Here is a 288358-nt window from a genome sequence, read left to right as displayed (position 1 = left end):
GGTGAATCTGGCCAAACACTTAAAGGAGAAGTAATGGCAACTGCTCACAAACTCTTCCATAAAATAAAGAAAGAGGAGCCCTTCATAATTCATTTTAGGAGGCCAATGTTACTCTCAGTGTAAAACCAGACAAAGTACAAAGACAGAAAACCACAAACAAATATGGCCGTGAATATAGATCCAAAAATTCTCAGTAGAATGCTAGCAAGTTGAACCTAGGAATGTTAAAAAGAATAATGTATTATGATCAAGTGCAGTTTATCCTGAGATAAAGGTGGCTCGACACTGAAAAGTACTTAATGTAATTCGCCACAATCACAGAGCTAAATAGTCAGGATTTTTCAGAAGAACAGAACCAATGGGACACACACACACACACACACACTCACTCATAACAAAATAATGATGAAATATTCACGACGATTACACTCATTTCTGTAACTGGTTGTGTGGTTATAGTTGGTATTCATAGCTCCCTTCCCCCACAATCCATTCCACATTCTCTTTGCCTTCAGCCAGTCATGACCCCAGCTGGTCGTCATTTTTTATCTGCTGGTGTTACCCAACCCTTAATTCTGGCAGGGTTTGGGCCATTCGTAGTCCTGCCTGGATCGGGTTGTTGTAATTTTCCATTGACCTTAATCACAGGGCATCGTAACCCTAAGAGAAACTTAGGGAATCTCCTACGTTCCAGACATGCTCTTCCTTACCTCCGTTGTACAGTAGCCTTTCAGTCTCCCCTTGGTGATCAGGATCAATCACCCCCGCCAGCCCTGTAACTCCCTTCTTTGCATATTGATTCAGAGACTCGAGGAGTCCAGCATGGCCACGTGGCAGTCTTAACTTCCAGTTCAGTGGAATCATTATTGTATCTCTTGGTGAAAGCATCCCTCCCTCTGGAGCTAAGACCATAAGGTTGTGAGGACAGGAAGCAAAATTTTGGCTACTGCATCACTAGGGGCAATAATAAGTGGTTCTGCTTCTATTTCTACCCCTTGGTTCCTGGACTTACGAGTCCTAGCTGCGGGGAAACGGCGCCATGCACTGAATGCTGAGTCAGAGTATAAGCAGCCGTCTGAAGATACTTGCCCCAGCCCTGAAGAGTATTACCACCTAGCTGGCACTGCAACAGATTCTTCAAAAGGTCATTCCACCATTGTATAAAGCCAACTGATTCAGTGTGAGGGCGGGGAGGGGACATGTCCGGACTAGTGAATTCCACCAGCATGAGCCCATTGTCACACTTCATTTGATGTGAAGTGAGTTCTTTGATCAGAAGCAGTGCTGTGTGGAATAACATGACAATGAATAAGACATCCTGCAAGTCCAGGGATGGCAGTGTTGACAGAAACATTGTGTGCAGGACAGGCAAATTGGTATCTAAAGCATTTTTTCCAGTAAGAACAAAACCCTACCCCTCCCATGATGGACGTGGTCCAGTGCAATCAACCTGCCACCAGGTTAGCTGACTGATCCCCCTGGGCAATGGCACCATACCAGGGACTCAGTGTTGGTCTCTGCTGCTAGCAAACTGGGCACTAGGCCTTGGCGAATGGAAGTCCATGTTGCTGAGCCCTCGCGTGCCCTCCATCCCCAACACCATCGCTGCTTTGTTCATGCGCCCATTGGGTGACTAGAGAAAGAGGCTGACGGGTATCCACAGAAGAGATCATCTGATCCACCTGATTATTAAACATTCTTCTGCTGAGGTTACCCTTTTGGTGGGCATTGATATGGGACACAAATATCTTCACCTTTTTCATCTATTCAGAGATGTCTATCCATATTCTGCTTACCCAGACTTCCTTATCACCATTTTTCCAATTGTGTTCCTTCCAAGTCCTGACCATCAAGCCAAACCACTGGCCACAGCCCATGAATTGGTACATAATCACGGGTGTAGCCATGTCTAGTTCCAAGCAAAATGAGCAACCACGCGCACTGTTGGAAGTTCTTCCCACCGGGAGGATTTCCTTCCACTTGCTGACTTTTAGGATATTCCAGAAGGAAGCTGGAGAGCTGTGGCTGTCCACTTCTGAGTGATGCAGAACCGTCTGTAAACCAGGCCCAAGTTTTCTCTTCCTCTGTTAATTGATTGTAGGGAACTCCCCATGAGGCCATAGGTGCAGAGTGGGAGGGAGAAGGTAATATATCCATAGCAAGAGTGGGGAACACAGACATTCGGGCCACTTCTTTATGTGATTAACTCGTGCCTTCAGGGCCTACTCTAGCCCAACCATACACAGACCACTTCCATTTGATGATGGGGTGCGGCTGTTCCTGCTCAGCACTGTGGCTTGTGTGCCACATAACACCCGATTCACGGTGGGCAGCTCAGGTAACATGGAACTTTACATCCCATGGTTAAGCATTCAGCCTCCACTGAGGCTCCGTAACAGACCAAAAGCTATTTCTGACCAGTTATCTGCAGACAATGGAAGGGCTTTGCTCCAAACTTGAGTCTCATTGTAGGTCGAGCAAAGAGGGTGTGTGTGTGTTGGCAGGAGTGGAGGATGGGTGGGTAGGAGGGTCCTGAGGGGAATCAGAATGGTCTTGCATGGCAACTGCCTCGGTGGGGGGTGGGGGTGGTGTTTACAGTTTCCTCTGCCCGTGTAGGGTTAATCCCCTCAGATGGGGTGACCATGCCGCTTCTCCTGGGATTAGAGAGGCTGTTTCCTACTGGAAATCTAGAATCACCCTCATTAGCAAAATCTGTATTAGAGTTCTCTGGAGAAACAGAACCCATAGGAGATGTAATATATACATTACACTTGACTCTAGAACAACACAAGTTTGAACTGCATGGGTCCGCTTATATGCAAATTTTTTAGTAAGTACGTACTACAGTACTACACGATCCACAGTGATTGAACCCGCGGATGAGGAACCGTGAGTATGAAGGGCTGACTGTAAAATTACATGCAGAGTTTTGACTGAGAGGGGGTCAGCATCCCTAACGCCTCATTGTTCAAGGGTCAACTGTATATTATACATAATATATACTATAATTATATAGTTATTAATAGAATTAATACATATTATATTCCTTGGAATAAATAACCAATTCCTTAGAATAATTCTCTTTATATATCTATCTATAGTTATATATAGATATGTAAAGAGATTTATTCAGAAAGACTGGCCTCACTGGCCAATATATTTTTGTATATATATGTACACATACAAATATGTGATTATAAACATAACTATAGAAATTTTATATAGTAGAAATGAACTTCTATATATAAACATAAAATATAAATATGTATATAGAGAGATTTATTCCAAGGAATTGATTCACGTGGTTGTGGGATCTGGGAAGTCCAAATCTGCAATGTGGGTCTGCAAGCTTGTGGTCCAGGAGAGCGGGTGGTGCAGATGGAGCCCAAAGGCAGTCTGATGGAGAGTTTTCTCTTGCTCATGAAAGCCAGTCTTTTTGTTCTAGTCATTCCTTTAACTGATTGGGGAGGGTGACTCATATTATAGAGGGCAATCTGCTTTACCCAAAGTTCACTGATTTAAATGTTAATCTCATCCCAACACTCTCAAGTTGACAACATAGAATTAGCCATCATAAAGAACTAACAAGAAAAATTACATGATTATATGTAACTAAATCAATACATATGGAAAAATGGATCAAAGCATAATTTTAGAAATCATTTATGCAAACTAAGAATAGAAATATACTTCTTTAATTTGATAAAGGGCATATAAAAAAAGTAACATAATTCTTAATAGTGAACAACTGAATTTTTTCTTTCTAAGATGGGAACTAGACAAGGATATCTACTTTCACTAATCTGATTCAATATCATACTGGAACTCTTGCAAATGTAATAAGGCAAGAAAAAATAAAAGACATTCAGATTTGAAAGGAAAAAAACTATCTTTATTCAGAGATAACATTATTATTTTAGGTAGAAAATTCCAAATGATTTTAAAAAAAAGCTCTTAGAACTAATAATTGAATTTATCAAGGTTACAGCACACAAGAGAAATATACAAAATCAATTGCATTTCTATATAATAATAATGGACAATTGGAAACTAATTTTTTAAAAATAGTAACATTTACAATAGTATCAATGAAATTCTTACATATAAATATAACAAATTGTGTGTAGGATCTGTATGCTGAAAAATACAAAATGCCAATGAAAAAGATCAAAGAAGACCTAAACAAATAGAATGTGTTCACAGATTGGAAGACTTACTTAAAATGTCAATCTCCCTAAATTGATTTATAGATTTAGTCTTAACAAGATTAGTTGTATATATAGACAAGTTGAATCTAAAGTGTATATGCTAAAGTTGAGGAACTAGAATAGCCAAAACAATTTTGAAAAACAAGAACAGAGTTTGAGGACTCATGTCATCTGATTTTAAAATATACGATAAAACTCCAGTAATCAATACAGTGTAATATTGGCATAAGAATAGAGATACCTATCAATGAAACACAAAGAAAATCCAGAAACAGGCTAAACAAATATGGTCAACTGAATTTTGACAAAGTTGCAAAGGCAGCTCAGTCAGGAAAGATCACAGACCTAAGCATAAAACATCAAACTATAAGACCCCTAGGAGAAAAATCTTCATGAACTTAGATCAGTTGAAGAGTTCTTAGATACGACACCAAAAATAAATTTTTTCCATTAAAAAAATTGATAAATTGAACCTAATCAATATTAAAACCCCTTGCTCTGCAAAGGATATTGTTAAAAGAATAAAAGAACAAGCCATAGACTGGGAGGAAATATTTGCAAATCACATATCAAAGGACTTGTATCCAGAATCTATAAAGAACTCTCCGCAATGAGAAAAATAATAATAATAAAATGAACAAAGCACTTCACTAAAGGAGATAGATGGATAGCAAATAAACACAGGAACAGATGCTCAATGTCATTAACTACTAGGGAAATACCACTATGCACCTATTAAAATGGCAAAAAAATAAACAAATGAAAGACCAAAAGCATGAACAATACCAAGTGTTGACAAGGGTGGAAAGCAACTTTCAAACATATATTGTTGGTGGGAATGCAGAACGTTACGGCCACTCTGGAAAATAGTTCGGCAGTTTGTTATAACAAACTGTGGACACACATAACAAGTTGGATGAATCCCAGGGGCATCATAGTTAGTGAAAGAAGTCACTCTCAAAAGCACCTACAATGTGATTCTGTTTATATGACATTTTGGAAAAAGCAAAACTGCAGTGATGGAGAACAGACCAGTGGTTGCCACGAGCTAAGGGCAGAATAAGGATTTGACTACAAAGGGGCAACACAAGGGATTTCTCTGGGGTGTAGAAATTGTTCTGTATTCTGTCTGTGATGGTGGTTATAAGAATCTCTGCATATGTAAAAACTCACAGAACTGTGTACAAAGAAAAATTAATTTTATTGTATATAAATTAAAGCTTTAAATATATATTATATATATGTTTCAAGTTATGTGTATATATATATAAAACATATATATCTGGTTTATATATTTGTATTTATATATAGTATGTATATCTGAAAGTCATTATGTAACATGAAGCTGTTACTGATAAGCTAGAAATTTTTAAAATGAGGAAAAAAAGAAAAAAATCATTTTAGAATGCTTAATTATACATAATTTATCGATGAATAGAGTCTGTACGTTTTACAAAATTGTTACGGGAATTGGATTCCTAAAATTACAGTTGTCACATTTCTTGGGTATAATTAGATATGGAATAGCATTCTACATTGTTTAAAAAGAGGGAGTGGGGAAGAAATGTCAAAGCTTTTCTGTCTGGCTGAAATGATAGGTCAAACAGCACATAAATTTCTTTGGTTTTGGAAACTGGCATTTGGGCCCAGATTGTCCAATTGTCTGGGCCATCAGCCTCAAGTCTGAGCTGTCCACAGTGATGCTTTCTAGGCCCCAGGCCAAGGCCTGTAGGCCAGGAAAACCTTCACTGACATCAGGAGGCCGAAACTGGAGAGAAAGAGAAGGAGGGATCATCCCAGGATCCACGGCTGACTTGAAGGAGATATTTGACTCTTACTGTTCAAGATAAGAAGTTTTACCTTTTCAGATTAATTCACAATGATACAGCATGTGGGAATTCAGCAAGAAATCCCAGTGCGTAGGATTGTGGAGCTGGAAGGCTTCTGTCTTGTCCTCTTTCCAACAGTGTGTCTCCTCCCCAACAGAAGGAGAGCCCACAATGAACTCCCTCCCAAACTGTGGAAACCTGAGGTGAAAGGCCCTCTCAACACCAGCACCTCAGAGGCAAATCCAGTTGTGATTAGAGACGGTGCTCAACTTGGGACTTCAATTTTTTAAAGAGGCTCCCAGCTTCTTTATGAGTGGATACAAATCTTATCTTCATAAAGCCTTCACCAACAGTGTTTGGCTTTGTCACAACTTATTGGGTGATTTACAACTTGAACTCTGTGCCAGCTTCTTGCAGCAGCCCACATGGACTGATATAAAGGGTTCTGGAAACTGCCTACTCTCCCAAATATCTCCTCCATTGGCTTCCAAAGGTGCCCAATGCCTACAATATTTCCCCTTCGAACCAAGTTTTTAAATGCAAATGATCACCAGGATGGAGTAATCCATTAAGTCATCACCGCTCAAGTTGTTGGCTATTCCATCAAGGAGGAGAGCCCTGGGGAGATGGCACTCCTTTCAGGAAAGAAAACATTTAGAATCTAGGACTTTGGGGTGGCCTTACATTTGAGGAGGCCTGAGAGAAGGGGCGCAGCAAGGGACATATCTGTATCTCACCGTGTTTATCCTCCTCTCCCAAAGCATCTGTCGGGTGCCTGACTATGCCTTTCCTTGAGTTGCTCACACAGAGTGAGTTAAGGAAACTGGTGTGGTTTCCACCTCCTGGCTGCTGACACATCAGCACAGAGTACACTGTGCCAGATCGAAATATTAGAAACAGACATCAATTAATAAATGATGGGGTTTATTTTTTTACATTAATGAAAAGCAAATGGGTCAGTGTGTTTGGTGGAAGAATGTGTAAGGAAGGAATTGTGGTGGGAAATCAACACCCCTTATCTAAATACTGGGGGAATTTCTTAGGGATGTGTATCTCAGAAATGTTGTAAGAACTGGGAAGCAGAGTGCTTTAGTGAGCGGGCAGGGAGCGGGCATTCCAGCACAGACATGGCTTTGGGAAAAGGGTGGAATAGAAACAGAATGTGAAAAGATAAAGGGCTTGAATATTCAAGTGCCAGGTGGATACAGCAAGATGAGGAGATGGGTGACAAAACCCAAAAAGGATGCAGGCTGTGTGGAACAGGGTTCTCTCTTGTCCACTTGATGTCCCCTTGATTTGGGGTGCCCATCTCAGATCTCCATCTCCTCAAAAGGGGTGACCTCCTGGAAGGACCCCCTGTCAGATACAGCTGTCCTTAGGCATGGGATTCTAGCCATCCTGGACTAAGAAATGGACAAGCTTAGCAACAGAGTGTGAGGAAATGGCTGGTTCATGCCCAGAAACACTCAAAACTCATGTACACCTAGTCAGCTCATCAGCAGCACCTCTCCCCCCACCCCCGAACCAACCCTGTGGGAACATGGCCTGGCCCTCCTTGCTCCCTCAGGAACCTAACTTCTCCTTCTGTTCCAGCTTATCTTTGGGGACATTTTATTTTAAAAAATCATTTTATTATGGAAATTTTCAAATACACTCAAAAGTAGAGAGACTAGACAAATGCACACACATGTACCCATCAACAGCTTCAATAAGTATAAGTCACAGATAAGCTTGTTACATCTACACACTGACTCTCCTCCCTGCTTCCCCGACACACTAGATTATTTCAAAGCAAATCCCAGACATCATTCCATTTTATTTGTAAATAACTAAGTATGCATATCCAAAAAGTTAAAGACTCATTTTGAAAAAATACTAATAAGCTCAATATCATGACCACATCTATTTTTTTAACAAAAAGCTCAAGTGCCATCAAATATATGGGATATCTCCTCAATATGAGCACTGGAGTGGGGGATGCAAGAGCGATGGGTTAGGGCTCAGGTTCTGAGTTCCAGGAAGGGGCCTTCCTAGAAATCTGACAACCTTGCTGGAATCCATTGTTCTAACTTCCAAGTCTCCTTGCTTTGTTCCCCTCTCTTTGCCTTTCAGCTCTGCTTTACTTGGTCCTACTCTCATTGCCCGCCAGCTCTGTTTTAAGTGTAAAGTAGAAAAAAAAATCTGCCTGTGCTTGATGAATGCCCCGGTCTCTATTTATTAGCTGTCTGGTCTTAGGTAAAGACCTAAAGTTTCCTCATCAGTGAAATGAGATAATAGCATGACACTGTTAAGCAGTGGTGATCACTGAGGACAATATTAGTCTAACACCTGCTTTACGGAGGGAGCTCAGAATTGTCCCTCTGACTTTGATTCTGAACTTAATCACATCCTGATTTGTTGACTTAGCATCAGACATCAGCTTGTCCCATGCCCACCCAGGTAATGTCCATCTCCCTGCCTATTATTTACTTTCAACCTACCTATATTATTATAACTGAAGAAAGTTTCTTATAGACAGCATATAGGTTGGGTCATGATCATTAATCCATTCAGCCAATCTCTGGTGTATTTAGATCCTTTACATTTAACGTAATTATTGATGTGTTTGGGCCTAAGGCTGCCATTTTACTGTTTTCTGTTTCTCTCTGTTTCTCATTCCACTGTTTCCTTTTACTTTCTTTCTTGTGAGTTACTTAAACATTTTCTAGAATTCTATTTTTATTTATCTGAAGTATTTTAAGTATTTCTCTTTGTGTAGTTTCCTTAGTGGTAGCTTTAGGTATTAAAATATGCATACATAACTTACCACAGTCTACTGGTATCACTATTTCACTACTTTGAGTGAAATGTGGAAATCTTACCATTTGGGTTCCTTTAGCATCCTCCCCACACTTTATAATTGCCTTAAATATGTCCTCTACATACATTGAGCACCACATTGAATGATATTATAATTTTTGTTTCAACCACCAATCTTAAATTTTGAAACTCAAGAGGAGATGGAGAGTCTATTTTATTTAACTCTGTTTTACCCATTTCATTATTTCTTCCTTTCTGGTGTTCCAAGTTTCCTTCTATTATCATCTTTCTTTCTGTCTGAAGACATTTCTTTAGTTATTCTTCTAGGATAGGTCTGTTAGTGACAAATTCTCCTGATTTTCCTTTATCTTAGAATGCCTTTATTATCTCTTCACTCCTGAAGGATATTTTTGCCAGATATTGAACTCTGGGTTGACAATTCTTTTCTTTCAGCACTTGAAAAATATGCCACTTCTTTCTAGACTTCATGATTTTTGATGAGAAACCAACTGTCATTCAAATATTTGTTCCCCTGCAGGTAATGTGTCATTCCTCTCTATGCTTCTCCTATGTCCTTAGTTTTCAAAAGTTTGATTATGATGTGTCTGAGCATGGATTTCTTGGGTTTATCCTGTTTGGTATTTATTCAGCCTCTTAAACATAGATTTATGCCTCTTTCCAAATTTGGAGAAATTTCAGGCCTTATTTCTTCAAATATTTTTCCAGCTCCATTCTTTTTCTTTTTTTCTTGGGATTCTGATGACATGAATATTAAATATTTTGTTATTGTCCCACAGGTCCTTGAGGCTCTGTTCATTTTTTTCAGTCTATTTTCTGTATTTTGTTCAAATTGGGTACCTTCTATTCATCTGTCTTCAAGTTTACAGATACTCCCCTCTATTATCTCTTCTTTGCTATCAAGAACATTTAGAATTTTTAAATTTTGATTATTATATTTTTCAGTTCTACAATTTCCACTTAGTTCTTTTTATATTTTCTATTTTCCTGCTGGGATTTTCCATTTTTTAATTTTGTTTCAAAAGTGCTCCTAATTGCTTATTAGAGCATTTTTATGATGGCTGCTTTAAAACTCTTGTCAGAAAATTCTAACATCTGAATCATCTCAGATGATTATTTTCTAGCTGTGATTTTCCTCGTTCTTGGTATAATGAAAGATTTTAAAAAAATTATAGCCTGGACATTTAGGAATTCTGCATTAGACTCTGAGTCCTATTAAAATCTTCCTATGCGTTACCACTAGGCTAATCTGAAACCCTGGGTGGTATTCCCTACTGCAGTTCTCAAACTTTTTTTCATGTTAATTCTGGTCAGTTTTGTGTGGGGGTCACTTGGAGTCACTTTGTACACAGCTTTATAAAGAGTCCTTCTCTCTAGCTCCCTTCACTCTGTAATCCTCCCAGCTCTTTAGCTGAGAAAGGAGGCGTCCAATCCGCCACCTCTGGGTGGTGAATGGAAGTCCAGCCTCCCCACTCAGCCTCCCAGACACCGCCCAGCATGGGAATCAGAGTGCTCCCTGCTGCTGCTGGCCAGGAAGTGGAAGTCCAGGCCCACTTTTTAGCCTACACTGTCACTTGGGGGAGCTGCTTTTGGGAGGTATTGTCAAAATGATTTCTGTTCTTCTAGGCAGCCCTTTTCCTGGTTCTTTGGCTAGAGAGAGCAGACTTTTCTTGAGTATTTAAAAAATCTGGGCTTATTGGTGTCTCTGGACTGTGAGCTTCTCCAGTCCAAGACATAAGAGAGACAGAAAGGGCTTCCCTGGTGGCGCAGTAGTTAAGAATCTGCCTGACAATGCAGGGGACATGGGTTCGAGCCCTGATCCAGGAAGATCCCACATGCCGCAGAGCAACTAAGCCTGTGTGCCACAACTACTGAAGCCCTCGCGCCTGGAGTCCATGCTCCGCAACAAGAGGAGCCACCGCAATAAGAAGTTTGTGCACTACAATGAAGAGTAGCCCCTGCTCTCCACAGCTACAGAAAAAGCCATGTGCAGCAATGAAGACCCAACACAGCCAATAAAATGAAAGAGAAGAAAGAAAGAAAGAGAGAGAGAGAGAGGAAGGAAGGAAGAGAAAGAGAAAAAGAAAAAAAAAAACCCTCTGCTTGCTAGAGGGGAAATTTATATAAAAGGAGAGAGAGAGACAGAAAATCTGAGAACTCACTACTGTGTTATTCCTCAAGTGCTGAGATCCCTAGCCAGTCTGTCCTCTTTTTTTCTCACTATTCAGAGGCTTCTTATGTTTGTTTCTTGTTTTATAGCAAAGATTTTTAGTTGTTCTTAAGGGAGGAATAGAGAGAAATAAGCCTCCTCCATCTTGCCTGGCTGGCTCACCACCTTCAGAGGACTCTCTGGGACCAGGCGAGGCTGGCACCACTGGAGTGAGAGGGACCCCACTCTGCCTTGGGCTTTCCCAGGGTCAGGGAGCTGCCTTCCGACTTGGGATGGCTCCTCTTAAAAGTTCAAGGTCCTTAGGAGTCTTGGAGCCATCGTGGAACAATTTCTGGATTCCACAGTCATGGGTGAAAATGACCCTGCCACCAGCGGCGACCTGGCTTGTCTGTGCAGGGTGCCTGCCCTCCCTGTGCTGGGGAGTTAACTGCAGTGTCCTCCCCACAGGACTTCTGTCCCCCGAAGGCCACAGCTATGCCACAGAACAGTCCCAATATCCTGCCTTCAATACCCAGAGACTGCAAAAGCCAACAATTAGGAAAAGAAATCAGTCCCGGAGTAGCCACGTCAACTCTGTGAGCACCTGCTGACCCAAACTCCCCGGATTGTTATAAACTGAGGTACCTGCAGTATCTCTTTACCTCTACCTTTGTCCCAGAGCAGAAAAATCACACCTAGGTAGCGAAGTATTTGTTTTAAAAAGAAAAGATCATATGAGACTGCAATAATTATATTTTCTCACAGAGGAAACGACTGCTATACAGCAATACTATCATTATAAGTAATCTTTTATCAACTCATCTTTTTTTTTTTTTAGTTGCTGGATTTAGAAGTTATTTCCCCAAATGGCCCCTGTCATATCAAACAAGCTGCAGAATTTAAATCCTATAATTCATAGATTTTGATGTTCTTACCTCCAGGCTGACCTGTTGGGAAACTGCAAATTTCCACTGAGGAAACATCTGCAGTGTCCCGACGACACCCTCCCTTGATGGTGTTGCTCCAAGAGTGGGCTTTCTGAGCTCATTTTCTCAGCAGCACACCTCTTTGGTCTCTGGCCCTTATGGAAATTCCTTTTCTTTTACTCTGTCCATTTCCTAGGAATTCCCCAAAGTAACTATTCCCTGAGTATCAGTGGTTCTTCAGGGCGCCTATGCTGTGGCTAGGATTCTGTGGGACTGCATAGCATCTCACATCCCCTACACCCTCTTTTTAGGGGTTAGGTCATTACAGGTAGACAGCAGTAGAAAATGCGCCCTTCTTTAGTGCCGAATAAAATCAAGATCGGACAATCTCTAACCACCTCCTCAGGCTCTACTTCATCCCTGGAACCTTCCTCTTGCATTTGAAAGTAAAGAGGAGGGGGCTTTCCGAGGAAAACTCCCCATTTTGGTGGAAATATTCCTATTGCTCCTTAATTCTATTTGTTAACTTGTCCACGTACTTGCTTCTCTTTAGATAAAGATGAAATCCAAAAAAGGTGGAGAAAATAGATTCATAGCAAATCAAGTCAAGTCACTGATGGTTAAGAATCCACCACCCTCATCCCTCATTTTGGGGCCATCTGTAGTTCCCCAAATTTTATTTGTGGACAAAACCTCTCATAAGCAACCTTGATTTCTCTTTATAATTAATGTAGAGCTGCAGAGTTTCCATCGACAGAAAAGTGAATTCCAGCTCCAGATTGGTAATAGGGCTAATTTGCCTTTGTAATGACATAGAGCATGTAATCAGATGGCCATGGGTGAACCTGGGCAGCCAGACCCTGGGAATGGTCCTGATTTCTGACGGTGGCCTTTGGGGGATTGTCTCCTGGGGCCATCAAGACAAGGAGCCTCCTGACGGCTCATGACCCGGGTCAGGGAGGGGCCCCCTCTTGTGTCCTATCCAGGACCACGGCAGAGGAAGTGAGTGCAGGAGGTGGCTGACTGGGCAGCACCCCCACCAGGCAGGCGGCACAGGTTGGAGGAACCCTGGACACTGGTGTGTGGACACCAGAGCAGTAGGATGTTGGGAAGAGCTGGGGACGAGTCCTGGATGATGCTGAGGGTGGGGAGCTGAGGGCACCAAGACAGTCGGGTCAGCTGGCCTGGGGCGCGCATGTGCCCACTTGATAAGAGGCCCCTCTCAGAGCTGTTCGAGCTCGTGATTTGTCAGGAGTGAGTGAGGAGCTTTGACAGCCGTGTGTCAACAGTGTAACAGAAATCAGAGGTCGAAGCCATTCTAGACTGCTCAGAACAATGAAATTTGCAGATCATGTCCTGCCCCTGGAGCCCAGGAGAGGTAAAGCGGGCTTGTCCTTCAGGGGAGGGGGCATGGGCACACGTGGGCAGCACGGAGGAAGCTGGTCCCAGTGGTTCCCAGGACCCCCTCTGGGAATGCACACAGAGCCTGCCCCCTGCGGAGCCCTTGTTGGGAAAGGTCAGCTCAGCCTTTGGGACCAAAGGCAAGCAATGTCTGCCCTGCCCCTGACTGGGGGGAGGAGCTGGACCCCCCATACCTCCCCCGGCGCCCTGACCACAGGCACTCCTGAGCAGGTGCCCCGCTGTCCACCTCAACGCTGGACCAGGTTACTTCCCAGGCACTTGAAAGAGGCTATGGCCACAGCAGCTGTCTCAGCATAAGCATGGCACCTGTGCCACTGTCCCCCTCACCTGTCCTGTTCCTGTACTAGCCTGGCTTCTGCTCATCTGTTCTCACCTTCCAGCTCCATCCACTGTCGACCACCCTGGGGGTCCCCATCTCCCTCTGGCATGGGGCCACCCGGGCAGCCCACATTTCTGGGCACCCTGATTGGCTTCAGGAGTGGCAGGAAGAACAGGGCCTGGCCCTAAGTGTTTCTAATGCCACCAGAGGAGCACAGGAAGGGGAGTGGGAAACGTGGGACTGTCTCCTTGGAGAAGCAACCACCCTCCACAAGGGCCCAGAGGCCTCAAGTCCCAGACTGATTCAGACACAGCTCCATCCACAGGGATGTGGTCTGAAGCCTAGGATGCTTTAGAAAAGGACATGGAGCAGGGATGATGGAAGCACTCATGAGAGCCCCAAGGGACTGAAAATGTACCATCCAGGTGCTGCCAACGTGGGGCAGATGAAGAAACCCGGAAGACCCTTGGGAATGGGGGTCAGGAGGGAGTTAGGCCATCGGTTGGGCTGCCACAGTGCACTCATGCGGGGTGCCAGATTGTTGGTTCGATGGGAGGAGGATAGTGGAGAGAAAGGGATAAAGGGACAGGGAACTGCCAGTTTTCAGGATTCTGTAGGCAGCTCCACCATCCTCACCAGACACAGAGGCAAATGCCCTCAAGAAATTAGTCCTTCCCTACCTGGCTTCTTTCCCAGGGAGCACAGGAAACTGGTACAAATTTCCTGGGCAGTTTTAACACTTCTGGGATATTCCCTAAGAATTGACATTTTGTGCCATTGATCCATGATCATCAGGATGTAACTCAGTCAATGAACAGATTATACACCCAGACTGGATTTTTTGAAATGTGGAGGATTTGTTTCTACGATTTTCGGAAATCCATAAGAATTCCTTTATCTTGTTTCAAAACATGCTGCTTTGAGTGGATCTTTTCATCACATATATCAAATCAAGCAGTTGGCTTCTGATGGTCTTTCTCTACTGCCAGCTTGCTCCTTCTTTCTCCTCTCCTACTTCTCCCTACCTTCATTGTCGCAGATTTCTCTGGGTAAAGGCATCCAAAGATTACTCATAAAGCATCATTCTAGAACTTTACAGTAAGACGTCTCCAAACGGTCATTAAGTCACATGCCTTCGTTTTAAAGGAAAAAATTCAGCCACAAATCATGAATACAGGGCAAAGAAATAATGCCTTGTCTCAGCTAAACCACATTTTAGAAACCAGCACACAAGTCATGTGCAATGTCAGACATTAGCATTGTCTTAAAAGATGTTATCACACCAATGACAAGTTATGGGGAGTGAAGCGTGGTGTAGCATCTGAGACGAGGACAGGAAAGCACATGAACAAGCCGTGGCTGACTGCTGTTTGAGGATGGAATTTACAGAGTAAAAATATCAAAGCTCAAGACTTGAAAAGCATAATATTCCAGATGAAAGACTTTAAGTAGCAGATGAATGTTCATGACTACAAAAAAAGAGGGTAGAAATAGTACAACACGGTAGATTGCCAATGTTTGTGAAAAACTGACCAGAAATACAAGAAAGGGTGAAGGATGGTTTCTAACTAGTTATGAAAATGAAGCATATTTCAACCCAATGGTTAATACCTGAGACAAGTGACATTTCATTCGATGTGTGCCCAGATGATCTAACAGAAAAATTCCATTTCCCTTCTTTTCAGGAAGCTATGGGAGGATGTGTTTCACAAAAATGAGAGAGTAAAGTGAAAAAGAGGATGATGTGCGTTCCAGGAAATGAGATCGAATGAACAGGAAGGTAAAGGGAATTTGTGGACAATGATGGTGGGAACTCTGAGGCCAGGCACTGTGCAGCAGGCCTGGAGAACTGCCTGCGAAAACTGGAGCGGGATGGGGACCCTGGTTGGGGGATCCCATTGCGTAGGGGTCCTAGGGAGCTGGCTGGGAGGCCACTGTTAAATATTCAGGAAGTTTGCAAGCCATTATTTAAAATTAAGTTCTATAAACTAATATTTAACTAAATTATATTTTAAAACAAAGGTCATTAAATATTCAAAATTCATCTCTTTCCAATTATTTTACTTCTTTCCCCTAATATTTATGTTCCTGAGGTTTCTTATGGTTTTGGTATCTGGATGGCGGAAGTACATCACATCTGCCGTTGCACATCTCTCCCCAGCCCTTTGTTCAGTGATGTCACGTTGGCAGGTTGCAATTGGCCAGGGTGGGAGTATTTACACTACGGAAATTGGTAAAAGCTACAAGTCAGGCCTTGATTTATTATTTTGATCATCTGTACTTAAGAAAGTAATGAAGACATGGTTAAGAATGTAGATTAAACTTTAAAGTGTGTCCTGTCTGAAGCCATTATCTTGTGAATAGCAGGAAAAAAAGCAAGGAAATATTTATTCTTCCAGCATTTGAAAATGAATATTTGATACAGCAAAGAGGTTGCTCGAATCATTTAGGAACAATACAGCTGAAATTCCAAAAAAATTCTTTATTGTTTCACTTTTGTCTTATTGATACTTAGTAATAAATGGAAACATCAACTAGCAATCATCTAAGAACTACATGCATTCATTTTGGATACAAGAGTTTGGCAAAAAGCAGGGAAAGGGTTCTGTGAAAATAGAATGGGTATGTGAAAGTTACAATAAAGAGGATTGCATATTTTATTGTTAATTGTAAATTGTGCACTACATGTTTTTTATGTTGGCTCAGATGCACTTTGTTCCAGGACAAGCAAGCTGCATTACAGAGCCACCGTGAGACGGAACCTGGGGCAGGAACAGGTCAGTCTGCTGGCCCACCTGCTTTGCATTAGCGTCATGTGTTCGAGCGCACACGGGCTGCTAGCGTGTACGTAGACCCTTAGCATGCACATAGCCTGTGCCTATGTTCATAGAATTTTCACAGCAGGGCAGACATCATTCTTATTATCCTCCCCTTCCATTTACAGATATGGGAACCGAGACTCCCAGCGGTTCACTGCTGCACACAGTCACACGGTGCAAGCTTGCCTCAGCTTTCAGCCCTGTTTTTGTGCCTTGCAGAGTTGTGTGCCTCCCTGGGATGAGGGGCTGGAAGGTCCACAGGTGGCCAGGAGTCTGGGTGAGCCTACCCTGTCCACCCAAAAGGATCTCTGTTCACCTATTGACATCATCTGCTCTGTGTGATTTTGGTAATCCCATCCACCTCATGCTTTCCATGAGAAAATCCATTAAGCAGGGCCCTATCGGTCCCCAACCTACTTAATTGTCCTGCCTTCACAGTCTTAGTTTGAGAAACAGTCCCCACGTCTTAAGACCCTTCAAGCATATATCTATCTTTCGGTGGTTATTTCTGGAATTTGGGCCTTTGAAATCCCACTCCATGTATGAAATGAGTTTTTTATGTGTCGTGTATCTCAGTCATTCATTCTACACACAGTGCTCTGTCCACCCAGAGAAGAAGCTTCCAGCCAGTCTGCAACAGAAGCGCCACAACCTTCATGGCAGATCCAGGAGACTTGCAGGACACCCAGGAGAGCACAGGGTTACAACCAGCAAGGTCAGGGGACACACAGCAGGGGGCAAGTGCAGATGAGCAGGCACACAGACATCTGCCCACCCTCAGGATGAGTGGTCCAGGCATCCCCCAGCAAGCCTCATCTGGTCCTACTCCCCAGAGTCAGGGCAGAGCCACAGATCAGCCCCAACCTTCCCTGGGTCACAGGAAGGCTCTCAAACTGACATCTGACTCTGGCCAAATAAAACCCTCTTCCTGCACTGTGTGCAGGAAGAATTACAGATTTTGTGCGGAATGCGTTTAATTTTTATCTATGTCAAGGCAATTCTGGTCTTACCAGGCCCTCAGTTGTGTGATGACTAGCGCCAGGGCACCCTCAGAGGTCCTGGGCAGGAACACCATCCAATGAACCAGGATGGTCTTTTCCCATACCACATGTCAAGAGTCAGATTTTAATATTTTCTGTGCATCTAGAGGGTTGACTACCAGGGATGGCCATGGTCTGCTCAGCCTCTAGCACACACCTGAGTCCACCTCAGTGCTATTTGCAGACCCCAGCCGGCCCATGGCTCCCATCCAAACAGGGAAAGCCATGTCTTGTCGTAGGAGACCAAATCCCATGCAGCAATTTGTGAAATTGAAGGAGATACTGAAAGAGCAAGTGGAAACGTCATTTTAAGAGCAATCACCAGTGATAACATTAAGCTGTTCTGGGGATTAGGATTTATTGAAGTTTACCTGAAAAGGCAGGTGGCTGCGGTGTGGTGGAAAGCTGGAATCAGAGAGACCAAGTTTGAGACGAGTGAGTTACATGACCTTGGACCCGCCATACTTAGAATAGGGCTTGGTGCATAATTAGTGCCCAATGACTATTAGCCAACTGTTTATTTTCTTTTATTATTAGTATTTAAATTTACATACAGTAAAGTTGATTTTTATTTGGTGTAGAGTTCTATGAGTTTTCCCATGTGTAGATTTGCATATCCACCACCATGGTTAGGGTCCAGAGAGCCTCTCACCCCGAACAACTCCCTCATGCCTCCCCTTTACAGTCAGACTCTTCCCCCAAACCAACCCCTGGAAACCACTGATGTGTCTTCCGTCTCAATAGGCTTGCCTTTTCCAGGATGTCATAGAAAAGACTGATCCAGTAGCTAACCTTTTGAGACTGATTTCTTTCTCTTAGCATCACGTGGTTGAAACTCACCCATGTTGTCGTGTGTGTCAATAGTACACTCCTTCTTACAGCTGAGTAGTATTCCATGGTGTCCATTTCCGTAGTTTGCTTATTGATTCATCCCTCCAGAGACACTGGGGTTATTTAACATGGGGGCAAACATGAATATTTTGTCTATACGTGTTCACGAACAGGTTTCTGAACACTTTTTTGAACATATTTCCATTTCCCTAGAACAAATATCTAGGACTGAGATTATTGGATCATATGGTAAGCATGTGATTGCATTTATAAGATCCTGACACATTGTTTTCCAGAGTAGCTGCAGCCGCACCATTTTACGTTCTCATCAGCAATGTTTGCAGCTCGGCATCCTCACCAGCAGCTGGTATTGTCAGGTTTTAAAAATTTTAGCCATTCTCATAGATGTGGAGTGGTGTCTTATGATGGTTCTAATTTGCATTTCTCTAATGATGTTGAGCATCTTTTATGTGCCGATTTGTTATCCTTACATCTTCTTTGGTGAAGTGCCTGTTCAGATATTTTGCCTCTTTTAAAAATCAGGTTGTTTATTTTCCTATACTTGGTTTGGAGATTTTTTCATATTCTGGACCTTTTATGTCCTCTGGAGCTAAGTCCTTTATCTAATAAATGATTTGCAAATATTTTCTCCCAGTCTGTGGCTTGCCCTTTCATTTAATAGAGCATTTTGCAGAGCAAAAGATTTCAATTTTGATGAACTCCAGTTTACAGAGTTTTTCTTTTATTGATTGATCAGGCTGTTGATGTCACATGTGAGAACTTTTTGCCTCACCCAAGGTCATGAAGATGTTCTCCTGTTTCCCCCTATGAGTTTTATAGTTTTACAAGGTCTATTTTGAGTTAATTTTTTATAAGATAATAGGCTTAGTTCAAGAATTGTTTTCAGTTTTTTAGGGTTTTGTTTTGTTTTTTGCTTATGGATGTCCAATTGTTCTGTTGGCCAATATTAACATGAATTTTGTACCCCCTCTTTATATCAGTTTTTCTCTTGGTAAATCAAGATCACTTTGCTTACCTAAAATAAGAACATATATATGAAAGAGCCTGGCCCACTTCCTGGAATGTTGTTCATGGAAAAATAAATAAATATTAGTTTAAAACACAGAGAGAGAGAGAGAGAGAGAGAAATATTGCAAAACGAATCCAAAGATTAACATCTGTCATCTGAAATTAAATTCTGGAATCACAGGGTATAGTTTGCAGCAATAACTCAAAACCACCAGAGTAGTGACCACTGGCTCCAAGGTGGCCCCTCTGGAGACACTCTTGGAAAAGAATGCCCCTGCCTTTCAACAGGAGTGAAGTTGGTCCCTTGTCCACTCCAGTTAGTGGTCAGATGGACCCACTGTTAAAATGCATTGACCTCGGCTGAGTTTGAAAACTGTCCTCATAAGATGTGGAGTGCAATGTGGAGTGCAGCTTGTGTGAGTGTGGATGTGTATAAAACCCACTCTTTCTGTGCAGACCCCTCGTGGGAGCCGTATTCATGTGAACAATCTAACCCAGTGACTTTAAGACCATAGAACCCATTCCACAAAGGAACTCATTTATTTTCTGACATGGTTAACGTCCTGATTTAATGGCCCTCTTATATCACACTCAGCACCCTAAATTATAGGGCAACTCAGGCAGTTACACCTCAGGATTTCAGACTGCACCTCACCTGAGAGCAGCAGCAGGGCTGATACACAGCTACCACCAGGGCTCATGTGAGAGCGGCTGGAGGAAGCTTTCATCCCCATGTGAGCAGTGAGCCTTGCCTCTCATTAAAGTAATTGTTTGCACCTCCTTGTGGCTCTGGGCCACTGTCTCCTGAGATTTTTCAACCACAGGAAATATTATTCTGAACATATAACTGCTTGTGTGAAAGTCTACAAATGTCTTTCTTGTTGTGATGACTAAAGAAGTAGAGCCCATGTTTCTTAATTGTGTATTAAAGAAAAAAAAATCCCATCTCCTTGGCACACTCTGAAATGTTTCTGTTATAGAAGATCATCTTCCATAATGATGCTTTGAGATGAAAGTAGTTATGGCAAGGATTTAACAGAAGGGAGTCCCTAAATGTGCTCCTAAACACTGCCAGGCTCAGAAGGAGTCCAATTAGGCAGGTTTAGCGCCTAACAAAAACTTGGTCGGATGAGTTTAAAAGATGTTTACCTCCCTGGCATTCATTGTAAGGTTAATGTAAGGTAAAAAAGTTTACCATATGTACCATGTTTCAAGGGCCTACATCTTAGATAACTGGTGGTGACTTCCAGGTTGAAACTTTCTAAGAAGCATTTTTTAGCTTTGATCTATTTATTCAGTAAGTAAAGGATGACCTTCAAGTAAGCTAAATAGTTGAAAACATAAATTGTCTGTGAAATGAAATTTTACTTTTAAAAATAATGTCACACTCTAAACTTAGATTCCACTTCATAAATATAGGAAACAAAATAATGTGGTTTCAATGAGACAAAATAAAGAATAACAGGTTATAAAAATTAGCCTTCATAACAAGAAAAAATAGCCTAAAATCCTCTAATTATATCAATTTGATTTGCTAAAAGTGGATCAGGTTGGAAGGAGGGCCTTCATGAGAAAGAAGAATTGCAGGTAGGTAATAAGAGGACTGTGTTTTCTGCTCCAGACATTGTTTCATTCCATTCTGAATCCTCGAACTCTCTGCCTGACTCTGAGAAGGGATATGTTGCCAATTTTGGGGAGAAGAGACTCTTTAAAAGCTATAGAAAGCCTTTAGTAATCATGGCTGTGTCTTCCTTATGGCATTCCCACCATCCCTGGTTATGCAATCTGGGCTTTTATCTCATTTCCAATTTAGGTGAATTAGTTGCTGAGAGCCCTCAGTTTCCTCATGTGTAAAATAGGAATAAAAATTCCTATCTTATAGCATTGTTGTGAGGGCTAACTGATGTAACACACGTAAAGCCTTTAGCAAAGGATGCCTTGACACAGACTGAAGATTCAACAAAATTTAGCTGCTGTCATTATTGCTGTGGTTATCATTTGATGGACGATACCTTGAGGTTGTTCAAATTGGGAAATGCTATATAGTTTCCTGAGCTGATGGCTGGGCTAATCACCGATGATACCAGTATGTTCTCATTCTCTTGATACCAGTATGTTCTCATTCTCTTTTCCTCTCTCTCTCTCTCTCTCTCTCACACACACACACACACACCCACATACAACTGACTTTAATTCTAAGGTATTAAGCATTAGAATGCCTGGTTTCTTTCTGGCTCTTAATTATAAAACAATAGTAAGTACGATAAAATAATTATTATTACTACATGGCACTGAAGTCAAGTACCGGTGGAATTTATAAGGGACTTGAGCAAGCCACCCTGAAATCCATATACAGCTGTGTTTGCTCTAAATAAAAGAAGCTGTGGAAAGAGAAACAAGAAAACATAAAAGGGAGAAATAACAGGTAATGTACTCCATCCCCTACTTCGAGCTGACCAACGCAGGGGACCCAGGCCACTCCGGCCAGCTGGCAGCAGAAGGAAGGCCTGGCTCACAGGGGCAACTTAGAGCCTTTATGGAAAACACCACTCAGCCCCGTTGGAACTGCAGCCTGCTGTAGCTGATAGCATGTAATACAAAACACATTTGTCATTTTTCTTTATACCTAAATAAATAAATACCCAGGAGGAAGGGGAAACTCACTGCATATTCGGGTTTGGTGATGTGTCTTGAGCAAGAACGTACACCCAAGGGTTGGCACAGAGCATGGAGACAGCAATCAGCCAAATGAAACAACTAGAAAAGACCCACCACGCTGGGACAGGATGGAAAATGGCAAATGGTGTGGGCACTGGAACCAAATGAATCCCTCAAGAATTATATCATTTTCATCAGATTAAGTCACTGTGGGAAGATTTGGGGGAGCAAGTCAAAATCCATTACTTAAGGAAGCACTTTGGGCTAAAGTCACAGTTTTATAGGTTGTGTGCAAATATTAAGAAAACCCACGTTGGGTTTTACATGCCATGATTCTGAATGATTTGAAGTAACGCCTACTCTTGGAGACATGCAACAAAGGAAGCAGGCACCTCAGACTGTGGAACTGTTGGAGAGGCTCTTGACCTCTGTGGTGGCATCTGGGAAAGATAAGGATGGAGTGTGACTGCTCTGAAGGCCAAGGGGTGGAGTGGGGAGCATTGCCCATCTGGTAGAGGTGATGTTTTCTGTTCTGAGGTTGTTGGCTAGATTCTCAATTTTCCTTGCTGAGAAACAGAGCTGAAACTGATGGCCACCCACTTAATGATATAAGAAATGTCATGTTGCATTGTAGGAAAGGTATTATGTCTGCCCAGGACTCCAAGAGCATCCTAGCTTAGCGGTGGGGACTGGAGTCACTTGGTTTCCTAAAATATGAAATTCACAGACTTTGGAGCATACTTATGTCTTTACATCCTATAGCTCTCTATCATTGAAATTTTTTTCTAACTCCTCATTGAACCTAAACTTCTAAAACTACACAACCTCTCAAAATGACATGATCTAATTGTATATTTTCTTTCATTTAATTGAAATCTCAATCCTGGTAAATTGTGAAAGTAAAGTTAAATTAGTTAGAAAAAAAATAATCTGAATTTCTCAAAGTGTGGGGAGGCACAGCAGAAATGAAGCATTTTGCTCTATCTGCTTTTGATTTATCATGAACACTTAAGGCCAAATAATATTCACAGAGAAAAAGTTAACAGTGGTTACTCATCTATAAGGACAAATAAATATTTTTCACAAATAAATGTAATCAGTCTTACAAGTGCTTTGTTGCTAAAAGCAACAAATCTCAGGTCCAAAATGAAATATAAAACAGGACTGCAGAATGTTAGAAAATAAAAATAATGAATATATGCATCAGAAACTATATGATATAGCTACAGCAATACTCTGAGGAAATTTCATAGCCTTAAGTTCTTAAATTAATAGTATTTGCACTCAAAAGAAATTAGGGAGTGTAGTAAAATGTATTTGAGGATATTGCAGGGAGAGAAATAGTAAAAATAAAAGAAGAAAAAAATAAAACATGGTAGAACCTCCAGAAAAGTCCAAGAGCTCCTCTCTCCCCTGCCCCAGTAAAATAAACAATTAACCAAATCAAGGAAAAACCACAAAAAGAAAGAAAAATATGGAAATGAAAAAATTCTTAGCTACAAAGGAAAAATTTTAAATAATAAGTGATTACCCTGCTTGGCTGTACAAAAATAAATGTGAAAACTTATATGATTTTCTTAAAAAATATAAATTGGTAAAAATAAAAATCAGAATAGATAGAAAAAGAAACAAAATGATTTGCATAGTAGAAAATTTTAAAGTTATCAAAAGTTACTTTCCAGAAAACACCCAGTCCAGTTGGGGTTGTAGATAAATTCTACCAAATAGCCAAAGTACAAATACCCTCAGTGCTCTTTAAACTGCACTAGATTGTAAATAAAGAAGGAAAGTTTCCAAATTACTTATTATTTCAGAATTTTTATTTTGATTTTAGGTTAATTTTTAGATTTACAGAAGGGTTGCAAAGATACTGCAGAGTTTCCACACATCCTTCTGCTGGCTTCCCCTAATATTAATGTCTTATATAACCAGAATACACTTGTCAAAACTAAGAAATTAACACTGGTATAAAACTACTAACTAAACTACAGACTTTATTTGGCTTTCACCAGTTTTTTCACTAATGGCCTTTTTCTATTCCAGGATCCAAACCAAGATACTGTGTTGTAACTTTTATGAGGCAAAAAAATTATATAGTGATAACAAAATTTGACAAGGCCTCCTAAAGGAAAGATATTAGATTTTGTTATTGAGCTCAATCTCACTAACAAAAGCTTCAAAAGGTCTGAAAAATCCAACTGTGCTTTAGAAGAAAAACTACCACAGCCAACTGAAGTTCATTCCAAGATGTGAGACTGTTCCAACTTAGATAATCTATTAATATAGCACAGAGTAAGTCAAAGGAGAAAATCAAAATTAATTTATCCATAGCTTCAGAAAAAGCATTTATCAATTTCAACATAATTAATAATTTAATATCTTTATAAGATAGAAACTGGCACGCACTTACCATGATTTCACACATACATACACACAGACACACACACATACACAGAGCAACATTTTGCTTAATGTGAAAGCATTAGAAGCATTTCTACTGACGCCAGGAAAGAGACAGTGATGCTAACGGTTACTATAATTATGTAAAATTGTACTAGAATTACTAGCCAATGTAATTAGATAAGAGAAACAAAATGCAAAAAAATTGGAAAGGGAGTAAATTTTTTATTATTTGCAGATGACAGAATACTATGCCTCAAGCACACACAGACACACACACACAGACAAGAATCAACTGCAAAACTATTAAGAGAATTTTATAAGATGGCTGGTGACAAAATTATACAAAAATCAGTAGCTTTTTTATCTTCAAGCAACAACTCATTAGAAAATATAGCATCAGTAAAGAGTTATAAAAAACAGAGAGAGAGAATATCTGGGACTATATAAGAATGTACAGGTCCTATATTAAGAATCTTTCAATGATACCAATGGACATAATAAAGACTAAAATGGGAAACTCTACCATATTATTGGGTAAAAAAAATTCAATGTTGTAAAGATGGTAATTTCCCTAAATTAATGTGATCTCAATAAAAATACTAGCAGGATCTCCTTTTTTTTTTTTTTTAAATAACAAAGCTAGTGCTAAATTCACAGAGGAAAAAAAATAGACATTTGCTCATGTCCAGAAAAACTTAAAATTCAAGAGCAGTGAGAGAGGATCGGCCCACCACATGTTAAAATATTATGAAGCTATACTTTGGTTTTTGTCTACAAATAGACCAAAAGATCAAGGGAACTGTGTAATGAGTACAGGAAACAGGCCAAATGCATACAGGAATTTGGTATATGATCAAAACTACATTTCAAATCAATAGGTAAAAAAGGTCGATGATTCAAAAATGGAGTTTGGGCACCAGGGTAGCAATCTGCAAAGGATGATATGAAGATTTTTACTCATTTTATTTAACCAAAATCTTCATGATGTATGAAAAATACAATACATACAAAATGCAAAACTACCAAAATATTAGAATAAAACTCAGGAACATTTTAAAGAAACACCCTTAGATGAATGGGTAAAGAAAATGTGGTATATACATATAATGGAATGCTATCCAGCCTTAAAAAAGAAAGAAATCCTTTAAATATGGGACAACATGGATAGACCTGGAAGACATTACGTTCGGTGAAATAAGCCAGTCACAGGAGAACAAATATGGTATGATTCCAGTTATAAGAGGAATCTAAAATGGTCGAGCTCATAGATGCAGAGTAGAATGGTGGTTGCCAGGGCCTGAGGGAAGGGGGACAAGGAGTTGCTAATAAACATGTTTAAAACTTCAATTATGCAAGATGGATAAGTTGTAGAGACCCTCTCTACAACATTGTGCCTGTAGATGACAATACGATACTGTGCACCTGAAAATCTCTTAAGAGGGTAGAGCTCATGTTAAATGTTTTTTACCACAACATTAAAATAAAAAACAAAAAAATAGAGTGTAGCATAAAAAATAAAGCAATTGTTATACACAATAAATAAACAAATAAACAAATATATGTGAGTGTTTTTGAAAGGCCTTTCTACACAAGACATAATATCCTGACATAAAGAGTTATGAATCTGACCACATGACTTTGTTTAGGAAAAATTATCATAAACAGAGTCCAAAAAAATGACAACCTAGAGGGAAATATTTGTCACAGATAAGATAGAAAAAGGGCTGATTTCCATCATATGCCATGATCTGTTCAGATTCAATAAGATGCAAGCAACAACTCATTAAAAAATATAGCATCAGTAAAGAGTTATAAAAAAACAGAGAGAGAAGATGCAAGCAAATGATAAAAAGGAATGCCCAACAAATGACTGCCCAAGCTTAATCATAATTAAATAAACTTTATTTGATCTAAAGGTATAAAACTTTGACCTTTCAAATTGGTGATTATAAAAGAGTTTAACTGTGCACATTACCGTGGTGACATAGGACTGTCATTCACCAGCTGTGACAGGTGCAACTTCTTGTGAGGTAAACGTCATACTACCTGCCCTTTCACTCAGTTGATGTGGGATTTTACCCTTCATTACACTCACAAAGGTGTGCAAAGACACACACAGAAGAAGATTCTTGGCTACAGTGTTTGATCCAAACCACCTAAGTGGTCATCAGCCGGGAAACTGGTTGTCAGTTATGGTGTATCCCGACAATGGAGTATTGCAGTTGTGTAAATGAATGAGGAAATACAACTCCATTTTTATAAAGGAAAGAAAAAGTAAACCTAAATGAGATATTGTTTAGAGATGGTTACATATGGAGTAAAATGATTTTTAGAAGTAAGGGAGTAGGCAAGATTTAGATAGGATCTTGTTCTAAGCTGGGTTTGTGGGTTCAAGGGTCTATGTTTTGTTACTGTGCTTAATACCACATCCTCCTTAGGTATTCTACTGTATCTGTCAAGTATTTGTAATAATAGCTGTTTTTAAGGAAAGAGGTGGCCCTAGGCAGCAACCTAGGCAGTAGTCACATACAGGTTCCAGGGTCAGAATCCTCGGTTGGCCCCTTCAGACTGGTGGCCTTGGGCAAGTCATGCCTTTGTTTCCACATATGTAAAATGGGCTTAAATAATTGTACCCACATCATAAGAGTGTTGAGAGGGTTAAAAGTACATGTACAGGGCTTCCTAAGTTGTGTAGTGGTTGAGAATCTGCCTGCCAATGCAGGGGACACGGGTTCGATCCCTGCTCAAGGAAGATCCCACATGCCGTAGAGCAACTAAGCCTGTGAGCCACAACTATTAAGAAAAAAAAAAAAAAAAAAGTACATGTACAAGCACCGAGTTGGTATCCTGCCATTGGTACAATGAAGGAATAACCTGCAAAACACATGGAGAAGTGAAAAGAGCAGAAGGCAGAAGCGAGTGAGTGTCCACTCCCTTTGGTGTAGAAGGTGGGGGAGGACCATGCTTTATGAATTCCTAGAATATTTACACTCACATCTGGAGGGGAGAACTCAACTGGGAATTTTGGATGTAGGTAGACTTGCCTTTCACTGTACAGTTTGACTTTTTTCCCCAATGTGTATGAATTCCCTTTTTAATTAAGCAAATAAATCTAGTATTAAGCCAGTAATAAGTTGAAAGCTTTCCTGCCCTGGCGAGGAGGAATTTGCATGCCCGCAGCCTTTCTCTCTGCCCACTGATGCTTAAGCTATCAATAATCGGAGAGCTTGATGTCATGCCAGTTCCTGGTGGTGTTGACAGGCTCCAGCTCAAAAGTCCCTTTATTAGACCTTGTCCCTCAGTAAAGCTTGCAAGTTACTCTGATCTTAGTAGACAAAGCCATTGCTCATTCTCTGAATCTCTGAGCATCCTACACAATAACGCAAGAATTGGCGAAAATTACCCAAGATAAAGCGTCCTTTAGAACATCAAAGTCCCTGATTTCCAGGCTGTAGGCTGCAGGTATGCGACAGGCCTGACAGGCCAGATGGACTGCAGAGATAAAGCAAAAAGTGAAATTCTCCGGTCAGAGAGCCCGCGCTGGATTTGGTGCTAGGTTTTCTGTGGAGGGGATTAATGTTATCCTCGGGGGTGTAAGCACACATTGCTTTTACCTTCAAAACCAGGTAATCAGCAGCAGATAACAATCAGAGGAGGAAGCCTTTAAACCCTCTGTGAGCTGCAAAGCTTTTCTCCTGCCGGGTTTGTTTAATTCTGGACCAGGTCATTTCAAATTGTGTGCACATATTTTCCACGTTTTGGCTAAAGTCCTTGTTTCTAACTTTATTTACGATGTGGGCGTCTTTCCCTCACTACCATCCTCAATGTGCTTTCAGAAGCAACAGCAGCCTTGCCTGTGGCAAGGGCTCTGGCAAACTTACCACTTTACTCCGTCGACATGAATACTATACATAAATGCAGCCAAGATGGAAGCTTGCACGCATTCCCCAAACTACGTACACATCCGATCTGAAACCAGCAACACGAGTTAGAAGCTTAAATATCCTCTCTGAGGAGAACGGTGGTGTCTTACAACTCGCAGAGAAATTGCTTAGCTTGACCACTGAGCTCTAGCTGTCTTCCTGGAAAGGAAATATTTTACCATATAACAAAAAGAAACATGAAACTTTTTATATTTAACAGCTGGACTTTTGGCTGTACTCTGACTATTCGAGCATCAAGAGTTCTGTTCATAAAAATAAGCTTGAGTCACTGAATTGGAACGTGATCTCGTTTCTTTAAAGTAGATTATGAGAAACTAACAAGAAAGAGGTTGGTAATATGGAAATAGTAGCAGAAGGTTCTAGTATAAAGTCAGAAGTAAAAAGAAAAAATTTAGTTGAATTCAAAGTAATCTTGATGTAAGTATAATTTGTAAATATCATTGACCCACACTAGCCCTGGGACAATATTTTCAAGAAAAGCAGAAAATAACTCAATTTCAGTGCTATGATCTCTGGCTGAGGAAATTTAGTAATTTATAGAATTTATATTGTTTAGATAAATGCTTCTTGAACCTGGAAGCACCACGCATGTGGCTTGATCTGTGGGGAAATGCTGTGAAATGGAGTGGACATCAAGCTGAAGGGTGTCTCTTGCAGAACACAGCTGTGTTGGAAAAGCATAAGGCATGGTGAATACAATAGACTTATCCCCAAAGAATGTCCAAACTCGCATGCTCAGTTGGGCGCTGCCTCTTTGAGAGGCTGGACACCCACTTCCAAAATGGAGTTTTACTCCTAGAGGAAAACGTAGGAGGAACACTCTTTGACATAAATAACAGCAAGATCCTTTTTGATCCACCCCCTAGAGTAATGGAAATAAAAACAAAAATAAATAAGTGGGACCTAATGAAACTTCAAAGCTTCTGCACAGCAAAGGAAACTATAAGCAAGACGAAAAGACAACCCTCAGAATGGGAGAAAATATTTGCAAATGAATCAACAGACAAAGGATTCATCTCCAAAATACATAAACAGTTCATCCAGCTCAATATCAAAAAAACAAACAACCCAATCAAAAAATGGGCAGAAGACCTAAATAGGCATTTCTCCAAAGAAGACATACAGATGGCCAAGAGGCACGTGAAAAGCTGCTCGACATCACTAATCATTAGAGAAATGCAAATCAAAATGACAATGAGGTATCACCTCACACCAGTTAGAATGGGCATCATCAGAAAATCTACAAACAGTAAATGCTGGAGAGGGTGTGGAGAAAAAGGAACGCTCTTGCATTGCTGGTGGGAATGTAAATTGACACAGCCACTATGGAAAAGAGTATGGAGGTTCCTTGCAAAACTATATAGAGTTACCATATGACCCAGCAATCCCACTGCTGGGCATATACCCAAAGAACACCATAATTCAAAAAGACACATGCACTCCAATGTTCATTGCAGCACTATTTACAATAGCCAGGACATGGAAGCAACCTAAATGTCCATCAACAGAGGAATGGATAAAGAAGATGTGGTACATATATACAATGGAATATTACTCAGATGTAAAAAGCATTGAAACTGGGACACTTGTAGAGACATGGATGGACCTAGAGACGGTCACAGAGTGAAGTGAGTCAGAAAGAGAAAAACAAATATCATATATTAACACATATATGCGGAAGATAGAAAAATGGTACAAATCAACCTGTTTGCAAGGCAGAAATAGAGACACAGGTGTAGAGAACAAACATACGGACACCAAGTGGGGAAAGTGGGAAGGGTTGGAGGGGAATGAATTGGGAGATTGGGATACCAAATTGTACATTCTAAATATATGCAGTTTATTGTATGTTAACTGTATCTCAATAAAAGTTCTAAAAAAAAATGGAGTTTTAGAACATTCTTGGAAATGCTAGTTAATAAGCCTCCCCCATCCCCCCCAAAAAAGTGGTCTCATTACTTTTCTTAAGATAGCAGAATTCTTTTAAAATAAAAAATGGTATTACCAACAGAGATTATTTTTTCACCAGATCTGAATGACTTTAGAAATGTTTTCACCCTTAAAGAAGAAAGATTTGTCATCACAGAGGAAAATCAAAATCCTGCACCACTTGCCCTGAGCTGTCCTGTTACGTTGTCGACAGGGGTGCGTCTCTGGAGTGGAGCATCTGTCCCCCGAAGAGCCCGGTCCTCCCAGGACAATGCTGGCTACTTGTGGGAGGACAGTGTTTTTAAAGTGTGGCCTTGTGGCCTCAGTTGATAACTGTGTAGTATGTTGTCCACACCCTGAATGGTGTGCTCCTCTGGTGTCAGGTCTCTGGAATCTGACCTACTGAAGAGCCAAACAGCCTTTGAATCTGGACAAGACCCAAGCTACACTTAGCCCTTGGCCCCAGATCATTTAGGACTACTTTCCCAAGGTCGTATGGAGTCACTTGAAAGGGTTCCATCTACTCACCAAGACTTGCCCTTGAAGGAGCTCAGGTCACAGGTGCCTGATTCCAGCAGCTCAGAGGCCCTCTTCCATCATCAAAAATAGGAGGGAGAGAGAGGTATGAGGCACCAGAAGAGAGCTGATCACGACCGTGTCCTTCACAACCCCCTCAAGGAGCAGAAGCCCAGACACACCAAAACCCTCGATGGCGTATTTCAGAAAGACAGTAGAACATCAGGAATTATAAGACTGCTCTGGTTTTTTGGTTCCTGGTTAGGTCCAGTTCAAGACCCTAGTCAGAATAACTTCTCATTTACCTAAGATATCTTAATCCAAAGCATAAACAACAAAATGACATATTTTCATCTTAGTCGCTCACTTTCCTGAAGTAGCCTCAGCCAGAAATGACTTTTTTCTTCCTGTCACTTCCAGGAAATTTTGGAATGCTTTGCAATGTCTTCCGATGTGACTAGGCATGTACATATTTGGTATTTTAAACGTATTTTGAAAATGAGAAGAGAATGGGTCTCCTTGGGCGGGTGGCAGGGGCAGCAGTAGGGCACTGGGCAGGGAAGGAAGCCAGGTGATCGGTCCTGTTTCGTGAGTGGTTATCATTATGAAGCTTCATAACTAAACAATGTTCCAAACCATCTGTCCTGCACATTAATACATTTTTCAAATGATGATAAAGGGGAAAATAAACATCTTCATTGCTCTAGAAGAAAAACTGTGGTGTGTGTAAATATATAGCATATACACTGGGAAATTATTCAGCCATAAGAAAGAAAGAAATCCTGCTATTTGAGACAACATGGATGTACCTTGAGACCATTATGTTAAATGAAGTAAATCAGACAAAGACAAAGACTTATGGTCTCACTGATGTGTGGAATCTAAAAACAAACAAACAAACAAAAAACTTGCACTCATAGATACAGAGGACAGATTGGTGGTTGCCAGAGACAGAGGGTAGAGTGGGCGAAATGGATAAAGGTGGTCAAAAGTTACAAACTTCCAGTAATAAAATAAATAAATCCTGGGGATGTCATGTATAGCACAGTGACTAGCGTTAAAAATACTGTATTGCATGTTTGAAAGTGGTTGAGTCGACCTTAAAAGTTCTTATCATAAGAAAAACAATTTGTAACTAAGTGTGATAAGTGTTACAAAAAATACAATTTTTTAAAATTTTAAATAAAAGAAAAGCTGTTATTTATTGAGTCCACACTCACAGAGTACATGATCACCAACCCCACCCCTGCCCTGCACAGGCAGGCGGTATTCTCCCATTGCACAGATGTGGAAACTGAGGCTTGGGTCAGACAGGCTACTCAGCTGAGAAAGGTCCAAGCCGGGACTGAGACTCAGCTCTGTCTGATCCAAAGCTGGCATGTTGTCACCCCTTTGTGCTCACTTCCAGTGCACCAAGTATTGAAAAAAGAGGCTCACTCATGCACAGTGAGTGACATGGCCCTGACTTTCTTTGTTTTTGTTTTTCTGCTCCTTGTTGCTGGGTATTTTAAAAAGTAAATAACTCTCCTCATGCCTTAAACTAAACCAAATTGTGAACCAAACCTGGGACAGACCTAGTAATTTTTCTAAACCAATAAAGGGTAAGAATGCATATATAAAAACAACTGCACTCCTAATTTCACTACCTTACCCTAACTACTTCTATTTTTGCCTACTCCCTTACACATACTTACCTAACTGTAATCATACATGTATATGTCTTTATTGTCTTCTTTTTCAAAAAATGTTGTGTCATGAATATTTCCCCTATTTCTAGCATTTACATAACTTTTAATCCCTGGATATCATACCATAAATTTGACCTATTGATATATATGTTACTTCCACTATTATACAATACACTGTAATGAACACCCTCACATACACACTATTTCTTTGGTTATCTGAGGATAAATCCCCAAGGTGGATATTAATCAGACAGCATGTGATATTTTATAATTCCTGATACATATCACTGTTACTTTTTCAAAATTACAGGACCAAGTCCCAGTGCCACCAGCAGCAACCCCCACAAACAATACCAGTTTTGTTACAACCTTGGGGACCCGAGTAGGCCAACCTTCGAGATAATACTCACCGATCTGCATCATCATTAGCTATTTAAAATGCTATATATTTTCTGAAATGATTACAGTGGAAAACAAGAAAACATCAAAAGAAATATAAAACAGAATTCAGATAGTATTCTGATTATAGAATGTTAGAGCTCAGAAAGACCTTAGGAAGAAGGGAAAGCAGGAGACACTTCACCCTCATCCTTTATTTAGTACATGAAAAATATGAGACTCATTTGCCTGAAGTTACAAATCAGGTCAGTAACAAAACAGATGGACAAACCAACTGAGGCCTGCTGGGCTTTTGATGAGAAGTCCAGAGCAAACAAGAGACTCCACCTCCTTCTCCTCAGGCAAAAGCCCCAGAACGAGCCTGCCACTGCCTTTGAAAGGGAAGTCGGAACATTTCCCAGTGACTTCTGATGACTTGGATCAGTGTTAAATGACGTTTCAAAAGTCTCTGAGTCCCAAGGAGCAATGTATTCCGGACCACTGCCCACTTGGATCTCACCATTTCTCCTTCCTCCTCCACCCTCCTACTTTCTGTTTTCAGTAGGACCTTGAAACTCACTAGGTCAGATGCAAGTCATTTAAAGAACGACTTTCAAGTCATATCTTTTTTTTTTTTATAAATTTATTAATTTTATTTATTGGCTGCATTGGGTCTTCATTGCTGCACACGGGCTTTCTCTAGTTGCTGTGAGCAGGGGCTACTCTTCATTGTGGTGCACGGGCTCCTCATTGTAGTGGCTTCTCCTGTTGTGGAGTATGGGCCCTAGGCGCGTGGGCTTCAATAGTTGCAGCACATGGGCTCAATAGTTGTGGCTCACGGGCTCTAGAGCACAGGCTCAACAGTTGTGGCGCACGGGCTTAGTTGCTCTGCGGCATGTGGAATCTTCCCAGAGCAGGGCTCGAACTCGTGTCCCCTGCATTGGCAGGCGGATTCTTAACCACTGCGCCACCTAGGAAGTCCTCAAGTTGTTTCTTTTAAGGAAAATGACTCTTGGTCTCCAGCTTCTATCTGTCATTACAGTCTCATGCATCTCAGGGAAATTAGCAACTTGATTCTTCCCCCGGCTGTCATTTAAAATAAAAAGCTTTCTTATTTGCCATTCAAGAAAAAGTACAGTAAACCTAGCAGCAGGCGGATAGGGGTAATGAAACACAATTAATTGTATTCAGCAGGCTCTGAGTATTGTATTTACCTGCATGTTTCTCCGTGGTGTAACTTGGGGATGATGAGTATTGGCAAATGGCAACAGTGCTGCCCATGCAACATGCATGTGGGTGTGCAGTCCCACAAAATGACCTTAGCAACCCCAGAGCTACGGGCACTGTCCCTTTGCTGAATATAGAGAACCAGCGTGGGGTATCCATTCAACACAGAGCCTTCAAAGAACCTGGCTGTGTATGTCTTAAGGTCTCTTCCCAGAGGCACCTACGTCTTCCGATAATGATCTTTGGCCAAATACACATTTTTCCAAACTCTGCATTCACCCATGCTTGCTGCGTGCCAGGCACTGTCCTAAGCACGTTGCTGATATTAAAATGTAGTGAGTCCTCTCAACAAAGCTACAGGAAGATTCTGCCACTTCCCCCAGATGAGGAAACCAAGGCACAAAGAGGGAGGATGGCTGTTACAGATAAAAAGAGACTAGGAAGACACAGTGTGTCTGCTTGGATGATATTACAGTATCACAGGTGCTAGACTTATGATACTTCAGTATTGTTTGTTCTCTCAGTGGGTCCTGCTGTGTTATGTCACGCAGGAGAATGTCCTTAGTGTCTAGGAAACACATGCTGAAATCTTCAAAAGTAAAGGATCATGATGTCTGCAACTTAATTTCAAATGGTTTACAAGGACACACAGGATGCCCAGATGCAGCAGATGTGGCAAATGCCCGCAGTCGCAGGATTTAGGTGCGGGGGGCACAGTTACTCACTGTATGGCTCTCTCACCTTTTCTCTATGTTTACAATTTTTCATAATTTAAGTTGAAAAAAAACAGATTTGGTATAAAAAGTAGATGTGTATTTTGGAATGTGCTAACTAAAAAAAGACCCACAACCAAAATCTTAGAACATAACATTTTTAGGGGCGGAAGGAACCTGAGACAGCCTATCATTTTGAAGATGAAGAAAGTGAATGTATTTCATAATTATTAAAATATAGTATTATAAATATTTCCATTAAGTGTTTATTGATCCTTTTAATGGTTTTCCTAATTCTGATAAAGTTGGAAAAAATTAAAAGTATCTAAATATTTTACTAATCATTTTTTAAATGTTTGTTGATTTTAATAAGTTAATAATATTGATAGATAATCACACGGTATAAATATAAATGATGAGCGTATTCAGCCAATGTTACAAATCAAAGTAGAGAACAGAAAGTTCTGGGACTTTACCAAAAGTTTAAGTGGGACAGGCTGACTTGAGTTTAGTTTGAAACAGCTATGGAGGAGGAAAGGCAAAAGATATGAAAACCTAGGCAAAAGGAGTGGAGTAGGGGTGGCATGTGATGATTTTATTGAATACTTCCACTTTATTTATACCAACCGGGCAACACCTGCTACAGTATATAACTCTGAGAAGCCAGGTCCAACACAAATGGGCCAAAGCACATCTCAGCTGTCATCAGCCAGCTATCCAGATGACAGCTTTGTGACCTGACAAGAGTGCTGTGGCTGGACCAGTGCTGTATGTATTGGTGTCCGGCATGGAGAGCGTCCGTCTGGGGCACCAAGGTGGAGGTGGAAGACTGGGAAGCGTGGAACTGAAAGTTATCAATAACTCAAAGTCCCTTCCTCTGTGGTTTCCATCCTCCTCCCAAACTCTTATGTATGCCAGCCCTAACCCTAACATCCTCTCCCATCCCCCAGAATGGTGACTGCGAGTCGCCAGGAAGGCCCACCGCTCGTGAGTCCTGGTTTCCAAAAAAGTGGACTCAAGAGAATGAGAAACAAAGACACAATCATTAGGACTGTGAGAGTACCACAATACCTGTCACCCAACCAGGTATTTTAAAGGTCTCCAGATGTTGCCCCAGTTCTGCATCTGAGAAACTAGCCATGGGCATCTCTTGGAAGTGGGAGCAAGAGTGAATCTGAGGGCTGGTAGAGCTACTCCAGAGAGGTTCTCAGTCCTTCAGCATCTCACTGCCTGGCCCTGGACAGCAGGAATGAACTCTTTAAGAGGCTTAAGTAAATACATCAGCAGATTTGGGTACCGATAAACACCTTTAATCACTCTCACATTACATGTACGTGTTTCTTAATGCTCTTGATTTTAGATAAAATATGTTCCAATAAATTATATTCTAAGCCATTCATATACTTACGTCATAGGTTGACTTAATGTAGTAGAACTTAAAGATTCCTAGGAAGGTATGAATTAGTATAATATGTTTAGGAAAACCTGAGATATTATTTCAACTCACCTCGGGTACTTTATAAAATTATGTTCTACAAGTACCAAATACTATAGCACCCTCAACAAATTTGTAGCAATTGACGCTCTTAAATTTAGTTCTGTTACATAATGCTGTGTTTGGGCTTTAGAGCTACACAGTAGCAGTTACTAGAAAGACTAAATCAGAAGGAATAATATAAGGCAGGCCACGGGAACTGTTTGGGGTGTTATATTTAGAGTAACGCCAGCAAAACTTCCATGGCGACCCCAGCCTCAGAGGTGGCTGGGGACCTGTCAGCCTGTTGTTTGGGGTTCTGCTCTGAGGACTGAACACTGACCCCACTGAACGCTGCATTAATGAGCTGGGGTCTTCCACTCCCCCCACCTCCCTGCTTTGAGTTTTCCCAGTTACTACGTGAATCAAATTACGGGCACCTCTGCTGGGTTTCCTGTGAAATAACAGATCTTACTGTAACCAAATATTACCATCTCGGAAAAACTTTATGCAACTAGCAAGGACTCTTCATTCTCAGGCAACAGAGAAAAGCTTCTTTGTTTTGAGATTGAACACCTGGAACACGTTATCCAGGGGGGCCTCTCTGGGCCCACAGTGGAGAGGGGGCTCCCAGAACCCAGTCACACCCCTGCCTGCGGAGGGCCGGCCCGCCCAAAGCTCCGTGTGGCCCGTTTTCATCAGGCTTTGCAGTTGGCTGTAGCCACACAGCACGGGAAACCCTGCATCTACGTGGAAGGGCCACGCTGGTGAGGACCGCAGAGCCGCGAGGCAGAGATCCACCGGACAGAGGAGAAAGGGCTAAGGGCTCAGGGATGGGAGGCTGGGAACTTGATCTCCTGCCCCCAGACCGCTCTGGCCCTCCTGAGGCATTTACAGATAAGAATGCTGGCTGTGTGCTCGAGCGAGCAGGCAGGCACGTGGCATGGCATCCATCAGGGCCTGCGGCTGTGGAGGGCTTCCCTCGGAAACCAGTGAAACCCAGTGTTTCCACACTTGCTTCGAAACATTGACTTTCTGTAAGAAAACCTTGTGTTGCTTCTTTTATTTTCACGCCGTGGCAGATCCAGCAGTCCCAGAAAGGAAGCTAACGGGGGACAGTCTGGGGGTGCAAGTTAAGCCTGGTGTGTAGGGGTCAGGATGCAGCACCACGGCTGCTCACTCCTCCTTGTTGAGAAAACAGGACAGCTCCTTCGTGTGGAAAGCCGGGGGCCAACCTAGGGCGAATGCCCATCCAAATACCAGCGTAATTTTTTGCAGATAATATCCCATCTTTGTTCACATCTTTTATGTTATCCTAGTGAACTATAAGGTCTTTGCTGGAGGGGACCCACTCTTACCTTTGGGCCGCTCACTTCTGATGCCAGATGGGGGATGTAGTAGTCACCCCATGGTACTGGAACTAGTCTTCTCAAACTCTTGTGTGGATGGTAGTGCCCTGAGATGCAGATTCTGAGTCAGTAATGGAGTCAAGGCCTGACACAGCACTTTCCTAACAAGCTCCCGGAAGATGCTGGGGCCGCTGGTTCAGGCGGTTAAAAAGGGATGTCCTAATGACAGTTACCTGCCTACAGAACAGGCGATTTCCCACACCCCGCGAAATCCCTATCTTTGGGTATCTAAGCTAGTTGTATGAACATAGCTTTTTATTTTACCCCAGCAAAAAACAATAATAATGTCTGTGTGCTAATTCTTATGTCATTAGCTCAGTTATTTGCATGTGAATATGAAAAGTAAATCTAAGCATCAGCACTTTAGATGAGGAACTGGGGAAATACAGTTGAGGAGAGCACGCTTTTTTACAGAAAGGTGGGAACTGCACGACCACTGAGTACTGCAAATAGCAATACTCATTTTAAGTAAATTTTGATAAAAACCATTAACTTCTGCTAAAGACACAGATGTGTTTTGAGAGGGACAGAAAACCAGGCAACGCCACTCTGAAGACTTTATCCTTTGCACGAAAGTGATTGGGAGTCTACACCTGGTTAGCCCTTTAAAAATTCATTCCTTTATTTATTAACTGTTGATAAAGGGTTCTATTGGTTTGCAGGTTATTTCCTTAAAGTGGTGGGAGTACTATTAATTATTTCTTGCTCAGTGTTCTATTTCCAGAGACCTGGTGGGCTTCTACCCATCTAAGCTGATCTCTGTCGCAAGATGCAATTCAGCTGCTTCATCTCGTTTTAAAGCAAGTTTCATTTACTTGATTAAAAGTATACCTATGTTCAATGTGTCTCCAAAGGGCCAGGGAGAGACATTCATAAAGACTTTCCCTTTGAAATAAAATATACAGATTTTGTTTCCCAGCGTTTTCACGTTGATCTTCCTTGCTTTCTTAGTTTTCATGTAGTATCCAGTATCACAGAGGTTGGCAGCAGAATGACAGGGAAATGCTTCTGATGGGGGCCCATTCTCTGGGCTCGTAGGCGTAACATATATTTTACAAGAACAGTGAGAAATCAGTGGGATTCACTTTTCACCGTTCCCCGCAGAAGAAGTCCCCTCTGCAGCAGAAGTGGGGGTGGTGGGTCAATGGCCGTGATATAAAGCCTTCAGCAGAAAGACAAGAACCCCTGTTTCTGGGAATTTTCTGTCACTACGCTCTCTTGCACAACCTTCCTTTGCTTACATTGTTCACACAAACCATAAAAACGCATGAAGAAAAAGAAGCCCTACTGACCAGAATTCATTACACAATTTTTTAAAACGGAGTGTTTTCTATTTACTTGTGTGTTCATATCTTTCAGAGGAAAATATATGACGTATATGATTTTTACCAGGATGTGCAGAAATTCCTTAAGCAAATATGTGATTAGGCATTTAAAAATATAAGATGTATTTATTTATAGCTTACACCCACGCATTTATTTTTATCTATCCAAAAGATTGAATCTACTTTCTTGGGCCTTTCTTTGGTTTCCTGTTGAAATATATAATTAGGCAGATTTTTAATGTACCTAATAGCCCTGAGAAGACTCAGCAGTGATCTTTTTTGAAACTAAAAATATTGGTAGGAAGTGGTTCTCTTCTTTCTTTTCCCCCAAGTTCAATAGCTCAGCTATTTGTTTCCTGTTTCCAACAGCCAAGGTAATTAGACCATAATGAGATCTCTTTGCTTGGAGGATGACATCTGAAAGTTGAAACTATTTGCTGTACAAATCTTGACACAGAGGGAGGGGGCAGGGCTCACCTCCTCAGAGAGAGAAAGTTCTGCTACTAGAATGTCACTCCTCTCAGATTATTTCTTTCTGAAAAGATGCTAAAGTCCAGGAGGTAAAGCGACATCTGTAATTTTTTTTTATGAAATGATCAATTCTTCATGGTAGAGGAAACATCTCTAAAGCTCCAGAAAGAGCCAGAACATGCACCTGGGTGTATATCTGTGTAACCACCACTGAGATAAAAAATTACATTTCCCACCCTTGAAGGCTCTTAACCCCTTCTTGTCATCAATGCACCCAAGAGAGCCCCCATCCTGATTCCCAGCCCGCGGAATGGCTTTGCTTGTTCCTGGATTTCACGTACACGAAGCTATGCAGTGTACAGCTTTCTGTCTGGCCTCTTTCTCTCAAGGTTATGTGTCCGATCCATCCAAGTTGCCCTGGCTAGTAGGGCTCCGGTATCTTTGCTGCAGTGTAGTTTCCCTTTGTGCGGATATACCACCCTTGATCCTTTCTAACTTTTATGGGCATTTGTGTATGTCCCACTTCTTAGGAAGAAAGCTGCTGTGACCACTCTTGTCCACGTCTATGGTTGATGTGAACACTGGTTCACGTCTTTCTTTGGGTGAATGTAAACACTTGTTTTCCTTGGGTAGGAGTGGAATTCCTGGGGCATCCACGATGTGCAGCTTTGGTAGAGTCTGCCAATCGGTTTCCAGTGAGGTTGTATCAACAAGCCCTGCCACCAGAAGCCCGTTGAACACTTTTTGAACGTCAGTGAGGGGTGCAACATCACCACTGAACACAAAGTCTCCACTGCTCCCAAAAGGAGTCACTGTGTTCGGGCAACAGAAGAGGGACGAAAAAATAATTCAAAACCTGAAAACTACTCCCAGGGAAGGCTGGCCCCAGCTTCACAGGCTCTGTCCAGGGTCTGACGGTGCCCTGTTTCCTACCCACTCTGGTCTGGGAGGGTGGGCCACTGGCGCTGCCTAGGCAGCTCGCAGCCTTAGGGCTTTCGGCCATGTGCGTGGTCAGGGCTCTCCCAGGACGCACAAGACTTTCTGGGGTCAGGCTGCTTCTAGGCTGGGGTCAGGCTGCCTCTAGCACCATCCAGCCCAGTTCACTGCCCTGAAGACTGACACTCATGTGACTTGCCTACTTGATCTAGTAAGTCACCTGAGCCTTTCTCATTTGGGCCAAATTGCATATATTCTCTTTTTCCAAAAATCTTTCTAATTATTGACCAAAAAGTAAATAGTGGGACTACTTAAGGAAGTTTGCCACCATCAGCCACCCAACTCACAGTGGACCTGCTGCCCTCTCTGGGTCCTGCCTGCCCAGGGGATAACACCGTATCCTCTCCACTTACACTCAGACCCTGGGCAGGGGGTGGGGAGGCCTTTGGGCTCGGAGCTTTAACTAGGCCAGAATCCCAAGGGAGGTAGGAACCCAAAATGCCACTCCCAAGCAATTTTAGAAATCAAGGAGACAGAAGTTGATACAAGACCATTGTCCTTACCGACAACTTTTCTGAACAACCAGCATGATGTCATTTTTAAAATTTAATATCCCTGCTGCTCCCTCTCCAAAGTGAGAATCCTCCACTAACAGGATCTGTGTGGGTTGCCAAAGAGTGAATCTGGAGGCGCTCTAACTGGTAGAGGCCAGAGCTTCTGGGTCAAGTCTCCTTGCCCACGTCACGCTCTGCTTCCATGACTCCGTTTGCTAACTTCCTCCTGGGTTTCCCCCCAGAGCTTCTGCTCCTTCCTCTAGATGCTAGTTTGGTTGGTTGAAATATCTGCTGGGAGTTTCACATGGGCCAGGAAGTTTTGTTTGTAACTCAAAGCGTTGGGTGCATAGTGGTTCATAGTTTCGTGGTAGCATAAAGTTGAGTCCCAGGCCCTGGAAGCTTATGTGCTTAGTATATGCTTAGCTAGTGAGGGATCCCAGCTGTCTGTTCATCTCTGCACTAAGGGGCATCTTTGGCTGCCTAGGTCAAGATCCCTGACTCCAACAGTCTACCCACCTGTGGCAGAGTTGAGCTGGGTTAAGCACGAGGAGAAGATAGGGAGACTTCATGGGCTTAAGTATTTTCCTTCTTTCCTTCTCTCTTTTCCTTTTCATCAGGAGACTGTTTTGAAAGGTATGCCCTCCTCTCCTCTCACCCTCCTCCCACTGGTGACCAACAGGGACAGGTGGAGAGGCCCAGCTACAAGTGAAGAGGGCTGTGCCGGGGCCAAATCGACTTGCAGCCCTTCAGATTGGTCCCGGGGTCTGACAGTTAGCTGGGGTGCCCATGCAGGTGAAGGGGTATTCAGACATGACCCCAGGTTCTTGGATACTTCTCCCTTTGAGAGGCAGAGTGTAATTCCCCTCCACTGAAGTGTGGGCTGGACTTAATGCCTCCATTTTCACAAATAGAAGAAAACAGAAGTGATGGTGTATGACTCCAAGACCAGGTTCTAAAAGGCACAGTAGTTTCTTGCTTGTTTCTTTTATTTCTCTCTCTCCCCCTCCCCCCCCCCTCTGTCTCTGTCTCTGTCTCTGTCTCTCTCTCTCTCTCCCTCTCTCTCTTTCTCTCTTAGATCACTAGCTTTGGGGAAAAGCAGCTGCCGTGTCATGAATACTCTTGGGCAGCCCAGTGGAAAGACCCGTGTGCTAGGGAACCAAGGCCATCTGCCCACAGCCATGTGAGGTGCCATCTTGGCAGCAAACTGTCCTGCCCAGCGACGCTTTCAGATGCTGCAGCCCCAGCCCACATCTTGACTGCATCCTCAAGAGAGACCTTGATCCAGCATCATCTTGTTAAGCTGTTCCCAGCCTCCTGAATAAGAAGATAAATATATATTGTTTTAAGGCACTACATTTTGGGGTGATTTGTTACACAGCAATAGGTAACTGCAACAGGAGGGTTTTAGAACTAAGAACCAAACATTTCCAGTTCTACCTTCTAGAAACATGACAGGAGGACATATCTTTCTTCTGTGGAAGTTTTAGATATGGATATATAGCTTTCTTCGGCTTACGAAATGTGAGCAAGACTGATGTGGGTAACCTCACTGAGGGCACTTCAAGAACCAGCACACCGTCACCATCGTTCTCCCTCTATCAAATCAATCATCAGCGTTGCCAATAACGGGATAATGCTTCAGCAGCTTGGGGCCCAGAGTGGGGGCGTGTCATAGAGCTCCTGGCCAACTGACCATGAACATGTAGCAGAAGAAGAAATAGGTCTTTGTGGGTTTTAAGTTACATTTCAGGTGTTTGTTACCGCAGCACGACTAGAACTATACTGACTAAAATAGGTAAGGCTACATTGGGATTCTCCATCCCCCACCTCCATCTCTTACCGCTCTTTTGAGCAGAAGAAAGCCAGCATCTCTATCCAGTCTAGCAGAATTGCACCCTTAACATGGATTCCCACCATCCACACAGGGAACAACACTTCCTTACATCTGAGTCTGGTTCAGGAGCGGGTTGGGAGGTTGGGGTTGTCACTGTGGCTCTTGTTGTTCAGAACCCAGTGGATGGGAAGAGCTTGCGTGTGAATCAGAGGAGTTAAAGGTGTTAAGGCCCATGTGATCCAGTTCTGAAAGTCACAAAGTCAACACTGATTGATCCTTTGCTTTCCTTTCCGGAACCATAAAGAATTTGGGGGAAATTACTGTCTGGCCACCCAGAAAACAAAGGCCAGTTAGGGTTTGTTTTATTTTCTCTTCTTCCCAGATCAATCCTCAGTTCCCCAAGGAGCCGGTGTGGTTTGGAGCTTCCTCTGCTCCTGCCTGTTCAGCCCTTCTCCACACACCCCCTGCCCGGCCGCTCCCGGCCCCCTCAACCGTCCGCCTCTCCTTCCCCACAGCCCCTGCTCCTTCCCCCAGGCCTCAGGCTCCAGCCTCCTCGTTAGGAAGTGTTAGAAAGTTGCTGGAGTGAGAAATGAGCCTGTGAAACTCGTTGTCCTAATTAAACTTCGACAAGGAGAGTGACAAGAGGCGACGGGGAGGAAACGGGTGCCACCGGGGTCTCAGCCTGGGCCCAAGCTGGAGACGCCTTTGTCCCGCAGAACAAAAGCCACTGTTTCCGTGTGTTAAACCCCATCAAACCTCATCAGACCCAGGTGCAAAAACCCACAACCCAAATGCCATCCCGGCTTATGCCACCTTCCCGAGCACTGCCGGGACCCCAGCCATCATTCCTAATCAGGACAGGGCCCCACATCAAAGCTGCACCCCCTCCACAGACAGCTTCTGCTCCAAGATGCATTGTTGTTACAACTTCCTACACTCAGCCCTTGCCTGACGAATTAGGGCACAGAGCCCCCCGTGGCATGGCTGGTCCCTGCTGGCGTTGCTGTTAATGAGGTAGGAAGGGCGGGTTTGTCCTAGCCTGAGACTAACATAATCACATAAAGCTGTTGCTTTGGAACAGAACGAGCTGCCCCAGAGTCAATTTCCCTGAAAGCAACGCAGAGCAGAGCTTCCTGGGAGAAGACACAATGCTGCCTATTGTCTCTATCCCTTCCTCTCCACCCTCCCAGCACTGAAGCATCTCCTCTACTCGGGGCCACAGCCCTGTGCACAAGCTGTTTGTGGATGTCCCGCCGCGGTTTCCAAAACCCCGTGAGAAGCAGTTTCTCGCCACAGTCATTGTTTCCAGACTGGCCAAGCCGGCTGGGGAGGAGAAGCCCAGGCCCAGGGGGACTTTCTTCTGGGCTCTGGGAAGAGGCCAGGCATGCAACTCAGGACCCTGGCATCTCAGGGGGAGCTAGATGCACCCCCGTATCTGGGCAGCACCAGGGTGGGGCAAGGTCCAGGAAGAGGCTCCCAAGAGGCCGGGTCCCTGGAGGAGGACAGGGTGTGGATCATCTAGCCAGTCCTCAGAACCATGCTGGGCCCCTGACAACGAGCTTCCTGCCAGGGCTCCGGGCAGCCATCTGGCTTCTGCCGAGCTGAGCACCTCTTCCCAATCACCGCCCAGTCCCAAGGGCGAGGGCCATTCCCCAGAAGTGGTTGAGGTTGGGAGGGAGGTCACTTCAACCTCACCAGCTGTCCTCAAATTCATCTCTGCCACCAGCCACGTGGTCAGAAGAACCTGGTTGGAAGGAAGAGGGGGTGGGCTGGGGAGCCCACTGGGAGGGACCGGACCAGTGAGACATGGGGGAAACCTGGGCAGGAGGCCGGAGGGCACGATGGTGCTACGGCACCATGTCTTCCCAGCAGCGTATCTGGGAGGGGGGTCCTGCTGCCTTCACTGGGTCACCAAGGGACTCTGGAAGGCCACCAATATTCTAGGGTGGTCAAGACACGGCCCCTCTCTTACTAGCCAGGGAGATCAACACGTGAACAATAAAATACAGCCCAAGGCAGAGTTTACTGAGGGTTGTTTCAAAGGTTCAAAAGGTGTCCTGAATGAGGAGGAAACAGGAAGCTTTGGTGCAGGAGGGAGGAAGCCTTCCCAAGGGGGCTGCCCTCACACAGCCTCAGTGGGTGAGTGGAATCTTGCAGAGGGAATGGAGCAGAGGTGAGGTGACAGCTTTGCAAACTCATTGCTTACAAACGGGGCAAAAGCATTTGCTCTCTTCCCGGCCCTGGGTTAGCCTGTCTCTCCAACCAGTTCCTTGGCATCCAGGGAAAACTGAGGCTTTTCTCATCTGCAGCTGGCCCACCATGGCTTCCCACCTCCGCCTTTGCAGTGTGGAGTGTGTGGCGGGCACTCGAGAATACTCGTGTATCCTGGCGATGAAGCCACAGTGCGGGGCCCCTGGAAACCCAAAGGGCCCCTCACGCAGATCATTCTTGGACGCTGGCAAGAGTGAAATCACTCGATAGGTATTTTGTCGTGTGGTTCTTTTTAACTATATAAAAAAAAGGGTGGCTGTGCAAAACCCAACCCAAGAATATCTTGGCCTGGGCTCAACTAGATGAAACTTTAAAAAATGATTTAATGTTATGGTAGACTGTTGCATATTAAAGCAATGTAATGCCTTTTAAGAGATGAGAATCAGAGCCTGGTAGTGATGACTGTGGCGAGTTTAAACAGTTATAGCTTACTTCTCAAAGGAGCGACAATAAACATTTCATCCAGTGTGTACAGCGGCCTGGACAGCTCCTGAAAGTACGTAAATACACGTTTACTCCCAGATTATGATGCTACCACCTTTTATTTCCCTTTCTGAGCCACACATTTCCAAACAGCCACTATACAAGGGACAGGAGGCTCCTGGGAGAAGAGAGTACTCAGGGCTGTGTCGGCCTGATTTGATCACAGAATCAAATCACTTCCCGGGAAAGGCCAGTTTCCAATGGCTCTCTGGCCAGGGTTGCCAGGGTCTGTGTTGGGTACGGTGCATCTCGAGCCATGCAGTTGTGGAGTCCTCTCTGTACAGAGGCATCCATGGGAAATGACTGGGCACTCAGCCCACAGCAGATGTGATGGGAAATCAAGCCGGAGGAGCCAGGCTGCAGCCTGGGAAGGGACAAGGAGGAACTGGGAAGCCTCGCAAGGTAACCACAGGCGGAAACCCAAAAAATGAAGACATTCCCACCAGTTCCAGAAAATGGGGTTAACTTAAAATGCAGCTCCTTTCCTTGAAGTGGGCTTGGCAGGTCCAGTTGTTGAAAGGCACACACACACACACACACAAAATCAATATGTTTTACATTTGTCTGGCCTGCATATCTAGCTGAGTTCCCTCCAGACCCCCTCACATGTTGAATTGATGTGTAGGGTCAGAACAAAAGGAATTTAAGCAAGCCTTCCTATAGGGTCCAGCGCTCAGGAAGTTGTAATTGTAAAATATTGCTTCATGAATTTGTGATACAAAAGCAGCAAACAGGTAGCAGGGTGCCACGTCTTCTCGGAAGTTACCGAAAGTCTTATACAGCTGTAGCTTCTCAGGCCACTGCTTTAGAGAGTCACATGTGCCCCTTGCCCCGCAGAGGCTACCTCAGCCCAGAAGAGGGAGGCGAAGGTCCATCTCCCCTAACTTTGTGAGTTCCTCTCTCCCCATCACATTCCAAGACCTCAGTTCCTTGCCTTCTCTCAGCCTGCAAGTCTATTCTGCAGAGTGGAAACTCGCTCACACCCAAGTGCGAAAGGGGACTCCAACTTTTTTGGTTGGAGGGGAAGACATGTTTTCACAGGTCTTAAGCTAAAGTAAGCACCTGCTAGGCAGATGAGAGAACTATATTTAGGGGCCAAAGGTCCATATTGGATTCCTGTGAGTTCCTGAAGGCTCCTTGAGATTTCTTACCTCTGGGCTTTATGCAAAAGTTGGTTCTCTGCTTCTGCAAAGCTTTTTACCTAATGGACTCATCCTTTCTTTCTACTTAAAAATGTTACTTCCCCAGGATGGAACTTCTGTGATTAGGAAGTGGTCCCTGAGGCAGAGGCTGCTAGTTGCCAACCAATACCTATCCCTTTTTCTTCTTGACTAACAGACCTCTATGTTGTCGGGGACAGCAATGGGCCCAGCAAAGAAAAATTGCATTGCCCAGGTTTCAGACATCTGTGGCCAAGGAGACATGAACATCTTTTGGAGAGCGGTGGTGCGTCAGAGAAAGTTCTTCAAAAGGAGGATAATTTAACCTGGAGGTAGGTTTTCTTCTTTGCCTTTCCCCTTGGAATGTAGTCATGATGGTTGGAGCTCCAGCAGCCCCCTTGGGACCAACTTGGGGATGGAATGTACAAGCTAAGATGGCTGAGCAGAAGGAAAGACAGAAGACGTCAGGTTCTCTGGTGATTGGATGTGGAGCTCCCTCACCAGCTCTTGACTTCCCCTCTCTCCATTTCTTTTATGTGAAAGTAAACCTCTATTTTCTTTAAGTCACCATGGTTTCCAGTCTCTGTCGCCAGCAGCTAAACTAAACTTAACTAAGTCCTCCTCTTTCTTCACTTCTCCATCCTGCTATTCACACTTGCAGTTTCTCATTCTGAGTCTGTCTTCTCCCTGGTCTGTAAGAGCTGTGAGATCAGCAGTGTATCTGCTCCTTTCTCCTCTGGAGCCTCCTCTCCTGGCTTGGAGTCTGGCATGTGGAGGCAGCTCTATAAATATTTGTTAAATGAGAGGCCCCTGAAATATGGTTCTGCCTGTAGGTGGGCACACTTGGAGCTCCTTTCCTTGGAGTTAATCAAGCTTCCAGGATATCAGAAGCCAAGGCCCATGAGAGGTCAGTGTTTAGACTAATTAGGGCTCAGAAGAGGGAAAACCACCTATTTATATTTATTTATAACAATAAAATGGCTATTTTTGAGCACCTGCTATATGCTAGGCACTATAGTGGGGCTTAACAGAAAATCTTTCCAACCTTCACCGTGGATTCTGAACAGAGAGCTAGCATCTCTTACTTTAGTAGATGCCCCAGGTCTTGTGATCTACTGCTACACAGCAAATGTCCCCAAAACTCAGCGACTTCAAACAGCAGGCATTTTACCATTTCTCTTGATTCTCAGTGCTGTCTGGGCCTCAGCTAAATGGTCCTTCTGCTGGTCTTATTTGGTGGCTCCCATGTAGCTACAGCCAAAAGATGGCTGGGGCTGGTCGTTCAAGGCAGCACCAGGACTGGACATCAGGATGGCTTCACTCATATGCCTGGAGCTTTAGCAGGGATAGATGGAGGCAGTCGGGACACTAGGGCGACTGGCCTTGTCTCTTTCTGAGGTCTCAGGGCCTCGCCATCTCTCTGTGGTGTCTCTACATGGTCTCTCTGAAGGTCTGGATTTCTTACACGGCAGCTCAGGCCCCCCAAAGTGCAGAAGCAGAAGCTGCCAGACCTTACTTAAGACTTTAGTTGAAGCAGAGGCAGGGCCAGCCCAGAGCAAGGGCGGGACCACCCATGGACGTGAACCCCAGGAGGATGGCTCGTGGGAGCCACATTTGGGTGCTAGCTGCCCCGCCACACCCCCACGGACAGGGGTGACCGTCTGCACGCTACAGGGGAGGAGGCCTAGGGTGGGAGGGGCGAGGGGGCACACCCTGGCCCGTACCACTGAGGGCGGGAATGGGACCCAGGGAAACCCACTTGCACAGCCCGCCCTCTCTCCTCGTCTTCACTCAGCCTCTTGTCCAAAGGGGTGTCCCTGCAGGCACACGTGCGGCTGAAGCACACTGTCAGGGGTTGCATGCATGCGGTCGAGGACAGCTCTCTCCTCTGTGTTTTAGATCTATCATTTGCAGCAGCGAGGGCATTCTGCGAAAAATGTTGCCAAGATGAAAGGTGACTTGATGGGGGACTGACACACAGAGGGACAGGGTCACCCACACCGCCCACACCCACAGCCATTGGCTCCCTCTGTCCACTCCACCCATTCTCTCAAGATTTCTGCCTGTGCGTCATGATCGCAGATTAAAACATATTCCCACAGGCACCTTACCTGCCGCACCCTCTCCCTCCTCAGCCAGGAACTTCCCAGTGGGATCTCTGCAGGTGCAACAGGAACCAGCAGCCTCGGGGTGTGAGGCGCTCAGAAGCGGGGAGATGGAAGCACAACTCCAAGGCCGGAAGGAGCCCCTGAAGTCAGGTCCCCACAGAGCTGGAGGGTTTCCTGCATCAATTTCACACATGTGTGTTTTTGGACACACAGTTCCCAGGGGAGAGTAGGCCAGGCCCCCTGGCCTCAGAGCTCAGCCTTCAGGGAAGGGTAGGAGAAAGAATGTAATCAGAGTTACGGCTTAATGAAGTGAACTGTGATGACCGTAAACACACAGTCTGGGGTTTGGTTTGTTATTTTGTACAAGGCAGTACCTTTCGACGGTGACCCGTGTTAGGGTCAACCTTCAACATTTTCACGTCACCGACGAAAAGACAGTGATGGCATTGTTAACACTGTACTTTTCCACCTTAAAATGGGATTGGCTTTGTGGGTTGGGAAAGTTACCAAAAATATGTTCTTTCAATCACAGAGGTTAACACAAAGGAAGTTGCTAGACCATTTGAAAGATGAGAGCGTGTAGGTAAGTGCTGTTACAGACAAAGGTGTGCCAGGCCACCTACACTCAAGCTTTTGTTATGTTTCATGCCTATAAGGGACCATAAACCCAGTACAACTAGAGGAGAAAAAGTACGTCTGTCTATTGGTCCCTGCCTACGGGGTAGAGCTGCAATAGCAGTATGTGATTGCTCATAGCTATGTGCTGTTTTGAGAAAAGCAGTAACTAAAGGATGTTTTCCTTCTTGAGAACCAACACTCCAAACAGTATGCCCAGCATGGATGTGCCAAGCAGCCGGACCACGCAGCTTCCTGAGCGCCAGTTCAGGATGCAGATTGGGGGTGAGGGTGGCTCTCTCTCTCGTCTGGAAGGGGGTTCTGCTCTAAGCTGGTGGCCTTTATTTTGTGTCCCAACACATAGGCAAGACACCACCAATAATGCCCAAATCAGGACTCTGCGGCCATTCGAGGTCTCCCTGAGGAGTTACCCATCTTTAAAGCACACACTGGAATGCCTTCCAAGGGAGATGCTGGGGGCCAGGCCAAAGTGGCAGGTCCGAAGGAGAACAGTGCTGGCAACACATTGGGCCACAGCTCAGCAGCCCTTTGGCCGCCGTGTAGTGCACACAAGCCTCACGCAGACTTGAAAGTGCAGTCACTCTGGTATCTTCGGTAGAACTGAGCCAATGCTGCCTGCTGTTATTTTACCCAAGTGGGCTGACCACACAAAGGTCCAAGTGTGTGATCTTTGATTTCCCTCTATACGAAAATCTTCCCTATACTCAGGAGAAACATCTCTTGCCTCTCCAGACTGGCATAATGTCTTCAATTGATAAATAATTATGCTGCTTGGACATATTTTCCAAACTAAATTGCAAACGCCTTGAGAGCAAAAGCCATATCCTATCTTTCTGCAGTCAGAAAGCCCAGCTCACAAAATGCTTTAACAAAGTGTCCAACCTTTTGGCTTATCAGAAGTCCACTTTGCTCAGAATTGACTTACTACTTTTTACAAAATACAAATCAAGAGGGTGCTTGGGCATTTATACCTGGGGATGTGGGTTCCCACACAGTGCAGAAGAAAACATCCTGGGCTGGGAATCAGCTAACTCTATGACTGCGGACAAACACTGCCCATCCGGGTCCAGAGTTGATTTTGCCTGTGAAATAAAGAAATAGGTTTTGGAGATCTGTATAGCCTCTACCAGGTCTACGACATAGGCTAAACATTGATGATGTCATTTCATCAACTAACATCGCAGAAATGGATGGGAAGACGAGCAGAACTTGTTTGTATTACTCCAACCCAAAGCTCATTTTAATTTGTTCTAGAAAGAGAACTAGTCCTGATGTATTCACTGCAGACCTGCTAATAAACTACCCAACTCACAGTTGATGAATGTGCCCAATACATAAATGGCCGTTTGCATTTTGAATATTCTGGGGTCCCTTGCGATATCTGGTACCAAGCTGTCCTGGGTCCATGACACCACCTGGTGGCTGGTGCGGGGATCTCTACAGTGGTACACCTAGGTTCTGGAAGCCGGGTTCCATATAATAAACCGGCAACTTGAAAAGTATGAGACGTGCTATGAAGACTGTAGAGTTGGGTGCTGTGAGAGAAGGTTGGGGAAACTGTTTTAGACGGGTTATTTGGGGAGGTCTTTCTGGTGAAGCAGCATTTGAAATAAGGCGCTCACGACAGAAGAGGTCACAGAGAGCTCTACAGGCAGAAGCAAGTGCAGTCACAAAGGCCCTGAGGTGGAGACACGATGCCCACATGTTCAGAACAGAGAGATAGGCTGCACGGCCAGCACCTGGGGAGGACGCAGTGTGCCGTGGGTGTGGCCAAGAGCAGGAGGGTGGTTGCAAGCAGCCTTACAGGGCAAGAGGAGTTGCTTCATTGCGGGAGGGGTTAGAGTCAGAGAGACGAGCTCATGGTCCTGCTAGGCTGTGTTCCTTCTGTGCCTTGTGCAGTCAGGTCCACTGTAGACAGTGTTTCTTCCTAGTCCAGGCTTTGCTCGGGTATCTCCAAAAAACTTCTCTTCCCTTAATCAACCTTCCATTCCATCCCATTGGGAGCAAAATGACCCTGGCCAGTGAATGCCCTGTGGCATTGGAGAACCCCTCCTTGAGGAGATGAAGGGTGACCACACACCTAGCCTGACCAGGCATCCTCACCTGGAGAGGCCCATTTCCACAACAGCCCAGTAGCACCAGGCCATCCATGCAGCTGTGTGCTACCAAATTGTCCCATTTCACAGGAAGCCGAAGGTTAGAGACCTGCCCCAGGTCACACAGCCAGCAACTGCTGGAGCCAGGATGCCCGAGAGTAGTTATTGCACCTCTCTAAGTCGGTAACAAAATATGGAAGCAATTCATCGACTCAACATTCAGTGATTTTTTTTTTTGGCACTGCCACTATGTTGGCCACGTGGCTTGGCAATAGCAAAGAGACTAGGCAGTGTCCCTTCCTTCACAGAGCTCAGTTTCATAAAGAAGACCAATATTGACTCAAGACGACACAAACAGATGCTTAATTATAATTTTTGTATACACAAAATCATATGTTTATTATAATGTAGCTACCCCCTGACTTGGAATACGTACAATGCCTAGAGCTAATGTTCTTACAAAGAAGCTGGAGGCCCAGCGCCACCTCCACGTTCTGGCCTCCCACCACCTGCTTCAACCATCCATTGCTACACTTGCCCCCGGATGTCACCACTTCAGCCATTCTGGGCAAACACTTTGTTGTGACCTTCTGCCCCCTGGGGAGGGGATCCTCATGTCCCAGTGTGGGCCCCTGGGCCTAGAAATATCCATCTAAGCCCCTCCAATGGGACAAGGCCTAACTACCAACGTGCCCTAAAAGTCCCCCTACCTTCCCCAAGTCTGTAATTCTTCCTGTTAAACCTGCCATCCTCAAGCCCATGAATTCAAGATGGATATAAAGAGCAATTTGCATTTCACGTAATGAGAATATAACCTTTTCATAATATTGCCTGGTGTTTCAGGGCTTTGATCTTATAAAACTGTATTGGTTAAAATTCTGCAAAGCCATGCACTTGGGGGCAGCTCTAGAAGGCTCTGAAGAGTGTGGGCAGTTAGCTCTTGGCTGGGACAGGTCTTGGGCTTTCCTTGGGTTCGTGGTGAAACATAAAGTCATCTTCAGTCTGGAAAGTAACAGAACTAGAAAGGGAAGAAGGACTTACCTCAGCCATCCTGACAAGGTGGGCAGGGGGCAGGTTTCGCAAGAGCCCCGATATTGGCCAACCAGAGACCAGAGCCTGGTGGCCCTCTCCTGTCATGATGTGCATGTGAAATCCTGGGGCTCCAGTTAACATGAAGATTCTGTATCTGTAGGTCTAGGGCAGGGCCTGAGAGTCTGCATCTCTAAAAAGCTCCCAGGAGATGGTGATGCTGTGAACCTACAAGGGCACTTTCTGAGATACTTGTCAGTAGCTGGTTAGTGGCGCGGAATCCGGAGCCCCACCTCAGACCTATGAATGGCATCTGCACTTCAACAACATCCCAGGGGAATCCTGCGCACCATACAATGTGACAAGGCTGGTTTCTAGGACTCCCCTGCGTGCTGTGCCCACAGCAGACATAGCTCATCTATCACCGTTCTGGTGATGAGTAGCGATCCTTCTTTGCACTGTGCCGCAAGTGCCCTACTCATGCCTGACAGTCAGCCTGGGCAAGAAGCCTTGCGGCTGGCCTGGACTAGAAAGGTGAAGAAGAATCAGCCCTCACGTATGGCTAATGAAATGGCAGAAACAAGTCAGAACAAAGTCTGGCTTACAGAAGCCCTCAAACCAAAAAGATTTCTAAGAGGAGCCCAGGAAGTGTCTGCAAAGATGAGATGAAACACAAAAATATGCTAAAGGGCTGTGTTTCAGGGGCAGGAGGCCTAGAGTCAGCCAGAGAAGGGTCTCTGAGGTCTGGAGCTGCTGAAAGCTCCCTGTGGCCTTGATCAGGGAGAAAACCAGGAAGAAGGTTCTAGAAGGGTTGAAGAGCTGCCCGCCCAAGTGGGAGTTGCTTGGCCGGGGTTGAAGGAAGGGGCTTGGGTCTGTCTCCCCAGCAGGAGAGTTTCAGGGCACACAAATGGGGCACCCACCACATGGCAGGCAGAGACCATCCCTGTCACATCTGTGGTCTCATTTAGGTCTCTCAACCTGTGAGGGAGGTCCCCCCATCCCCTTCTGACGGATGAGGAAACAGTCCCAGAAGGCTTAAGTAAGGAGGTTAGAAAATGCGTTAGCAGGAATCCAACCCAGTCTGTCTGCTTACAAAGTCCACCTCCTAGGCTTATACATATTTATCCTTTAGCATTAAAAAACCTATTTCCTACGGTCTCTTGGCAAATTTCCATTAGAGAGTCCTTGGCTATCTTTTCTGTGTGAGGGACAAGAAGGGATGAGGATTGAGGGGGGATACCCAGGTGGGAGTGATGGCTGGGAGCTGAGGGCAGTCAGGACAGGGCTCTGCCAAATCAATGCTGAGTTGGGCAGCAGTGATGTCTTGCTGTCTGTTTCACTGCAAATGCGCTTGGCGTGCCACATCTGCTCTCTCATTTACACCCACGCACCCCCCATCTGGGCAGGAACTGTGACTCCCATTTTCAGAAGAGGAAGTGGAGGCCTGAAAAGCTCAGGTGCCAGGTCTGAGTGTTCCCTGGGCAAAGAGTCACACTCACATGTGTCTGGTCTCAAAGGCAGGACCCCTTCTAGGCTCATAAAGAAGTGAGTGGGCTTTTGTGGGCTAGCCTGTGCACTAATCTCTAGTTCTAGCATTGTGTCTATGATACAGTTGAAGTTTGGGGCACTCTAGTGTCAACACTATTTCTTTGTAAGTTGGGGAAGTCCTGTTTCTCACAGTGGAAAAAAACTTCAGTGGCAGTTTCCTACTTCACTTGGTCCCATCTAGTGGCCAATTGGAAGAGTGCAATGGCATCACTGGACATTGCTAGCAGGTGCAAAGGCTGGCACTTCCTGCAACAAAAGGTGGGCTGAAATTCATAATAACTAAAGTGTCCATGGAATTTATAAGATGCACATGTAAAACATGTGAAATCTATAATTCCAGCTTTGTTCCTAATATTTATGCTTATTAACTGTCACTGGTGGAAGATACACCTTATCCAATCCATCATCTTTTAACTGATAAACTGTATTTGATGATAATATGATATGACTTATACTTAATATAAACAATAGAATTAATAGAATATAAATAATATATAATATAATACAAGCCCAATGCTTGCAGACATGCTCAATGATGAAAAACATTATAAATTTGAAAATGCTGCAGGTCCCTAGTTAATTTAATCCCTGGGGGTGGGGTGGATGTTTTCAGATCACCATACTGCCATATCAAAAATGGAAAAACTAGATAAAAATATACATAAATAGGTGTCCTATCTGTCACACCTAAACATATGCTAAGACATGATGTGCTTTCTAGAGATTTCTGATCACAAGGGAACCTCGAGAGCGCCGCTTGAGTGACTCTCACACCACAAACACAAGTACAGGAGGATCCCCAGGCTGTCTCATGAGAACACAGATTTTAACAACCTCTCCCATCCTGTCTCCGCTCCAGGATTCAAGTGATGGCAAAAATCCAAAGGAAGAGTCTTTGGTAATCGATGCTCCTTTACCGGGAGTCCTGGCTGAAAAGCAGGAGGAAAGTCTTGTCACTGTGAGATTAGGATGGATGAGCCCAGGAGTGACCCGCCAAACTAACACACTCAAATTAGTTTTCAAATATTTTGGGTTTGGCAAACCGTATCTTGCTAAGCCCCCTTTCCCGACATTTTTATACCCCTGTGGATTTCAAGGAAAATTTAATATGTATGTTTCTGATTCAATTCGGCTTAACTCAGCACAATTGTTAAGTGAGAGCCACTTTGTCTCCAAGAATCTTCCAGAACCCTCTTATAAGCCCCTTAAACAACTTTCCTTCTAACCAGGAAGTGTGTTTTGTCAAGAGTGAATTGAACTCAAACCCCCAAATAATTCCAATTTGGTTTAAAACTCAGAACCCCCGAATTTTTAAGAGGGTTGGAAAGTTTACAAACAAAGCTTCACATCGCTGAGAAAGGCTGGTGGCAGCACTAAGAAGTGTAGGGTATTATGAATGAGATGCAATGATTACATGTAGTGACATTTTATGTGCTTTAAAGCCATAAAAAAAAAGTCTGACTTCTTGCTGCCTCGATGCAGTGCTGGCCTGGCAAAGCAGCTTCCAGGTGTGGATGGCCCGGGAGCTGTGTGGTCCCATCAGCTTTCTGAGTGCTGGTACCTTCCTCAACAGGCTGGAGGGTGCAGCCCCAACATTAAAACCCATGGGCACCATAGAAAGCGGGGCTACCTGCCCAGCCCCATGAGGGCCTTTGTAACAAAAGGTTTCTCTTCTCTAGATGGGACCTCACCATCCAATTTAGGCAGTTAAACCTGTAGATGAACCAATGGGCTAGCTTCATTTATTCTATCCCAGGGTTAGTTTTGCCTTTTTAAAAAATGTTACTATAAACCTGAGCACAGAATGTTCAGAGCATTTGATTAAAGCCAAAAAAGTACAGATGGTGATAAGAAGATTTTTTTAAATGTGCTGCTCTTTCTATACAAACATGACATAATTATTCCAGTTGAGTTTAGAAGTTTGTTTTTCTAGTCATGGTGATGAGGCACAGTTTAAATAGCCAGCTGTATCACTTAGTAATGAAATTCAGCCGCGTGTAACTGAAAGCCCAAATAGCAGGCTTAAAGAAGACAGGGATTTACCCTTTGCTCACATGCAAGAAATCCAAGAGAGGAAATCCAGGGCATAAAGCCTAGTTCCAGGGTTATCAAGAACTTGGCTCTTCTGTGTGCCTGCTCCAACCTCCTCATCATACAACTTCCATTCTCAGCATCGCTTTATGGTCACAAGATGGCTGCTGGAGCCCCAGCTCTCACGTCTATGTTCTAGGCGGCAGGAATAAAGAAGAGCCTCTCAGCTGACTCAGTCCCATGTAATGAGGTTCTTTAGAAGCCCAAACCAAAGACTTTGGCTTATATCTAATTAACAACTCCTGTCTGCCAGAGAGGCTGCAAATTATGTTTTATCAAAGCACACTGCTGCCCTCAATAATATAAAGTTCCACCAGCAAGAAAGAAGGGAAGAATTAGGTGGTCAACCAGTTGCCCCTGCCTTACCTGCCATGCTCTCTCCTGCCCTTGCCACAAGTCTTAATCACAACAGTTACTGGTGGAAGATGGACCAGGGAGAAAATTCTGGCAGGCTGAGTGTCTGAGCCCTAATCAAGGCCTGACCCACAAAGATTCTGGTGTGTCTTCTTTGCTTACATGTACTTAGTTCTCTGCTCCTGCCTGGTCTAAAATTGATTTACCCCAGACCAATATTGTGTGTGGAAGATCTTCCCTGAAGGCCAGAAAGGACTACTGGGGGCTGAAGGGGTTGAGTGTCAGCTGGCTCATCTTCCCCAGGCCTGGCGTTCCTGCCTCTGGTGTCATCACTGATGAAATCTTGCAGGGAGGAGAGAAAGATGTAGTAGCTTGGGGGTCTTAAGTTACAGGTGACCTGAAAGGCAAGGAGTCCTCTACTCAAGTCAAGTTTGGGCAACAATGAACAATCCACGTGAAACATGGTATCTGCTTCATTGACGCCAGTGGGGAGGTGCTTGCAGCAAAGTCTTCCCTCACCTCAGGGGGACCCATCAGCCCATTTTTTAGCCAAGATAACTGAGGTGAGGTCACCTGCACTGAAGGGCCACACTGCTTCCCGTTTTTAGAGGACTGCCTTCACCCAAGGAGCCTGACTTTCCATGAAAGTCTTCCACACACCCAGGTGCTGGAGCCTGACGCTGACTCCCGGGTGCTGGGGGAGGTGAGTGTCCTGTGGGAGGCAGCTCTGCAGCTGGCTGCCAGCTCTGGGGGTGCTGAGGGCCCTCAGAAGGCCTCTGGGAACCCCCAGTGAAGCTTAGGTACTCGACTTGAAATGAGGTAAAACAAAATGGGGTTCCGTTATTACCATTATGAACTGCATTTGCTACAGACTTCACTATCTCCCTCATGCTTTATGTGTTTAAAAATGAATTAAGTTGAGAATTTGAGGGGGTGGGATAGCTAACTTAAATTTTATCTCAGTCTTTTATCTTTATCTTTATTCATGCTTATTTTTATTAAATGTTCCTCAAACAAGCAAGCCCTCAGCATGATATGTCCCGGACTTAGATAATCTGAGATGCCAAGAAGCCAAGCAACAGACAGCACCACCACCACCACAGAGAGGAATACAAAATACAAACACTATTTTCACCATGAAATTAGCAGAGTGACTATTGACCAGGGAAGTTGGAAGAAGCCAGAAAGAGGCCAGGGAGGCTTTCTAACTTCCCAGAAGAAAGCCTACTAAGAGGACTCAATCTCTAGGAAGAATAAGAAAATGAGGAGCTGGGATGTATACAGCACTTTACAGCTTATAAAGCACCATTTTTTTGCTTGAGTGTCCCTAAACACTGTAAAGTGAGAAGATTATTTTACAGAAAAAGAAATGGAGGCTCAGAGTGAAGTGGACAACCCAAGAGCGCACAGCTAGAATCCAGGCCAGGGATGTTGTCAGAGGGGTTGGGTCTCTGAACATCTCTTAGATGTTCAGGCAATCCCCCTGCCACCCAGACATCCAGTGGCTGATTGCGGGAGAAAACGGCCCTTCCTCCTTTCCTAGCACCTATGGTCACCACCTCTGAGGCCGGGACCTAAGGGCTTGCTTTCTATGCAAGGCACACCTGGAGGGATGCTGCTGTCATTTTGCATCTGTACCTTTGCTGTGCTCTCTGCTGCCCCAGTGATATGGGGCCACAGGAGACAGATGCTGCCCTTGGTGAAAGAAGAGTGCAGAAGAAGGTAAGAGAAATCCCTCCTCCTCCTCACCTTGCACCATCCACCCACACACAGTCTGGCCTTGGTTCCCCCACTGCAGGTGACGTCTGGTACAAGTATCTGCATGCCTCTGTTTACTCATCCGTAAAATGGGGAGAAGAACATCTTGCTTTCATCCCTCCCACTGAGTGGCAAGACAAGTGAGCAGAGGTAGCCTGCTGGTCTGAACAAGCTTGAGCCGGGCCCATCCTCCTGACCTGCTCTCTGGGAGCTTCCCGCTATGGCTGAGTACCCCACTCTGATGCCAGGCTCCCAAGATCACGTGGGTGGATGTCAACAGGAAGAGCCACAGGTGAGGTGGCTGGCCTCCAAGGCCAGACGCTGCCTGTCAGGAGGGTCTGCCTCCAGACCCTGCAGGCCCTCCTGGGCCCAGGCACCCAGACGCTGGAGCTCAACATCCAAGTAGAGGCCCTGGCATGAGACATCTGCCCGCACGCTTCCAAGAGGCCTGAGTCGGGGCCATAGGGCCAGCTAGGCAGGACAGGGAGCCCAGGGACAAGCAGGAGCAGCTAAGGAAAGAGACAGCATTGTTCTGGGACTCATCAGTGTCGGTAAACCTGGCATCAAAGATAGACTCACTGATGTTGGTCAGCCCGGGGGACCCATTATCCCCTTCCCCTGCCTCACCTGTGCATTCTACACCACAACAGCATAGGACCCTTTCATCCCCAGAAGGCAGGTGGTCTGAAGACAGGTTTGCAGAAGTTTAAAAGCTTACTCCACTATCCAGGACACTGGCAGCATTGCAGTGAGGAAAGAGACAGGGGACAGAGATGGACACTGAGAGCCCCAAAGCAAACAGAAGGAGCCTCAGGACAGTAAGGAGTGTCCTCATTACTTGTCACTTGAGATTACTCACAGAAGGAAATGGACTGAGGGGCTGAGCCTTCTGGGGATTAAACCACTGCTTTTGTCCTCCAGTTCGTGCCCCACATCATCGTCCCAGAAACCTGAGGGATCACATGCGTGAGAAGCTGCTTCCATGTCTCAGATAGGACCTGGAGCAAGTCCCTGGCGTTGGTGGAACATTTGAGAGGAACTGGATGTGCTTCCTGGGCAAGTTGAGCAACCTAAGCGACAAGCGCGTCAACTCTTAAAACAAAGCGGCAAAGATCTCACGTGCTTTCTCTTTTGCTCATTTTTTTTCAATTGAGGTATAATGTATGCATTAAAAAAAAATCAGAACAATTGCACCCCAGGGCCTCGGCTGGAGGCCCGCTGTGCGCACGTGAAGGTCAGAGGCCCGTGGGCGCTGGGACGCCACACTGAGAGGCAGGAAGGGCCAAAGGCTTTTCCTTAGCCTTCTGCCCCTCGGCGGGTGGCACCCGGGGCCGGGGGAGATTCCGCGCCCGCCTGCCCGCTGTCCCGGCATGGGCCGAGTGGGGCGCGGCGGGCGTCGATCCTGCAAGGCTGGCCGCTGCGGCCGGACTCTAAGCCGAGGCACGTGGGCAGCGACGCGGGGCCGCGGCGCGGGGTCCCCGACCCGGGACGCGGCGCAAGGCTCCCCGCCGGCGGGCGGGAGGGCGCGCCCTCCCGGAGCGCGGCGCGCGGACCGAAGTTGGGCGAGGGCACGGAGCGGCGGCGGGCCGGGGGCGGCAGGTGCCGCGGGAGGACTCGCCAGCCGGCGCTGCGGCCCCGCGCTACCGCTCGCTCCCCGACCCGGCCCGCTGCCCGAGCCCTGGGACTTCCGGGGCCCGGCGGCGCTTCGGGGAGCTCCTCCAAGGGCCGCCTCCGGGGCGAGGAGCGCGCGGCGCGGTGGCCGGGCGGAGGGTGGCCGGGCTCCCGCAGGGGCGGCGGGCGGGGTGGGGTGAGGCGGGCCGGCCCCCTCCCCTCCCCTCCCCTCCCTCCCTCCCTCCCTTCCTCCCGTCCTGCAGCCAATTAGACAGCCCCCTCGGGCGGGAGGCGTGGGGCGCTCCATAAAGCGGCTCAGAGCTGTCACCCCAAGAGCAGGCTGCGCACAGCTCCGGCTGGAGCAGGCACCGACGCTTCGGGCGCTTCGGGCCGGGGAGCGCGGAGGAGCCATGGCCACCACCAACGGGGCCGTGGAGAACGGGCAGCCGGACAGGAAGTCACCCGCCCTGCCGCGCCCCGTCCGCAACCTGGAGGTCAAGTTCACCAAGGTGAGGCGGGCGCGCGTCCCACTCGACGGCCGCCTGGCACCGCGCTGAGCTGTCCGGCCCGGGTGGCGGGGACAAGGGGCCAGGAGGCCGGGAGCCCCGCTGCTCCGCTCCGGGCGTGCGGGGAGCTGGGGCGGTGCGACCTCAGCCGTGTTCGCCCGGCGCTCTTGTGACCCGAGCCTCTCCGCCCGGCCCGGCCCTCCCGAAGCAAGAGTTCAGCACGGGGCATCCCGGGAGGCCGCGCCCCCGACCCCCGCGTCCACCGCACATCCCGAAAGGGACTCCAAGATCCGCACCCCCAGAGGGGCTCTCGGGCGCCAAAGCCGGGCGAGGGAGGCTCTGCAGCCGCAGCGCGGTGCCAGGCTGAAAATCCGGTGCGGCCCCGACGTGCCCCTACAGGGCCCGCTTTGAAGGCGAGCGGTGGTGCGCGGTGGCTTGGACGCGGTGGGCTCCCCGCAGACCCTGCGGCGTAGTTTCCGGGGCTGAAGAGGTCGGGCTTCGGCAAGGTCAGAGGGTGCCTGAAAACGCCAAGAGCCGGTCTGAGAGGTCAGGCTGCCTCGGGAAGTGTCCGGAAACGTCAGCGCTAGCAAGCGGAGAGAAGTCGGGCACCTCCTGTGCTTAGCTGGTACCAGATTACCAGTAGAGCGAGGGCTAGTGGGAAGGTGTTCACGGATGAGACGGTCCCGGAGCCCAGAGACCCTGGTCTTGGCAGATCGTGGTCTCAGATCTGGGCCTGGGAAACCGCGGGTGGCAGGGTCCCATCACGCCGCGGAGTCCCGAGGCTTGCTGTCTTTGCGCTTCGCCTTGGGAGGCTGGAGCAGCGGCAAAGCGGTGAGATCACCTGCCTAGGGCGAAAAGGAAGATGGCGAGGCCCGGAGCTCGGGCTGAGCAGGAACGCGAGCTCCGCGGCCAGCGGGGAGCGCGTCCCCTCCGGTGGGAGGACACCCCGACGCTGTTTGGAAGCCGTTGGGCTAGGGCTGGGGGCACTTCGAGGGTGCAGGCCAAGAGCCACGGTTAGCTTCGCGTTCTGCAAGTTTGTCTCCTTTTATTTTTGCATTTTTATCCATTGCCCCCAACTCCAGCTGACACAGCACTTAGAAAATTCCTCCATCAATTTTACTTTCAAACGTAGCAATTATGTCTTTCACATAGTTTTAATCAAGCAGAGAAAGTTGCAGGCCACTATGTGTGGCCTTCCGATTTTGATCCCTTGGCACTTATTGTCGGCTGGACCTCTGATCACATGACATTAAAATTAGCTGTTTCCAGAGGGCTCTGTAATCAACAGACACACCTCGATGGAGATTATTTTTAATGTCGTTTCCTAAGTAGTATCAGCTTCAGAGTGCAAATTCCAACTCATATTCTGGGAGCAGTGGAAACAGTGCTGAAATTTTTTTAGCCCCTACTACTGTTGGTGGTCACCTGTTGGTGACAGTGGCGCTGTTTTATTTCTGTTTTATTGGATTTTTAAAAACGATATAGAAACCAGAAATTACATATATTATTTTCCTATTCCTTTTTGCCTTTTTTAGTGCTATCAGGGCAATGCAGCCACATATGGAAAGGTACCTCTTTGTCTGCAGTTCTTTGTGGCCCTTTACAAGTGTAAATGCAGCCCTTCCTTAGCGAGGTAGATCCTAGCACACTCACAAAGTGACCCGTGTTTGCTGTCCTCTGAGTGCCCCCTCTTCTTTGTGGAACAGAACCGGGTTGTGACGAAGGCTGAGGGAAGGGCGTGAGATGGAGGGGACTCCCAGGCAGTAATAACTTCGACAGCCTGACAGCAGGCCATTGGACCCTCCTTTCCTCTGGAGGGCAAGGCCTCTGCCTCCGTCTTTGCTGCGGGCCCACCTCCATGGAGGCCTCCTCCTAGCAGCCTGTGTGGCTGTGACTGCGGGTGCGGAGCCCAGGCAAGCAATGCTGAGGGAGCCTCTGGCTGGAGAGGCAGCCCCCCGGGGCCGAGGGAAGAAGCCGCAGAAACAGAACTACAGTATGGAGGCCCCCGGCCGTAGCAGCGGCAACAGTCTGTTCATTTTCAAACCCGACTCTCGGTGCTTCTAGCTAACGGAGGACACGCTGGAAACTGTGGGTCTGAGCCCCAGCCTTTTGAGGGGTCATTTCCCAGGGTAAATCCAGTCTCTGGAAGGCTGGAGCTCCTTTGTTTGTTCTCACGTTTTAACACTGGGCTCTGCTCTGTGATTTTGGTGAGGGGAGGGTCCCCCCAAAATCACCACATAGGTTTCGGAGGGTAGCAGTCCTTTTCACTTCAGAGGGCCTGTTCCTTTCCTTAACAGTTCTTCCAGTAGCAGAAATTCTTTTTTAAGATTTCCTGGCCCATTAAAACACTGGTTTTTATGATCTCTTTTATGAAAAATAAAATTCCCTCAAGTCTCCTTCTCTGAAAACATACTCCCCTTAAGCATAGCTGAGGTCCAGTGGAAGCGTCTGTAAGTGGTGTTAGCAGAACTCACTTGTGTAACCACCACCTTCACCTCTTCGGGGTCACCCGTGTCCTGATAACAGCTGTGGTTTTCCAGCTCAGTTTGGATAATGTATCATTCCATTCCTTCGGCGAAATGTGAACCCCATCCACTCGATGTAACATACTTTTATTCCTCTATAAGTTTTGTTTCATACCAGTTCACAAGTCAAGGGGAACAGTTTTTTTCTAGACCCACTTTCCTGATTTGGGGTTCAAAACAAGACAGCCAGCATAATTGGTAAGCCAAACTCACTGACCCCTTCCTCATCTGTGTTTTTGTTTTCTTTTCTTGGAGAAAAAAAATCAGCAGTAGAAACCACTTACAAAATTACTTACTAATGCAGTATAAAGAAAACATGTTTTGCTAGATTAGAAACATTGTGATGGGAAAGTAAGAGTAGAGTTGAGCAGTCTGAATTGTTTTTAAGTTGCTGATTATAAAGGGCTAAGGATCAATGTCATAAACGATCAAATAATTTTTTTTTTGGAGGAACGTGCTCGGAGATGAAGTATAACAGACATCTGATCGTTGCAATCTGTTTTTATCCCCTTATTTATATTCTCTTCTACCACCTTCTCATTTTCCCTCCCCCTTGGAATTGATACCAGGAAGGTCCTGGAATCAGCAGTTTTCACTGACAGTCTCTATTATCTAACCCACGAAATTTCATCTTCCGACAAATGGGCCTCTCTTCCTGGCTGCACTTTCCTCCCCACGCAAACTTAGCTTCTCTTCTCTACTTATTAATTTCTCACTGTTACCGAGTGATTGCTTGCTGGATGGCAAAAGTGAACTCTTGGATTGGGTTTCAGCTGGAAGAATAAACCTGTAATTGTAGCCTGGCCTTTTCCGCGCGCTTCCCTGGGGGCCTGGCCTCATGTTGAAGGCGCTGAGCTTCCAGAAGTCTGATGGGCACATCCCGCGGTCCAGGGTCGCTCTCAGCTCTGGACCTCACACAGGGAGGCTGGGGCTCTCTACCCACCTGCCCAGCCAGAGCTGGCCTTCTGTGCTTTGTCCCCGCCACACTCAAATTTCCCTGCTTTCCAGGGAGAGTTATCAAAACAGTGCACCAGCGGCTTCCCAGAGTGGGCTTCCTTCCCCGTGAGCTTTGGAGGTTTTACAGGACAGCCCAGGACAGAGAACACAGTCAGGTGTGCTCACTGGATGAGTCGGCTCCCCCCTCATTTGTCCTCACTGGGGAGTCAAGTATTCCAAATGAATAAAACTCACAGTCATTGAAATTAGTCCTTGCAGTGACGCAATTCTCCCTTTAAATGACTCAAAGATATGTACATAGATATAGAGACAGAATGAATGCACAGAGATATGCATATAGAGATATGCATATAAACATATGCGTATGGATATAGAGATGGAATCTGATGAGCTAGTTCTGTACTTAGAAATTATTGATGGCTTTTTACTTGATGGAAATGCTTCTAAAGCATTTTAGCCATGTTCGCTACTGGGGTCCCTCTGATGCCATGATGGGCTCTGACGATGAGCTTGTCCCAAGCAGGAAATTCTCTGTCCTCTAGCTGGGTAGCCAGGACCTCCATTCTGTCAGAACATATTTTGTATATTATCTGTCACCTCTGTTCCTAGTTCTTTCCCCAGAGCCCTCTCTTTTAATGCTTTTTAAGGCAGTTAGAACTTCGGGTAAACTAGAGTAAATAATACGCACATTTCAGTGAATGGACTTGTGAATTCTTTTTAGTTTGCTCCTGATGTCTTTTTCTTTTTAAGGTCTCTATTCTCGGCTGTGTTCTAGATAACTGAGTCTCAGAACTAAGTGATTTTCATGAGTTGATTCTTTGGTTCTGGATATAAGCAGTTATTTGCTACATATGTTAATACAACCAGAACATTTCCTAACCCAGATACTTATCTTTGTATTCCAACACTGGCTTTTATTAAGCCCAACATGAAAATAAGACATTTTAAAGAGAATGGGGGAGGGGTGCTGATGTACAGTAGTGAGGGCTAAAGGGCTATAGTAAGAGCCTTGTATAAAGCCAGCTCTTTGGCGATCTAGCTGGGGCTGCAGGAAGGAGAAGGGAGTGCTCACTGCTGACATACTCTTCAGGGAAAGGCGAATTGCTTGGCACTCTGTGTGTTGTGTGTGTGTGTTTACATATTTAATCTTCCACCAAACTTGCTGAGTGTGTAAAATCTAACTTATACCCTTTATGTAACCATCTAACTGTGCTATTTCTCTGTGAATCCATCTTATTGTTTAAAAAAGGAAAGAGAACATTTTACAAAAAATTCTAAATTACTTTAGTTTTTTTTTTCCTTTTTCTCATTTTATTTATTTATTATTTTTTGGGGGGGTACACCAAGTTCAACCATCTGTTTTTATACACATATTCCCGTATTCCCTCCCTCCCTTGACTCCCCCCCCACCCTCCCCGTCCCAGTTCTCTAAGGCATCATCCATCCTCGAGTTGAACTCCCTTTGTTATACAGCAACTTCCCACTGGCTATCTATTTTACAGTTGGTAGTATATATATGTCTGTGCTACTCTCTCACTTCATCTCAGCTTCCTCTTCACCCCCCCCCCCCCAAACCTCGAGTTCTCCAGTCCATTCTCTGCATCTGCATCCTTGTTCTTGTCTTGTCACTGAGTTCATCAGTACCATTTTTAGATTCCGTATATATGAGTTAGCATACAATATTTGTCTTTCTCTTTCTGACTTACTTCACTCTGTATGACAGATTCTAGGTCTATCCACCTCATTACATATAGCTCCATCTCATTCCTTTTTATAGCTGAGTAATATTCCATTGTATATATATGCCACATCTTCTTTATCCATTCATTTGTTGATGGGCATATAGGTTGCTTCCATGTCCTGCCTATTGTAAATAGTGCTGCAATAAACATTATGGTACATGTTTCTTTTGGGATTATGGTTTTCTTTGGGTATATGCCCAGGAGTGGGATTACTGGATCATATGGTAGTTCTATTTGTAGTTTTTTAAGGAACCTCCAAACTGTTTTCCATAGTGGCTGTACCTTAGTTTTATTGTGACGAAATGTAGTTCTCTGAAAATGTATTAAAAGTCAGGAGACTTGGATTCTAATTCTGAGTATGCTCCCGGCTGGGCATGTGACTCCGTCCCCGCTCCGGGTCCTACCTGTAAGATGGCAGGCGGTAGGTTGGCGGGAGGGAAGGAAAAGATGTTACCTAAGGTCCTCAGCATGTTGGAATTATATGATTTTGATTTAAGCCTAATGCATTACAACTTCCTTTCCTGGTTAGATATTCATCAACAACGAATGGAACGAATCCAAGAGTGGAAAAAAGTTTGCCACATATAACCCTTCAACTCTAGAGAAAATATGTGAAGTGGAAGAAGGAGATAAGGTGGGTGCCCCCCCCCCCAGTAATTCAATTACAGATCACTAGAGGATAAGGAAACGCTTCAGCTGAGCTAAAAGACAGAACGGGCCCACAATGAGGTCGGACCTAAGCGAGCTGCTTCTCAGACACATGGCTCAGAATGGGATCAATTAGGGACGATACACTGCAGAGTCACTCTGTTTTGATAGATGTTTCTCCATCTATGAGGATGACCTCAGCTATCCTTATCACGTGGCTAAAAGAAAGGTTTTTATCAATTATTTGAACCTGGCGGCATTAAAGAATCTTTCCAGAAAGCGTTTCCGGCTGGTATGTTTCACCAAATGCAGCATTCTGGCAGGAGACACTTTTAAAAAAAGGCTAGAAGGAAAAAAGTCTTGCTAAGTCACACAGGGGTAATCGTGTCATGCAATTGCCAGATTTCTTTTCTACCAGAAACTTCAATGATTGTATAAGCTATACTTTATAACCCTAGTTGATAATTCAGGGTCTATTTTATGTTACAGTGTATGTGTGTGTATATATATATATATATATATACACACACTATATACATATATATATAATAATACATATATATAATTATCTATAAAGCTAAGGGACTCCTGGATGTGTCCTTGATACATTTCAAACCATGAAATATCTTTTGAATATGTGTCATTGGGGGAAAGTTGAAGGTACAGCTTTTGTAAGGAGGGAAGGGGAACGTAACCCTCTCCTCGACCTCGAGTACTCATCTGATGTTCTTGAGTGTGTAGGCAATGTGGAATGTGAACAGGGTGAGTGACACGTTTAAAATAGGCTTGACTTTGATCCTACTAGCCATAGTTTTATGATAGGTGTACAATGCACAGTGTTTCCACCTGTACACATCCTCCCGTGTGCAACGCCCCATGCGAAGCTCTGTTTACAAAGATATTAGCGCCAAGGAGCTCATGTGAAGATGTGAGGGCATAGGGGTGGGGCATGATGCCCAGTGGGACTCTCGGGTGTGGTATCCAGGTATCAGGGAGGAGAGTGAGACCCCTGCCCTGAGCTCTGGCTCATCCCTTGGTCTGAGTAACTGTTCCAAGCGCCAGAAGACAAAGGCTTCCCTGTCCTTGCAGCTGGAGAGGTCCTGGCCTCCACCCTAAAGCCTGGGACAAGGAATTCAAAGTCCTCTCCCTTGCCAAAGCTTCTGTGTCTTTATGAAGACATAGAGTCTTGGTGAAGTTTCCCTCCTGACTGGGGTCAGATATCCACTGCTGGCTGCACCTCCCTAAGGAAGAGAGGCTCAGAGGGGCCTGGGGGGGGGGGGGCGGTGAGCCCCTGCCCATCAGCAACGAGAGCCTCAAACCCCATTTTCCTGAACGTAAGAATGGGTGTCAGGGAATTCCCTGGCAGTCCAGTGGTTCGGACTCTGCGCTTCTACTGCAGGGGGCACAAGTTCAATCCCTGGTCAGGGAGCTAAGATCCCATATGCTGCGGGGTGCAGCCAAAAATATATATCTAAAAATAAATAAAAATTAAAAAAGAATGTGTCATTACTCTAAACAGCTCTCATTCTTCCTAGTAAGAAAGAAGTTTTGATTGTAATTCTTCTGTCAGTGCGTAGATGATCCAGTGCTTTGTCTATAAAATGATCACAGTTCTGCCCCCAGTGGGGAGGTGAGATGAGGCTAAAGGGAGAAAAAGTTCCTAATCCTCCCCGTCAATGGACTTTTTCCATGTGGTCAGTTCTGAGGTCCAGAGGAGGACTTGTACCCCCGTTCTTGCTATTGGACTGCAGTCCTCAGCTGAAGTAAGATGCCAAGGCAGACATTTCCCACCTAACTGGTGAGCTGTGGAAATGTGTTTGTATCCAAACTGAGATAGCAAGTAGATGATCTTTTCCTGCTTTGGTCACCAAGAAAAATAATTAAGGTCAGTGGTTTTATGACTGTTTTAAGCACTTTGTATAATCAGAAGGAAAGTTAATCCTTGGCCATTGTAGAAAACTTGAAAGACTTGAGATGAAAAAATTCACTTGGAAGCCCCCAGCCACTGACGTGACTGGAAGCCTTGCAGTTGCTCCGAGCTGCCTGCCGCCCCTCCTTCCTCTGTGGTGGGGTGGAGGCAGGACGCTGCTGTCCTCTGCCAGCTGAGCCCTCAGCGAAATGTGACACACTCTCTCTGTGGTTTCGGCCCTGCAGCCTGATGTCGACAAGGCCGTGGAGGCCGCACAAGCCGCCTTCCAGAGGGGCTCGCCGTGGCGCCGGCTGGATGCCCTGAGCCGCGGCCGGCTGCTGCACCAGCTGGCGGACCTCGTGGAGAGGGACCGCGCCGTCCTGGCCGTGAGTAGATGCACGTGGGGGAGGCGTGGGACCAGCCTGCCTCCCCAAGGGCCCGTCCCTCTCAGAGTGTGGGAGAAAGGACCCAGGGTGCGGTTGTGGGTGGTGGTGGGACTGCTTCATCCTTTGAGGTATGGCTCTCTGGCCGTAGGACACATACTTTTCGTTCTGAAGTCAGACGTTTGCCCCCTGCACCTCATCTTCCTGGCCTGGGAGAAGTTCAGCTCCATTAGTGGTTCCCAGACTTGAGATGCTCACAGACAGCTGGGCCGGGCCATATCCTGGTCCCACCTGCACAGTTACGAGCTTAACTTGTTTTCTTATGTGAACTCCCTTTTAAAGTGAAACTTAACCTCATCCTAAGTGACAATATCCATGAAATTACAGGTTTAATGTGCTGGTGCATTTTTTTCTAATACTTATGAAAATAAATGCCACCACTTAACATAGAAAAAGTGTCCCCATATAAAAATCACCTGTTTCACCCCTGAAGTGAGTGATGGTGGGGGTGGGATAGCCTAGTTACAGGAAACCTCAGAGTATGAAAGACCTAGGTTCAAACCCCTAGCCACTTACTAGCTGTGTGACTTTGGACAAGTTGCTTAACCTCCCTGAGCATATGTTTCTTCATGGAGAGTGTCACTAATAATGACATCTGAGTGTCGTGAGAATGATCGTTTAAAATCCTTAGCAGCCCCCGTCGTGCAGTAAGCACTAAATAGATGGTAGCTGTTATTAATAATGCTATCTGAAGACCCAGGTTCTAACCTCAGCTACACATTCTCCTGCCCAGCGATTTCTAGCACCTTAGTTCCTCTGCTGCAAAATAGGGATCTTATTCATCCCACTGCACGAGGTTGGGCGGCTCTCATGAGATGGGTTATGAAGACAATTAGGAGTTGTAAGTGCAGAATTTAACGGGATCCTCAGACTTCCCTTTGGTCTTGCGGTGGGTGATGAATCAGAGGAAATCTCAGGGTCCCCTTGTGCGTTGAGGTCCTTTGCGGTGTGCACATGCAGCCCTCATCTGGCTCAGACTCCTGTGTAAAACTTGCCCCAGACCTGGAAGCCCCATTGGTAGGAAAGGAAATCTCCTTTTTGGCCTCTGATTTGGAAAAATGTTTCTTTCCTTTCTTGATCTGATGTCAGGAATGAGTAGTCAAGTGGACACCCACAAGGAGGTCAGTGCCAGCTAGGACTCTGAAACTGCTCTGAGTGTGTGTCTTGGGGTGGAAGGTGGAGACACGCTACATTTCAGGTGCTCCTCTGGGGTGCGTTGCCCTGAGGGTGCATCCGCACAGAGAGACCTGCACCTTCCTTCCTCCCTCCTCATCTGGCCAGCCCGAAGCCGGGTGAGGAGAGCTCCCTCACAGGGTCAGTGTCTCTCTCCGCAGAGCCTCTGGTTTCTTCCTGCAACAAAAGCCAGTCTCAACTCTCAAGCTGCCAAACTGGCTTCTTCAAAAACATTTCTGTTTTCACCCAGCATGAGCTCATCGGTCTGCAATGTCCGTGAGGACTAAGAGCAGGCGGGAGAGGATGTGCCTGGGCACCCTCCCCACCCTGTCCTCAAGCGGCAGTAGCATCTTGGGGAGCAGTGGCTGCAAGACCACCTTTACCTTCAGCCCCCTGGGCTGTCCTGGTAAGACTGGTGTGAAAGTACTTAGAGCAAGTCCCTCTGCCATCGGACCTCGCTGCCCACAAGAAACAAGATCCAGCTCTTCACCACATCATGAAAGGGACAAGAGAATGACTGGCAAACACAGTTTTTAAAACCCAGACCACATGGTGGGAAACCCTTGATGGGGTTTTCCTTCATTCTCTCTCACAAAGTGCCTTTTTTCGTCCTGTTCTCTTGCCAGCGTGGTGGCTTTGCCAGAGCTGGGCGTTTACTTCGTGTTCAGTGTTTGAAGCCTGTGTGGCAGATCCAGTGGCCCCAGCTCTCTCTCTCCCTCCCTGAGGCACCCGGACCCAGACTCTGGCGCTTTGGGCACTCATCTTTGGTCTCTTCTCAAGCGGAGCCCTCCTTCGTAGCTGCTCATTGAAGCCTCGGCACTGCGGTATCTGGGGCCTGTCCCCACAGCACTTTCCCTTCATTCTCTAGTATCTGAGGGTTACCGTGCGGTAATTTTTCAAAAGGCATATTTTTCTCCTAAAACGCTGAAGGAAATAAATTTAGGAGCAGCTGTGGGGCCCTCATGGTCCAGACACAATAACTGTTTAAAGGTGCCAATGGCTGGTCAACACTTGATCTCTCAGATCCAGGCCTGTGTACTCACTGGAGAATCTTTTTTTATTTTTATTTGTTTTTAAGAACTTCCTTCCTAAACCTACCCTGACCCAGTTTTGCTTGGACAGATTCCATAACAGCAACCTGCAAATTCCTGTTGTCCTCCCAGTAAGCAAACGTGACTACATTAGTGATAAAAAATACTCGGTGCTTGCTGACTGTGCACCACGTACCAGGCTTAGGGTAGGCACTTAACCTGCAGGATTTATTATCCTGTTTCAAAGATGAGAATGCTGAGTCCCAGAGAGGTTAGCTAATCTGTCCTAGTTTATACAGCCAGAGAAGGTAAACCATGGTTGGAGGGGGGCTCCAGGCCCCACACGTCCCCTAAAAGCTCTGCCCCAGTCCTCTGCCTTTCTCTCCCATCCCAGGGAAGGGCCAAGAATAAATTCCTGATTCCACTGACAGATGTGCAGATGCTGTGTGGAGCAACTGGGCCCTGAGGAATTTTGGCGTTATTTGCAATTGTTGGGTTTCCCCTGGGAAAATAAAAATTCCAGCTTGGAATGTAAATCAGTAGGAGCCAAAGGTACTGTGTACTGGCTGTCACACTGGTCCTGACTTGGTCCCTAAGCAGCATCCCCCAGGGCTGAGACACACCCCAGACCCAGACCAGCCCTGTCATCTCTAGCAACACACAGACCTGTCTCCTCACTGTCCCCAGATGAGGATTGCCAAGCACCAGTCTGGCCCCAAAAGGGAAAATGATGACAGTTGTCAGAGCTGTCGTTATCACTATTTGCACAGTGGATGCGGCCGTCACTATGGGGAGACTGCTGTTGGTGCTTTATGTGTAGGACTCCTCTAACCTGCACAGTAGTCCTGTGAGGTGGGTACCATTACTATTATTATTATTATCGTGGTGGTGGTTTTACAGACGAGGAAACTGAGGCAGGGAGCGATTCAGGGACTTGCCACAGCCACTCAGCTAGGAAAGTGGTTGCCTCCTCTTCAGAGAATGCTTGGTTCCTTCCTGGAGCAAAGATAGAGTAGCCCTAGCCATGCATGAGGCCATCCTACATCCTTTCCAGAGGCAAATGTCCAGGGGCAGTGGCCTAAAGAGCAGTCATTGCCTTGACTGAAGGTCAGATGCCCCCCGTTCAGCGCCAGCCATGCTGCCTACCGCCGCATAACACAGATGAGTCCTTGGGCTCCGTCCGCCTCCGCTTCTGCAGCTTGAAGTGGGAGCAGAGCCGTCCCTCTCGGAACTGAGGCGTGTGCGGGCGCACACGGAGGGGCCTCTGTTCCTCTGTAAATCATCATCTCACCCCAGTGACTCCAAAACGAGAATCCTGCCCTGGGCTATGTGTCAGGGTGGCCACTTCCTGCAGCCACGGATGACGGGAGGTTTCCGCGCTGGGCTCAACTGGGGCCGCTTGTCTGAGGGACAAAGGGGTTCTCTTAAGCCTCGCTGGAAACGGAGAAGAATCCCTGCCATTGAGCGGTGGTGCGCTTGCCCTCACTACCAGGGGCGCGTCTGCTCCCTTCCCACCGCGCATCCGGCTGGCAGCCCAGTGCCGGAGGAGCATGGAGCGCGTCTTTGTGCGGGTGGCATGACGCTTCTGGGCCCCGTCTCTCTCTCCACAGCTGTGCTGGTCAGCGGGGCTGAGAAGAAAGAACCCGCATCCCCCTTTCTCTTTTGTTAGAGGAGCCGGCCCCCTCCCAGCCACCCTCAAAGCCCACAGACCTTCTGAGAGCTTCCCAGAATGCACAAACCCACGTGGCCAGGTCCCACTGCTGGAGCAATGGTGCTCCAGACGGATGACAGAAGACCAGTGCTAAGGCGTATTTCTTCCCCGTCTCCAAACCAGCCCCTTGAGGAGGACCCATGCCCATGCTCTCGCTGACCCCCCAGGGTGAGGTGTTTTGAAAGAAAGGCAGTCCTTGACAGCCTAAGACAGGTCTTATTTTAAATGTGCTGTCTTACTTTCTGATGAGTCCTATGGCTGTGAGGTCCTGAGAGTAATGTTCGAGGATTCTGCTCTCTCTCCCTGCCCTGTCTTCAATGGCCTGATGGTTAAAAGGAAAACTGTGCCTTAAAAATATGTTGTCTTATGATTGCAGACTCTGGAAACGATGGACACAGGGAAGCCGTTCCTTCATGCCTATTTCGTAGACCTGGAAGGCTGCATCAAAACCCTTCGATACTTTGCAGGGTGGGCAGACAAAATACAGGGCAGGACCATCCCCACAGGTGAGCCAGCTGAAGATTCCCAGCCTCGTCTGGGGTCTCTTAGGGGCTCTGTCTTCCCGCTCTTCCGGGTCGCCTCTTTGGAGCACCCCCTGGTCTTTTCCCCAGAGCATCCTTCCCAGTTCCCAAAAAGAAATGGCACTGTGCCAGTTCTTCCTCTATCCAGTTAAAAACCACTTCTTTGTGGAAAAGATGGGACTTAGCGCTGATGCTTTGGAGGGCTTCTGGATTTCTTTCTTGTCTTTGTACTATTAAGACTCTTAACCTAGATTCATGTGAGCGTGTTCTTCTCGGTTGAACCTCTCTTCCAGATGACAACGTTGTGTGTTTCACCAGGCATGAGCCCATAGGTGTGTGTGGGGCCATCACTCCTGTAAGTATGGCAGCTTTTTCACATAGATCTGTATAGATACCACCCCATGACACTGTGGCCTTTGGAACCAATTTTTAGTGGATTTCGACTGCACTGGCATTAATTGAGCATTTGCTCTGTGGCATGGAGCTTGGTGCTTGAGGGTCAAGGTGGATCGGACCCCATTGCTGCTGTCGAGGGGCTGATTCCAGGAGTGCAACAGAAGACACACAGATTCCAGCCAGAGGGGTCACGCATGGCCAGCTTCCCTTGGGCTGTGATCTCTCAGCTGGGGGCCCTTGAAGGATAAGATAGAGTGGTTCAACAGGAAAAAGGGGTTTCTGAGCAGGAGGAGTGGCCCGAGTGAGGGTATGGAAGTGTCTGGGCTACTTGGAGGGCAGTAGCAGGATAGCTGGTGAGGTCAGAGCGTAGGTGGGGACAAAGTGAGGAAGGGGAGGAGCACCCAGCAGGTGGCCCAGCGTCCAGAGTGCTGTGTTGCCCAGGCCCAGGACTTCATTCTCTGGGCAGTGGAGAGCCTGGCAGGTGCCGGGGATGCCATGATGCTGCCATCTTGTCGAGGAAACCCCAGGCCACCGCACCAGCTGGGGGGGCAGGTGGCAGCACTTGGAGAAGTGCTCTGCGGGGGGCAAGGAAGATGTGTCCCTTCAGCAACCAGAAGGCCTTGAGAGCCAGGAAATGGTCAGGCCAGAGGTTCTCTTGCCGATCATGTTGGGAGGGGGTAACCTAAAGATAGGTATAGAGTGAGTAAAGAAGACTAGAAATTCAAAAAGACAGAAACACAGCTATTAGATGCGCTCCCCAAGAGAGGCATCAGGGGAGTCGGGGCTGATGGAAAGGGAGCTGGGCCCATGGCACAGCCCTTCCAGAAGCCGCGGTGAGAGAGAAGGGAGCTGCTAGAAGAGGCAGAGGCCAGGAGAAGGTGCAGATTTGCTGGTAGGAGAGGAGAGCTGATGGTATTTATGTGCTAAGGAGTGGGGATCCGGAAGAAAAGGGGACCCTGATCACTAATGACAACACCTGCTGTCATTAGCCAATCACACAGGCCCCTGGGTACTGAGATGTTATATTTGTTGTCTAGTGGTAGGAATTCCAGGTAGAGCTTGGGAGAGAAACCCAGCTAGCGGCTGGTCAGCCATGCAGGGTGGGGGGAAGGGCACCCTTGGAGCATAAGAAGCCAAACGGACTCTTTGGGGGGTTAAGGATGACACATGGCTGGAATCAAGCTAACTGCGCTCTTGGAGATGCTCAGTTTCATCTCGTCTCATCAAAGTTGATACTTAAGCAACAGTGTAGTGGAGGAAATGAGTCTGGCCATGACTGCCCCACACAGGCATGTGGGATTGCATGAGTGCAGTTTTTGGAACTGTACCTGGCCCACGGCGGGTGAGAGTGCTTTTCAGGCTGAATGTCACGGTGATTTCAGTATCCCCGCCTCTGCAATGAAAGGATGACAAGGCAGCATTTCCCAAGATGAATTTCACCAAACACCCATTCAGTGGGGATTAGTATGTGTTCTGTACAAAGAGAAAGAGATCCTGTGGCATTTGTGTCTAGGAGAGGAAGGCCTCGTTCCTGTGGGACTTTTCAAAGATGTTAACCTGCTGATGGCATTGTAAACCTCCGAGAGGAGAAGGTAGCATACCTATAGCAGAATCCTCTTTGCAATGACCACCTATTCGCATCTCCCAGAATGCAGTTTAGGAGGCACATTCTGGTCATTGCATACTCCTACGTTACCTCCTAAACCCCAAAGCTAAGTTCTGGTCATTGCATACTCCTATGTTACCTCCTAAACCCCAAAGCTAAGTTCTGGTCATTGCATACCCCTATGTTACCTCCTAAACCCCACATCTAAGCCATGCAAAGCAAGTGCTCCATGGAGGCATTGCTGGGCCCCCAGGACAGTGTCATAGGTGGGTCTGGGCCCCCCACCCACTCTGTGTCCTGCTGCAGTGGAACTTCCCTCTGCTGATGCTGGTGTGGAAGCTGGCACCCGCCCTGTGCTGTGGGAACACCGTGGTTGTGAAGCCGGCGGAGCAGACTCCCCTCACGGCCCTCTATCTTGGCTCTCTGATCAAAGAGGTAAGACATCCAAAGAGAAAGTATTCTGTGTTCTCAGTACCATTCCCAGTCCCAGGAACCAGGCCACCGTCACAAGATAAGTCTGCCCGGTGGAGCTGTGCTGTGCATGCCAGTGCCAGCCGGCTCCCGGCTGAGTGGGAAGGGAATGCCTCCTGGGTTTCACTTGGCAGCTGCTTGTTCCCTCTCCTGCTTGTGGTCACTGAGCTGGAAGAGACTGCATTCCTCCCACGGATCCTAAGATAATACTTCGCTCTTAAGATGAGCTCAGACCTATGGTTTAGGACCACGTGTTTTATCCAGAGAATTTACGGGAGGGTCACTTGAGAGGCAGGTTCTTCGGGCCTTGTGTGTGTGGTATGCAGAACGGTCCACTCTTCTCATGGAGGGGTGACCTCGCCCGCTCCCCTGGAGGGGCACCTGCTGAGCCCCGAGCCTCCTCACCGATGCTCTGCTCTCGTGCGACTGTCCTCTCCCTGGCAGCCACCGCTTAGGGAAATGAACAGCCCAAAGGGACACCTCCTTCCAGACACACCTGGCAACGTGTTTCAGTCATTTTTGTCCCCAATTTGTATGTTGCAAAGAGTTTTAAAAAGGAACAGGGGGGCTTCCTAGGTGGCGCAGTGGTTAAGAATCCACCTGCCAATGCAGGGGACACGGGTTCAAGCCCTGCTCCAGGAAGATCCCACATGCCGCGGAGCAACTAAGCCCGTGCGCCAAGAAAAAAAAAAAAAAAAAAAAAAAGGAACAGAAAGAAAAGAGGGATGGAAGGAAAGATCCATTCATTCCACGTCTCAGCTGGGCTAATACGACCGGAAAGCAGGACCTTTATTGTTTGGACGTAAAGCCGCACAACCAATAATTGTCCAGTTTCTTGCTTTCTTTTGACTATTGCTGTAGGACCTGATGACATCACAGTAATGAGACTTACAGATTCTAAAGTCACAACCGGTTAAAAAGGTGTTTAGGAGAACTAAAGACTCAAGCACCATGTCCTAAAATCTTGCCTTTCTAAAATAATGTGTTTGAACGAAGACACTGGCATCTCCTAGTGGTTTGGCATCCCCTGCTGGAACAGCACCCTCCACCGGCTCACTTGTGGCATTCTTATTTAATAAAAGGGCCCCAGAAGGTGCAGAGTACCAGGCGTGACTGTGAAAGAAGTGTCGTTCCCTGCCTTCAGGATGGGCTGGCTCTTGGCGTGACCCGGGTGCAACAGCAGGGACTTTGAGGGCGTGAGACCATATTGCCATTTGGAACATTAATGGGGCAGGTTTTAAAAGTGAAAGCTGAAGCCCAGGAAGGGTATTTTGCAGGTGCCTCTAAGTTGGGGGCTGTGAGCAAGGTGTCTCTTCTCCCCCAACACACAGACAGACACACAGACACACAGAGACAGACCCATGCAGACACACACACACACACACACACACACACACACACACAGAATGGTGCTCTGCTACGAAGGGCCGCTGCCCACTCACTCAGAAGCCTTTTGGGGTGGACAGGGTCAGCGGAAGTGGGGTGTATGCCTCGCCCCGGCCCTGCCCACACTCTGGCTGACTGGGTCTGGTCCTGGGGTGGGTGTAGGACCCGGGCCCAAGCTTGCAGGTGAGGGTGCTCTGCTCAGGGACCTCACCCAGCCTCTGAATGCCATCTCAACTTCCCCGCAGGTAGGATTCCCTCCAGGTGTGGTGAACATCGTGCCGGGATTCGGGCCCACGGTGGGAGCAGCAATTTCTTCTCACCCTCAGATCAACAAGATAGCCTTCACTGGGTCCACAGAGGTAAGCCCCTCGCCAGCTGCGGGGGACAGTGGCCATCACGGAATATGTTCCCTGTAGAGGCTAAACTATGATATATTACCCTTCTAAATTTGACTCCATTTTAGTACATAACAATGTTTCAAAAAAAGTTACTGGTGCAGGTTGTAAACTAAATAGCTATCTAATTTATTTACTGAGAAGCCTCAGAAGAAAATATTGATAGATAAGATAAAATAAAAATGTGAAATCTCCAACCAGCATAATCAAGGTTAAAAATAAGCCTAAGGTGGTTGGCAGTATTGTAGTACTGATCACACACTTGACAGCGTAAACTTTTGATTCAGAGATTCCATTCGGAAGCAACTACTTAGCAACTATCCTTCTCATTAGCACTCAAGGACATACTTTCCAGTATATTATATCCATCCTATACGATGCTTTACAGCCATTGTGATAAGGAAAGCTGTCCAAGAGCTATTGGTGAAGCACACACCAAAAAAGTAAACTATAGGAAAGTATATATTATGTCTATATGCTATACTATATATACCATTAATAAAAGACTGTGTGTAGAGAAATAGAAACTGCCTGGAAGGGCTCCCAAGAAATTCTTACCGTGGTCTCCTCTGGGGCAGATCCTGGGGCATTAACAGAGTAAGGGGGAAATAAAAACTTTCCCCTTTAATTTACACTGATCTATATGTGGAATTGTCTCTAATAAGAAAGTACTTCTTCTGTACTTAAAAAATAAATGGATAAAATTTCCCAGGCAATAAGTGTTCCCCTCTCCCTCCTAGGTTAGTCCAACCAGGGACCCAAGTCCTACTCCTATGGCTGCTGGACAATAGCCGGAAGCCAGGGGACTGAGGGGGATGGAGGGGCAGAGAGGTCCTGGCCCCCCAGTGGCTCCCACGTCTTCCCAGTCTTCTCACCCCACGGCAGAAGCATCCCTGCCCCTGCACGTGCCCTTGTCCCTGCGCCTTCCTGGCTTCCCTCTCCAGGCGACTGTGGGCTGCCCCTGGGTCCAGCCGGGTGGGGCTCTCACCAGGGAGCCAGCCTCCTGCACAAGAAAGTGGCAGCTGTGACCCCAGGGATTGCTTCACTGGCAGGCGTCGCCCTAAGATGGGTGCTTCCCACCGAGGCCCCCGCCACGCTGGCTGTGAGAGATGCCTCAGCCCCACGAGAGATCGCTGGCCTGCAGCAGGCTGGTTTGTTTCAGCTACTCTCCCTGGGGACAGTCCTTGTCACCTGGATCTATTCCACACCTTCAGATCATTGGCCAGGAGCTGGCCAAGTTTTAAAAAGCACTCACCTGAGTTTTGAGGAAACAGCCTCAACCCTGGAAGAGCCCAGCCCTGCCTCCTGCTGGCTACCCAGCCCTAAGGCCCCCACTGGTCTCTGAGAGTCCTCCAGCTCTGAGTTGCTGGCACCCGGCCCAAGACAAGTCACGGCTGAGTGCTGGGCCAAGCCCACCTCTAGCAGTGCAGGGGATGGTCGGTACACACAGGAGAGGCTGGACATCGCAGTTTGGTGGCTGGTCCTTCAGTTACTTCATAGCAAAGCAATTCTCCGTCTTAGGGTGCTGTTTCCCATCCTGGAGGTTAGCTCCCCTATTTCCCTAACTCTCAGAGATCCCCTCAGATTATACCAAAGGACCACACAGAACCATTGCCCCTTGGTGCCTCAAGCTGGACCAGCCTGCCGCCAGGAGGGACAGGCACCAGCACAGGTGACAGCCAGCTGCACCACTAGCCAGCTGTGTGGCAATGGGCGAGTCACTGGGCCTTCGAAGGCTCCCAGTCCACCCCTATACTTGGAGCATCTCAGATCCGGGATTCCAGCCATGTCAAGGTCCGATCCTAGAGGCGATGCTGGGAGAGGCCAGGGGAGTGAGGGGACAGCATCAGGACCCAGGGTGCCTGGACAGGGAGGCCGTGGCCCAGGCCATGCAACACTCACGCCTCCAGGCTTGTCCAGAACATGTGAGCCACATGCAGCTGTGTCCAAGGCTTAATCTGGTCTGGTTGTTATCCCTAAGGTTGGAAAGCTGGTGAAAGAAGCCGCCTCCCACAGCAACCTGAAGAGGGTGACGCTGGAGCTTGGTGGGAAAAACCCCTGTATCGTGTGTGCTGATGCCAACCGTGAGTCTCTCCCCTTCTGGGCGTCCCTGGGGCTTTATGGGATTCGTAAGTCTCTCCCCACTTCCTTGCCCGAATCAGAACCAATTGAGAAACGCAGGCACACACACGGTGGGGATGTTTCTCCACCTTGGGTCATCCCTCTATAAATAACAGGCAGATGGAGATCCAAACGCCAGCTTTACTGCGGGTAGAAGGCTGCGTTAGAGGAGGATGTGTTTTATGTGGCAGCCAGAGAGGTGGCCTGTTTCTGCCCTGCATGAGTTTGCCTTGCCCGTCCTTGCAGAGCTGGGGCCATGACAAGCAGGTCAGGGTTCTTCTCCAGAGCCCCCTGCGTGGGGGGGAGGAGGGAAGGCCAAGAGGAGGAGGAACAGGCCAGGTGCTCCCCCCATAAGCATTCAACACTCTACCCTCCGAGTCAGTACTTCCTATGGTGCTCTCAGGCGCTTGAAGACTCGAGATGTTTCTTCCTTCTTTGTCTCAGACCTGACAAGTCAGAGGCCAGCGGCAGCCGACCCTTAAAAATATCCTGCTGATCCGGGGACTTTCTCTCCCTTCACAACCTCTTCCCTGGGAAAGCCACCCTGCCCGGTAGCTTGGGGGCAGTTTGTGTCTCATGACATAATATGAAAATAGACACTACTCTTGGTTGCCGTGTCCAGAAGAGGGATGAAAGGGCCACATCAGCCACTCATCGGCCTGCTGAGTGGGTCAGTGGGAGTCAGCTGCCAGAAGTTGTGACTTCTGAAGTACACTAAAGCACCTTTGCCTTAAAGAACAGCCTCGCACACCTGCCTGCCCATGGGGCCAGAAATTCCTTTCATGGAGTATTAAACCTTCCATTCCACACTCAGATAAGGTTGCAGCTGCAAATATCCCTGAGAAAAATGACCCTAGCACAATTTCCCACCAAGGTGTGAATAACTGGTATCAGTTCTTCTGCCCGAAGCTGGCTTCCAATGGGAGAGAGGACTAGGTGAGGACACGCGCACCAAGGAAGGACAGGCGGACTGTGTGCTCAGAGGGGCTGCTCAGTTTTTCCCATGGTTTCGTGCTCCCCAGGGGAAGCATCAGTCGTGTTGCTCATGGTCTCCGGAGCCACATGGAGCCGTTCTGGGTGTTGCCCCACTGTCACCCACATTTGGAGTTCCAAACGCCAGTCCCAAGGAGCCAGGACTCCTGTTTTGCATTCTTGTGCTTCCACATCTGGGTGCCCCTTCTGCGCCTCAGCTCACCCTTTTTCCCTCCCAACTGCAGCTAAAACCTAGGACTCCTTTCTGAGGGTTGGTTTGACAAGGGTCATAAACACCCTATGTGGCTCTCTCCTATGCCTCAGCTGGGCAGTGCCAGTCCATAAAATTAAATCCTGACATAACCAGCATCCCAGGCATGATATCAACAGTAACAGGCCACCGTCCCCCGACACTGCAGCTGCCACCCTGGCTCCCATCAGTGTGCAGGAAATAAATGAGTTATTCTGGAGGAGGGGCAGTTTGAAGTTGGCACAGAGAGAGTGAGGGTGCAGGGAGACGCAAGAACTTTATGATGCTGTCCTGCTGTCACAGCAACTTAAGCAGAAGACCTTGCCGTATAACAACAGCCTGGTTCTCAAAGTCAAGGGCGGCATTCCTCAGAGCTGCCCGCAGAGCAATGCTGACTGTTGGTGGACGCCCACCAACAGAGGGGACTGACTCTTGCTCTACGCAAAGCAAAGCTGCAGTGGTGTTGGGGCTGGGCAGGTGGGGCTTAGAAACCCCTCAGTGAATGTCAATGACATTCATTAAGCATGTCCCCAAAGATCTCACTTCCTAAGCACCCTTCTCATTCAGTTTTAGTAAGTAGTTCTAATCCAGTATCAGCACTACAATGCAGATTCAGCCTTGATCAGGCAGAATGAGTGCATTTTTTTTAACCCTTAAAAGTCATACTTGGTGTTACGTTACTTAATAAGATCCTTCTTTTCACTCAAGCTGGAAAATTTTGGCCCTTTTAAAAGCTCTCACCAACTGGCTGACATCAATACCTACCAAAGGTGATTCTATAGAACATTAGTCTCCAGGAAAGGAAGGGGAGGGATCCGTGGGCAAGTGAGGGGATGTGACAAGTCTCTGTGCTCGTTAGCGCAGTAAAGACACTGAGAAGTCCTGTAGTCAGGGGACCTATGTGACCCCAGACTCCTTGGACCTGAAAATCCCCTTTCCCATCCTCTCCATTTGGGAAATGCTGAGCAAAATTAATTTCTGAAACGCAGCCATCCCGGGGCTTGTTTTCTCATGTGGGCAATTAGAGTTACAGCTGTCGCCAGTCCGGCCCTAATGACTTAATCGCTTCCTCTGCCCTCGCCACCCCTCCCTCCAGTGGACTTGGCAGTGGAGTGCGCCCATCAGGGAGTGTTCTTCAACCAAGGCCAGTGCTGCACGGCCGCCTCCAGGGTGTTCGTGGAGGAACAGGTCTATGACGAGTTTGTCCGGCGGAGCGTGGAGTATGCTAAGAAACGGCCTGTGGGAGACCCCTTCGACGTCAGGACTGAACAGGGGCCGCAGGTAACCTACGGAGGTGTCAGATCTCGAGGTGCACGTCTGGGGGCTGAACCAGGCAGGTCTCTGACCGTGGCCCTGTACAGCTGTGGTGCTCTGTGACTCCAGGGTCCCTCTCGAAGCAAGGACCTAGCCACGTGAGGCTTTCGTCCGGACGCTGATTAACAGTTCGATCCCATCAGGTCTTGTTTACAGTTGTGAAATGGGGGTGGACACGCAGAGGGTCTGCTCTTTGTAGCAGATAATGCCAAGCTCCAGGCCTTGGCAGAGGGGAGGCACTCCTGGGTCGTAAGTCCACAGGCCTGCACCCTCCAGCCAGAGGACCATCCCTTCTCTGTGCCACCAGGGTCCCCAGGAGAGAGCCTCAGGCAGAGACTGGGCTGCCTGGCTGCCTCTCTGCACAAGCGGGTTGTAACCCTGGCTGAAAGGCAGCAGAGGGCAGGTGGAGGCAGTACCTGGAGCCAGAGGGCTCAGCCTGGAGGCCCTCAGCCCATGTGCGTTATAGGACAAGGCGACCGTCAGAAACCAAAGAACCCCAGTGGAAAGGGCTCGGAGGATGGGGATACATCTCCAGGCAGTAGGAACACGTCCCTGGAGGCCTGGTTTTGGAAGGTAATGACAGGATGAAAATGAGCACGGCCACGAGGTTTAATAACCTCTTTAAGAGGGCACATCCTGTATCACTTTCTTACTAATTATGCAGTACGCCCGATGGATAAATATTTAAAAGAGGGCAGCCTGACCATCCCATGCATTATTGAAATGGAGTTCAACAGCAACCCACTTTGCCTGTAGCCAGAGTCCTGCTCCAGCCAGGACGTTTCAAATCACACGTCAGGACTCACCCATTTGTGTCGGCCCCGGGAGCTGGCTGCTCACCCGCTGCATTGGCCCCACGTGTTTCCACAGGAAGCCGTGGATCTGAGGGCAAGTTTGGCTCTGTGATTTTGTGAAAGCAACAAGCTCCTTGCAAACCTCAGTTTCCTCATCTAGAAAATAGAGGAATTGATGAATGTTGTGAAAATTTCAACGCACCTAATGTTTTAATTTTTTAAGGAGGGGGAGGGGGCATTAAAGGGCAGGCTCTGTGGTCTAGGTGGCAGTGAATGTCAGTGCACGACTTCAGGCCACATGGATTAGGTCTTGCTCGACCGTCCTCGGGGGATGCCTTGGCTGGGAATGCGGGGGGACCTCGTGGAAAAGGTGTGTTTCTGGCCACAGCGCCCACCCTGGCCTTGCCGCAGCCCACAGGCTCTGTGGCTCTGGTGCCACGTGACCCTGGTGGAGAGAATCATCTCCACTTGTGGGCAACCCTCCACATCCTGTCAGGCTCAACCCCAGACCCAGCAGCCAGTGACACAAAGTTGTCCAGCGGCCTTGGGCGGACTGCGGGTATGAGTACAAACACGGCCACAAGTTATTATTGAATGTGCTGTGATGGTAAAGCTAACCCAGAATCCGTGGGAAATATGTGAGTTGATCCCGTCCTGAGGAATGCCTTTTACCCCATCATTATTCATAAGTCTCTTTCCAGGGCTTCAGGCTTGACTTTTGAAGCCAGATAAAGAAATCTCTTCCAAGATTGCAGGGTGGTGTTGATGTCGTCAGTGCTTTTGATGCTGCTGCTGAAAGTCCTTTCGAAAACTCACTTAAGCCATCTAACCTCAGCATATTATTTTAGGATGTTGTTGGGTTTTTTTTTTTCTCCCGAAGTGCTTTTTCATCTACGTTAGTAAGACTTTACTCCGAGAGGATATACAGCTGTCTAAATAGTTCTGTCTGTCTCATGCCTGTAAAACAGCTAGCTGACCAGATCGGTGTCCACTGCAGGCAGCCAGAGCACTCCAAAATCACTCAGGTTGATTTGGCAACGGAGCAAAGGGATGCAGAGACTCATGCAGACCACCTGGTGGGGGGGCGGGGTCCCACGTCCTCTCCGTCCTCTCCTCTCCAGCAGAGCCGCTCGTGGCCTGGGCTGTCCTCAGGGCCCTGTGTCTCTGTCTCTGGTGCCGTGCCCTGGCGCAGCCTTCATTTCGCAGCAGGGTCTCCTCCCGCACTGTGAGGCTCCAGCTGACATTCGTGGAGGATTATTAGAGCTAAACAACATGTTCACGCAGACTTGCCAGGGACAGTTGAGTCTGGACGGGTATGGTTTCCATGGGGACCCACGGCTGACTGCAGGACAGAAGGTCTCGGAGGCAGCCCATGGGCAGTGGCCACTGAGGGTCTGTAGTTTGATAAAGCCCCTCAAGCCTTTTGGTCTCCAAGGAGGAGGAGAGAGCAATCCTGGCCCTTTTAACCCAAGACTTGGTTCACCCAGAGAGAAATGGAGGGGACGTTGAGCTATTAGCAGGTCCTTGGTGGCTGGAGTTACTTTTTTGGGTAGCAGTACATACACATGATCAAAACCCAAAATACATGCAAAGGTCAATAGTGAGAAAGCTCCCTTCCATTCATGCATAAGCATGGTTCTTACCCTTCCCTCTGTGGGTGTCCTGTGCTCTTAGTTCTTAGAAGAAAATTCTCTAGAATTTCTGTATATACAAGCAAAATTGAGTACATATACAAGGTTGTCATATGAATTCTGGTTTCCCCTGTTTTTACCCCAAATATCTATGCACAGTACTGTTTTGCAGCTTGATTTTTGTACTCTAGGAAGAAACATGAAGAGCTTTCTATACCACACCACGCCATGGGAACCTGCCTTGTTCTTTGTTCTATGTGCATAGAATTCCACTGTATGAATCCCACAGAATTCAAGTAACACATACTGTGATGAGTGTGTGGGTGTGTGCGGTCATGGACAGTGCCGCAGAGTATATCTTTCCACACATGTGCAAGGAAATCCACAGGACCGTTTGGCCAAGTGGGATTGCTGAGTGAGAGTGCATTTGTAATTCTACAAGCATTGTCAAATTACCTTCCAAAAGAATGAACCAACTTACATTCCTACCAGCCTTACTGACAGAATATGTATGGAGTTTTGCCCATGTGATAGTTAAAAATGATATCTCATTTGTTTTTAATCTGCATATATCTCTGATGAGCTGGGGAGGTAGCTCATCAGAAGGGCTCCACCTTCTGCCACATTGTTTAGGGGTCTCCTGGATTGGAGGGTACCCGGAACCACCAGCCTAATGCCCAGCTTGCGGATGCTGTATTCAACCAGCTGGCAAAGGGCACCTCTGCCCTTTGCAAGGTGGAACATCTTATGTTTAAAGGCTGTTTATATTTCCTTTTCTATCAACTGTGCATGTGCTTTGCATATTTTTCTCTTGTACTGCTGATCATTTCTTGTCACTTCTAAGGACTCTTTATGTATTAGATAGATTAGCTCTATTTCTGTGATATGACTTGTCAATTTTCTCCAGTTTGTTGCTTGTGGTGTTTCTGCCTTTTTTTTTTTTAATGTACTCAAATTTCTTAATTTTTTCTTTTGGCTTCTGGATTTCAAGCCATAGAAAGGCCATCAGCACTCCAAGTTTACGGAGACATTCTTCCACACGCGAGAATTTGAAAACTTTTTATGACTTCATCTCTCATGATTAAGTCTTTGATCTATTTGGAATGTATCCTGGTACAGAGTGCAAGGTATGGATCCAACGTAGTATTTTAACCCTGGATCCACATTTCATGAGATGACTGGTCCAGGGGCTTGTGTGGTTTGTGCCCACCCCTTCTAAGAAAGCCAGCCTGTTCCTCAGGGTCAGATACTAATCCAAATGCACCATTGGGTTTGCTTAATTTTGTTTATTTGAATTTGCTTAAATTAAACCACCTTTTATCTGAAAGTCACAGCTACAGCAAACCTATCTAACAAAGCTCTGTCTCTCCCAGCCAGAGAAGAGGGAATTTATGGTCAAGAACAGGGTTGCCACGGGTTCGGGAAGAAGGACCATGTAGGGTGGGGAGAGCACTCCCCTGTCTTGAGTCTCCCAAAGAGGTGCCCTTTGCCAGCTGGTTGAATACAGCATCTGCAAGCTGGGTGTTAGGCCGGTGGTTCCGGGTACCCTCCAGTCTAGGAGACCCCTAAACAAGGTGGCAGAAGGTGGAGCCTTTCTGATGAGCTGCCTCCCCACCAGCCAGGTGCAGCCCCTCCACCCCGCCTTCAGCCTCTACTCTGTGTCCAGGGGTGGTGAGTAAAGGGGTCAGCTTTGCTTCTCACCTCTCTGCACTGTGGATGGACATTTCCAGTAATTGTTATCCCGATCTGTGGTGCCCTAGGAGCAGGGTGGCAGGGTTGCCAGATAAAACACATGGCACCCAGTTCAAATAAACACTGAATACATTTTTAGCACAAGTATCTCCTAAATGTTGTTTGGGATATGCTTATATGTTAAACAGCATTGTTTTTTAGGAAGTCAGATTTAATTGGGCATCCTGCGGTTTTGTTTGCTAAATCTGGCAACCTTAGAAGGATGCAAGAGTTAAAACAAAAAATATGACCACTTCAGATCTTGTTTCACCCACAGATTTGCTTAACAGCATGGGGGCGGGGGGGGGGGACGGGGGGCAGGTCAGACATATAAGTAAACCCACACCTGGAGAGGATGAGAAAAGCCCATCTCTCCCTGCTCCAAAGAGCCCAGATTTGTGCATCAGAGGAATATTTGCATACAAGGCACCTCTGGTCCATGAATTATGTCTTGGCAGACATAACGTGATGGGTGGGACAGTGATCACATAGGAGGTCACTGGACACATAAGCTCGTAGCCACAGCCTGGAAGGAAGCCGGGCTTACCTCTCGCTGTTTTGCAGATTGACCAGAAGCAGTTTAACAAAATCCTCGATTTGATTGAGAGTGGAAAGAAGGAGGGAGCCAAGCTGGAATGTGGGGGCTCAGCCATGGAAGACAGGGGGCTCTTCATCAAACCCACTGTCTTCTCAGAAGTTACTGACACCATGCGGATTGCCAAAGAGGAGGTACTGGGGCTACAGGAAACACCATGTCCCATGGGGCCCCGTGCCAAGCTGGGGCCCTGGGAGTGGTGCAGGGGGCTGGGCCTTTCAAACAGGAGTCCTCCAGGGCCCAGGGATCCCAGAAGTCTTTGTGAAGGGAGTGTTTTCCTTTTTCCTGTGGCCTTTTCCCTCTCCTTAGAGGTCCTTCAGGAAGCCATCCTGCCCCTGGGACCCCAGAGCCCTGGGCAGAGTTTGTTCTAACCCCCATTTCCATGCATTGCTTGTTGTCTCTGGGGAACAACAGTCTCTCTTCTGTCTTCTAACATGTCTTCAGGTTAGCCAAGGGTGGAGGGCCATTGCAACCTGTGCGTTTTGCCAGGAATCGAGCCATGGATTCAGGGCCTAAAGCTGCCTTCAGCTCCCCCAGAGCGAACTTAAGTGACAAGCATTCATTCCAAAAATATGTCCTGGCTAGAAGTTTCTTTGAAGTTTTCCATCATGAATGGGCATCCTTGGAAATGGTGGAAATTAAGGTGATCGCCATAAGAGTGTAATCCTAACTGAGTCTTTCTGTGCCACTTTAAGCTAGATGGAACTGGTTCCCACCTGGATCCCAGGTCCTTGGACCCCAGGATGTGGCCTTTTGGGGCACATGAAAGAGTGAATCACTGCCAAAGTCTTCCTGGTTCAGGGCCTTTTATACACTTTCTCCTTGAGATGTTTAGGGGTTACTAACTATACTCTGATGGCATGAGACTCAGCTCTTTAAATCTCCCTGCGACAAGCTCTTGGGAACCAGGGCAGGTGTTTCGGCAGGCTGACCCTGTCTTGCTGGGCTGTGGTGCCAAACACTGAATCAGTTACAAGCTCCTTTCAAAGTTACCTTTAAATGTTCAGCCTGTAGCTCTTTCTGTTTTTTGCTGTGTTGTAGATGGCGAGGAACACTGCCTCATTCCCTCCTCTGGGAGTTACTAGGGAAACATGTTAGGGCATCTTCATGGATAGAAAACGCAGCACCAAGAGGCCAGGGCCCGCAGTCTGTGCCTGCAGACACCCTTCACAGTAACTTTGCAAGAATGACTTCCAAGGTTTCATCTTCTGTGCGTCCCAGCACACAGGGGCTCTTCCAAAGCTCGAGGCTGGGGCTTCTGGAAGCCCTGACCACAGTGAGAGAGCCAGTATATTATTTTGGTTGTCATTTTTTATTTTTGTTTAATTCAGTCTCTCTCTTCAGATTTCAGCCATCACACAGCTAAAAGGATGTTTGGTCTCCTTCAGTCATCCTTTTCCATGCGTGTGAGCACTTTGGGTGGGTGAAAAAAGCATAAACGAAGGCAGTGTCTGCTCAGGGCATACATGCTTCATTCCAACAGCCTCTCACCACCATTCTTCCAATTAATCATAGATTTTCGGACCGGTGCAGCCAATACTGAAGTTCAGAAATATCGAAGAAGTGATAAAAAGAGCAAATAGCCTCGAATACGGACTCACGGCAGCTGTGTTCACGAGAAACCTCGACAAAGCCCTGAAGCTGGCTTCGGCGTTAGAGTCTGGCACGGTCTGGTGAGTAGAGCGTGAGAGCTCAGCTCCCCTGAGCCGCTGGCCAGCTGGCTTCCTTACCCTTCTGTTAACAGAGAGCTTTTAGTCACACAGTGTATGCCAAGCACTGCCTAAGCCCTTCACTCCATCTTCATGACCACCTTCTGAGAGGGGTACTGTTATTGCCTCTGTTTCACAGATGAGGACATCAAGACACAGAGAGGCTGCTTGACCTGCCAAGGTCACACAGCCGGTACATCGCGGAGCAGAGCTCAGAGCCAACCGTGCGGCTCTGCTGCTAGTGTGCCTGCCAACCATGTGGGGCCACCCCTTATTTTTCATTCTGATTCTAAGAGCAGCACATGCTCTTTTTCAAAGGATGGATGAAAGTCCGTGTTTCACCAACAATTCTGCTGATTCCGCTATCCTCATTTTAAAGATAATATTAGAAGATTAACTAGGAACTGGAGGCCGAGAAGTAGGAGAACATTGAGGTCAGGGCTGTCTCATGTCAGAGCTAATTCTTCTTCCCTTTACCATAATTTTCCTCTCCCATTTTCTCCCCTTGTCATTCCCTTCCTACCCCAGGGAGAAGCTTTATACTTCAGAATATTCAGATCTTAGTTTCTGATGGTAAGAGCCAGAAGGCAGAGATGGAAAACACTGTTTTCATGATGAAAACCTTGACAGAAAGCCATCCTTTAGGTGGCGCTCTGCACCGAGCGCCCAGTAGCTGTGACACGCAAGGTTCAGTGAGGTCCTCTCCTGGTGACCCTGAGCTTCTCTTCGTTCTCTCTCCAGGATCAACTGCTACAATGCCATCTACGCACAGGCTCCGTTTGGTGGCTTTAAAATGTCGGGGAATGGGAGAGAACTGTAAGTGTTTCTGTCACTCCATGCTTGCCAGCAAGGCCCAAAAAAGATACACCAGGTCCTCAGGGTGGTGGCCTGCACTGCAGACCACCGAGCCCTCCCCTGTGCTCACGTGTGGGTCTGCCGTGCCAGGGAGGCTAGCGGTCCTTGCCTTCTGGACTGGTCTGGGTCCCCCGTTTCCTCTCCCCACTCCTGCCCGTCCCCGCCCTCATCCTCATGCCACCCCAGACCCGACCCCCAGCCTCAGTGTGTGTGCCCTCCACCCATCGCATGCGGAGATGTTCAATAGGTGCTTGACCTAGGCTCACTGAAGAAGAACAGGGCAGAGCTGGGAAGTCCACTTTCCACAAGATGCAGGATGTAACCGCTCACTCAAATCCTGGCCCTCAACGGGGAGGATGGGCTCTCTCCCAGGTCAGGCTGTGGCCCTTCTGTCCATGAGTGAGTTCCCAGGGGACAGACCGTGGGTGACTCTGGCTCCTCCTCGGGGCCTCTTCAGAGGGCTGCTGTGACATTCTGGGCCTCCGAGCCTCTGTCAAACCCGCGGCGCCCTCCTTCACGGTGCCCTTCTGTCTTGCTCTTTGGGAGGCTGCGTTCCACAGGCCTAGATGAATGGATGGGTCTCCTGCGTCTGGCCCAAGATGAAAGGCCCAGGCCTAGAGCTGGACGGAGCGTTCCTGGGGTGGGCACGCTGTGCTTTCCAGCCAGATGCTGCCTTGTCTCCCACGTCTCTCTTGCTGGTGGTTGGGGTTTTATTAGCCTTTGTGGACAAATAGCTTGTAGGATCAGTCTTCCCAGGGGCACCATTTGTGACAACACAGAGGGTCACTCCTGGAACATCTCAAAGGACTCCGAGCTCTTCCTCTTATTTAAACAGTTTGTATTATTTATATACAAATGTATCACCTCGTGCTTGTTTGTACATCTTCCAGTGGGACCACTCAAATGCTTCCTCTTGGCTTGGGCCTTCGTGGGGCCTTTGGGCAGCTACCCTTCCAGATTCTTAATAAAGATGTTATGAAGGAACAAACAGGGCTGGCTTCCCTCCCTGAGCAAATGCTCTTGACCAGTCTCCAGGGAATTGGGGGCCCTTCCCCCATCTCGGTCCTTCTTTCTAGTTCATCCCTGACTCGTGGCAATACACCAGAGCCAGCCGAATGTCTGAGTAGAGTGTGTCCATTGGTGTCCCCCCAGTTCCTAAAACTGGTTTCCCCTCCAGGGAATCTCAGTAAATTTTTGGCCATGAAGACCCTTGACAGAAACCTCATTCCCTCTGCTGAGAGGCTTGTTTGTGCTGTGTTCTGTGAGCCTCTGTTCATTACACCCACCTGCCCACAAGGGACATGAGACCTGAGCTGGGGTCAGCCGGGTTGCCTCTAGGGCCCACCAGCAACACTGGCCACAACTGGCCTTTGCTGAGCATGGGCCCTGCCAGCCTCTGTCTGAGCGCTCTGCTTGTGTTAAGGCAGACCGTCCTTACAACAGTCCCTGAGTCCACTCAGGCTGCTGGGAAAGAATACAGTAGACTGGGTGGCTTAAACAACAAACATTTATTTCTCCACTTCTGGAGTCTGGAGGTTCGAATTCCAGGGGTCTGGTGAGGACCCTCCTCCTGGTTCCCGGCAGCCATGTTCTCTCCGTGTCCTCATGAAGTGGAAGGGAGGAGGGTGCTCTCTGGGGTCTTCTTTATAAGGACACTAATCTCATTCATGAGGGCTCCACCATCCTGACCTAATCACCTCCCAGAGGCCGCCACCTCCTAATTTCTTCACATTGAGGATTAGGGCTTCAACATGTGAATTTCAGGGGGACACACACATTCAGTGCATTGCAGGTAGGTACTACTGCTACCCCTGTTTTCAGATGAGGAAACTCAGGGATGCCCAGGAAGGTTCTGTGCCTTCCCCAGGTCTGCCCGTAAATGATGGAGTTGGGATTGAACTCTTAAGCCCACCACGCCATAGGGCCTTGCTCAGCAGGGCTCGCCTCTGTGAGCCACCTGAGATGCAGCCAGCCAGGGCAAGCATGGTGTTTTGTCTCCTCTGCTGTGCTGCTTCAGCCAGTCAGGTTGTGACAGCTGGGGGACCCAGAACTCCACACGGTCCCCCTCCCAGAGGCCAGGCACAGTCTCCTCCCACAGCAAGAACTTCAGTCCCTGAAGTAGATGTCCTTGGATGTTAAAGCTGCAGGAAGGGTGTGTGGGGCCCACCTGACTTCTAGGCAGCTGGCTTATACCCACTGCTCCCTCACTGCTTTCCTCGCCTGTGTCTCCCTACCCACCCCCATGGCTCCACCTGCCCACTGGAGAACAGGGCTGGGGAGTGTCAGCTGCACTCAGCCTGGGTGTCATCCTGCTGGTTAGCCAGAATCAGGACTTTTGTGGATGTCTGCTTTTTTGACCCTCAGCATATATTTTCCCAAAGCTTTTGATAAAGTACTTTAACATAATTCACAAGGAGCCTGGAAACTGGCTTGAAAAGCAATTTCCGTTTTCAGTTGTCTCTAATAATGTCTTCATTTTGCAGTAAGTTCCCCTTTTTTATGCTGGAGCACTACGCGGTGGATTCCATGGTTTTCCCCAGCCCCGGCCGCCTGGGCTGGGCTGGCTCTCTGCCGCCCACCCACGGGCCCCTCTGGGATCTCTCCCTGTGCAGGACTTGGGATGAAGCCTGCAATTTCTCTTCCTCCTAAATGCTTTTGTTAGTTCTTTGTTTTGCTTTGCAATACAGTCACAACAGCAGCAACAAAAATCCACACTGTAGAGACAGGTGGAAAGTCAAGCTCTCCCTCCCCTGACCCTCTATCCCATTTGTTAGAGGTAACCACTGTTCCCTCATCCATGTTGTTCATGTTGTTCACTTGTTCATTTGTTTACTGACATATATTTCCTGAGCACCTTTGGTGCCCCAGGCACGTGCTAGGCTCTGAGCACACGGCAGTGAGCACATAATCAGCAGTGCCAACACTGGGTCAGATAAGAGTGACAAGAACTTGAACTAGGGCAGGGACTGCAGGAATAAAAAGAATGAGGTGATTCATGTACTTAATCTTACAGGAGTGATTTCATATTGGACTTACTAGTTATGTGCTAATTCAACATGATTTCATCATTTGGTTTGCTTTTCTTTTCTTTATGCAGTTGATAAATCATTCATGACTTTGAATTTTTACAGTGCAACACTATGTGCTCATTTTTATTTATCGTTATTTTTGGCTGGGTCGGGTCTTCATTGCAGCACCCAGGATCTTCGTTGCGGCATGCGGGATCTTTCATTATGGCATGCCGGCTTCTCTCTAGTTGTGGAGTGCGGGTTTTCTCTTCTCTAGTTGTGGCCCGTGGGCTCCAGGGCATGTTGGCTCTGTAGTTGTGGTGCCCGGGTTCCAGAGCACAAGGGCTCTGTAGTTTGCAGCATGCACACTCTCTAGTTGAGGCACAAGGGCTCAGTCATTGTGGCGTGCGGGCTTAAGCATGTAGGATCTTAGTTCCCTGGCCAGGAATCAAACCCACGTCCTCTGCATTGAAAGGCGGATTCTTTACCCCTGGACCACCAGGCAAGTCCCTGTGCTCATTTTTAAAGGTTGTTGTACGTTTTCTATGCGTACAATGGATGTAAACATGTATTTTTTTTTTTTTTTTCTGTTTTCAGATGACTTGGGAGGAAAATAGTTTCTGCTCTTAAGAATGGTCTTTGGATATCCTATCCTTTTTTTTTTTTTTTTTTTAGTTTTTATTTATTTGTTTTATTGGCTGTGTTGGGTCTTTTTTGTTTTAGCTGTGCAAGGGCTTTCTTTTTTTTTTTTTAGTTGCGGTAGGTGGAGGCTAGTCTTCGTTGTGGTGCGAGGGCTCCTCATTGCCATGGCTTCTCTTGTTGCGGAGCATGGGCTCTAGGCACGTGGGCTTCAGTAGTTGCAGCACATGGGCTCAATAGTTGTGGCTCACGGGCTCTGAAGCGAGCAGGGATTTAACCCGTGTCCCCTGCATTGGCAGGTGTATTCTCAACCACTGCGCCACCTAGGAAGCCCTCCTATCCTTTTTATTGGTGGTCTCCTATGATAGACTTTTGAGTTATTTCCAAGGGGTTTTGCTACTACAAACCATGCTGATGTTCTTCCTTGTGCAAAAATCTTTATGCACTTGTGGGAAATTGCTTTCAGAATAAAGTTCCCAAACTGTGTAATCCAGCACATGAAAACTGGGCTCCCCTCTCTTTTGGTTTGCATTTCTTTAATTGTAAGGGGTTGAGCACCTTATTAGCACTTACTGGTAATCTTTATTTTTTTCTCTGCAAACTGACTATTCATGTCCTTTGTTGATTTTTCCATTTGGTTTTTTTAAAAATTCGTTTGTAAGAGTTCTTTGTGCATTAAGGAAACCAGCACTCTATTTCTCACACAGTGTTGTAAATGTAATTTTTTTCCAGTTTATAGTTTGTCTTTGGGTTTTTTAATGGAGTTTTCTGCCCTGCAAAAGTTGAATTTAGCATTCTGTATATGGCTTTTATATTTTGTTATATTTAGAAAAAAATGACAAAATAATTCACCCGTTATTGTGGGTTCTTGAACTTCATTTTAGGACACTACCAAAGAATCTCAGTGACATATTCACAAAATAATAATATTACTTTCTACCATTGACTTTTTACCTAGCACATAGTAGGTAAATTTACTGTAGCTGAATCAACTCTAATCATTATAACTATGAGGAGGTGATGGTATTCCCATTTTACAGATGATGATATTGAGGCTCAGGGAAGGCAAAAGACTTGCCTAAATTGCATAGATCCAAGCCAGTAGTTATCCAACTTGAGCTGCATCAGAATCCCATGGCCTGTTAGTTAATCCCTGGCTGTTAAAACATATATTTCTAGGCTCCACCCCTAGGTTCAGTAGGCATATTAGTTTTCTATTGCTACTGCAATAAATAACCACAAAATTAGTGGTTATTATTATCTTACAGTTCTGCAGGATACAAATCTGATAAGGTGTCACTTAGCTAAAATCAAGGTGTCTGCCCGGTTACATTCCTTTCTGGAGACTCTAGGGAAAGAATCTGTTTCCTTGCCTTTTCCAGCTTCTAGAGCTTCCCACATTCCTTGGCTGGTGGCCCCTTCCTCCATCTTCAAAGCCAGTGGTGTTGCATCTCTCTGAACCTGCTTCTGCAGTTTCATCTCCCTCTGACTCTCTCCTTCTGCCTCCCTCTTCCACCTTTAAGATCCTTGTGATTATGCTGGGCCCACCCAGGTAATTCAGGATAATCTCCTTATTTTAAAGTCAGCTAATTAGCAATTTTAATTCCATCTGCACCCCTAATTCCCCTTTGTCATATAACCTAATATTTTCAAAGGTTCGGATGTGAATGCCTTAAGGGGGCATTATTCTGCCTACCACAGAGGGTCTGGGGGGCCTGAGTCTCTTGCATTTCGAGTAAGTTTTCAGGTGATGTTGCTGCTGCTTGTCTGGGGGCCACACTTTGAGAAGCATGGTCTAAGGAGTGAAATGGGAATCGATCTTGAGTGTTTCTAGCTACAGAGCCCCCATGGCCACCTCTACGTCTACCTCTTTTCCTAAACATGTACACATTCTTATTTACATAATGGCAGAGTAAGTGTTTTCAAGGCTTTTAAATTGATCCAAAGTCACCTCTTGGTTCTGGGAAGGGGATCTGCCCTAAGAATGACTCATGATGCCTGAGACGGGTCACTGGGCTCTGCAAGACTTAAGGAAAGGACACATACCAGAAACACAGACGCAAAGGCTGTGGACTTCCTCGTGTCCACTCTGTGCTAACGTCCGTGCCCCTCGCTGCTCTACACTGGCCTCACTCTTTTTTTGTTTTGTTTTTGTTTTTGTCTTTTTTTGACCTCCCTCTTCTTACAGCTGGTCCCCAGCTGTGCTCCTCAAGGCCAGCTCCAGGCCCACCATGCCCCTGCCCCTCATGGATGCTCTGGCCACGTACCTGGTCACTAGCTTGAGGCTTCTGCCTCTCCTGTCTCTTCAAGCAGCTCCAAATTGCCCACAGAAGTTATAAATCCAGTGTTCTGTCTGCTCCTCAGCTCGCCCCTCCTTCACCACACAGACCCTCTCTGCTCGCCCCCACCCAGGAAATTCACCACTTTGCTTTAAATCCCCTTCCTCCTTTGAAGGCAAACCCTTAGTCCTTCTGAGTATTTCAAAAGCATCACACACACAAAAATTGATATTTAACGGTCAGTTACATATCCAGGTACTTAAACTTACTAATGGTCTTACAGTCCTCAGACTCTATGAAGTCCTCACATTTTGGCCTTTTGCACAGACTCCAGACTGCCCGACAGAGCACTAGCCTATGAAGCGTTAGAATTCAGTTCACACAGGATGGCTAAGTGCTTGCCCGTTTTATGTCTCCCGCTTTTCTGTGACCACAGAGGTGAATATGCACTGGCTGAATACACAGAGGTGAAAACTGTCACCATCAAACTCGATGACAAGGACCCCTGAAGCAAAGGCAGCCTCCTTCCTCAAACAGCTGACAGCTGAATGTGGCAGATCGAACGTGCCGAAGGAAAACCTACATTCTGACCTTCCTGGAGTAGTTTCTTCTGGAGACTTCACATGTACTGGATTTGAATGATTTTTGTTTTCCTCTCACACTCCTGTTTTACTGACCAAAATATTGTGTGTGAAATTGCAGTCCTGCCTGGGGATGGTACTAGTGGCCATTTCTGTTTTCCCGCCTCCCACCAGATCCCGGGAAGAGAGGGCAGGCTCAGGGCGTAGTCAACAGGAAGTGGTGATTGAAGTAATTGAGCAGTCACTTAAAAATGCTTCGTTGACTCTGACTCCAGTAAAAATTTGGAAAAAAAAAAAATCCCTGTATGTTCTGCTAACAGGGCTCTGTACCTGCAGGTTCCTCAGGGTTACCTGCCCACAGAACAAGCCCCTCCTACCACTCAGTGGGAAGGAACAGCACTAAGTTTTAAAAAAAATTAAAAAACAGGGTTGGGAGGATCCGATGTGGGGAACTTCGGGGAAGCAAGTACCATGGAAGGGTCCTGAAGGCCTTGGGTGTGAACGGTCTTCAAGGACTACATCTTGACATTGACCATAGGACTCAGTTTAAAACCAATACTGCCTTTGGAATATGACCAAATCAATAGCCCAAACAGCTTACCTAATATTATGTTATGATCTACCTTCAGCAAGGCACTTTCTTGGGCAGGAAATGTCGCTAGTGTCACCATCGCTGCTAAAGACCCAGTACTCTGACACTACAGCAGCATAGTAAACCCTAGCATCATTAAGTCCCACATTTTACAAATTAGAGCCATAATTTGCTTTTCCCAACTGTGCATTTCTACCACTTGCATTAATGGTTTATGATAAGCCTATGTAGTTTTCCTTTTCTCCAGTTGGGTTATCAACATTTTAGATTAGTAAGACATACACAACTGAAAAGACTGCTGTTATAATACAGCCCAGGTTTTTCAAAGTCCTGTTTTGATATTAATCAGTGATTAATTAACAAGTAACATCCGGACTCCAGGGAGGAACTGGGTCTGCTACTACAAGGGCCCAAGCACTGCACTAACATGTTGTGAATTTTTCTTTTCCTCTTTATGTGTCCAAAGGATGTGCAATTCCAAGTTTTAACTTGGAAAACTGAAAGTGTTCCCACATAGCTTTAAAAAAAAAAACAAAACCAAACTGAAATTATGTTATTCTTATACTTTTACTAACTAGTACTTTTCTACTGGTGCTTATGTTTGAGAACTAAGTTATGTTTGAGAATTAAATTGGGGGGAGGGCAATAAAATGGAGGTCTATGTCAAAAAGTGTGTGTATAGAGAAAGTCTTATGTGAAGTGAGGTTATCATTCTTGTTGGAAATATGCAACATACAATTCACCTTCTCTCAATCAGTTAACACATCACTTAGACTATCAGTAACTTGTTAAAATCAGGATTTGACTTCATACACTGAATTTTCAGGATTTTATCTCAAGTAACTATAAACACTAACTTTGATAGTATTACATTAGAGGATTCTTATTCTTTCATTGTACAATAATGCTTTTAATATGAAATGCTACATTATTTATAATTGGTATAGTTAATGTATCTTTTTATAGTTGTAAGTAAACAGAGGTGATGTATTTAACCTTCTGTAATATACTGTATTTAGAAATGGAAATCTTTATAGTATTAGATTTCACTTCTTTTAAGGTTTACTCCTGTGGTATGGTTCAAAAAATCTACTGGCCTGGGAATTCTGACCCAAACTGCAGACTGTGTTCAACAATGCAACGACTATGAAATAAAATCAGATATTTGAGAAAATCATGTTTTTTCACTTAAAGACCAGACCCCTTTTAATTCAGTGGCTGACCTTTCTTTTTCTTAGAACTTTGGTACACAATGGCTTACGAGAAAGTGGTATCGATGACTTAAGGATAAAATTCCATGTGCTCAGTCCATCAAGTCCCACGCTTAGCTGGAGTGTGAAACTCACGTCTGTGGTTTTGGGGCTAGACCAGGCAGCAAGCTTGGCCTCAGAGGCTCTGCCTCTTCGTTGGTGACGTTAAAGCTGTCGTCGGAGCTGACTGAGTCCCTTTTTATCATAAAGTGGTGAGGATGTGAGTGTGGAAAATGGTGGGGAGGACTGCACGGGGATTTAGGGAGAACCCTGTATGCTGCAGCTGTGTTCACAAGCATCCGTTCTTTGTCACTTTTCTGCACGAGGAGTTCGGTGTTTGGGTTTCGCTTACCTAAAGTTTCTAAGGCTGCAAAGCAGTAAGCCTCGATCTCCAAGTCATACACTGACCCTAAGGTTGGATGAAGAACCTTCCTGTACTTGGTTAGGCCCACCACGTTCAACCACGCCTCTCGTGTTGAAAGTCCATATCATTTTGGCCATGTAGAGGCAAAGCTCCACCCTTTCAGAGAAAACGTAAGGGGACCTTGGATCAGATCCCTCTTAATAGATGCACTTGTGTATGTTTTAATGCATTTAGAAACCTCCCGTTTCCCAATCAAAATGTGAGCAGAAAATTCAAGGAAAACAGCATTGCCTTCATTTGGTTTACCATGAAGCTTTACCAAGAAGGAAACCATTCTGAGGACATACACTGACCATGGTCTGTGTGCGTGTACATACGTGCCCTTGTGTGCCTGTGGGGTGGGACACAGTAGGTTGGCACATCCTCTAGCCGTGGACACTTGAGAATGCCCTAGCGTCTCCTGATGGTGGCCTGGGGCCTTTGAATGTTCTTGCTCCCAGCGTGTGGCTGACCTGAGCTTGAAGGTGGATCATGAAGGATGAGTTTTTTAAGTGTCTGAGGAGAAATGTCTGAGGAAACTGAACACCCAGCTGAAGGCAGGTGACCAGAAGAACGGAGGGGTCAGTCAATCACTACACCTTCCCAAGGCAGAAAGGTTAGGTCAGGGAGGTGGCTTCCAACCGACCCCGCCTTAGGAGGGGTAATTCCAACATGAGATGTTGATCAGCGGGGGTCAAGAAGCAGCAGAAAGGAATCTTAACTGACCGGTAGCAATCGCCTCCTGCACACCTGTAACTAACGCATGCCAACAGAGAGAGCTAAATCCTGGGATACATCGAGCTTGAAACAGGCCGTCCACGTGACGATGTCCTGGCCGTTTTCTATGGAGACGTTTCCAAGCTGATTCCCAAGCTCATCTAAAAGGGAAATGGAAATTGCACCGGCTCCCTGGTCTGCCCGAGCCCTGGGCGTGCGCTTCCTCGCGGTGCCACTAGATGGCAGAGCGGGGGTGGGGGCGCCACACCGCGATCGCCGGGCTCACTCAGTACCGTGGACGCCACGCCCTGCAAATTATTAGGGACTTTTCGCTAGCAATCACACTGCCGCCTTTTGCATACTGGAATTAGAACCGCAGGGGTGAGGGCAGGATTGCAAAACTGCACCCACTCTTTTGGAAGGGTGTCTGGTCCAGGAGAGCTGGAGGGGCAGCCTCCTGGGAGCAAAGCTAAGCTGCCCCGTGGTCCCCTCGCCAAACAGGGGCCAAAGGAGCTTGTCCAAGTGGTCACTGCCCAGAGTATCTGCAAGGTCATGCGAGGGTGGGGGGTGGGGGGTGAGGGGGCTGCCGCTTCCGGCTTTTGTTTTTCACAATGGCAGTGAGGGTGATGGCGACTTGTCTATGTATCTTGAGATAAATTCTGGGAATGTTCCAGTCATAACATTACACGGGAGAAGCCTAGGGTGCGGGTCCTGCCAGGGTTCAGAATCCTCCGCTTTTTTCCGAGGGGGCTTCTCTTTCCACCGCGGGCACGTGGAGCCGCATCCGATGCCTACCTGTAAGCATGGACGTGCATCTTTATGATCGCCTCAATGGCGGGAACCTACTTATATTAGGTTGAAACCTGATAAATTGCCTACACTCCATCATATTCATCTACCACCACCCCCACCCCCGAAAGAAAACCCGAGACAACTTGAAATGATTCACCAGTGACATCTTTGTATATATCCATAATTAAATTAGTAAACCCGTGTGGTGGAAGGGGTTCAGCTTGCAAATTACTAAAGCTTTAAAACTACATATTCCTAGTCTTCTCTACAAAGCGTTGTGCACAAATGAATATCCATTCCCGCCTTTTAATATTTACTGCCAGGATACACGACTTGCATATGCGAGTCAGAAGTTCATGGGCAGATCTTGCTGCCGAGCGGAACAGAGGGGCAGGGAAAGCTGGGTTGAGCCGAGAACCGACCAATCTCACCGCTGCGCCTGCCCCGCGTGGAGAGCAGGGTACCCAAGCCTGGAGGAGACCTCGAGCTAGAAGGGCCCGCGGCCCTGTGGTCTCCCGGGCGGGGGCAGGGGGTGGGACCCCCGGGGTGTACGGTGAGGGAAACGGAGGCGGGCGGCCCGGGGACTCCGCGCGCGCGGTGGGGAGGCCTCGCAGCCGCCGACCCTCGCCCTGCGCGCTCTTCGCGCCGCCCGCCGCCCGCCCTCCTCAGGATTGAGGAAGTGCGTCTGGCCCGGCCCGGCCCCGGCGCGCGGCCCGAGGCGCAAGGGCGGAGGGCAGAGGGGCGGCCCGGCCCGGATCCGCTGCTGTCCGCCCGGCCCGCACGCCACCCCGCGTCTCAGGCGCCCGCGGCTCTGCCCGCCGCCGCCGCCGCCGTCGCCGCAGGTACGTGCTGCCCCGACCCGCGCCCGGCCGGGGACCCGCCGTCTCTGTCGCCGCCCCGCGCGGAGCCCTGCGCCCCGCAGCCCAGGCCCGGGGCGCCGGCCATCCCCCGGCTCCCCGCGCCGCCGCCTCCCGGCGCGCTCGCGGGCTGCGGGGCGTGGGCCCCGGGCCGGGAAGCCGAGGCCCCGCGGGACGGCGCCCGGGCGGGGGCGCAGACGCGAGCCCCAAAAGGAGACTGCCCGGGACGGCCGCCCGTTCCCTCTGCCTGTGGAGAAAACGCCTGCCTCCAAGCGGGAGCGGGCCGTGCGGGAGTGAGCGCCAGTGCGCGGGGGTCGGGCCGGCGCGGCCGGGAGGCCCTCTGCCCGGGCGGCCCTCTGCCCGGGCGGCCGCGCGCCTTCGCCCTCCTGCACGGCTGGAGCGCGCGTCTCGCCCGGGGGTCCGGATAAAACCCGCCATCTCCTTGGCGGTCCCTGCGGGCGACCTTCCGCGGCGGGGGCGCGAGAGATGCGTGCGGTCGGGGGTGGGGGAAGGCCGGGGTCGGAGGGAGAGGGTGGCAGCGGAGGGTTCAGGGATCTCCGCGGTCGGCCCACCCTGCGCCTTCACGTTGGGAGGCCGTGAAGTTTTTCTCCCACAAGCACACCCCCCTGCAGGGATGGAAGGAGTAGAGAAACGGGAGCGCACAGTTATGGGTTCAGCGAGCCTCTCACCAAAGGCACTGCTTTTAGAGTTTGCCGCTCACTCGCCTTGGATCCAGATTCCCCGGGGCATTAAAGGGACAATTAGAATACGCACGATTTTGAAAAATGTTGACCTTCAACGTATTTTGCGGTCTAACCTAATTACCTTTGTTTATGTCCTGGAAGAAGAAAAAATTAAGTTAAAAACATACAAACCTCTCACCTAATTTGTCCCTACAGAAAGTTTGGTGGGGTCTGCCAAACCTCTCCCTGCCCCAGGCTTCCACACCTCAGGGAGTGGCCCCCTAGTAAATGCATTTGCTCAGATCAAAAACCTGGGAGGTGTCTCGCATCCTGTTCCCTCATCCCTTGAATGCAGTCGTTAGCAAGACCTGTTGGGTCTACTTCTCAAATGTGTCCAGGTCCATTCCCTTCTTTCTCACCACCCCAACCTAGTGCAAGGTACTAGCATCTCTTTCCTGTACAACTGCAGTACTCGCCCCAACCCCATTCTCTGTTTGGCAGCCAGAGTAATTTATTTTTTTTTTAAAGGTAAATTAGAGAGTGTCATTCCTCTGCTTGGGATACTTCAATAGCTTCTTCTTGTGCTTGGCATGAAATCCAGAAGACCTCCTTCCCCTCACATCCCCCAGTTGATCTGGCCTCTGCCATCTCAGACCACCTGGCCATTCCCTCCCCACCCAGCCACCCTCTCCAGACCCAGCCCCATTCTCACATCCCTCTCTTTATATCCTTCTTTTAGTTGCCACTGTCTGTGTTCCTACTTTATTTAATTACTCCTTTAATTTACCTGGAAGTCTCTGTGGGTGCTCGAGGAAGGTGTCAGAGACCCTTCCTATGTGCCTGTCTTGCTAACTGCTTCATCTTCACTCCCAGAGCTGTTCAGGAAGCCCGAAATGCATACAGGTATAGAGACTGAGTGGTGAATAGACAGCCTTAACTTGTTTGTGGCTTTAGACTCATAAGGGCTTCTGTTCTCACCTGGGATTGAGAACTACACATTTTTCCAGTTTGTAGCCCTATAATATTTTGATGTCCGCAAATGCATTAAACACATTTTTTTTAGGCAAGCCAGTATTGGTCAAGAGATGCCAGTAGTGCCAAAGGGAGTTCTTAGACCATGGGCCAACCATCTCGACCAGGCTTTTGATTCAAAAAAGAGCTGGATGATAAAAGCGTTTCTAACACACTTCACTTGCAAGTGTCTTCCAGCTCTTTGGCACTGGCAGCCCTTTCCAAGCCTCCTGAGAGACAAGTGAACAGATTCAGGATGTTTCTTGCACATCAGAAAGTACTTACTTAACTGTGCCCTCCCCATCAACTGTAAGTTTCATGAACTCATAATGCTCACTCTCCATGGAAAGGGCCCAGTAAAAACATTTGTCGAAGTAATATCAGGTTCCTTTTTTTCTTTTACATCAATGGTGAGGTTTTAAAAATTATTAACATAATTATTATTTCAGGACACTTCTTAAAACCCTTTTTAGTATGTGTATACTATAATGAAAAGAAAACGTAACTTGCAACCATTATTTGTTGCATTGATCTAAATCCAAAAGAAGCAGGAAGAAGCAAAGATCCGTTAGAGGGCAAAGATTGAGCAAAAGTTGAGTTACTTCATCTTAAAACTTCTACCTTAGAATATAAGCCAAAATATGAACTGTAATTGAAAAACTGCTCCAGTGGCAAAATCCTCCATTGGTAAAATGATTTTCAAAAGGAAACTGAAAATGAAAAGGGGAACAAAATGGCTGGGTGAGGGTTGGCCTAAAATATTCTTAAGATTTTTTTTTTTAACTTAAAAACATTATATGGTAAGACACTTCTGTTTTCAGAAGGAACGTCTGCTAGCATTTGGATTTTTGAAATATTGTTGGGTATATTTGAAATATTGTTGGTAGCTGATTTGGAGAGGCGTTTGAAAGTGGATAAGAGCTGTGTGCCTTGGTTTCTGAGTGTAGCTATGTGATTTGCAGCCTTTATTTTAAAACGGAGGTTCTGTTGTGTTACTTCTCCCTGATCCCTCTCAAGTTGATTTTCCTAGTCAGTTTTGCAATTTGTAAAGCCTTTGTCTCCTAAATGGTGTCCAGATTGATCATTCTTTCTTTCCTTCTTGGACTTTTCAGGCTCCCAAACCTCAAACACAGATTTTCCCAAGCATGGTTTCTCTGAACCTTTGGCTCTTTAGTTCGGAAAGGTGTGGGCTCACAAAGAGCAAGGCCTCTGGTTCAGGGCTTTCCCAGCCCCACCTCCTCCTGCCTGTAAGAGTACAGACCACCTGGGCCAGGGTCCTGATTTCTAGGCTCCACGATGAGAAAGCTCCGATGCCCTCACAACCTTGTTCTGGAGCTTGCTCAGTGCTCACCTTGTTCAGGGTACCTTCTAGAACCTGCTCACTGGGTCACTGGGGAGACAGTGGGTCTGCCCTCCAGCATGGATTTTTCTGAGCTTTTTTTTTTTTCTGTTTTCGGCTGTGTGGCATGTGGGGTCTTAGTTCCCCAAACTGGGAATCGAACCCATGCCCCCTGCTTTGGAAGCATGGAATCTTAACCACTGGACATCCAGGGAAGTCCCCTTCTGAGCTTATTAATCAGAGGGCAGGTGGGAGACCCTGCCGGCTTCCCCGTCCTCCCACTATTATTATTGCAAGTAAGAACCACCTCCAGTCCTATTGTAGAAAGTGACTGCAGAAATTTGACCTTGCTGGAAATCTCACAGCAACCCAGCAAGGTTGCCTGGAGAGGAGGATGCATGTCTGTTTTTAATAGATGATGTTGTCTTAGGCATCATTTACATGACCTTGATTTTTTTCTTTTTTTGGACTACACTGTTACCTTCTATCTCAGAGTTGTCTGTCTCAGAGAACAGCTGCCAATCACACCATACTTTTTAATATCTGTGCTATAGACTCCACATGAATGCTGGGAAAGACACTTGCATTTCAAACGGTTATCCCCTCCCATTGTGCAGTTCACCCCAGGCCCTGCCGAGCTGGGCGTGGGTCTGGCCCTCAAGGTGCTTCTCTGGTCATTTAATCGGCGTAGCGGGCTGGGCCGTCCTGTCAGGGACCCCAAGCTCGGTGGGAGCCCAGCATGTGAGAGCAGTGCTTTGCCTCATCACAGTCTCCTTAGTCTTAGGAGATGTGTGTGTATCTAACTCAGAGCATCTCTGGATTAATTCTTGGCTGTGGGCGGTTGCCCTGTGTAGGATGTTCAGCAGTGTTCCTGGCTGCTACCTGCTACGTGCCTCTGAGCACCCCCACCCCCAGTTGTGACAACCAAACATGCCTCCAGACATTGCCAAATACACCCTGGAGCGGTGGGGGCAGACAGGATGCAGGGAGCGCCTTTCTGTTATCCCCCGGGGCTCAAACTGACTTGGCTTCATAACCGGTACCAGTGCCTTCCAGACCTTTCTCTCTGGGATTGTTGCCTGGTTACCTCTTTGTCACAGCGTGCCCACCTCTGGGCTTCCAGAGGAGCCTGTCCTGGGCAAAGGGAAGCCTTGTTTTGTGTACCTGTGTCTGCCCCACCCCAACCGGAGCGTGAACTCCTGAAGGCAGGAGCCTGATGTCGTTGTCTTGGTGTCGCCGTGCTGGTGACAGTGAGTAAGTGCCGATGGAACAGTGATTGGGCCCTTTACCAGTAGGTGTTCTGCAGTTGTTTGGGATTTCTGAACCCTTCTCAGTTGCGAGCTGGGGTGGGGGAGCTCTGTCGTTTCAGTGCCCCCATCTGACCGGTGTGGCTCCATAGATGGAATGTGAAGAGGAATACGGCAGAGAAGGGGGAGGGGGGAAACCAGTGCCCATTTACCTCACCCTGTAAATACGTAAGTATGTGCAAAGGTGCAGGAACGGATCTGACAGTTAAGAAAAGCCTTCTGACTTGATGATGCTTTTTCACCACCAGGACGAGACAGCTTTCCGCTCAGCCGTGATGGTGTGTCTGTGACGTAGTCCACCCCTCAGGCAGGGGTGGCAGCTGTGACCACGGCGGGAACGGACTTGCTAGAGCGGCCCCCTCGAGGGTGGATGGTTGGAATGTCTCAGCGACCACCCAGCATGTACTGGTGTGTGGGACCAGAAGGCTCAGCTGTGTGTCCAGGACGCGCCATGGAGACCCACGACAACGGTAGGGCGGGGCGGGCCACGCCCACTTTGCATGCTCTGTGTACCAATAAGGGGTTTTCAACAAAGGATATGAAGTGCCAATTATTTGATGAATTGTGTGATTTTTCATCATAAACCATATCATGGGATTCTCACTTAAATTCTAAATATTGAAGGAGCCATGGTACAAAATGTATGTGGACCAAAGATTTATGTGGATTTTAAGAATCAGGGCATCAATTCATGTTGGTTAAAAAGATTTGTTTTTTTAAATGGGGATTTGGTTTTGTGTTCTCACTATAAAAATAATACACATTTATGAAAGAAAAATTGAAGAAAGAAAAAAGAAGTAGAAAAAGTAATTACCCAGAGTCCCCCTGCCCTAAACACAGCGAGTATCTTGGTATGTTGTCTTCTAGTCAGCTTCTCTGGGCTTTAGGGATTTTGTCTTAACCTTATTTACTTGTAATATGGTATGTACTTCAGTATCCTACCTTTTCCCCCTTGTGTCAGTCGCCTAGTTTGTGTGATCCCGTGAGATGTCACCTTACTTGGGAGCACTGTGCAAAGTGATCGACCTGATGCCTACCCTCCCGCTGGACGTTTTGGGACATTTGGGCTGCTTCTAGTTGCTGACTCTGGCTCTGACCGTCTTTCTGTCCATGGTTTTGAGATTATTTCCTTAAGACAGATTCACAGAAAGCGAGACCATGAGGTTTGAACATGTTAAGCCTCTTTACACATATTGCCAGATTGTTCACCGGAGTTGCATCACTTTTATCCTCAAAAAGATATCATTGATATCGTTAACAATACATATTTGTGAAGCTCTTAGTACATACTGGGCACTGGGTTCAGGGTCTTAGGAAATGAACTCATTTAATCCTCACAACGACCTATAAGTGGTACTTTTATCGCCGTTTTATAGCTGAGGAACATGAGAGTAAGAGAGATGTAGAAACTTGGTCAAGGTCCACAGCCTGTAATGGGCAGAACTGCCATTTGAACCCGGTCTTAACCCTGGACTGTCATCCTCCAGGTGTAGCCACCCTGCGCGGTTTTAGAGGACCTGGTATTTGCACCGCTGTGGAGTTAGCGATTCCGTGTTGTACGTGGCTCAGCGGACTTTTTTTTTCAGTTACCTGAATGTTTTTTCTCCATTGAAAATGCCCAAAGTCTAACTAAGGTGATGTTTCTGGAAGATTTCTTTACAGACAAATAAGATTATGAAATGAGAAAAGAATGTGCTTCTTGACATTGCCCGGCACTAAATGTTCCCAGACTGTCTGACTTGCATCTTTTGAAAAGTTCTGGGTTTTTTTCAGGTGTGTGCCTTTTCTCCGTCCTGTCACTGTCTTGTTTAGCACGCCACAGGTGGGTTGTGACTGTTTCACTGAGTGAGAAGGGGTGGGGAGACACTTCTGGGACTCACACAGTGTGATAAGGGCTCAAGAGCCTGCCTGGGGCTCTCAAGGCCCACATTCCGTTCTTAGTTCTGGGTGCCTTCAGCTGAGTGCCTCAACCTCTCTGAACCCTGATCCAGACAGACACAGAATCTCAGCGGGATGTGCCCATCAGCGTTTATTTCTGGCCCTCTGGCCAGCAGGGGCCTGGGGGGCTCCGCTGCAGTCTGCAGCTCTGCTCCACATGACTTCTGTCTTCCTGAGACCAGCAGGTTGGCAGGGCGCCTTCTTGCCTGCCGGTTGCAGAGGTGCAAGCGGGGAAAGCAAAAACATGCCATGTCTCTCAAGGCCTGGGCTCAGCGGGCACCCCGTTGTCTCCGTGCCTCTGCCTTTGGCCACAGCAAGTCACGTGGAGGAGCCCAAGCCAAGAGCTCCCTCCGTGAGGAGGCCATGGCCAGGCTGTGGGTGCAGACAGAGGGGAGGGATTGGTGTCCATCATCCCATCCACCATGATGGGAGTTGGTGGGTTTCAACAGTTTACAGAAATGTATCTTATTTATGTATTTCTATTTATTTATTTAAACAGCCAGCAGAGCCTTTTCTCCCATGAAACTACCTGGAGCCCTAGCTACTAACAGTGGAGTTGCTTTGATGGGCAGTCATGGAGGGGTGGGGGTGGTGAACGCCACCGCTGATCTTTGCCTTGACCCCAGAGCCCTGTGGGCTCGGTTTTAAAACATCGCGTGTTGGATTTCCTTCTAGCCACCGCTCTTTGCTTATCTGCAGGGCTTATGCTTTCTACAGTGAGCATGCCTTCTTTTGTTGTTGTTTTGCATTACTTTTGCCACCAGAAGAATAATATTGCAATTTATTTTAAATATTGTTTTCTATTTAAGTACAGAAGTTTTGTGATTAGGATCCAACCTGCATACCTCCTCCCTCCTTGGGGGCTCATTTCCAAGGTCAGATTTGCTTTAACTGGCCTCTTTCCCATTAATTTCTTTCTGGATTAAACGGGTTGATATTTGACTCTAGGACCCTGCAGCTGCGCCTCCCACGGGACCCACCCTCCGAGCTCTGTCCCCATTGGATGAGTTGGATTTTTTTTCTGCCCCACCTTCTCCCCAGAGGAGTCCTGCCTCCACACCCTCTCCCACCCCCCAATCCACCAGCCTCACCCCAGGGAAGACCCTTGCAGACCTAATTCCCAGCACTGCCTGAGGAAAACCGACTGTCAGAAAGAGGACACACACGTTATTCTCAACGTAGTAGCAGCTCACTTTCACCTTTTAAAAATCCTTGGACGATAACATGCTTTGGAAATAATGTTATTATACTTCCAAGCAGAGTTAGGAAAGGATCCAGACGTTAGTAAAAATTAGCAAGAAACTAACTTTTTATTTTGGGTTTTTGGTAGTGGTCTTGTGTGTGTGTGCGTGTGTGTACTGGGTGCGTGTGTTGGTGCCCCTGCCTGTTTTGACTTGCACAGCTCGCCCTGTGCTTGCTTAGAATGGTGAACCCTTTGGGCACCCGTGCATGTGTGTGCTTCTCCAGCTGCCTCTGGAGCCTGTCCTGTGTGTGTGCCTGTCCCGTGTGTGTGCACGTGTGAGCTGAGAGACCGAGGGTCAGTGAGATACTGGGGCAGGACTGCGGGCCACGCCAGTACGACAAACATGTCATTAGATGTTCTTCCACTTCCTTCTCCCTCTAGTCAGAGTGGAAAGACCTGTCCTGTCAGCTGAGATAAGGCTCCTGGGAAGCAGAAAAGTGAGGAAACTTGTAGATAATTGAGGCAGAGAACGCTTGGTGAGACTCTTCAGGATCATGAGCGTGAGGGGCGCTTGGACAGACATCACCCGAGGTGGTCCACATCCCCCCGCTTTCTGTGAGCGGTCCTGACTTCCACTGCCTGCCGCTCTCAGGGCTGTCCTCCACTGGACCCAGCACGGACCAAAGAAGGAGAAGGAACGTTCCGGAGGGCCTTCAAATCCCAGGTTTTTACATAGCTACTTCCAATGTCCTTTTCTTCTTCCTTGGGCTTTTTCCCATCTGTACTGAAAATAACTTTTTAATATAAAAGCCAAGTAGATTTGCCCAAGTGGGGGTTCTGCCTGCCTTCCAGAAATAGAAATAGGAAATGGTGTGAATAGGAAGTGTCCCTTGGGTGACAGCATGCTTTCTTAGTGAGCCATCGTAGGAAGTCCTGCAGGGGTCAGATCCGTGGTTTTGTGTGCCTTATCAGAGAGTAAGAGCCAGCCCACATCTTTAAGCTATTCCTGGAGTTGGTGTCCTGCTCATGCCTGCTGGGAGGACGGGGCTTTGTGGGGAAGAAGACTGTGGTCAACAGGGAACCCTCTGCAGCCTGGCTGCAGGAGCCGCACTGGGCCCTCCAGGCACCATAGCCAGTGCCCAGTAAGGAATCGCTTACTGAGAGAGGTGGAGGGGAGGGAGGCTGAGTGGTGGCCCAGATCGTGGGAGAAACGGCTGTGGGCATCCGTCCATGTGGGAGCAGTTAACACAGCTGTGCTTCAGGCCTGCGAAGTCCTGTCCAACAGCAGACGCTCTGGGCTTGATAGGGCTTTTCACATTAATCTGAATCTGAGGCTTAGATCATCTGATTGTTTAGAATATACTTGCTTCCTTCTAGGAATGGGGGAGCTGACTTCCTCGCACATATTCTAGCCTTTCTGTGGGCTGCTCTGATGGGAAGTGTGTGCTGTGGAGGCCTGCGGTCCTGTCTCCACCCGCCCAGGCTGACTGGCGTGCTTTAACCCCTTCCTTGAAATAACTAAAGCCTGTGCCTTGCGCTCCCTGGGGATTCCTTTTTAGGCTGAGCAGACCATCCCATCACTTTCAAGAGCATGCAGCCCACGGCATCACACAATTCACCTGTTTATCACCAAGCTTCTGCTTCTTAGTCTGTGGACTAACCATTAGGCCGTGGCCGCCTGGGCCCATGGGGAGAGTGGCCTCCCTCCCCTTCCCTCGCCTTCCCTCCACCTTGCCGTGGGTGGGCTCTCTGGAGCACTCCATCCCCCCAGCCCATTCTAGGTGGCCAGAGCCTGAAACTCACAGGATCTCAGCCCATCAACCCCTTCCCCACATTTGCCCCTGACTCCCTTTACTATGAAGAGGTCAGTGGCTTGTGAGCAGGGAGATGCCTACATGGACGTCCCCAGGTCCTGGTGCAGAGGGATAAAGGTTTTCTCCCACCTTCCTGGTTTCGTGGTCCATATGAGCCAGACTCTGGAGAAGCCATACCTGGGGATTTTTATGAAATTCTTTACCTCTGGTAATTGAGAGAACTCAATAACAAATAAATTATCGCACCCAGTAACATGTAAGTCCAAACTCTAGCGTATGAAATTCACACACATTTTTAGGAACCCTTATGAATGAAATTAGGGGCTTCCGATATTCCTTAGAAGTCCCAGTCCTGAGTCTCTTCACCATCCTAGCTGCCCCAGTGTTCAGTTTCTCCAGATTCTACCTAACCATCTTGCTATTTATTGAGTGACATTTGTTATAAACAATAAAAGAGAAAAAAAACGAAAAACAGAAACATACATCTCAAGCAGTACAATCCTTCCTAAGCCCCAAACCCTGATGTTATAGAAGGAGTCACACATTAGATAGAAATTATATTTTGCATTGTAAATAACTTTTTAGGGTTGTACTTCATTTTGCTAATTCTTCCTAGGGTTGTGCCTCACAGCTTTTATCTCATCTACCAGCAACCAGCATCCAGCATCCAGCATCCAGTGGCCAGGCATGTCACCAGGTGTTGGTTTAAAATCAATTGCTTACGTATTCATTTCAGGAGAACCAAAACCAAAAATAACTTAGTTTTGGCACTCTGAATTTTTCAGCAACTTAGAGATATTTAAAGGCGTCGAAAACTTTAGTTCATTATTTTGAACATAGAATCAAGTGATGATGCAAATTTGAGGTTAGAATTTGAATACAAAAGGACAAGAATGGCGCTCTTCAAGTTGCTTTCAGTAGCTCATTTTGGGCGTCGCATGGCCACGTGATTTCCTGGATGCGTGGCCCACACGTGTGGCGATAGAGGTGGAAGAGGCCAGGGCAGGCCCTTCAGGTTGTTTGCATCCCTCTCTTCTGCTGCCAGGGTCAGAAGTCTCCAACGAGTGGTCGCCCATGTGCCCATGCACACATCACCAGTACCTCTGGGTTCAAAAGCAAAAAGCAAGCAAAGAACGCCTGCTTGATAGCGGGCAGGGGCCTCTCCGAAGTTATGAAAACATTACTTGTGTGTAATCACACATGTTCTCATAGAAAATCAAATGCCATCCTGCTCAGGTGACCACTGTTAGCTGAGTGTGTTTCTTTTCCATCCTCTTCCTGCACTCATGTACACACACACACACACACACACACTTCTTTTTGTATATATTTCTGGTTTTACATGTATGACATTCAATTGTACATATGGTGTGCAACTTTGTTTTACTTGAGCGATGTGCATCTTGGAGTGTTTTTCATGTGCATCAAGTTCCATAGTGTAAATACAATATTTAATCAATCCCCCTTTAGATTCTTTCCATATTTTGCTTCTTGCCGTAAGGGTTGAGTATACCCCCAGCAGAATGGCAGGATCAAAGAATAAGCACATTAAAAATTATCAAAGTAATACACAGCCTGGTTAAGGAAGAAAGTGATACAGACACACTATAAGGCCAAGCCCCAGTGTCAGCTCCCAAAAGTGTCTGTTTCCTGTTTCTGGTTCTAGTGCTTCAGGTCACCACCATTTCTCTACATAAAGAATATGCCTGTGCGTTTCTCTTGCTTCATCCACTGAGACAGAGTCTGCTGCCTGTCTGCCACGACAGAGGAAGATTTCTTTCCCCTTGGCCCACACCTCCCAGCTGCTCTCTCACACTTAATTCTCTCAGTGTGGACTGGTCTCTGGGTTGTTTTTGTAACATGAAATAATATGTTCCCATTGCTATGACCTGGCCTGGGGACTCAGTATCTTCCATGTTCTGTGGGGTCCAGGAGATGCGCACCTCTTCCCTACTTTTTGTCTCCACCTGGCTCCCACTCTTACTCACAGCTCTTCTTTTGAGCCCTTAATTACCTGGAGCACGTGAGTGAGAAAACTGCTCAGAAAGGACACGTGAAACTTGGTGTTGCTGGAAGCATTGGCTCTTCCCCGTGTCCCAAGTGGAAATCATTTGCCTTTAGACCTTAGAAGAGCCTGCTCTATCATCCTCTGATGTGGTCTGGTTCTCACTGCTTTCTGGGTGACCTGTTTTTTTCTCTCTTTAAAGAGAGAATCTCTTGGAATCTTCCTTGTATGTCTGGTCTTCTGAAATTTCATAACAAAAGACCTGGGTGAGGGTCCTTTTCCTTCATGCTGCGTGGCATAGCGTAGGTCAACCATGTATCCCTTTCAGGCCTGGAAAAGTCCTTGTATTTTCCTTGATAATATTCTCCTCCTCAGCCTTTTCTCTTTTTTGTTTTGTTCTGTTTTGTTTTCTGGAACTCCTGTTGCTTATCTTTTCTCTCACGTTTTCCAACCTTTCTTCTTTCTCTTAAAGTTTGAGAGATGTCCTCAACTTTATCTTCCAGCCCTCCTGATTGAACATTTCATTTTGGCATTCATTTTTAACTTCCAAAAGCTCGTTCCTATTCTTGATTGTTCTTTTCATAGCATTCTGTCCCTATGACATATATGCAGTGTCTTTTATTTTTTTTTTTATAAATTTATTTATTTATTGGCTGCGTTGGGTCTTAGTTGCTGCACATGGGCTTTCTCTAGCTGTGGCAGGCGGGGGCGGGGGGTGCTACTCTTGTTGCGGAGCACAAGCTCTAGGCGCGTGGGCTTCAGTAGTTACAGCACACGGGCTCAATAGTTGTGGCTCATGGGCTCTAGAGCGCAGGCTCAGTAGTTGTGGTGCACGGGCTGAGTTGCTCTGCGGCATGTGAGATCTTCCTGTAGCAGGGATTGAACCCGTGTCCCCTGTACTGGCCGGCAGATTCTTAACCACTGTGCCACCTAGGAAGTTCCTGCAGTGTCTTCTTGAATTCTCTTGAGGATCCTAATTGGCATTTATTTTATTTTATTTTGATATCAATCTTACTATCTTCTTAGTTAATTTCTAAATTTATTTTGTAATCTCACATTCATTGATTAAAATAAACATTTTTACAATGAATTCCAGATAAACAAATAATTATAGGATTCAAAGCATTATTAGGGAAATTTGCAATCAGCTAGAAGGCTGTTACCAGAGCTCTGGAGAGAAGGCCCAGGATAGCCTAGGAAGGCAGGGCAGGAAGGAAGAAGAGGGTGGACTGGGGATCTTTTCTGAGGACGTTTTATGTAACAAACCACTGCGTAACTCACTGACTTAAAAGTACAGCAGTTTATAGTTTCCTGGGATTCTGTGGGTGGGAAATCCTCAGGGCTCAGCGGGTGGTTCTTCTTGCCTCACTCACGCATCTGACAGCTCCGTGCTCCTCTTGGGTGACTGCTCCCTCCACATGCTTTCTCCTCATCCAGATGTCCACTCCCAGCCTCCTTATAGCTTAGCAGCTGAGTTTCCAGAGCTCAGAAGCAGAAATTCTGAGGCCTCACTAAGGCCTGAACTGTCTCTTCATTGCTTCTCCCGCCCCCCATTGGCTCAAAACAGTCAGGAGGTAGGTCCAGGTTCCATGCCGGACAGGAAATATAACAGATTCCAGCTTCCAGAGGAAGGAATGGAAAAGTCTGTGGCCATCTTTAATACAGCACACCAGAGAAATCAATAATGGATTACATGTGAGGCGTAAAAGAAAAAGGAATCAAGGATGTACCCAGACTCAGATTTAACTGGTATTAATATTTTGCCATTTTTACTTCAACAATTATTTTAAAAGGTAAAACATGACAAGAATAGTGAGAGTTCCCTTTGGACCTCTCCTTGGCCGACTGCTCTTCATTGGCGCCCAAAGGTAGCCATGATTCAGAGTGAGCATGGACCTGTTTCCATGCTTTATACCATCGGTAATTATGTCAGTGCCCACAGATATGTAGTATTGTTTCTGTCCCACCAGGCAGTCCTACTCTGGTCAGCAAAAATTCTGTAATGTCTCCTGCCTGGGTTAAGGAAGAGGCGTCACTGAGGGGGAGGAAATCACACAGCCCGTGTCTGCAGGATGAGTTGCCTGTGGTCCCCGGTCTCTCATTCTTTCACCGGGAGGCTGGCCAGGGCATCTGGTGCGTGGGCATGGGTTCCAGTCCCGCAGAGGGTCCAGCGTGGATCTCTCTTCCCAGAGGCTAGCCTGCTCGTGGTGTGCCAGGGTGGGTGCTGGCTGCCTATGGGGGACCACCTGGGGCCACTAGACCCATGGAGACTGAGCTTGGATGCCATCCCTTCAGCTGGGAGAAGGGGGCACCCCTCAGCTGGCTCATTGTCCACATTTGAGGAGTGGCAATTACAGTCACATTTGGGTAATCCTGCTCTTTTCAGAACAATTTCCATATTTAAGATTTTAAAATAAATATTTTCGTACTGTGCCAATCTTTTTGTAATTTAAGTTTTCAGTCAACATTGTTTGTAATCAATCAGTGTGATACACCATATTAACAAATTGAAGAATAAAAACTACATGATCATCTCAATAGATGCAGAAAAAGCTTTTGACAAAATTCAACACCCATTTATGGTAAAAACTCTCCAGAAGGTGGGCATAGAGGGAACCTACCTCAACATAATAAAGGCCATATGTGACAAACCCACAGCAAACATCATTCTCAATGGTGAAAAACTGAAAGCATTCCCTCTAAGATCAAGAACAAGACAAGGATGTCCACTCTCTCCACTCCTATTCAACATAGTCTTGGAAGTCCTTCCCACAGCAATCAGAGAAGAAAAAGAAATAAAAGGAATCCAAATTGGAAAAGAAGAAGTCAAACTGTCACTGTTTGCAGATGACATGATACCATACATAGAAAATCCTAAAGATGCCACCAGAAAACTACTTGAGCTAATCAATGAATTTGGTAAAGTTGCAGCATACAAAATTAACACACAGAACTCTCTTGCATTTCTATACACCAACAATGAAAGATCAGAAAAAGAAATTAAGGAAACAATCCCATTCACCATTGCAACAAAAAGAATAAAATACCTAGGAATAAACCTACCTAAGCAGGTGAAAGACCTGTGCTCAGAAAACTATAAGACACTGATGAAAGAAATCAAAGACGACACAAACAGATGGAGAAATATACCATGTTCTTAGATTGGAAGAATCAACATTGTGAAAATGACTATACTACCAAAAGCAATTTACAGATTCAGTGCAATCCCGATCAAATTATCAATTGCATTTTTCACAGAACTAGAACAAGAAATTTTACAATTTGTATGGAAATGCAAAAGACCCTGAATAGCTAAAGCAATCTTGAGAAGGAAAGACAGAGATGGTGGAATCAGGCTTCCTGACTTCAGGCTGCACTACAAGGCTACAGTGATCAAGACAGTATGGTACTGGCACAAACACAGAAATACAGATCAATGGAACAGGATAGAAAGCCCAGAGATAAACTATGGTCAACTAATCTATGACAAAAGAGGCAAGGATATACAATGGAGAAAAGACAGCCTCTTCAATAAGTGGTGCTGGGAAAACTGGACAGCTACATGTAAAAGAATGAAATTAGAACACTCCTTAACACCACACAAAAAAATAAACTCAAAATGGATAAAAGACCTAAGTGTAAGGCCAGACACTATCAAACTCCTAGAGGAAAACATAGGAAGAACAGTCTTCGACGTAAATCACGGCAAGATCTTTTTTAATCCACCCCCTAGAATAATGGAAATAAAAACAAAAATAAATAAGTGGGACCTAATGAAACTTCAGAGCTTCTGCACAGCAAAGGAAACTATAAGCAAGATGAAAAGACAACCCTCAGAATGGGAGAAAATATTTGTAAATGAATCAACAGACAAGGGATTAATCTCCAAAATACATAAACAGCTCATGCAGCTCAATATCAAAAAAACAAACAACCCAATCAAAAAATGGGCAGAAGACCTAAATAGGCATTTCTCCAAAGAAGACATACGGATGGCCAAGAGGCACATGAAAAGCTGCTCAACATCACTAATTATTAGAGAAATGCAAGTCAAAACTACAATGAGGTATCACCTCACACCGGTTAGAATGGGCATCATCAGAAAATCTATAAACAGTAAATGCTGGAGAGGATGTGGAGAAAAGGGAACGCTCTTGCACTGTTGGTGGGAAAGTAAATTGATACAGCCACTATAGAGAACAGTATGGAGGTTCCTTGCAAAATAAAAATAGAGTTACCATATGACCCAGCAATCCCACTGCTGGGCATATACCCAAAGAACAGCGTAATTCAAAAAGACACATGCACTCCAATGTTCATTGCAGCACTATTTACAATAGCCAGGACATGGAAGCAACCTAAATGCCCATCAACAGATGAATGGATAAAGAAGATGTGGTACATATATACAATGGAATATTACTCAGCTGTAAAAAGCAGTGAAACTGGGACATTTGTAGAGACCTGGATGGACCTAGAGACTGTCGTGCAGAGTGAAGTGAGTCAGAAAGAGGAAAACAAATATCATATATTAACATATATGCAGAATGTAGAAAAATGGTACAAATCAACTGGTTTGCAAGGCAGAAATAGAGACCCAGATGTAGAGAACAAACATATGGACACCAAATGGAGAAAGCAGGGAGGGTTGAGGGGGAATGAATTGGAAGATTGGGATGCCAAATTGTACGTTCTAAATATATGAAGTTTATTGTATGTTAACTATATCTCAATTAAAGTTTTTTTTTAAAAAAAGACATTAAGTTTGTAGTGTGTAAGAGCTTTATTTTTCCAGGAAACTGGATAAAACCTTTTACCTATAAACCATCTAGGCCTGGTGCTTTTTTATGGGTAGACTTTTAAATTATTGATTCCATCTCATCAAAGACTTTAGGTTTATTTAAATTTTCAATTTCTTCTTGAGTTAATTTTGTCAGTGCATTTTTCTAGATAGTCGCCCATTTAACCTAGATTTTCATGTTTCCCATAATCTAGCATAAAATTTTGTAGTGGCTTCAGGATTTAAAATATGTTTTATGATGATGTCATTTAGTTTTCATAGATACATCATATACTCGATATAAAATTCCAAAGTACAAAAGGGAATACAGTGAAAAGTACTCTCTCCTACTCTGGTCCCTAGTCTTCCAGTTCCCCTTTCATTCAAAGAATCAGAGAAAATAATTCCCTCTCTCATTTTTCTTCCTCAGAACTCAGTTTCTTAGGCCTAGATTCAAAATGGCTTTTATTCTTTTCATAAATCTTTAGCCTAGGCAGAATTTTGAAATGTTATGTTTTTATCTGTTTTTTTCCATCTTTTACATTATGGAAAATTTTGAACACATCATAAAAGTAGAGAGAATGCAGTAATGGACCTCTCTGTACCCACTGCCCCAGCTCCAGGAATTATCTTACATAGCCAATCTCAGTCTATTTGTATTCTCTCCCCTTTCTCTCCAGATCATTTAGAACCCGATTCTTGACGTCATAGGTCCAATTTCAATACATTTTACAGACATTTTTTAAAATAAAAATGTATTGCCTTAATAACATCAGATATCTAGTCAGCATTCTAATGCCTTTGATTGTCTCATAATTTGTTTTTATCAGTGGTTAGCTTGAATCAGGTTTGTTGAATCAGGGTCCCTGTTTTCTATTGAGGCTGTTGATTTTTGCCTTTCTCCCTCACTTCCTTTTTCCTTCCAATTTAATTGTTGATAAAACCACATAGCTTATCTTTGGTAGTTCCCCATAGTCTGGATTTTGGTGATTGCATCTCATATGGTGCTCCGCTATGCTTCCATAGATCCAGAGGCTTGATAACATTCAGTAAGACGGCACGAACACCAAATAGCTAGTGTTGTGTATTTCCTGTTGCTTCACCATGGGAGTCAAATGATGTCAACTGTCTCTCTGACGTTTAAATTTATCAGTAATTTTTGGTGTTGTCAGCATGATACTTCATCATAAAGGTCCTAAAGGTTTTTCGGCTTTTCACCTAATGATTTTATTAGTCATCAGTAGTTGCTTTAGATCAGTTATTTCTTTGGGGTTGTGAAGTGGTGATATTTTAAGTCTATCATTCTTCATCTAGCTGAGATCTATCTCTAAAGAAGGACTTTCTCCCATCAACTCTGTGGTAGCTTGAGATACAATTTGTATGTGAAAGTCAGGATAAATGAATCTTTCCCTTATTTTAATTATTCCTTTTTCTGAAAATAGATCAATTCCCTAGTATCTTTCAAAGGTGACCAATAAAGGGTTTCATCTTAGTATTATTATTCACTCATGGATTTTAACTTTTTTATTTCTGATGCTAAAATTATTCATCTTTTGCCAGCAGAAGCCCCTTGGGGTTGGTTTCTCTATCTTTTGACATGACCCCAGGAGTCTTTGATAACATCCTTGCTTTCTGATGTGCCAAGATATTCCAGGCTCCTGTGGTCCAGTTTCTGTCCCAGACCTGCCATCTGCCATTTCTCATGATTTAATTCTCCACTGTATATTTTTGTCTCCTTTCTCATTCCAGATATTATCCGTACTTTCGCTACTCCCCATCCCCTGTTTATTTCTTTCCTTTTTTTTTTTTTTTGATCAATCTTTCAGTCAGATTGTTTCATGTGTCCTTTGAAAGAAGCAGCTTTGGTTTTTGTTGTTGCTCTTTTTAATTTCTTTGCTTTCTATTTGTTTTTTCCCAAACAGAAGATCTCACATATTTATTACTGAGCCAATCCACTAGTGCAGAAACATTGAAACAAAGAGGAAAATTATGTTCCCAATAAAACACATCCAGCTGTGCAAATAGTAGTGCTTTTCAGAGTGATATGGTTAAGATGCACATGACCTTGATACAGCACAAACATGTGTGCCATTTCATGAGTGATTCCTTGTAGACCCAGGTGGAGTCTTCTCCAGTGTCTTCTCTTGGAGTTGTACCTGATTTTATTACATTTTATCTGAATCCGTTGGGGAATAGGATGATTCTGCTTCTGTTTCTTGCCAGGAATTGCTTGAACCTGAAGGTCTTGTGAGAAGACAGGGCAGGGAACTGAGTCAACCACACACACCAAGATGGCGGACAAAACCTCTGGTTTCTATTCGATTGATTTTTTTTTTTTGGCCTGCACCAGGTCTTAGTTGTGGTATGCGGGATCTTCCCTGCTGCGTGCAGGATCTTTGTTGTGGCATGCGGGATCTTTAGTTGCAGCATGCAGGATCTAGTTCCCTGACCAGGGATCGAATCCAGGCCCCCTGCATTGGGAGCATGGAGTCTTAACCACTGGACCACCAGGGAAGTCCCTCTATTTAATTTTTGTTTTTATCTTTATTTTCTTCTTTTTTCTAAGTTCACTTCTCCCTCTTCAACTTCTTGAGTAGTATCCTTTTACTTCTGAGAACCCATCTTTTTTCAACTTGAGAATGTTTCTTATTTATTTGAGTACATGGTTCTGGAATTCTTACTAGACACATTTTGAAAAGCTTCAAAGATCATTTTCCATGTCCATTTTTTGTCTGTACTTGAACTTCTTTGTGTCTTGGTGCTGCACCCTCTGCTTGGTCTTCAGCATTGCTGATTTGTCTTCCTGCTCTGTCCACTATGTTCTGCCATCCACTTACTGTGTGTTCCAGATCAACTCTTTTGTTCTAAGTTCCCAGCTTTTCAGTCGGATGGATGCTGCATCCTCCTGTATCTCTCCAAGATGTCAGTCATATTTATTCTGAGGTCTTCTTCTTGCTTTAGTAACACTGATTCTAGGTGGAGATGGGCCCCTGAGATTCTGGAAAGCTAGAGTCCAAGATCCTGCTGAGGGGAGCTCAGGCAGTGACTTGGCCTTTAGCTGCCAGGTGAGGGTAGTGGTTGTTGATAGCAGGTTAATCGTCAGAGAGTCCAAAGTTTGCCCACACTCCCTTATCTCAGTGACTGGGTTATTTGTGTAGGTTTTCCCACCAAGCAGTAATGTGAGGTGCAGCAAGAGATGCAGGCTCTCAGATCTGGCAAGACCCTGCCTTGCCCAAGCACGGTCACTGTCAACTGCTCACGTCCCCTTGGGAGCTCTGAGGCCCAAGAGGGAACTGTGGTGGGATATGCCTCATCCTTTCCTTCTCTGGGGGGTCAACATGCTCCCAGTAGCACTGGGGCCTTGGCTAAATAAGCAGGGAACTTAACGGAGCTTTACTTTCTGTGTGTAGGGATGGGGGTGGGAGGGGTCTCTTGCTGCCCGTCTGCAGCCTGCCCTGCTTGCAGGCTCGGTCATCGGAGCTGAGTGCTTCTCCTTTACGGCGTTCATCTTCCTCAAATGTTTGTGGTACGTGGTTGGATGTTGCTCTTTGTGTTTGGGATTCCCCATAGCTGTCTGTGAACGCAGTTTTGGTCAACACAGCCTGCAGAGAGCAGGGCAGGGAGGCTGCAGGGGGCTGCCCTGGAGATGCACCCAGAGTGTGTCTTCTGGATGGGGGGGCTCCCACCACCCGAGGTTCCACACTTCCTCTCTAGTGCACAAGGGGCAGAAACCTCGGGCCCCCACTGCTTGGCACAGGCTGGAGCCAGGCTTACTATGGGTCTTCCCTGCGTGCAGTTCCCCTGCTGATGGCTTGGAAAGCCTTGCTTCCCATATGCCCTCCAGATAACCTTGGAGCTTTTCTGAACCTTGCGTACCTCTTTCGTAACGGTTTCTGGCCCTATTAGGTCTCCTTCTTGTTTTCTGTGCTCAAATGTCTTGTTAAGTTTGGTGTGTATATATATATATAACTTTTAAGGATTTGGTGCAGGAGGTTGTGGCTACAGCCAGGGCTCAGCCTGCTGTCTGGGTCCTGTCTCCCAGCATCTCCTTGGCATCTCTGAGGTGTGCAATTTGCAGGAGAAACTGAGTGATGGTGTCAAGACTGTGGACTTTGCAGTTGGAAGGAGCTGGGTTCAGATCCCGGTCCCTCTGAAGCCCAGCCCTCATCTGTAACACAGAAATGGTTAGAATCTGTTTGCAGAATGCTTAGCACCATGCCACGTGTGCATGCGTGGTAGTTCCTCCATGAATTACGTAGCCTCGCCTGGACTCTATTTCTGTTAGTGAAAATGATAATATTACACTGATAAAAATGGGGAGGTCCTTAAAAATGGGGGGTCTTTGATTTTATTGGGCTTGAAGCCATAGAAAGCATGGAATTTAAAATGTGGCCAGTCCTCATTTTCGAATGTGTCCAACACTGAAATGTGATGACCCCTAATTTAATCATCAAAATTGTTCTAATTAAAACTGTCTAATTGAAAATGTTTTCGTTGCAGTTAAAATGTTTCCTCGCCTTATCTTTAGAATGCTTTTTTTTTTTGGCCAGATTAACAAAATCTGTATGTCTCCTACTAAAGCTTGAAGTCCTAATATTCATGAGTACCTTTTAAATGTTCAGCCGAAAGCTGCCCCTGTTTCTCTAAGGAGAGCTCATAGAGAAGTAGTCTTGGCTGAGTCAGGTTTCCGTGGACAAAGGGCCACCGTAGCAGAACCCAGGCATTCTTGGGATGTTTGCGGTTTCTGAGGAATCATGGAGCTGCGTGCTTTAATAATCAGAATATCTCTCATAGGAACAAAGGGTCATGTTGTTATCTGGCCAGGGTTTTTATTAACTGAAGAAGTTTGTACTATGTGAGTGGGCATTTCCATAGAGGAGAATAGCTGGGACCGTGGCAATCACAGAGCGGTCTGGACCAACTCAGCCGTAGGCTACAACCCAGCCGCAGAGGCGTGCAGAGCGCAGGAATGTAAACACTTGCTCAGACTGCAAATCTTCTCTACGTTTTTGTCGCAGGGCAAAGGAGTGAAGCTGCAGGCGTTTGCTTCTGTTAAGCATTATCTTTCATGCAGATACATTTGTGGTGTTTGCTTTTAACTTTCCAAAGGCCACGTTGTCATCACCCATGGGGTTCGCTTCCAATCCACGAGTTAAATGCATCCACTCATAACTCTGTGAGCTGCAGAGAACCCCTGATCCTGGCTTTTTGCTTTTTCAGTGTGCCTCCTTTGGGTTTAGAAGGTAGATGGCGGTCCCAGTTTTGAGGCAAATCAGCTGGAGTCAATTTTTGTTGTTTGAACTCGAGGGCATGTATCTCTGCCTGAAGACATGCAGAGGAAAAGGCAGAGCAAATGACTTCATGTATTTTTCCTTGCCAAGATCTTAAAACTTTAGTTGTTTCAATACAGTCACACAGCTCAAAAACCATAGTAACAATTTACAATTCTTTGATTTGTACATCCTTCCAGAATGTCTTTATATGTAATACAAGCAAAACAAATATAGATTCGTTTTTTTCCCTCTTTTAGGTAATGTGTAGCTGATCACACACACTGTTCTGTATCTTGCCTGTTTCTTTCACACGTTCATACTGCCATCGTCATCAGTCTTTGGACAAATGCGTAGCATTCTGTGGTATCGTACCTCAGTTTATGTCTGCAGTCTCCTCTCAGGGACATTTGGGCTATTCTTAATATTTTGTTATCACAAATAATGCTGAGATGTCTTTTCACAGGTATACAAGCGTATCTACACAATAAATTCTCAAAGTGATGGGTCAAAAGATATGCTTCTAAAACTCTGCCAGATGGTTGGAAATCACCTGCCATGGGAGTTTTTCCTGTTTACCCGCATCCTCCACAATGTAGGTGCTTGCCTGTTTCCCTGTAGGCCTGACAGCAGTGTTTGTTATCAAATTTGGGGTTTTTCCTGATGTGATGTATGAAAAATGGTGTCTCAGTATAGTTTTAATATGCATTTCTCTTATGATAAGTGAGACTTAGCATGTTTTAGTGTGTGTAAGAACTGGTTACACTGACTTTTTTTGAACTCTCTCTTCATATCTTTTGCTTATCAACCTCTAGGACCTCTTTGATCTTTCCACACATCTCCTAGGAGCTCTTCGCATTGACATTGTATCTAGTGGGTAACTAGGTGCCCTATCCAGAGCCACTTACAAGCCCAGAAGAACTGAAATGAGAACTTTGAATGTCCAAGGGACTATAAGTAGAAATGTTTTGCTTTTTTCTTAATTATTGAATTAATATAAATTAAATGTGCACCGTCTAGGGGAAATAATGATAAATATACAGGGCCATGTGAAGGAAACTTTAAGAATATTTAAGTAAATCTGATAGGGTGTAAATATAAAGAACTCATACAACTCAATATAAAAAAAAAACCTGATTAAAAAATGGGCAGAGAACCTGAATAGGCATTTTTCCAAAGAAGACATACAGATGGCCAACAGGCACATAAAAAGATGCTCAATATCACTAATCATCAGAGAAATGCAATTCAAGACCACAGTGAGATATTACCTCATACCTGTCAGAGTGGCCATCATCAAAATGTCTACAAATTATAAATATTGGCAAGGCTGTGGAGAAAAGGGAACCCTTGTGCACTGTTGGTGAGAATGTAAATTTGTACAAACACTATTGAAAACAGTATGGAGGTTCCTCAAGAAATTAAAAATAGAACTATTGTATGATCCAGCCTTTCCACTCCTGGGTTTATAGCCCCAAAAAAAGAAAACATTAATTCAAAAAGGTATATGCCCCACAATGTTCATAGCAGTATTATTTATAATAGCCAAGATATGAAAGCAGCTCAATTGTCCATCAACAGATGGGTGGATAAAGAAGATGTGGTACATATATACAATGGAATATTACTCAACCATAAAAAAGAATGAAATTTTGCCATTTACAACAACATGGATGGACGTGGAGGGTATTATGCTAAGTGAAATAACAGACAGAGAATGACAAATACTGTGTGTTTTCACTCATATGAAGAATCTAAAAAAAACAAAACAAATGAGTGCATATAGGAAGACACAAACAGACTCACAGCTACAGAGAACAAGCTAGTGGTTACCAGAGGGGAGTGGGGTGGGGGAGGGGCAAGATCAAGGAAGGGGAGGAAGACATATGAACTACTAGGTGTAAAATAAATAAGATACAAGGATGTAATGTACAGCACAGGGAATATAGCCAATATTTTATAATAACTGTAAATGGAGTATAATCTATGAAAATATCAAATCACTATATTGTACACCTGAACCTAATATAATATTGTAATTCAGCTATATTTCAATTTAAAAAAATGACGTCATCCTCTTGTATAGGAAGACAACATTGTAAATATGTCAGTTCTCTACATGTTGATTTTATAATTCAGCACAATTGCGATTAAAATACAAACAGGATTTCTTTTTATTTTTTTAAATTTATTTGTTTGTTTGTTTGTTTGTTTGTTTATTGGCTGTGTTAGGTCTTCGTTGCTGCGCACAGGCTTTCTCTAGTTGCAACAAGCGGGGGCTACTCTTCGTTGTGGTGCACAGGCTTCTTATTGCAGTGGCTTCTCTTGTTGTGGAGCATGGGTTCTAGGCGTGCAGGCTTCAGTAGTTGTGGCGCACGGGCTTCGTTGCTCCACGGCATGTGGGATCCTCCTGGACCAGGGCTCGAACCCGTGTTCCCTTCATTGGCAGGTGGATTCTTAACCACTGCGCCAGCTAGGAAGTCCCAGGATTTCTTTTTAGAACACGAAGAAAGAATAACAGATTCTACCTAGAGAAATAAACACATGAGAATAGCCAAGAAAATTCAAATGAGGAGGAGGTCAGTTGAGAGAATGAGGGGAGAGTAGTTCCATCATATGTTAGAATTATTACACCATAGTAATGAAATGTGTTGGAGACTACAGAGGGGTAGGACAGGGACAGCAATGGGACAGAGGAACAACTCAAAAATTGGCCAAAAGCACATTGATTTTGCATTACTATTTAGGATTTCAAATTAGTCCAGAAAAGAAAATTTAGCTGGTCATAGGACAAAAATAACATATTGCTTTCTCACTTCCATACCAAAATCAATTTCAGATGAATCAAATAGTTAAACATAAAAATGAACGCCACTAAAAGTCTAGGAAAATGATAAATTAAAATACTTTTGGAGGGAGAGGGACTTTTTCGTAAGCACAACACAAAACCCAGATATCATAAAGGAGAAGATTAATAAAATGATTACGTAACAATTAGAACTATTCTGCAGAAAAGCCTCTCAAGTGACAACCAACGAAGAGGTAAAAACTAAATCAATGATTGAATGAATATTCCAATTTTCAAATGAACCGAAAAATAGAGTTAGAGAGTTTAAATCTTTGAAAAAGACAGAAATGATGAGTAAACAGGAAAATATGCTGAATGTCATTTATATGGAAAGAAGTGGAAACCAAAACCAATTATGAGATGTTATTTTGCTCTGCAGATTAGAAACAGTCAGGAAGTTTGATATTAGTGAAGATGGCAAAGATACAATTTTTGCTCTGTTTCTCATATTTTATTTTAAACTAATGTTGAGTTGATAATTAAGTAAGGATATAATTGATGCAACTTTTGGAAAAGCAAATTGGCAATTTTTATAAAAATCAAGGCTGACTATATCCTCTGCTTCTTCCACTGCTAGGAATTTAACCTGGAGATAGACTTCACAGGTGAGAAATGCACACATAGAGATGCTCAGCACAGCAGTGAAGGGGGTTACGCAGAACTAAACGTGCCCTAAGTGTCCATCAATGAGGACAAAGGGCTACCGTGAAAACGGGTATGCTGGAGCTCCATGTGCCGACACAGAACTTTCAAGTGAGGGAGGCAAGTTGTAGAACATAATCATAACATAATCCATTTGTTAAAAAGGAAGATGAGGAGAAATGAATATATATGTGACATGCTGGGAAATCACTCATGGCCTCTGTATTCCAAGGACACTCCAGCCTGGAATCTTAAAACAAAATAAAAAAGCAGCTTAAGTCTTTACTGACGTTTCTCCACAGGACATCCACAGGGAATTCCATTTTAAGCACACAGCCAATCCTCTGAACTCCTTTGCCCAGATCTTTCCCAGAAGTTCACAAAATGCAGTCTCTGTCCTCAATCTCTAATCTTGTACTCTCAAGAGACCCCCAGGTCTATCCCCCAAAGCCAGCCTGTCTTGTCTTGGTGAGTGTCTGTGTGTGTCTGTCTGCCCTGCTGATGCTCTTTCCAGTGCAGACACTTCAGCGCTCTGTCCTGCCCGCCCTGCACCAGGAAAGTGCATTCAGATTCTGCCTAGGAGAATGAGGAAATGGAGACAGGACACCTCCTTGCAGGTTCTCTCCTCGCCATCAGTACTTAAGGATGCATGGAGATTATGGTCGGCCATGGGGAGAAACCTTGGCAGTGACCCACAGGCGTGTGGCAGGGAGGAGGGGCGTGGGCCTCTCCCTCTTCCGGGAGCTAGTGTCACTTTCTGGTCAGAGTCAAGCCAAGCATAGGTGCTGCACTTCTTCTGCCGCACTGTGCCAGAGCTGCCCCTTGGGGGTGTAATTCAGGCTCCTCGTTTGTCTTCAGCTAAGCCTCTGCCTTCCCAGCCCTAGGATGGGGTGAGCAGACTCAGCACACAGGGTCATTAGGGCTGGGATGCTGTGTGCCTGGGGGCGGTGATGGGAGCTGTCCTGAGAATCACAGACCAGTAGGAGATGACTCCCCAGCATAAGAACTCTTTCCCTCTTCCCGCCGCATAGGACTCTGTTGTATGGAAGTCCCATGGCTTCTGTAGCCAGTTCTCTATAGACAGACATTTAGATTGTTTCCCCTGCAATAATGATGCAATAAATAGTCTTATGTAGACATCATTTTGCATTTTTGCTGTTATATCTTTGGCGTAAATTTCTAAAATACAGAGTGATGGGCCAAGAGGGAAAATGCAGATATAATTTTGCTAGGTATTGGTAATTCCCCTCCATGGAAGTTAGGCCATTTTGAATTCCCTCCAGCCATGTAAGAGCAGGCCTGTTTTATCCTATTAACCCTTTGTCTGTGATATAAATTGCAATTTTCTTTTCTAATTTGTCATTCGGTGTTTTATCTAGTTTGGGACACATAGAGTTTTGTGGAGGTTTTTCCTTATGTGTTTAAATTGTGTTTGTCCATAAAACAAGCCTCAACAAATTTAAAAGGATTGAAATAAAATATGTTCTCTGACCACAGTGGTATAAAATTAGAAATCAACAACAGAAGGAAATTTGGGATATACACAAATATGTGGAAATGAAACAACATGGTCCTAACTAACCAGTGAGTTAAAGACGAAATCACAAGAGAAGTTAGAGCAAACATCGATATGAACGAGAACAAAACACAACATAGTAAAACTCAGGGGACAGAGGTAAAGCGGAGCTTGGAAGGGAATTTATAGCTGTACCCACCTATGTTAAAAAAGAAGAAAGACTTCAAATCAGTATCCTAACCTTCCATCTCAAGAAACTAGAAAAGAAAGAACAGATTAAACCCAAAGCAAGTGGAGGGAAGGAAAAGATTAGAGCAGAAATAAATGAAATAGAGACTAGAAAAACAGTAGAGAAAATCGGTGAAACCAAAAGCTGGTTCTTTGAAAAAAATCAACATTATTTACAAACTTTCACTTAGAATGATCAAGAAAAATAAGAGACAAGGCTCAGATTACTAAAATCAGGAATGAAAAGGGGACACCACTATCAACTGTACATAAATAAGGAAGAATTATAAAAGAAGACTACGGACACTTGTACACCAACAAATTCAGTACCTTAGATGAAGTGGATAAATCCTTAGATAGACACAAACTACCTAAACTGACTCAAGAAAGAACAGAAAATCTGGACAGACTTACAATAAGTAGAGAGATTGAATTAATAATAAAAAATGCCCCACAAAGAAAAGCCAGGCCCAGGTGGCTTTATTGGTGAATTTTATCAAACATTTAACGAAGAATTGGTGGAAAGGAAAATCCAGAAGTGCCTAAAGATGCCCTTGTCTTTTACCAGGAGGATTCTGTGCCTGGCGGGCATCCTGAATGATATTACAGATGGGTGAGATTAGAGGCAACCCCTCACTGACACACACACAACTCTGGAGGCCCAATGAATTGAATTCAGTGAGCTGTTAGTGAGCACCTACTGTGTGCATCGCACAGGGCTCGGGACACACGATGCTGCGTGAGGAAGCGGCCCAGCTTGTGGGCACCACCAGGCAGAAAGGAGTCAGACAGATCCTCGCGAGGGGCACGGTGCCAGTCAGGCCAGCTACAGACAGAGGGAGGAGAGGGAAGCCCGCGGGAAGTCTCCCAGGGCTCCCTGGGGAGCAGCATCCGTACTGGGCCTGGAAGCAGGGAAAGGGTGCGGCTCCCTCCAGGTGGGAGAGGCACGGGAGTGAAGGCTGAGGGAGCCTGGTCCACGGAGAAAGTGAGGACCTCACAGCTGCCTGGGGGCGGCGGAGGGGACAGGCACCGTGGAAATTACCTTCATTTGTGTGCCGGTCCTTTTCTTTTGGGGAGCGTGCATTTTGCAGGATTTTTATATGTGTCATTTTTTGTTTGGGGATCTTGTTTTTGTTTTTGTTTTTCACAAGACGATGACAAGATTCATGCATTTCAAATACTTGCCAAGACCATGCAGCTGTTGAGCAGTAGACTGGGACTTGAACCCAAGTCTTCTCATTTGAGTCAGTTCTGTTTCTGTCACCATGTGTGTTAGCACAGTTCACAGTTCTCCGTAAAAGACACTGCTGGAAAAATCTTGGTGCTTCATCCTAAATTTCCCTCTGGTTTGAGATATTTTCTTCTTTCCTTGTGTCCGTCTTTGCCCAGAGGAATTTGGATTTAGTTAGAAATTTCACTTTGTTAATCTGAAAAATGTATTTTAAAAAACTATTTTTCTACTGTAGCAGTAACAGAGAAATAACTGGAAAACAGGAAAAGGGGAAAAGACAACCTCAAATTTCATCACATAAGAAAAACCAAATTTGTCATCTGGGGTCTTTCCTTCCAGTCAGCGTTCCTGTGTGGCAGGGTCCCTCCATGTGCTCAGTGTGATAGGCATTTTAATGCATTTGATAATTGTCAAAACCACCATTCTTTGCTATAATAAACCACACATAAATCAGCATTTTTATGCGTATTTCCTTCCCTTTTTGTTTTGAGTAGTGCTTTTTCTTTTTTCTTTTTCTTTTTAATTAATTAATTAATTGATTTTAAGAACTTTTATTGAGATACAATTGACATGCAATAAACTGCACATATTTAGTGTACAATTTGATTTTTTTTCTTATTACTAATGTATATATGGCAATCCCGATCTCCCAGTTCATCCCACCCCCAACCCCCACCTCCCCCACCACTTTGCCCCCTTGGTGTCCATATGTTTGTTCTCTACATCTGTGTGTCTGTTTCTGCCTTGCAAACTGGTTGATTTGTACTGTTTTTCTGAATTCCACATATATGTGTTAATATACGATATTTCTCTTTCTGACTCACTTCACTCTGCATGATAGTCTCTAGGTCCATCCGTGACTCTACAAATGTCCCAGTTTCGTTCCTTTCTACAGCTGAGTACTATTCCATTGTATATATGTACCACATCTTCTTTACCCATTCCTCTGTTGATGGACATTTAGGTAGCTTCCATGTCCTGGCTATTGTAAATAGTGCTGCAATGAACATTGGAGTGCGTGTGTCTTTTTGAATTATGGTGTTCTCTGGGTATATGCCCAGCAATGGGATTGCTGGGTCATATGGTAATTCTATTTTTAGGTTTTTTTTTCTTAATTTATTTTATTTTATTTTTATTTTTGGCTGTGTTGGGTCTTTGTTGCTGCATGCAGGCTTTCTCTAGTTGTGGAGGGTGGGGGCTACTCTTCGTTGTGGTGGGTGCATGGGCTCCTCAGTGCAGTGGCTTCTCTTATTGCGGAGCACAGGCTCTAGGTGCACAGGCTTCAGTAGTTGTGGCACACATGCTCAGTAGTTGTGGCTCACAGGCTCTAGAGTGCAGGCTCAGTAGTTGTGGCACACAGGCTTAGTTGCTTCGTGGTGTGTGGGATCTTCCTGGCCCAGTGCTCGAACCCATATCCCCTGCATTGGCAGGCAGATTCCTAACCACCTGGGAAGTCCTATTTTCAGTTTTTTAAGGAACCTCCAAATTGTTTTCCGTAGTGGCTGTATCAATTTACATTCCCACTAGCGGTGCAAGAGCATTCCCTTTTCTCCACACCCTCTCCAGCATTTACTGTTTGCAGATTTTCTGATGATGCCCATTCTAACCGGTGTGAGGCGATACCTCATCATAGTTTTGATTTACATTTCTCTAATAATTAGTGATGTTGAGCAGCTTTTCATGTGCCTCTTGGCCATTTGTATGTCTTCTTTGGAGAAATGCCTATTTAGGTCTTCTGCCCATTTTTTGATTGGATTGTTTGTTTTTGTGATATTGAGCTGCATGAACTCAATATTGAACTTATGTATTGCGTAGTGCTTTTTAAATGTATAGAATTATTCCCTTGGAGTCACTTCCCTGGAAGCAGGATTGCTGTGAGAGAAGTTGGCCCAGCCCTCAGTGGACCCAGCCCACGATCACCTCCCCAGAGATCAGAGTATGACTATTTTTTTTTATATCTTCAGATTGCATCATTTTATATCATGTGAGTATCAAATAAAGGGACTGTCTTACTTCTGTGATTTTTGTCTCCTCAGAAGGATGGTTCTTCTTTCTTGACCAGGTCAATGTCTGTGGACCATCCCAAGTCCCAACTGGCTTTTGTTCTAAATGTTCAAAAAGTAAAATCTGGAGTTCCCTGGTGGTCCAGTGGTTAAGAGCCTGCACTTCCACTGCAGGGAGCACGGGTTCGATCCCTGGTCGGGGAACTAAGATCCCACACACCACGTGGCATGACCAAAAGAAATAAATATATAAATAATAAAAATTAAGAAGCCAGTCTTCTTTAAAAAAAAAAAAAAAGTAAAATCTAGTATAAACAAGGTCCTCCTGTATAGCACAGGGAACTATATTCAATATCCTGTGATAAACCGTAATGGAAAAGAATTTTAAAAAAGAACCTGTGTGTGTGTGTGTCTATGTATATATATATATCTGAATCACTTTGCTGTACAGCAGAAATTAGCACAACATTGTAAATCAACCATACTTCAATTACAAAAAAAAAGAAAGTAAAATCTGGGAAAAATACAGCTTCACACTCTAGCTCTTTCTGCCTGTCTCATCAAGGTGTGTCCCCAGGCTCTAGCTCAGCACATAGTAGGTATTAAATATTTATAAAATGAATGAGCAAATAAAGAAATGAATTTTTGGAAGAGGAACTAAATGTTGGAAAGAATTCATCTTTGTAGCTCTGTGTTTCTGTCTCTTCCACTGCAGCTGAATTCATGGAGGAATTGGTTTCCATTTCCTCTCTGGTTTTTCCATCTAATGAGATAGAATCATCTCAACTTTTAGTTCCCCCAAGTTTGCCAAGCACATTGCGTTCTGAATAATTGCCCCAAGTTTGGTTGGGTGCACCCAGCCTGGGAAGGGGACAGGGTCAGACTTTGATGACAGGTGCCAAGGGTTCAAGTCCCAGCTGTGCACCTTCTCTGATCACCCAGTGGTTACCTGGTGGAAAGTGGTAATGAGAACCCCTGCCTTGCGAGTGTTGGGAGGAAGGTGGATGTGTGCAGGGTGTTTCTTCTAGCATCTGGCAGTACTCAATAAATGGTACCAATTACTGATATACTAAATGTTATCATACACCATTTTATTTTCTCTTTTAAAGTCCTTTGCCGGTTATTGTCCTGGGAAATTTTCTTGTTCTCTTTATTCCCAGAGTAATTGAGTCAAGACTTGGTATACCCAAGAGTTGCTTTAGTTTAAATAACACCATCAAAGAACTAGTTCATTAAGTCAGGCTGAAAGTAGTCACCTTTGTGCTGGATACACTTCAGTGTTTTCTTTTTCTTAATTTCAAAATCAATACAAACTTGGTGAGAAAAAGGAAAAGATGTTGGAAAACACAGAAAAACACAAATAGAGAAAAAAATCTCTGATCATTTCACCTGCTGCTATCAGGTACATGTGTTCCTCAGGTCTTCTTTCTAAACAGAGAGAGAGAAACAGACAGACTAGATTTTTATAAACAAAAATAATGACTATACTCATTAGAAATCTTTTTCTTCCCAAAGCATTTTAATAACACACCATCTACCAGCCTGGGATGAATTCTTTCACCTTGCGTATTTTCACGTGACGTTAACCAGTGTTCTATGTTATATATTTTTCCCATTTTTCACTGTCTGTGCTCCATATTCTAGTCTTTTAGCTTAATATCGTACAAGTGTCTTTTATACTTTTCCTTAGTCTCTGTTAGTATCGCTTTGAATGGCTGCGTGGTAGTTCCGCATCTTGAAGTATCTTGAGGTACTATTTTATTCGGCTCAGGCTGCTGTAAAATTGGCACAGACTAGATGCCTTAAACAGCAGACATTTATTTCTCACGCCGGAGACTGGGAAGTCCAGGATGAGGCGCTGGGAGATTCAGCTCTTGGTGAGGACCCACATCCTGGATGCAGACATCCATCTTCTCATTGTGTCCGCCTGTGGGAGGGAGGAGTAAGGTCGCTGTCTCTTCTGGGAAGGCACTGATCCCCTCATGGCAGCTCCGCCTTCATGAGCCAGTCACTTCCCAGAGACCCAGCTCCTAATACCATCATACCGGGGATTAGGGTTAAAACGTGCATTTTTAGGAGGACAAAACATGCAGTCTATCTCACGTATTAAACTGCAAAGAAGAGAGACGCAGATGTAGAGGACGGACGCATGGATACTGGGGCGGGGAAGGAGAAGTGGCAGATTGGGATTGACATATATACACTACTATATATAAAATAGGTAGCTAATGAGAACCTTCTGTATACAAGGGACTCTACTCAACACTCTGTGGTGACCTAAATGGGAAGGAAATTCAAAAAAGAGGGGATATATGTATATGTATAGCTGATTCACTTTGCTGTACAGCAGAAACTAGCACAACGTTGCAAAGCAATTATAGTCCAATAAAATTTTTTTTTTTAAAAAGAATAATATATAGGGGAAATGACCTGGTGGTCCAGTGGTTAGGACTAGTGCCTCCACTTCAGGGGGCATGGGTTCGATCCCTGGTCAGGGAACCAAGATCCCACAAGCTGTGGGCAAGGTGCACCACCCCCCCCCCCAAAGATGATTGTATATATTGTATCACTGCATCACTTTGCTGTACAGCAGTATTTAAGACAACATTGTAAATCAACTATAATTAGAAAATGTTTCCTATGGGAAAAATTAATAAATAAGCTGGAAAGAGGAGTAGTGGGATTTCCATGAACTCTAGGGTCACGATGACCTGCTGCTGTCACCCTGGCCCCTGCTCCTTGCCAGGCTGTCACTGTGAAGCCTCTGCATCTTGGCCTCCCTCATAGTTTTACTGCTGATATTGGCCAGGGTTCCTGGCCTCCTTAATCCATAGAAATTGATCAGAGGCCAGACAAGAAATGCAGACCAGGCTTTATGGGGGCCCCTGCTGCAGCGGGGGGGCAGGGGAGGATGTGGCGAGAACAAGTAACAGGTTCCCTTGCTTGCTGTGCTCCCTGAAGCTGGTGGGGGGGTGAGCTGGTTCCTTATACGGGGTGAGGGTAGGGGTGTGTTCAGGGGTCCAACCGAAGGGGTGGCTTAGGTGTGTTGTCCGCCTTTGGCGGTGCTGTGTGCGGAGGGCATGTGCAATGCCCTGCTTTTGCTCCCTGCTCTTCAGAAGTGGCAGTTGTTGTCTTTTTGTACCTTTTTGTCCATAATTTGCCCCAACAGTGCATGCATGCAGTTATTTTTAGCCCCTAATCGTTTCTTTGTATTTTGTCGCTCCAGAAGACATTTGTCCAGGTGCAAACATTGCAGCACTACAGCAAGGGGTCCCCGGTCCCATCTTGTCTCAGTAAGACTTCCCACGTTGACAGATGTACTAATTTCACCACACTCTGGCCAGCGGTGAATATTAGAACTCATTAAATATTTCACTGTGTCATATTATGTTCCTGGCATCTTATGATTAATTGCATCTTTTATTTCTAAAGAAAACTGCACTTTTATGTGCAATTTCCCTCTGCACAGCCTGCATGTAGGTGTAAACACCCATGTCCCTTTTAGTAACAAAAATTCACTTCCAGTGATTTGGTGAGAATATGCGGAGAGAAAGTGTACATCTGTGCTGGGAGGCTTTGCTGGTATGAGAAACGCTCAGCCTGTGTGTCCGGAGCTCTGCTCTGTGTGAGCCGTGAGCCAGGCCCCTGGTAAAGGCCACTGTTGTCTTCGCTTGCTTTTCTGATGCTGGTCTCATGCCCAGCTTGATGGGGCTGAGCACCGGCCATCTGGAGTCGGTGAGGAGTTACTGCCGAAGGTCACCCAGGGGGTCATGTCGCCCTCCACACCCCCCAACCTCCGCCTCTTCCCTGAAGAAATGGAGGGTTAGATTTCACCGTAATGCAACCCAGATGAAAACTGCTGCTGAGGCAGAGTGACAGCTGGCAAAGAAAGAAGTATCCTTCTTGCTGAAGGCTGGTAAGCCCAGGGCTACAGTGGGTGAGCCCCCGCAGTGCCAGGAGGTGTCACCTCTGGGGAGGGACAGCCCCCGACCTGGGGTTTCACCACACAGGGATTCGATGGAGGATGGCACAGGAACGTCATTAAACAATTATGACCAGGTCAGTAGCATCCTAAAGTTTACTCTTGTTTATTCTGCAGTGAACTCTGGTTGATAGATATATTTTTACTTTTTGCTACTGTATTGATAGAGGTGAATGTTATTTTTAAAAAAGTGTATATTCAAGTAAAATGTTAGTGTCTTTTCTAGGATGTACAGAGGATGCCACAGATTTTGAATCAAGAGAGAGCATTTGGCTTCTGTCATGCATGCTTTCTTTGCTGGGGATGAGAGTATTCAATGTATAATATAAATACATAAGAAACTAACATTTAGAACTGATAGAATTAAAGTCACTTTCATGTTACCTCTCCATTGTCCTAGATTCGTAGAAAAAAGGCAGTAGAGAGAGAATTTTATTCTGATTATTGGGTCGGGAGAGAGAGAATTTTATTCTGATTATTGGGTCAGGAGGGATGATTTAACAAATACAGTTCTAGAAGAAAAGGTAAGAGTGTCTCTTTAGGATATAAGGACAGAACAGACTCAGAATCAGAAGACAGAGGAGGACTCTTTTTAAGATGGGCAAGGCCACAGTGAACTGTTAGTATAAACAACATGGCTTGTACAGCCAGACATCACTCTATAACATACATGGAATTCTGTTTTATTACTTCCCAAAATAAAAGAGAAGAATAAATTTTGTTAGTTTTCCTGTAGTCAGAATAATTTGTTTTTCTCAAACTTGAATTACAGAAATGACATTTAGAGGTTGAGTTACTAGCAACTAAAAACATTTCTCCTAGAAATGGCTGACTATCTGAACCGTACACTGCTACTGAAAGTATTTTTTTGTAAATAGAATATTAAATTGAAAGTGATTATCAAGGACTCAATGATGTTGTGGTTTCCTAGGTTTTAAAGTATTTTTTAACCAAATACTTTTTCACATAATGAATTTTAATTTACTGTCTATGTCCAGCATGTTTAAATACCCGGCTGTGTCGTTATTAACATTCATCACCCACTGGGAATATGTTCATTTATCGCCTCACAGCTTATTGTAAATATTTCTTGTGTTGAGTAAGTCTGAGTGTGCCGAGTCCATAATGCTAGTCATCCACGACATTATAGCTCCCCTCACGAGTTCCCGCCTCTAATTACTTCTAATTGACTCTTCCCTAAAAACAAGCATCACCAGCCACACCTTAGAAATAAAAAAGAACTGTGCTAATGGTTTCCCCTTCTCCTCCTTTTTTTAGTTACCTTCTTTGTTACCCATATTAACTTTACATGAAAAGCAAGTAAGATGCCTGTTTGTAGTGTGTGTGTGTGTGTGTGTGTGTGTGTGTGTATGGAATTTCATTGCTATTTAGGAAAATAATTACACCCACTGTAATAGAGAACAAAAAGGATCTTTTAAAAAATTTGACCCTGAATCATTCTAATGTCCTACTATTATTTTCCTACTTGTCCTAGTTACTTGTTTGCTACATTAATATTGTACTGAAATAAAATAAGTTTCAGGGGTTATATTTTTAGTATGAATTTTAAATCTGTATGAGCAAAATATTTAGAACTGTGATGTTTTACTGTATAAAAGAATATACGGATAATGCTTGATTAATAGGCACAGAAAACTGAATAATCTCAAATAGTATAAATAAATTACCCAGTTGCAAATTTAAATCAAAGGTCACCAGTTCTCAAATATAAAACTGTAGTATTTTTGCAAAAAAAAATTACTGTTAAATATTTACCTCTAAGAAAAGGTGTTTCATGGTGGGGAGGAAGAGTTCTGACTTACATGATGTATCTCTGTACTATTTACTTTTTTTTAATGAGAATGTGTTCTTTTGTTACTTATCTAATTTCTTTAAAGTTTTAAAGAAAGCAGTCATATGCTTCCGTTACAGGGAATTCAGGAAATAAAGAATCTTTCCTCATCCTGTCGCGAATGCCCCCAGCACATCATTAACCTTCCCATAGCATTTTGGTCTTTTTTTTTTTTTTTTCCAACTTAAGTATATGTTAACCATCCTCTTTACGATTTCAGGAAATTAAGTGAAGTTGGCAGATTAAATTAAATGCGTTTGCATTAACTGATGTTTTCCCATAATGTCCTGCCAACAGCTTGATTGGACCAGACCCCCCCCAGTTCTTGGGTCACTGAGAGTGGCCATGTGTTGTCCATGCAACTTAAGAAAATGAAATTCAAATAGAAAACACCGCAGCATTTATGTATATATGTAAATAATATATATGTACATATATGTGTAAATTATTTACATATATATGTAAATAGAACTGAGCAGAGTCTTGTTTCTTACTTTCATTTATTTCCACATGTTTTGCATTATTTAAAAATCAAGTTCAAGTAAAGCCATCCTTGTAATTTCACATGCATCCTATGGCCTTGATTTCACCTTCTCAGTGTTTCTTAACTTGGGCATAAAGGTGAACTGTTTCTATTTATGTTTCTGAAGTGAACAGAAGAGGTTACTTTGCAAGTGCACCTGTCATTTACAGAGATAAGGAGGATATGTGTTTAATTCTGAAAGATGAGCAGTGACTTAATTAAGTGCCCCTTCTGATGGATGATGCTGCCGTGATTCTGCCTTCCTCTTGCGCCTGCCGATGGCTTCTCCTTGCAGCCGGCTCTGAAATGTCTCAGGGTCTCTGACTGTTAATCATTAATGCGGACTGTTAGTGTGTGATGGGATGTGAAGCTGCCTTGTTCACACGTATAACCACTTACACACTAAGCCCTTTTTTGATTCCCCTTTCCAAAAATACACAGCCAAAACAAACCAAAAAACCCCACCAATAATCTCTGTTCAGATACAGCAGTCTCGCATTGGCGTTTCGGGAATGGTGCAGATTGTGTGTGACGCTCATGAAATCCGCTTAACTTGGATTTTCAGAACGGTTGCCCTTGAAATAGTCACGGCTTAGAGTGAGCTCCGAAGACCCTGGATGGTATCAAGGGCCTTTACTGTAAGCAGCTTGTCTTTCCCGTTCTCCAGAGCAGGACTTTTCTGTGCTGGTGATGGGGCTCATTCCCTGTGCCATACGGCAGGCCTTGCATTTGGGGTGTGTTATTCTGATTCACTTCTCCCAACATTTTGTTATGAAACATTTCAAATTGAAAGAAGTGAACCATGTACGTCCATATACCCACCATGTAGATTCTACCGTTAACATTTTCTAAAACTGCTCTCATTTCTGTCTATCTGTTCTTCTATCCATCTGCCAATCCATTATTTTTAATGCATTTCAAAGTAAATTGGAAATTTTGCTTTTCATCCTCAACTACTTTAGTATTCACCTTATTGACTATAGTTCGATAGCGTTTATAATTTTTTAGGTAAAATTTATATAAAGTAAAGTGCACATATCTTCATTGGACTATTTGGCAAGTTTTGACAAGTACCAACATGTGTGTACCAAAACTATCATCAAGATACAGAACCATCACTCAAACAGTTCCTCATGCCCACACTCTGGTAAACTTCATGACTGTCCCCCTGCCCCGCCAGGAACCACTGTTCTGATTTTCTTCCCACCATGGATTAGAACAGCATATAATTGGGATCATTTTGTGAAGTCATTCTTTTCACTTCCATTCTTTCACGCCGTGCGTTGTGTTTTGCGATTCCCATCGGTCATTTCATAGATCAGTAATTTACCCCTTCTCATTGCTGAGTAGTTACTACACCACAGGAGTTCTTTATTCATCCACCTATTGATGGGCACCTTTGCTATTTACAGTTTGGAAATACCGTGAATAAAGTTGCTATGAACATTCTTGGATATATGTTTTAGACATATTTTTCTCGGGTAAATACCTATGAATAGAATAAGTGAGTTGTAGGGTAGGTGTGTACTTAGTTTCGTAAGAAACCACCAGACTTTGTTTCCGAAGTGATGGTACCATTTTATATGTAGCCAATAAGGTATGAGTATCCTAGTTGCTCCGTATCTTCACCAAGTATTGTCGGTCTTTTTCAATTTTCATGATTCTGATGGGCATGTCGTGGTGTTTAATTTGCATTTGCCCAATGACTAATGATATTGAGCTTTTCTTTAATATCTTCTGTTGTTCAAATCTTTGCTGATTTGTCACTGAGTTGTGTGTCCTTTATTCCCAAGTTATAGGAGTTCTTTCTGTTTTCTGAATACCATTCCTTTTTTTGGATATATGTTTTGCAAATATTTTCTTCCAGTATGTAACTTGGCTGCTCATTTTCAAATGGTAGATAGTTTTTAAACAGTAGATCAAACTTCTGATGAGCAGAAGTTTTAAATTTTGTTGAAGTCTAATTTAGGAATTTTTTCCCTTCATGGTTATTGCTTTCTGTGTCCCATCTAAGAAAGCTTTGCCTACTCTTGAGTCATAAAATATTCTCCTTTGATTTTTTTCCTAGAAGTGCTACAGTTTTAACCTTTATGTTTAAATCCATGATCCAGCTCAAAGTAACTTTTGTGTGTGGTGAGAAGTAGGGGTCAGAGTCTCTTTTTATTCAATGGATGTCCACTTGTTCGAGCACCACTTATTGAAAAGATTTTTGCTTTTCTCATTGTGTTAGCACCCTTATCAAAAATTAATTGGATGTACAAATATGTGTCTATTTCTCAACTTTCTATTCTGTTCCATGGATCTATTACCACACTGCCTAGATTATTATAGTTTTATAATAAGACTTGAAATCAGGTAGTGTATGTCCTCCAGCTCTTCTTTTTCAAGATTGCTTGAGATAAGTCCTTTGAATTTTCACACAAATTTGAGGATCAGATTGTCAATTTTTACCCCCCCCAAAAGCCTATTGGAATTATGTTAGGGATTACATTGAATCTATAGATAAAACTGGGGAGAATTGACATCTTAACAATATTGATTCTTCTAATCCATGAACATGAGATGTCTTTCCATTTATAAAGGTCTTGTTTAATTTCTCTCAGCAGTGTTTTATAGTTTTCAGGGTATAGATCCTGTACATCTTTTTAAAACTTTATTTTTAAGCATGTAATTTTTGTGCTATTGAAAATAAATTTAAAAAAATTTTTTTCCAAATGTTAACTGCTGTAATGTGATTTACTTTCCTGATGTAAATGTTTGGAAGCCAACCTTCCTCAGCATTTACATTTTTACCTGAAAAAAGGCCTGTTTTTTTTATCCCTTCAAAGAGGTAGCAAAGAGATGGAGTGGGTTTAGCCCCAGCCTGAGAGCTGGTGAACCAAACTTCAGTCCCAGTTTGCCTCTTACAAGTTGAGTGAACTTGGCCGTTTTTGCTGTCACTCAACACAATCAAAATGTAACTCCTCATTCATTGCAGTCTTTTCTGTAATATCTGCAGAGATAGAACTTTTAACTCTGATTGACTAACACATTTACAAATCTGGAATAAGCCTTGAATTTTCTCCCCAGAGAAATGTATACACGCACGCGCGCGCACACACACACACACACACACACACACACAATTGTGTGTGCAACTTTAGGATATATAGGTAGTCTCTGAAGCCTTTTGGGATCCACAGACCTCCTAATTATGAAGCCGTTCTGGAGTGGGAGCTCTAAGGGCCGACTGCTTTCACTTCTGCATCTTCAGACCCAGCACAGTATGGAATGAGGGCTGCCATTCTAAATCCCATGCCTTGGCGGAGTTTTCTAGGCAGAGGTCTAGATTTCCATATGCCCAGGATTTGACCTGCCTTTCTTCCTTCACGAGTTACCACATCCCTCTGAGGGACATAGCAGTGGGACAGTTTGGTGGGTCACCAGCTCTCCCACCAAAGCCCTTGCTTCTCTGTTGCTGCTGGTGAGGCCAGCCTGGCAGTTCCCTGCCAGGCAGCTGCCCTGGGTGCCCTGGACCCGCTTGCTCCAGGCCACAGTCTCACTGCAGAATCTTCCCGCGTTGTGCTCAGCTTCCCCATGCCTTCACAGGCGGCCCCAGGCAGGAAGTACCTCCAGCAGGGTGCAGGTGCCAAAGTCTGCTGTGCGTGGTGACATTGGTAGCATTTCAGGGCAACCCCTTTCTCTTGCTAAAGCCCCCAGATTGATGTCTTGCAGAGCACGTCCCGCTCTCCTCTCTGATGATTCCTATGGGCAGTGCCAGCAGTGGAGTGATGCTGTGTGTGCTTCTGTCCACCCAGGTGCCAGGGGCATGGGCAGCAAACTCTCCGTGCCAGGCAGTGACCCCACAGTGTGGAGCCCCGGGACGGAAGGCATTCATGCCGCATACAGGCGAGGAGATGCCAGCAGAGCCCGGCACCTGCTCAGGGAAGCCTGTGATGAGAGCACATCCCAGCTGGGAAAGGTAAGGTCAGTGCCAGCCCTTCTGGCCAGAACTGGGGGCCCGGGTTGGGTGATGGTTACCACTGAAATTATTTTCTTGTTGTCATTATAATCATAATGGATATTTCCTTTTTTTTTTAAGCTCTTTATTGGATTATAATTGCTTTACACACGTGTCCCAGCTTTTGAGGTGCACCAAAGTGAATCAGCTGTATTTATACATGTATCCCCATATCCCCTCCCTCCCGTGACTCCCTCCCACCCTCCCTGTCCTGGCCCTCTAAGGCATCACCCATCATCCGAGTTGCTCTCCCTGTGCTATGCAGCAGCTTCCCACTAGCTATCTATTTTACAGTTGGTAGTGTATATATGTCTATGCTACTCTCTCACTTTGTCCCAGCTTCCCCTTCGCCCCCCCCCCAACCCCATGTTCTCAAGTCCATTCTCTGCATCTGCATCTTTATTCTTGCCCTGTCACTGGGTTCATCAGTACCATTTTTTTAGATTCCATATATATGAGTTAGCATACAGGATTTGTTTTTCTCTTTCTGGCTTACTTCACTCTGTATGACAGTCTCTAGGTCTAGTCACATCATTGCAAATAACTCAATTTCATTGCTTTTCATGGCTGAGTAATATTCCATTGTATATATGTGTCACATCTTCTTTATCCTTTCCTCTGTTGATGGGCATTTAGGTTGCTTCATAATGGGGATTTCTATTGCATTCTGAATACCTTGTTTCTCATGTAAACTTATGGGTGCTAGTCCTTTCGAGTGGACTTCTCAGCCTGTCATCACCTAAGCACACTGCTGCCTCCTTCCCAGGGGGCAGGGTGGGGGTCACAGAAATGTAAAGGACAAAATGGCAAACTGAAGGTTTAACCTAATGTACACTTTTTTCCACTATAAAAATAGCACATGCTCAAAAAAGAAATTTTTTAAATATATAAAAGTAAAGAAGAAAAGAACAAAAAAGTAATTATATTCCATCCATCCGAACAATCCCACTGAGGGCTTTTGGTATACTCTCTTCCAGGCTGCGGATCTGACATTCATTTTGTTGTTGTTATCGTTTCTAATGCAGATACAGGCCTATTTATGTAGTTTTGCAAACTGCTTTTTCTCGCATCGTATTATATGCACAACTTTCTGTATGGCTATAAATTCCTTATGCGTGTCACCTTCAGTGGCTACATGACACTCCATCTGGTAGAGACACTGTCACTTACCTGGCTACTTGTTTTGGTCAGATATTTGTATTGTTTCTAGTTTTTTACTACCATAAATAATGCTGCGTTGAATGTTTTTTGCCTAATCCTTTTCTTATTGTCAGGCTGTTTTCTTAGCCTAGGTTCACAGGAATTGAGAATGTGGGTATAAGCATTTTTTAAACTTTGAAACACGTGCCAAACTTTTCCAAAAAGCTTGTAGAGATCCACCCCCTTGCTCACCTATAGCTTGAGAAGACCGCTGCCACAGTCTGGTCCTTGTGGGAAATTCTTATTGGCTGGTAACCATGGAAGCACTTTATTGAAGTCTTGTGTGCAGTACTTTGGTTAGCACAGGTTTAATGTCTCCATATAATTAATAGCTGGAAATAGCTCAATCACCAGTTAAACCTCCAGCCTGGTCTCAAAATTCTAAGAACATTTGGTGGTGGGGGGAGGGGGGATTGGCAAGTACAATGTGCTTGAGAATTATTGAGGGGAGGGCATTTTTGATTCCTCCCATTAGGAATTCACAGCAAATACGGCCAAAGGCCTCTCTTCTTCTAGGGAGAACTGGGCTGTGCACATGGACGGGTCAGAGTTGTTGGCCCCTGGGGCTGGCAGTGGGTGGCCTCCCGCGAGGAGGGCCTGCGTTCAGCACACAGCCTGGAGTCTGCGCCGGCCTCTGCCCGCGTCGGCAGTCTGCCCTGGGCGTGATAGCGTGCCCGTGAGTTCCTGGGTTGGCCCACTTGCAAACTCGTTAGCACGGCCGGGTTCCTTATACCCATCCCTTCCCTTGGTGCCTGCCGTGAGGGAGACTAGGGGAGTTGTGTTAATCCCCACTTTATGATGAGAAACGGGAGCACAGTGCTGTCGAGGCACCTGTCCAAAGACACACAGGCGGCAGGCGGCACAGCCAGGGGCCACTGTGGCCTGTCCACTTGGCGCCAACCGCAGCGTCCTGGGCCTGACTCTCCGGTGGAGAACCAGCGTGACACTGGGCTGAGGAACCCGCAGCCCAGCAGAGGAGCCAGAGACATGGGAGCAGCTGCGGGGGGGCAATGGAAATCGTCTCCATCCTGACGGTGGTGACTGTGATTGAGTTATAGCTAGTCAAAATTCATCCAGGTGCACCTAAAACGGCTGAATTTACCATGTGTAAATTATGTCTTAAGAAACCTGACTTTAAAAAAATACAGGAGGGCATGCGTTCAGGCCCAGATGTCCTGTGTGACAAGATGAGTAAGTGTCCACTCAGGGCACTGCAGCCCGGGTGGGAGAGCTGCAAAGGCTTTAGCCACGCAGAGCAGGTGACAGAGGCCTCCCCGTGCTCGGGGCACTGAGCAAGGAGGTGGGAGGTGGGGCATGTGCTGACCTTTCACTGAGGCAAAGACCAGGCCTCCTGTGGGCTGCCTCCAGCAGCGCAAACCTAAGGCACAGGACAGCGGCCCTGGCTTATTGCACATTCAGATAACATGAAGAACTTCCATCCCTGCCTGAGATGTCTTTCATCGTGCTGTTCCAAAGAAGCAGAATATGAGACACTTATAAGATCAGATTTTCTAGTAGTCACATTAAAAACTAAACAGGGGCTTCCTAGGTGGCACAGTGGTTAAGAATCCACCTGCCAGTGCAGGGGACACGGGTTCCAGCCCTGCTCCAGGAAGATCCCACATGCTGTGGAGCAACTAAGCCCGTGAGCCACAACTATTGAGTCTGCGCTTTAGAACCCGTGAGCCACAACTATGGAGCCCGTGCCACAGCTACTGAAGCCCACGCACCTAGAGCCCATGCTCCGCAACAAGAAAAGCCACAGCAATGAGGAGCCCATGCACCACAATGAAGAGTAGCCTCCGCTTGCCACAACTAGAGAAAGCCCGTGTGCAGCAATGAAGACCCAACACAGCCAATAAATAAATAAATAAATTCATTAAAAAAAAAAGGAAACAGAAACAGGTAAAATTTTAATAATCTGTTTTATTTAACCAGAGTATATTAAAGATCATCATTTCAACATGTAGTCAGTATAAAAATTACTTTTTAATTTTTTATTTATTTTATTTCCTTTTTTTCTTTTTATTTGTTTGGCTGCGTCAGGTCTTAGAAGCAGCATGCAGGATCTTTCCTTGCGGTGTTCAGGCTTCTCTCTAGTTGTGGTGTGCAGGTTTTCTCTCTCTAGTTGTGGCACATGGCGTGCGGACTCCAGGGCATGTGGGCTCTGTAGTTTTCAGCATGAGGGTTCTCTCGTTGAGGCACACGAGCTCAGTAGTTGTGGCGCGTGGCCTTAGTTGCCCTGAGGCATGTGGGATCTTAATTCCTGACCAGGGATTGAACCGGCATCCCCTGCATTGCAAGGCGGATTCCTTATCACTGGACCACCAGCGAAGTCCCAGTATAAAAATTATTGACAAGAGAGTTTACGCTTTTTGTACTAAGTCTTTGAAATCACGTGTGATTTTACACTTTCAGCACATCTCCCTTGGCACAAGCCACGTTGCAAGCCTCGACTTCCACACGTGGCTGTGCTGTGGTCCTGGGCAGCGCAGCTCCAGTCTCGCCCATGGACTTGGTGAGGCATTTCAAGTCCGTTCTCTTGGCAGTTCCCAGCAGCACTTGTCTTGCTGACACCCCGTCCCTGTTCTGTTTTGACCAGAGCCAGCTTCTGAGCATCTCCGCAGCCTATGGGGATCTGGAGACCGTCCGGTATCTTCTCACCGAGAGGCTGGTGGAGCTGCCAACGGAGCCCACGGATGACAATCCAGCCGTGGTGGCAGCCCAGTTTGGGCACACTGATGTCGTGCAGGAGTTACTCGAGTCTTTGCCAGGTAAATCCCAGGGTGTGAGCTCTTCACCACCTCTCAGGGACCCTCTTTTCTTAGGAACCAGACAGGCATTTGGGGGCTGCACTCCAAAATATTTATGTCTTCACACTGTTTACCAATCATGAGATCCAGAAATCTGGGGGTATTCTTTAAAGCACTTGTAGTTTTACAGAAGAATTGATGAACAAGTACCAAAAATTCTCATATACCACCCCCTACAGTTTCCCTGTTATTTACATTTTGCATGAGAGTGGTACAGTTGTTAAAATTGATGAACCAACCAATATTGATAACATTATTACTAACTGAAGCCCATAGTTGACATTAGGGTTGTATATGCTATGGCTTTTTACAAGTGTGTAATGACATATATCCACCATTAGTGTATCATACAGAATCGTTTCACTGCCCTAATAATCCTCCGTGTTCCACCTATTCATCCCCCTCTCTCCCAACCCCTGACAATCACTGATCTCTTTACTGTCTCCATAGTTTTACCTTTTCCAGAATGACATATAGTTGGATTCGTATGGTACGTAGCCTTTTCAGATTGACTGCTTTCACTTAGCAATATGCATTCAGGTTTCCTCCATGTCTTTTCATGGCTTGAGAGCTTATATATGTATATTTATCACCAAATAACATTACATTGTCTGGATGTACCATGCTATGTTGCTTTTTCAATAATAAGTAATTTTTTCTCTGGTAGACTCAAGGTGTCCTGGTCTCCTTTGATTTCTTGTGATGGCCTTGGATCTGTGATAGTGTTCAAGTCCAGGCATTGCTTTCATTATAGGCTGAGGCATTGCCTTGGCAGTGGTCTTTGGGAGTTAGAATTTTGCAAGGGAGTGAGGCCAGCTTCATGGGTATGTGACAGTGCAGTCACACAGGGCCCCATACTTAGAAGGGCCCCACACTTGGTTTAACACTCTGCAGTTGCCCTCCTGAAATTTTTTTTAAAGATTTTTTTTAACGTGGACCATTTTTAAAGTCTGTGTTGCATTTGTTACAATATTGCTTCTGTTTTATGTTTTGGTTTTTTGGCCACCAGGCATGTGGGATCTTAGCTCCATGACCAGGGATCAAACCCACCCCACCCCTGCATTGGAAGGCAAAGTCTTAAGCGCTGGACTGCCAGGGAAGTCCCAGCCCTCTTGAAATTTTTAGTAATTTTTAAGCAAGGGACCCCATTTTTAAGCTTTGCCTGGGACTGCACAGTTATGCAGTAGTACTGTTAGGGGGTGTCCCGCTGTGTGCTTTGAGGTAGACTTGTGCACAGATTTGGTTCCAAGCTGGCATGCCCCTCCTGTGCCTGGAGGGAGAAAGCGTTTATAAACAGACATCAGGGCACGTTAGGGCCCATAGACACAGATTGAGTCAAGCAAGCAAAGTGTCGGAGGGCAGGGAGGAGCCCCCAAGGAGCCAATGGCCAATTACCTCTCCTCAGGCATCCCCAAGAGTAGCTCTGTTGTAGCCCCAAAGAGTCTATGCCAGCTCACTCATCTCATTGGACAGCTTACATTAATTGAGCATTTGCCAAGTACTAGACACACTGCAGAACCTGACAGACATAGAGGCTTTCTAAAAAGGGGGTCCCAGCCCTTTAGTAGCTCCTGGTCAAGCAGAGGAAATCAAGGCAGAAAGGTATAACCATGCGGAGGTTGAAATATTTACACAGTGGTTTGCGAGCACACATCAGGAAATGGTCTTGTATGGGTGCAGGCTGGAGTCTTCAGAGGGAGCTGACATCTGAGCTTGGCTCTGCAGGCTGAGTAGGAGTTTACTTGGCAAACAAGCAAGGGAAGAGCCTGGTTTGCCTGCTTTTGCAGATCAGGGAGCTTGGCTGGAGCTGAGAATGGTTTTCAGCTGCTCCCAGGGGCGTCCTGTCTTTAACTCAACTCGGGACAGGGCTGCTGAGGACTGAAGGAGTCCAGTGCCTTGTGCTGGGCCCTGTGGGGAGTGCAGAGCTGGGCAAAACAGTGTGTGTCCTCTGGGGATTCTCACCTGTAGGGGAGGTGGCCGCTGTTGGGAGGAATGTAAGACAAGAGGCAGCTAGAGAACAAGGGAGGGTTCAAGAAGAGGAGGGGTGGGAGGTCCTTGGAGGGGTGGGTACATCATTGTGTGATTACGAACATCATTTGAAGGACACTGTTATATAACTCCTGGTCTTGTAGCTGAGCAGGACTGAAGAGAAGGAGGAGATGGAAAGATGGAGACCAAAATGGGGCTCCATGAGTGTTGCTGGATTTGGCCCTCAGCATACACGTAGGGGTCTGTATGGTTGAGAAAGCACCCTTTGGTTTTAGATAAAGCAGAACTTAAGGCTTGACTTTGCCATTTACCAACTGTGGGACCTTCAGCAAGTTCCCAGCTCTGCCTGAGCTTTAGTTTCCTCATATGAAAATTATGACTGTGAAATACAGGTCCTGCGTCCTAAGACTGACACACTGTCCTCCTCCACGGAAGGTAGCATGACGACTGCACTTCTCATAGCTGGACATCTGGTAGTAACTGAGCTCAGGATAGTTTGTTTTCTGTGCAGGTACCCCCTCCTTTGAATTGTTTATTTTAGTTATCAGTCGAGGGCAAAGAAGGGACATTTATTTAGCACCTGCTACAGCCCAGGCATGATGCCAGGTACCTTATGTGTTGGGTTTTAACTCTTGCCTTCTCTACCTCACCCCTATTTCCTGGTCAGTTTCCTATCACAGAGGGTGGGTCACTCTCTCCAGGCTTCAGAGCACGTTGATTCCTGAGGACTTTCTGCCTCTGGAAATGAGATAGTGTTATGATGCAGTTGGGATGTGTCCATGTGGAGGATGAGACCATTTTTCCATGGGAGCCGGATCCAAAAGACCTTGCACTACTTTGAGCTTGAAGATATTGTAACATTTCAGCCAGTGCTGTCCCTGTTCGTTCAGTGTGCTGTTATTTCATCCTGGAATTAAGTAGGCAGTTTTTTTCAGGGAGTAATTCTCCACGTTTGGGGCTGATCTCTTTTATTTTCATCAAAGTATTTTTTAATGTATGAAAGTAATATATGTATATTACAGGTAATTTGGAAATGCAGAAAAGTGTTATTACTCTAAGAACATAATGACATACCATAATGAGTTGTGTCAGGCACTTGACAGATGTTATGACAACGTACTGAGTCAGGCACTCGACATACACTGTGTCGTGTAATCCTCACATTAAACTTGGGAGGCGGGGTGTTATTACTCCCATTTTACTGATGGGTAAACTGAGTCACAGAGAGGCTGAGAAATTTGCTCAGGATGACACAGCTGAAATACTTTAATCCTAAACTGCCTGTCTCCAAAACCTGTATCCCTATGTGTGATGCTGCTCTAGGGACGTGGTCAGGGCTGCGGACGAGGAAGAGAGTAAGGGGAGGCTCTCAGTCCCGCTACCCAGAGATAATTCTGCAGCAGTGAGGGTAGTTCTGTCTAGTCTCATTTCCACACATGCATTTTTCATCTTTACCATCACACTGCATGTGCTGTTTTGAATGCTGCTTTTTCTCACTTGGTGTTATTTGATGAGCAGGTGGGTTTATAATGATGTGGGGAAATGTATGCGGTTCAGAGGGACTATTCCATAGACACTGTCAGCTGGACAGAAGCAACTTTCAGCTGGAAGCAGGGCTGTGGTCGAAGGGGATTTCAGAGCAGGAAGAACCAGTCCCTTCAGCCGCCCTCTCCCTTTGTCCTGTCATCCCCAGCAGGTCCCTGCAGCTCTCAGCGACTGCTGAACTGGATGCTGGCCTTGGCCTGCCAGCGGGGGCACCTGGCGGTGGTGAAGCTCCTCGTCCTGACACACGGGGCCGACCCGGAGAGCTATGCGGTCAGGAAGAACGAGTTCCCTGTCATCGTGCGCCTGCCGCTCTACGCGGCCATCAAGTCAGGTGGGACCCTCGTCCGTCCGTCCGTCCGTCTGCCCGTGAGAACCATCACCCTGTCGAGGTGTGGGTCCATCCCTCACACTCACCCTAAGCTCTCCAATGGCCTCTCCAATGGCGTGGAGGTTTCGCAACTCCATTCTCTGCTTCTCTGAAAGGTCTTCCTCCTTCCTCCTTCCCCCTACTCACTCCTGCAAGGGGATTTCAGGGACAGAGACCAACTGTGGCAAATGGGACCACCCTAGGAGGTACTCCAAAGGGCAGAGCCCCACAAACGTTCTCTCACTAACAGGAACCCGTGGCATCAAGGCAGGTAATGAGAAGTTCAGTAGCACCAGGGCCCTTTGCAGGGCTATTTCACATGCGGAACGTCTGTCTTCTTGGACAACTGTGACACACCCTGCATCCAAGCGCCCTTAGCTCTCCCCTTTCTGTCCCTTAGGGAATGAAGACATCGCCATATTCCTGCTTCGGCATGGGGCCTTCTTCTGTTCCTATATCTTACTGGACAGTCCTGACCCCAGCAAGCATCTCCTCAGAAAGTATTTCATCGAAGCGAGTGCCTTGCCCAGTGGTTGTCCGGGAAAAATGGTGAGTCGTCAGTGTCTGTGGATGAACAGATACAGAAGAGGTGGTGTGTAAATATATATATATATATATATATATATATATATGTAGTGGAATATTGCTGAGCCATGGGAAAGAAGGACCATCCTTCCATTTGTAACAGCACAGATGGACTTTGAGGACATTATACTAAGTGAAAGAAGTCAGAAAAAGACAAATACTGTATGTTTTCACTTACATGGAAACAGCGTAGATGATTTGCCAGGGCCTGAGGGGTGGAGCACATGGGGAGATGTTGGTCATATAGCTGAAGTGACCCACCGTTCAGCTACAAAATGAATAAGCTCTGGAGATATAACATGCAGCACGGTGGTTACAGCTAAGAACACTATTATATACATGAGAGTTTCCAAGAGAATAAATCTTAAATGTTCTCACCGCAAAAAAGAAATTAATTAGGTGACATGGTGCAGGTGTTAGCTGAGGCTACAGTGGTAATCATTTTGTGATATATAAATGTATCAAATTAACAGGTCATACATCTTAACTTACACAACGTCATATGTCAATTATAGCGCAATAATCGTGGGGAAAAAAACACATACAGAAATGAGTTCTAGTTAGTTTACCATTTTAATAACAAAAATAGTATTGTGTTATTTACATTATCCTCAACGTGGCTTTGTAAATTTAGCACTCTATCACTGACTCCCCCCTAGATCAGTCAGTGTGGCTACATCTCATTCTTTTAAATATGTGCTTTAAATCCGGAGTGAATGTCGCGTAGTTGACTCAGCCCTTTTCCTGTTGGTGGACATTTGGATTATTTCTAGTTTTTGCCCTTGTAATATGGCCTAATTTTCTAGGGTTTCTTATGTAGATCAAAATCCTAAACGTGGACTGCTTTGGAATCACTTCCCCCAGACACCGTGGTGATTCACACTTTCACCAGCAGTACATAGGGATTTCCATCCCCATGCCTTGGCCAGCACTGGATGTCCAGGAGGCTGTTAATTTTCGTTACTCTGAGGGGTAAAGATGGAATCTCCTTGTTTTAATGTCCACATTAATTATTTGCATTTCCCCTTATGTGAGTTGCCTGTTACAGTTTGTTGATTATTTTTCTCAAGGATTACTCACCTTTCCTTCTCATTTTGGAGAGACTTTTTGTATACTAGAGATATTAAGCCTTTGTTTATCATACATGTTGCTGATATTTTTCCCAATCCATTATTTGTCTTTTGTCTGTCATCTTTTGAGATAACGAAGATGCAGGAATATATAATCCGATATGTCTGTCTTTTCCTTTATGGCATTTGGGTAATATAAGAAAGTCGTTTTCCCCTTGATTTTATGTAAATATTCTCCTGAAGTCTTTTATACTGCGTTTACTCTTTTACTTTTTATATTTTAAGCTTTAATTTTTCTGGTATTTATTTCTATATGTGGTTTGAGGGAGGGAATCTAGCTTTCCTCTCTTCTAGGTGGGTGATCAGTTATCCCAACACAATTTTTAAAATAAACTTTGATTTTCCCTCTAAATTGAAGTATCACTATTGCCATTTCCCCCAGTATATACCTGTATACATTCTGGGATTCTCTGCACTGGTCCACTGGCCTATTAATCTGTTTCTGTTCAAATGCCACACGGTTTATATTTTAGGCGTTTCATTTAAGCCTTATAATCTGTTAATGCAAGTTTTCTACTCCTCATTTGCATTTTTCAAAAATATCTTGACTTATCAGACATTTGTTTTTCCATTTTGTGCATTTCCCATGGTGACTCCCATGGAAATTTGTGCTGCATTTATGTTCTTTCATGGGATTTTATAGTTTTCCTCATAAAAGTTTCCTGAACCTGTTTTATTTATTTTGTTTTGTTAAATTTATTTATTTATTTATTGGCTGCATTGGGTCTTTGTTGCTGCACACAGGCTTTCTCTAGTTGCGGCGAGCGGGGGCTACTCTTCATTGTGGTGTGCAGGCTCCTCATTGTGGCGGCTTCTCTTGTTGTGGAGCATGGGCTCTAGGCACGTGGGCTTCAGTAGTTACGGCACACAGGCTCAATAGTTGTGGCTCATGGGCCCTAGAGTGCAGGCTCAATAATTGTGGCGCACAGGCTTAGTTGCTCCGTGGCATGTGGGATTTCCTGGAGCAGGGATCGAACCCATGTCCCCTGCATTGGCAGGTGGATTCTTAACCACTGTGCCACCAGGGAAGTGCCTGTTTTGTTTATTTCTTATTGTTTTTGCCACTGTTTGAACAGAATATATATAATTCTTTCCTGTTTCCAGCCTAATGTTGCTGATATGAAGGAAAGTTCCTCTGTTTATTTGTTTTACCTAGTCCCCTAACCAACTTCTCTAATTAATTCTAGCAGTTTTTAGAGGAATTTCTTGAAAATTTTAGGTATATTATCAAGCCATCTGCAAATTCAAAGCCAGTTTGTCTTGTCTTTTCTAAAATTTATTTAACTTACTTTATTTTGTGGCTTGTGTATCAGCAGAAATATCAAAAGTTGAATCATCTGAAAAGAACAGACATGCCTCTCTTGTTCCTGATTTTAAAGGTCTTGGCATTAGCAGTTTATGGGCTTTTGCTGTAGAGTTTTGGTAAATAGACTGTTGTTATATTTAGGTGGTTTCCATGTATTCCTTTGTGCTTAGGGTTTTTATTAGAAAAGGTTGCTGAATTTTGTTGGATCTCTCTTTAGCAGCTATGGATATATTCACATAGCTTTTCTACTTTGTTTATGTAACGAATGATAATAATAGATGTTGACCCAATATTGAAATCTTATAATAAATGATAATTGGTGTTTTACGGCTGGATTTGACCTATTGATGTTTTATTTACAATTTTTACATCTCTATTTACAGGTGAATTGATCTGTAATTTTCTGTTTTTATTGTCTTTATGAGCTTTTGGTATAAGACTGTTAGCTTTATAGAACGACTTGGGGAACTTCCCATTTTATTACAATCTGGAGAAGTTTCATAGAAATTATTTATTGTTAAAGATTGATTAGATAAAGTGGGTCTTTGTTTTTGGACTTCTTTTGAAGTCATTGATCAGTTCAGGTTGTCTGCTTTTGCTTACGTGTGGTTCAGGAGGTTATATTTTGGTAGAAAATCATTTATTACCTATAGATTTTTGAATTTGCCATCATGGTGTGTTACATTTACCTTTTTTGGTAATTCTTTTCTTCTGTATCTGTGGTTATATTTCCATTTATGGTGTTGATTTATGATGTTGAACAGTTTTACTTCTTCTCTTTTGAATTTAATCCCCCAGGCCAGCCAGGGATTTATATATTCTAGTGGACCTACCAAGGGACCACTAGATTTTATTTATTTTTTTACGATTTATTTTGTGTTCCTTCATTCATTTTGGCTTTTATCTGTACTGAAACCTTCTTGACATCTTCTCTGAGTATTTGGTTGATGATGCTGTGGTTAAGGCGAGGCTCTGGCAGGAGACTTCCTTGCTGTAATCTGGGCTCCAGGTCTCACTGCTCTAGTACGTCCATCTGGTTACTTACATCTCTGGGTCTTGGTTTCCTCATCTACTGACTGGTTTTTATCTAGTTCTTCATATAATTCTAGAAGTTTTTGCTACATACTCCTGCTTTATGGCCTTATGACCCATTTCGACCTATTTCATTATATCGAATATCTGCCTTAATCCTGCAAATGCTTCTATCCTTAAAATTGGGTTTGTCTTCTCTTTGCATGGCCACACTGCTCTTTTTCTCTTTGCAGCAACCTTATATGAGTGTTCCCAGCCTTTTTTTTTCAGTATTTTCTTTGTCTTAGGTGTATTTTTTATAAACAGCATGAAGTTTTTAATCCCATCTGAGAATGTGACTTTTAAAAGAGGAACTCACCCAATTCACATTTGTATGGGACCTATCATATTGGTTTATTCCTTCCATCTTTTTTATTATATGTATTACTATTTCCTTTTTACCTTTTTCTTATTATTGCTGGTTTCCTAGTTTCTAGAGAACACTGATATTCTATTTTCCGTACCTTGTTACCTCTCTGCGCCCTGGCTGGTCTCAGTTATAAACAGAGATAATTACAGTATCCACCTTGGAGGCCAGCTGTGCACTTAGCACAGGGCCTGGCACATAATAAAAGCTCAATAAACATTAAACATCAACTTCATGTTACAAAAGGAAATAGTGATCATCTAACCCTTACATGTGTTTAGCGGTTACTGTTTTTCCCACCACTCTCTTATCATATTTGATCCAGACAACATTTCAGTAGGAACTGCAAGAAATGTAATCTGTTCACCAGATGAAACTGTTGAGGTTTAGAGATATTCTGTTACTTGTCCAAGAACTGAAAATATTTAAACAAGCGATGCTCAGACCAGAACCTGAGTCTTCTTAACTCGGGGATTTTCTCGTTTTATGATTCCTGAACCTCCCAGGTCTTTCATGTAGATCAGTGGTTCTCATACCTTTCTGTAATTGGAATCCCTGGGGGCTTTTAAAAAATCCCAATGGACAGGCCACACTGTACACTAACTAAATCTGAATCTCTTGGATGGGACCCGAATCAGTAGTTTTTAAAACTTCCCAGGTGATTGTAATGTGTACCCAATGACTTTCATTTTCTCGGCTTAAGGTTAAAAGCAGAAATGGTTGACATCTGTGTCTGTGATCTTTTCTACGGGTAACGCCTGCTAATTTGCCAAGATAGGGATAGAGCATGGAAGTGATTATTGCATTCTGCAAATGAGAAGGCAAAGAAAAGACGGTGTTGCTTTTCTTCTCCTTGGTCCTTTTGGGTAGAATCGGAAGAGAAAATGAAATTACAGTGCAGCCTGAGTCATAAGGATTCCTTGGGCTTCCCCAAGCAGGTGGTTTTTTTTTTTTTTTTTATTCACGTGAATTTCAAACTCAAGAACCTTGCCGTGGGTGCCTCTGGCAGCCGTGATCTCTAACCTGTGACAGCACGTTTCTTCTGTGCTGCCCGCAGAAGAGAGGGGGTTAAGCGCAGAAGGGTGCAGCATCGGGAACGATGGCTCAGGAACCGGAGGTGAGTGCTCCGACCTTCCCAGGTGTGCAGTGGGATTGAGCTGGCATTTCTGGTGCGGAATATTAGGCAAGAGCAGACATTAAAAGGGTACTTTGTTGCCGTGTGTGCACAGCCTGAAAACTCCCTTGCCTGCTGGCGTTCATGGCAGTGACCTTGCTGAAGGATCATCTTGTTTTTTTCTGTATTTGTGCTTTGCCTCCCCCACCAGCCAGTTGGTATTTTTTTAACGTAATTGCTGCCTCTGTGGAAGCCACGGCCAGTTGAGGTCCACCACGCCTCTGTGTCGGGCACAGCCTAGTTCTCAGGCCGCCAGAACCTGCCTCTGCCGACAGACGGGGAGCGACCAGGAAGCCTTCACTGATTTTCCACTGGCAGCAGGTGGGCTGCTCGGTTAGGTTTGGATGGTGCTGGGAAAGGAGAGTCTGAGAGCCCACACCACATGGTCCGGACACACTTTTAAAAGAGCAAAAGCGAAGCCAAGTCAGACCTGGCCAAAGCCTTCCTGGCTCAGGGGTGCCCCGCTGGAAAGCCGCCAAACCCTTGCCTGAATGTTTAGTGAGTCAGCCGGTGTTCGTGGTGACTGCCCTGTCAACATTTGCTTTGTTGCCATGAGAAATAACACTTTGATGTAGCCCGGAAAGGAGCCGGAAAACAGAAATGCCAGGAGAGGCCCAGGCAGGGTCTGGACTAACCCCGGTATGTGTCCCACTCGGCAGTCAGAGGGCTGGGCCAGGGACCTCGCTGGGCTGTGCTGAGTGTAGGAGTGAGTGGACGAGAGCTGAAGTTGATTTCAAAAGTACCCAATTGGGAAATTATTAGTTTTCTTTACAAGTCCCTAATGATTTCAAATCTGGCAGCAAACCTAGAGAGGACCGTTTATTGCTCCTTTTGCTATTATTACCACTACTGTTATTGTCAGGTTTTGGATCCGCTGTGGCTTAATGATGTACCTTAAACCTTCCTGGTGACTGGCCATTCGGATGCCTGTGTCTGTGCCCAAGCACAGACACCCTGGCTGCACGACTTAGGAGCTGAAGCAGCCCCTTTGCATCAGAGTGAGATGGTGGGTCTGAGGATTTGCATATTTGGGATGCCCAGGGAGGGCAGGCTGCAACACGTGTGGTCGCTCGGCCTTGGCCGGGCCTTCGCGAGCCGCTGACTGAGGGCTGCTGATGCTGAGCACTGAGGCTTCTGGGGAACATCCTTGGCCCAGGTTAGGCCTAGTGTTTGGTACAAGGGTCTTATTCAAGAATTTTACACGTTCCAGCGCATTTCTACATCCGCACCTTGCACCTTCTCAGCTCCTCACGTCCGTCTCCCAGCGGGCGTTGCTGTCTCTCAGAGCAGATGTGAGCCTCCGGGGCCGCAGGGCCCCAGCAGGTGAGAGGCAGCCCTGCGAGCAGCCTGTGGGTCAGCCTTTTCACCAGTGGCTTGTGTGAAGGGAAGAGCCTTTACCTGCTCTCTGAGAGTTATGAGATCAAACTTAGAACTATGGCGGGCTTCTTCCATCAGCTCCACTTTTCCTGTGCCCTGGAATTTAGCCAGTTATCCTACAGTTTCCTCTAGTTTCCACATCTTTCCCCGCCTTCATGCCCCATTCATACGCTTTCCCTATGGAATAGACTTGCTGCTGTGATGCTGTCCACCTGGTGGGTGCTTCCTAGAACTTGAGAACAGATGGGTCACACGGTAGGACAGGTGAGCAAGTGCACTGTGTAACCTTTCAGGTGGGTGTTCATGGTGATCTGTCCCACTAGGTCATCAAACAGAATACAAAGCAGCAGTTATACAAACCACTTGCAGTTAGTTTACGATGGAGAAAATGATTCATAGAGATGCAGAAATACTAAAACTATTATTTGAACTTACAACAAACTAGAAAGCACAATGAGGAAAGAATAAGAGAAGAGAAGGAAAAAGTATCAGATGTCATTGGAACTTTGGATATCAGCATAGACAGGTACATTCATAGTGATGCAAACAAGTTCCAGACAGGTAAGAGTTAAGCGTTGGAAACTCATCAGAATATATTTTTAAGAAGCATGTTTATTCCAGTTATAAAAGAAAATGATTACATTTCAGAATTTTAAAGATATACTAGGGTGAGTCAAAAATTATCCACACTCAGGTTATATTAAAACTTCTGTTGTCCGCACTGTCTTATCAGTGCTTTCCGTTCAAGGCTACTGTCTCCCCAGTCACTGCTGTGCAGGTGTGAACGCGTTACATCCGTTCATTTGGAACTGTGGTGAGAGAAAAAATGGATGCCCCACTTGTGATTTGCACAAAAGAAGAGCAGCACGCAGTGATTCGCTGTTTGTGGTCTGAGGGTGTGCACGTCCGCACACTTCTGCCCACACTGTCGACACTCTGCAAAAACTTCGTTTTGAGGTATTAAAGCATCCTCCCCATAGTCCTGATCTTGCTCCATTGGACTTTCACCTGTTTGGTCCCTTGAACGCAGCCCTTCAAGGACAAAGCTTCACTTCTGATGAAGTGAAGACAGCAGTGCATTTGTGGCTCGCAGCTCAGATTAAAATGTTTTTTAATGAGGGAATATGAAAGGTTGTTGACAGATGGACAAAGTGTATTGAAAAGCAAGGAGATTATGTCGAAAAATGATGTGTTTGTCTCTTCTAAAAGTTACAGCCAAAGTGTAGATAATTTTTGACTCACCCTCGTATAAAGGTGTATAAAGATGTGTAATCACAAATAAGATAAATGATATATATGTTATTTATAGTAAAATAGAGTAATATAGCCAAATATAATTTTTAAAGAAATATAAAGAAGGAAAACATTAGAAGATACATGAGAAAAAGAATTGACGGAAACTGAAATCCAAAAAAAATCATTGATGCAATCGTATGTCAGTTGGTAACTGAGTTTAATACAGTCAGTGTTTATAGATCACCTGCTAGATGCTTGGGACTCAGCAGTGCCCAGTCCAGAGCCACAGCCCTTGCTGTCACATTGTCCTTGAATAAGAAGTTAAGAGAATCGAACCGTTAATTTACACATGAGAAAACAGATAGTAAATCATGGCATGGAAACATATACAACCTTATTGGCAATTACAGAAATTCAAATTAAAATGACTTGAAAGTACTGTCACATACCTATTAAACTCGCAAAAATAAATATAAATGCTGAGTAAGACACTTGGCAGCGTCAAAGAGAAAGGGACACCAAAGCCCTGCTGCTGGCACTATAAATGGTTCCATATGTGTGGAAAGTAATTGGCGTCATGTGACAAAAGCTATAAAACTCTTTTCTCCCAGAGAACAGCTCTGAATGTGGTATTTCCTTTCTAAAAGATACCTCTAGGACATAATTCAAAAGAAAAAAAAAGTAATTGCCGCAACTGCACTGCTCAAAGCACTGCTGTTTATAAGGAGAAACTAGGAGGGAAAAAAACCAAAGGTCCAGCAGAGGGGGGGAACTATACTGCCCGTGCTTTACCTACAGGGTGGACGCCACGCAGCCAGGAACAAGCGTGCCTGTCTCCTCAGCGCTCAGCCAGCACTCCCTCCACACTTCCACCCCACACCACCCCCTCGGGAAGGCCTCCCCTAGCCACAGGCCCGCTCACATCCCCGCTTCCATCTCAGAGCTTCCTGCCATTTTATTCATAGCACTTAACAAAGTTTGTCTGTTTGGGTGACATTCTTGTTTAATGTCAATTCCCCCATTTAACTGGAAGCTTCTCAAAAGCAGGAATTTGTGCAGTTTTGCTCACCCTGTGTTTGCCCCTCAGTGTAGGGCCTGGAACAGGAGGAGTAGATGGTTGCTTGGATGGATGGATAGAAAATGGGTGAGAGGGTGGATGGATGGATGGATGGATGGATGGATAAGTGAAGAGATGGATGGATAAAATTTTATATATGTAGTAACCTTCCATTTACCTAGGACTTCATGACTAATATAGTCCTTTGCCAAACATTCTACTTTAATCTTTTATACAAATCTGTGACATAGAAATTTTTGTCTTTATTTAAAAGTTGAGGAAACAGGTTCCTCTGTTCTCTGAACAGTAAGCTGAGTAGCTTGGTAACTGCAGAGATAGTATTTTTATTTCTTGCTTTTTTTTTTCTCTCTCTCTCTCAAATTGCTTTTGGCAAAATTCTTAAGTTGGAAGGGAGATTTTGTGGTATGTTTCCTGTTTTTAAAAGGAATGAGAAATACTACAGGGAAAAAAGCACGACAGTGATTTAAAACAAACCTTGTTTACCTATAATTTTAGCAAAGAAAAAGTGGTAAATTTTATTAAATATGTTTTGGCATTCAGATGATTAAAAGAGGGCCACTTTTCTTTAACAAGATGTGCTAGTTACCACAGTCCTATTTTCTTGGTATAGATCCTGCTTGGTTGCAGAACTGAAACCTTTGAGTTCAGTTGTTGATTTCCATTAGAGAAGCTTTTGTTACAGTTTTTGCATCCATGTGTGTACATGTAGTTGGTGTAGAATTTTAATGGCTCTTGCAAAGTAATTGGTTTTACTCATAAAGTGAAGTGAGTATTCTGTTAAGGAAATTTGTATGTAATACAGAGGCCATTTGTTTTTTGTAAGATTAGATTGAAAAAGAATTATATTAGGAGCCTTTGGAGAGTGATTCTTTAGTTATTTTCCTTACTTGTTTGTCTCATATACATTATTTTTTTCCTCTTATTGTGTCACTTTGGGAGTTTTTTATTTTGGAAGTAAAGCTTGCATTTCAACATTGTTGTTTGGTTTGTTACCTCTGGCTGAGGACATCTCCCATAACTTAAACATCTTATTTTCCAGTGGTTGTTAGACTGTCATTTTCATTCTTAGATTATTAAAGTACTTTTATTTTTAATTTAGTCGGTTATCAATTTTATTATTTTCCAACAGCTTTAGAATTGGTTTTGCTTACCAAGTTCCTTGTTTTTACTTCATTTTGGCTTTTCTATTTTTAGTCTAATTTTGTTTTCATTTCCCTGCTTTCTTTTAGCTTTCCATTGTGAGCAGGGCAGGGCTAGTTTATCATGCTTCACTTTTTCCTTTTTGTAATTGTGATCAGAGTTGTTCAGTTTCTTTCCCCAGTACTTGTGATGCTTTTGTTGTTCTAAAAATATATTCTGTTGTGAATTGGTTTTCTCTCCTACCCAAGCATTATTTGAAAGGGCATTTTAAATGTCCATATAATTGGGCACCTTTTAATTCTGCTTTCATCATTGGTTTCTACCTCTACTTTGCCTTTGTCCAGGGATAAGATATGTGGGAGGCTTGCCCTTTCCCCCCCTTTCTTCTTTTCACTTTTGCTTCTTACTCAGAATGTAATTAGTTTATGTGCAAGTTCGTACCGATTTGAAAACAGAATACGTTCTCCTGTCCCCTAGTATTTGGTCAGCTCCCATTCTTATCATAGTGTCCTCCATTCATTTCTCGCATATTTGACCTATCAGGGCATGCTAATATTTTTCTTGAATTTTCATGAGTTTTTTAAAATTTGTTCTGGGTCGGAACACAGAGATTTAATTAGCCTGCTTGTATTTTGGGGTTGTGGTTAAGTGTCTTTATCATTACTGAGGTGCCTCAGTTCTCTCTCCTAATGCCTTTGAAATCGGGTCAGCTGTTCCGTGGCCGTGAGGATGAACGTGAGGTCCAGTAGGAAGGGACCAGACAGAGCAGTAGGCACCTGAATCGTGATCCTGGTTCTGTGACCTTCAAACAGGTCACCTGACAGGCTCTTTATTTGCAGATTGTGCCTGAGCTTTCAGGCTCACTGTGAGGGCCATTTGAGAAAGTTTCTCATGCATTGCAAAGAGTCAGCAAGAAGGTATTATCACATGATCACAGCTCCACTTCCAGAAGTTTCTCCTATAGGGTTCAGGTTTGAGTGTGCCCTTGGAGGCAACAGACGGTCCCGTGCTGACTGTTTAAAATGCCATTGTAGGTTTGCTTGTAAGTTGTTTTTGTACTTATGTTTCTCCTTGATCTGGCTTCCTTGGTGAGGTTTCCCTGCTTTTTTGTTTGTTTGAGATTATATTGGCAGCTAAGCACTACTAATTCTGACGTTTATAATATTTTTAGCAGGCAGGCTTTTGTCAGAATTGATTTCAGTTTTTTCTCTCACTAAGTCATTTAATTTAATAAGTGAGTCATTTAATTAATCTTCCTTCTGAGTTTAGAAGGAAGGCTGCCCTCCCCTTTCCCTTTTCCTCTCCCTTCTCTTACCCTTTTAGTATTCTCAGGTCATTTTTGAAATTCTCCTTCTGCACCATAGAGTCCTCCCAGGCTTTTCCCTAAGTTAATGACTGGTTTTCCTGTTCTTTTACTACCTTTTTATTATGTTTCTAGTCTGCGTATCTTAAGAGGCATCCTTTTGGCTTTCAAGAATCTCTGCTTCATTCATTTCCTTTCTTAGACTGTGGGCTTCTGTTGATGGAATGTTCTAGGTGCTGGGGCCTTGACTTCTCCAGTTGTCACTTGACTTGTTACCATTTGTATCAGTGCCACTGTAACAAAGTACCAAACTCTGGTTGGCTTAAAATAACAGGACTGTATTGTCTCAAGTTCTGGAGGCCGGAGTGTGACATCAGGGTGTCAGCAGGGCCTCGCTCCTGGCCACAGCTCCAGGAAAGGACCCCTCCCTGCCACTTCCTCGCGTCTGGGGGTTGCTGGTAGTCCTCGGTGTTCCTTGGTTTGTAGACCCATCACTTCAGCCACATGCCATCCTCCCCCGTGTCTTCTCATCATCTTCCCTCTGCACGTTTCTGCCTCTGCGTCTAATCTCCCCTTTCCATAAGGACACCCATCACACTGGGTGAGGGCCCACCCTAATAACCTCATTTTAACTTGATTACCTCTATAAAGACCCTGTTTCCAAAGAAGCTCACGTAAGCTTATTTCCAGGTACTGGGGATTCAGCGTATCTTTTGCAGGGACACAGTTCAGCCCATGACACCATCCTTGTGGCTGTCACTCCATTGCCCTTGGCCTGGTCCGCCCGCCACGGCTGCCTCACATGCTTAGGCAGATGGCCAGACAAGGTCCAGGCTCCTTCTCACCCTTCCACCTTCAATGCCCCTTCCCTCCTGAGAGCCTGTCCCTGCCAGGGTGCAGGGACTTGAGCAGTAGGCGTTTGGAAGCCTTGCATGGAGGGTTCGCCTGGGCCGAGGGTGTGGGGCACAGTCAGTCCTCGTTTGCCATGGCCCTCTCCTGCACAGGGAGCCTGGGCCAGAGTTGCTGTCTCCAGAGTGCTGATCCCCTGTCCAGCTGACTCCCCATCACTCACAGCCTCATCTGACAGTCTGGGCTTCCGGAAGACAATTGCAGGCTTGAAATTTACCCCCAATTTGTTGGCTTTCATGCACAGACCCCCTTTTGCAGTCACTGACATCACTCAGGTGGCCTGGGATGTGTCTTCAGGTTCTGCAACTCGCTCTGCTGCTCTGAGGACCTTCATTTCTAGAGTTTCTTTTGACTTGTTCTTCAGACCTTTTAGTGAGTTTGTTCCTTTCAGATTAGACCTGTTGGTTTTGCACTCTTCTGGCTGTCTGGTGCCCTGACTGCCCCTCCACATGTCAGAAGGTGGCTCTTGTCATCCTGGCTGGTTCAACAGGGAACCACCACCCAGGAATCTGCTCACCCACAAAAAGAAAGCCTTGGATTTTACATAGGCCGGAGGTTCATGAACACACTTTAGAACATTTTATGTATTTCTGCCCCATTTTAATATGTGTGTCTTGACTGAGGAGACTGACTCTATTGACTGCCTTTTTTGTGTGTCGCGCTCTGCTGTCGTTGAGCTCTCGTCTGTCCCCTTAAGGGACCGTGAGATGGGGACGTGGGGAGAGGAGATGGTGGATTCTGCTTTGTGGGCTCAGTAGAGACCTAGTAAGAAGACAGCATTGGAACGTGCTCCGGGGAGGCTGTTCTCAGCATTGCAGAGGCACAGCGCCAGCACTGGATCAGAGAACCTTTCTCTGTGTCTGCTCAGGACCCAGTTGCCAGCCCCACAGATCTCAAGGTTAAAGCCAGCCTAAAAACATTGTCCATTTCAACCCTTCAGGAACGATTATATTTTTCAACCATAAGGGTCGCACTGACCTAAAAGCATGAGAGGTGTCGTTGTAGCCCATGGGCTCATTCACCGTGATGTCTACGTATGGAAGCTTCAAGCAGTATCATGTAAAGGCGGGTCATTTCCCTCCTGGGCCACAGCTTCCATCACAGGACAAGGAGACCTTCTTATGCAGAGGTACCCCCAAACATCACTTTCTGTAATGAGCCAAGTACCGTAGTCCTTCTTGAAAGGGTCCTAGTCGACCGCACTGCCTTGGAAAACAAGCTTCTTAAGTCATCCTACAGTGCCTTCTGGGAGAGCAGTGTTTCCTTCTGTTTGACCCAAAATTGAAAGGATTCATGCTTAAGGACCAACGTGAGTACATTCCCTGTCTGTTTCCTCCGGAGCGATGTGCCTTCACCACGGCACTGTTGAATTTTTGGACTCTCCACAGCCAGCTGTCTTTGATTTTGCAGTTCAGCGTGCATGGATTTAATTATACCATTGCTGGCTTCTCTCCCTCAGAACCTGGTTTATTGTGATCCTGCCCGGACTAAACACAAATAAGTAATGAGGGCTTGCCCAGCTAGGTTTCCATGTCAGGTGTACCGTGCATCCTTTCTCCCCCCTTCTTCCTCTCTGCCACTTTGGAAACACTTGTGCACCAAAAGAAAAGTAACTTTTATAAGTGAATGTTTTCAAAGTAACCCAAAACTAGGTAGAAATCTTACATGTTTTTCCAACCACCATCCATCCCAGAAGTCTTTTCACAAGCGTGTCTGAATTCTGAGGGTGTCATCATGTTTTCAGACTTCTGCTTTTTACTACTTCTCCCAGGGCTTGAGTTTCACAGATTTCAACCCTGCAGAAACTCTGGTGGGTGTAAGACCTAGAAAGAGCTCAATTTTAGGAACCAGCAGCATCTGCTTCCTCCTCTTCCTTGTGTCTGGGGAATGTAGGGCCACACACAGCCACTCACTTGTTACTGATGATTTACTTCTGATAAATAGCCCGCCAAAGAAGCACAGGAGGCTTCCCTGCAGGTGTTCTTTCCTGGTTTTGTGGTCAACGTCACATACTCTTAGTCCATGAAAACCAAGAAACCCATGAGTGCGGGCAGCTAGATGCACATTCAACACACACACAGCTCTTCCCTTCGGGCTGTAAACTCCCTGAGCCTTGGTTCCATCTGCAGCATCCACGTCTTCAACCCCAGTGCCTGACAGGCTGGCCTGCACTTGGCAGTGCTCAAGTAAACATTGCCAACCATGAAGCAAGATGGCATCCTGGTTACATACCTGGGGGCTGTCATGCAGACCCTCGCTGGGGGGTGATCCTTGCCCCAGGGCTTGCAGGATAAGTAGGATTTAGATGAGAGAGAGGAGGGCTGTGAACTCCAGAGATGGGAAAGCAGAGCAGGGAGCACCGCTTCCCCTTTGTCGTGGTGGCAAGACAGAGTGCGAAGGCAGAGGCCAGCCCACCTGCAGATTCTGGGATCCTTGAGTGATCTTGTGACACCTGTGATCAAAAGGAGACCAGCTCTGAGGCATAAATGTTTGCAAAACTCTCTTAGCCCCAGGCCCACCAACCTTGTGTCTCCCGCAGCCCCAAAGCACCCTGGCAGCCCTTTGGCACATTGGCCAGTCAGTTACTGACAGCACAGTCACACTCCCTTGGCCCCCACAGCCTTCCTGTGAATTCCAGTGTTGGGTCCACCTCCTGAGCCCTGTGGTTCATTTGTGTACGGGCAGGTTCTGTGCTTTTGCTAGTAATTGCCCTTTGGTCTTGAATCCTCTGATCTAGGAGTAGACCCGTTCTCCAGTTTCTTCTACCTAGAACAAATTATTAACCCCACAAGCCATCTGCCAACAGGAGCACAGAGGGTGGGCAGAGGTCATGGAGGAGACAGTGAGACAGAAATTTGGGAAGTGTTTGGGACAGATTGTGGACGTGTGGGGCTGTCCAGGGAGGGAGTTCAGGTGTTCCACCGCAGGCAGGCTGGGGGGGGGAAGGCTGAGGGGTTTGAGCAGACCTTGATATTTTCGGGTGATTGATCTGGTTAGAGGTGATAATACACAGATTGCTAGTCCCAATGACTTGATTCTTTTCAGCACACAAACTTTTATTGAGTGCCTGTTGCATGCCAGGCACAGTGCTGAGCTTCAGATACAGTAGACAAGGCCCAACACTGGAGATGCACGCAGTCCGGGTTCTGGACACTGCCTGCTGGGGCAGTGGAGACAGAGATGACTGTCTGCCTTGGGCTGAATTAGTGCAGCTTGGAATCTGCAGGCAGGTTCCTATAAGGGGAGGTGAGCCTGACAGTGCCTGAGAAAGTGCCCACCTCCACCTCGTCTTGCCCAAGGCCCCAAACAGGATTAGTTAAGGAAACACAGGGCTCAAGTCTCCTGAGGGTGAGCCCCTGCTCCTCATGCAGTTCTAGGCTGCAGCTTTGGGGTCAGAGGACAAGGAGGAGATGCCGGAGGACGATTGCCACTGTCAGGACATCTCAGCTGATCCCCCAAGGATGTCTGATTCATTTGTGCCATGATTGGTTTATGTCACAATAACAACCTGAATCTTTCCTGTTGCATTATTTTTAATGGCCCTTAGAGAGCTTTATGTATAAGACTTTCAACAGACACCTAAGGTTTGTTATTTAAAACCAAAACCAGCCTCCTTTTCATCTTGCATTTGACTGCCATTTCAGTTCAGGTCCAAACTATTTGATATTGAATGACCAAAATGGCCACACAGGGAGAGAGTGAGATGCAATCTGGACACTTTGGATTTATGTCCAGATGTCTGGCCCTCGACCTGGGACCTGGTTGTGTCTTTGAGAACCCAGGAAGGGGAGGCAGCCAGACCCGTGGAGGGCCTTCTTTGACTTGGCATTGCAAAGACTGGTATGGCTCTCAGATTAGCTGGCATGATTACTCCAAGGCTCTCTGTAGGAAGCCACTGTCCTCAAGAGTACAAGCCAGAAAGAATCCTGGGTCCAGAAGTGACCTAGACATCATCTGGTCCAAACTGCTCATTTAACAGATTAAAACCAACAGTAATAAGGTGAAGCGTGATACAACTATGAATTATGGAAAGATTAGGAAGATGCCGATGTGGCTAGATTCAAGTTGGAGGCCTCAGAATGCACTTATGTTAAACATGGAGTTGTGTTGGATCAATGGATCAAGAGTCAGTGACAACCCAATAGCAATGAGCACATCCAACACCTAGATCTTTGTTTCTGGACACCATTTTCTGTTAAAGGGAATCAGGGGTCATTCCAGGGCTGGTATTTGGAAAGCACCAGAGGAAACTTGAACATCTTATTTTATGAGGAAGTAAGGGAGTAGCCAAAATGGATAGGTATATGTCAGAGGAACACAGGAGTCCCTTTGATGGGACTCCCAGTGGTCAAATTGGGGACTACCCAAGCATTGCAAGGAATAATGGTGATGATCAATAATAATACTTTGAATTTAAAAAGAATCGATGAGTCCATAGTAATATTTAAAAGGAGTTGGGGGGGACACACTTCTGTACAGAGAATGACAGACAACAAATATAGACAGAATGGTAGTTTTGGAAAAATTACCGTCTTGTAACCACCAATGTACTAACTGAGTCAGGCCAGAATCAACAGTGGATGCTGAGACCACTGGGTGAACTGACGTAGGCATGTAAGGTATTCGCAGATCGTCTCAGAATATCACCCCGCAGACTGCTAACTAATCACAAAGAGTAAAATGTAACTTTACAAAGGAGGGAATCTGACAGATAGCACCTTAACCGAGGGATCAGACTTGGCATCACCATTAGTGAAATAAGCTGACATCAGGTGCCCTCTGGTGGAGTTCAGTTGGCAGGACTCAACGTTGTCTGAGATTTTTGCCAAAAAATGCTTAACTTGAATCTAAACATCAGGAAACAACTGAGTAAATTCAGATTATGGGGTATTCTGGAAGAGAACTAGAATGCCTTGAAAACTTCCAATGCCAAAGTTGAAAAAGACATTAAAAGACATGAGGATTCTTCTAGATTAAAGAAAAGTGAAGAGACATGTCAACTAAATTCAATGTGTGTTTCTTGATGGGACCCTGGATCCAGGTACGAAATAGTTATAAAAGACATTTCTGGGATATCTGGGCATATTTGGAAATGGATTTTGGATTTGATCATGTTGTGTTGATTTCATTTCTTGAAAATGATAAATATATGGTTGTCACGTAGGAGAACATTCTTGTTCTTCAGAGATACATGTTGGTATAAAGTGCAATGATGGCTAGAATTTACTTTGAAATGACTCCACGGAAGAATGCAAAGTGCACGTGTGTGTGTGTGTGTGTGTGTGTGTGTGTGTATGTAGAGAAAAAGAAGAGACAGCAAATACACCAACATGTTGACAACTGGTGAATCTAGGTGAAGGATGTATGAATGGGTAAGCATGGTGTCCTAGTCCAACTTTTCTGTGGTTTTGAAATTTTTCAAAATAAAAAATCATGGGGTAAACCATGATGATGATAAAAACAGGCCTACAAGTCCCGTCTAAAAAAAAAAGTCTAAAGCTGCATTCTCTTGACCCAAAATCCAGCATACCATCGCCCATCTCCCTTCATCCGGGTGAATGGAGAGAGGGACAGGCAGACAGAGACAGAGCCTCTCACCTCCTTGGTGCAGAGACCGCAACTTGGGGAGGGTGTGGAACACCCAGCCTTTCCAGTCCTGGCAAGTTAGCGAAGGAGGAGACGGGACACGCATCGCCACCTTGTGGCCAGACGAGAAGGTCTATCTGCTGCTGCCAATTTTGAAAGCAAAAGTACCCAATGTACCTGGTGTCTTTCCCAGTTGTTACATTTTCCCATTGGCGAAGCACTGATTGTTGTTTCTCTGATTTTCTGAGACGGATTTCCAGCTGCTTTAGAGAAACAAGCCAAAAGCCCATTTCCTTTCCCCGGAAACCTCATTAAGCCCCAAATTCTTTGACAAGGAGAAAGAGAAAAGCCGCTTGTGCACATTTAACCGAATCTCTTTCACCACCGTATGCAGCACAGTGTTGGCCTTTCTGACCCAGTCAAATGAGGAAAGCAAAGGAGATGTATTCAGAGTTTTTAAGTGGCAAGTGAGTCAGCCACTATCACTTGCATTTCGTCAGAGGAGTGGGGAAGCTTTATTATGATAAAGGGAAGCCTTCGGGTGTGCTGACTGGAGGCTGTTGATGGGGAAACTGGAGGCAGCTAACTAGAAGGGGGGCGTCCTACATCATTGGTTAGGGGAGCATTTTTGGCTTTCCCTGGTTAGCCTAAGTTGGAAGCAGGGACAGAATTAGGGAAGCTATCACTTAATCAAGTTTGGGGCCAGTTGTTACAAACGTTATTATTTAGCCTCCTGGATTGTGACTGGACATTGCCGTATGGCTTCCGGCAAGTCTGGCTTCCTGGACTCTTTATAAGGGGGTTAGTTTCCTGGTAGGTCGCTGCAGGTTGTGGGTCAAAGTACGGTCTGGCCATTGTCTGTATATTCAGTCTCTTACTCTGGAAGCAGCCCATCCACAAAGCACCTAGCATGGTGTAAGCAGCTGCAGGTGGCAACTGCTCTAATCACAGGGAAGAGTGCCCTGAAGGGAGGTGAGAAGACCCAGGTTTGGGTCTAAGCCTTCTTCTGCAGTCTGGGAGGTTTCTCCAAGCTTGGGTGGCCTCCTCTACAGGGCAGGGGCCGTGCCTGTTGTGTTTCCCACCTGACTGTGACAGCCCTCTAAGAGGTGACACTAAGCCCACGTGCTCCCTCTAAAGGCTGGAGAGTGAGTAGCTGTAGCTTGCAGAGATTACCTTTGGGATGCAGGTGCAGGAGGGAATAGGTACCTCCTCAGTGCCGACATGGTCCCAGCCTCTCGGGACTCTGCTGAGATGAGCAGACAGACTCACACTTGAGTAAATTGTTGCTTTATTCCAAGGCTGCGTGAGCCCTGGGTTCATCGCCAGTGTGTGCTTTTCCCCTTTCTCCAACACCCAGGCTCTTCGTGTGAAATGGTCCCATCTCAAGCTGCCCTGGGTGGATCTGGACTGGCTCATCGACATCTCCTGCCAGATCACAGAGCTGGATCTTTCTGCCAACTGCCTGACATCCCTCCCCTCAGTCATCCCCTGGGGACTCATCAACCTCCGGAAGCTGAACCTCTCAGACAACCACCTGGGGGAGCTGCCCAGCGTGCAGTCATCAGACGAAATCATCTGTTCCAGGTGGGCTCCTGCCCTGCGGCCCCTGGGGTGAGCCCTGGCCACCTGAGCCCTGGCTGCCACCACCACCCTCCTCCTGCAGTTGTGATCCCTGATTGTAGTTGGTGCTTTTGAAAGCAGATTTTCAGCTAAAATAAGAGAAGGAAGTTCTGCCTGCCCTTATACAAGTTCTTGGGAACAAGGCTCCTACCTCCTTTCCACGTGAACGCAGAGAGGTCTAGTAGGGTGCTTTGTCTGACCCACGTTTCCACTACTCGCTGGCGACCACGCAGGCTTGCTTGCCCAAGATGCCCAGTCTTGGTCCTGCACGCAGGAATCCGTGGAAGGGGGCCGGTGGAAACAATGGGGCGCAGACACCCCAGCTTTTGGTCCACCTCCCAAGGAAAGTGGGCAGGGCCTCAGAGAAACAGTTAACTCCGTAGGACTCTGACAGCAGCCTGATGGTGTAGGGAGCTCCTGTCTCCTTTTTTGGGAGGCCTCGGTAAGAGGCCCAAGCCTCTTGCTGAGGCTGCATGGGGAGGGGAAGGACCTTCCCTTCACCGATGTGTTGATGTCATATCTGCAAGGCCTCATTCCATATGGGATTTGAGCTGATTTCAAAAGCTAAGGCTCTACGTAAAATAAAAAAGAATGTTGGAAGGAGTTTAGGGTCAGCAGTAACTCATGGGAAAGAAGCCTGCACAAAAGATTAAACAAGTGCCATGGAGTAGGGGTCCTTAACCAGGACAGATTTGAGGGTCCAAAAGGTTAAAAGCACTGCCCTCTGGACTTCCAGTACTGTCCAGGGCACCAGCTCGTTCTGCTATCACATATGTGATAAAGGTTACATGCCTCTTGGTCAATGAGACCAGGATCCACCAAGGAGAGATTTTGGTTTTCTTTGTCTACACACAACATAGGGACAGTAATGCAACGAATAAAAATCATATTGCTGTATTTCAACGCACATTCTTTATCCTTGTGCAAGGAGAAAGAGAAATATGTTTACAGAGAATTATGTACCTGTGATGCTTTACCTCTTTCTTCTGATGCCTTGACTTCCTTCTCCCCCAACTACAGGCTACTTGAAATTGACATTTCCAGCAACAAGTTGTCCCACCTCCCACCAGGATTCCTGCATCTCTCAAAACTTCAAAAACTGACAGCTTCAAAAAATTATTTGGAAAAATTGTTTGAAGAAGAAAGCGGTATGTTTTATCATCAGTAACCTGATGACTTTGCCACTTTCTTCTCGATTGGGATATTTTACAGTTCATCCTCTTTTATTTTCCCCTAGCCACGAACTGGATTGGTTTGCGGAAGCTACAGGAACTTGATATTTCTGACAATAAATTGACAGAACTCCCTGCGTTTTTCCTTCATTCATTCAAGTCACTCAGTTTTCTGAATGTCTCCAGAAACAACGTGAAGGTGTTTCCAGATGCCTGGGCCTGCCCCCTGGTTAGTAACTCACAGGAAATCTTGAAAGGAGCGATCAGTCCAGCGTCTATTGTCAGCTTACAGAGCTGTGGGTGCGCTGCCCACTGCCCGACCCTGGCGGCCACGCAGAGTTGTTCCCATGTTATGGACAAGCATGTCACTCAGCATCTAGCAGCTGAGGGTCTCAGGCAGGTAGCTCACCTGAGAGCCAGCCCACCTGGCTCTGGGTTTGAGATTCCCACCATAACACCCACAGAACTTTCCACAGCTACAGCTGAACGTCTGGCCAGGATGAGTTCTGTCCAAAAAGGCTGGGTCGTTCCTTTAGCACAGCTGTAAGATAAGAATAAAGAGGAGACGAAGGCGTAGTCTGCATCCTTAGCACTGCCGGTTAAATGGTGGTTTTGTTTCTTGGGAAGTTTGCTTGTTAAAAACAGATGGAACAGTGTAAAGAATATTGGTGTTTTATTGCTGTTGTTTTTAGCAGCAAATATGGAAATTCTCCATCTCTAGCATTAACATTTCTAATTTAAACATATGTGTGTGGGACGTGGCCTCCTCTTCAGAGCACTGTCCTGAACTGTCCCATTATTTCCAGGGACAACGGGCCAGATGTTCTGAGGGAAGGGAAAGGACCATGAGCTACCTTGATCTCCCCAGGAAACCATTCCCATCCCTTCCTTGGAGCAAGGACAGGAAAACAGGGCAAGGATAGTCTATAGCTTCCTCGTTAGCTGAATTTTATTTATTACAGAGCTTTATTGTAATGGTCTTGTTTTTAACATTAAATTTGGAAACAGTCTTTCTCATAGACACCACGGCCTTTAAAAAGCTAATTAATTCTTTCTCGTCAAACTCCTAGAAATGTTGCAAAGCATCCAAAAATGCCCTGGAGTCTCTACCAGACAAAATGGCTGTGTTTTGGAAGAACCACCTTAAGGATGTGGACTTCTCAGAAAACGCTCTCAAAGAAGTGCCCCTGGGACTTTTCCAGCTTGATGTAAGTCTAATAGCGCCTTGTTTCTCACTTTCAGCTTTTATAAGAAAACCACTCCACATTGCAGTGACATCTGTGTGCCTCTTCCAAGCTTTCCAGACAAAAAAAAGAAAAGAGAAAAAGAAAAAAAAAAGTTGAAAGAACAGTTTAACTGTCAAAGTCGTACACGCTTGTGTGCAGAGATTGAGAGGCAACGTGCAAGATGAAAACAGCTCTGGGAGGGTGGTGAGATAATGGATTTTCATCCTCCAGAATTTTCTTTCATGTCGACAGTTGTAAGCACAGCCCAGCAGCCCCTCGGACTGACCTTCTCTGGCTCTGTTCCTTCCTGGCTCTGGGGTGAACCCAGCAGGCCTGCTGGTGTGTGAAGCCCAGGCAGCACTGTAGGGCGGGGCCTTCTAGTCGCTGCCTCCCAGCCTCCCTCCAGGAAGTGGCGGAACTGGGATTCCTGGATGTGAATTAAGGAAGTGCCTTTTGCCAGAGCCCTGTGTGTGTGTGTGTGTGTGTGTGTGTGTGTGTGTGTGTTCTGTGTCCCAGCCTGGGGCTGCCTTCTACCTTTAGGTTGTTCAAAGATCTGTCTGTGTTTCCCACTCCATTGGGAACCTTTGAAAGCAGAGCATGGATCCTTTTCGTGACTTGGTGCCCAGGGCCAGCCCCGGGTGGAAAATTCTCCATCACTCTGAAGGCATCCGTGTCAAGCGGGCAGAGGGTGCATGACGGGGCTGGGTCACCCTCAGTGTCACTGCTGCCGCCTGACCCCTGTCCGGGACGTCAGCTGGGCCAGCCCAAGGAGACATCGTGCTGGGCGCCCTGCCCCTGCCGTGGTAATCCTGTGGCCTCCAGGGCCTTCAGACTCATCCACTGTTCCCAGGACAGGTCCACAGATAATTGTCACTCTTAAAAAGCCTCAATTCTGAGAAGTCCTTAGATTCCTTTCATTCTGGAATAATTGACCCCCATTGATCTGAAGGGAAGGATCTACTATTAATTGTCCCATCTGCTCTGTTTGCTATAACCTCATGAGTTTGAAGACACTGTACAGCCCCACACAACTGGAATCTTTGTGACAATGATTCAGTTTTAATCGTTTGGCTTCCCTTTGCCAAGGAACAGATGTTCCCTTCAGTTCCTCCGCCCCTTTGGTATTTGACGTCGTCTTTGCCTGTCTCTCTCCCTCTGTCCCAGGCCCTCATGTTCTTGAAGTTACAGGGAAACCAGCTGGTGTCACTGCCACCTCAAGAGAAGTGGGCCTGCAGACAACTCAAAACCCTGGATCTCTCCAGAAACCAATTTGGCAAGTAAGCAGGGTCTCTGTCCCCGGCAAGTTTCAAATGCGTGTATGATTCCAGTTGACAGACCTGTGGGGTGGTGTCTCTACAGGCTTGCTGAGTGGCCATGACAAAATGCCACAGGCTGGGCGGTTTACACGCCAGGTGATTATTTCTCACAGTTCTGGAGGCTGGAAGTGTGAGACGGAGGTGGCAGCGGGGTTGGTTTCTCCTGAGGCCTCTCTGCCTGGTGTGGCGACGGCTGCCTTCTCCCCGGGTCCTCATACAGTCCCCCTCTGTGCCTGACTGTGTCCTGATCTCCTCCTCTTATAAGGACACCTGCCAGACTGGATCAGGGCCCGCCCTCATGACCTGTTTTAACTTGATGACTTCTTTAAAGGCCTATCTCCAAATACAGTCACATCCTGAGGGTCTGGACTCCAACATGTAAATGAGGGTGGGGGACACAATTCCACCCAGAGCAGTGTCCTCCCGTTTCTAGTTGTCAGAGCTGCCTGGAGAATCTCCTCATTTTAGCCTCTCCTGTCGTTCTGTTAAAAGGTTCTTGCTAGTCACTAACTGATGTGTATATAGATCGAATAAAAAGTACCCTCCAGGGTCTTCTAATAAAACGGGACAATCTGGGTCTGATCCCAGCTGGTCCTTGGGATCCTGGACACCAGCCTCCCTGGTTCGCTTGCTGAAGGCCACGTCTGCAGCATCTCAGGGGAGTTTCTTCCCCTGAGAGAACTCCCCCAGTGAGCAGCCCCTGGAATGAGCGTTCCTGCCAGGCACAGAAACGCTAACACGTGCCTGAGATGGAAAAGCTCAGGAGTGGAAACCACCAGTCCTGCCAGCGTTACATCACCTTCTCTGCTTGTTTTTTTTTTTTCCCAAAAGACTTCAGAGCACAACTGGTGCCGTTAGCAGGCAGCGGCTGTCCACGCTTACACGTCAGGCTCCCAAACACCCTGCTGGTGGGATTTTCTCCCTTCTCTCTGCGTGGCATTGTATAGTCACAGTCAAAATAGAAATGTCTTTGCCGTACTCTCCTCAGATTTTGACTTTTTCCTCTCTACAGAAATGAAGATGTACTTAAAACAAAGCGCATTTCCTTTTTCACCACCAGAGGCCGCCAGCGTTCGGGGACGGAGACAGGTGTGTGTTGCTCCTGGGAGATGAGAGCTCCCGGCCCGGGGGGGCCCTGCTCCCCTACAGGGGGATGGCCCTCCTGCTGTGCTTTCCCCTGCAGTGCCCTGTGGGAATGCCTGAGATGCCCATGCTTGATTCAAAACCCTGGGAGTACCTGTGCTCATGGCTCATGTCACACGGATGGCCTGCAAGGGTCCTGAAACCCCCTTTCCTGTCTGCAGCCCAGTAAGACTAGTAGCTCCCATGTGCGGATGGCCTGCTGCCTGTGAGAGCTGCCCTAGGTACCGTACACGTGTCCGTCTTTCTTTAACCATCACTTGACGTTTGGGTTGTGGTTTTCCATTTTGCAGATGAGGAAACTAAGCCTCCAGAGCATCTTCAAATCAGCCTTCCATAGCAAAATACCACTGACAGGGTGGCTTACACAATAGAGATGTATTTTCTTACTGTTCTGGAGGCTGGAAGTCCGAGAGCAGGCTGCATGGTCAGTTTCTGATGAGGGCCCTCTTTCTGGCTTGCAGATGGCTGCCTCCTTGCTGTGTTCTCATGTGGCAGAGACAGAGAGAAAAAAAGAGTGAGCCCTCTGGTGTCTCTTCTTATAAGGACAGTAACCCCAGGGTGAGGGCACCACCTTCACGACCTCCTCTAAAGCTGGTCACCTCCCGAAGACCCTGTCTCCTAATACCATCACGTTGGGTGTCAGGGCTTCCACGTGTGGATTTGAGGGGGTGCAGTTGAGTCTGCAGCACAGGGCTTAACTCATGTGATCACTTGGCTACTGAGTGGGTGACCCAGGCCTCAGCCAGCACTGTCAAATCCAGCACTGGGGCCCGGGGTCAGTGCTACGAAGTCCTTCCTGCCATGCTGTGGCATCTTGGGAGGTCCACATAGGAACACAGCTACCCTTGGTCCTGCAGGCTGTCCTGTCTGAGTTGAGATTCTGGAGGAGCTTGAGGTCTTCCTCCAAACTCATTAGAAACAGAACTCTTCCTAGAGTGTTTGTACTGGTCACACAACAAGGCCAGTTCAGCAGAGAATGTTTCTAGGAAAACAGTTCTTTTTGTTTGTTAGCTTCTGTAAGGTACAGCAGGAGGTATGGACCTATCCCTCAAGTTCAATCGCCAGCCCTCTTTTTTGAGCTGAAAACCAGGAGTTCTAAAGCCATCAGCACTCACGGATATATCCCTTTGTATACTGTCCCATAGAACCGGAACCAATATTTAGGTTATTTTAAGTGTAACATAACCTTTTTCTTCAGCTTGATCGATCTAGATTGACAAGTGCTCTTTAAGTATAGATGGTGTGAGGTGGGGATAAGAAATGCTACAGAGGCCAAGACACATTTGCAGGAAGTGAACTAAATAGTCTGCCCACCTGTTGCCCTTTTTTGATGCACTCCTGTGTACATATGATATGCATATATCAGTCATGTAAGAGTGTGTTTACATATGATTGAAAAAGTAACACATCATCAGTGGAACAGGGAAGAGTCCAAAAATAGACCTAATATGGGAATTTAATATATGATAAAGTGGCATTTCAATGTAGTGGGAAAAAATGTTGTACTGTGTTAATAAATAGTGCTGGTACGACTGCTTGTCCAGCGGAACGTGGGGAAGCACAGCACTAGATGCCCTACCTTACGTCAATTACAGACATCTCCTTGCAGATGTTAGCTTGAAGGTAAAAGGAAAAGAAAATAAGATTTAAGAGAATAAATGTACAATTTAGGAGTGGGAAGACCTTTAAAAGCTAGGTGGGAAATCCAGAAGTCATTAAAAAAAAAGAGCAAAATCTTGGGTGTTGTAAAAATGGAAAAACTTTGTTCAGTAAAAGGCATCATAAACAAAGTCGTAATGCAGACAAACTGAGAGGAGGTCTGTTTGCTTAAGTCCCTAATATACAAAGACGGCTTACAAATTGATTTTTTTTTAAGTCAACTCAATAGGCAGAAACTGGGCAATGATATAAACAGTTCACAGGAAAGGAAGTCCAGATGGCCCAGAAAGGAACAGAAAGGCCCTGAACCTTGCTACTAGGGAAATGCAATTTGGAATTTCATAACTGATCCTTTTCAAAACAAAGAGCCTTAGGACTTTGGAAATTGAGTTCAGACATGGGGATTTCACTTGGAAGGAAGGAGAAGCAAACAACACTTTTTTCTCACGCGTGCCCAAGCAGGACGATGGGCATGAAAAGGGCTGCCGGTATGGGTCTCGGCCGTACTCCCACCTCTGTGGGTCAAGCCTCAGGCACTGGGGTTGACTGGAAAGATGTCTCCAGTCTAGAAATGGAGACCATGCTGACGTGCACGAGGAGGTGGGCCCAGCACCCCGCGGGACCAGACACTTTCTCGGCAGACCACCAGAGTGCAAGGTCAAAGGCACACAGTGAAGAGCGGGACAGAAACATGCACCCGTGTTCTGGAACACGGCCCTGCTGGTGGCCTGCAGGCACATGTCTGGAGCCAGCGGAGGATCCACACCTCTGGAAGTTTCCCTGGCAGAGGTGGATGGTGCTGTGCTGTTGGCACTTGACAAAAAAGCCTCTTGATTTTTTCAATTTCATCCAGAAAGTTGAGGCGCACACCTGGGAGACACGCAGAGGCCCGCTGCAAACACTTTTCTTCGGTAGGATTATTGTCTCAGGCCGTTGACCTAGGGCACAGGATTATCTATACTTTGTTCGCAGATGGACAGTAAAACTTTAGGTAGATTCATGTACATTCTAGTAGTCATGTTGGTGCGGCGGCCTCATCCAAAAATAATCTGAAAGGCCGTTTTTACAGTCAAATTCAGACCAGCCAAGTCATAAATAACTTATGAATAAATAATTATGGTTTATAAATACCTCAAGCTGTGCTATGCCGAGCCCAGTTTCCAGAGTTTCCATTCTGGGCCAGGAGGTCTGTGACAGGTGTTGCCTCTGTTTACAGTATAAGTCCCTTATTCCATCTGTCTGTTACTTACAGAGCCTTCATGAATACCAAGATGAAACTTTAAAATTGGAAAGCACAGAGGCCAGGTGTTCAGAACGTGTTCTCTGGGAAGAAAGTGAGCCTTTCTTATTCCTGATGTTCCTCCCAAGAGAATTAGGGCAGGCTGAAGTTGATCTTTTTTTTTTTTTCCTTTGGGAAAAAAAAAGTCTTTTTGAACATTTTTCTTGTAAAGCAAGGACTAGTACAAAGCTGTCTTTAAAAGTCTGTTGCACATTTATTTCCATAGGGGCCAGTGCATCGAGACCCATTCACGTGGCACTAGCTGGGCAAATTTTCCAGGTGCCAATATCAGTATTCCATTATCATCTGTCCCGGAACATTCCCTGATGTCAGGTTACCCTGTTACCCTTGAGACTGGAGCTATATGTGTGGAGACAAGCCAGAGTTAATGGGAGGAGCTGTGATCAAGGGCAGAGGAACATTTCGGCCCCGCAAAAGAATTCTAGCTCCTCTCTCTCACGTGTCCGGCAGAGAACCAGCTGAGAGAACTTTAAGGCTGTTGTTTTATCGTGAATTTGAGCTGAAAGGGACGCTCAGGGGCGTGCTGGCCTGCCCCCCTCTCCCTGCTTTAGGAGAAAGGAAAAGGCACTTCAGTGATTCTGCTGCAACCCAACCCTCTGATTCCCATCGGTTTTGAAGCTCTCCCCCACATTCTTTCTCAACTCACACTCTGTTGCCATGGAAACAGCAAATTGGACATGATTTTATAGTAATCTCATAATTAGCCTCATTAATGAAATCACTTAAATATACTAGAGGATTGACTTGTTTTTCAGAGAATGCCATCCTAGGAAGTATAAAAACCAATCCCACATTATTACTTTTCAGTTAATTAGCTATTTTAATTGTAGAAATAATACATGTGTATGGTAAACAAAATTTCTGAACTGCACCAAAGGGCATGGAGTGAATATTCAGTCTCCCAGTGTTACTGAACCAAACTTGGGTCCACTTGCCCATGCACGGTAAAGCCAATCTACTGACACCGGGTTGTGGTGAAGGAAAGTGCAGCGCTTATTGCAGGCACCAAGCAAGGAGTCCAGGCAGCCAGTGCTTGAAAGGCCTGACCTCCCCAAAGGCTTTTAGGGAAAGGTTTCTAAAGACAGGGTGAGGGAGGGGGGTTGTGGATGTGAGATCAGTGCATGGACACTCTTCTGATTGGCTGGTGGTGAGGTCATCAGGGGTCAACATCAACCTTCTGGTTCCAGCTGGTCTGAGGTCTCTGTGCTTGTGGGCAGCGTACAGTGAACTTCTTCCACCAGGTGGGGGTTTCAGTATCTGCAGAGCAGCTCAAGAACATGGCTCAGAATCCTATCTGTAGCCCTTGAGGAGGAATGAAAGGTCCTTGACTTTGTTTAATGGCTAAACTGTTATTTCATCTTGCTTGACTCTTTTCCATTCTTTCTGCATTTGCTCAGCTTCTCTGATGAGATGTACTCTTTGGAACTTGGGGAAGCCTAGGAGGCTACAGTTTTTCTACAGATAAGAGGCAGGCAGAGGACGTGGCAGTGGGGAGGGGGGCTGTTCTGGGAAGATCCCCATAGGGTACTGCTCGGTTACACTAGTAATTCCCTTCTCCAGAGAAAACCGTGGAATTTCATGTGTCTGTGGTAGCAATTGTCTGTATCTGGCATACTATAACATATACACTACATATGTGTATTTGTGGTGTGTCTACTCATGCCTATAACAGCATGTAACATGTATACACATGGGCGTGCAGGTGTACACATGCCTATGGCATCTTATAACATATATGCACATGTATAACTTCATATAACATACACGTGTGTGTGTGCATGTGTGGTGTGTGCACATAAATCATATAATGTACGTGTGCACATATGTGTACCTGCACATAACTCCACATAGCATGTGCACATGCACATGACATCGTGTAGTGTATGTGTGCACCTATGTGTACATGCACATAACTTCACGTAACACGTGCACATGCACATGACATCATATAGTATACATATGCACATTGTAATGTGTGTTCACACGTGCATATAACATACCTAAACGCGTGGGGGGGGTTGTTTACTCATGTCTGCACACGTTTTGAGGTACACAAATTAAGCCTTCTTTAGATATCTGATTCCACACCTTGCTTTTTTTGGTTTACCAATCACCCTTGCATAGCTCTTCATACCTAAACATGTAGACCTGCCCCGTGCTTTGTAATAGTTGTATATCATCCCATGCCTCATTTAACCAACTCCCTGCGGGTGGACATATAAGCTATCTTCTCCCTGTGCTGTCACAAAGTGTGCCATGGAGCATCCTTGTTCTCACACCTTTGCCACATGTGCTAGGATGTCTGTAGGACCGTTTCCTAGAATTAGAATCTCTGGGTCAATGAGATGAATATCTTATTCTGATAGACTTGTCAAAATGCCCTCCAGAGGTTGTACCAGTTTATACACTCACCTGGCCTCCACGCTGTGATGGTCCAGAATGATTTTCAAACGTACAGTCTGCTTTGCCATTTCTTTGCAGCATGTGTGCTGGAATTTCCCACCTTCCTAAGTGAGTCTTTGGAAGTCCTTTGTCTGAATGACAACTACCTGGATGCAGTCCCACCCTCAGTTTGCCTACTGAAGAGCTTATCAGAACTCTACTTGGGAAAGTAAGTACACAGCCCGAGCAGCTGCACTGGCCTTTCTAGACCAGGAAAGCCAAAAGTCCTTGTGTAAACCACCTGAGGACATGGAAGCCAGGGAGAAAGAACCCATCTATGTACCAAGAAGCAGCAGTTGGATTTTCAGAGCCAGGCTTAGTCAAAGAGGTGGGGGAAGGGAAGGCAGGGGTAGCGATGCAATGATGCCTTCTTTGCTATTTCACTCACTTATAATGAGAAGAAATCCTCAATCATTCATCCTTTCATTTACTGAGTACCTACTGCCAGGGGATTCAGACAGTGTGCAAAACGTGATGAAAATATGAAATAATTCAGGTTACATTGCCTTATCGAGAAGAGGTAGTGATAATCTTTATGATGATGTAATTAATAGAAGAGATGGGAAAGTTGGGGGAGGGGACCCCGTTCTAAGCCATGGGTATTTGCAGAAGACAGAACTGCCATTTGTACCACTGGCTTCCCAGGGAGAGAGGCTTTGGAGTTAGTATTTAAATGGAACACTTGAAATCAGGGCCCAGGATGTTGGGCTTGGGGGTGCAGGCTGTCAGTAGGCCCCAGAGGCTGAGGGGCTGCTGTGTGTGTGTTCTCCCATGGTGTGTGTGTGCCCTCAGCAATCCTGGCCTCCGAGAGCTCCCTCCTGAGCTGGGGCAGCTGGGCAACCTCTGGCAGTTGGACATTGAAGACCTGAACGTCAGCAACGTGCCTGCAGAGATAAGAAAAGAAGGTAGGGCTTCCTCAGCATCCCCCCCTCGGAAAGACCCTCAAGTCCAGCTGTTAGGGACCTGGGTGGAAACAGCTGGGGGACCCGTGGAGCCCACCTCTGGCTCCCATGTTTGGGAAGATGCTGTAAAGTTATCCAGAAGTTGGTGGTTGCTGTGGACTGTTGTAATGGAATTGACCATGTGGTCAAACTATCTATGACCCGTAGCAGCAAGGATGCTGTCTTTATTTTATTTATTATTTATTTATTTATTTATTTATTTATTTATTTTAATTGGGGTATAGTTTTATAGTGTTGTGATAGTTTCTGCTGTACAGCAAAGTGGAGTTCCCTGTGCTATACAGCAGGTTCTTATTAGTTATCTATTTTATACATATTAGTGTATTTATGTCAATCCCAATCTCCCAATTCATCCCACCCCAACACCCCCCCCCCCCCCCGCTTCCCCCTTTGGTGTCCATATGCTTGTTCTCTACATCTCTATCTCTATTTCTGCCTTGCAGACCGGTTGATCTGTACCATTTTTCTATATTCCGCATATATGTGTTAATATACGATATTTGTTTTTCTCTTTCTGACTCACTTCACTCTGTATGACAGTCTCTAGGTTCACCCATGTCTCTACAAATGTCCCAGTTTCATTGCTTTTTACAGCTGAGTAATATTCCATTGTATATATGTACCACATCTTTTTTATCCATTCCTCTGTTGATGGACATTTAGGTTGGCTCCATGTCCTGGCTATTGTAAATAGTGCTGCAGTGAACATTGGAGTGCATGTGTCTTTTTGAATGATGATGTTCTCTGGGTATATGCCCAGTAGTGGGATTGCTGGGTCATATGGTAGGTCTATTTTTAGTTTTTCAAGGAACCTCCATACTGTTCTCCATAGTGGCTGTATCAATTTACATTCCCACCAGCAGTGCAAGAGCATTCCCTTTTCTCCACATCCTCTCCAGCATTTACTGTTTATAGGTTTTCTGATGATATCCATTCTAACTGGTGTGAGGTGATAGATACCTCATTGTAGTTTTGATTTGCATTTCTCTAATAATTAATGATGTTGAGCAGCTCTTCATGTGCCTCTTGGCCATCTGTATGTCTTCTTTGGAGAAATGCCTATTTAGGTCTTCTGCCCATTTTTTGATTGGGTTGTTTGTTTTTTTGATATTGAGCTGCATGAACTGTTTATATATTTTGGAGATTAATCCTTTGTCTGTTGATTCATTTGCAAATGTTTCCTCCCATTCTGAGGGTTGTTCTTTTCGTCTTGTTTATATTTCCCTTTGTTGTGCAGAAGCTTTTAAGTTTCATTAGGTCCCATTTGTTTATTTTTGTTTTTATTTCCATTACTGTAGGAGGTGGATCAAAAAAGATGTTGCTGTGATTTACGTCAAAGAGTGTTCTTCCTATGTTTTCCTCTAAGAGTTTTATGGTGTCTGACCTTACATTTAGGTCTTTAATCCATTTTGAGTTTATTTTTGTGTATAGTGTTAGGGAGTGTTCTAATTTCATTCGTTTACATGTAGCTGTCCAGTTTTCCCAGCACCACTTTTTGAAGAGGCTGTCTTTTCTCTATTGTATATCCTTGCTTCCTTTGTCATAGATTAGGTGACCATAGGTGCATGGGTTTATCTCTGGGCTTTCTATCCTGTTCCATTGATCTATATTTCTGTTTTTGTGCCAGTACCATACTGTCTTGATTACTGTAGCTTTGTAGTATAGCCTGAAATCAGGCAGTCTGATTCCTCCAGCTCCACTTTTTTCCCTCAAGATTGCTTTGGCTATTTGGGGTCTTTTGTGTCTCCATGCAGATTTTAAGATATTTTTGTTCTATTTCTGTAAAAAAATGCCACTGGTAATTTGATAGGGATTACATTGAATGTGTAGATTGCTTTGGGTAGTATAGTCATCTTCACAATGTTTATTCTTCCAATCCAAGAACGTGGTACATATCTCTCCATCTGTTTGTATCGTCTTTGATTTCTTTCATGAGTGTCTTACAGTTTTCTGAGTACAGGTATTTTACCTCCTTAGGTAGGTTTATTCCTAGGTACAGTAAAACCTTGGCTTGCAAGCATAATTCATTCCGGAAACATGCTTGTAATGCAGAGCACTTGTATATCAAAGCAAATTTCCCCATAAGAAATAATGGAAACTCAGATGATTCATTCCACAACCCAAAAATATTCATATAAAAATGATTACAATACAGTAATATAATACAAAATATAAAGAAAATACAAAATATAAAGAAAAGTAAACAAATTAACCTGCACTTACCATTTAAAACTTTCATGGCTGGTGTGAGGGAGACAAGAGGGAGGAGGGTTATTGTGTAGGATGACTTCCACTATCACTAACAGAATCCCTGCTGTCTATTGGCTCAATGGAATCTTTTTCTTTTCATGCAACTTTCACAAGGAACCTATACAATGACACTTGTTTTTGCCTCCTTTGGAGGATTTCGTGGAAATGTGACATTGCATTGTCATTAAATAGATTCATCTCTCACACTAATACAGCTTTATTCGGATGGTGCTTTTCTACAAAGTTTTGCACTGTGTTCCACATCTTACACATCTCCCTAATCTCATTTGAAGTGAGAGATTCCTCCGCCTTTTTCTCCTCCTCCCCTGCAGATGAGATCTCCTCCATAACCTCTTGCTGTTGCTCGCAATGCAGATCCATCATTTCGTCGGTGGTCAGGTCCACTGGCTCAGTTGTGATCCTGTGACGTTTGGCGTCACGTACTACTCGTGTTGCAAGACATCGCTCGTTTATCAAGTTAAAATTTATTAGAAATATTTGCTCATCTTGCGGAACACTCACAGAACGAGTTACTCACAATCCAAGGTTTTACTGTATTTTATTCTTTTTGTTACAATGGTGAATGGGATTGTTTCTTTAATTTCTCTCTGTGATCTTTTATTGTTGGTGTATAGGAATGAAAGAGATTTCTGTGCATTAATTTTGTATCCTGCAACTTTACCAAATTCATTGATTAGCTCTAGTAGTTTTCTGGTGGCTTCTTTAGGATTTTCTGTGTATAGTATCGTCATCTGCAAACAGTGACAGTTTTACTTCTTCTTTTCTGATTTGTATTCCTTTTCTTTTTCTTCTCTGATTGCTGTGGCAAGGACTTCCAAGACTGTGTTGAATAATAGTGGTGAAAATGGACGTCCTTGTCTTGTTCCTGATCTTAGAGGGAATGCTTTCAGTTTTTCGCCATTGAGAATGACGTTTGCTGTGGGTTTGTCGTATGTGGCCTTTATTATGTTGAGGTAGGTTCCCTCTATGCCCACCTTCTGGAGAGTTTTTATTGTAAGTGGGTGTTGAATTTTGCCAAAAGCTTTTTCTGCATCTATTGAGATGATCGTATGGTTTTTATCCTTCAGTTTGTTAATATGGTGTATCACATTGATGGAAGGGGTGCTGTCTTTAGATCCTTGACTTTTCGTCTTCACTTTTGGGGTGATTCGTATCACGCCTTCCCTCCATAGATCCAGTAGTCTTCTCACCTCACCCAATTAGAACACACAGAAAGTGCTCCTTCCAGACAGGACTTTGTTTCCCAAGAGATGTGAGCGTGTTCCCCTCTGTGTGTCAGCAGCAGCACCCACTCTCCCCCACTGTGATTCTGCACAGGCCCCAAAGCTATGCTGTCTTACCTGCGTGCGCAGCTGCGGAAAGCAGAGAAGTGTAAGCAGATGAAGATGCTCATCGTGGGTCCTCCGCGTCAGGGCAAGTCCACCCTCCTGGAGATCTTACAGACGGGGAGGGCCCCCCAGGTGGTGCACAGCGAGGCCACCATCAGGACCACCAAGTGGGAGCTCCAGAGGCCGGCTGGCTCGAGAGCCAAGGTCAAGGATGGTTGGCATGCAGAGTCCCTGTGGGAGGGAGGGAGCTTCCAGGGCCCCTTCTCCCTCCTCTGCAGAGAGTCCAGGACTTTGTCAGCCTGGTGTCTGCGGCCCAGGATGTTTGCAGGGGTCTCTGTGTGCTCTTTCAAACCAGCTCCTGCCAAGGGCAGTGAATAACTTAGCATGTCCTTGTAGTTTTTCTGTTATAGCTAAGCTGAGGTTCTGGACCAGTGGTTCTTAACCCTGGCTGATGGTCAGACTCCTCTGATGAACTTTAAAAGACAGCCGTGCCCAGGCCTGGCCCCAAAGGCTGTGATTCAAGTGGCCTGGGACAGGGCCCCTCCCCAGGTCTGAGAATCAACTACTGCTGTAGGAGTGAGACACACCAATATCTGCCCCCAAACAGGAAGGTTGAGAAGCCCGCCCCAGAATGAATGCACTGTCCTCCTCCTCGACACCTGCTTTCACCCCAGGTTCTGGAAGGTCTAGTTTCTAAGCCCTGTTTAAAATGAATCCTTCAGGGAACCTGTTAATCATCCTGTTTTTCATTCAGTACGAGACAAATGAAAATGAAAATCGTGTTGCCCTTGAATCAGAGAAAAGAGCCTGTGGAATACCGGCGGGATGGACTTTAGCACAGGCCTGAGCTGTTTCTCCCGGCCCAGGGGATGAACACACGCCAATGATGCCTGCCTTACCTGTTGCGGTATTTGTAGGTACACATGGCCACACAGGGATACAGGCGCAAGGGGGCTATTTGTGGAGAGCTCAGCAGCATTGAGACCAGAGGCTGCATGATTCTCCCCCCAGCCCCCAGCATAGGACCAGCTAGAGATCAGTTTTGTTGCGGAGTCTTTCACACAAAATCACTTCCCAAGTCAGGGAAATCCGATTCGAGTCTTTAGGCATTTCAGCTGAATGTATATTTTAATGTGGACTCAGAAACTAGTCCTCTAGAAAATGAGGGTCTGCCCGTTAGGGCCAGAACAGTTGAATAATTAACACCAGCCCTGCCCACTTCCCCAGAACACCCCAGGCGTGAGCCTAGCTAACGCATGTCCGAAAGTTCTCGAAAGTAACCAGAATCTCTGGATTCTCTCCTTTTTTTAAGCAATTATTCCATGTCACTTTCTTCCAGCTGTTCTTAAGCAAATAGCTGTCTGAGGTCTGAGGGGTAGATTAGTATTTCCGTTTTTCCTGAACTTTGCCCCCCCACTTCCTTTCTACCATCATTCAAGTTTTCCCCACCCCTTTCACTGAAGGACAGCCACCTGATCTGGGGAACACTGAGTTCCGTAAACCTCTGTGTGGCTGGGCCTTCAGCCAGTTTAGAACAGCTGTCCGTTTTCATCTTTATACCAAAAAAAGCAGGCCAGCACACTGTGTCTTGGAGGCCAAACTGCAGCATGGTGGGAACGATTCTTTGCCACAGACAAGGGCAGCCTTAGCCGCTCGAGCCAGATTCTGACCTCATAGAATGATAGAGAAACCATCTTTTACACAGCCTTTGCCCAAAGCCCGACAGCTAATCTTTGGTTGGCGTCCCACGTCAGGGCCGTTTCCCATGGCCCTAGGCGGGCGCTGCCCTCTGGACCGTTCAGAGGCCTGCCTGCGTGGCCCTGCCCTCACTCGGATGGAGGTCAGGCGTGTGTGAGCCCTGCCCCCAGCCCCCGGCTTCCTCCGGCGGGACATCTCCTAACTGTCTGCAGCTGATGGGAGGCAGACAGCGCCCTCCAACGCTCTGCAGACGCCTCCGCCCACAGCACCCAGCCGTCCACACCCCCCTGCTCCCGGAGCAGGAGAGAGGAGCCCCCAGAAGCCCGCCTTCGAGCCTCTGGGCCCCCTTCCCTCCCTCACGTGGCTGGTTCCTGAGACAAACAGCAGGACGCACCGTGCTTTTCCACGGCTGGGCCTTTTGCAGGCCCCCGTGCACAACGTTCAGAGCGATCCGTTGTCTCCATCTGACGGACTAAAACCCTGATTGCTAAAATGTCTCCATGTCGCTGCCTTGTTGCTCAAGTAGGTTGAGTCGGTGGAGTTCAACGTCTGGGACATCGGTGGCCCCGCCAGCATGGCCACGGTCAACCAGTGCTTCTTCACGGACAAGGCCCTGTACGTGGTGGTCTGGAACCTGGCGCTGGGGGAGGAGGCCGTGGCCAACCTTCAGTTCTGGCTTCTCAACATTGAGGTGAGGAGGTACCAGCCCTTCAGCTCTCCATCCTCAGGGCATCACAGGGGCCCCACCACTTTAGCGGGGAGGTAAAAAGGAAACAGTTAGGGAGAAACACTTTGCCCTTTCCTGGGCTGTCGCAGAGGCCCCAGAATGGTAGGTCACCATGAAGCCCTGCAAACCGTCCTTGGCCACGTGGTCAATGGTGCTTTTGTACTTCTCTGCTTCCTTACGTTTAAGAGCCCCGCATCTTGGACCCAGGAGGGGAACAGGGCTCCCCTCTTCCAGTGGAAAGGTGACGTGGGCCAGAAGCTGGGGTGCTGTCTGAAGGCATCAGAGATGGGGGTCACAGGCCCTCACGCACCCCTTCGTGCATGGCAGGCCCTCGGGGTTTACAGAGAGGAACCTGGGGTGCGGTGGGGAGACAGCTGTGGGCCGTGGACATCCAGGGTTGGCACGCCCGCTGCCTAGGGAGCTGTTCCCGTCTCCAGCCCGGACTCTCTCACACAGGCCAAGGCCCCAAACGCCGTGGTGCTGGTGGTGGGAACGCACCTGGACTTAATCGAAAGCAAATTCCGCGTGGAGAGAATCGCCACACTGCGCGCCTACGTGCTGGCGCTCTGCCGCTCGCCCTCTGGGTCCAGGGCCACCGGCTTCCCAGACATCACCTTCAAACACCTCCAGTGAGTGTCCGTGGCACCCTGCTCGCCCTCACCTCTCGCAGGGCTGTGGCTGCCGGTCCCTTACTTGTCCATCTTCCCGGGGACGCCTGCTCTGCCTGCAGAGGGCCCCTGAGGCAAGGGCTGTGCTCCTCCCGTGCCCTGTCTGTCCAGGGTGAAGGGTGGCAGCTGGGCCCCTGGAGCAGATGCAACCCTGGGGAGGGTAAGGAGCTTCCAGAGGACTTGCAGGGCAGGGCCTGGAGACACTCTCTGTGCTTCCTGTCCGGGTCTCCTCACCCCCGGGGCCAGTGCTGAGTGTGCATGGCCCCAGTGGGACCGTGAGATAAAAACTCAAATCCCACCCATCGTTTGTTGATCACGGATCAAGAACAGACCCCAGGTGTGGTCCTGTCCTCCCATAGTGCCTGAGTGGTTCCGAGGGGCTGGGATTGGGGAGGGTTGGAGATGGGCCGGTGCTGGTGGGACCAGGGTCCTGGGCATGTTGCTTCTCCCACTCCTGTCCTTGGATTCTCACGACAGCTCTGCGGGTTTGGAGACTGTTGTGCCCACTTCGCAGATGATGAGATGGGCTCAGCTAGTAAGCGTTCTCTGACCGCTACACTGGTGACTCTTGGGTTCCCTCCCTCTGGGTGAAATGCTGTGGACGTGGGTCCACGGGTCAGCCTGGAGACATGCCATGTGGCCCGGAGTATGGGATGGGGCTCTCAGGAGTTCCTCGAGTGCCCTTGAGAATGCCCCCTGGGACCTGCGATGATAGGAGTGCGGACTCCGGGTCAGAAACCTGGGTCCAACCCAAGCCTGCGCCTTTCCGGCTTGTGTCCTTGGGGGTCCCCTTGTGCCTGCATGCCTCACTTTTCTCCTCTGTAAAATGGGGAGGTTGGGAAAACAGACTAAAGCAGCACCTGGTGGTGCCCCCAGCCCCATGCCTTGCACCAAGTAAGGCCTCAAGAAATTTCTGTGTCTCTCTCTCATGAGTTTCCTTAACTTGCCAGTGTCTGGGACAAAACGCTTAGGAAAACAGAGACCCTGCAGTGCTTGTCAGAGAGGGGAGGTGTGGTGAGTGAGCACGGTTCTCTCTTGCACTCATAGCGAGCTTTCCTGTAAGAGCCTGGAGGGTCAGGAGGGGCTGCGGCAGCTCATCTTCCACGTCACGTGCAGCATGAAGGACGTAGGCAGCACCATCGGCTGCCAGCGCCTCGCGGGGAGGCTGGTGGGTACCTCTCGTCCCCTGCAGCCCGAGGGGCCTGCTTCCCGCATGTCAGGGGGACCACACCTCCCTCTCTCTCTCTACGCGTGTGCTGTGGATACTGCGTGATCCCCATGTGAACAGTTTCTTGGGGGATGGGAGGGGTGGGGTAGTGATAGGAAACCTTCCACCCGCTCAGTCCCTGGAAGGGTGGCAGGAGACGCAGCTGGCTGGACACCCCTGCAGACCTGAGGGCCCAGCCTTGCACTCCCGCCCCAGATCCCTAGGAGCTACCTGAGCCTCCAGGAGGCGGTGCTGGCTGAGCAGCTGCGCCGCAGCCTGAGCGACGATGTGCAGTACCTGACGGACAGGCAGCTGGAGCAGCTGGTGGAGCAGATGCCTGGCAGTGACATCAAGGACTATGAGGACCTGCAGTCCGGTGGGTGGGCGGGGAGGGTGGGCAGGCACAGGGGCTCAGATGGGTACCAGCAGGCCCAGGCGTGGGGCCCTGGGAGGGAACACTCAAATTCTTCACCGCTCTGTGCATGTCTGCAAATAACTGCAGAGACACGTCAGGTATCGATTTGGGGTCACAAGTCAGTTTTAACGAGTAAGCGAGTTTGCAAAGATGGAAGCTATGAATAAATGGAGACCAGCACGTTGGCAAAAGTTACAAAACGCCTCTTAAGAGCACGTGGAGGGCCCCCTGTGTTGGGAGTGTTGGTTGCTTCCTAAGAGGAATCTGTGACCCAGCCCCCTTAGGGAGGAGGTCACCCAGAGTCCCTTCTGCCCTTTGTTTGACGACGCCCTTTCATCCCCTTCCCTGGGCAGCCATCAGCTTCCTCATTGAAACCGGCACCCTGCTCCACTTCCCGGACACCAGCCACGGCCTGAGGAATCTCTACTTCCTCGACCCCATTTGGTTGTCTGAATGTCTGCAGAGAATCTTCAACATCAAGGGCTCCAGGTCGGTGGCCAAGAACGGGGTGATCAGGGCAGAGGACCTCAGGATGCTGCTGGTTGGGACAGGCTTCACCAAGCAGACTGAAGAGCAGTATTTCCAGTTCCTGGCCAAATTTGAGATCGCCCTGCCGGTCGCCAACGACAGGTGAGGCCACAGACCGGGCTGTGCCGGTTGCTCCTTCCTTCCTGTGCCTGGGATGTCTCATGTCAGGGGGTTCAAAGAAATCCGTTTATTGAAAAGGTGTAGGAAAACATGCAAGAACGTCAATGGTGTTAAAAGTAACTTTGGGGAGTTCACGCTTTGGGAGGTTGATTGCTTGGTTATTTGGTGAATAAAAATGGAGTAAGTAACAAAGAAGCACATGCTAATTACACAGCCCAGCTTCAGAATGCAGGGAGGGCAGCGGCTGCAGGGGCCTGTGGGTTCGATCTAATGATGCTGTGACCTAAACCAGCTTGGTTCTCAGGGCCTCCTTGTCCTAACTTCAGTTTCAGCACTTTCCTGGGTCTGATGCTGATGTTGGCCATGAGGCAGTAGCCAGGATGCAAAATCCGCAGACCTTTTCCAGGCACCTGTCATAGACCATGTCACCACCCTGCCCCTCAACCCCGGAGCTCTGTGGGGGATGCCTACTGGAGACTCCCAGGGAGCTGGCCTGGACCCTGCGTGGCCAGCCCAGCAATGCCATTGGCACGGACTGGGTCTCCTGAGAGCCGAACCGGAGCCATCCCTCCCTGAGGCCCCACCCAGATTTCCACTTGGTCTTATGACTGTAGGAGGGGACCTCAGTCCTCCCTGCTCTAGCCCCGTGGGGGCCAAGATTGAGTCCTGAAAAGAGAAACCCCAAGGAGGAATTCAAAATCCACCTGATCCTTCACACCAGGGCCCAGGTGTGTCCTTGACTTTGGCCCATGAAAAAGCACACAGTGAGTTTACACAGCCTGTGAGTTTACAACATTGCAGAATCTGACAATTTTCTGGTGATTGTATCAGCAGATTAGAGGAATGAGAAGATATGAGCAATCTGTAAAAGCCAGTCCCAACTACCTTTCTTTACTCATCTGTAAAATGGTGATAATACTATTATCTACTAGTATTATAGTCATCGCAAGGATTAAATTTCATAATACATGGAAAGTGTGAAAGGTGTCTCCTGCACCTGCGAGCTTCACGGACATCAAGGATCATCTGTACTGTTATTGTTACCATCTTTGTGTTCAGTACCCACAGCCAGTGGTGTCTGGTTCCACCGGAAGTCAGGAGCGTCCGAGCGTTTGCCGTCCTAGCGCAGGTATAATGGTTCCCTCGTGCCCCAGGGACAAGGAGTTCCAGCTCCTTGCACCATACGCTTTTATATGGTCCACAACACTATCAACAAAAACAAAGGCATCTGCTGCTGCTTTTAGAGCACGGTTTTCAACCTGCAGTCCGGAACACCTCCAGTCCCTGGGAAAACCTTCAGAGCATTTCTGAACCTCCCTACACTTTGAGTGTTTGTGCATCCTCCAGGGTGGGGACTCATTGGCTCTCAGCGCTCAGGGAAGGCTCCTGCCCGACTGCCGAGATGACCCCAGGGATGTAGCGTGAGCCGCTCCACAGTACAGACACCACACACAGCCCGGGTCTTCACGGCTTTATGTTCAACAGGCACACGAAGAACTCACCTCGTAATTCCCCAGGCTCATCCCCTGGGACAGCCTTGCCCTACCGGTGATCACTCTTAAGCAGGTGCCTGTGGTCTCTCCACTCACCTTGAGAAGGTGCTTTCGTGGCCAGGCAGTTTAAATCTCTTCAGTCGCCATGCTGGCCTCTAAGTCGCCTTTGTCTTCAAAAGTATTGAGTACCTGCTCTGTGTACTGGGGCACCTGGGTGCAGAGGGTGCTGCCTCCTCTTGCTTAGGGCACACCTGCCAGGTGGAAAGAAACAGGAAGCTTCAGGGCATGGCCAGAGGGGGTCTCGTAGATCCACGCTGAGCACGGTACAGGCGAAAGAAGCAGGGTACTTCACACCGGGCACTGACGAGGGCCTCCCGTTTAGGGAGGTCAGAGAGATACAGAAAGACTTCTCAGACCTGAAAGGACTAAATCAGGGCATCTGCTGGAGAGCACCTGGCTGTGGAGAGAGGCACTCTAGCTGGGGTGCTTGAGAAGGTCCTTTCACCCAAGACCTGTAATGGCTGAAGAGGACCCAAAACTTCACCATCTGCCCCCTCTGGGCCTCACCTGCACAGCTGCTGTCCATCCTTTAACCCTGCGAGGTTGGTATCTTTTCTCTTCCCACATCAGGGAAGCAGAATCGCAGCGAGTAAAGCCCATGTGCTGAAGACAGAGCCAGGATTGACCCCTGGGTGCTCCGCCCATGAGGCTGTCATTAAATTTTCCTTCTACAGTAATTTCAGGGCTCCCTTTCAGAAAGTTCTAAAGACATTTTATAGGACCTAAACTGACATGTGTTAAGAGGATTAGGAATGCTGAAGGCGAATCTTTAAGAAAAGGTCACACCCAAGGCTCTGCCCAAGGCTGCTTAGCTGCAGGGCACACGGAAGATGCTGGTTTTCAGGGAATCTTGGAGGGACCTCCCCCCTTGCAGCTGTTTCCAGATGATCACGGTCATGAACGTCTCACTGGCACTGCGATTCAGCGCTTTTGTGAGTTAGAGTGCTCTCATTAAACATCGCTCTTTTGCACAAACAGCCTTATTCAAACTTGTAAGGCAATAGTGTTGTCTCAACTGGCCAAGAACAATAAATAGCTTCTAAGGCCAAAAACGTTTCTCTGACCCCAATATCTACATTGTCCTTGAAACTGTGCAGCTGTATTTGTTTTTCCTTCACCATCCAAAGTTAATTTTAAGTGACTCCCCCATCACAAGCCAGTTTACAGAGAATCAACTGCGATTTTGCTGGGTCTGTGTCTATGACCACACATGTTTTCATGTCTTCCCTTAGCCATACTCTAGTCTCTATCTCAGAGACCTCGATAAAGAGATTGACTGTGCCTATCTTCATTTTCTCTTGGAGCATTTATTCTCAGCATATAAATGAGCCCCTCTTTCTAAAAATAAGATTCCAAAGGCTCTGGGAGGAAGGCACCAGGCAGCCTGAGCTGTTTCAGCAGAGCCTGCCCCAGGCCAGGCTGTCTGCCGGGGCCAGGGCCATACAGCATAGCTCAGGCCCCGGGGTTCACTAGCCCCCTTTGGTGTGTTTCAGCTATCTCCTGCCACATCTCCTTCCATCCAAACCCGGCCTGGACACCCACGGCGTACGGCACCCCACGGCCAACACCATTCAGAGGGTGTTTAAGATGAGCTTCGTTCCAGTTGGCTTCTGGCAAAGGTTTATAGCACGGATGCTGATCAGCTTGGCTGAGATGGACCTCCAGGTAGCATTTCCTGCACGGCACAGTTTTTGCTTGTGTGCGAGGGATGGAGGGAGGGAGATGCCCTTTGCTGGAGGGGCCTGACTGAAGACTCTTCTGCAGCAAAGCTGTTGACTTAGGGCCTGGAGGCCAGTTGCCTTCTCTCCCCTAGGCCGCAGACCCACTTGAATCATTCTGTGAATACCAAATCAGCGCCTAGCTGGCTTGGACAGAATATCCCACTAGGAGCAAGGGTTCTAATCCAACCAACATCAGCATCCCCTGGCCGGCTTGTTAGAACACAGGCAGCTAGGCCCCCACTCAGGTTCTGGCTCCGCGGCCGTGGACTGGGACTCAGGACGGATCCAGCCACTGCCCCAAGTGATGCTGCTGGTCGGGGACCCCACCCGGAGAACCATGGCCTCGGAACCACGGCTTTACCATTCAAGCTGTGACTAGACTCCCCTGGGGAGCTCCTAGCAGACACAGGCCAGACCCCAGACACAGACCGCTAAGTCAGAATCTGCAGGTGTGGTAGTCAGGCATCAGTATTTTTTAAAGCCCTATGGGTCCACTGTCCAGTCAAGCTAGAGAACCACTGGCATAAGACCCAACCCAAGGAGTTCTTTTCTGTGGGTTCACCTGGGGTTGTTGAAGGAAGTCCCAAGCTGTCAGTCAACATTCCTTTTATGCAAGACAGTAATACGGAAGTAGTAGTTGGCTGGAGTGATGGTTCTCAAAGTGGGGTGCCTGGGCCCGCAGAATCAGCCTCACCTGGGAACTTGTTAGAAGTGCAAATTCTCAGGCCTGCCCCAGGCCCGCTGCATCAGAAACTCTAAGATGGAGCCCAGGGCTCTGTTGTTCACAAGCCTTCCAGAGAATTCTGACCTACTTTACAGTGTGAGAACACCTGACGTAAGCCAGGACTGTTGAATAATTGACATTAAATTCAGCAGGAGTTTGCGTTTGCCATGTTCTAATTGTAAGGCCCTTATGCAATTCAACTTCTTGCCTAGTAAAGATATTCTTTGATCTTCCCATTCGACTGACATGTTCAAAAATAAATGTAAGAGCCTGACAATGCCAGAACCCCTCACAGCTCCTGTTCGTGGGAGGGAGATGTGTTAGCAACACAGTCAGGTGCACTGACAGATGGAAGGAGTGGGCGCAGGGGCTGGCTCGCCCAGTGTTCCCGTTTGGCCACTCTGCCCTCCCTGTGAACTCTTCCTCCTGCCACATCTAAGTGGGAGGTCACCCAGCAGCAGCATCGTGTGAGGCCTGAGCTCCCGCGTGGGCTCCGTGGCTGGCGGGGTCGGGGCCCAGCCCGGTGTGGAGGCCGGCGCCCTTTCCAGCAGCATCCCTCACTCAGAATTAGGAAAGAAGACCTGTTGAAATTCAGATGAGGAAAAGGAGTTCAGTCTCAGAAGTAATCAAAGGTATGCAAACTCAAGCACTGATAAGACACCACTTTTCACCTATCAAATTAGCAGAGAGCTGATAGCCAACCCCAGAATCAGGAAAGTTCACACACTGTGGTCAGTGGGTATACAGCCTAATCAGCTTGAAAACACCTCCTCACTAGGAATCCAGAGCCTGAGCACGTTCAAACCCTTTGACCCAATAATCCTAAGCTGTAAATCTGAACTATAGAAATCATTCAAAATCAGAGAAAGCTCTGTGGTTTTTCATGTTCCTCTGTCTTACCTGAAAGAGCAAAAGATTGGAACCAACCTAAAAGTCCAAAGAAGAGAATGGTTCAGCAAATTACTGTACTTAATGTTTTGAACTTTAGAAAAATGAATTTTATAAGTTTTTTAATGGCATAGGAAAAACATAGTATTTTAAAGTGTACACAGTTAGAAATGTAGTAATACAAAATTACAAAATATGGCCTCAGCTGTTTCATAAACGTATAGGTAGATAGGCAAAAAATCTGGAATAAAATATACCAAAATTTTCATGATCTCTCTATGTGTTAAGTTGGTATTTTATTTTCTCTCTTATATTTTTCTGTATTTTCCACATTTTCTAAGGTAAATTTTTGCTTGTAAGATCAGGGAGGGAAAAGATTTGAAAAAGAAAAGCCTGTTTTCAATCTTTTAGGGAAAATTTGTTCCCAGAGTATCCTGGAGACCCCCTCAGATAATGCAGCATTTCATTTGGCAGCAGGATGAGTACTGCAGGAGGGAGGGGTGGGAAGACGGACGGTGGTCCTTTATCATGATGGGGCCAGGCCAGCCTCTTCACAGCTCTGCCCAGGGCCAGCGAGGAGCCCAGAATACTTAAGCAGGGTCTTTTCTCTGTCTTTCAGCTTTTTGAAAACAAGAAGAATACTAAAAGCAGGCACAGGAAAGTCACCATTTACAGTTTTACAGGAAACCAGAGAAATCGCTGCAGCACATTCAGAGTGAAAAGAAATCAGACCATCTATTGGCAGGAAGGACTCCTGGTCACTTTTGATGGGGGCTACCTCAGGTAGGAACATGCGGGAACTCACCTGACTGGGTCACCACAGTGCCGTGGAAACAGCCCCTAGGGCAGCCTCTGCCAGGAGACTATCTGCTTGGTATCCAGAGTTCTGTTCCCGAGGGCAGCTCATCATGGAAGCTTGCTAGAAGTAGGAAACCCCCAGCAAATGTCCCAGAGCTTCCCCATCTTCTCACCCCTTCCTCTCGCCCCTTACGGAACAGGAAAGGCAAGGGAGGGTGTGGCGACCACAGCCCAGGGCTGGAGGGAAGTGGGCAGCCCCTGAGCACAGGGGTGAGAGCATCCAGCACCCCCTGGTCACGTAGGTGGGACCTGCCAGGGCCTTGCAGCCGTCCAGCCCCACCCCCTTGTCCTAAGATATGGTGCCCCGGGGGATGACAGTGGTTCCCTAGCCCCTGTATCCCATGATACCTACCTTAACTCCTTTTTCCTGTTCCCTCTTTTTTTATTTTTTTTTGAGAGAGGGAGAGAAAGTCAACTCAGCAGGTTAATAACTGATTTTTAATCAGGTTTCGTTTGGTACCTACAAGATTATTTCTTACTTAAAATGAATTTTCCAAAATGTTTTTTTCAGCTTTATGAGAAGAGAGGGGAAAGGGGGAGAGTAACTTTTTTGAGGGCCTGATTTGGGACACTCTTGGTGCCTGGTGCTTTCATATAGATGTTCCCACTTAAAGCTCACAGTCTCCCCTTGGCAGATGAGAACCCTGTGGTTCAGATGGGAAAACCTTCCCCAGGGTCACACCTGAGGGTCAGATCCCAGCCTGAGCACCCCTTCCTGCAAAGTCCTCGTTGTGTCCGCTTCGCCGTTTTGGGGGCAGCGAGGGGAAAAGGCAGGGCCATGCACACAAGTACACAAACGCAAGAGCCTCCTCTGACCGTCCTGCCCAGGCCCTTAGGGGGTCCCTGGGGGTTGCACCCTCACTCTGGAGGCAGGGAGATTATCCCAGGGCCCTTCACAGCCGATCACAATGAACCCCTTTTTGTTTCTGGGTTGCAGTGTGGAATCCTCAGATGTGAACTGGAAAAAGAAGAAAAGTGGAGGCATAAAAATCATCTGCCAATCGGAAATAAGGGACTTTTCAGCAATGGCTTTTATCACAGACCATGTCAACTCCTTGATCGATCAGTGGTTTCCTGGTAAGAAAGTGTTTTTGAACCAGGTCTTGGCTCGTGTTAATATTTCTTTATACATCGGGGTGGGGCTCCTTATTTGGAGACCAGAAATCCCACTGAGATTCAGCCCCAGGAGACCAGAGGGGTTCTAACAGCCCTTTGGTGGAGTCCTGAGCCCTGGGGAAGTCCAGCTGTGGGCATGGGTGGAGGTGCTATGAGGAAGACGTGGGCGCAGACCCACAGGACCTGGGAGGGACTTGGCCCCTGGCTGCACCCAGCGTGTGGGAAGAAGGACGCCCCAGGCACCGCAGGTGTTCTAGGAAGACCCTCGACGTGAGCCTCACGCAGCCTTGTTTACGTGGTGAGGACAGGGCTGCTGAAATCGAGGGTGGGGCCCGCAGCTGGAGATCATCCCTTCTGCAGGGGTGGGAGGGAAGGCGCCACACCTGCCAAGGGCTGCCATTCTCCTTCCCTGCCCACCCCCACGCCCCCCAGATCCCAGTGGTGATCAGCCACCCACATAGCCCTTTCCAGCCCCTTTGATCAGTTTTTTCATTGACAGTCCACCCCAAGACTTTTTGCAGTGAAGCTGTTGAGGTCCTCTGTTTGTTTTGCTCCTGCAAACCCACTGTGGGGCATCCTGCGGGGAGGAGGCCATCCAAGCAAAACCAGGCAGCCTCTTCCCTGTGAGCCCTCAACCCTGCAAGGCTGGAGACCAAGAGAGCAGAGGGTGGGTTTGGGGTCCGAGTGCCGCCTATGGCCCGCTAGTCCAGACCCCTGGCCTCCTGAGCAGGCTTCCTCACCCATACACCATCCCTGAATCCTGGGAGAGCCTCAAAGGAAATGCTTAAGAAACAGTGGCCGGATGTGCTCCAAATCATGCCCTGGGTGCCAGGGTCGGGGGTCCTTTGGGTGTTGATGGGAAAGGTGACCTACAAGGGAAAGAAGCATGGAGAGGGGCCTAAGACAAGGGAGGTGAGTGTGTGGGTTGTGGCAGCTGGGCGGTGCTTGGGCATGCAGTGGGAGCCTCTAGGCCATTTGAACCCTACGGGCCCTTGTGGCTCCCCACCAACCAGTGGTCACCCCACAGCAGGTACTACTGGGGATTTGACTAGAGCCCATTAGACAGGAAGGACTGGGCTGAGGGCCTGAGACAGGGCTGCCTGCAGCACCACCAGCCAGCTGGCAAGGTGTGTCACATACACATGCCCAGGAAATTCTAGGAGTCCACCCTGCACCAAGCAGGACATCAGCTCGCCCTTCTGGCATCTCCACAGGACAACGTGGAGGGTGTTTCTTTGCACCTCCTTTCAGGGGCTGTGTCTCCTGCCCAGGGGAACCCATGTAAAATTATTAGATATTGTCTATTGTAATTTGTACCCATTTCTCCTCCTGCATTGCTCTTCTAGAAAAGATCATGGTAATTCCAAGCCTTACGTGTCTGATTTTAAGAATGGCCCCTTACTGGTTGTGTTTTGGTCACTGGAGTGTGGCATAGCTCAGATCCAGCCTGCAGTGTCCTTTCGGGCCCCAGCTGTGCAGGAGGGATCCCCAGACTCTCAGCACTTCCTGGGCCAGCTGGCTCTGGGTCTGGACCCCCGGTGACTGTCCATCGTGTCCCCGGCCCCTCCCTGCAGCATCTTTTAGGATTGAGGATGGTGCTGTCCAAAAAGGAGCCTGAGTGCGGCAGTCGTGGTTCAGCCACTCCCAGAGGTCCAGGCCAGGGCAGACAGACCCCCTCCTGTGAAAGGCCCACCCAGCCTGGGGGTGCAGGTGCTACTCAGGGCCCCACCTGCAGCCGCCTTTGTGTGAGCAGACCCCTGCTCTGTCCCCATTTAGCCCTGACGGCCACGGAAAGCGACGGGACCCCACTAATGGAGCAGTACGTGCCCTGCCCAGTCTGCGAGACCTCCTGGGCCCAGCACAGTGACCCAAGTGAGAGATTGGAGGATGTGCAGTACTTTGACATGGAAGACTGTGTGCTGACAGCCGTCGAGCAGGACTTCATCTCCTGCCCCAGACACCCCAACCTCCCCGTGCCTCTCCAGGAGCTGGTGCCTGAGCTGTTCATGACCGACTTCCCGGCCAGGTATGCCACAGTGCCCTTGCAGCACCCACTGCTTCTCACCCAACCCCAGGTGACTTTTCAGTTCCCGGCCTAGGCTGCCTGAAGGGAACCGGGCTGTCGGCTCTCCGTTTTTAGGCCAGACAGGCCCAGCCAACAGGCAGAGCACTTGGAGAGTGAAGTCATCCTGGGACCCCACACCATCTCTCCCTTACATTAGCTGACGCTCCTTTCCACTGAGCTGGCCTTCCTCTCTGCTTCCTATTTTGCTGCTGGATCAAGGAATAGAAGATAAAGGTCCATTGGTGTCCAAGAACGGGGCACTCCCAGACCTACCGCCTCATTTTCCTTTCTTGGCAAATGCCGACTCCTCACTGCTGCCCTGCGGCTGAGCATTTAGACCCCCTAAATCTGTTCCTAGAGATAAGTCTGCCTATACCAATCAAAGATAATAACTGGGGAGAGAATGCTGGAGGAAAGAGAAAACGTGTTGTGGTCCCATCCTATAGGAAACAGTCACCGAATCCAACTACTTGGTAAAAGATGGACTCTTCTGTAGTCATGGAAACCAGAAGCCATGATTTGGTCTCCCTGGAGATAATTTGACATTGGTGGTTAGCAGTGTTTTTGGAGTTGTGAAATCCTGTTGTTTTCTTATGCAAAGAATTGCTATTATCTGGTTTCTTTAAAGAAGATTAAACTTGGGGGGGTGAGAATATTTGTGTCATCATTTTTCCAAATTGCTCCCCCACCCCAAGAAAATGGATGTGGAGGTCTCTGAGATATTGCAGGATTGTGGTTGCAAAGCATGCTTCTGCATGAGTCTATTAAGTTAAGAAATCACTTCCTACATTGGAAAAATTTTGCCCAGAGTTCTGTTTAATATTCCCATTACCTCATTGGTGGAAATGATTAAATACCACTCTCACACAAAATGACTTCCCTTTATTTCTAGATCTTTACCATGAGGATTGTAACTTTTCAGAGACCACATGCAGAGGTTTATATGTGTGATTCAGATTTCATGGTGGGGTGCCCAATTAGGCAGCCCCACATTTTAGAATTTTCTTTTATTTGCTGAACCTTGTTATGTTTTATGCCCCCACTGAATCTGGGCTGTTGAATCTACTGTATGGAATCTGGAAAGCCCGATTGGCTGTCCCTGTCCATTTGGATCTAATTAAACCAGAGTACTTGGCTGGTAGTTGAAAAGCCCAGCAGTCTGAACAGGATTCACAATCCAGCAGAGACTCTCTGGAAACTTTGGCTATGGCCCAAGTGGCCCCAAAGCATCACACACTCCCACTAGGAGTTTGGGCAGCTGGGGACAGGGGCAATCTAGCATCCACGGAGCCTTGTCCTGTGTCCCCAAATTACAGGACTCCTAATAGGAAGCCCCAAGGGATCTGCACATTCCCACTGTTCCCTTCCCTGTCTTAGGAGGCCCCCAGGCAGCCACACCCCCCGAGCAGGTGGCTTTGGGGTAGGCACTCAGAGAGCAGCCTGGTGCAGCTTCAGCTGCATCACCGAAGTCTACAGTGGGGACAGTTACGTCTGCCTGGAGCGTGCTGTGGCTGAGCTGTGCAAAGTCTGAGCAGCTGCAAAATCTGTTCCTGGAAGGCATGGGCAACAACTGCATTGGGGGTGGGGGGGTGGGGAGTGGTCTGTTGGGCCAGGAGAGCACCAGTGGAGGCACCTGGCAGAGGGAGCTGAAGAGGAACACTGGGGAACCTCAGCAGAGCAGGGGAGGCCCTGGTACGGGACGGCTTCCAACTGCTTCGCCTGTCCTCCCTCCCTCTTGCTCTCCCTCCATCTCTCTCTCCCTCCATCCCTCCCTCTTTCCCTGCCTTCCAGGAGTGACTTGCAGTATTTCCAAAAGCCCAACAGAAGTCTCCCTTTTACCTAGGATTAGAACACATAGACAGGTGAGAAGGTCTAAACTCCCCGCCTTTGGGTGAGATCCTGGCCATCAATTGTGGGGACACAGGCCATGCCTGTCAGAAGTTCCACATGGCCGTTTATATAATCATTGGCTTAATAAAAAGAAATGAGGAAACAAGGAACCTAGCAGTAAGTAAATGCAGTTTGTCTGATGCACACTAGCTCTAAGAGCATAGGACTTCCTGCAGGAAAACATCCCGAGGAATTCTTTCTCTGTGTCCGCCACCTTCAGAGGAGAGGCTTCACCCCAGGCCACTCACCATCCACACCTCTGAGGCCGTTCCGTTCCTGGTATGAGCCCACTTCACATAGGAGACCAAGGCCTGTCAAGGCTGAGTGCCCTGCCCAGGGCTGCGGTTTATCCCAGATCCATCTGCCCCCCCAGGTGGCTTTGGACCCTGACTCTCTCTGGTGGGAACGAGTGGCCAAGCACATTCTTGTACCAGCCTAGCCCAGGACCCGCCTCCCTCCTCAGTGGGCCCCCCCAGGGTACAGGGGGCAGGTCGGGGGTCTGTTCTGACACCTCCCCCCACACTGGGTTTCTGCAGGCTCTTCTTGGAGGACAGCAAGCTGGAGCACAGCGAGGACGAGAGCACTGTCCTGGGCCAAGGTGGGAGCGGCACCATCATCTACCGGGCCCGGTACCAAGGCCAGCCCGTGGCTGTGAAGCGATTCCACATCAAGAAATTCAAGAGCTTTGCTAATGCCCCCGAAGGTAAGTGGGGCCCTGCGTCATTTCTTTCCAGGCGTGTTTTCCCTTGGTCCAAACTTGCACCACTTTAGAGACGCCTGATGCCACACAGGCGGGGGAGGAGGATGGGCATAGTGTGGGCCCCGGGGGAGCCCTGCTTCCTGCCTGGCAAGATGTGGACAGGCCTGAGGATCCCGCTGAGCGAGGCCTAGAAATTGCTTTTGGAGATGACTTTCTTGTCTGGACATGCGCCCCCAAGAGCAGGGGCCGTTACAATTTCTACCCGCTCCGTGTCTAGCACAGGCCTGACACGTGGTGGGCGCACAGTCAGACCTCAGGTGGACCCCTCACCCTGGGGGACCCCACCCAGCCACTGAAGGAGGGATGGTGGGCACTCCAGGTGAATGAATTGGGAAGCCAGCGTGGGTGGCTTCTCCCTCACCCCCTCCCCCTGAAGGCGGGCATACCCTCATAGCTTGGCATGCCCAGGTCCACACATCATGTGCAGCTCAGCAGTATTCTAGAGCAGCCCGTCGCCGCTTGCCACCCAGCTAGGGCAGATGCTAGGAGGCCTCCTCCCTTCCAGCCACCTGGAGATCACACTCCTCACTGCCCCTGGTGTCGCCTGGTACCTTCGTAACCACAAGAGGAAGGTACACTCTTGGTCGAAAAATTAGACTCAGAGAACAATATAAAGAAACAGATTGGAAAGGAAGAGGCAGAATTGTAGTTATAGGAAGAGAATGTGAATCCAAGAGACTTTACTGACAAACATCAGAGCCAATAAGAGTTTGATAAAGTTGCTAGATGTGAGCTTAACATCAAATTCGGCAACAATGACCCATTAGAAAATGCTTTCAGTGGCAGCAATTAAACCATAAGGTATTGAGGAATAATTAATATATATCATTCAATTTAGTTCTCATCTAAATTCCATCAGGGTGTGTGTGTGTGTGTGTGTGTGTGTGTGTGTGTGTGTGTGTGTGTGTGTGTGTGTGTGTGTGTGTGTGTGTGAAGTCTGACTGATTCTAAAATGCATGGGGGGACTTCCCTGGCAGTCCAGTGGTTAAGACTCTATGCTTCCACTGCAGGCAGCATGGGTTTGGTCCCCAGTTGGGGAACTAAGATCCTGCATGCCACGCAACATGGCCAAATAAATAAAAATTTAATAAAAATGGAATGCATGTGAAACGACAAAAACCCAAGAACAGCCAAGAAAATCCCACCGTGGAAGGCAAAGGAGAGAGGCTTGCCCAGCAAATGTCCTGACGTACAAGTCTCCAGGCATTAAAGCCGTGTTCTCCTGGGGCACAGCTGGGCCTGTCGAGGAAACAGGGCCGGGGGCGGGGGGAGGGTGCACATGCCAGAGGTAACATCAGGAATCACTGGGAAAGCCTGACTATTCACTAGACTGCGGGGGGAGACTTGGGTCAGACCTCCACCAGAGGAAAAAATACATGCTTAATGGTTTAAAGACCCAATGTCAAAAACAAAACTTTTACACTTAAAAAACAAAGTTGTCTGGCACACACATAGATCTGGCGCAACGGATACATTTTTCACTGTCAAGATTTTTTTCATGCTGTTTAAAGGTCCATGATCCCTGATTTTAAAATCTGAACCCAGGGGAGGGACAGATCAGGACACTAGAAGACAAGCAGGACCTGGTGGACATTGCTCCCCGACCTCAGGCCCCTCGGGGAGACTCAGGCAAACACCTTCCATGCAGGATGCATTTCTAGGGCACTGGGAGAAGGTTACAGCGCACCCACCACTGCCGGTAGACCTTTCTCCTCTGGCCCGAGATGACCTCTCACGGGCCCATGGCTGCCCCATGGTTTTCTCTCTGGCTGACAAGAGGGTGTGGTCCTTTCTGCCTCCCATGGTCCTGGCTCCTGGCTCCTGGCAGGGAGTGAGGTGAGCAGCAGCGGCCAAGCCCCCAGCATCCCTACAGATGGGCAGTGGGGGCTTCGTCACATGCCAGACACGATGCCTGAGCCAGGCTCTGGGTGACGCTCAGGATGCAGGAATGGAGTAAGATCTAACGGAGACCCTCGGGCAGCCCGCAGCAGGGTGGGGCGAGGCTAGGAGAGCGGATGACGAGGGTAGGGGCGGGTGCCGTGCGCCGTCAAGGGGGCAGGAACGCCGCGTGTGACCGGACACGTGCAGCACCCAAGAAGGGGACTTGCGGCCAGCCTGAAGCCTCGGGAATGCCAGCGTTTCGTGCCCTGTCCTGGGTGACGATCTTGCAGCCCCGGGGATGCTGAGTGCCCTAGGATGCGCACCCTGGCCCCGCGCGGCCCCGCAGGCCCCGTGAGACGGCTGTGAGTGCGCAGGGCCCCCGGGCACGGGCCCCGGGCGGCGCTGACCGCCGCGCTCTCCCCGCAGACACCGTGCTGCGGCACCTGCGCGCCACGGACGCGGTGAGGAACTTCTCGGAGTTCCGGCAGGAGGCCAGCATGCTGCACGCCCTGCAGCACCCCTGCATCGTGTCCCTCATTGGCATCAGCGTCCACCCGCTCTGCTTCGCCCTGCAGCTGGCCCCGCTCGGCAGCCTCAACACCGTGCTGTCCGAGAACGCCAGAGGTACTGCCGCGCCCGGGCTCTCCCGCGGGGGCCCCCGGGGCCAGGGAGGCGTCGGGGGGCCGGGCACACCCGTCCGGGACGGAGTGGGAGGCAAGCATGTTCCGAGGCCCGGGTCTCTGCCTTCATCCAGGGAGTCGCTTAGTGTCCTCATCCGTTAGAGGAGGGTGGTAATAGCCCCACGTGGAGGGCAGTGAGGGCATCGGAAGAGGCAGCCGGGGAGGCCCGGGCGGCCGCGGCCGGGTAAGCCCAGGAGCCACACAGATCTCTCCTTTGCCCACAACGCACCACATCTGTCCAGCATCTGTTAAAAAGCTGAGACCCTGGGGTCAGTTTTATCCTATGTTATTTTTTAACAAAGCTTTTAAATATTTACCCTGAGAAATGGGTAACTAAATTCCAAAGAGCTGACAGAGGGAGAGAGGTCTTTTAACTTTTAACTGAGTTAAACGAGGTCTTTTAACTGAGTCTTTTAACTCAGGAAGAAGAAATGCAATTAAAGTCAATTATTTCTCTCTCAATGGAAGAGATGTTTTTTAATGGATTTCTTACACCTGCAACTCACCCCTTGACATTATAGCAATCTTGGCCTGAGATGAACTCTAGGAATTTTGAATCCTTGCTCTTTTTAGTAAAAACACCAACAATTGCAGGCATGAGATACCATGAATAAAGCAGTAACAACAAGCATTTCTAACCTAAATAATCTCAAGAAGGTCATTCTCTGTCTCTTCTGACACCCAGCCTGGAGAACAATGAGAACTCGTCAGTAGAACATAGAGGATTTGGGGAGACAGAGGTTAAGAAAAGAAGAGGGTTGTTATGATGATAGTATGATATTTTCTTCTTTGCAAAGATTCTTCCTTTATGCCCCTGGGACACATGCTCACCCAAAAAATAGCCTACCAGATAGCCTCCGGCCTGGCCTACCTGCACAAGAAAAACATCATCTTCTGTGACCTGAAGTCAGACAACATCCTGGTCTGGTCTCTGGACGTCAAAGAGCACGTCAACATCAAGCTGTCAGACTACGGCATCTCTCGGCAGTCGTTTCACGAGGGTGCCCTCGGCGTGGAGGGCACTCCCGGCTACCAGGCCCCGGAGATCAGGCCTCGCATCGTGTACGATGAGAAGGTACGGGCCGTGGCCCGCTGCTGTCCCCTGGCTCAGGACTGCCTAGTCCTGGGGGCAACTGCAGCTTCTGGGCTTAACATGCCCCCAGACCCACATGTCTCCCTCTTCCATTCTCAACCAGGAGGCACTGGCTTCAACCCGAAGGGCACAGAGCCCTGTGTCCACTTAGTAACGTCAAGGGTGACTTCTCCTTAGCTTCGGAACAGTGACCTAGCCTCAGAATTTCCAAACCTCAGTTCAGAAACATAGTGAAGGCTGTGCACAGTGGACAAAAAGTCCAAGACAGAGGTGGGTCCGGATTTGGGTCCCAACTCTGCCATTTACTTGTGCAAAATGGGGACAGAGGACCAGCCTCATAGTGGCTTCTGAGCAACAGACAGATAAGGGTGGTAAAGGCTCCTAGTCAAATCAAAAGGCAGCCTCACCAAAGCCAGGAGAAGAGAGTGAATTTGGCAGGTCAAGCATGGCCTCCTGGGCAGCCGCATGGCCAGTCTTGGCTGAAATGATGGCTACATGCTTGTCTTTTTCCTTGAGAGCTGTTTGGTAGATTCAGGCATACAGACAACTTAAAACCATCTTACAAGTCTCACCTTGCATCTAGCGCCAGCCCTGTTTAATTAGTCACCCAGCAGTGCAACTCTCCTGGTCTATGATGTGCAGACGGGTCATTGACTAATTGCTTTAAGAATGGCCCGAGCATGTGTGGGTTATCTCAGCACCTGTGGCTATTTACCAAGATAGAAAAGACAAATCAGAGTGACAAAAATAAGCTTCTCAGTAGCAAGTGACAAGGCACCTCATAACTAAGTTTATAACAGAACCTTCACATTGAAAACTCTCAGGTCTATCTTAGCCATTCTCCTGCTAAAAAGTTATTTCTTGATCCTCATGGAGGCCTGTGTAACTCTCTTTGTTAGGGGCCTTTTCATGACATTTAGAGGAATCAAGATGTTATGATCTGGGAGACTTTCCCCTCTTTTTGATTTGCGTGTACTCCTAACATGTTCTAAGCATTTAAACCAAGGGTTTGCATTTTCCTACCTTGTTTTGATACTTAAGGGAAAGGACCATGACATCCTTCAAGCCCTTAACCAGTGCCTGACAGCAAGTTCTCATTATGTGTTTAGTGGATGGATGAATGTGTGGGTGGAGGGATGGATGGATAAGTGGATGGAAGGAAGGAAGTATGGGAAGATGGATGGGACAGAAGGACAGTCAGATGGATGCATATATGGGTACCTAGGAAGATGGATAGATAAATATGCAGAAGGACAGGTGATCAGGTGGCTGGCTGGCTGGCTGGCTGGCTGGATGGATGGATGGATGGAAGGAAAGGACGGAGGGAAGAAGAAAGGGAAAAAAGAAGAACTGGAAGATAGATGGATAAAGGGACAGAATGATGGATGGTCAGATGCTTGGTGGGATGTTTGGAGAGGTGGATGGATTGGTGAAATTGATGATGTCTTCCTTTGGGCAGGACCCACGTTTTCCCCATCTAATGTGTCTCCCCACTTCCTCTCTCTCAGGGCCAGCTTGCAAGATCTGCTGGGCCCAGGCAGGGAGTCTGACTTGGCTTGCCTCTCTGCCCAGGTAGACATGTTTTCCTATGGGATGGTGCTCTACGAGTTGCTGTCAGGACAGCGGCCTGCGCTGGGCCAGCACCAGCTCCAGATTGCCAAGAAACTGTCCAAGGGCATCCGCCCAGTTCTGGGGCAGCCAGAGGAAGTGCAGTTCCATCGACTCCAGGCGCTCATGATGGAGTGTTGGGACACAAAGCCTGAGAAGGTACCTGGGGGGCACAGAGCCTGGGGGCCTGGCAGCTCCTGCCAGCTGATGGAGGCTGTGGTCTCCAGAGTGCACATGTATGGCTGCCTGCCCACCCTGCACTGAGAGTCTAGAACAAATGGGGCAACCCTTCTCTGCCCATCTCTTCTACAAAGAGACATATATTGCTTCTAACACATCCAGTTCATTTTCTTTGTGTGGGTGTCACTCTCAGGAAAAATGAAGTTTCTTTTCCTCCCCAAATTTTGTGTTACATCACAGTGCAAATAAAGCAGACCAGCCCCTTCATAGCAATACAGCCCCCATGCAAGAGCAGAGAGAATGTACATTTCTCTCTTCAAAGTAACGGGAAGAAAGTTACTCACGAGAAGTAGGAACCATATTAGCATTTTGAAGCTAGTTGTTTTTGGAAGAGACCACTGCTTTCAAGGGTAAAACTCATTTATCAAATTAGATGATGCTAGTTTAATGTATTGAGAGTAAATGAGGACTGAGAAAAATTCTTTACGAGATTGTGTGTCCCTGGGCAAGGGGGTTGTGATATCAGAGTGTAGGCTACCTGACTTGAAGTTGCCAGGGGCAACAGTGACCCAGACACCGGGAAGGGTTTGTTTCTGGTGTCTGAAGTTGTTCTGGACTCTTGTTCTGATGCTGTCCTGAATAAGCAGATTCCATTTCTTCCTTCCTCATTCAAGACCCTTAGTTTCAAAGACAGAATGGGCATCCATCTGGTTGTAAAGTGCCCCTTGCTCACGACCCCGCTGTCCTTTCTCCCTCAGCGCCCACTGGCCCTGGCAGTGGTGAGCCAGATGAAGGACCCGACCTTTGCCACCTTCATGTACCAGCTGCCGTGCGGGAAGCAGACGGGCTTCTTCTCGTCCCAGGGCCAGGAGTACATGGTGGTGTTCTGGGATGGAAAAGAGGAGTCCAGGTAATGTCTGAGGCTTACTGTGCCCTGCTGGTATCAGTGTGGGGGTGACCATGGACTTGGGGAGCAGTCGTGGATGACCCTGGTGAGAGATGTTTAGTGGACAGTGGGTTGAGAGCCTGATGGAGTCTGCTTGAGAGAGAAAACAGTCCCCATGTGTACAGACATGCACGTGTGGGTTTGTGGATAAGAGAAGCCGAGAAAATGTGGTGTCTGCTGGGGCATGGAGGGCGGTGTTGAAGGGAGGGTTTTGTTTTAAGATGGGAGTTATTTGCAGCTTGACGGTAAAGGAGGTAAATGGTGCTGAGGGTCAGGAAGAGAGGAAGGTACTAGGGCGGAGTTGCTGAGTAGAGAGAAGGGAAGGGGCCCCAGGGCCAAGCAGGAAGGATGCCCTTAAATAAGAATTCATGGCCTCCCCCCACCCACCTTCCAGGTACATCTCTTTTCTTAGTGATGTGGCAGGAAGGACAAGGGCATTGGGGAGGGGCTTTGCATATTCGAGGGGAATGACAGAGAGGCCAGGGATTTGGAAAGATAGCATCAGAGACTTTATAGAAGAGCACCATCCTGTGTGAGACCCTCCGTTTCTGGCCACGCACGTGGCCTCTCCCTTCTATCTAATGTGACATCTTCGGAAGTAAGGGCATTTCGTGGCACGAATAGTCTCTAGGAAGCCAAGTGCCAACACTTGCAGGTGTGAAATCTGATAAGGCTTAGATAAAGCAAAGCTTTAGATGCAGTGAGATAAATGGAAGGTCCTTTGCCATTTTCCCTAGGTAACTGTTGGTAACGTTTTCATCAGGTTTTATGCCACTGGGACTGAGTGTTCTGATGTAAGATGTGCTCTAAGAAAAATAAAAATGCCCTAAAAAATAAAAATAAAAAAATATGTAAAAAGCGTATACAAATATGTCCATATTTATGTAAATATACATAAATGTGTGTGTGTTTAGATGTATATACGCATACACACGGTCAATAATTATAATGTTGGTGGTCGTGCTGCTATTTTAAGGCATTGCTTATAGTTGTAGGGTAAAGTTATTGCAAAGTGTGATATTCAGCATGCAAAATATGAAAGAGAGGTTAAATAAAAGTCCTGTAGTTCTGAATTTAAATTGGATAGATTTGTGAGTATTTTACCTTTAAGAAAATGAACTCATACTTCCTAGCTCTGCCCATTGGAAAGGCCTAGAAACAATGACTGAATACCAGTGAGCACCTCCACGGTGGTCTCTAAGCACCAAGGGGAACCAAGGCTTATTGGAGAAGTGGCTGACTCCAGATCTGGGGCGAGCAGCGGGCCTGAAACGCCTGACACACTGGAAACAAGGATGCCATCAGAGACTAGTGAGGGTGGATCAGAGGGACTCAGAGCCAATCTGGAGAGGTTCCCAGTGGCCAAAGATAGGGCAGCAGAGTAAGAGTAAATATCTGCAATGAATTGAGACACATCAAATTGTTTAAATTCTTGAGTTTCTAATGCTACTTAATAAAAATAATAATTAAAAAAATTTTGGGCTTCCTAGGTGGTGCAGTGGTTAAGAATCCGCCTGCCAATGCAGGGGACACAGGTTTGATCCCTGCTCCAGGAAGATCCCACATGCCACGGAGCAACTAAGCCCGTGTGCCAAAAAAAAAAAAAAAAAAAAAAAAAAAAAAAAAAAAAAATTTTAAGTTAAGAACTCCTCATCGATCATCCTTGGAGGCTCCTAGGAAACAAACGTATTATTTTGAAAACTAGTCTATACAGAAAGAATCGAGGTTTTATTCTACCTTTCCTGTGTGAACTGTGCCCCAGGGTGGCTAGAAAAAGAGATGCTAGGAGGAAGGTTTTGTGTTTTTTTGGAGTCAATGAAGCCAATAAATGAAGAAGAAATGCTAAAATTAGAATGTCAGCATTTTGTAATCTCAACTGAAATAATGGATGTAGGCAGGGCCATTCGTGATTACAAAAGGAGCAAGAAGTGGACCTTATATGCCTCCCAGTAGAAATACACAACCCCAGTGAGGAGGTGTCCTTACCTAAAAAATCAGATGGACTCTAATCAAGACTCAAGATCGAGGACAGGGGAATGAGGTAGCTGACACCCTGGGATGCAGGACCTCCACAGAACACCTCCCAGTGTCTTCAGCACATGACCTGCTGGGGGAGAAAGAGAAGGAGGGAAGGGAAACCTATCAAAAGACTTAGAGAAATGTGGGCTTTCTCTCACTGCTGATTCAAGCAAACTGTGAAAGTAATGATGAGAGAGCTGGGGAAGTTTGAATACTGGGTATTCATGATATTAAGGAATTATTATCTCTTTTCTTAGGTGGAGTCATGCATTGTGCTTAGGTTTCTAATTATCTTTTTTTTTTTTCTAATCATCTTTTAGAGACAAATGTAGAAACATTATAGGTAAAAAGATGATTGGGGGGATTTGCTTCCTAAGAATCTGGGGAGAGAAACAAATGGATGGGGGCAGAGATGAATTGACCTGGCCATAAAGTGATAATTCCTGAAGCTGGGTGATGTACACAAAGGCTGTGATATGCACACGGTCTGAAAAAAGGAGAAAGGAGGGAGGGATAGATAGGTGGGGCCTGGGACTCTGGTCTGAGTGACAGCACGTGGTTTTCAAACTCCTTCCCAGGCACAGCATCCCGACATCACAGTGCTTTTGGTAGAATGTCACAGTCTCAGAAGACCAAGAAATATAGGCATGTTGTCTGTGATGAAAATAAAGCCCTCTTACTATTAAAGAGTATAAATATATACATAAAATAAATTGAAATGCTCACCAGTGTATATAAAAATAAACCCAGTGTTCCCATCATTATTTATTTCTTCAACAGACTCTTTTAAACAGAGAAAATTAAAAATTATCATCTTCTTATTTCAGGGATTTTTACAAATCTGTGGGAAAAAATACAAAAATCTCCATAGTAAATAGGCAAGGAACATAAGTATCCTTTGAAAAAGGTAAACAGAGGACAATAAACATTTTTTAACATTTGAACTTTCTAGCAATCAAAGAAATATAAATTCGGTCTGCAAGATACATTTTTTTCTTTTCCTCACCATATTGGCAAACTTTTTTTTCAAAGACAATAATGGATACTGCTGAGGGTGGGTCGTACCTTTCTGGTGAGCATGGAACTTGCACATCTGTCTGAAAAACAATCTGTCAGTATGTCTAAATGACTTCGAGATACTTACACCCTTTGACCCAGTAATTGCACGTGTAGGAACCTTTCCCAAGGATGCAGGGATGTTGGGGTGCTCCGTGCTGCTTCTGGCATGGGCCCTGCCCCACCCCCTCCACCCCGCCAGCAATGCTTTCTTGACCTTCTCAGTCTTACAGACTCACCCAGGATATTGGAGACAATACTGCTCAGAGCTGTGAAAGCTTATCTCCAGTGGGAAGGCGGAGGCCCCTCTCTGTGATGTGAAAGGGTTTTAAAAGCTCACCACCAGCCTGAAGAAGGGGCAAGTTTAGTGGAGGGTGAGGGGAAAAAATTCTGGCCAGAAGTACAAAGAGCAGTGAGGCTGGAAAGTGGGAGTGGAGGGGAAAGTTTGACCATCCTGGATTAAGGAAGGGAAGAGGGTGAGAAAGCAGCAGGGACGTGCAAAAAACAAAATTTTTGTTGGAAGAAATAGGGGTGTGTTACCCTTTAAGTTTCTCTATATTTTTTATTTTTTCCAAGTTACATGTAAAGTTATGTGTAATATCCTGGTTTTATTTTTTCAATGCATAGAAAAATTACCAGAGGAAAAGGGGGGAAGGGGGTGTAACTTTGAAGATAGTTTTCATTTGCTGGTTTTGCACTCATCTCTCTCGTCTGCGAACACCTGTTATCGGTCAGAGATGGCAAGGGTTTCCAAAATCTGGTGGCAGAAAAATTTTACGTTGAGAACTGCTGTCCACTCACTTGACTTATTCCCTTGCACGGGGGAAAAGGTCTGTGTGGCCTGGGTAGGTACGCGGCCCCCTGCCCCAGCTGCAGTCACCCCTCCAAGCAGTGAGCACGCTGGATGCCCGTCAGGGACGTGGGGAGACAGTGATGCTGCGGGGCATAGTGGTGGGGCGGGTGAATGACAGGCCACTCTCATCCACAACAGCTTGTTCATTCTCAGAGTACTTATGTTGGGGGGCCTGTTTCGAGGCCCCCAGTCTACTCTGCAGTTCCCCCATCTTGTCTCTAGTTGACTTGATGCCTGTGTGTTGGGGCGCGGTGGGGGGGTGGGAGGGCGGCGTGTGCAGACATGGCCAGGGGGAGGGCAGGGAGTGGTCCTGGTGCAGGTACAGGCTTCTGGTGTCCCTTCTCGCTGTGGGCCACTTTTTGAGCCCTCACGTGTCGCAGAAAGAGGAGGGTCTGTCTTCCACTTGAGAAGGGCCTTTCTCCGCCTGCATGCTCCAGCATGACCAGGCAGGCAGAACTAGGCTCTGCCCCAGCCGTGAACAGTCCTCGAGGCTCTCAGAACATGCAGAATCGGACCCTGGGCTGGGAGGGGTGGACACGCCCCACAGCCGATGCCCTCCTCCGAGGCTGCTGCAGGCCAGGCCAGGGAGCGGGAGGCCGGGGCTGACTGCACAGCTGTTGCCTGTTGCAGGAACTACACGGTGGTGAACACGGAGAAGGGCCTCCTGGAGGTGCAGCGCATGGGCTGCGCGGGAATGAGGCTGAGCTGCCAGCTCAAGGTGCAGAGCTCCCTGTGGACGGCCACCGAGGTAACCGACCCCGCAGGGCTCCCATCGAGGTGGGCGGCACCAGCCCGTGAGGGGTCCGCCTTAGCAAGTGATTATGCAGGACATCCAGGTGCACTTGCATGTCAGATGTCACCCCAGCCCACACCTGTGAGACCCCAGAGGCGGGCCAGCAGGCCTGTGACCAAGCAGCAGCTCACCAGGGGAAGCTCGGCCTGCCTTGTTTATGGCTCGTGACGGGGGCTCAGCTGTGATACATGTCAAGTGCAGAATCCCAGCAAGAGGAGAACCCCACAGGTGGCGAGGTGGCTGGGTTTCTTATCACACTGCCTGTCGAGACAGCAGATCCACTCAGCTCGGAGGCCTCGTGCCTTCATGTATAAAGGTCCGCAGAGGGTGCAAGGAACTATCTTCTGACAACTCCAGAGAGGAATGGCCCAAAACAAATGCTCTGAGGTTCCTGGGTGGGAGTGTATGAAGTGGTGCAGCCTTTCCCGATGGCACGTATGGTTCAGACATGCATCAGAAATCTCAAAAAAAATTCCTACCACGTAAGCCTCAGCAATGTCAGTTTTAAGAGTTTGTTCTAAGGAGAAAAACCAAGATGCACACAGGCACACACACTCAGACAAGATGGGTGTATGAGAATGTTTATTCCAGTATAATTCATAGTGGGGAGAACGTGAACAGAATAAACATCTGACAACAGATGAGCCAGGTCCTGGTGCACCTGGTGACAGACGTGCCCCATTCCCTCCCAGCCCGGGTAGGACGGGGCCTCCCCTGGGAGAAGAGAAGTGTGGTCCCCCTGTTGTTGGGAATGCAGACACATGCCAGTGCCCACAGAAAACGGAAAGTCTGGGCCCCAAACCCCACAGGTAGCTTTCTCTGGGTATTGGGTGATGGGCAATGTTGTTTTTCTTCAGACAGTTCTGTAGTTGTCAACGTTTTTACAAAGAACAGAAATATGAAAAGAGTCAACCAGAAAGCCTCAATAAGTGTTACTTTCCAAGGCGTAAAGGGCCTCCTGAGACCGAGTGCACCCTAGGAACTGGCAGACCCATTGCAGCCTGGCTTTTATGGGTTTTTTTGGTTTGCTTGTTTTTGTTTGTTTTGTTTTGTTTTTAAAGTCTTTATTGAATTTGTTACAATGTTGCTTCTGTTTTATGTTTTGGTTTTTTTGGCCCGGAGGCACATGGGATCTTAGCTCCCCAATCAGAGATCGAACCCACACCCCCTGCGTTGGAAGGCAACGTCTTAACCACTGCCCGGCTCTCATGTTGACTGTCTCCTCTACAGGACCAGAAGATCTACATCTACAACCTCAAGGGCATGTGTCCCTTGAACATGCCCCAAATGGCTTTGGACACCCCAGCCATCGTCACCTGCTTCTTGGCGGTGCCTATTATAAAAAAGGTGAGGTAAGGGAGAGGTGGATGCACAGATGTCTGATCCTTCCTTCCCTGTTCTCTTGGGCTGGTGGGGAGGGGGGCAGAGCCATGCTCTCCTGGACCACCTAGATCACAGTTGGCCTGAGAGACGGGAGACCTGGGCCATCATTAGTGCCGTTTGGGTTTCCGAGAACCTAGTGACCAGTAAAACGAAGGGCTAAGTGGAAGGCTTGCATTCCGTATGCAGATGCCAGAGCCCCAGTTCAGGTGAGATGGTTTTCTGGTGCAACTGGTGTCAAGTAGCAGGTGCAGGTGTGCCCTCGCCTTCTGAGAGCAGGGGCCTCAGGAGCCTGGCCCAGCATGTCCCACGGCCGCTTGGTCACCAGGCCCTGGCCGGCCCGCACCCCTATCGGGCAGCCCGCTCCCCCTGCTCCAGCCCTGCCTCCTCTGGACGCTCACCGCCAGGCCCAGACCTCATCCCCCTGTGTCCAGTATGGCCCCGAAGACTCATCACCTCAACTTTTAGCCCCTGCCTCTCTCGAGCGAACCTGCGGGTGGTGCCCCCCCCTCCAGCCCTGGGCCCTGGCAGCACCGTCGCTGCTCGGGGTGAGACCCAGCCCTCAGGGCCGGCCAGGGCCGTGCCCCCGCTGCCCCCCACAGCCCTCCCCACCTAGCCCCGCACTCTGCGCAGGCCCTTCCCTCCAGAGTTGACCTTGCCGCTCAGCACCGTTTCCTATTCATTTCTGGAGATCAAGGGCCGCGACCCCCCACTCTGAGAAGTTGCCCCCACCCTCACCCCAGCTCCCCGCCAAGGCTTCTCTGGCCTCCGGAACCTCTCTCTGGGCCCTGATGTGCCCGTGTATGCCGCTTCCCACTGGAAGGGTCGTTATCGGTGTGTCTTTGTTACAACGTTTTGGCTGTCATCACCTGACCCAGTTTTGCCATCTGCAAAATGGGCATAAAACAGGTTGCGAGGAGGACCCCTGGGCATAGCGTCCCCAGAGCTCTGGGCCGGCGCGCTGGGCAACCGTGAGCATCCTTGCTCCTTGCTGACGACCGTGAAATGCACGCGTGCTCCTCTCCACCCCTCTGCAGTCCCATTTCTTAAGAAAAACGTCTGTAATCAACCTTAGAGTCATTTATGACTGTGGCCCCACGGGCAAGGCCGGGCAGCTCAGGACCTGCTTGTACTGAAGCATGGAACACAACACAGAGTGTTATTTCAGGCCGGGGCTGGCCAGAGCCCCACGCCAGGCACCGCCGCCCGCTCCACCGGCTGGAATAAAGCTGGCTCTGTGCGGAGCCGCCCTGCCCGTGTGTCTGCCCCTTGGGGGCTGTGGCCACGGATGGCAGACCCCTGCATTCTTGCACGCGCGTGTCCACACCCAGCCGGGACGTGGGGCTGGAGCCCAGAACTGGGACTCGGGTAGAGCCCTTGCTCCTGTTTGCTTTGGCTGTTTTCTTTCCTTGAATCCTGAAGATGGATTTCGATAAACGTTCTTAGGGCTTATTGACCTTGCTGCTGAGCTAGAGGCTGGTTCAGTCGTCACCTTGGACAGCCCAGCTTCCCAGCTGCCAACAAAGGGTCTTTCTGCTGCTCACCTTGCTGGCACGAGGCCGCGGTCTCCGCTGGCTCTCTCCCGCCTCTGGCTTTGTTCTCCTGAGCTCTTCCCAGGCCCACCCAGCCCCACCCAGCCCCACCCGGGCGGCTAGGCTGCTGAGCCGCTCTCCAATCCCAGCTCCACACAGATGCTCCGAGGAGGCCTGGGCTGGGCCCCGCACTCAGCACAGCCTCTGCAACTTTGGCCTCTGCCTGATAACCTCTGGTGGTTGTAGAAGAGCACATGCTTCGTTGCGGGGGTGGGGGACACCCCAGGGTCCCATCCATGTCAGCGGGACCACAGGCATTTCAGAGTAGATGTGGTAAGTGGGGAATGTGGCATTGTGGCCAAGAAGTGCCTCCACAAGAGGGCTGAGTTAGAAGTGATTTCTTCAAGAACTAGTTCAGTAGGCACATTTTGTTACTTGAGCAGAAAACTGGGGGGCAGCACAGAGTTGACCGGGACTCGGCCCTTCCCTGTGCAGGCCCGTGCTGGGGGCAGTGGTTGGCGCACAGACCCAGGCCTGCCCTATGGACCCCCTCCTTGTGGGGGCGGCAGGCAGGAGGCCAAGAGCAGACCCATAGGGTGCCCACAGCCGCTGCCACCTTAAGGAGCAGAGTTCAGGGGAAGGAGAGAACCACATCCTGCCTCGAAAGAAGGCCTTGGTAACTTGAGGGAGAAGGCAGCTTTCTCCTGCTGACATCACAGGCTGACCAAGGCGAGCCGTGTGGTCCAGACGACACATCCCCCCCACTAGGGTGCCATGGGCCTTTTCCCTCCTGTGAGGATGGGTGTGGCTCTCCTGGGCCTGAGCTGCACCTCCTCTGGGAGCAGACCCAGCACCTACCGCTGGCAGCCCCTACCTTTTTAGGAGCTGGCTCCTCCAGGAAGTGCTGGTGGAAAGCGTGTGCCCATCCGGGATACGTGCAGAGATGAGTCTTGCGCCCAGTGTTTCTCTGCTGGGATGCACGAGACGCGAGGACGTGAAGCAACCCTGTCTTCTCCCCACAGAACTCCTACCTGGTGCTGGCAGGCCTGGCTGATGGGCTTGTGGCCGTGTTTCCCGTGGTGCGTGGCGCCCCAGACCAGAGCTGCTCCTATCTGTGCTCGCACACAGCCAACAGGTCCAAGTTCAGCATCCCGGACGAAGACGCGAGGCAGAACCCCTACCCCGTGAAGGCCATGGAAGTGGTCAACAGTGGGTCCGAGGTCTGGTACAGCAATGGGCCGGGCCTGCTGGTCATCGACTGTGCGGCCCTGGAAATCAGCAGGAGGCTGGAGCCCTACTCTGCCCCTTCGGTGGTCACGTCACTCGTGTGCAGCTCTGAGTGCCACGGGGAGGAGGTCGTCTGGTGCCTGGACGACAGGGCCAACTGCTTGGTGATGTACCACTCGGCCACCTACCAGCCGTGCGCCCGGTACTACTGCGGGGACCCCAGCCCCCTCAGGGATGTGTTTCCCGTGCACCCGATGTGCCCGGAGCCCCTGGACAGCCCTGCAGCCAGCCTGAAGGAGCCCGAGAAGGACCGCATCGCGGACGTGAGCATCATGTACAGTGAGGAGCTGGGCACACAGATCCTGACCCACCAGGACTCGCTGACCGACTACTGCTCCATGTCCTCCTACTCCTCGTCTCCACCCCGTCAGGTGCCCACATCCCTGTCAAGCCTGCCCGGCTCCCCCACAAGCTCTTCCAGCTTGCCTTTCTCCACGGACTGTGGGGACACCAGCAGGCTGCTCGAGCCCACCGCAGGCTCCGACAGGTCAGAGCAGGAGCTGAGCTCCGTGGATGGTGAAGCGTTCAGCCAGCACCTGCAGGCTGTGAAGATCCTCGCTGTGAAAGATGTCATCTGGGTCCCCAGGTAGGTGTCCCGGAAGGGGGCGCCATCCTGCACTGCCCACTGCTCTTGCTTTGGGGGAGGAGAGAGGGGAACCTTAAGGTACTGTCAAGAGCCACCAAGAGCTGCTCCCTCTCGTCTGGGACTGGTGGGGTCTCAGTAGCAAATCTAAGAAGGGCCGCGTGAAAGCCCATCGGCCCTCCAGAGGGCTCGCGGCACCACAAAGGAGAGGCATGATCAAGTTTCCTACTGGGAAAGGGCTTCTCGCCCGGCCCCGGGGCCCTCTCGGTAACTCAATCCATTTGCAGAAGCTGCGTTTGTTCCCGTGCCTTTCTGCACACCAGCTCCGTTTCCCCTAGAGAGCACAGCCCTCAACAAACGGTTCCCCTTCTGGGTTTTGGTTTCTTAGGCGAGGTGGAGATGTTATCGTCATTGGCTTGGAGAAGGATGCAGGAACCCAGCGGGGCCGAGTCATCGCCGTCTTGAAAGCCCGAGAGCTGACTCCGCGTGGGTAAGACTGAGGGCAGCTCCTTGAGGATCCAGGGTGTGGTGTCGGGAATCGAGGCGCCGCTGCCTCTCCCTGCATGATGGCCATCTCCCTTCTGTCCTCCGCTAATAAACATGACATCCACCACTGTGGCCATAGGCAGAGGAGGAACAAGTTGGGGTCCTGCTAGAGGATAAGCAAATACCAGCTCAACTGGGCATCACCCGTTGGTCATGGCTGCCTGTTTCTGGGGTGCCTGGAGCACCTGTGGACCAACTGCCCTGCCTGGGGTATGCCTTCAGGGTCCGAGCTCAGCTGCAATTGAAATGGGGGTCCAGGCGATACCCCATGCTTCCTGCCAAGCAGGAGAGCCCTTCCTGGGGTACCTCTCCTCCCATGCAGCAGCGGGTGGAGCTGCACAGCCTGGCCACACCAACCTTTGCCGTGCCCACTCTCGCCATGCCCATTCCCAGGCTCAGCTGTGCCCCTCTGCTGGGGATCCTACCAGAAAGCAGGCCAGACTCCATGGTGAGGGGCGTGCTGGGCAGGACGGCCTGTCCGGACACAGTCTGCCTGCCTGTAGGCGTGGGGGGCTGGTGCTGGCCAGCGTTCCCGGAGTCGTCAGGCTGCCGGCGATGTCCACACCCCTCACTTCACGGAGTCCCACGTGGTTAATCTCCTTTATAGAGAAATCGCATTCAGCCTGTTTTCCCTGGAGCAAGATGATGGCAGAGGAAATGTCTAAGGCCCCCGGGCCGGTGACCTTTGCCCTGCAAGTGGTTCTAGAGACGAGATCTAGGTTTGCTGCTGAACACCGGCTGAGTTTGTGGGCAGCAGTGGTTCCCAGATCGCAGGTCAGGCTTCTAGGGCAGCAGGTGGTTCTGCAGAGCCTGGGTCTGCTGACCTCGGCGTGCCTACCGTCAGTGCCCCTGAATCTTCCCCTGCTGGTGTTTCTCCTGTTTGCTCCTCAAAGACAAGTTTATCAAGACTCAGGCACACGCAGTGTAGGGAGAAAGCAGCCCAGGCAGTCAGCAAACGGAAGGCTCTAGCCTGAGCCCGCCAGCTTTTTGAGATGCATCTGAGACTATTCCCTTGGCAAATAGCTGCCAAGTGCCCGAGACGTGCAAGGCCCGAGAGAGCAGAGGTCCCTGCACATCCCAGTTTACATGCTGGCCCCAGTGCCAGGCAGGGCACACAGAGCAGAGGAAGGACACGCAGGCAACGTGTGCTCGGCGGTGGGTCACACAGCCCCTCAGAGGCCCAGGAGGAAGCTTGCGGCGCGTGCCTGCGTCATGCAAAACAACCCACAGGCTCAAAAAAAAAAAAAGTGTACATAGTTAGGACTTGTTGGTACAGGTTTTCTGCCTAATATGTTGCCCTGTATTTCCTAGGCATGTGGAAACTTAGAAAGGGAGAAGAATCACCCCCGGGCTGGGTGGCAAGGAAATTGAGCTTAAAATCTGTCATGGACCACTGAGGAGCACGAATTATTAGACAGAATTGTTAATTCTGTCCTCCCTCAGCATCTGTGGGGGATTGCTTCCAGGACCCCTGCAGATACCAAAATCCGAGGATGCTCAGGTCCTTATAAAATGGCACAGTGCAATCAGCCCTCCGTATCCAAGGATGCCAAACCTGTGGACACGGAGGGCTGACCATTTTTTCTGGACACTGTGGGGTCTGAGGTGCGTTAGGGAGGATACCTGCGCAGAGCTGAACCTAAAATGATGCCCTAGGCCCCTTTTTAGACTTTAGAAAGACTGCCTGCAGGCTGGACCACCGAAGAGATAAGCAGGGCATCCCAGTTGGTGGTGCCAGGCACAGGTGCCCCCTTAGCCAGGCTCTGTCCTCTGAGAAGGTGCAGGGTGAGGGCCACAGCCCCAACCCAGGAGGGACCCCTGTGTGTTTTCTCAGACCCCCTCTCTCTGCAGGGTGCTGATGGACGCTGCTGTAGTGGCAAAGGACACAGTTGTGTGCGGTTTTGAAAACGAAAAGCTGGAGTGGTGCCTTGCTGTCTGGAGGGGCTGGGGCACCCGGGAGTTTGATGTTTTCTACCAGTCCTACGAGGAGCTGGGCCGGCTGGAGGCTTGCATGCGGAAAAGAAGGTAATTCCTGTGGAATGAGCATTTCTTGGACCTGACCAGCATGGGCCAGCAGCCTGACCCCTCCGCCTGCAGCCTGCAGCCCTCTGAGGACCCAAAAGGCAGACTGGGTTCTCCTCTGAACCACTTGCTGCTAAGAAGTGCTGAAAAATTCCCATCCCTCTGGGGGGTTGAGGGTTCTCCTCTTCTAGGGCCGCGTTCCCTGGATACCCCTATGCTCCCAGTGCTGGTTTTACAGCCCAAGGGGAGACGGTGGGGTCTGATTAAGCAGAACTCCCCCTGCCTTCTCCATCCACTCTAGGGCTGGCCTGGGTCACACGAAGTGGGGCTGGGCCTTGCCGGCATAATGGGCCTCCCCACTTTCATCCCCGGGTCTGGGGTGGAATTACACTAGGGGAGCGGTTCGGGGCAGGGAGGGAGGAGGGCTGTGACCCCTGCCCCTTCCCCGGGTGGCTCCCAGGCTCTCAGCACATTTCTCAAGCTCCTGAGTCCCCGGGGCCCGGGGCCCCACTCAGGCAGGCTGAGATCGGATGTCTCCTGCTTGGGAAAGTCTCTGTGTGAAAAGCCTGAGAAGGACCCCAGCGAGGAGCACTGCCCAATCTGGGAAATGAATGGGTTCCTTTAAGTGACGGGGCTGGAAAGCCAAGTGCCAGCACAGGGCGCAGAGCACCAACTCAGCTTTTACATTCTTCTCCTGTCCGCAGAAGGCGGGAGAGGCTCCGTCAGCAGGACTTGAGAAAGGGCCTGTGTTTACAGCTTTGTGAAATAAACTTGGATGCAGCTGAAACATAAGCCCCATTTGTTTTGCACATAATAATCTTGTATATCACTTTAACCAATTAAGTCATATCTTAATTTGTTAAAGGGGTTAGGCCTCTGTGAAATCACATCATACGGGGCTGGTGTCAAGTTATGTATTTGCTAAGCATTTACTCCACAACATGTATGGCAGAGTAAACAGGTGAAACTGTTAATGGGGATGTATGGGTGTGACGGCAAGAACGTCCATAAGTTACGCACACGCGTGTACACACGCATGCACGCATGTCCACACTGTTACCAAGAGAAACCATTTGAGGCTGCTTAACCCAGAATGGGAGTGTGAATGTGAGACCATTCTGCAGTGCAAGCTGTTGACCTTTTTCTAAAATTAAATTATAAAAATCAAACTGAAGATCTTGCTGGGGTTCGTGGGCACATGTGCTTCCTTTTGTCTGAAAATAAACATACTCTCTCAAGAAAGAAGCCGTGACTTCCGCCTGTAGAGTGCACGTGATAGCACACGCTTGTCCTGCCAGGCCGCTCACCGGCCCGTGCAGGCTGCCTCTAAGCTGTTTCCATGGGCAGAGACGGGCTCTGTCAGTCTCCCGCTTCCTTTTAGTGGCCTCAGCGGGGCTGAGCATCTGAGCCTCCCCTTGTCACTCCCGCTGGCCCCTCAGCAGGGTCTAGGAGGCCACTGCTCCCCCTCTTCTTATCTCTGCACCCCACGGCTGCCTAGTTAACGTCTCAAATGCAAACCAGGTCCTGTGCCTCCTCTGCCCCAAACCATGCGCGCATGTCACCTGCAGCCAGGCTGCTTTGTGACACTCACGGCCCCACAGTGGGGACCCTGCCTGCCTTCCCTCGCCCAGCCCCGAGACGAGGACACGCTGTGGTGGATGGAGGCAAGTGCTCAGCTCATGGCCTCTCAGAACCAGACGAGGGGGCTTCTTCATGGGAGTTAGAAGCCCTATGGTCATGGTTCAGGAACTTGGAATCCCTAAAACTTAGAAACGTAAATGGAAAAATTACCACAAACTCAACAGATGGACAGTCAATGGGGAAAAAAATTAAACAACGAGTTTGTACCTATCGATGAAAAAGAGAAAACCCGAGAGGAAAACAGCTAGAGGACATTAAACAACACTCAGCCTCACCCAACGGTAAGCGATAGCCATGGCCACAGCGATAAAACGCGATCTGTGGCCCTCGTGCTGGCATCCACGTGGGCTCTGAGGGCACCGGGTGCAAGCACCAGCACGCACGGAGGCCCTGTGGTGGGGTGAGCGCCTGTGCTGGAGGGCATGTGGGAAGCCGTGTGGCTGGAGCACTTGGTAGGAGGGGCGATGGGGGCGGGGGAAGCGGGCACGGCACAGCATCAGAGGCGTGGGTGCCCATCGAAGCACCTGGCAGTTTTAAGCAAGCATATTAGGTGATCTGACTGTCTTTAAAAATCACTTTGGCTGCTGAGTGGAGGACGGACTAAAGCGGAGGCCCTCTACCACGGGGCCAGTCCTGCAAGGGCGTTGGGGCTGTATCTACCAAAATTCCACATGCACTACCCTTTGACCCTACCCTAAGCAGTCCCACTAAATAGTTGATCCTTAATTTCTGTGAAAATGCTCACTGATGCAGAACAAGGATGTCATTGCGGCATCGCTTATAACATGGCCCCAAACAAGTGACAGCCTAAACCTCTATCGGGAAGGAAGTTGTATAATGCCTGTGCCTCCAACGGTGCCGTACTCTGCAGCCTTTTGGAGACGGGGCAGTGCGAACGCTGCTGGTCTGACAGGTCCTCCGGGGTATAATAAATGCATTGCTTTTCTAAAAAGCAACTTGCAGCGCCGTGTATACAGAGTTACTATTTGCATTTGAAAAAAAAAAAGTACGGCTATGCATGCGTGCACAGGGAAAATATCCATAAGGATGGCCAGGAATCGGGTAGACATTTGTTTCCCCTGGGGAGGAGAAGTGAGGAGTAAGCCCTTTGTTTTTACCTTATACCTTCCTCTGCATTGTTTGAATTGCAAACTAGCCTTCTTACAAGGGTAAGCCAGGCTGGACCCAGAAAGGGCACACCTCGGCTTTGGTGTCAAGAGGTAACGGGAGGGACTTCCCTGGTGGCGCAGTGGTTGAGAATCTGGCCGCCAATGCGGGGGACATGGGTTCGAGCCCTGGGCCGGGAAGATCCCACACGCCGCGGAGCAACTAAGCCCATGCGCCACAACTACTGAGCCTGCGCTCTAGAGCCCGGGAGCCACAACTACTGAGCCCACATACCACAACTACTGAAGCCCACACTCCTAGAGCCTGTGCACCACAATGAAGAGTAGCCCCCGCTCACCTCAACTAGAGAAAAGCCCACACACAGCGACAAGCACCCAACGCAGCCAAATAAACAAACAAACAAATAAATAAATTTAACAAAAAAAAAAAAAAAGAGGGAATGGGAAGCCCCGCTGTGTCCCCTCTCCTCCATGGAGGCACCTGATCCCGCGGAGGGGGTCAGGTCCCAGGGACAGGGTCAGCAATTGATCATGTCCTTCTGACCCTGGGGCCACGGCTGAACCAGAACTCACCCTGGCTGTCTTGCAGATGCAGGCAGAGCTCTGGGCTGAAGTCCAAGCAGAGGGACAGGCCTGAAGGGCTGGTGACAGTTGACCAAGGTCAGTGGGCTCTGACCCCAGTCACCCTTGTACTGGGGCCAACAGCAGGTGCAGCCCAGGTGCAGGTCAGACTCCTGCCCCAGCAGAGGGCACCAGCCTCTTCCCGCCCTGCACCTGGGATGCAACAGCTGTACCACAGCCACCTTCCAGGGCCACCGACTGCTCAGACCTGCAGAGTCTCTGCAAGGACCCTGCCTGGTGGCAGTGGGGGGGGGGGGCGCATTAGACCCCACCTCCCTGCACAGTGCTTCTGAGGCTGGCAGTGCGTCCTACAAAAAGCATTCAGTGAGCCCCAAAGGGGGCAGGAGGTGACACACAAACTCCCCCAAGGCTCAGGAAAACCAGGAAACATGGAAACCCTGCCCTGGAAGGACCTACATCTTCCAGCACGTCAGGGCCTGGGGCCTCGAGTTCTCTGCATTCCTCGGTGCCTGACACTGTTTCCCACCCTGGGCAGAAGGGAGCAGTCAGAGGGAAATGGTGGGGTGTATTAGTTACAAGAGCACTCGGAGAATCACGGCAACTGCTCGCTGTACCTGCTTCTGCTCAGTAACAGACCCTGCTTTTGTTGGTGCATCAGCCTCCCTTACAGGGAAGGGTGGCCCTGGGACTGAGCTTGGCCAGGGACAGCATGGAGATGCCTGAATGGGGCTTGGGGAAGAGCCATCAAAGGGCTGACTCAGCAGGAGCCTCTTTGGCCCTGCCCCTGCCTCCCTGGTCCTTGATGGAGCAGGAGGGCAGGGCTCCCCCGGGGGTGCAGGGAGGACCTGGGACAGTGATGGGGAGGCAGCCCTGCACAACAGCCCTGGCTACCTCCCTTCAGCCTCCTTGTCACCTCATAGATGAGGAAACTACTTTCTTGTTGAAGCCAGTATTTTCCAGCTCTCTGTTACTAGGAGCCAAATGCAATTGCTCAATGTTCAGGTACATTTTCCACTAGCCCAAGCAGAGCCCCAAGACCTAACAGGTGATGCTCTGGAGCTGGTCCTACCAAGCATCTGTTCAAGTTTGGGCAAAGAGACCTGAGCAACAATAGACTGGAATATTCTGTGGCAGGACGTGCCTAAGAGCTCCTTCTGCCTTGTGAGCGCTGGGTACAGCATGGCCTGTAGATCTTGTTCCTGGAGCAACCACAGTTATGGGCGGGGGGGGGGGCGGGGCAGCGGGCGGCGCTGGGGCTTCATCCTAGTTACCCAAAGGCCAAAACTTCAGTGTGTGGCGTCCTGCAAGTTTAAACCCTCCCCTGTGGCTCTGGTTTCTACTCAGTGAAAAGGTCATGACAAGTCTTACTGCCCCTCCCTCCTGTCAAGGATTGGTTTGGAACCAAGAGAGGGGAGTATGTGACAGTCTAGCAACATCCCTGACCCAGGGGCAGGACTCTCTCTCTGCCCCCTGGTCCTGATCACCCCCCCCCTACCTAGGATGGGTACCGGCACCCTTACCCAGGGGGACACACAAGTCCTCTCTAGAACTATTCAAGGGAAACACAAGCGGTTCTGTTCCTGTGAAATAGCCCAACTTTAAAATCTCCTGTTTTCTTCTGAAGCATCAAGACTTTTACTAACACCTTTACTTGAGAATTGAGTTAAGGTGTAACACACAGTAGATGCAACCTGATATATGGGTGTAATAAGGCAATAGGAATGTTTAGGAATCCCATAGGGAACACATGCTTTAAAAAATGAAATAGGAGTAATGATAGGCACACAAATAAAATAAATTTCCACTTTGCCATCCATGGTCTGTCATCCTCAAGGTCATCACCAATGCTCCTCGCTCTTCTGGGCCTGTGGTCTGGCTGCATCGTCCACCCCCAGCCTTCCGGAGAGGCCACATGACTAGTTCTGGCAGACAGGGCGTGGGGTGAGTGGAAGGGGTGCCTGTCACCTGGAGGGAGAGCACTGCGTTCTCTGTGTGAGACACTCCAGGGTGCTCCCCACTCTGTCCCCAGGACCTGCAGATATGGGTGGTGGTATTCAGTCAGCCTGAATCCTGGAGAGGTGACCCAGAGTGCCCCAGCACCCCACCGTGGACGTGGAGTGAGAGCAAAAAGTGAACCTTGTGGTCTGTTACCCGAGTTCCCCCGGCCATCCTGCTTGATACAGGATGCTGATGCCCTACCCCCCTCCCTGCCCAGCCCCCCAGCAGGCTCACATGTGGATCTCGCGCCCTTGGCACCGGGCTCCACGGTGCTGTCCACTCTGCCCTGCTCTGTCTCCCCAAGACTGGGAGCTTCTGGAGGAAAGGGACAGGGAGGAGAGGTCTAAACGGGCAAAAAAGGCTCATCCTGAAAGAAAGGTAAGGTGTGGGGGCACAGCACCATATTCTGTGAAACTGGGAACATCCACAATGATCTCACAACCTTCAGTGTCGACAGAGACCAAGAGTTGGGACCCGCGGTTGCCTTAAGAGGTGAACCAGATGGCTGGGATGGACTTTTAAAATCATGAGTGTGTGGACTTAAAAAAATGCACGTGAGAGTTACGAGTTAAGTTTTATTGGGGGCAAAATGAGGACTGCAGCCTGGGAGACAGCATCCCAGTTAGCTCTGAGAAACTGTTCTGAAGAGGTGGGGGGAAGGTCAGTATCTATGTAATCTTGGTGAAGGAGGAGTACATGCAATCAAACACATGTTTTTGTAGAGGGTTTCTGCTAGTTCCAGGGAGCAGACGTCACCATGAAGGGATTTAGTGCTTTTCCAGATATGAGGAAATGCAAGGACTGGCTCACAAAATCAGCTCCCGAAAACATCTAACTATCTGAAGACCTGTTCTGTCTGCTATTCCAAAGCACAGAGTGCCTCATTCCTGGTCTCCACCCTGAATCCCCTTCAGGGGATGTGGAAGGTCAGCAGCTGCACCAGCACATGTGCTCTAATCCTTGTAGAGGCAGATGGCAAGTGCCCGTGGCAAGTGCCAATTTACAGTTAAGTGTTACTTACGAAAAAAGTAAGTCAAAACTAGTATATAAAATCGTCAAAAACATTTTGGAACTCTGTCATTAAAAGTGGCCCATGTAGTAGCCCGGTCATACATCACCATCTTCATGTACACCCCTGGCTCATAGATCTGGACCTACTGCCTTCTCCACCGAAGTGAAGCAGGGCTCTTTGGAGGGCAGCTGGATTCCATGTCTACACACACTCACACACACGCACACAGATGCACAAACACATGTACATAAACACACACACACACACACACAAGCATACACACACTATTTGCATAGAATGGGCCTGAGGCAAGCTGGATATGCAAGGATTTCAGGGGCAGTATTCAACAGACACAGGAGCCCACATTCAAGGGCCCCACTCTGGCTGCAGTGTGACGCTATGTTAACTAGTTGATTGAAATAGTACAAGTGTCAGGCAGCCATTGACGGGAACCGCCCACCTTGGCCTGGTGATAGCCACTTTCATGAGGTGTCTTGCAACAGGAGGTCCCAGTAAGGAACACGATACTGCCACCAGAAACCAGGAGAACTCAGGAGGGACCAAAAGGTGGGAGGAGACGCCAGTCCATATGTCCTACCCATCTCCCAGAATCCTGCTTGCTGGAATTCATCTTGGCTGAGATGCACCCGCCACCAGGAAGGACCCCTGAGTCAGACTACGGGCCAAGAAAGATGATCGGCCAGAGACAACCCAGAAACTAACCCCATCACCATAAACCCCGAGACTGGGAGCCACGTGGAGAGCAGTCCTCCTGGGTTCCCTCACCCTGCTGCTCTCCACCTGGGCGCCCCTTCCCCATAAAGTCTTTCGCTTTGTCAGTAGTACGTGTGTCTCCTTGGACAGTTCATTTCCCGGTGTTAGACAAGAACCCACTCTCGGGCCCTGGAAGGGGTCCCTCTTCCTGCAACACAAGTTGTGAAAAGTTGGAATTGCAACTGTGCACCTTAGATTTAGGACTTGAATCCACGTGCCGGGTCTCAAACCCAGCCAAAACCCTGATTGTGATTTTGGCCACAGGCAGCAGTGAGCGGCAGTGAGCGGTAGCTGGAAGCAAGATCTTAATTCTTAGTTCCTGGACCGGGAGTCCTAACCACTGAACCACAGGGGCCAGCAGCTAGGGCTTGGGTCCCTAGTTCTTGCCCACCATGTCAAGAATGAATTCAGGCCAAGGGGGCAGAAGGTAAAGAGAAAAGTAAAAATTTATTGGAAAAGCAAAGTACGTGCGGAAAGACGAATGGTCGAGCTCAGGGAGAGAGAGTCCCCAGAGTGGTGCCTTTGGGGAGGCTGTTATTTTTAAGGGAGCAGTCTTCCGGGTCTTTGTCTTCTTCTTGGCCAAGCATATTGTTTTGACCCCAGGGTTCATTTGCCTCTGGACCCTCCCCTGGATATGCACACACCCCTCAACTAAGATGGATCCTATTGCAAAGGCCTCTGGGAGGGAGAGAGCAAGACTTATTATGGTCTGGCATCCCCTGCCTTTTTGACCCCGTGAAGACTTTTACTCATTCAAAGTGTCTCCCTTGTCCCAAGGATGGGGAGGGTATGACCTCTTGATCTCTTCACAGGGTTAGCCCCTCTCTGTCCCTGCCATAAAAGTGTCAAAATGTCCAGTTATTTACCCTGTTTCTGTTGCTGTTTCTTATATCAGGGTGCAGATTTCGAAATATAGACAGCAGTCCAGTCATAAATATGTAATTCGGAGCCCAGTTGTCTCTTGCCTTAGCAAATGTAAACAGGAAGCTGGTAATTGAGGTCTGGTCTGGAGCTCATCTTCTCACCCCAGGAGGTGTGAACAGGAGGCCAATTGTAAATACTTAGCCTGGAGCCCATCTATCTCCTATCTCAGTTGGGACTGGAACCCACATGGCCCAGACTCGAACCTGGTCAAAACTTAGATTGGGACTGGAACCCATGCTGCCAGGACTCGAACCCAGCTAAAACCCAAGGTCTTCCAACTGAGGTCACATACCTGGTTTCAGGACTTAATGAAGCTCAGGTTCTTAATGTCTCATCACAGAAAGAATTTGGTGAGAGACGAAGTGATAGGTAAGAAGTGGATTTAGAGAGAAACACACTTCATGGACAGAGTGTGGGCCATCTCAGAAGGTGAGAAAAGGCACCAGGGTATGGGGGTTGTCAGTTTTTGTAAGGGTGGGTAATTTCATAGGCTAATGAGTGGGTGGAGTATTCCAGCTATTTCAGGAAGGGGCAGGGATTTCCAGGAATTCGGCCACCACCCATTTTTGATCCTTATGGTCAGCCTTGGAACAGCCATGGCACCTGGAAGTCAACTTGTCCACCATCTTGGACCCATTTGTTTCTAATCAGGTTATGTCATGTCCTTGGGCTATGTCATTCTCTCAAAGGTTGTGCCCTGCCCCTTCCCTCCTGTTTCAGAATGATACCCAAAAAAGAGAAGTTATTTAGAGCATGTACATTATAGTTGTAATTTAAAAGGTATGTATAATTTGTAATCACTTTCAATGACAAGTACTATATAAACCAGTATTGGCTCCTTCTAGTAAGTGTAGAATATCAGCTTATAAAACATTTTGTTAATCTGTGTAAAACACAAACATGGGAAATGTCATCTTGGAAGGAGATGACTATCACCCTTGATGACCAGCTAGAAAGAGGGTCCGCCGTGAGTGGTGGGCAGATCCAAGGAGAGAGGAGCCTGCACATTTGACCTTCTGCCTGGAAAGGAACTTTGAGTTGTCCTTCCTGGAAGATGTAAACAAGATGTGTTTCTCATTATGCTAGCAGAGCAGGTCAACATAGCTTGAGGGTAGGACAAATGGCAGTTAAAGAATGCCTCACTTTGGGAGGTGGACTTCCAAAAAACACAAAGCTTCACGAAAAGCTTGAACTTGAAAGGTCCTACAGATGCAGGGAGCAAACGCGCTTCACGCAGCTTGTGCAGTCACCTTGGGAGGAGGTGACAGAAGCCCTGCCCAAGAGAATTATCCACAGCCCAGGTCCTGTGTCCTCAGCCATTATCCCATCAGCATCTGAGACCTTTTCTTACTGGGGTCTGGAAATATCATCCTGTGATGTGATTTATAAGAAATATGTATTTAATCTTTCTCCCAGTTTCTGGCACAGAGTTCCTAAAACTCTTGGAATTTCCTATGTGATAAGAGGGATAAAGGTGTCTTTTTTATGTTAATGAGTGACTTCTGGATGAACCTAAGGGTAGGGGCTGGTTGCCAAGAGAAACAACCATGTGATCCATGTGATTAGAGAGTTGGAATTTTCAGTCCCACCTCCTGACCTCCAGGGAGGGGAGACGGGCTAGAGTTTGAATCAATCAGGAATAGACAATGATTTAATCAATCATGCCTTTGTAATGAAGTCTCCATAAAAACCCAAAAGGACAGGGCTGAAGAGCTTCTGGGCTAGGGAACATATAGAGATTTAGGGAGGGTGGTGTACCCAGAGAGGGTATGGAAGCTCCACACTCGTCCCCCATACTTTGCCCTATACATTTCTTCCACCTGGCTGTTCTTGAGTTATATCCTTTTATAATACAGTGGCAATTGAGTAACATGCTTCCCTGAGTTTTGTGAGCCACTCTAACAAATCAATTGAACCCAAGTTGCGGCTCATTGGAACCTCCAATCTATAGCCAGTTGGTTAGAAGCACCTGGACTTGAGACTGGCATCTGAGATGTGTGTCGGGGCAGGGGGAAGGGCAGTCTTGTAGGAATCTGCCACTATCTCTGGGTAGTGTCAGATTTGAGTTGAATTGTAAGACCTCCAGCTGGTGTCAGAGAATTATTTGGTGGTGGAAAGAAACCCCCTTTTCCCATGTTAGAGTTGAGTGCAGAACTCATGCATTGCAACACTGAGAAGGCTCAGAAACCATAGAATGAACTATGAATATGAGGAAGAAGAAGGTTAGTACGGAACAAGGAAGAAAAATGTGAATCTAAGGCAGCAGGTAGCATTTGGGTCACAGTTTTATAATGAGTGCAGCACTCGATTGTATAAACTTTGTAGCATTTCATGTGTGTTTGCCTGTTTCTTAGCATGTTCAAAGCACTGAAGGTAGTTTAGACTTTGATTTTAAATGTTTATAAGTGGGATTCAATAAAATTTTAAATAATGTTCAATTGGGGAAAATTGTCAATATTCAGGTGTTATATGTTAGATATATAAGAAGTGTGTTAATATTTAGAGATGGGTTATTGTTTCATGTTTAATAGATTCACAAGCCAGATAAATTAAGCATCAACAATGTACAGCCCTGGCGGCAAGGTGGTTGAGAATCCATCTGCCAATGCAGGGGACACAGTTTCAAGCCCTGGTCTAGGAAGATACCATGTGCCGCGGAGCAACTAAGCCTATGTGCCACAACTACTGAGCCTGTGCTCTAGAGCCCATGAGCTGCAACTACTGAGCCTGTGTGCCACAGCTACTGAAGCCCAAGCGCCTAGAGCCTATGCTCTGCAACAAGAGAAGCCACCGCAATAAGAAGCCTGCACACTGAAATGAAGAGTAGCCTCCACTCTCCACAGCTACAGAAAGCTCACATGCAGCAATGAAGACCCAAAACAGCCAATAAAAATAAATAAGTAAATAAATAATTTTTAAAAATTAAAAAAAAGAAAAGACACTAGTGGAATTGTTTTTTTAAAAAAAAGTTTCATACATATATATAAAAGAACAAAGAACAAAAGAACTGCACGGACAGTAACACGAGCCCAACATCATGTCCACAGCCTAGCTCCCAGCCTCGCACCCAGGAAATGCTCACAATCCCAGAGTTAATTGAAGGTAGAGGGAGATAGTTTGAGTTTGCTGTCTTAAAATGCTGGAAGTCCCCCATTTCTCTGACCTAGGGGCCAGAAAGTTCCAGAGGATGACAGCATCCTATTCCCATCTTTTCCAAGCCACCCCACTCCAGGCTAGACAACCCCCACCTCCCCTGCACCCACATAGGACCCAGAAGAAGTGAGTGGTAGGAAGGAACATCAGCACAGGTGCCTTGCTGGGCACACCTGTGTGATTCTGCAGAAGCAAACCTTCAAGGGGTGGCACATAGCTGCAATTTGGGAGGCCAGGGATGACCTGAAACCATTCCATGGGCCATGCGGCTCTAGGACTTCCCTTCCCCACCCTGGGGACTGCAAAAAAGAGACCCAGATGGGAGCCCACAGTCTACACCATGGCCCGCTGTAGGTAGAGTTTTCGTATGTGTTCTTTTCAGCTTAAGATAGGTTATTATAGATGTTTTCTGTAAGCCTCATGGTAACTACAAAGAATAAACCCATCATAGATACACAAAGGATGAAGAGAAAGAAATCCAAGCATAACACTGCAAAGAAATCATCAGCTCACAAAGGAAGACAGCAATAGAGGAAGAAAGGAATGAAAGAACTATAAAAAAAAAAAAAAAAAAAATAATGAATAAGATGGCAATAGTTAGTCTTTACCTATAATAACTACTTTAAATATAAATATAATATTTTATAACTATAAATGGAGTATAAACTTTAAAATTGTGTATCACTGTATCATACATCAGTAACATATAATACTATACATCAAGCACACACACATATATAAAATTCCCCTATCAAAAGACAATGAGTGGCTTAATAAATAAAAAATAAGACCCGAATATATGCTTGTATAAGAGATTCAATTCAGCTTTAAAGACACACATACTCTGAAAGTGAAGGGATGGAAAAAGGTATTCTAGACAATAGAAAACAAAAAAGAGCAGGGGTATCTATATTTACTTATAGCAGACAAAAGACTTTAAGACAAAGACTGTAACAAGAGAAAAAGGTCATTAAACAATGACAAAGGGGCGAATTCATTAAGAGCATATAACAATTGTAAATATATATGAACCCAGCATCAGAGTACCAAAATATATAAAGATCTGAAAGGAAAAGTAGACAGCAATACAATAAAAGTATTAGTATCCCCTTTTGCAACACTGGTTAGAACACCCAGATAGAAAATCACTAAAGAAATATTGGACTTGAACTACACTTTAGTCCAAATCTACCTAACATTCATCCAACAAATACAGAACATTCCATCCAACAGCAGCAGAGTGCACATTCTTAAAGGCACATGGAACATTCTTGAGGATAGATCATATGTCAGGTCACAAAACAAATCATAACAAATTTAAAAGGTTGAAATCATGGTAAGTATTTTTTCTAAACACAATAGTAAGAAACTAGACATCAATAACAGAAGGAAACCTGGAAAATTCACAGATAGGTGGAAATCAAACAACACATGCCTGAGCAACCATTGGTCAAAGAAGAAATCAACAGAGAAATCAAAAAATATCTTGAAACAAAGTGGAAACACAACATATCAAAACTTATGGGATACAAAAAAAAGCAGTTCTAAGGGGGAAGTTTATACTGATAAACACCTACATTAAGAAAAAGAACTGTCTCAAATTATCTAACTTTACACTTCAAGGAACTAGAATAAAAAGAATAAACTAAGACCAAAGTTAGCATAAAGAAGGAATTAATGAAGATCAGAGCAGAAATAAATAGCAGACTAGAAAAACAATAGAAAAAAATCAACAAAAGTGAGCTTACTTTTTGAAAAAATAAACAATATTGACAAACATTTAGCTAGATTAAGGAAAGAAAGACAAGTCTCAAAATCAAATGAAAGAGGAGACAACACAACTGATACCACATAAATACAAAGGATCATGAGAGACTAGTATGAACAATTATACCCCCAACAAATTGGGTAACCCAGAAGAAATGGATAAATTCCTAGAGACATACAACCTACAAAGACTGCATCATGAGGAAATAGAAAAGCTGAACAAATAAGGAGACTGAATCAGTAATCAAAAATCTCCCAACAAAGAGAAGTCCAGGACCAGGTGGCTTCACTGGTGAATTCTCCTAAACATTTAACAGGTTATTATCTATCCTTCTCAAATTCTTCCAAAAAATTGAAAAGGAAAGAACACTTTCAAACTCATTTTACAAGGTCAGCATCACGTTGATACCAAAGGCAGACAAGGACACTACAAAAAAAGAAAATTATAGATCAATATCTCTGATGAACATAGATGTAAAAATCCTCAACAAAATACTAGCCAAATTCAAAAGATCACATACCATGATCAAGTGGGATTTATCTCTGGGATGCAAGGATGGTCCAACATATGCAAATCAATGTGATATAGCACATTAACAGAATGAAGGGTAAATATCATATAGTCATCTCAATAGATGCAGGAAAAGTTTGTGACAAAATTCAACATCCTTTCATGATTAAAAAAAAGTTCTCAACATAATAAGGTTATATATGACAAGCCCACAGCTAACATCATACTCAACAAGACAAGGATCTGACTCTCACCACTCCTACTTAACATAGTACTTGGAAGTCCTAACCAGAGCAATTAGGCAAGAAAAAGAAATTAAAGGCATCAAATTGGGAAGGAAGAAGTAAGATTGCCTCTGTTTGCAACTAACATGATTATATATTAATATATAGAAAACCCTAAAGGTCACGCGCACACACACACACACACACAACTGCTAAAACTAATAAAGTTCAGTTATGTTTCAGGACAAAAAAATCAACATACAAAAGTTAGTTGTGTTTCTATACACCAAAAACAAACTATATAAAAAAGAAATTAAGGAAATAACTCCATATACAACAGAATTTAAAAGAGCAAAATACTTAAGAATAAATTTAACCAATGAAGTGAAAGATCTGTACACTGAAAACTATAGAACATTGATGAAAGAAACTGAAAAAGACATGAATAAATAGAAAGATATCCAAAGTTCATGGATTAGAATAATTAATATTGTTAAAATGTTCATAGTACCCAAAGCAATCTACAGATTCAGTGCAACCCCTATCAAAATTCTAATGGCATTTTCCACAGAAAGAGAAAAAACAGTTCTAATTTTATAGGATTTGTAGGAACCACAAGATCCCAAATAGCTAAAGCCATCTCAAACAAGAAGAACAAAACTGGAGGCATCACAATTCCTGATATTAAACTATATTAAAAAGATATAGAAATCAAAACAGTATGATTCTGGGGGGAAAAAAAGACAGACCAATGGGACATAATTGACAGCCCAGAAATAAACCCACTCATGTATAATCAACTAAGCTTTGACAAAGTCACCAAGAATGCACAATGGGGAAAGGATTGTCTCTTAAATAAATGATGTTGGGAAAATTGGATATTCATATGCAAAAGAATAAAATTGGCCACTTGTTTTACTCTATCCAACTGTTGGCAAACTCCAGTGTTGGATGCCTCAGGCCAAACAACCAGTAAGACAACTCAAGATGGATTTAGGACTTAAATATTAGCCTTGAAATCATAAAATTCCTAGAAGAAAACATAGGGGAAAGCTCTTTGACATTGGTCTCAGCAACGAATTTTTGGATTTGATACCAAAAGCACAGGCAACAAAGTAAGAATAAACAAGAATTACTACTACAGACTATCAAACAGCCATCAGGCATATGAAAAGATGCTCAACATCACTAATCATTAGGAAATGCAAATCAAAACCACAAGGAGATATCACCTCACACCTCTTAGAATAGCTTTATTATAAAAAAAAAAGATAACAAGTGTAGGTGTGAATGTGGAGAAAAGAAACTTATATACTGTTGGTGGGAATGTAAATTGGTACAGGTGTTGTGGAAAACAGCATGGAGTTTCCTCAAAAAAAAGAACTAAAAGAGAACTACCATGTGATCCAGCAATCCCACTTCTGGGTATATATCCAAAGAAAATAAAATTGATATCTTGAAGAGATATCTGCACCCCCATGTTCATTGCAGCATCATTCCTAGTAGCCTAGATGTGGAAATAACTTAAATGTCTATCAACAGATGAATGCATGAAGAAAATATGGTGTATATATACAAGGGAATTGATTCAGCTTTTAAAAAAAGAAAGAAATCCTGCATTTGCAACATTAGAGGCTGCAACACTGGAGGACATTATGTTAAAATAAATAAGCCAGCTGCAGGGGTGGAGTCAAGATGGTGAAGTAGGAGGACATGGAGTTCACATCTCCTCACAACTAGGGCACTTACCAGGTGCTGGTGGGGGACCTCAGGCACCTAAGTGTATGGGAGGAACCCCCAAGTGACAGGGCTGGAGTTTGGGCCTGAGCTCCTGTGGTGGGAGTACAAACCACTGGACTAACAACGTCACACCCCAGGGAATATTGATCAGAGTGAGGTCTCCTGGAGGTCCTCTTCTTGGCACCAAGACCCAGCTCTATCCAACTGTTGGCAAACTCCAGTGTTGGATGCCTCAAGCCAAACAACCAGTAAGACAGGAACACAGCCCCACCCATCACAAAATATGAGATGACAAAAAATATGTTACAGATGAAGAAGCAAGGTAAAAAGCTACAAGACCAAATAAAGGAAAAGGAAATAGGCAACCTACCTGAAAAAGAATTCAGAGTAATGATAGTAAAGATGATCCAAAATCTCAGAAATAGAATGGAGGCATGGATCGAGAAATACAAGAAATGTTTAACAAAGACCTAGAAGAACTAAAGAACAAACAGTGATGAACAACACAATAACTGAAATGAAAAATACACTAGAAGGAATCAATAACTGAATAACTGAGGCAGAAGAATGAATAAGTGAGCTGAAAGATAGAATGGTAGAAATAACTGCCAAGGAACATAAAGAAAAAGGAAAGAAAAGAATTGAGGACAGTCTCAGAGACCTCTGGGACAACATTTAACACACCAATGTTTGAATTATAGGGGTCCCTGAAGAAGAAGAGAAAGAGAAACGGTATGAGAAAATATTTGAAGAAGTCATTGTCGAAAACTTCCCTAACATGGGAAAGGAAACAGTCTCCCAATTCCAGGAAGCACAGAGAGTCCCATACAGGATAAAACCTAGAAGAAACACACCAAGACATATATCAAACAAAAATTATATTAAAAAAAAATACTAAAAGCAGCAAAGGAAAAGCAACAAATAACAAACAAGGGAATCCCCGTAAGGATATCAGCAGACTTTTCAGCAGAAACTCTGCAAGCCAGAAGGGAGTAGCATCTAAAGTGTTGAAAGGGAAAAACCTACAACCAATATTACCATACCCAGCAAGGATCTCATTCAGATTCAACAGAGAAATCAAAACCTTCATAGACAAGCCAAAGCTAAGAGAATTCAGCACCACCAAACCAGCTTTACAACAAATGCTAAAGGAACTTCTCTAGGTGGGAAACACAAGGGAAGAAAAAGACCCACAAAAACCAACCCAACACAATTAAGAAATAGGAACATACATATTGATAATAACCTTGAATGTAAATGGATTAAATGCTCCAACCAAAAGACACAGACTGGCTGAATGGATACAAAAATAAGATCTGTATATATGCTGTCCACAAGAAACCCACTTCAGACCTAGGGATGCATACAGACTGAAAGTAAGGGGATGGAAAAAGACATTCCATGCAAATGGAAGTCAAAACGAAGCTGGAGTAGCCACACTCAAATCAGATAAAACAGGCTTTAAAATAAAGACTGTTACAAGAGATAAGGAAGGAAACTGAATAATGGTCAAGGGATCAATCCAATAAGAAGATATAACAATTATAAATATTTATGCACCCAACATAGGATCACCTCAACACATAAGGCAAATGCTAACAGCCATAAAAGAGGAAATAGACAGTAACACAATCATAGTGGGGGACTCTAACACCCCACTTACACCAATGGACAGACCATCCATAAACACAAGCTTTAAATAAAAAATAGACCAGACAGATTTAATTGATATTTAGAGGATATTTAATTGATATTTATATTCCACCTGAAAATGCACGTTCTTCTCAAGTGCACAAGAAACATTCTCCAGGATAGATCACATCTTGGATCAAAAACCCAAGCCTCAAAAAATTTAGGAAAATTGAAATTGTATCAAGCATCTTTTTTGACCACAGTGCTATGAGATTAGAACTCAATTACAGGAAAAAACTGTAAAAAACACAAACACATGAAGGCTAAACAGTGCACAGCTAAATAAACAAGAGATCACTGAAGAAATCAAAGAGGAAATTTAAAAATACATAGAAACAAATAGCAATGAAAACATGATGACCCAAAACCTATGGGATACAGCAAAAGCAATTCTAAGAGGAAAGTTTATAGCAATTCAATCTCCCTTCAAGAAACAAGAAAAATCTCAAATAAACAATCTAATCTTACACCTAAAGCAACTAGAGAAGGAAGAGCAAAGAAAACCCAAAGTTAGTAGAAAGAAGAAAGAAAGAAAGAAAGAAAGAAAGAAAGAAAGAAAGAAAGAAAGAAAGAAAGAAAGAAAGAAAGAAAAGAAAGAAAGAAAAGAAGGAAGGAAGGAAGGAAAGAAAGAAAGAAAGAAAGAAAGAAAGAAAGAAAGAAAGAAAGAAAGAAAGAAAGAAAGAAAGAAAGAAAGAAAGAAAGAAAAGAAGGAAAGAAAGGGCAGAGCAGAAATAAATGAAATAGAAATGAAGAAAACAATTTCTTGATCTTTGGATCAAAAAAATCCAAAGTTGGTTCTTTGAGAAGATAAAGAAAATTCATAAACCTTCAGCCAGACTCATCAAGAAAAAAAGGGAGAGGACTCAATAAAATTAGAAATGAAAAAGGAGAAATTACAACTGACACTGAAGAAATACAAAGGATCATAAGAGACTACTACAAGCAACTCTATGCCAATAAAATGGACAACCTGGAAGAAATGGACAAATACTTGGAAAGGTATGACTTTCCAAGACTGAACCAGGAAGAATTAGAAAATAACCTTGTTACAGACCAGTCACAGACCAATCACAAGTAATGAAATTAAAACTGTAATATAAGATCTTCTAACAAATAAAACTCAAGGACCAGATGGCTTCACAGGCAAATTCTATCAAACATTTAGAGAAGAGCTAACACCTATCCTTCTCAAACTCTTCCAAAAAAATTGCAGAGGGAGGAACACTCCCAAACTCATTCTATGAGGCCATCATCATCCTGATACCAAAACCAGACAAATAGATCACAAAAAAGAAAGTTACAGGACCAATATCCCGAAGAACATAGATGCAAAAATCCTCAACAAAATACTAGCAAACAGAATTCAACAACACATTAAAAGGATCATACACCATGATCAAGTGGGATTTATCTCAGGGATGCAAGTACTTTCCAATATCCACAAATTAATCAGTGTGGTATACCACATCAACAAATTGAAGCATAAAAACCATATGATCGTGAAGTAAGTCAGAAAGAGAAAGACAAATATTGTATGCTAACTCACATATACGGAATCTAAAAATGGTATTGATGAACTCAGTGACAAGAACAAGGACGCAGGTGCAGAGAATGGACTGGAGAACTCGAGGTTTGGGAGGGGGCGGGGGGTGAAGGGGAAGCTGAGACGAAGCGAGAGAGTAGCACAGACATATATATACTACCAGCTGTAAAATAGATAGCCAATGGGAAGTTGTTGTATAACAAAGGGAGTTCAACTCAAGGATGGAAGATGCCTTAGAGGACTGGGGCGGGGAGGGTGGGGGGGACTCAAGGGAGGGTGGGGGGGGAGTCAAGGGAGGGAGGGAATATGGGGATATGTGTATAAAAACAGATGATTGAACTTGGTTACCCCCCAAAAAATAATAAATAATAATTAAAAAAACCATATGATCATCTCAATAGATGCAGAAAAATCTTTTGACAAAATTCAACACCGATTTATACTAAAAACTCTCCAGAAGATGGGCATGGAGGGAACCTACCTCAACATAATAAAGGTCATATACAACAAATCCACAGCAAACATCATTCTCAATGGTGAAAAACCAAAAGCATTTCCTCTAAGATCAGGAACAAGACAAGGATGCCCACTCTCAGCACTACTATTCAACCTAGTTTTGGAAGTCCTAGCCACAACAATCAGAGGAGAAAAAGAAATAAAAGGAATACAAATTGGAAAAGAAGAAGTAAAACTGTCATTGTTTGCAGATGACATGATACTATACATAGAAAATCCTAAAGAAGCCACCAGAAAACTACTAGAGCTAATCAATGAATTTGATACAGTTGCAGGATACAAAATTAATGCACAGAAATCTCACATTCCTATACAATAACAATGAAAATCAGAGAAATTAAGGAAACAATCCTATTTACTATTGCAACAAAAAGAATAAAATACCTAGGAATAAACCTACCTAAGGAGGCAAAGGACCTGTACTCAGAAAACTTTAAAACACTGATGAAAGAAATCAAAGATGATGCAAACAGATGGAGAGATATACCATGTTCTTGGATTGGAAGAATCAACATTGTGAAAATGACTATACTACCGAAAGCAATTTACAGGTTCAATGCAATCCGTATCAAATTACCAATGGCATTTTTTGCAGAATTAGAACTAAAAACTTTACAATTTGTACAGAAACACAAAAGACCCTGAATAGCCAAAGCAATCTTGAGAAAGAAAAATTGAGCTGGAGGAATCAGACTCCCTGACTTCAGGCTATATTACAAAGCTACAGTAATCAAGACAGTATGGTACTTACAAAAAAACAGAAATATAGATCAATGGTACAGGATGGAAAGCCCAGAGATGAACCCATGCACCTATGATCAACTAATCTATGACAAAGGAGGCAAGAATATACAATGGAGAAAAGACAGCATCTTCAATAAGTGGTGCTGGGAAAACTGGACAGCTACATGTAAAAGAATGAAATTAGAACACACCCTAACACCACACACAAAAATAAACTCAAAATGGATTAAAGACCTAAATGTAAGACTGGACACTATAAAACTCCTAGAGGGAAACATAGGAAAAACACTTTGACATAAACCACAGCAAGGTCTTTTTTGACCCACCTCCTACAGTAATGAAAATAAAAACAAAAATAAACAACTTGGACCTAATTAAACTTAAAAGCTTTTGCACAACAAAGGAAACTATAAACAAGATGAAAAGACAACCCGCATAATGGGAGAAAATATTTGCAAATGAAACAATGGGCAAAGAATTAATCTCTCTATACAAAACGCTCATAGAGCTCAATATCCAAAAAAAAAAAAAAACTCAGTCAAAAAATGGGCAGAAGATCTAAACAGACATTTGTCCAAAGACATACAGATGGCCAAGAGGCCATGAAAAAGTGCTCAGCATCACTAATTATTAGAGAAATGCAAATCAAAACTACAATGAGGTATCATCTCATACCGGTTAGAATGGGCATCATCAAAAAATCTACAAACAATAAATGCTGAAGAGGATGTGGAGAAAAGGGAACGCTCTTACACTGTTGGTGGGAATGTAAATTGATATAGCCACTATGGAGAACAGTACGGAGGTTCCTTAAAAAGCTAAAAAATAGAACTACCATATGATCCAGTAATCCCACTACTAGGCATATACTCTGAGAACACCATAATTCAAAAGGACACATGTGCCCCAGTGTTCATTGCAGCACTATTTACAATAGCCAGGACATGGAAGCAACCTAAATGTCCATCAACAGATGAATGGATAAAGAAGATGTGGTACATATATACAATGGAATATTACTCAGCCATAAAAAAGAATGAAATTGAGTCATTTGTAGAGATGTGGATGGACCTAGAGTCTGCCATACAGAGTGCAGTAAGTCAGAAAGAGAAAAGCAAATATCGTATATTAATGCATATATATGGAATCTAGAAAAATGGTACAGATGAACCTATTTCCAGGGCAGGAATAGAGATGCAGATGTAGAGAATGGACATTTAGACACAGAGGGGGAGGGTGGGATGAATTGGGAGATTAAGACTGACATATATACCCTAACATGTGTATAACAGATAGCTAGTGGGAAGCTGCTGTATAGCACAGGGAGCTCAGCTGAGTGCTCTGTGATGACCTAGATGGGGGGAGGGGTGCGGAGGAAGGTCCAGGAGGGAGGGGATATATGTATGCATATAGCTGATTCACTTCGTTGTACAGCGGAAACTAACACAACATTGTAAAGCAATTATACTCCAATAAAAATTCAAAAAAAGAAATAAGCCAGATGCGGAAAGTCAAATATTGCATGATCTCACTTACGGAATCCAAGAAAGTCAATCTCATAGCTGCGGAGAATAGAATGGTAGTTAACAGGTGTTGGGAGTGGGGTGGGGGAAATAAGGAGATATTGGTCAAAGGATACAAATTTCCACTTATAAGATGAATAAGTTCTGGAGACCTAATGTACAGCATGGTGACTGCAGTTAGTAAGAATATATTGTGTACTCGAAATTTGCTACGAGAGTAGATCTTAAGCATTCTCACCACACCAAAAACAGTGGTAACCATACGGAGGGGTGACTATGTTAATTAGATCGATTGTGTTAATCATTTCATAATGCGCACATGTATCCAAACACCATGTACACCTAAATATGTACAATTTTTATTTGCCAATCACACTTCAATAAATGTGGATGTGGCGGGGCAGGGCATGTTCGACTCTCCAGGAGGTGCTTCTCCTAGTGCCCTGGAGAGCCTTGTCTTGCCTCTGGCCTTCAAGGATACGTGGATCCCTTACGAGAATCCTAAACAACTCTGCATGGTGGCCTGGTTTCCACTGCACAAGGACACAGGGATGAGGAGCCAGCTTCTCACTTCCTCTGTGTTGCACAGAGCAAGGTGACATGTTTCCCACTCCCCAAGAACAGACCCTAGTCTTCAAGTCCAGGGCTGGTGGGAGACTGGGGAAGGAGGGAGCAGGGAGAAGGGAGCAAGGGGAGGGTGGCAGCCTCAGCAGAAGATGTAGATGCAGCAGAAGGAACTGAAAAACACCTCCACCACCTCTGAAATCTGGGTCGAGGCACTGAAGCCTCCAACCAAGTGCAGCTGGAGAAGGGAAAGTAAATTAACATTTAACCTGGACTGTATTTATAACAATGGCTTAAAACTGATCCAACATATGCTAGGTGTTTGCCACCTTCAGTGGAGCCTGGGAAGCAGAGAATGGGCTCGAACTCAGCCCACTCCTCAGTGAGGAGGACGTCCCTCCCCAGGAGGCTGCTGGGTGAGGACTTAGGGCCTTTGCGATCTCAAAAGCCAGATCTCAAAACCCATTCCAGCAGCCAGTCCACCCAACCCCCAATCTCCTGTCCTTTAAGCTTAGAACTAGTGGTTTCCTTTTCATTCATCTTCATTTTCAGGTACTGGAACTGAGAGAACCCTGATCTAGTGCGATGTGGTGAGCAGCAGAAAACCAGCTGGGCCTTCCCTCCACCCCACCTTACAGCAGGGTGGCCCCCACAGCCCCTCTCCTGGGACCTCCAGCCCTTCCATTCTGCCCACCTCCCAGGTACTAACAAAGATCCCATGGCGTGTGCTCAGTAAACCATGGAGCCCAGCAGGAAGAGGCCAGAGGGGTCCTTAGGACACAATGCCCACACCCTGAACACAGGGCAGGAGTGGCCAGGAACAGAGTCTCTGCATGGGCCTCTGGGCAGCCTCTCTAAACCCCAAAAGCCAATGCCCAGGGCTTTCATCCCAAACCTCCCTTTCAGGGTTGCAGAGGACTAGGGGAGTCGCTGTTCCCCAGTGTGGTGGCAAGCGCAGGTCTGGAGATGCAGGGAGGCCCAGGTTCAAATCCCACCTCTGCAGATAGTCCTGAAGGCCCAGAGGAGGCTTCTCAGGCTCTTAGGTTCTGTGTCCTCCTTCACAGAGGGCAGTGACTTAGTTCCAGGCTCACAACAGGGGTGAGTTAAAGTGAAGGTCTCTGTGTCCCAGCAGAGAGTGTGTGTGTGTGTGTGTGTGTGTGTGTGTCTGGGCAGTGTCCACACAGGTCTGGAACAGCAGGTTGTAAGGATGTGTTTGTGGGCTGACCTTCTGCTGTAGAGAGAACAGTGCAGGTGTGAAAACCCTCAGCAAACAACACCCCTCGAGAAAGGGGTCAGGGGAGCTGCCACAGGCCCCACCCTAGTCCCAGGGAGCAGGCCAGGTGCCAGTGGAGGCCTCTGAGCCTTTCCTGTTGATACTTCTTGGGTGACATCCACAGAACAGAGCTGAAGACCCCTGTCTCTCATACACACACATGTACTTGTCCATGAGCCTGAACACCTTTCCTCATGTTGCCACCATCAGGGCCAAGGGCGGTGTCAGTCCCTGGTGGGAGAGCCCGTCTGTCCTCCTGTCTGCTCCTGCTCATGCCAGGGAGGAGACCAGGCCCCGAGGCATGGCTGTGGGCCTGCCCCTCTTCAGCTCCTGCACGCAGCTGTCCCTGACATGGGGACCAGAGCTGAGGGGCCCACTTCCCCCGGCAGCAAGGCCCTAAAGAGGAATTCCAATTGCTTGAAGCAGGGCAGGCTGTATGCAAAATCATGACAGGACGTCCCTCTCCTCTTCCCCTGCTGGTCCTCAGGAACTGGTTACGTCAAGGTCCGCGGCCAGGCCTGGAGGACCTACGTGATGGAGAGAGGTGGGCTGACCCTGAACCAGGGGAATGTGGAGATTGGGGTGTCGAGGCCCCACTCAGAAAGCTACTCCTCTCCAGCCATCTTTAGTCCCCAGATGGAGATGGTGGCTCCCTCGGGTAAGGCCCAGGCCTGGGCCCTGCCTCTCCCACAGTGGAGAAAGAACTTGGCTAACCGTGGTAGCCAGCAGTTGGGGACTTGGCCAAAAAGACATGTGGTTTCCCAAAATATAAGAACTCCTCTCCCTGCCTGAACACAGGAAAGGAGCGGAGCTGCCTAGGGCCCCTCCAGTGTCCTGCAACTTCACCAAGCTGGCAGGAGCGGTTCCCTGACCCGCAGCCAGAGGGCGCCCTGCTCCAACACACCCGGCCCCTTCCCTCCCGCCAGCCTGCCTGCGGGCCCAGCCTTCACGGCCTGCAAAGAAATGCATGCCCCGGGCTCTTGGCCCTTTGAGAAGAGTTTGTGGGCTGGATGAGTTTACTTTACCAAGTATTCCCAAGTACGATCCCATCTGGGGAAGAAGGCACTCTTATGGCTACGTGTGGACGTGTGTAAATACAGACGCCGAAGCTGCTGGGGCAGGCGGAGGCCCAAGGAGCCCTGGTGTGCCTGGGGGCCAGCTGGAGGGGAGGCAGGGCACACTGGCTTCTCTGGGCTGCTTGGAACATTCTAATAGACATTTTGCATTCCTTGTGTACTAGAAACTTTTTAAAGTGTAACTTGGGGTTCCTTCTCTGGTGGTGCGGTGGTTAAGAATCCACTTGCCAACGCAGGGGACACAAGTTTGATCCCTGGGCCAGCCCGTGCACCACAACTACTGAGCCTGTGCTCTAGAGCCCGTGCTCCGCAATGAAGAGGAGCCCCGGCTCACCACAAGTAGAGAAAGCCCACGTGTAGCAACGAAGACCTGACGCAGCCAAAAAAAGAAAAAGAAAAGAAACTTGGCTTTTCTGCATATGCCACAAGTCTGTGAAGAGTATTTCCTGTGTGTGTGTGAGTGTGTGTGTGTATGTGTGTGGTGTGGTGTGTGATATGTGTAAGTGCCAGTGGCGTGTGGGATTGTACGTATGTGTGCATGCACATGCTTTGCTTGCATCTGTAGCGTGGCCCAGGTGCAGGCCCAAGCAGGGCCCTGTGTGCCCTCTGCGGGACTGCACGGGGTGAGGGGTAGCCGCACAGAGGGAGCCAGCGAAAGAGTGGAGGGGAAGTCTGCAAACCCAAAACCTTTCCCTGCGAGAGTCTCTCCATACAAGCAGCTTCTGGAACTACGACAGCCCTGCAGTCCTCACAGCCGGGCCCTACTGACCCTTGCACGGTCCTCAGCTACTCAGCCCCCAAAGGCAGCAGGGAGCACACCTGCAGCTCACCCCCACAGACTCCGCTCCACAAAGAACAGCCTGCCCCCTTCCATGACAGCCGCTGAGGAATCTCAGGGCCACTGGGGGCTCTTGAGACCCCACTCTGCCTGGCTCCCCACATGCCAGAGCTGTAGGTTGAGAGCCAAGAAACACGAGGCCCAAAGCCACGTGAATGGCCGTGGAGTCTGAGGGAGGGAGGCAGGTGCAGGCAGTCAGGGATCCTCTTCTGAACCAAGTGGCCCTCTGAGCACCACTTACCCCTGAACATGCCGCCTTAGCCCAGCCACAGCGGGAAAAGCAGAGGTGCAGGTGCCTCCTGGTGCCATGTGGTCCAGCTCACTGGTGGGCCTGTGAGGACCTGCCCTGCAGAAGTGAGGAAGGGATGAAGGCACTAGAGAGGCCTGTGGCTGGGGCAGAGTGGGAAGGAAAGCCAGTGAGGGGTGTGCCCCACTGTGTTTTCCAAAGATCAACAGTATCCCCCATCTCTGTGCTTTACTGAAACTGGCCTGGACATTCCTCTCATCGGGGTGGGGTAGGGAGAGGGTCTTTGCCCCCTGCCTTGAATCTGGGGAGCTTGTAACTTGCTTGTAACCAATGGAACAATGTTGTGTGACCTCCAAAGCTCAGTCAAAATAGGAGTGAAACTGGGCATTCACTTCTGGAGCCCTGAGCCACCAGGCAAGCATCTGACTGTGATGAGGAAGCCCAAGCCCCACGGAGATGCCATGTGGATGCTCTCTGACCAACAGCTCCAGCTGAGGTTCCAGTCAACCAGCATCCTGTGAGGGAAACAAGAGGGAGGTTGCCTTCAGATGATTTTAGCCATCTGGTCACCCTCAGCCATCACCTGAGGCCTCAGACCTTTGCAGAGTAGAAGCAAGCCAGCCTGCTGTGCCCTGTCCAAACTCTGGACCATAGAACGATGAGTATAGGAAGCTGGTTGTATGCTACTAAGTTTGGGATGACTTGCTAGGCAACAACAGGAACAACACAGGTGGCCAAGGAAAGTGTCCCGAAAGCTCTGTCAACCACCCCTCCTCCCCTTTCCCTTTCATGGATGCTGCCAGGACCTGAAAGGCCACCCGTCCTTTGGAGAGCTGGCCCCTCTTTAGCAGATAGTGAGCCAGGCTCAGGGTCATGGGAGCTTCGGGTTTACCTACAGCTACAGGGCAGGCTCACCGTGAGGCCCCGTGGCCCAGGGAACCAAAGTCAGCAGGGCCTGCCAGGTGGAGCTGGCCTGCATCTTCCCAGGCCCCAGGAAGCTGCTGGTGGACGAGAGTTGGCCATTCACGCTGGCTGGGTTCCAGGACTGGGTTTGCTGGCCTATGCTCACTGTTTCTGAGCCTGATGCAGGAATGGAGCTCAAGTCATGGGTTATCGCAGCAACCGAGTCCTCAGGAGGGGCTGAAGCAAAGCACTGCCACTGTGGAAAGATGAAGTGGGAGAGATAGCAGGCCTTGTCTTTGCCCTTTGTTCCTGGCCTAGGCTCAGCTCTTCTTCCCAGACCGCTTGGGAGTGGACGGATGGGGCGAGATCTCCAGGAAATGGCAGGACCTGCAGTTGCAGAGGTGGGACGGGGTAGGAGGCTGGGCAGCCTGGACAAGTGTTCCCAGGTCCGGGAGCCGAGTGGTCGGCCGTCAGCAGCTGCCGTTGTTTACCATCCAATGATCGGTTCCCAGGCAAGAGGCCCTGGGAATCCTGCAACAGAGGTGGCCCTATTCTCACTGCTGTGATGCCCGCCAGGGGACTAAAGGCAGGAAAGAGGCCCTGAGGGATGGGTTTGGCCTCCCAGAAAGTGCAGCCGGAAATAAGCTTGACCTTCTCCGACCCCACTGTGCACCTGGGAAACAAAGCCCCAGAGGAGCCCCGGTCCAAGATGTGTCATCACCAGGGCAACCTGGAGGCAGCAGTCCCAAGCCTGAGAAAAAGTTGTTGTTCATCGCAGTAGGGGTGGGTGTTTGTTTTGTTGTGATTTTTTAAAAGCCTGAACCGAATCAGCCTTTTAAAATGCTGCTCCAGGACTCAGTGGTACTTGGAGACGGCCCGAAGGGGCACATCCAGGCGGAGCTGACATTCTGGCGGAAACCCTTGCAGCTGCCCAGACACCCTGCCTGAGACCAAGGCATCCTGCGGGCATTTGTCTATTTTGTTCAATCAGCAGCTCTCGTGGAGGGATGAAGCTAAAAGATCAGGTTTTCTGCCCATGATGTGACTTAGTTCAGAGGAAAAAGTTAGAAATCTTAACATGGAGGGGATCATTTTTCATGATTTCATGTTGTCACAAACATTCAATTAATGGTCTTATCAGACCAAAAAGCAGCACTAATCCAGCTATATGGAACACAACTCCAGACTTCTTTGTGAGGAATGGCAGAATTCCAGCTTCCCTTGTTTCAAAAGAATCAAGTCAATAGAGGCCTGGCCTCTGATTCCTTCCACTCATTAGTCCTGAGCATCCAGATGGGGCAAGCCAACCAGGGATTACCACCTTTCTTTAACTCTGGAGTGCCCACCGTGGCACTGGGCATGAGCAGCTATCTCCGCAGACCCTCGCCCACCCTCACGGGGCTGCCCTGCCTTCCTCAAACCCCAAATCTCTTCCTGTTGAGTATTGTGCAAACAAGAAAACTGAAGCCCACAGAACACTCTGTGACATAAATTGCAGCAATAGTTTCCTGGATCCATCGCCTAGAATAATGGAAATAAAAATAAACTAATGGGACCTAATTAAACTTGAAAGCTTTTGCACAGCAAGGGAAACCATAAACAAAACAAAAACACAGTCTATGGACTGGGAGAAAATATTTGCAAATGACACCACCAACAAGAGATTAATTTCCAAAGTACACAAACAGCTCATACAGCTTAATAGCAAAAAATAAACAACCCAATCAAAAAATGGGCCGAAGTCCTAAGCATCCATTTCCCCAGAGAATACATGCAGATTGCCAATAGGCACTAGAAAAGATGTTCAATATTGCTAATTATTAGAGAAATGCAAATCAAAACTACAATGAGGTATCACCTCACACCGGTCGGAATGGCCAGTACTAAAAAGTCTACAAATAATAAATGCTGGAAAGGGTGTGGAGAAAAGGGAACTCTCCTACACTCTTGCTGAGAGCATAAATTGGTGCAGTCACTATGGAGAACAGTAAGACGGCTCCTTAAAAAACTAAAAATAGAGTTACCATGTGATGCTACAATCCCACTCCTGGGCATGTATCTGAAGAAAACTCTAATTCGAAAAGATACACGCACCCCAATGTTCATAGCAGCACTATTTACAACAGCCAAGATATGGAAGCAACCTGAAAGTCCATCGACAGGTGAATGGATAAAGAAGCTGTGGTACATATATATACATATATATGCTTAGCCATAAAAAAGAATGAAATAATGCAGCAACGTGAATAGAGGTAGAGATTGTCATATTAAGTGAAGTAAGCCAGACAGAAAAAGACAAATATCATATGATATCTATTTGTGCAATCTAAAAAAATTATACAAATGAGCTTATTTACAAAACAGAAATATACTCACAGACACAGAAAACAAATGTATGGTTACCAAAGGGGATAGTGGGGCAGGGGTGGGGAGGAATAAATTAGGAGTTTGGGGTTAACATTCACACACTACTATATGTAAAATAGGTAAACAACAAGGACCTACTGTATAGCACAAGGAACTATACTCAATATCTTGTAATAACCTGTAATGTAAAATAAACTGAAAAAGAATATGTGTGTATATATATGTACAATTGAATCACTTTGCTGTACACTTGAAACTAACACAACATTGTAAATTAACTATACTTCCATAAAAAAATATAAAGTAAAAAAGAAAAAAAGACAGCCAAAGCCCAGAGAGGTTGGGTGGCTTTCCTGTGATCACACAAGGAGTGGAAGGCTCCAAGTACAGGCCTCTCTTCAAATTCCACTGGAAGAGAATCTGCGTGAGACTGGGAATCCTACACTCAGGGCTGAAGGCAAAAGGGTCTTTCTCTTGGGATTCAGTGAAGAGCTTCAATAATCCCGATTTGGCTGGAATTTCCAAGAAGAAAACTAGGCTCTTTCTCCCAGTCATGTGGGTCCCTGGCTGTGCAAAGACACTTGCTAAGAGGATGGCATTGGAAACTGCAGACTCTCCCGCAGCTGGGACTTGGCATGGCTTTCCCTGCTGGGCAGAGAGGGCAGCTGGGCAGCTGGAAAACTTCTCCACTCTTGGGTCAGGATACCACTGTCCCCTCAGATTAACTGGTCACACTTCTCAAGAGGACAGCTGGGGTCCGCTCGACTTGCACTGGGGCTGACACAGGCTCCAAGGGTGTGGGTGGCGGTCACAGCCTCTCCTCACCAGAGGAAGCTGTCTGGCGTGGACGGAGGAGGCTCCTGGCTCCGCTGGGTGCCACCACCAGCCTGGCTCGAAGCTCTGCTCCACCCTGATGGCCACTGGCCTCAGTGCCAAGGGAAGTGGGACAGATGCAACCCTCTGATCCTCGGGAGTGGGGCCAGAATTGGCAGCTGCCCTGAGATGAGTATTTATGGGATGGGAGCTCATTCATTCCAGGGCAGGGTGCTGCTGAGACACAAGGGCAGAAAGTGGGGATGGGAAGGGTTCTGGGGTCCCCCCACCCCGCCCCCAGACTGCCCAGAACTGACCTGCTCCGGCTGGAACAGCCACGGTTGAAGTGCTGAGAGCCCAGTCCATCTGAATATTACACACTTCTCCTCTGAAGCACCAAGACAGTAGAGTCCACGTTTCAGCTGAAGCTCTGAAAGCACCTAAACTTACCCACACTGAGGATCTAAGGTACTAGGGGTCCCTGGGATTCAGAGAAGAAGTTTGGAAAGAGCCATTGATGTCCTGAGTCCCCTCTCTACTCCCCAAAGGGGAAGAGGAGAAGAGAGTGCCTCCCCTGTCATCTCAAATCCCACAAGCAGAGCCCTGAGAGGACCAATTAGAATCTTCTTATTGCCCCTGCCACGTAGGGCACACAGTGGGTCTGTGCCCGTGCCAAAGGGCCTGCACGCTGCTCTGACGGCAGAGTGAAGGCAAGGACAGGCTGCATTCCAAAGCCAGTGCAAAGGTTTAGTACCATGGGCCAAAATACTAGAGAAAAGCTGGAGGTGCCCCCTACTCGCCACCCCCCCCACTGGAAATGTGTTCACCCAGGTCAAGGGTACCCAGCAGAATCTTCCCCAGCGAGTGTGGGGTGGGGTTCCTGAAGAACTCAGTGCCCAGAAAAGAGAGTCCTTTAAAAAATGCTGCCCATGCAAGATCACGGTGGCGGTACGTGCAAGTAAGAGCTTCGTGGCTGCCCTGCCCTCTTCTCCCGCTCTGCTCCTGGACCAGGAAGATACTGTTACCGAGTCCAAGCTCCCTCTGCTCACCGCAGGATGACAGGCCCACAGGCCAACGAATGGGAGACGAGATGTCGAGGTAAGGGATATGACTTTATCTGGAAAGCCGGAAGACCAAGAAGATGGCAGACTCGTGTCGGTCAAAAAACCACATTGCCCGAGTTAGAATTCAGGCTTCCTTTATACTAAAAAGGGGAGGGGGTGTTATTGGTTATTGCAGACGTCCTCGTGCCAGACTCTTTTGCTCTTGCAGCTGTCCACGTAGGTCAGGTCATGGTGTTCCTGTAAACCTCCAACAAGGCAAATGTTATTCTCTGTTCTGCAACTTTAAAGGTCAGAGGTTTGAGAATGGGCTATCCTGCCTATTTCAGGCTATAAAGTAACATTCTATATTTGTAACAAAGCTTAATGTAAAAGGAGCAGATCTAACATGGAGTCCGATTCAGCTCTTCCCTGTAACAATATCAGGGCCTGAGCAAGTTTGGGGGGGAGGGGAGAGAAAACACCAATGACACCCCTTCCCCTGCTCTGGGTTTCCTGTGAACACCACCAGGAACAATGAGGCATCACTCAATGCAGAGAGGGAGGCAGACCCCTGCAGCAACCGAGGGCATCTGGGCAGAGGATGTGGAAAGGGCTGAGGGCTCGACGCGTGTCAGGACTTGGGGTGTCCAAGGAAGTGGGACTCTGCTCTAGTTGGGGGCTGTCAGGAAGCGGGGACGGTTCTGCGATTGGGTGTCAGATAAGTGATAAATGCTGTGTGCAGTGGGGCAGCCTAGATGGAGGTGAGGAAGCAGCAGTCGCTGGTTTGAACCCAGAGAGAAGGACGTGTGCTGTTCTGTGGTTTGCATCTCGACTTTGTGTCTGTGCTTAGAGAAGATTGTCAAGTGGCCTCAGTCTGCTACTTCCTCACAGCCTCAGGCCTCAGGGACATCTTGCCTAGTGTTGGTGCATGAGGTGTTTTTGTTCGCAGGACACTGGACCAGGCTGGGGGTCACAGGCCAGCTCCCAGCAACACTCCAAGGGCCAGGCCAGCTCCTGGACTCCCGAGGCTGCGTTTCTCTTTCTTGGCAAAGACATCAGTAAGTGCAGCCTGCACTGGATATCTCATCTCCTCTCCAGCCACACCAGCCTTCATGTACCTTGGACACACATCCCCCTCTCCCCACCTACCTATCTTCCAGAACTCAGGTGTCACTCCTCCAGGTCCCCAGGATAAGCTGTCCTAGCACCATGCCTCTCTCCTACCACTGGTGCAACTGTGCATTTATTCCTGTGGACCTCTTACCATATCCATCCCCTCTTAGACTATAAACTTCCCTAGAGCTGGAACTTTCTCTCTTTTGCTTCACCATTGTATTCCCAGCACCTCATAACTCCTGGAGCCATCATGTTCAAACCATAAAGCCCAGAACCTTCTCCCCAGTAGGACACAGAGGAGCTGGACTCCCAAGTGACATTCCCCATCCCCACAAATTACATTTGAACATGTGAAAGGTCCTCTGATAAATTTAAAGTACTCACTGCCGTTACTCTCCAAAAGAGGTTTGAAATTGAAAATCCAGGCCAATTATGCCAGAACAGGAGGTTTTGCTTAGAAATGGCTGTCTGCTTTGAACACTAATTAGGATGTTGATTTCTTGGCCAGCATTAGGGAATTGTTCAAGCTCTTTCAAAGCCCCACATGCTAATAGGAACTGAGGAGACATGCACAATCAGTTCCAAATTAGAGGCAACTTCACTTTCAGTTCCTTTTGGCGCTGCCAACAAATATCAGAACCTGGTGAGCAAGTGACAACATGGTAACACTCACCCCTTAGCTCACGTGCTTGTAGGAATGGCTCCCTTTCAAGGTTTCAGGAAACCAACCATGCAGTTATCATAAAAGTAGATGAGGACGTGCAGATATCCCAACCTTTTAAAAACACGCAGTTTTTTCCTGTTGTAATCCGGAAGGCCTTGGTCATCCATCCATACTCTGGCTTTATTTACAGGATCTGTGCCTAAAGAGTCGCCTTGTGGACAGCTCAGGACTCACTCCCGCAACACCCAGAATCAAACAGCATTCACCTGACAGAGTGGCGCACACCTCCCTTTGGAGCCAGCAGGCGTCCAAACTTCAAAGGGAAAACCCTTCTCTGAGGCGGCCTCCACCACCCCTTTCTCAGAGGCCTGGATGTGCAAACTCTTTTAAAGCTCCAGACACACCAGAAAGCATCCCTTAACACCCACTCCAGAGATCACACAGATACCCCAGGGGACAACCAAGCGTCTTGAGAGAAGAGCTGTGACCTTCAGGCCTGGGCGATCGGGAGCCTTTCCCCATGGGCAGTGTCTCTCCTGGAGAGCATCCCTTACCGCACAGACCCCTAAAGAGTCAACCGCCCCCACCTTTGACCCTCACTAGGTAGGGCCCTCCCCTGAGGGTGAGCTGACAGACCTGCCTGCCAGAGGCTGGCCAAGTGGTGGTTTGCCTGAAGCCCAGGGGCTTACGCCAACGTGTCCCACTCTTGACCAGCCACTGTGTGTTGTCTGTGCTCTGACTCCACTGTGATGGAAGTCGGCAAGGGGCGACGGAGATTTTGGTTTCCACCAGGACGTCTCCGCTAGCATCCCGCAGGAATGTCCATATTCTCAGCTGGCCCAGCGCCGTGTTCATGTGTCACAGCCGCACGACGTGGGGAAGCTGACTCACGTGATTAAGTTCAGACCTGCTGAGTGATTCCCTCTCACTGAGGGGTGCACTTTTCGAGGGGCTGAAATTAATTCATTCCCCAGCAGGATTTCTGGCTGGAATTCCCAGGAAGCTAAGTCATGGACGGGGCACCTGGTGCACACATGGACTGTGAGCACAGGTGTGGGGAGTCGGAAGGGGTCCTGCCTCCAGACCAAGGTGGGGCCCTGAGAAAGCCGCGGCCCAATCAAGCATGGTCCCCTTGGAGCTGATGCATAAATGTGGACGAGCACTCCCTCCCTCCACGTCCTCCTTCCAGGTTTGTGTTTGGTACTGACCCTCCCCCTTAAATAAAATATGATATATAACAATGGTGGCTACGACAGACAAAAGCAGTGGTTTACGGGTATGAATGTATTTTTACGTATTTAGATGTATCGCCGTGATGAGGCAGGTGAAAATTAACTCCCCAGGGGCTGCACAACCTTCATGCTCCCCAACTCCCACACAAGGGACAAGAGCCAAGAAGGTGGATTTTCAAAATAGAAGAAAAAGAAAGCAGGGAGGGTGGGCGGACGTGCTCCACAGAGAATGCCATTTGTCGGGAGACCCTGATGTGGCCAGAGCTCACAGTGAGGCGAGAGATAGGGAAGGGACCAAGCTGGGGGCGTGAGGAGCTGGGAATGCGAGGAGCTGGGAACGCAGGAGTTGCCCTGGGATCTCAGAGTGTTAGCAAGTGAGAATGCACGTGGAGATCTGAGTCAAAGGTGACTATGGACCAAATACGTAAATGTTTTGGAAAGATGTAAATAAATTTGTAAATTACCAAGTATTTTGTGTTTATGACACAGCTTTGGGCCTGGATGCAGTTAAAAATTGAAGGTTGATAGGTTTTTAGGGTTTTTTTTTGGGGGGAGGGGTATTATATAGACTATTAAGGAAATTCTGATTCACAAAGATAATTAGTTGCAAATGGTGGTCAATGTTAACAAGTTTGTCATAGAGATGGGAAAAGCTTTACTCTAGGGTTTACACTAAATCAAGTTAGCCTAGCAGCACGGTCAACGCATCGGTGGGCACTGATGTGTAAACAGTTGGTCACTTTGAATAAGTGTGTGTGAGGGTGTGATGAAGGAAGAGAGAGAGAGAGAGAGAGAGATGGGAGGTTTTTCAGGACAATTTGCAAATAGTTAGAAATATCTGATGAATGCAATTCCAATCAAACACTTGGGAAATCTCTCATGGATCTTCACACCTGCACCTACCCTTCAGGCTTCTGCTCCATCCACCAAAACTTCTCCTCCATAGAACTCATCCTCCCTTCCCCATCTGGCCTCACCTGGCTGAAGTGGCTGATCTCAAACCAAGAGACAAAGCTGGAGTTCACGCCAATCTAATCACCCGCACCTGGTTCACAGATCTTAATAATATAATTTTCAAGGGCTCTATTCATTTCCTGTGGCTGCCACAATACTTGCTGCAAACTGGGTACCGTAAAGCAGCAGGAATTTACACTATCAGTTCTGGAACCAGAAGTCCCAACTCGAGGGGTTGCAGGGCCACGTTCACCTCCGGAGTTTCTAGGGGAGACCTGGTTCCTGGCCTCTTCCAGATCCGGTGGCTCCCTGGCCGTAGTCTCTGGCTGCACGATGACGTGTGCTCCTCCTCTGTGCGATGGGTCTCCTTCTCTGTCTTTTATATGGACACTCGTCATTGAGGTAGGGCCCAGCCAGGTAATCCAGGATGATTTCATCTCCAGATCCTTAACTTCATTACATCTACAAAAATCTTTTTTCCAAATAAGGCAACATTCACAGCTTTCTAGGGATTTGGATGTGGATCTATATTTGGGGAGCCACCATTCCACTCACTACAGGGGACAGCTTTTCTCCCCTTCATCACCACATATGTGAGAAGCAGTTCACATATTTCCTGGCACTCAACAGGTGCTGCATCAAAAGTGACTGAGGGCTTCCTAGGTGGTGCAGTGGTTGAGAATCCACCTGCCAATGCAGCAGACACGGGTTCCACCCCTGCTCCAGGAAGATCCCGCATGTCGCGGATCAACTAAGCCCGTGCGCCACAACTATTGAGCCTGCACTTTAGAGCCCATGAGCCGCAACTATTGAGCCCATGTGCTGCAACTACTGAAGCCCACATGCCTAGAGCCCATGCTCTGCAACAAGAGAAGCCACGGCAATGAGGAGCCCGCACACCACAATGAAGAGTAGCCCCCACTCACCGCAACTAAAAAGAAAGCCCGCGCACAGCAAAAAAGACCCAACATAGCCAATAAAATAATAAATAAATAAATTAAAAAAAAAAAAGTGACTGATATGATGTGTACCACCCCCAACCTCCCTCCCCACACCACCGCCCCCCACCCCAAACCCTCCTCCATGCTGCTTCACCCTCACGCCTTCATATCTTCCTCATGGACCACAATGTATTGAGGAAGATGATTGTCTCCTGATGGCTGACTGCACTTTAGCAAACAGCTGTTTTTCAAGAGCGGTCTCATCACTCAATGTCAATTGCCAGCTGGCTAATTTGTCAAATATCAATATGAGCCAAATGACATCATCATTGCCCAATTGCAGACACTCGATCTGACATCTCAGCATCGGAACCCCCTTTCCCTCGATACACACAGCAGACGTCTGCGGGGACAGACTCTGGAGCCCTGAGCCTATCTCGTGCTGTCTCTTCTGACTCCGCCCCCTTTGGAAATGTTGGGTCCCTGCTGGCTCAGCCTGACTGCAGCAAAGAGCTTGGAGGCTTGGAAGGCGTGGGATTGCCTTCCTGGCCTTCTCAAGGCCTCTCCTCCTCTGACATGAGGAAGGAAAATATTCATGACATAATTTTTTAAAAGAAAGAAGCACATCCATGTTCACTGCAGCATTTTTCACGAGAGCTAAAAAGTAGAAACAATTCAAGTGTCCACTGACAAATGAAAGAATAAAAACATGTTCTATATTTGTACAATGGAATATTATTTAGTCTTAAAAAGGAAGGAAATGCTGACACCTGCTGCAACATGAATGAACCCTGTCCCTCCTCCTTTCAGAGACAGGTAGCTGGGAACACGGAGGAAGCCACTCAGGTCTGACCCATCCCAGAGAAGCAGCAAAGATGAGGCCGGGGCCCCAGATGTGCTGCTACGATGGAGGCCCCAGGCACTGGTCCCAACTTCTGGTCCAGCGCCAGCCTGCAGTCCTCCTTCCCCAGCCCTCTGCCAGTGCACCCTGAGACCCACCCTTATGTCAGATGTTGCTGCCGCCCTCCTTCCCAGCCCCGCAGGTATTGGAGCTACACACCCTGCCCTGGGGCTCTGGCTTCCACAACTGGGAGCTGAGCGAAGCGTCTTCATTTCCCCCGGAGCAGGAGGCCTGCAAGGAAGCATCTAGCACGCGCCAAGGGATGTGGGCGACCTGTCTCTGTGGGTTCCAGGGAACTGGGCCAACCCAAAGGAGGCCTCTGGGATGTTTGTTTATGCTCCAGGCTCCAGCCAACCATTAGTGACCTGTAGCAGGGACTAAAGGCAGTGTGGGGACAGCTGGGCCTGCCCCGGAAGAGAGGGCCACTGTGCCCTGTTTGTGGGGACTGCTCAGACCTTCTTCCAGTTGGGCCAGGAGTACGTGGGCCCAGGGGAGGAGGCCATCTAAAGCCCAGGCCCCAGGGTCCAGAATCCCCATCCAACCATCAAGGGCCTGCACAGGGCTCTTGCTGGCCGTCCTCTCTAGGGAGGCCACACCACTGATGGTGTCTGCTTAGGGTGCACATGGAAGCCAGACTGATCCTGACCCTGTGGACACGGGGATCTCACGATGACAGGTGGAACTTGGGGTATGAGGAGGGTGGGACAGGCTGCAGCTGGGCAGCAGGGCTCTCTTCACCACCACATTCTCCTGCAGAATTTATAATATATTAAAATTCTTAATTTGAACCAGCCCCTTCATGTCATTGCAAAAATATATTTACTAAGGTAAGAGGGGAAAAAATATTAGAAATAGCATTGTTACAATTTGTATTTTCACATATAGTTTGTGGGTATCCCTTTGTGCCCTTGCCTTGGGGCCCGAAGATGTTACGGACAGGCCCAGGGGAGCCCGGTCACCAGGGGTGGGACCCTGTGTGGAACTGCAGAGCCAGCTCCACCTTTGTTCCGGTGACCTTGGGCATGTCACCAACACTTTTGATGGCTCACGTTTTTCATCTGGAGATCCTCAAGGCTGTTGGGAGTACTCAGTGGGATAAAATAAATTCAAGAGTCATTTATTCAGCGTGACCATTGAAGCCATGGGGTGAAACGGTAGAGAGAGAGGGAAAGGGCTGGGGGCCTGAGGGGCAGGCTGGCCATCATTCCAGGAATGGGGGGGGGGGGGGCGTTGCTACAGAGAAAGGTTGGGAGTGTCAGCTGAATCTGAAGACAGTGGGTTTGTAGAGGCCAGATGGGGTGGTTGGAAAATAGAAGGTGGTGATCTGCTGGAAAGTCAAACGGCAGTGAGGAGGACCAGAGAGAAATGAGGCTGGACCACAGGGGTCTGGGCAGAGAGGGGACCTGGAGGGGAAAATGTGAGAAGGATGGGGCCAGGGGTCCCTGCCTTGTACAGGATTATCTCAGGGGCTCCAGGGACTTCTCTTGGGGAGCAAGGGCATCGTGGGGAGTCCAACAGGGCTTTACAACGAGCTGCCCTCCACTCCCCAGTTGGGATCCCAGGCCCTCACCTTCCTGCCTGTGTCCATTCAGGAGGCATGGATCTGGATACAGGGCCCCCGACCTACCTTCCCACCCTTCTTGCCACCTCTACCTCTCCAGCCCTGGAAAGGTCCCTCTGTGACCGATTCTGCTGTCTTCAGGAGTCTCTGGCAATGCAGACATACAGGAAGTGGAGACTCCCAGGCCTTCTGAGAAGAGGCAGAGGGGAGCCTGGGCCATCACATGCTTAGGGCCCAGACAGACGGCCCCAGGTGTCTGCTGAATTCTCAACAAGATCCCTGGGAAGCCTGTGGGTTGCCCAATCTAATCTATTTTATAAACAGGTGCTTCTTGCCTTTAGGGTCCCTGCACAGCTGCTGATGTGGGTACCAGAGTTGGATCAATTCCCAACTTTGGGGCGCTCCCTGGGGCATTTTCCGTGCTAAGAAGTGAGTCCTGCCGGGGCAGCTGTGGGGCGTGCAGCCTGGTGCTGTCTTGGAAGGATGGAGGGAGGAAAGGGGTGTGCACCCCACTCTGGGAGCCCGCCCCTCCCCAAGCCCTTCCTCTCACGGGCTCTCATGATGGAGTTCATCAGTGTCCCTGTGACCCACACTCTAATTCTGAAGAAAAGAGAATTTCAGCCAGTCCAAGCTGTAAGGGCTGGGGGATAAAGTTGCCACTTCAAACTTTCAAATATGCTGTGCATTCCTTGCAATATTTCCAATTTTTGTTTATCATGTTATTGTGTGGTTTTATTGACTGAATAAGAAACCACACTTTAATTTGGTGGTTTTATGAGACTTTTCATATTTATACAAGGCTGAGTCAAAAATTACCTGCACTCTGGTTGTAAAATTTATTTTAATTAACTTTTAGAAAAGACAAATACATCATTTTTTTGACATAATCTCCTTGCTTTTCAATACACTCTGTCCATCTGTCAACAAGGTTTCGTATTCCCTCATTAAAAAATGATTTAGGCTGAGCTGTGAGCCACAAATGCACCACTGCCTTCATGTCTTCATCAGAAGTGAATCTTCATCCTCGCAGGGTTGCTTTCAGGGGACCAAACAGATGAGAGTCTGATGGAGCAAGATCAGGACGATAGGGAGGACGCTTTAATACCTCAAAACAAAGTTTTTGCAGAGTGTTGACTGTGTGGGCAGAAGTGTGTGGATGCACATCATCATGCAAGATCACAACGCCCTCGGATAACAGTCCTCTGCGTTTAATCCGAAGTTAAGGCTTCAGCTCTTCAATTAGCATCTCACTGTAACGAGCACTGTTGACTGTTAAACCTTTTTCCTGATAATGTTCAAATACTGGCCCTTAAGAATCCCAGAAAACTGTAAGCATCAATTTTCCAGCTGATGGTTGACTTTTGAACTTTCTCTTGGTCAGCAATTGAGGACATTTCCATTCCATACTCTGCCGTTTACTCTCAGGCTTATAGTGATGAATCCTTGTCTTGTAACCAGTAATGATTCTCTTTAAGAAACTTTCACCTTCCTTCGAGTATCAGTCAAAATTTTGTTTGCAGATATCCAAACGCTCTGTTTATGCTCTTCTGTGAGTTGTTTCGGTACCCATCTCGCACAAAATTTTTGAAAACTTAGTCTGTCATGGATTACTTTGTTTTGAGGTGTTAAACATCCTCCCTATAGCCCTGATCTTGCTCCATAGGACTTTCACCTGCTTGGTCCCCTGAAAGCAGCCCTATGAGGGCGAAGATTCACTTCTGATGAAGACGTGAAGACAGCAGTGCATTCATGGCCCGCAGCTCAGCCTAAACCATTTTTTAATGAGGGAATATGAAAGCTTGTTGTCAGATGGACAGAGTGTATTGAAAAGCAAGGAGATTACGTCAAAAAAAAATGAGGTATTTGTCTTTTCTAAAAGTTAATTAAAATAAATTCTACAGCCAGAGGGTGGATAATTTTTGACTCACCCTCATATATAAATTCACAAGTCAGGAGAAACACTTTGTCAGATAAGGATGTTGTTTATTTGTTCTGAAAACTCGACCACTTTTCTCCTCTCTCTCCATACACACACACACATACACACACACACACACATTTACACGTGATGGGTGTGGTAAGTTATCTTGCCTCCATTTTAAATTCCAATGTGGGGTTTCCCTGTTACCCACAATGCTTCTCTCACATCCATGTGCCCAAAAGAGCTTGGCCCCAGCTAGTGAATGCTAAAAGAATGCAGCCACTCTGTCAAGAGCCTGCGTGAGCTGCTCCCTGGGTTAGTTAGTGTGGTAGACAGAGGCATAGCCTGGGCAAAGAAAGGCACAGAGGAGTGGCTGATTTAGCGCACCCTGCACGCACACGTGTGTGAGCATGTGATGGTGTGGGGAGGGATGACAAACTCTTTGGTGTTACTGGAGAGTAAAGTGTAAGAAATAACTAGCAGAAAATGAGCAAGTAGTTGCTAGAAGTCAGGCCGTGCCAGGGCAGGTGGATGTCCTCTTGCAGAGCTGTTGTCACCATCAGGCTGCACACAGATCACCTGGGGAGCAAGGCCACGGTGTCAGTCCCCAGGCCCAGCTCTCAGACCCAAGGTGACGCAGGAATGTGACTGTTTAAAGGCACCCAGATGACTCTGAAAGGGCAATCTGGCTGGAGGCAGGAGGCCAGGTGCTGGAGCCAGAAGGATCTGAACCAAACTGTTGGTTGCAGTTGAAAGGAGGGGTGGATTCCGATTGGGTTTTTTTAAATTACCTTTTTAAAAAAATTGAGGTAAAACATGCATATAGTAAAATGCATATAGGGAAACAGAAGACACATCTGCAAGGTCTTGGTGAGGGATTTGGGGGCATGTATGTTGGGGAGTTGGGTGATTGAGAAGCTAACTCCCAGGTTGAATGCTGGCAATACTGGAGTCCGAACAGACTCTGGGTGAGGAGATGGTTGACTGGGGCAAACTGAGTTTGAGGTGCCTGGGGACCACTGGAGTGGAGATAGCCAGCCTTTCCCATGGACCCAGGGAGGGACGCACGCTGCATGATGGTTGGGTCCATCCCAGAGCTTGCTGGACTCCAAAGTACCTTCCCAGAGCATCCGTGCCAAAGTTGTGCAGGGCAGGTTGGTGTGAATCAGGTTTGGGATGCAATTCTTGAATAAAAAATTGTAGAAGACGGTCCTCAGGGCTGTATGCTGGGTAGAGGCCACTCAGCATTTTGCTTAAGAAGCCCTGAAAATGCCTCTCTACTTTATCCAGTGATTCCAGTCTAAGAAGTTCATCATAAAGAAGTCTTCCAAATTTTTTTAAGAACTTTTATTGAGATACAGTTAACATTCAATAAACAGCATATATTTAGAGTGTACTATTTGGTATCCCAATCTCCCAATTCATTTCCCCCCAACCCTCCCCACTTTCCCCACTTGGTGTCCATATGTTTGTTTTCTACATCTGTGTCTCTGTTTCTGCCTTGCAAACCGGTTGATTTGTACCATTTTTCTATATTCCGCATATATGTGTTAATATACAATATTTGTTTTTCTCTTTCTGACTCACTTCACTCTGTATGACCGTCTCTAGGTCCATCCATGTCTCTACAAATGTCCCAGTTTCATTGCTTTTTACAGCTGAGTAATATTCCATTGTATATATGTACCACATTTTTTGTATCCATTCATCAGTTGGTAGACATTTAGGTTGGTTCCACATCCTGGCTATTGTAAATAGTGCTGCAATGAACATTGGAGTGCGTGTGTCTTTTTGAATGATGGTGTTCTCTGGGTATATGCCCAGCAGTGGGATTGCTGGGTCATATTGGTAGTTCTATTTTCAGTTTTGCAAGGAACCTCCATACTGTTCTCCATAGTGGCTGTATCAATTTACATTCCCACCAGCAGTGCAAGAGCATTCCCTTTTCTCCACACCCTCTCCAGCATTTACTGTTTATAGGTTTTCTGATGATGCCCATTCTGACCAGTGTGAGGTGATAGATACCTCATTGTAGTTGTGATTTGCATTTCTCTAATAATTAGTGATGTTGAGCAGCTCTTCATGTGCCTCTTGGCCATCCGTCTGTCTTCTTTGGAGAAATGCCTATTTAGGTCTTCTGCCCATTTTTTGATTGGGTTGTTTGTTTTTTTGATATTGAGCTGGATGACTGTTTATATATTTTGGAGAATAATCCTTTGTCTGTTGATTCGTTTGCAAATACTTTCTCCCATCCTGAGGGTTGTCTTTTCATCTTGCTTATAGTTTCCTTTGCTGTGCAGAAGCTCTGAAGTTTCATTAGGTCCCACTTATTTATTTTTGTTTTTATATCCATTACTCTAGGGGGTGGATCAAAAAAGATCTTGCTGTTGTTTACGTCGAAGAGTGTTCTTCCTATGTTTTCCTCTAGGAGTTTTAGAGTATCTGGCCTTCCATTTAGGTCTTTAATCCATTTTGAGTTTATTTTTGTGTGTGGTGTTAAAGAGTGTTCTAATTTCATTCTTTTACATGTAGCTGACCAATTTTCCCAGCACCATTTATTGAAGAGGCTGCCCTTTATCCATTGTATATCCTTGCCTCCTTTGTCATAGATTAGTTGACCGTAGTTTATCTCTGGGCTTTCTATCCTGTTCCATTGATCTGTATTTCTGTGTTTGTGCCAGTACCATACTGTCTTGATCACTGGAGCCTTGTAGTATAGCCTGAAGTCAGGAAGCCTGATTCCACCAACTCCGTCTTTCCTTCTCAAGATTGCTTTGGCTACTCAGGGTCTTTTGCGTTTCCATACAAATCGTAAAATTTCTTGTTCTAGTTCTGTGAAAAATGCCGTTGGTAATTTGATGGGGATTGCATTGAATCTGTAAATTGCTTTCGGTAATATAGTCATTTTCACAATGTTGGTTCTTCCAATCCGAGAACATGGTATGTCCCTCCATCTGTTTGTGTCTTCTTTGATTTCTTTCATGAGTGTCTTATAGTTTTCTGAGTACAGGTCTTTTACCTCCTTGGTTAGGTTTATTCCTAGGTATTTTATTCTTTTTGTTGCAATAGTGAATGAGGTTGTTTCCTTAATTTCTCTTTCTGATCTTTCATTGTTAGTGTATAGAAATGCAAGAGATTTCTGTGTGTTAATTTTGTATCCTGCAACTTTACCGAATTCATTGATTAGCTCAAATAGTTTTCTGGTGGCATCTTTAGGATTTTCTATGTATAGTATCATGTCACCTGCGAACAGGGACAGTTTTACTTCTTTTCCAGCTTGGATTCCTTTTATTTCTTCCTCCAAATTTTTTTAAAAAGTCACATGCATGGAGACATTCACTGGAGTGTTAGCTATGCCAGGCACAACTGGAAACCATGTAAATGTCTAGCAACAGGAGATAGTAAGCATGATGTATCAGCTTGAGCTCACAGTGAGGAAAAGCACGAGATGAAAGCATAGAAAAATAGAAACAGTGACATGGGAATGCAGGTATTGTGGTTGCTTATTTTTCTCCTTTCGATGTTTACTGAACAAGTGTCATGACAGCAGTGACAAAAGTGTTTGAATCACTTATTGTCTTTATGACACATTGTGACATCACTTATGCAATTTTTAGACATTGTTGCAGTGTTTCAGCCCAAGGAAGTCAGGAATCAAGGCACTAGTTGCCTTAGTCTCAGAAAATAGTATTGGTGGTAACAACACAGCACCTGTTGCTTCATAAAACAGCTAGAAGAGTCCAACTATGGGCTGAAAAGCATGTTGGGAATCACAGTGACAACACACAAACATCGTGGGAGGCTTGGAGAGAGTTTTGAATAAACTTGCTCTTCCTTCCTTCCCTCCCTCCCTCTTTTCTTTTCTTTCTTTTTCTGTTTCTTTCTTTCTTTCTTTTTCTTTCTTTCTTTCCTTCTTTCTTTCTCTCTTTTTCTTCTCTTTCCTTCTTTCTTCCTTCTTTCTTTCCCTTTTTCTTTCTTTTTCTTTCTTTCTTTCTTCCTTCCTTTCTTCCTTCCTTTCTTTCTTCCTTTCTTTCTTTCTTTCTTTCTTTCTTTCTTTCTTTCTTTCTTTCTTTCTTTCTTTCTTTCTTTCTTTCTTTCTTTCTTTCTTTCTTTCTCTTTCTTTCCCTCCCTTCTTTCCTTCCTTCCTTCCTTCCTTCTCTCTTTTTCTCTTTCCCTCCCTCCTTCCCTTCCTTACACCCTTCTTTCCTTCTTTCATTCTTTCTAATCAGGACTTTTCAAAATTCCTCTCACAAAAATAATCCACTACGACACTAAGTATCTTTCAAAGTTAAGCCTGGTGTTCAAGGGCATTATCTATACCAAGTGGTACCCAGGGAATTCTTCACTCTAAATTGGCCTGTGAGTGATGCATGAAGCAGCCTTTCAGCACAGGCTTTGAGGAGCTGGCTCCTCCTCAACCAGGTGCCAGGTCCCTGGACCAAAGGCCAAAGATCCATCACCATGTGGCCCAGGCTGGACAGGTGCTGTGGCCCAGGCTGGACAGATGCTATGGCCCCAGGGACACATATTTGGTGGCTGGTTGTCTTTGGTCCTGGCTGAGAGCTGTGTACAATAGCCAGTGCCAACAGGAATACTTTGGGAATATCCAGAGCTGTGAGGGTAGGCTCCAGGCTCAGCAATAGCTGCTCCAAGGACCCTAATAGCACGCCCCAGGTGCTGTGGAGTGCATCCAGCCTTGGGACCAAATCACCCCCACAGGATGCTGAAGGAGATGACCTGTTTATAAAAACCAGCCAACTGTAGGCCTCGTCTAATGCTTGGGTTGCTCCTGGGTCATTTCCTTGGTCCTACCCACAGAGAAATGTAATCTCTCCTGTTATTCTTTAACTGCAGCCTGAAATTCCAGCTCCCTAAAGTGGCATCCTAGGCCCTCAGCATGTCCTGCTTCCCCAGGGATTCTTCTGGGACACACCATCTGCATCTGACTTCTACACTTTCAGGATCCTTTTACTCCTGCCTAGAGTGCAGCCCACTCACTTCCAAAACACATTACCTTCCATCTAGGCTCAATCCCATCCCCATATCATGACCTCCCCAAGCCCATCTTAGCCGTCTTTGGGGTCACTCCTACCTTCTTACTCATGGCATTTATGTTTATCAGAGGGTCATTAGATGCTCCAACTCTCTGCAGATAACCCTGATTTCAAAAGCTCCATCATGGTGTCCCCACTGATCATCAAAATGTCCCAGAAACTGCACAGCTTGTTAACCACTAGCAGAATGAACCACACCCATAGTGATGAGAATGAAGACATGCTGACGGCCCAAGAGGCAGGAGTGAGAGCATCTCAGGTACTTGGGAAAGGCCCGTTCCCTGTGCAGCCACCCAAGCCAAGTCTCAACCACAGGGCCTGACCGAACTGGTGAAGACATGGGTACGGGGCCCCGAAGAGCTCACAGCAGCTCTCATGCATGGGTTCAGGCAGTGTCCGCGGCTGAGGGTCAGAGTCAGAGGCTCTTCCCAGGCAGCCCTACATCTGCTGGGAAGAGTGAGAGGGGAAGGGGAGTTAGTTTAGGGCCTGGTGGGCCCACCTGACCATGGCCATGGTCAGGAGAGCCCTGGTTACCAATTGCTGGCACAAAGCTCCCTGTCGGGGGGCCTGGGCTGCCCACCCCTAAGGGAGGTGTATGCGGCCCAGCCACAGCTGTGCTGGGAACTAGGGCATTCTGGGTGACCTTTATAGCTGCAGGGGCACAATTCAAAGCGCAAAGCATTTGATGTTCAGGTTGGGCTGTTTTAACTACACTAAGTACCAGGCTCATCAGACCTCTCACCCAGCCCCTCAGGGAAACCAGCTCAGGGGCTCGTCTGGTGTCTGCCAGCCTCGCCCCATTCTGGGCAGGGCCCCAGGCTGGCAGAGGACCTGGGTTAGTTCTAGAATCACTAAAGGCCAGGGAGAGGGCTCCTGGGGTGCAGGCAGGTTGCGCCCATCTCCTGCAGGCAGGCTTGTCTTCCGGTGCTTTCCTGTTCAGCCTATGGGCCAAGATTTTCCTAGGACTGGCTCAGTCCTCGGGGTCCTGACTTTTCAGCCTCTAGCCAGACAGCAAACCATGCCCTGATGGACAGTGCCTCTCCCCTCATTCATCCCTTCGTTCCTCACACTTAGGTCAAGTGCCCTCCATGGGCCAAGCTCTGTGCCAGACCCAGGGACACCCTAATGGGTAAGACAGCCAAGGCCTTACCCCCCTGAAGAGACTGACATCAATAAGCACAGAAATAAATGGGCAAGACTATGCAGGTCATGACACTCAGTGGGAAGAGCACGGGGCCGCAGGACACAGCGGGGCCTGGAGGCATCTGGTGTCTACTTGGTGCTCGGGAGACTGGAGGAAGTGGGATAAACCCAGCATGTTTACTGGAAAAGCTGGGATTTCACTTGGAGCAGATGCCCCAGATCCAAGGAGGACCATCCAAGGAGGCCAAGACTTAGCCAGGCCAGAGGTGTCAAGGGTGGGCCTGCTCTCCTGGGCAGGTCAGGGCTGCCCAGAGAAGGTCCAGGAGACACGTAGGAATAGCTAAGGGAAGCTTTAGTGGAGACAGCACGTGAAGGCAGCAGGGCCCTGCAGGAAGGGAGGAGGCGGGGCCTTTGGGGTCAAACGGGCCTGAGTTGTAATCCTAGCTGACTTTGCACCAGTTAACTCAACCTCTTCGACCCTCAGTTTCTTATCTGGCAAATGGATGGATGGAGACTTGGTCCAGACTTGGCTCAAGCACTGAATGAGATAACATAGGTAAAGCGCCTGGCATGGTGCCTGCTCCCCGTGACGCACTGTGAAATGTGTCTCACGCCTTATCACGCAGTAAAGACAGCCCAGGATTGGAGCCAGCAGACCCTGGCATGACCTGCAGCCCAACGCCTCCCCTCTCCTGGTTTTGGGAACCTTGGTTTCCCTGTCTGTAAAATGGGGAGATTCATGATCCAACCTCTGTGGTGAATCGGAGCACACCCCCGCCACATCCCCTGGCCCCGAGCAGGCCTGCCTCCCACAGCGTGTTGAGTCTGGGGTTGGACAGAGACCCATTATTGCAGAGAACACCTGCAACCCCGCTGGTGGTCTTTCCATTGACAGGGAAGCCATTTTTGCAGAAATGTTCCTGCGCAACGGTGTGAGTGCAGAGGCCACCCTGATACGTGGTTCTATCAGAGTGCCTCGAGCCTGAATTTCTCCAGGGCCCTGATGTCTGAACTCCCAGAGCCACTGTTTATCAGTGAACTCAACAGCCAGCAGCAGTGGTGACAATGAAGGGACTGAGGGAAGCAGCCTGGCAACCGCAAGAAGTACCATTTCCGTAAAGCCCTCAGCCTTGGTGGGCCTCCATGTCAGCCTCCATCAGGGCCTGGCTCTTGCTCTGCCTGCAACACCCTGAGATCAGTGCCCAGAGAGACCTGGAATCCCAGAGCCAGGTGGGGAGGACCTCCGAGAGACTCACCCTCTCCTTCTAGTTTGCACAAAGCTCACACAGGGGCCCTCTCCTCTCCATCCACTCTCTCTGCTCCCAGAGCATCTCACAGGAAGAGCTTCATCTCTTTGGAGGGCCTGAGGGAGAGTGGCAGGTTGTGCTTTTCCAAAGCCCCTCCCACTCCCGCCCTCAGTACCCTGCCCTGCCCCAGCTGGGCCCTAGAGCTGCACAAACACATCATAGGCTTCCCAAATGAGGCTCTGGCTCCTTGCAAAGGGGAGGACAGTTGTCCCTCAGTCTCATTCCAGCCGCCCCCTCCTCAGGATGGAGAAGGTGGCTGGGACACACACCTCTTCCTCTACTCCACCCCCAAATGCCTAAGCTGTCTCATTGCTAGAATGAAAGCTGGAAAGTTGGGGCCCTGGGGTCTGGTGGCCAGGTCTTCAGGGCTCCACTGGGAGAGGAGGAAGAGGCCAGGCATCAGGGAGAGGGTCTGGGGGACAACCTAGGACAGGGCCATAGGCTTGAGTCCTCACAACCAGGCATGGATCCTGGAACAGCTTTGTGGCCAAGCAAGCCAGGTCAGGGGCCTCTGCGGGCCTGCTGTGTCCTGGGCCCCAACACGCCTGGCACCCGGGTGCCTCTGGTTGCCCCCTGTCAGGGCCATCAAGACAAGGGGCAGCCCCACTGAGCTGAGTTCTGGAGGTACTGACTGCTCAGTGTTTCCTCCAGGATGCTGGGAATGGGTCCCGCAGTGCAGGGTCCCCTAGGCTAAGAGCCAGAGTCACAGACCTGGGCCAAGGTCCTGAACCCCTACCAGTCCTGCTGTCAGTGCGGGTCACGGGCCACAGGGGGGTGAGGGCACTGCACACAGGCTCCCCATCCCAAGCAAGTCCAGCTAGCCCAACAGTAGGCTCCCCGATGGGGCAGTCAGAGACTGTACCTCTGAGCATGTGGTCCCCCTGCCCTGTGCTCAGAGCCTCTCAGGCAGCTGTCTTCCCCTTTCCAGACAGACAGAAGAAGCCCGCAAAAGCGAGCCACGCTGCTAGCTGCACAGGATCCCGGGCTCTGAGTCTCCACTGTCTCCTGGGGTCCAGGCCTTCAAGGTCATGCAGGTCAGCCCTGTGCAAGCTGTCACCGAAAAAGCTTACTCCTTAAACAAAGTCTGACCTGGACATCCATTCAATCGGTCAAACATTCGGAAGGGCAAGAGTGGGCTTGGTGCCCGAGCCCTGCCCACCCTGTTCTGAGACCCTCACCCTCAGCAGAGTCCGAGAGCTCTGAGGAAGGGAAGGAAATCCTCTGATCTAGTTTGAGGCCAGAGTACGGGTGCCTGGCTCTACGCGTGAGGAAACCGAGGCCGGGGAGGCAGGGTGTGTGGGGAGCCGGCTCAGCAGAGGGGCAGACATGGGCTGTCCCCGCGCCCCTCCATCCTCCCCACCCCCGCCCCCCCATCCCCCGCTCACACCCGCTCCTGCAGCCTGCAGACCGCTCTCTCCCTGGCTCCTGCTGGAAGCTGGATGCAGCCCATATTTCTGGTCTGACAGCCAGTACGACTCAGCCTCCCCTCTTGTAATCGCCAATTCATTTCCCGTTGGAGGAGCTGACTTTGAACTTGCAGGGAACAAAGACCCCTTTGTGAGTTGCTTTTGGGAAGGGAGACGGGGGAGAATTGCATAAATAATATGAGAAGCAGCAATCCCAATTACATTTTGTAACCTTTCTGGTGAATATGAAATAAAAACCACTTTATTTGGAAAGCTACAGTGGAGCCAACTTTCTGCAGCCTGGACATGGAGGCCCAGGACCCAGGACCAGCCAGTGCGACAGTCGCGGTACTATCGAAGGCAGCCAAGCCAGCCTGTCCCTGCTCAGCCCAGGCAAGTCAGCACGGCATTAACCTATTTTTTCCAGCTGCAGGAAAATCATTTCTTTACCATTCAGAGCTGGAAAGAAAATGGCTCTATCCCCTCCTTTCCCTGCTGCTCTCAACCATGCATGTCTTCCTGAATTTCCCTGCAGTCTCTTCCTGCCAACGCTCCAGGCAGGGACAGAGTGAGAAGGGCTGACCCTGGGGCCCCTGCAGGGGCTGGGGTGGGGGCCGCAGCTGTTTCCCCACCACTCCTGCCCTCCCCTTGCACAGGGAAGGCCGCGCTGCCAGCTCCTTGCTTGCGGTTTCTTCACACGCTCCGTATTCTGTCAGCTGCTTGGCCTGTGCCCACGTACTCTCTTCTCCCTCAAACAAAACCCTGACCTTCCCTCAAGTTCAAGGCACATGTCACCTCCTCTGGGAAGCCCTCTCTGAGTCAGTTGCTCCCCTGATACTCTGCACAGGGCAGCATGGATGTGTCTCAAGTCTGCCCCCGCAGTTGGCTGAGGCCCTAACTGAGAATGTAATGTATCCTGGGGCCCTCAGCGCCCGTCCCAGGGTTCAACACGCCGGTAGCCTGTGAATGGGTGGATGAGCAGGTCCACATGCTTCTTAATCCATAATGGTACTTAGAGTGGTTAAGATGCTTTCAGCTGGAAACCACCTTCTGTAAGAAAAATGAGAGCGTGGTGCTAGTGGGGAGGGAGGTTCATGTAACTGAGAAGTCTGAGTGGATGGCTTCAGGCAGAGCTTGATCCAGGGTCTTTGCTTTCATCTCACCATCTCTGCCTTATCACAGGCAGGCCTCCCCATTATGAGGGGAGCTAGAAATATACATCCCACCAACTTAGCAACCCCCTAGAGGGACAGACCGTCTGTCCTCATGGCTTGGCAAAATAAATACTCTGTTCCCATCAAGCCCAGCGGATCTGAAGATAAGCTCTTTCCTCAGAAAGTAAAAGCTCTGGCAACTCTCATGAAGCAGAGATTTGAAAGTTCAGGAGACAGGGGAGATTGTATCCTGCAACTCACTGTACTACCCAGGATGGTGCTGGGTATTTTGTATCTCTTTTATTTATGATTGACACAGCATCTCCTTCCAAGAGACCCGAGGCCACAGTGTAACTCTGGCTTTACTTTGGCCTTCCAAAGGGCTTTCATGTAGCCATAGCTTCCACTGGGTACCCTCCCTGAGGCACTGAGGTCAGGAGAAGTGGGATGACTGGTCTAGGGCCACCAACAAGTGGGACTTCCTGACTGAGCTGCACCGTCCCCTGACCAGGAGATACCTCCTAAAGTCCGAGAGCGGCTTTGCTTCCAGTGCTCCCAGATGAACCCAGAGCAAGTGGAGTGAAAGCGTGGCTGTGCTCGCCCAGGTTTTCTGCCCATGACTGCCTGCCCCCAGCGCACTCCCTATTGGGGTCATAGGCTCTGGTGTTCTGGTGAGGCAAGTCCTGGTGCCCCGGGCACCTGAAGAGATGCTAACAGTTATTATTTTTGTTTTCAACTTGATCATAAAATTATATCTACATCCATACACACGTTATGTGCATGTACATATATATGATAGGTCTATGAAAGCGAGCTAGAATACCGGATGTAGAGGATCCATTTCATCTCGTGGAATCCACACACAGGGCCATTTCACAGATTGGGAAACAGCTGCCCAGAGTGGTCAATTGACAAACCCAAGGACAATCAGCTAGTAAATGGAGAGGCTCTGAACAGAAGCCCCGAGAGAAAAGGGTCTCACACTTCCTGGCAGCCCCATTCAGTCTAAGAGGAGGCTGGACGTGGCAGCCAAGAACAGAGACCAGGCAAGCTCCATCCCTTGGGGTGGGGCTCAGCTCTGAGAGCTAGCATCCTAACCTGTCCATCATTCTCGGGTTGGGGTTGGGGAGCCCTTCCTTGTCCTGCAGTCCTTTCTTAGAGCCTGGATCCCTGCTGCCCTTGACCTTAATTCCCAGAGGCCCAGGGGCCAGTCACGGGCATTGAGGACCCAGCAGGAGCTCCAAGGCTGGTAGCAGCCAGTGACACGTCTGGCCCACTCCCTGGGGTCCAGGCCAGGCAGTGCCCACAGGGGCCCTGCAGAGCGGGCTTGGGCACTGCTCTTCATTGGAACCAACGGCAGGAGTGTCATTCTGACGTCACCCACTCACATGTGGCTGCAGGTTGGAGGCCATGGGATCTTCTTGTCCCCTTCACTCTGGGCAAAGGATTTCCTGGCCTCTCTCCTGCTCCAAGTCCAGGACTTCCCAGGGCCAAGCTGGGCGCTGAGCCCCTGCTCCAGTGCTGACCCTACACCTCCCTGACCAATGCCCTATGCCTTTGGGGCTCTGCTTAGCAACCAGGACACAGACCCTGACTTCACCCCAGTGTTCCGTCCTGTGGATAAGGTCGGGCTGGATGAGTACATCCATGTCCTCAATATGCGGGTAACCAAATGACACCACCATGTGACGTGCACCGGACAGGCCTCACAGGTCAAGTGGAGACAGTGGGTAGACCCTGCAGCCCCCGTGGGCTCTGAAGCAGTCACCTTCTCAGGACACATCTGCAAAACTGCATCCCCCTCCCTACAAGGTTCATGTTGTCCATTGGAATCTCTTTCTTCTTCTTGTTTCATTTGTAATTTGTTAATGGTCTTGGCAGCATGGCTCTGTAACAGCTATAAACACAAGGGAGCCATGCTGCTTTTGTGTTTTTATGTATTTAAGTAACATTATAATGAAAACAATTTAAGTCACTACTAGGGAATCAAGACAATTTTTCCCTCTAAAATGGAGGTTTAAGAAACACTGTGATAAAATAAGCAATCCTCTCTGAGGTATTAATAGCCAGTTAGCAACTTAAGGAACAGGTAGCCCAGAAGAGCATCAAAAGTGCAGAGACAATCTCGACTTGAACCCACATTCCTTTACGAGCTCAGACCTGGGGAAAGGGTCTTGGAGTCTCTGAGCCAGTTTTCACATCTGAAAAGCAGAAGACCAGTAACGCTTAGCAGGTCTCTCTCCTCTGGGCATCTTCCCAAGATGGGCCTGCTGTACTACGACTCCCATGGAGAAGCATCTTCAGCCAAGAAAAGCCCTTCTCCAGTGGGAATGTCAGGCCCCTGACATGCAGGATCGGAAAGGCTTTGGCTGAGGCCTGAGGGGCGGTGGCCTCCAAGACCCAGCGGGGCCAGCTGCCCTTTCCGCTGTGGGGCAAGGATCCCACGGCCCAGCTCTCTCAAATCCAAACCAAAGGGTGAACTCAGCCTCCCCAACACCCTCCAACACTAACAGGAAGGGGCGCTCTGGCCCCTCACCCCTGGGGCCAGCTTGGAACAAGCAGGAAGGCTCAGCAGGTGTGCCTTCTAGAGCAGCTGGAACCTCCTGACTTGAGCTGAGGGTCGGGAGGTCAGCAGTGCCCACATGAGACCCAGGCCCCCAGTCTCGGCCAGCAGCCTGCCAGCCTCTGAAGGGCCCAGCATGAGGCAGGTGAGCTGGGCAGGGGCCTGGAGGCCAGGGTAGTTGGGCTGTGGTCTTCTCCATGAGGGCCTGTGGTCACCCACTGGCCTGGCTCCTTCAGGGCCCCCAACTCACTGGCCTTGCTGCTCACCCTGGACATTGGGACCGTGTGTCCAGGGTCCCCCCAGCAGGGGCTGGTAGGCTTGACTGACAAGACCAGGATCTGATTATTTTTACTTTTCAGGGGTGCCCCCACCAAAATGAAGGCCTCTGTTTAACCAGTGGCCACTAAAAATAAATACTTAAACACCACATTTGTGCAGCTGAGCCAGGTCGTGGCATCTCCCTCGGTCACCCAGGCCCAAGGACACCCTCATGCCTCCAGTACTGGCTGGGTAGGCCTGGCCCAGTCAGAGGACAAACTGTGAGGTCTATACACATCCTTGTCCCTCAGTGTCTGGGGAACAGTAACTAGTGAGAGAAGGTCAGAAGGAGACCAAGAGAGGGAACGCCTCTCCAGAGCCTTCTCCCCATGCTGGGATGTGGGCAGGCCCCAAGAAACGCCCTGACCTTCTACCGTGTCCTGGGTTTGCTCCAGCTCTGCAGGCCCCACCAAGACACCAGACACCACTGCCCTGGTTGCAGCCGAGGCCAGAAACCACACGCAGCAGGGGGTCTTGGGGCAGGGACCACAGAGCCCTCCAGCTGGGAGAGAGCCAGCCTGGAGAGAAGAAAGTCCCCACCCTGCCAGCGACCTTCTGCTGTTTCCCAGCCCCGAGATGTTCAAATGCAGCTTTACTGCCAGGAGGCCAGGCGGCAGGGGGTGGGGCGGGGGGGGGAGGGGGGGGGTAGTGGTGGGAAGGCCTCAGTTCAGCATCTGGAATAAGAGAGAGAGAGAACCAGGAGAGAAACAGAAGATAGAAGAGAGATGAAGAAAGACACAGAGAGGAGAGAGACAGAAAGAGACGAGAGAGAGGAGAACTCTCTGATTTCTCTCCGATGGGATGAGGGTAGCCAGGGAACACAGCAAGGTGACCCCCTGGGCCCCGGAGCTGTACTCTTGCAGGATGGGCTCCCCTGCCCCCACCCCTGTGGGAACAGAGTTACCAAAGCCCCACTCTGCTTGGCAGGCCATGCTCTCGGGAGGGCTTGCTGGATGACCTTCTCTCCAAATGAAGCTGGACCTAGATGGTAGGATGGGAACAAGCTGCTGCTTGCCATGTACCTATAGACTGGGGCTGCCCCAAAATAAGGTTTTCAGTAGGTGCATGTTATAAAGAGTGTAAATGATTTCCACTGTGTTCTTGTGGATTAAATCACAATCTCTTTGTGGATACACTGAAAATATACCTCCAAACTCGCAATCAAGTTTTGTCTGTCTTCTTTTCTTTTCCTTTTTTTTTTCTCATATATTTAAAGGCTCAAAAAATGAAAAGTGGCCAGGGCTTGCCCACCTGAGGTCACCTGGTGGGTAGTGTGGCTCTGTAAATGCTTGGGCTCAGAGCATGACAGGGTTCCTGTGGGCCATGGCACAGCTCCCAGGACCAGCAGTAGCCTCGGGGGCAAGTCCTACACCCTCATTGCTCCAACTCTGGAACCCTCTTGCCCCTTAGGAGTCACTGCAACAAAAGCCCTGAAAACCAGGGTGCCCCGGGGGGAGCCAGCGGGCTGCGGCACTTGGGCGGGCCTCCTACCTAGGACTGAGCAGCCAGGAAGAAAGGGGCTCTGAGCCAGGTGCTCAGCCCACCTGGGAGGACTGGCCCAGGTTCCTGAGGCAGCAGCAAGTTTGGGCAGCAGGTGCTGCTAGCGTTGAGACTTAGCAGGGATGTAGCATCCCCGAGGCTTGTCCCTGCCCCTGACTTCTCTGGGTATTATTACTGAAGGTGTTTCTTTTCCAGTCTTCTCCCACCCTCTAGAAATATCTTGAAAGAATCACAATGATGAAAGATAATAGTTCACCTTGCGGTCACCCCATAATATAACATAGTGATGTATGGTATCCCACCTGACTTTCACAACAGCCCCACATTCTCTCCCATCACACGTCTCCCTGTGCTGTTCTTCAAACACACCAAACACTTTTCTGCTCCAGGGCCTTTGCACATGCTCTTTTTCCTGCTTTAAATACTCTTCCCCATGCTGCATTCCCTCACTTCATTCAGGTCTCTATCAAATCTTCCCTCCTCTGAAAAGGTTCACTTCACAATCTGTGTAATCCAGGAGAATTTTCTTGTTCTTAAGAGCTACACACGGGTGTGTTTACAGATGGTTGTGAGTTAAAAATGGCAGCAGATTTTTAAAGATTCTTTGCAGCTTCTTCCATCAACAGTTATAATCTATTTCCTCATCGTTCCACTCTAGAACTCTAGGCCAACTTGTGACTCACTTTGACCAATAGAGTATGGTACAGTGATGCCATCTGACTCCAAGCTAGAACTCAAGAGACCTTGCAGCTTCTGCTCTCATGCCTTTGGAACCCAGGTGCCTGTGATGAAACCCAAGCCAGTCTGCTGGAGAGACATGTGCAGGAGAACCAAGGTGGCAGACCAACAGCCCCACCAGAGGTAGGGAGCGAGACCATCTGGTGGAATATCTAACAAAAACAAGAGGGAAGGGTCAAGGTTTGCAACTTACATTTTTTGAAATAAGAAGTTATTTTTAAATTTTTCAAAATGAGAAAGGAAGAACAAACAGAAATAAAATATCAGATAGCTATATCTCTGGTCAACTGATTTTCACCAAGGGTACCAAGAGAAATTGATAGGGGAAGGAATAGTCTTTTCAGAAAAAGTGATGTTGGAACAATTGGATATGTACTAACAAAAGAATGAAATTGGACCCCTAACTCCCACCATATAAAAAATTAACTCAAAATGGATCAAAGACCCAAATGTGAAAGATAAAAATGAAATATTCTTAGAAGCAAACACAGGTATAAATCTTCTGGATGTTGTATTAGGCAGTGATTTCTTAGATATGATATCATAAGCAATAAAAGAAAAAAATAAATTGATTGGTCATCATTGAAATTAAACACTTTTGTGTTTCAAAGGTCACCATCAAGAAAGCAAAAAGACAACATAAAGAATGGAGAAAATATTTGCAAATCATATGTCTGATAAGAGATCCACTTCTAGAATATATAAAGAATTCCAAAAATTCGGTAATAAGGCAAATAACTTGATTTTAAAACGGGCCAAGGATTTAATAGACATTTCTCCAAAGAAGATGTACAAATGGCCAATGAGTATTTGTATGAAAAGATGCACAAAAAGATGCTAAACATGACTAGACATCAAGGAAATGCAAATCAAAACCACAATGAGATTCCAATTCATACACACAAGAATTACTATAATAATTTTTTAAAAGGCTGACAATAGGTATTGAAAAGGATGTGAAAAAAAAAAAACTGGAATACTTATATACTGCTGGTGGGAATGTAAAAATATGCAGCAACTTTGGAAAACAGTTTTGTGACTCCTCAGTAAGTTAAACATAAAGTTAATATATGATCCAGAAATCACACTCCTAGGTATATACCCAAGAAATGAAAACATATGTTCATACAAAATCTTGTGCATGAATCTTTGTAGCGGCATTATTCATAATAGCCAAAAGGTAGAATCAACACAAATGTCCATCAATTAATGAATGGATAAACAAAGTGTGGTATGTCCATAGGTGGAAAGTTATTCAGCTATACAAAGGAGAAAAGTACTGTTAAATGCTACAGTATGGGTCAATCTTGAAAATATTTTTGTGAAAGAAGTCAGACACAAAAAGTCACATATTATATGCCTCTATTTATATAAAATGCCCCAAATAGGCAAATCCATAGACACATATATTAATGATTTTCAGGGACTTGGGAGAGGGGGAAATGAGTAGTGACTGCTAATGATATGCAGTTTATTTTTCCAGTAATAAAAATGTTCTAGAATTAGATAACGGTGATGGTTATACAACTTTGTCAATATACTAACTACCACTGAATTGTATACTTCAAAATGGTTAATTTTATGGTATGTGAATTATACCTCAGATAAAAAACCCAAAACATCTGAAAAAGAAAGATAAAACTTAGGCAACTACTAAAATTTCTGTATATTTAATTTTCTTGATTTGTTCTTTGCTTTTATTTCTTCCTTCCCAATCTATATGCATTTTATTTCCCTTTCTTGTCTTATTGTATTAGCTAGTACTTCCAATATGGTGTTGAAAAAGTGTGCTGAACACACCTACAGTCAATTAATCTTTGACAAAGGAGGCAAGAATGTACAATGGGAAAAAGTCTCTTCAACAAAGGGTGTGGGAAAAGTTGGACAGCCACATGTAAATCAATGAAGTTAGATCACACACTCACACCATACACAAAAATAAACTCAAAACAGCTTAAAGGCTTAAACATAAGACATGATACCATAAAACTCCTAGAAGAGAATGTAGGCAAAACATTCTCTGACATAAGTTGTACCAATGTGTTCTTAGGTCAGTCTCCCAAAGCAATGGAAATAAAAGCAAAAATCAACAAATGGAACCTAATCAAGTTACAAGCTTTTGCAACACCAAAGGAAACTATAAACAAAACTAAAAGACAACCTACAGACTGGGAGAAAATATTTGCAAATGATGTGACTGACAAGGGCTTAACTTCCAAAATATACAAACAGCTTTTGCAACTCAACGACAAAAAAGCAAACAACCCAGTTGAAAAATGGGCAGAAGAAATAAATAGACATTTCTCCAAAGAAGACATACAGATGGCCAACAGGCACACAAAAAGATGCTCAACATCACTAATTATTAGAGAAATGCAAATCAACTACAATGAGGTACCACCTCACACCAGTCAGAATGGTCATCATTAAGAAGTCTACAAATAACATATGCTGGAAAAGATGTGAAGGAAAGGAAATGCTCCTACACTATTGGTGGGAACATAAGTTGGTGCAGCCACTGTGGAAAAAAAGCATGGAGATTCCTCAAAAAACTAAAAATAGAGTTGCCATATGATCCGTCAATCCCATTCCTGGGCATATACCTAGACAAAAATATAATTTAAAAAGATACATGCACCCCAATGTTCATAGCAGTGCTATTCACAATAGCCAAGACACGGAAGCAACCTAAAAGTCCACCAACGGATGCATGGATAAAGAAGGTGTGGTGCATGTATACAGAGGAATACTACTCAGCCATAAAACAACAAAATAATGCCACTTGCAGCAACATGGATGGACCTACAGATTATCATACTAAGTGAAATAAGTCAGAAAGAGAAAGAAAAATACCATATGATATAACATATATGGAATCTAAAATATGACACAAATGAACTTTTATGAAATGGAAACAGACTCACAGACAGAGAGAACAGACTTGTGGTTGCCAAGTGGATTGCCAAGTATTCCCTCTGCTTCCATCCTCTGAAAGAGATGCTAGAGAATTGATATAATTTCTTCCTTAAATATTTGGTTGACTTCAGCAGTGAACTCAGGCCTATTGCTTTCTGTTTTATAAAATTATTAATTACTGATTCATTTTCTCTAATAGATATATGCCTATTCAGGTTATCTATTTCTTCTTGTGTGAGTTTTGGCAAATTGTGTCTTTCAAGAAATTGGTCCATTTCATCTAAATTATCAAATTTGTGGGCATAGAGTTATTCAAAGTATTCCTTTATCATCCTTTTAATGTCCATAGGATCTTTAGTTATGTCCACCCTTTCACTTATTAGTAGTCCTCTCTCTTTTTTGCTTAATTAACCTGGCTAGACAATTATCAATTTTATTGATCTTTTCAAAGAACAAGCTTTTGATTCCATTTAGTTTTTCCATTAATTTCCTGTTTTCAATTTCATTGATTTCTGCTCTAGTTCTTATTATTTCTTTTCTTCTGATTAAATTTACTTACTCTTCTTAGTTTCTTAAGATGGAAACTTAGACTATTGATTTTAGATCTTTCTTCTTTTCTTGTATAAGTATTCAACGCTATAAATTTTCCTCTAAGCATTGCTTTTGCTGTATCCCACAAATTTTGATGAGTTCTGTTTTCATATTCATTTAGTTCAAAATATTTTTTAAATTTCTCTTGAGATTTCTTCTCTGACCCATGTGATATTTAGGAGCATATCATGTAATCTCCATATATTTCAGGAGTTTCCATTTATTTTTCTGTTATTGATTTCTTGTTTAATTTGACTGTAGTCTAAGAGAAGACATTTTATGATTTCTATTCTTGTAAATGTGTTAAGATGTGTCTTATTGCCCAGAATGGTGTCTGTCTTGGTGAAAGTTCCATGTGAGCTTGAGAAGAAGCTATATTCTGTTGTTGTTGGATAAAGTGAGCCTACAGACGTTGGTTATATTCAGTTGATTGATGGTGTTGCTGAGTTCAACTATGTCTTTCCTGATTTTCTGCCTGCTGGATTTGTCCATATCTGATAGAGGGATATTGAAGTCTGCAACTGCAGTAGTGAAAATATCTATTTCTCCTTGCAGTGGTATTAGTTTTTTCTCATGGTTTGATGTTCTGTTGTTAGGAACATACACATTAAGGACTGTTATGTTTTCTTGGAGAACTGACCCCTTTATTATTATTATTTAATGCTCTTCCTTATTCCTAATAATTTTCCTTGATTTGAAGTTTTCTCTGTCTCTAATATATTTACTCCTGCTATCTTTTGATTAGTGTTAGCATGTATATTTTTTTCCATTCATTTACTTTTAACCTATATGAGTTTTTACATTTAAAGTGGGCTTCTTACCTAGAGACTGTCATACAGAGTGAAATGAGTCAGAAAGAGAAAAAAAATATCATATACTAACACATATATGCAGAATATAGAAAAATGGTAAAAATCAACCAGTTTGCAGGGCAGAAATAGAGACACAGATGTAGAGAACAAACATATGGACACCAAGTGGGGAAAGCGGGGGTGGGGGGATGAATTGGGAGATTGGGATTGCCATATATATGTTACTAACAAGAAAATAATATCAAATTGTATGCTTTAAATATATGCACTTTATTGTATGTCAATTGTATCTCAATAAAAGTTCTTTAAAAAAAAATAAAGTGAGCTTCTTTAGACAATATAAAGTTGGGTCTTGTTTTTTGATCCACCCTGACAATCTGTCTTTTAATTGGTACCTTTAGACCATTAACATTCAAGGTGATTATTGCTATACTTGGATTAATATCTACCATATTTGTCACCATTTTCTGTTTGCCATCCTTATTCTTTGTTGGTATTTTTGCCTGCCTTAGTGGTTTTAACTGAATATTTTATATGATTTTATTTTCTCTCTTTTCTTAGCACATCAGTTATACTTCTTTTCTTTCTTCTTTTAAAGTGGTTACCCTTTTTAAAGAGGTTACCCTAAGTTTGAAATATACATTTACAGCTTTTCCAAATCCATTTTAAAATAACACTATACCACTTTACAGGTAGTTAGTATCTCTTAATGACAATCTTGATTTCTCCTTCCTGTTCCTTGTATCATTGCTGTCACTCACTGAACTTATGTATAAGCTTACACAGATAAATAAATATATTTTTATTTTAAAAATTTTATAGAAAATTTTATAATTTTTATACTTATAATAAAAATATATACTATACCTAATCCTACATAATCAAACACATTGTTGTATTATTGCTGGTATTATTATCTTGAACAAGCTGTTCTCTGTTAGATCAATTAAAAATGAGAGATAAAAGTTTTTATTTTACCTTCACTTACTCCTTCTTCAATGCTCTTCCTTGCCTTATGTAGCTCTGAGCTTCTAACCTATATAATTTTCCTTCTCTCAAAGAAATTCTTATACATTTCTTACAAGGCCCATCTACTGGCAACAAATTCCAATTTTTGTTTATCCAAGAAAGTCAAACATTCTCCTTCACTCTTTATTTCTCCTTCAGTTTTGAAAAATCATTATGCAGAGTACAGAATTCTAGGCGATAGAATATTTTCTTCTTAAAACTTGAAATATTTCACTCACTCTCTTCTTACATGGTTTCTGAGGAGACTTTGGATGCAATTCTTATCTTTGATCCTCTATGAGTATGGTGGGGTTTTTTTCCTCTGACTTCTTTTAGAATTTTACTCTTTAGCTGAAAATGTTATGCCCTAGGTGTAGTTTTTGTTTGGTTGGTTGGGTTTTTTGGCATTCATCCTGCTTGGTGTTCTCTGAACTTCCTGGATCTGTGGTTTGATGTCTGACATTCATTTGGGGAAATTCTCAGTCATTATCATTTCAAATATTTCTTCCTTTCCTTTCTCTCTTGCTTCTCCTTCTGATATTCTCATTGCATGTATGTTACATCTTGCACAGCTGTCCCACAGTGCTTGGATATTCTGTTTTCATTTTTTTAAGTCTTTGTTCTCTTTGTTTTTCAGTTTTCCAGGTTTCTATTGACATATTCTCGCATTCAGAGATTCTTTCCTCAGCCATGCAGTCTACGAGGAAGCCCATCAAAGGCAGTCTGGCAGTCTCACAGTGTTCTTGATCTCTAGCACTTCCTTTTGGTCTTTCCTTAGTGTTTCCATCCCTCTGGTTACATTGCCCATCTGTTTTTGTGTTGTGTCTACTGTATCCATCAGAGCTCTTGGCATATTAATCATAGTTGTTCTAAATTCCCTGTCTGATTATTCCAACACCTCTGTCATGTCCGGTTCTGATATTTTCTCTGTCTCTCCAAATTGTATTTTTTGTCTTATAGTATGCCTTGTCATTCTTCTTGATAGCTGGACATGACGTACTGGGTAAAAGGAACTGCTGTAACATGGTGGTGAGGTGTGGGGAGGGGAAGTCTTCTGAGTCCTTGATCAGCTCTCAGCCTTTTGGTGAGACTGAGCCTCTGGACTGTGAACTTCACAAGTGTTCCTCGGTTTTTTTCTCCCCCCTTTGGTGGGACAGGATGGCTACAGTGGTCTGTGGTCTGGAGTTGAGTCTTTCCCTTCCCCTGGGTCAGTTAGGCTCTGATAACCCACCCCCTCCCCACCCCCCACAGGCTAGGCTCTGGTTAACTAGTTTCCCCTGAGGGCAGGTTTTGTTAACAAGGTTCCTTTTCCCCTCTCCCTGCTGGAAGTATGAGGGGATTTTTTTCCTCTGATACTTATCGTGAGAACCTGATCAACTCCTGGAGGTCAGTCTCAGTACCGTGGGGGCCCCAGTATGACTGTCTGCTGGAGTTTTTAATTCTAAGGCGTATCCACACTGGGCCTCCATCAGTTCATCAGTTACAGCTCAGAGTTCCTACCCTGGCCCTGGACACGATGGTTTCTGGCCGCGTCTCTACCCTGGGAAGCTGTGGCTCCACGTCTTTGCCTCTGTCTCTCCCGTCTTGGGGGCAGCGGATGGCCTTATGTCCTCCCCTCCCTTACAAATCCAAGAAGAGTTGTTGACTTTTCAGTTTGTTCAGCTTTTAACTTGTTAGGACAGAGTGGCAGCTTCCAAACTCCTGACATGTGGAACCCTATTAGTTTCCAATTAATAATTTTAAAAGAACATGTTTTTTCCATATCACTGTACTATTATCATGTTCCAGTCACGTACTATTTTTTCCACTGTACTGTTTTTTCCAATCACTGTACTATTGTCATTTTGTCAAATCTGCAATTTAAATGAAGGAATTCACAGCACCCCAGGGTTAGAGACATGAGTTATGCCCCAAGTGGCTTCTGATCTCTGACAACTTACTTTGGACAGTGCATTCCTGGGCCACCTTTACACCTGGAAATCCTTCAAATTAACTTTCATGTAGAATACAAAGTTTATTAAAGGATAAGAAATAAAATCACGCTGATCTGTGGCATATATATATATATATATTCACAATAACCCTAGCAACTGTTTAGAATTTAGACCAACAAAATATTTTCCCAAGAGGAGCACAGTATTTTGTCACACAAAGTGCTTAAAAACAACAACACGCAACAGCAGTCTGACTTGGCAGATTTCACAATTGTTCATTTCTCTGCAGACAGCACCTCTTTATTGCGCAAACCCAGGGAGACGGCTCCCAACACCCTGCCCCTTGGTTCACCACCTATACTTTCTGTGCCCCTAATGCTTTGTAGTTTTTAGTTTAGTCAGTCCTCAGGAGAACCTTGTGAGGTTAGAGATTATAATACTTGTTTTACAAATGAGGAAAGAGAGGCCCAGAGAAGTGAGTGGCTTGTCCAAAAGCTAGTTGGAAGAGACAGAGCCTAAAATCCAGGTCTGCTAGACCCCAGTTCTCAGCTACTTTGGTTCAGTGCCCAGCTCCCCACCTGTGGGACCCCATCCAGACTGGCCTCTCTTAATAGTGCCATGGGTTGACCCCCTACCCCTTCCTACTGACAGATTCACCCCAGCCATGCTGCCAGGAAACTGTCCTCAGCCCAGTGTCTACTGTCAGCCTAGAATAACCTGGAAATTCATGCACACTAAGGTGCCCAGAGCTGGTACAGTTCCCTTTTTCAGGAGGTATTTTCCCTGAACGAAGAAGGTACTTCTTAATTAGCCAAAAAGAATGCCTCTACAGATGCAGCATCAGGCCTCCTCACTAGGCTGCCAGGATGATCTGTGCATACATCCCTCTTTCTCTGCATCACCCCAGGATTAGTTGGCTCCCCAAAGACAAGTCCTGCCTGAGGGTAAATCACAAGAGAGACCCCAAAGTCAAGTCAGTCTCAAAGTGCACTTAGAGTAACAATTAAATTACTCATTCTCTTGACTTGTGTCTGGTCATATGAAGCTAAGAAAATCTAGCTTTTCCCCAAATGGTATTGCACCCAACAGCTTAGCTTCTGTCTCAGGAATGTAGACAGGCTCAGCAGGGCTTGGGAGAAGATGTTGAGAGAGGGCAGAACCTCACAGACTCTAGAAGTGGGTCTTGTTCTTCTCAGCGTACTCAGATGCTTCCCTCCAGAGTTATTAGATTTACCAAGCTTAATAAGGGCCAATGTTCTCATTTTTGTCCTCCAGGACCTCACAACTCATTAAAATTCTTCTGCACAGATTAGGGAACAGGCCTGAGAAAAATGTATATCTGCTTTAAGAAAAAAAAAATGGTTTCTGATTCCAATTTATATCAGCCAGGATTTAGTTACAGGAAACAGAAATCACTCTAACAATTTTAAGCAAAAAGTGGTTTAGACAGGAAATTAGGAGCTTTCGATTTTATTGAGAGGACTGGAGGAGCAGATGTGGGCCAGGCCCATTGGAATGATGCCCAGGACAATGCCTGGGGACCAGCTGCCTCAGCCCCACCAGCCAGGTGGAGGTCAGGGGGTCACCACTGCCGCCTCTCCACCTGCCTCTCAACCACACAAAGGAACTGAACAGACACTGGAAAGCCACTGCAGGAAAAACAACCACCACAACTTTGCTTGCCTGCAGGAACAGCCAAACGCAGAAGGAGGATGCTTTTGACCTCAAATCACAGTGACATGCAACTAACTGGCAGAACTGGGCATGTGCTGGGGTCGGCTCATCCCCGATCCACATTCAGTGACATCATGTAAACAGCTTGATTGAAATTCACCATGGCGGGAGTACTTACATCAGGGAAATCAGCAGGCACTACAAGCCAGGGTGCACTTTTTTTTAGTTTTTGGAGAGCTGGTTGTTAAATATTTACCAGCACACCACTGGGCAGAACCCAGTTCACGTCTAGAACTCTAGCTGCAAGGGAAGCAGGAAATTTATTTGTTCGCTTTCCAGCCTTTGAAGGAATACTAAAAGGAGGGTGGAAAGGATGCTAGCTGCCAAACCACTATCTATTACACACACTTCTGGAATGTATCCTACAGTAAATTTGCACATGTGTGAAATGATGTAAGACTGATGATATTGCAGGGTTGTTAACAATTGTGTTGAAACAAAATTTCTTAGCACAAATTGCTCTTGAGCTTATGTTGAAGTTTATTAACCCTCCAGCAAGGGAACTGGCAAGGTGACAAAATAGTGTATTGGTTCAAAGAGGGTTTGGAAATTGTTGATGTGTATCTATAGGGGGTGAAGAATGCTTGTATAAGCAGCTCATTAAAAAAAAACTGGTAGCTAATTAGGTCAAACTGGTAGCTAATTACGGTTTCATTTACCATGATCATTAAAACGTCATTTCTGTTTCCACTGCAACAAGTGAGATTTGAGGCATGAAAATCTTGGAGACAATTTGTGGAGAGGCCAACTGTTCATTAGAAATAATAAGAAACACATCCAAGACAGGCTATATCTGTGGCTATTAATTAGACACAAAGTTATACTGTTTCACACCCCAGTGGAGCTGGACAAAGGCCAGTCAGCCCCAAAGCAGCAAGGGTGTCAAGTGGAGGTCAGACCAGAGAGCCAAGCAACCAGGTCCTGCTTTGTCTCCACGGCCAGCATGAGCTTCTGGTTCAAAGGTATTAAGTCTTTGGTCACCAAATCCTTGGCTTTGCTTTTTATTTAACAATAGCCAAAAATGGAAACACAGGGTTTCGTATTGAATTGGGTCCTTTTCCCGCCCCCAAATGTGTATGTTAAAACCCTAACCCCCATTGTGACTATATGAGGAGATGGGGCCTTTGAGGAAGTAATTAAGGTTAAATGAGGTCATAAGGGTAAGGCCCTCATCACAGGACTAGTGTCCTTTTAAGAAGAGAAAGAGACACAGAGCTTGCTTACTCTCTGCCCTGTGAAAAAGACCCAGCAAGAAAGCAGCTGTCTGTAAGCCAGGGAGAGAACTCTCCTAAGAAACCAACCCTGAGGGCATCTTCATCTTGGGCATGTAGCCTCTGGAATGGTGAGAAAATAAGTGTCTGTTGTTTAAGCCACCGGGTCTGTAGCAGCTTGTTATGGCAGCCTGAGCTGCCTACACCAGCGAAAGGTCCATGAATAGGGTTAACTGGTTAAATAAATTATAGTGTTACTATCCAGGGCCACATCAAATACCACATGAGAGGTAGCCCCTGGAGTTATGGAAACAGCAATGCTGACTCCTATTACGACCATTAAGACGAAAGAGGCAGCTCCAATCAGCACAAGGAATAACCTCCATAAGTACATTAAATGAAGAAAAGGAAGGTACAAATCACTGCATACAGTATGCTGCTGTCCAGGTTAAAAGCGGTCAAAGGAATCTTGATAGATGTACTTGCTCAATTAAGTAAAACTACCTCTAGAAAGATACCCAGGAAAATGGTTGCCTCACAGAAGAGTAGCTAGAAGGCAGAGGTGGGGAAGAAGATTTTCACCCTATGCCTTTTTGCACATTCTGAATTTTGTACCAGTGTGTGACTAATGGCGATTCAAAATTGTTTAACTTAAAAAAAAATGTTCGCAGGAATAATACTGCACTGGTCATGGGAATGTGGTGCTTGGCCCTCGAAGAGCAGGGCTGGAGGAATCAGAACACTGCCTTAAGTGCTTGCTTTCCAGCAGGAACTAACCCTGGACTTCAGGGCACACAGGGGGCTGGGGCCCTGGTCTGACCTCGGGCGAGTCACTCCCCCCTGTGGCCTCAGTGTCTTCATAAATGATCGCCTGATCTATGCTTGTCTACACAAACCACGTGTGAGGTGAGTTCTTTTCCTGTGCGGGGCAGGGCTTCATTCAGGGACAATCAGGCCAGGGGTATCAGGGGTCGGTAAGAATGTGGCAGATGCGGGCTCTGAAGCCCCTGCCTGGCCTGCGTCCCAGCCCACCCCTCACTACCCTGCCCACGTCTAACCTTGGCCTGAGAGGCAGGTCTGATCCACGCTGAGTGGCGCTGTGGGAACTGGAGGGGACACGGCCTGTGGCATGGGTGGCATGGGCTGCACAGAGAGGCTTGTAAATGCTGCCCAGGGCTACGTCCTCAGGTCCAGCTCTGGTCAGGAGAGGTCATCACAGTTGCATCCTGTGACAGAAATATACAAACCTAAAGGCTTGCTCAAAGGAATAGATGAGGGGTGGGCAGGTTCTCTTTGAAGCTTGTCTGTAGGCGCCCTTGGCTGGCCCTCCTGGGCCCAGTTATGCAAGAGAGCCAGGCCAGCCCGCCCCTGCCTGTCCCTCCCTAGCACCAGGGGAGCCCTGGTTGGCCAGCAGCAATTCTTCATTTCTTCATGAAATGGTCTCCATTTGCTCTTGAAGACGTCTCCGTGCTCACCGACATCCCCCACCCCCACCCCCAGTTTCTGAGCCTCCTCCTTGCCAGCCCCAAGTTACTGCATTAAGTTCCAGAGCTTGGCGGGACCCCAGCATCCCAAGGCCTGGGTGTGACCGGCACCTCCCCTTTCTGTCAGGGCCCCTCAGCTGTGTGTCGGGAGGGGGCAGTTCTTGCTAGTCAAGCTGGGGGGGCTGGGGAGGGGCTGCCCCCTCAAGCCTGGCCTGCCCTGGGACCTCCTGCCAAGGTACTAGACACACAGAGAGCAGGGAGTGCCCGGGGGATGTTTCTGGAACCTGGCCTTGAAATGTCCCGACAGAATTTGTCCTCAGAGATGGACCTGCTCAGGGTTCCTTTAAGCAAATCAAGATGACAAGGTCATTTCCCAGGAGCCTGGGAGGTAGAGCCAGACCCAGGGGCTCAGCATTTAACCTGAGCATAATGCTTTCCTTCCCGGCTCTCACCGGCAGCCTCCTCAATCCGCGGTATCTGCACAAAAGATGGTTACAGACTGACACGGCCTGACAGGTGACCAAAGAGCAAGGTGTGCCCTTCAGGTTGAATTATTTCTTAATTGAATTTACTGGGGTAAAGTCACCCGTTCACCTCTTCCAAGAAGAGCTCACTGTCACTCTCCCTCCTCTGAACCCCTAGGGCTAACATCTCCTGAACAGTGACTGTGGGCAACGATTGTGGGGGCAGAGACCAAGGCCTGGGCGTCTGGAGTAGGGACAGCTGTCTCGGTTTGCAGCAGGCACAGCGCGTAGGAATGCTCTCGGGAGAGAGGAGATGGAGAGTGGGAAGGGCTGCACAGCGTGGAGGACCTGAGTTCATTCTGGGCCAGCGGAGAAGCACTGAAGGTCAAGAGTGAGAGGCGATGGGATCAGGGAGCTGGCCAGCAAGGGCTGGGCAAAAGGATTGGGGTGTGGAAGGAATGTGCATTCAGGAGAAGCCACTCTCAGCCACTGTACCTTAGACAAGTCCCCAGGGCTCTCTGAGCCTCATTTTTCTCCTCCGTGAGATGGGCTGATGAAAATAAGCCTACCTGCGGCCAAGGAGAGCTGGGGGCCGAGGGCCCCAGGGGTATGGCGCGCTGCGGAAACCAGGCCATGGCATTTGCACTAGTGGGTGTGGAAGCGCATTTGCACAGCATCACCGAGGTGGCTGCATGGCTTCCTGAGCGGGGACGTGATGGGGCCTGATCAGGACGGACCTCTGACATCCCTGGTGTCTTCACATGCCTCCCCACCCCCAGATGGCCAGGCCTCCCTTTTCATGTTTCTGATTCAACAAGTAACGTAGGAGCACAGACCAAGCCAGACGCACGCACTCACCCCCACCCCCCATCACCCCCCCGCCCCCACCCCCGTGCTCCCTCCCCACCAGCAGTCGCTGAGTGAGCTGGGTCCTTCCAGTTATTCTACACGTAGCACACAAAAGCTCAGCACCCAGAGCGGGTGTGTGTGTGTGTGTGTGTGTGTGAATGGTTTCTTCGCACATGTGCATATCCAACTTGCTCTTGTCACTTAGTGCCAGGACCTGGGGGGAGCTCGGCCTCACTAGCCGTCAGCAAGCCCCCCACGGGCAGTGCTGAATGTCACAGAGCCACCAGCTGCTAAGCAGTGTCTGGGTTACCTTGGGCCTCACTCAAGACAAAGAATCGCTGGGAACAATAGATTTCTGAAGTATGTTTGCCTGCTAAGCTGTCCAGAGCTGACAGCAGTGTTGTTCCAGGTGAGACGAGAGGCCCAGAGGCGGCCCCAAGGTCGCCCCCCCAACTCCCCGAGGACAGAGTCAGACTCCCAGGGACCCACCTGGTGCCCTCGAGAGAAGCACCTCTGCTCAGAGGAAGGCGTCTCTCCGGGATCCAGTCCCAACGACTCAGACTGCCCCCCCCCCCCCCACCGGCCACAGGGGCGACCAGACTCACTGCCCTCCACTTCTGAGATCAAGAGAGGGGCCTGGAAGGCTGGGGCAGAAAAAGCGCTACATCTCTCCCCAGAGGGCCTTTTTCCCTCTTGCAATTGCCAGGTTGTCCCAAGGGTGATGCTTGCTGCCCTGTGGACACCCTAGTCCGCAGGAACCCGGAGCTTTCACCTCCGTGACGGCCCTGGCCCGAATCAGCCCCTCACTGGGGACTGCGGGCCGTGGCCTCTGATTCTCTCCTTCTCTCTACATGGACATTTTTCCGTGAAGAAGAGCTTCCCTCCCCTCTTAGGATGAACAGGTACTTCTAAAAGGTGTCACGCCCACCTACAATGACGGGAAATGGGCTTATCTTTCTGCTTGTCTTTCTTTCTTCCTTTTAGTTTCATTCTTTGTCTTTGCCTTTTCTTTTTGTGGTGATCGCAATGAGTGGCGGGTGAGTCTGTATTACTCTGTGTGCTCAGTCATGGTCATTACACCCTTTAACACTCCAGTAGCCCCAGAAACCTCTGATCCCATCTTCTGCGGCCCCTGTCCCGGACCGAGGATCAGTCAGTCTCCCGGAGAGCCGTGGGACGTTGGCGTGAGAACAGGATTTAGAATCCAGGATCTGGCTCTCAGGGTGCTCCCTGCCAGAGGTGATCCACTCCACTGTGCAGAAGAAAGATCTGACACCAGAGAGGGGGGGGGATCAGCCAGGTCCCCTGGGCACATGCGGCAGAATGGGGACTGACCTCTGAGCCGCCCAGCTCTCTGCCCAGGCTCTTTGGAGTGGGAAAGGTTTCCAGGTAGGTCAGTTCTAGGCGTGTGTCCTGCAGCCCATGGTTTGCCCAAGGGAGGCCTTGTCAGTGTGCTTAGCTGCCCACCTACTAGCGATGCCTAAAATTCCACCATTCATGCCTAAACGGCAAGATTTAGATCTCTGTTTAAGAACAAGCTCCCTGAGGAGTTCACTTGAAGAGTTTAAGTGTTTGCAAGGCAGACACCACTAACAGACATCGCCTTGAGGTGCCTGG

The 288358-nt window shown here is 46.8% G+C and overlaps 2 protein-coding genes across 8 annotated transcripts; both read left to right on the top strand.

The window, feature by feature from the left end:
* Positions 1-60230: 60230 nt before the first annotated feature.
* On the top strand, positions 60231-96299 carry ALDH1A3 (aldehyde dehydrogenase 1 family member A3). The gene is made up of 13 exons (XM_057724665.1): positions 60231-60502; positions 66253-66357; positions 68526-68666; positions 73015-73144; positions 73453-73514; positions 75468-75596; positions 77264-77377; positions 79395-79497; positions 81853-82037; positions 86791-86955; positions 88337-88494; positions 89272-89346; positions 95748-96299. Exons 1-13 carry the CDS (start codon positions 60404-60406, stop codon positions 95818-95820), a joined length of 1539 nt encoding a protein of 512 aa, XP_057580648.1. The 5' UTR covers positions 60231-60403; the 3' UTR covers positions 95821-96299.
* A 3808-nt stretch (positions 96300-100107) lies between these two features.
* LRRK1 (leucine rich repeat kinase 1) lies at positions 100108-219930 on the top strand. 7 transcript variants are annotated; one of them, XM_057721051.1, is made up of 34 exons: positions 100108-100488; positions 105092-105313; positions 140456-140619; positions 144461-144632; positions 148354-148536; positions 148973-149121; positions 168192-168418; positions 169475-169602; positions 169692-169855; positions 170697-170834; positions 172017-172129; positions 173181-173257; positions 178752-178881; positions 179505-179617; positions 183263-183477; positions 185498-185662; positions 186155-186327; positions 187414-187534; positions 187790-187949; positions 188342-188618; positions 191683-191854; positions 194142-194305; positions 195318-195457; positions 197273-197522; positions 199988-200154; positions 202519-202716; positions 203615-203847; positions 205438-205632; positions 206412-206563; positions 211158-211275; positions 212551-212667; positions 215255-216105; positions 216491-216592; positions 218500-219930. In XM_057721051.1, the coding sequence occupies exons 2-34, from the start codon at positions 105214-105216 to the stop codon at positions 218675-218677; spliced, it is 6006 nt and encodes a 2001-aa protein (XP_057577034.1). In that variant the 5' UTR covers positions 100108-100488; positions 105092-105213; the 3' UTR covers positions 218678-219930. The 7 variants fall into 7 exon arrangements, with proteins under 7 accessions (XP_057577034.1, XP_057577033.1, XP_057577032.1 ...); XM_057721050.1 differs by having other exon boundaries at positions 148357-148536; positions 203570-203847; positions 218500-219929; XM_057721049.1 differs by having other exon boundaries at positions 203570-203847; positions 218500-219929.
* The last annotated feature ends 68428 nt before the right edge of the window (positions 219931-288358 follow it).

The sequence above is a fragment of the Hippopotamus amphibius genome, chromosome 2 (assembly GCF_030028045.1).
Source record: "Hippopotamus amphibius kiboko isolate mHipAmp2 chromosome 2, mHipAmp2.hap2, whole genome shotgun sequence".
Classification (NCBI taxonomy): Eukaryota; Metazoa; Chordata; class Mammalia; order Artiodactyla; family Hippopotamidae; genus Hippopotamus; species Hippopotamus amphibius.
Note: the sequence above shows the minus strand (reverse complement) of the source record. Positions and strands in the feature narration are given on the sequence as shown.

Bases quoted from the DNA above. Each gene is read 5' to 3' on its own strand.
- ALDH1A3 (XM_057724665.1), top strand. From the start codon at position 60,404: ATGGCCACCACCAACGGGGCCGTGGAGAACGGGCAGCCGGACAGGAAG. The intron at 66,358-68,525 runs GTGGGTGCCCCC...TCGGCCCTGCAG, and splicing joins AAGTGGAAGAAGGAGATAAG to CCTGATGTCGACAAGGCCGT. The intron at 86,956-88,336 runs GTACTGGGGCTA...AATTAATCATAG, and splicing joins TGCGGATTGCCAAAGAGGAG to ATTTTCGGACCGGTGCAGCC.
- LRRK1 (XM_057721049.1), top strand. From the start codon at position 105,214: ATGGTTGGAATGTCTCAGCGACCACCCAGCATGTACTGGTGTGTGGGA. The intron at 168,419-169,474 runs GTGGGCTCCTGC...CCCCAACTACAG, and splicing joins GACGAAATCATCTGTTCCAG to GCTACTTGAAATTGACATTT. The intron at 179,618-183,262 runs GTAGGGCTTCCT...GATTCTGCACAG, and splicing joins TGCAGAGATAAGAAAAGAAG to GCCCCAAAGCTATGCTGTCT.